Source organism: Denticeps clupeoides, chromosome 1 (genome assembly GCF_900700375.1).
Source record: "Denticeps clupeoides chromosome 1, fDenClu1.1, whole genome shotgun sequence".
Taxonomy (NCBI): domain Eukaryota; kingdom Metazoa; phylum Chordata; class Actinopteri; order Clupeiformes; family Denticipitidae; genus Denticeps; species Denticeps clupeoides.
Window position 1 is genome coordinate 37,003,014 of NC_041707.1, and position 279,386 is coordinate 37,282,399.

The 279,386-nt window shown below is 45.0% G+C and overlaps 22 protein-coding genes and 3 non-coding genes across 38 annotated transcripts; 7 read left to right on the forward strand and 18 right to left on the reverse strand.

Moving 5' to 3' along the window:
- The first annotated feature begins 565 nt into the window (after positions 1-565).
- neurl4 (neuralized E3 ubiquitin protein ligase 4) lies at positions 566-20,183 on the forward strand. The gene is made up of 29 exons (XM_028991468.1): positions 566-764; positions 3,544-4,108; positions 4,188-4,253; positions 4,337-4,764; positions 5,121-5,232; positions 5,311-5,399; positions 5,498-5,570; positions 5,661-5,928; positions 6,281-6,462; positions 6,591-6,676; positions 7,327-7,489; positions 7,571-7,781; positions 7,920-7,996; positions 9,698-9,776; positions 10,920-11,095; positions 11,194-11,322; positions 11,832-11,977; positions 12,388-12,606; positions 12,702-12,800; positions 13,254-13,397; positions 13,494-13,655; positions 13,746-13,904; positions 14,891-15,070; positions 15,906-15,999; positions 16,194-16,301; positions 16,871-17,015; positions 17,754-17,866; positions 18,004-18,166; positions 18,248-20,183. Exons 1-29 carry the CDS (start codon positions 600-602, stop codon positions 18,450-18,452), a joined length of 4,806 nt encoding a protein of 1,601 aa, XP_028847301.1. The 5' UTR covers positions 566-599; the 3' UTR covers positions 18,453-20,183.
- Positions 20,184-21,292: 1,109 nt separating this feature from the next.
- On the reverse strand, positions 21,293-40,597 carry hdlbpb (high density lipoprotein binding protein b). Of its 3 annotated transcripts, none has more exons than XM_028991481.1 (28): positions 40,507-40,597; positions 34,876-34,954; positions 34,480-34,581; positions 34,056-34,204; positions 33,327-33,542; positions 32,858-33,064; positions 32,040-32,255; positions 31,267-31,473; positions 31,060-31,167; positions 30,800-30,904; positions 30,477-30,555; positions 30,062-30,201; positions 29,863-29,967; positions 29,653-29,766; positions 29,086-29,172; positions 28,878-29,009; positions 28,580-28,798; positions 28,002-28,223; positions 27,270-27,509; positions 26,947-27,085; positions 26,588-26,715; positions 26,184-26,288; positions 25,971-26,105; positions 24,857-25,000; positions 24,604-24,783; positions 24,415-24,531; positions 23,348-23,500; positions 21,293-23,003 (listed from the first exon to the last, which is right to left on the reverse strand). In XM_028991481.1, exons 3-28 carry the CDS (start codon positions 34,553-34,555, stop codon positions 22,911-22,913), a joined length of 3,816 nt encoding a protein of 1,271 aa, XP_028847314.1. In that variant the 5' UTR covers positions 34,556-34,581; positions 34,876-34,954; positions 40,507-40,597; the 3' UTR covers positions 21,293-22,910. The 3 variants fall into 3 exon arrangements, with proteins under 3 accessions (XP_028847314.1, XP_028847323.1, XP_028847333.1); XM_028991490.1 differs by having other exon boundaries at positions 27,291-27,509; positions 40,507-40,596; XM_028991500.1 differs by lacking the exons at positions 34,876-34,954; positions 40,507-40,597 and adding an exon at positions 34,320-34,407 and having other exon boundaries at positions 34,480-34,561.
- Positions 40,598-41,960: 1,363 nt separating this feature from the next.
- arhgef15b (Rho guanine nucleotide exchange factor 15b) lies at positions 41,961-54,466 on the forward strand. Its single transcript, XM_028991513.1, has 16 exons — positions 41,961-42,246; positions 45,516-46,001; positions 47,647-48,504; positions 48,644-48,674; positions 48,768-48,820; positions 48,937-49,193; positions 49,305-49,465; positions 49,825-49,977; positions 50,493-50,622; positions 50,708-50,782; positions 51,260-51,352; positions 51,561-51,715; positions 51,912-52,076; positions 52,236-52,321; positions 52,446-52,550; positions 53,211-54,466. The coding sequence occupies exons 2-16, from the start codon at positions 45,557-45,559 to the stop codon at positions 53,372-53,374; spliced, it is 2,931 nt and encodes a 976-aa protein (XP_028847346.1). The 5' UTR covers positions 41,961-42,246; positions 45,516-45,556; the 3' UTR covers positions 53,375-54,466.
- Positions 54,467-56,986: 2,520 nt separating this feature from the next.
- Positions 56,987-61,486, forward strand: LOC114797155 (uncharacterized). Its single transcript, XM_028991839.1, has 19 exons — positions 56,987-57,135; positions 57,212-57,255; positions 57,335-57,430; positions 57,538-57,665; positions 57,740-57,883; positions 57,967-58,047; positions 58,120-58,290; positions 58,366-58,462; positions 58,697-58,920; positions 58,991-59,144; positions 59,218-59,426; positions 59,498-59,615; positions 59,720-59,925; positions 60,027-60,144; positions 60,362-60,531; positions 60,610-60,698; positions 60,790-60,920; positions 61,136-61,294; positions 61,375-61,486. Exons 1-19 carry the CDS (start codon positions 57,110-57,112, stop codon positions 61,386-61,388), a joined length of 2,379 nt encoding a protein of 792 aa, XP_028847672.1. The 5' UTR covers positions 56,987-57,109; the 3' UTR covers positions 61,389-61,486.
- Positions 61,487-61,830: 344 nt separating this feature from the next.
- her8a (hairy-related 8a) lies at positions 61,831-64,051 on the reverse strand. Its single transcript, XM_028991826.1, has 4 exons — positions 63,720-64,051; positions 63,370-63,465; positions 63,185-63,263; positions 61,831-63,096 (listed from the first exon to the last, which is right to left on the reverse strand). Exons 1-4 carry the CDS (start codon positions 63,780-63,782, stop codon positions 62,681-62,683), a joined length of 654 nt encoding a protein of 217 aa, XP_028847659.1. The 5' UTR covers positions 63,783-64,051; the 3' UTR covers positions 61,831-62,680.
- Positions 64,052-65,463: 1,412 nt separating this feature from the next.
- LOC114785447 (lysophosphatidic acid receptor 4) lies at positions 65,464-69,974 on the reverse strand (the record flags this gene model as incomplete). Its single annotated transcript, XM_074933624.1, is given in 3 exon segments — positions 65,464-65,526; positions 68,591-69,523; positions 69,864-69,974. Coding segments are annotated over 2 exon segments (987 nt in total), but the record flags the coding sequence as incomplete, so codon positions are not given.
- Positions 69,975-70,800: 826 nt separating this feature from the next.
- Positions 70,801-70,872, forward strand: trnaw-cca (transfer RNA tryptophan (anticodon CCA)). Its single transcript has one exon. It is a non-coding gene; the product is annotated as a tRNA-Trp (tRNA).
- Positions 70,873-71,450: 578 nt separating this feature from the next.
- On the reverse strand, positions 71,451-72,436 carry tm4sf21b (transmembrane 4 L six family member 21b). Its single transcript, XM_028971881.1, has 5 exons — positions 72,242-72,436; positions 72,076-72,141; positions 71,843-71,988; positions 71,549-71,735; positions 71,451-71,459 (listed from the first exon to the last, which is right to left on the reverse strand). The coding sequence occupies exons 1-5, from the start codon at positions 72,434-72,436 to the stop codon at positions 71,451-71,453; spliced, it is 603 nt and encodes a 200-aa protein (XP_028827714.1).
- A 2,735-nt stretch (positions 72,437-75,171) lies between these two features.
- On the reverse strand, positions 75,172-76,993 carry mblac1 (metallo-beta-lactamase domain containing 1). The gene is made up of 2 exons (XM_028991814.1): positions 76,521-76,993; positions 75,172-76,195 (listed from the first exon to the last, which is right to left on the reverse strand). The coding sequence occupies exons 1-2, from the start codon at positions 76,947-76,949 to the stop codon at positions 75,947-75,949; spliced, it is 678 nt and encodes a 225-aa protein (XP_028847647.1). The 5' UTR covers positions 76,950-76,993; the 3' UTR covers positions 75,172-75,946.
- A 1,539-nt stretch (positions 76,994-78,532) lies between these two features.
- Positions 78,533-81,897, forward strand: mpdu1b (mannose-P-dolichol utilization defect 1b). The gene is made up of 7 exons (XM_028991803.1): positions 78,533-78,667; positions 78,978-79,043; positions 79,166-79,298; positions 79,479-79,564; positions 79,811-79,929; positions 80,017-80,127; positions 80,964-81,897. Exons 1-7 carry the CDS (start codon positions 78,547-78,549, stop codon positions 81,099-81,101), a joined length of 774 nt encoding a protein of 257 aa, XP_028847636.1. The 5' UTR covers positions 78,533-78,546; the 3' UTR covers positions 81,102-81,897.
- A 9,189-nt stretch (positions 81,898-91,086) lies between these two features.
- sox19b (SRY-box transcription factor 19b) lies at positions 91,087-94,170 on the reverse strand. The gene is made up of 2 exons (XM_028991776.1): positions 93,332-94,170; positions 91,087-92,788 (listed from the first exon to the last, which is right to left on the reverse strand). Exons 1-2 carry the CDS (start codon positions 93,976-93,978, stop codon positions 92,542-92,544), a joined length of 894 nt encoding a protein of 297 aa, XP_028847609.1. The 5' UTR covers positions 93,979-94,170; the 3' UTR covers positions 91,087-92,541.
- A 5,198-nt stretch (positions 94,171-99,368) lies between these two features.
- Positions 99,369-103,744, reverse strand: eif4a1a (eukaryotic translation initiation factor 4A1A). The gene is made up of 11 exons (XM_028991683.1): positions 103,666-103,744; positions 102,725-102,773; positions 102,502-102,634; positions 102,080-102,219; positions 101,517-101,685; positions 101,251-101,360; positions 101,022-101,165; positions 100,606-100,743; positions 100,209-100,298; positions 99,854-99,933; positions 99,369-99,745 (listed from the first exon to the last, which is right to left on the reverse strand). Exons 1-11 carry the CDS (start codon positions 103,686-103,688, stop codon positions 99,601-99,603), a joined length of 1,221 nt encoding a protein of 406 aa, XP_028847516.1. The 5' UTR covers positions 103,689-103,744; the 3' UTR covers positions 99,369-99,600.
- LOC114802992 (small nucleolar RNA SNORA48) lies at positions 100,412-100,555 on the reverse strand. The gene has a single exon (XR_003751851.1). It is a non-coding gene; the product is annotated as a small nucleolar RNA SNORA48 (small nucleolar RNA).
- Positions 100,838-100,977, reverse strand: LOC114803012 (small nucleolar RNA SNORD10). Its single transcript, XR_003751855.1, has one exon. It is a non-coding gene; the product is annotated as a small nucleolar RNA SNORD10 (small nucleolar RNA).
- Positions 103,745-104,893: 1,149 nt separating the features above from the next.
- Positions 104,894-110,399, reverse strand: senp3b (SUMO specific peptidase 3b). 2 transcript variants are annotated; one of them, XM_028991664.1, is made up of 11 exons: positions 110,325-110,399; positions 108,966-109,686; positions 108,189-108,341; positions 107,982-108,093; positions 107,690-107,837; positions 107,543-107,590; positions 106,109-106,186; positions 105,866-106,003; positions 105,685-105,768; positions 105,546-105,596; positions 104,894-105,436 (listed from the first exon to the last, which is right to left on the reverse strand). In XM_028991664.1, exons 2-11 carry the CDS (start codon positions 109,612-109,614, stop codon positions 105,326-105,328), a joined length of 1,572 nt encoding a protein of 523 aa, XP_028847497.1. In that variant the 5' UTR covers positions 109,615-109,686; positions 110,325-110,399; the 3' UTR covers positions 104,894-105,325. The 2 variants fall into 2 exon arrangements, with proteins under 2 accessions (XP_028847497.1, XP_028847503.1); XM_028991670.1 differs by having other exon boundaries at positions 110,198-110,389.
- Positions 110,400-111,349: 950 nt separating this feature from the next.
- Positions 111,350-123,054, forward strand: tnk1 (tyrosine kinase, non-receptor, 1). Its single transcript, XM_028991576.1, has 14 exons — positions 111,350-111,622; positions 115,134-115,318; positions 115,890-115,960; positions 116,052-116,240; positions 116,564-116,716; positions 116,848-117,125; positions 117,577-117,703; positions 117,826-117,972; positions 118,983-119,077; positions 120,627-120,833; positions 121,013-121,077; positions 121,181-121,653; positions 121,742-121,837; positions 122,651-123,054. Exons 2-14 carry the CDS (start codon positions 115,156-115,158, stop codon positions 122,843-122,845), a joined length of 2,259 nt encoding a protein of 752 aa, XP_028847409.1. The 5' UTR covers positions 111,350-111,622; positions 115,134-115,155; the 3' UTR covers positions 122,846-123,054.
- Positions 123,055-123,254: 200 nt separating this feature from the next.
- LOC114797088 (phospholipid scramblase 2-like) lies at positions 123,255-132,284 on the reverse strand. Of its 3 annotated transcripts, none has more exons than XM_028991724.1 (8): positions 132,186-132,284; positions 131,534-131,593; positions 129,837-130,168; positions 129,682-129,724; positions 129,351-129,571; positions 126,708-126,869; positions 125,072-125,233; positions 123,255-124,762 (listed from the first exon to the last, which is right to left on the reverse strand). In XM_028991724.1, the coding sequence occupies exons 2-8, from the start codon at positions 131,544-131,546 to the stop codon at positions 124,703-124,705; spliced, it is 993 nt and encodes a 330-aa protein (XP_028847557.1). In that variant the 5' UTR covers positions 131,547-131,593; positions 132,186-132,284; the 3' UTR covers positions 123,255-124,702. The 3 variants fall into 3 exon arrangements, with proteins under 3 accessions (XP_028847557.1, XP_028847567.1, XP_028847576.1); XM_028991734.1 differs by lacking the exon at positions 132,186-132,284 and adding an exon at positions 132,018-132,113; XM_028991743.1 differs by lacking the exon at positions 132,186-132,284 and adding an exon at positions 132,014-132,037.
- A 9,253-nt stretch (positions 132,285-141,537) lies between these two features.
- On the reverse strand, positions 141,538-146,304 carry phf23b (PHD finger protein 23b). Its single transcript, XM_028991764.1, has 5 exons — positions 145,985-146,304; positions 143,977-144,008; positions 143,759-143,851; positions 143,068-143,674; positions 141,538-142,206 (listed from the first exon to the last, which is right to left on the reverse strand). The coding sequence occupies exons 1-5, from the start codon at positions 146,010-146,012 to the stop codon at positions 142,013-142,015; spliced, it is 954 nt and encodes a 317-aa protein (XP_028847597.1). The 5' UTR covers positions 146,013-146,304; the 3' UTR covers positions 141,538-142,012.
- Positions 146,305-146,580: 276 nt separating this feature from the next.
- Positions 146,581-150,044, forward strand: elp5 (elongator acetyltransferase complex subunit 5). The gene is made up of 8 exons (XM_028991789.1): positions 146,581-147,563; positions 147,636-147,696; positions 147,777-147,857; positions 147,944-148,155; positions 148,446-148,621; positions 148,779-148,874; positions 149,002-149,102; positions 149,832-150,044. Exons 1-8 carry the CDS (start codon positions 147,509-147,511, stop codon positions 149,938-149,940), a joined length of 891 nt encoding a protein of 296 aa, XP_028847622.1. The 5' UTR covers positions 146,581-147,508; the 3' UTR covers positions 149,941-150,044.
- LOC114796970 (transmembrane protein 151B) lies at positions 150,045-160,407 on the reverse strand. 6 transcript variants are annotated; one of them, XR_003750790.1, is made up of 2 exons: positions 151,862-158,265; positions 150,045-150,539 (listed from the first exon to the last, which is right to left on the reverse strand). XR_003750790.1 is itself a non-coding variant. In XM_028991564.1 (2 exons), the coding sequence occupies exons 1-2, from the start codon at positions 160,092-160,094 to the stop codon at positions 155,458-155,460; spliced, it is 1,848 nt and encodes a 615-aa protein (XP_028847397.1). In that variant the 5' UTR covers positions 160,095-160,407; the 3' UTR covers positions 151,891-155,457. The 6 variants fall into 6 exon arrangements, 3 of the variants coding, with proteins under 3 accessions (XP_028847397.1, XP_028847388.1, XP_028847379.1); XR_003750793.1 differs by having other exon boundaries at positions 151,632-158,265; XR_003750789.1 differs by having other exon boundaries at positions 151,327-158,265.
- An 857-nt stretch (positions 160,408-161,264) lies between these two features.
- On the reverse strand, positions 161,265-171,122 carry mus81 (MUS81 structure-specific endonuclease subunit). 2 transcript variants are annotated; one of them, XM_028991600.1, is made up of 18 exons: positions 170,711-171,122; positions 170,514-170,634; positions 170,246-170,394; positions 170,029-170,158; positions 168,328-168,449; positions 168,141-168,242; positions 167,389-167,469; positions 167,170-167,258; positions 166,897-167,082; positions 165,572-165,754; positions 165,349-165,464; positions 164,953-165,065; positions 164,120-164,239; positions 163,885-163,980; positions 163,104-163,232; positions 162,816-162,919; positions 161,691-161,774; positions 161,265-161,595 (listed from the first exon to the last, which is right to left on the reverse strand). In XM_028991600.1, exons 3-18 carry the CDS (start codon positions 170,381-170,383, stop codon positions 161,529-161,531), a joined length of 1,860 nt encoding a protein of 619 aa, XP_028847433.1. In that variant the 5' UTR covers positions 170,384-170,394; positions 170,514-170,634; positions 170,711-171,122; the 3' UTR covers positions 161,265-161,528. The 2 variants fall into 2 exon arrangements, with proteins under 2 accessions (XP_028847433.1, XP_028847442.1); XM_028991609.1 differs by lacking the exons at positions 170,246-170,394; positions 170,514-170,634; positions 170,711-171,122 and adding an exon at positions 168,727-168,907 and having other exon boundaries at positions 170,029-170,160.
- Positions 171,123-172,143: 1,021 nt separating this feature from the next.
- On the reverse strand, positions 172,144-178,702 carry ovol1a (ovo-like zinc finger 1a). Its single transcript, XM_028991754.1, is given in 5 exon segments — positions 172,144-173,716; positions 173,993-174,179; positions 174,181-174,285; positions 175,852-176,090; positions 178,284-178,702. Coding segments are annotated over 5 exon segments (990 nt in total). The 5' UTR covers positions 178,384-178,702; the 3' UTR covers positions 172,144-173,357.
- A 4,925-nt stretch (positions 178,703-183,627) lies between these two features.
- Positions 183,628-190,763, reverse strand: LOC114797024 (E3 ubiquitin-protein ligase TRIM39). 2 transcript variants are annotated; one of them, XM_028991630.1, is made up of 8 exons: positions 190,230-190,763; positions 187,869-188,542; positions 187,658-187,753; positions 186,958-187,191; positions 185,994-186,141; positions 185,848-185,892; positions 185,706-185,732; positions 183,628-185,395 (listed from the first exon to the last, which is right to left on the reverse strand). In XM_028991630.1, the coding sequence occupies exons 2-8, from the start codon at positions 188,538-188,540 to the stop codon at positions 184,854-184,856; spliced, it is 1,764 nt and encodes a 587-aa protein (XP_028847463.1). In that variant the 5' UTR covers positions 188,541-188,542; positions 190,230-190,763; the 3' UTR covers positions 183,628-184,853. The 2 variants fall into 2 exon arrangements, with proteins under 2 accessions (XP_028847463.1, XP_028847455.1); XM_028991622.1 differs by having other exon boundaries at positions 185,979-186,141.
- A 131-nt stretch (positions 190,764-190,894) lies between these two features.
- LOC114797005 (circularly permutated Ras protein 1) lies at positions 190,895-202,124 on the reverse strand. The gene is made up of 20 exons (XM_028991587.1): positions 201,976-202,124; positions 199,694-199,751; positions 199,265-199,387; positions 198,599-198,694; positions 198,346-198,432; positions 198,149-198,246; positions 197,877-198,065; positions 197,318-197,368; positions 197,026-197,115; positions 196,422-196,573; positions 196,219-196,300; positions 196,024-196,148; positions 195,873-195,957; positions 194,958-195,064; positions 194,757-194,869; positions 194,140-194,251; positions 193,606-193,746; positions 193,186-193,279; positions 192,998-193,045; positions 190,895-191,470 (listed from the first exon to the last, which is right to left on the reverse strand). Exons 2-20 carry the CDS (start codon positions 199,749-199,751, stop codon positions 191,384-191,386), a joined length of 1,938 nt encoding a protein of 645 aa, XP_028847420.1. The 5' UTR covers positions 201,976-202,124; the 3' UTR covers positions 190,895-191,383.
- Positions 202,125-202,731: 607 nt separating this feature from the next.
- tkfc (triokinase/FMN cyclase) lies at positions 202,732-210,474 on the reverse strand. 2 transcript variants are annotated; one of them, XM_028991652.1, is made up of 16 exons: positions 210,354-210,474; positions 209,705-209,894; positions 209,320-209,612; positions 209,171-209,249; positions 208,936-209,025; positions 208,792-208,826; positions 208,543-208,627; positions 208,361-208,450; positions 208,172-208,288; positions 206,224-206,337; positions 205,984-206,121; positions 205,626-205,732; positions 203,745-203,848; positions 203,485-203,518; positions 203,312-203,404; positions 202,732-203,240 (listed from the first exon to the last, which is right to left on the reverse strand). In XM_028991652.1, exons 1-16 carry the CDS (start codon positions 210,357-210,359, stop codon positions 203,079-203,081), a joined length of 1,737 nt encoding a protein of 578 aa, XP_028847485.1. In that variant the 5' UTR covers positions 210,360-210,474; the 3' UTR covers positions 202,732-203,078. The 2 variants fall into 2 exon arrangements, with proteins under 2 accessions (XP_028847485.1, XP_028847475.1); XM_028991642.1 differs by having other exon boundaries at positions 202,732-203,404.
- Between the last annotated feature and the right edge of the window lie 68,912 nt (positions 210,475-279,386).

Genomic DNA, 279,386 nt, shown 5'->3' on the forward strand with positions numbered 1-279,386 from the left:
ACTATGCACGACTTATTTTATCCACATCGACTTACAATCAGTAGTTACAAGGACAGTCCCCCTGGAGGCATTCAGGGTTAAGTGTCTTGCTCAGGGACACAATGGTAGTAAGTGGGGTTTGATCCTGTGACTCTGTGGTATTCTGGTTCATAGTGTCTTACCCACCAGACTACTACCACCCTCATGTGTAGGTGACCAGACTGAGAAGTGAGGACTGGACTGGAGTAAGTGGGATTTGAACCTGGGTCTTCTGGTGTGTTACACACTAGGCTACTACCACCCTGTTGATTTGCTTTCCAGTGTTGATGGGACTTAAACACTTTTTCATTTTATAATGAAGTGAGAGATTAATCAATTTAAATACATTTAAATACATAAAGTGGACATTTAAAATGTTTAAATAATAGTATCCTGATGACTGTTGACGTGTTGCTGCCCTTAATATTGCCCCCACAAAAACAAATGCAAGTTCATGTCGGCATATCTGGCAACATTGATTTTCACCCCTTAGCAACGGCTTAGCAACCTTGCCAACTGGCGGAAAGCATTTGGCGCTGTCGCAAAAAACATGAGTGTCGAAGTGTGCCGCCCCAGCGAAGATGGCGGCTGAGCTGCATCCGCGCAGCGGAAAGCTGGTCGGCCTGTCGAACTCGAACCGCACCGCTCACCGGAACCAGCCGGTCCAGGAATTCAACCACGGCCTGGTCTTGAGTCGCGAGCCGCTCAGGGACCGCGATGTCTTCACCGTCCGCATCGACAAGAAGGTAAACAAGCGGCGGGTCACCGGTGGGGGGGTGGGAACGAGAAGATGGGAGGACGGTGGGAGCGGAGAGGGACCCCGGGCGTCGTGCCTCCGACCCGCTTCCTGTCCGTGGTGCCGAACTTGACGTTAGATCGCAGGCCGTGTCAGCGACGGATGTCACCGGCGTCCTCGCCACGTCCCGTTTTATGTGACAGGGTAAAGGCTGTGTATTGGCGTGGGGTCAGGGCCGGGGGGTGGCGGGGCTGGAATGTTTTCTCCTCGGCAGGCAGGTGTCAGCCGGGGTGGCGCGACTGGGGGTCTCCTGGAGGTGGCCACCGTCTCTCGGTTCGGCAGGAAGGCCTGGTTTAGTCCCTTCTTAAGAATAAATTCGTCTAGGACGTTGTAAAGACTGCAGTGATAAATCAACAATCACTGATAATAAAACCGTCACGTAGGCTGCGCAAGCACCTTTTTTTTGTTTTAGAAAACATACAATTCTGCTGCTCCTGATGATGATGATGATGATTATGAGCAGTGTGAGGACAGACTCGTACTTTGATTTGCAGAACGCTGCATTTTACTTATAAATTGCCAACTTGGCAACACTCATGTTTATTTGCTTATTTATCGTCTGCGTATTTCAGAATTATCTGAACATCTTGCGATATCACACCATTATGGAGTAAGAGGAATGGATTTTATCCCTTGATGGGAGGCTCTTTCGTCCACAGACAGCGGCCTGGGCTTTCGATTGACCCCCTCTCTTTCTCTCTCTCTCTCTCTCTCTCTCTCTGTCTCTTTCGGCTCAGCACGGTCGACATCGTGTCACAACGCCACAATATTTGCAATATTTTCCGGTAATGTGCCCGTGGGGGTTTGTTTCGGCAGCACCCCTGATATGAGCACCTTTCAGATTTCAAATTAATCGATTTTCAATTAAGAGAGTTTCCTTTTTGTGGAACAGAACAGTTTTTACTTAATTTATCGTTTACAATGTCAAAATGCATGTTAATCCTGTCGTGCTCTTCAGAATTAGGCCCATCATCCAAGCGGTGCCGTCCGTCGGGTGAGAGTTGCGATTCAGGGGCGTTGGGGCTTCTAAACCACAGCGCTGCAGAGCGAACCTTCACCGGCGGCTGCAAAAAGCACGCAGAGATTTCATAATTTAATAACGCCAGTGGGGCGGCCGGCCGCTGCGATGCCTCCGCTTCCTAACCCAGATCTGCTGTAACACTGCCTTACATCGAGCCGGGACCAGCAGCGGGAGGAGGAGGAGGAGGAAATGAAGGCGCTCGCGGCCGAGGCAGATACGGATCTCGGTTTGAAACGCTACGCCACGTTTTGATACAGCGCCCCTGCTGTGGTTCGGCCTGCCCGGGAACCTGGGAGATAAGGAGCTGGCCTGGGCTGCTGGGTTCGCCCGCACCTCTCACGCGCGTGATGTGCAGTGCGCTGATATGCGCTGAGAAGCAGAAGTGAAGTGAAATTTGAAGTGCACATAGTGAAATTTGTCCTCTGTATTTAACCCATCACCCTTGGTGAGCAGTGGGCAGCCATGACCACCGCCCGGGGAGCAGCGTGTGGGGACGGTGCTTTGCTCAGTGGCACCTTGGCGGACCGGGATTCGAACCGGTGACCTTCCTTAACCGCTAGGCCACCACTGCCCTAAAAACGTTTACATGAACATTATGGCGAAGGCTCACTACATTACCAGCTGAGGTTGAATATCAACATGGCAGACGCAGGTCAAGGACAGACTCGTTCTGGCCCCGTAATCGGAAGGTTGCCGGTTCGAATCCTGCATCGGCGAGCAAAGCACCGTCCCCACACACTGCTCCCAGGCCGCCTGTCATGGCTGTCCACTGCTCACCAAGGGTGATGGTTGAAAGCAGAGGACACTTTTTGTCATGTTACCGTGTGCTGTGCTGCAGGGTGGTAGTAGCCTAGTGGGTAACACATTCGCCTATGAACCAGAAGACCCAGGTTCAAATCCCACTTACTACCATCGTGTCCCTTAGCAAGCCACTTAACCCTGAGTGTCTCCTGGGGGGGACTGTCTCTTTAACTACTGATTGTAGGCGTCCGATAGATGCCATAATTATCATAATTATATGATATATTTTTAATTGCAATGCATGGCCCTATGTACACTATTGTAAAATGTGTCTTATTGTCAGGTCCTTGCCTGTACCAAACCATCATGATATTATGATGAGTACATTTTATGTAAGTTATGGGGCATGCAATTTGTTGAGTGAAGGTCACTTGTTACTGATCCCGAGGGCAAATTTAATTATAAAGGCTTTTGGGAGAACTAATATTTTACATAACCGTTGAAATAATGTTTTGAAGAGTTGTAGAGAGTTACAGGAATGTTAATGTGAAAGTGAAGCGATTGTCATTGTGAGACACTGCAGCACAGCACACGGTGACACAACGAAATGTGTCCTCTGCTTTTAACCCATCATCCTTGGTGAGCAGTGGGCAGCCATGACAGGCGCCCGGGGAGCAGCATGTGGGGACGGTGCCCTGCTCGGTGGCACCTTGGCGGATCGGGATTCGAACCGGGAATTGTAATATGGGAGTAATACACATGGGAGTGTGATCCCATCATTAGATATCATCATTAGTCGGCAATAATAGGTCATGTTCTGTAATGTAGTTCCAGCAGCTTTAAATAATACAGTCTAGAGGATGTTATACAATCACAGCTTGATATTGGTGCTCATAGATCGGTTTTACACCAGTATTGATCCATTTTACTAGGTTGGTACCCCATTGTCCTCTGCCCGTCGCTGCAGGTGAACTCGTGGAGCGGTTCCATCGAGATCGGCGTGACGGCGCTGGACCCGGCGGCGCTGGACTTCCCCAGCAGCGCCACAGGCCTGAAGGGCGGCTCGTGGATCGTGTCGGGCTGCTCGGTGCTGAAGGACGGCCGCTCGGTGCTGGAGGAGTACGGCCGCGACCTGGACCAGCTGGGCGAGGGCGACCACGTGGGCATCCAGCGGGACGGGCGGGGCGAGCTCCACCTGTGGGTGAACGGCCAGGACTGCGGCTCTGCCGCCTCTGGGCTGCCCCCCCGGCTCTGGGCCGTGGTGGACCTTTACGGCAAGTGCACCCAGGTCACCGTCATCAGCTGTGAGCCGCCACCGGAGGGCGGCGGAGAGGAGGAGCGCGAGGAGGTGGACGTGGACGAGGGGGCTGTAGGGGGCTTGGAAGCGGAGGAAGACAGGGTGGAGCTCTGCAATGCGGCCGGGAGGGGTGCGATGTCTCGTAACCGTGACGATGGTACGGTGGGAGGAGCCTTGAATGCCGGCGCTGTAGCTGCTTCCGCCTCGGTCATGGTGAACGGGAGCGGTAAAGAAGGTACGGCAGTCTTCCCACCATCATTTGGTTTATTCATTTTTTTTGTTCTGAACGATTTCATCGTTGTTTTTTTTTTTAGTGCCTGAACTCTCGCGGAGTCACAGCCGACCAGACAAGTTCCCCAACAACCTCGAGCCGGAGACCGGTGGGTGTTTCCTCCTCCGCCGCGGGGTCTTTTCAACCCTGAGTCCCTGAATCTTACATTCTGCTTCCATCCCTGCGCCGCAGTCCTGACGGAGCACCAGCTCTTCGACGTCTTCAACAACGCCATCGTTTCGCTGTACCGCGCCGAAGACGAGGGAGGCGGGGACGTGGGCGGAGGCGGGGACGGATCCAGAGGGGGCACGGACTCATCGCGGGGGGGCTCTACCAACACAAGTACGGGAATGAGCAACGACGGCCTTGGCGTGGGCGATGGCGACGCCCCTTCTGGCAGGAGCAGCAATAGCAGCCCGCCGGGCGGTGGAGGGGGCGTGCCCGGAATCGGGCTGGGGGGCATGATGACCAACGACGCGCTGCTGTTCCACGAGAAGTGTGGGACGCTGATCAAACTGAGCAACAACAACAAGACGGCGGAGAGGCGGCGGCCGCTGGACGAGTTCAACAACGGGGTGGTGATGACCAACCGGCCGCTCCGGCACAACGAGATGTTCGAGGTGAGAGGCGGGGAAGCGGTGGAGGCGGGGCTGTGTTCCATTACATTATTTTCTGTAGGAATAGAAAAAAAAAAAAAGGTTTCGTACATTCAAATGGGGTTTTCGAGCCTGGAGAACCTCCGTCCTGGTCCCCTTTGGGGACAGTGGTGGCCTAGCGATTAAGGTAGCAGCCTTGTAATCAGAAGGTTGCCGGTTCCAATCCTGATCCGCCAAGGTGCCACTGAGCAAAGCACCGTCCCCACACGTCTGTCATGGCTGCCCACTGCTCACCAAGGGTGATGGATTAAATGCAGAGGACACATTTCACTGTATGCACCGTGTGCTGTGCTCTGACAATCACTTCACCTTTCTTTCAGATTCGCATTGATAAACTGGTGGATAAGTGGTCCGGATCCATCGAGATCGGAGTGACGACCCACAACCCCAACAACCTGGACTACCCGGCGACCATGACCAACCTGCGTTCAGGTACGCTCGCCACCCTTTTTCTAAGCCCCGCCTCTGAGACGGGAAAAACTCAAATTGACTGTCGTCACGGTTTCCTAGGGACGATCATGATGAGCGGCTGCGGGATTCTGACCAATGGGAAAGGTACCCGGCGGGAATACTGCGAGTTCAGCCTCGATGAGCTGCAGGTGTGCATTAAAACGGTGTTTTTTTTTTGTTGTTATTCTGGTGATTTTAAAAGATATGTGTGTTCATGGTCGATTTGACTTGATTTTCGTGTCATTAGGAGGGAGACCATATTGGTTTGATGAGAAAAGCCAGCGGCGCCCTGCATTTCTACATTAACGGCATCGACCAAGGTGAGCAGCGCTGCCGCCGTTACTGAGGACGAACGCATCTAATGAATCTCCGTAAACGGAAACGTGTCCGCTTGGTCTCATGGTCCGCAGGCGTGGCTGCGGCTCAGACTCCGGCGGTTGTTTACGGCGTCGTGGACCTCTACGGCATGGCGGTAAAAGTCACCATCGTCCACAACCACAACCACAGCGACCGCCTCCGCCGCAACAATGCCATCATGAGGGCGCTGTCTCCTGATGTGGGCCGGCCTCGGACCGCGCTCTCCCTGACCCCCGATGCCCAGGACCGCCTGCTCTTTCACCCCAACTGTGGCCAAAAGGCGGCCATCATTAGCGAGGGCAGGACGGCGCTTCGCCCTCAGTGAGCATTAACTTAATATCCTTCAAACTCAAACCAGCAGTAAGATCTTTGATAAACACATGATGCAGTTTTTTTTTTTTTTACAAATTTACATTAACAGCATTTACCAGACGCCCTTATCCAGATCAGTAGTTACAGGGACAGTCCCCCCCTGGAGACAATCAGGGTTAAGTGTCTTGCTCAGGGACACAATGGTTGTCAGTGGGGTTTGAACCTGGGTCTCCTGGTTCGTAGGCGAGTGTGTTACCCGCTAGGCTACTACCCACCCTAGACCGCAAATATGCTTTAGTTAGTCTTCATATTTATTTTTGAACCCTTGTAACGTTGACATGAGCCTCTTTTCTCGTGGCAGTGCGACGGACGACTTTAACCACGGCGTGGTCCTAAGCAGCCGCCCGCTGCGCTCGAACGAGGTCTTCCAGGTGCGCATCGACAAGATGGTGGACAAGTGGGCAGGGTCCATTGAAATCGGAGTGACCACACATAACCCCGCCTACCTGCAGCTGCCATCCACCATGACCAACTTGCGATCAGGTGACGCACGCGCTGTTTACACACACACACACACACACACACACACACACACACACACACACACACACGCAAGAATTGGTGCTGCCACGCGGGTGTGAACGTAACACGGTTTTGCTCTCGGACCTCAGGGACGTGGATGATGACGGGGAACGGGGTGATGCACAACGGAACCACTATACTGGACGAGTACGGACACAACCTGGACAGGCTGAAAGTGAGTTAACGGCCCGGCTGGACCAGGACGTGTGATCCTTCGCTGGTCTCGCGACTTTATTCGATTACGGTTACGTTATCAGTGCATCATGATGCGGGGTTCGAATCCCGAATCCCGCCAAGGTGCCACTGAGGTGCCACTGAGCAAAGCACCGTCCCCACACACTGCTCCCCGGGCGCCTGTCATGGCTGCCCACTGTTCACTCAGGGTGCTGGGTTAAATGCAGCGGACAAATTTCACTGTGTGCACCGTGTGCTGTGCTGCTGTGTATCACATGTGACAATCACTTCACTTTAAGACTTTAATAAGCTTAAGTACAGCGTTACTGCAGCAAGTGCTAAACAGCGGCAAGCGAACAGCATTTGAGCGCGGCAACAAAGCACAGCAAAACCGCATATGGCGCTCAGAGGGCGTTCGTTTAGAACGTCCATGTGGACGACGCCGAACTCTTACCCGGAGTGGCGCTGTGCTCCGGTCAGGCCGCCACAGCCCCTACCAGCACTGCTTTTTAACTAGAATTTTTTTTTTTTTAAACCGCCGCCAGAAAATCACCAAGCAATGTCAAATACCATTACGTTCCGATTACCGATTATTCCATTCAACATCCCTATTTTACACAAGTGAACCACCTCGCTGCTCTTTGTCACCAGGCAGGTGACACAGTGGGTGTGGTGCGTAAAGACGATGGGAGTCTACATTTCTTTGTGAACGGCGTGCCTCAGGGTCCAGCGGCGTGGAACGTTCCCCCCAGCGTGTACGCGGTGGTGGACCTCTACGGTCAGGCCGCCCAGGCCACCATCATGGACGACATGGGTGAGTGGAGGAGGCAGGGAAGGAAGTAAAAACTGGTCCCATGTCCGATTTCTGGATGTACTTATTTACTCTCTTTACCAGCGGACCTCCCTCCTCTCCCAGACGACATCTCGGAGGGCCAGACCGCCCTCTCCCCCAGCAGCCCCTGCTCCATCACTGGGGGCAGCGCAGCCAACGACCTGCGCTTCCACCACCTACATGGCGCCAACGCAGTCATTACCAATGGTGGCCGGACGGCGCTCCGGCAGAACTGCCGCAGCGAGTTCAACGACGCCATCGTCATCTCCAACAGGTTCTGCTCGGGTGTTGCAGCAACAAAAAAATACTGAAAGGCTAAAGCCGTGGTGATAATGTGATGATATTGTGTAGAAGCGAAACGGTCGAGTCGGGGTAGGAGATTGTGAATCGATGCTCTGCTTCCTGGCTGCAGGTGCCTTCGGGATGGGGAGCTTTTTGAGATTGTGATTCAGAAGATGGTTGACCGCTGGTCAGGCTCAATAGAAGCAGGTAAGAGTTTTTTTTTTTTTTTCTCACATACTGTATGTATTTATATGAGCTAGAAATTTCAAGGGGAAATTTATGAAAAAGTGTACAGATATCCACTCCACCCACTCATTTATTTCACATTGTAAACAAGGGGGAAAGTGAAACGTCTCCAGATCAGGGAGCTTTTGCTGTGATGGCAGCATTTCACATTCTTGTCTTCTCTCCACCTAGTTAGTTAGACGACAGGGAAGGTCCTGAAGGTTTATGCTGTACACTTTTTTTTTTTTTTTTTTTTTTTTGAGCATCTCATCAAGTGGCTTTTGATGGTGGCAAAAGAGAACAAAGCAGCCATGAAGGTAAAAAGAGGCTACTGAAAAAACAGAAGGCACACCTCAACACACTGCTTCCTTTTGTGACACCATGGGAAAGTCTAAAGAAATCAGCCAAGACATCAGGAAGAGAATTGTGGACCTTCACAAGGCTGGTTCATCCTTGGGAGCAATTTCCAGGTGCCTGGAGGTGCCACGTTCATCTGTTCAAACAATTAGACACAAGTATAAACAACATGGGAACGTCCAGCCATAATACCACTCAGGAAGGAGACTGCTCCTGAGCCCAAGAGATGAACGTGTTCTGGTGCGGAATGTGCGTATCAATCCCAGAACGAAAGAAAATGACCTGGTGAAGATGCTGGCTGAAGCTGGTGAGAGTGTATCACTGTCCTGTACCGACAGGCGCTGAAAGTCGTTACTCCAAAAGCGACATAAAAAAGATGACACTTTGCAAATACACACAGGGACTCATTTCTGGAGACATGTCCTGTGGTCTGACGAAACAAAAATTGAACTGTTTGGCCATAATGACCATCATCATATTTGGAGGAAAAAGGGAGAAGCCTTCAAGCCTGAGAACACCATCCCAACCGTGAAGTACGGAGGTGGAGGCATCATGTTGTGGGGTGTTTTGCTGCAGGAGGGACTGGTGCACAAAATAGATGGCATCATGAAGAAAACATCTCAAGACATCAGCCAGGAAGATAAAGCTTGGGCGCAAACAGGTCTTCCAAATGGACAATGACCCTAAGCATACTGCAAAATGGATTACATAGTGGCTTAAGGACAACAAAGTCAATGTTCTGGAGTGGACATCACAAAACCATGATCTCAATCCCAGAGAAAATTTGTGGTCAGAGCTGAAAAGACTTGGTAGAGCAAGGCGGCCTACAAACCTGACTCAATTATTCCACTGGGCCAAAATTCCACTAAACTGTTGTGAGAAGCTTGTGGAAGGATAACCAAAGCGTTTGCATCAAGTCGTTCATTTTAAAGGCAATTCTACCAACTACTAAGCAAATGTATGTAAACTTTTGACTTTGGAAGAGAGACTCTTTTTTTAATATTACATTTTTTTAACATTTAGCAAACAGAAATTATTTTGGGAGTCCGAACTGACAGGGTTTTGTATGATTTTAATATCAGACGGTAAGACAAAATAAGTTATATGTCTTTTTATATAGTGTATGTAAACTTTGGTTTCAACTGTACAAGTGATTTGTTAAAATAGAGGTGGGGATGGAGTAATGTTAAGGTGGTAGTAGCTAATTGGGTGACACACAGACGACCAAAAAGTCCAAAAGTCAAACCCCACTTACTTCCATTGTGTCCCTGAGCAAGGAACTTCATATTTGTTGAAGGGTGAAATGGTTTTTGCCTACTTCTCCAGGAGTTACTGCCATCAGGCCTGAAGATCTGGAGTTTCCCAACACCATGACCGACATTGATTACGACACGTGGATGCTTAGGTGTGTTTTTTTGGTTTGTTTGTTTATTTTTTTTATTAAAGTTTTTCATAAAGAATAAAATGAAAGCTCAGATATAACACATCCAGACAGCTACAGTGTCTTAGAAAGCACGCCCCCACACATCCCCCCCCTAGCCAACCCAGCCCCACAAAATCAGGGGAGGAGCCAAGCATATACTGCCTGATAATAACACACCCCCATTCTAAACCTTGAAGTATGTTAACCTGGACCGATAGATCGAAATGTCTGAAAAATGTCCTGTGATAAGCATTGGCTGTAGAATGAGTTGTAAAAACACTGTATTAAAACCACTCCAACTTGATGTTACCTGGCAGAAAGAGGCATGACACAATAGAGGTTAAAAATGAACAGTTTCTAATTTATTAACACAGGTAAATAATTATTGTAGTTACATGTGAATATTGAATGTAAAAAGGTACCAAGGTTACAGAGAAAACAGAAATAAGAAGAAAGAGGGAGAGAGGGAGAGGGAGAGAAAAAGCCATGAGAAAAAATGGGAGAAGAGAAAAAGACTCAGAAGCCTTCCAGCTTCCGATGGAAAAACCCCTGAGCAAGAAAGCTCAGTCCCTTTTCCACATGTGAGCAGACCTTTATACAGGAAGTTGTCACTGGCCTACAGGAAGTTGTCACTGACCAATCAGAACGCCCCCGGTGCCTCCCATTTGGGGAAGACAAAGAGATTGGCCGGTCCTGACGACTTGACACTTCACACGTTGCCGTCAGACAAAAGGCATGTAAAACAGAGGTGTTGAATCTTCACGCACAACTATTGGCACAGGAATGTCACATATCTTCTTGTAGGCGGCTGCTATGCAAGACAAAAGCATGGTCCTGCGACACCCAATCTTACAGAGTCAAGCATGTTATATATTCCATCAGCATACGATCCGTTATGGGATGTTGTTGTTTTTTTTTTAGTCCGAGCCATAACCCGATCCAGAATAATAGAATGTTCTTCCTCGCAGTGAATGTCAATAGGTTGAAGGTTTTTTATTTTTGAGTTTGTGTGAGAGGCCTTTTTTTTTTTTTTTTGTGGCGTGTGGAAGTCGAAATGAAAGTCCTTATTAAGCTTAACACTCTTCCTCCGCCCTCCCGCTTCTGGCCTGTTTCCCCCTCGCTCAGCGGCACCGCCATCATGCAGGACGGAAACACCATGCGCAACAACTACGGCTGTGACCTGGACTCCCTGACGACGGGCTCGCGCATCGGAATGATGCGCTCCGCCACCGGCGACCTGCACTACTACATCAACGGGGTGGACCAGGGCGTGGCCTGTACCGGGCTGCCGCCAGGTAAAGGTGAACGAAAGCTGCTTACACACCCGAGCACCCGAAACATTCGATGGTGCCTAAACGCGGTGGTAAGCCCCGCTGTCCCCTGTCCTCGGTCTCCGCAGAGGTGTACGCGGTGATCGACCTGTACGGCCAGTGTGTCCAGGTGTCCATCACCAGCTCGTCGGGGCCGCTGGACAACAGCCTGTGCACCAGCAACATCACGGAGAAGAGCTTCCCCATCCAGTCACCTGGTAATTTACGGGGGGGTTCTGTAAATCTAATTGTAATCGCGTTTAACCGTGTTGGAACCAAGAACGTCCACGCAAGGCCCTCAGACCGACGCCTACTTCTCGTGTATATACACGGCCTCATGACAACTAGCACACCAATCACACATCACGTCTTCACCTAGACAGTAACATTTAGAGCATTTACCAGACGCCCTTATCCAGAGCGACTTACAATCGGTAGGGTTAAGTGTCTTGCTCAGGGACACACTGGTAGAAGACCTGGGTCTTCTGGTTCATAGGCGAGTGTGTTACCCATGACACAACAGGGCAGGGGATACCACTTTAGTAATATGAATAATCTCTTTTTTCATCCTCTGAATAAAAATGGCAAATTGTCCTCCAAAATTTTACATTTACATTTTGAATGAAAGGACGTTGTACAGCGTGTTTTTTTTTTTTTTTTTTTTTTTAGTGTTTCCTCACTCTGCTGTGCGTAACCGTTTGTCGATTCCTTGTCTCTCGCTCTCTAGTGGCAGGGGTGGCACACAGGTTGCACAGTAAACACGGGAAGAACGTGGTGCTGCTGGGCGACGGGTGCCAGGCGGTCCGGGTGGGCGGCTACGCCCACGGTATCGTCTTCAGCGCCAAAGAGCTGAAGACCGATGAGCTGTTTGAGGTGAGCGGTTGATTGAAAAGAGAACCTGGACTGGATTAAACAGCAGGCCAGTTTGGTAAAAGTAAGAGGTGAGAACACAAGCCAGTTAGAAAAGAACTACGGGAACTAGTTCACCTCCGTGTGTGTGGCCTGACCTTTGAACTAGTTCTGTTTCTTTCTGAACTAGCAGAAGACTGATTACTGGACCGAATAGCAGTAATTGATAACCAATTGAAAACGGCCCAATCTGGCAACACTGTTTATAGCAATGTAAACTGTGTCGCCAAATTGGGCCGTTTTCAATTGGTATTTTGGAACATTTATAGACAATCACTGGCAACACTGGCTGGGATGTTTATTGATTATGGAGTCAGTCTCTGTGAACTCAGGGAGTGGACGTCCGGCTTCATCCCTCCATCTCCATTTCCCAGGTAAAGATAAACGAGGTGGATGAACAGTGGTCCGGCTCGCTTCGCATCGGCCTGACAACGCTGCAGCCCCCCGACCTCCCCTCCTGTCCGCTGAGCGGCCTGTCGCCCTCGCTCACGCAGCTCAGGACGAAGGTCACCTGGCTGCTGGTTGGCTCAGAGGTGCGGCGCAACGGCGTGCTGCAGAGACAGAACTACGGCTGCTCTCTCGACCGGCTGACGGTGAGGACGGGTATAAGCCGCTTGGGTTTGAAACATGCTCGTCTCTCATCTCCTGATCTGTGTATGACCTGTGCGGTTGGTGTGTGCGCTCGCAGGTGGGGAACCGCGTTGGGGTGAAGAGGTGCGGGGATGACACTATGCACATTCTCATCGATGGAGAGGATATGGGACCAGCGGCCACCGCAGTAGCAAAGGTAGCTGTTAACAAGCACACAAGACCTAAGACCGGAACTGGGGGGTGGAGAGGGAAGAGGAATTTCTTTGAACCTCCATAGCGGCGTACTGAAAAGGAGAAACAACACATGTCATTGAAATGGAGAGTTTTGTCCGATTGTCCGACAACTGGACCGATTTCATTTTACGTTGTGACTTTTTTTTATTACATTTGAACTTGTATGTCATTTCCACCACAGTCTGCGTATTATTGTATTATTAAAAAAATAACATTGGTGACATCCTGTCATGTTGGTATTAGATGTTGAATTCCTCTGCTATGCCACATATGTGTGTTCCTACCACTGCTAAACCTAAACTTATAACCTACATCCTCAACATAACCTACATCTTTGTAAATGAGCTTTTTTCCCTCAAAATTCCTGTGACCAGCACACAGGTTCATGTTAAAATTGAGTGGCATTCTGTTTCAGAACGTATACGCCGTACTGGATCTGTATGGGAAGGTTACGGCCGCCTCCATCGTGAGCTCCACGGTGCTGGAGGACACCGAGAGCGTGAAGGCCCCGTCTCTGTCGTCCGACAGCTGCAGTGAAGTGGAGGAGGACAACACACCGGTGAGATGGAGCGCTGGAGTGGAGAAACTAATTTTTTTTTATTTTTTATTTTTTTTAAAGATGAGCGTTAGTCTGATTCCTCTCTCCTTCCGTCAGTGTGAGAACGAGCCAGCGCTGCCCACCATTATGACCTTCATGGAGAATCATGGGAAAAATATCCAGCTGTCCAATCAGAATCTGACCGCTTCAAGGGTCTGCAGCTACAACCAAGGGCTGCTGGTCACGGCTCAGCCTCTACCCCGGCAGCAGCTCTTTCAGGTGTGTGTGTGTGTGTGTGTGTGTGTGTGTGTGTTTTCTATATTTCTACAAATCGCACTGTTTGATACAATGATGGGGTTTGTGTTTCAGTTCCAAATTGACCGATTAAACCCGTCCTGGACCTCGTCTCTCTCGCTGGGGGTGATTGGACACTCACCCGACCGCCTGAACTTCCCCTCCACTGCCTGCTGCCTCAAACGCTCTGCCTGGCTGCTGCAGAGAGATTCTGTCTTTCACAACTCGCTCAAGGTAGAAACGTCCAGAGCCGGTGTGCTGGCTCGCACACGATTTAAAACACAGGTCCTGTGTACATCTTGCATCCAGCTTTTACAGCTCCACAATATTTGAATTCAGCATCGTGTTAGTCTGACCTTTGGTCATTTTTTTCGGCCAAACCGATACATTTGCCTTGGAATTGTCAAATGGAGTTGATGTAAAGTTTTGTGTGTATTAAACTTAAAGTGAAGTGAGTGTCATTGTGATACACTGCAGCACAGCACACGGTGCACACAAGGAAATGTGTCCTCTGCTTGTAACCATCAGCCTTGGTGAGCAGTGGGCAGGGATGGTGCTTTGCTCAGTGGCACCTTGGCGGATCCTGGCAATCTTCCTTAACCGCTAGGCCACCAGTGCCCCTTAATGTGTGGCCCCTTATGTGTGGCATATCAGTCAATACATTTTTTTTTTTTTTTTTTTCCAAAATGTGCTTGTTTTAGTTTTCAATTTGGTTTTGGATGCTTAAGATACTTAATTTTAGTTTGTACTAACAAAATATCCTGAACTTTTGCTGACCATCATTTTCCGAAGGCTGTGCTTGTTAGGCAGTTACTTGTTTCCACTGCATACTGAAGTGAACAGATCGGAAAAGTCTGAATGCACGTACTCTGTGGTGAGACTAAGATGGAGACAATTTGGATTAGCAGAGAATCGAATGTTCAACATTTTTCCCTTGTTTGGTATTTTTTAGGTTTAGTACTTAACCTCCTCACGTAGTCCCGTGTCTTCAGTTTTGTTCTATAAAAATGCGAAACCCATAAACGGGTAGGTGTGACCTTTGACTGGTAGCGTATGTCTGATCAAATCAGTTCAACACCAGACTTAAGTGTTGTGTGAAGTAGTTTTCTGTAGAATAAAAACAAAGAACGGGCCTTATATTTCTTTTCCTCCCCCATGTGTGGTTTTACACCAGTAATACATACTTACTAATGGACACCAATCTCGTCTGCCTGTTTCAGATCTGCGAGAACTACGGCCCCAACCTGGACACCTGTCCTGAAGGCACAGTGTTGGGTTTGCTGGTGGACAACAGCAGCTGTCTGCACCTCTACGTGAACGGGATGGACCAGGGCGTGGCTGCTCAGGACATCCCAAGCCCCTGCTACCTGTTCATCGATCTCTATGGCCAGTGTGAACAGGTCAGACTCGGGGGACCTTTTTTCCCCTGAAGCCCCCTGTGGGAACCCCCTCAACCCCAATTCCTTTCCACATACAAACATTAAATGGATAAAATTAATTACTTTGCAAAAATATTTTTTTCTTTTTCTCCATGTTTTAGACTGCAGGGTATATAGAGTCTATAATAGAGCCGTAATCGCCCCAAAAAAGTTTTAGCTGACAGAATTCAGTCCGACTCGACTGCTTTGCTGTGGGGAGTTGAGCGCTAGACTAAGAGGGAAAGGAAATGTGCGGGTTTAAATTATAATGGGCAGGTGCTAGCCTCCATTTCACCACACCAGCATCCATTTTCGCAGCTCTTTCGCGATAACTTAACAGGCGCCACCAAACAACCGGAGGCAGAGAATGGCAAATCAAATGAACATTTCATTTAAAATGTTTCATTTAACAAATTTACAGCATGCTAAACACTTTTACCAACCACCAAAAACTAATTTACAAAGAAAGGAATTTCCGAGCAAGCTCCACCCGAACCAACCCCGACTAAAATGATAGAAATGACTCGTACGAACCCAACCCGGCTCAAACTTTCAAATGTAGTATATATACACACTGATATCTCTGGTGACCCCCAGGTTGGGAACCACTGCCTTAGTGCTTCCATTTTCCCCAGTCTGGCCTAAAGTGAAACGCGCATTAATCCCGTTTGGTGGCTCTGTCGTTGGCCTCTGACGTAATTCTAATCCCACCACTGATCAAAGCGCTGCCTGCCCAGGGAATCAATGGAACCAATGATCTGCTTCCCTCCCTTTATCTGGCAGAGCAGGTGACATGTCCCTTTTGTTGCCGTGACAGGTAACCATTGTGATGAACGATGTTCCTGCCGTGGGAGCGGACAGCGTGGAGACCCGTTGCCAGGGCGACATGGAGAAGGCCGATATGGTTGATGGTGAGAGAACAGAATGGTGCCAGGGAACAGTACATACAATATCTCCACTCACAGTTTGAGACCTGCCATATCTTGATAAGGGGGTGAAAATGTCTGCCCCTTGAAATTGGGTGTACGAGTGTATTTGTGTTTTTTTCCCAGAACAATGAAGCATGAAATCATAATGCAAATTATGATTGCAATTTTTGCAACAGGGATCAAAGAGAGCGTGTGCTGGACGCCGCCCCCGGAGGTGAACCCCAACAAGACGTGCGAATACCAGGCTCTCTGTTCGCGCTTCAAAGACCTACTCACCCTCCCGGGTTCGTCACGCTAGAAATCCAAAAGCTTATAACAACATTTATAGCATTTACCAGACGCCCTTATCCAGAGCGTCTTACAATCAGTCGTTACAGGGACAGTCCCCCCATGGAGACACTCGGGGTTAAGTGTGTTGCTCAGGGACACAATGGTAGTAGGTGGGATTTGAACCTGGCTCTTCTGGTTCATAGACGAGTGTGTTACCCACTAGGCAACTACCACCAGTGTGTGAATTTTTGAAAGTTGAATAGGATCTAAAGGGGTTTTAAAAAGCACAGTTTTTGTTCTGCAATGTTAAGAAACACATTTTTCACTCTGGTGCGCTGTGCCATCGCCCGACAGGCCGTTTTTCACAAGCAGTCAGGCGGCGGCATCAAGTGGTGCTTCCTTAAATGGCATGGAAATACGGATCAGCCTTAGAGCTGGACCAGTTTTCTGTTCATTAATGCATGACAAAGGCATCAGTCCAAAGCCTGATGTCCATCTAAATAGAACACTTGCAATGAACCATCAGAATTTTTTATTTTATTTTTTTTAAACAACCTGCCACTCTTTTCCTTCCCCCTCTCAGATGGTTATTTCAACGAGGATGCCAAGTACAACTTGTGTTACTGTGAAAGCTGCCATAAACTTCGTGGCGATGAGGCCTACTACAAGCGCGGAGAGCCGCCGCGGGACTACGCCCTCCCCTTCGGCTGGTGCCGCTTCGCTCTCCGGTCAGTTCCCTTGAAAACCAACATACGATGTCCAGTTGGTTCGTTCGTAATGAATGAAGGATGGAGAACCAGTTCTGGATAATGGAATATGGAATATGGATAATCTGGATAATAGAATATGATTAGCTGCGATTTTATTGAAGAATTAATATAGTTTGTCGGTGTTTTTTCTTCCACTGTAACCTGGCAAAGGTCGGTCGAAAGTGAAGTGATTGTCATTGTGAAACACTGCAGCACAGCCCATGGTGCACACAGTGAAATGTGTCCTCTGCATTTTACCATCACCCTTGGTGAGCAGTGAGCGGCCATGACAGGCGCCCGGGGAGCAGCGTGTGGGGACGGTGCTTCGCTCAGTGGCACCGCAGTGGCTCGGGATTCGAACCGGCAACCTTCCGGTAACGGGGCCACTTCCTTAACCGCTGGGCCACCACTCCTCCAAACGGCTACACTTGGAAATAACTTCCTGTGATATAAGTACATGAATTGTCTGAACGTGTGCTATACGACAGCAGGCATTTTTTTAAGTTTAAAATCGTAATGGTGTTGACGTCGTTGTTAGCCGCGCTCGGACGATGTATGCGGTACTTGAAATCTGATCGTTCTGGTGTCCCCGGGGCAAGTTCTTCCCTTAGTGCGTTTTGCATAACGGCCGTTAATGCCCCGTGTGGCGCCACCCAGCAAACGCGTCTGCGCTCTGGATCTTTTTCCGTTTACCGTCCTCTTGTCTTCCGTTCCCAGGATAAAGCCGCACTGTGAGGTGTCCAACGCGTTTAAGAAGTGGCACATTGCTTATCACGGCACCAGCGTGGCAGCACTGAGACGGGCCCTGGACCACAGCCAGTTGCTGTCAGGTACATCGCTCCGTTTAGCTCCGGCTAGAGACAGAGAGCGGCTAGATTTTCTGTCCTGTATTCCCCGATATTAAATGTCACGACGCAGGACTACAGGACGACCGGAGAATAATTATTTCTGCCTGTCCTGTCTGCAGCCGAGTCGTCCTCCATCTTCTCTGTGGCCCCCGTGAAGACGGAGGGCCAGGGTGGATATGGGGAGCCGGAGGAGAACAGCGCCCCCGACAGGGAGATCCCACGCGTGCAGCTTTCCCCCACCATGCGCTACTCCGGCCTGGAGGTCTTCGCCCCCAAAGTGCGGTGAGTCTCACGTTGTCGCGTCGTGAATTTCTACTGTTCATTTTGATCGTTTCGAATATCTATTTTGTATTTTTCGCTTAGATTCCGGGATCCGCGATCCCATCGCTGCCACCAAGCCCAGGTCGGCTTCCAGGTGTGCGTGCGGCCCGGCTCGTACAAGGTGGGGCCGCAGTCTCTGGGCGCCAGCGAGCCTCTGGACCAGCGCTTCAGTAACTCTGAGATCGAGTGGATCACCAAGGAGAAGGGCGGCACCCTGCTGTACGGCCTGCTGGTCCGGGTGGAGTGAGGAGAGGACCTGAGAGAGGACGCTTGGGTGCGAAGGAAAGCGCTTTGCGTACTTTATCGAGGAAGAAGAGGAGGAGGACACTGAGTGTTTGTTTTTGGGTTTTTTTTTTGCCTGCACTTTCCGTTTCCGAACTCGGGTGGACGGTTTTTAATATTTCTCTGTGAGGTTCCACACTCGCCACTCTCATCTTTTTTAAATGTTTTTTTTTTTTCCTCCCCCTCACGTTCCATTTTCTCCGACACTCCTCTTCCCCAAGCCTCCCAGCTCTGCCGCTTGTGCTCCACTCGCGACAACGAGGTGCGCCCCCACCATCTTAACCCCACCCCTGCACAGACTGGTCCAGGAGACTTTTTAAAACCTCTCACTGTGGGGACTCATCAACTGGAAAACGAGAGACTACTTACAGTTGTACACAAGGAACAAAACGGACTTGAAAAAAGTGTGTGTGTGTGTGTGTGTGTGTGTGTGTGTGTGTATATATATATATATATATACACCTCGGATCAGGGGGCGTTAAAATCTTGCAAACGAGAGCAGAAGGGGATGGTGGGAAAAATTCAGAGGCGCCGTTTAAATTAAAAAAGAGGGAGAGAAAAAAGAAATGTTGTTTACAGGTGTTACCATGGAGCACTACTACAGTCCGACGTGTGTCCTGTCTTTGTTTTTGTCCCGTCTCCTATTTTCGATGTTGCATCGACATTCTTCGCTCAGGGCACCAGCCCCACAATTTTACTTTCAGGACGAAATCGTTCCTGGTGACGCCGGTCGATGCTCCCTAGAAATAAGCTACATTTATTTTAATGTCCACTCTGTCCATCTGTTGGTATAGAAACATGACGTGACCCCACCCCACCCCAGACCCCCCGAGTATGACGACCAAGATTGTTTTAGTTATAAAGGAAGAGACCAGTGTAATAATTATTTCACAAAGTTGTCAGCATCATTGAAATTTGTGATCTTGTCCATGTCCCATTATCAGCACTCGTCCCCGTCTCAGCCAACGTGTTCGGCTACGTTACACTGCTGCTTTTTATTTACGTCTGTGGTTTCCGATGTCCCGGTTCGGGGGCAGTCGTGAACGGAGCCACCCGTTCGCGTCACAATGCTGTCTGAAGTCTTCCTAAGTCGAGTGACGTTTAACAGGGCGGGCGGCCGGCAGCTGCCAACGCTATCGTGGTGCCTCTGTAGTTTCCTGCAAAGACTTATGGGAAATGAAGTGGAAATGAATGTGGCCCTGAAAAGTTTGGATTGTTTACTTCGCACATAGCTGAATTTTATTTAATTGCAGAGACAAATGCTCAGATCTTGTCCGCGGTGTCTGATTGTGCTCCTTGTTCACATTCATCTCTTCTTCAAATCATATCCTATGATGATGTCTTTTTTTTTTTTTTGGGCGGGGGTTAAAGTTGCCAAGTTAACATTTTACAAGCTTAATCCCGCCATGTTGCCAAGGGAGCGACCTGAATGGGTTTCTGTTGCTGGAAGCCATGTCATTTTAAGTTATTGCAGTGGTGAGGTTTTTTTTCTTTGCAACGTTAATCACAATGTGAAAAAAAAGAAGAAGAAGAAATTCAAGGGTTTTGTGGCCCTGTGCTGCTTTTTCCAGTAATTACTTTGTATTGTTTATTCATGTTTATAATATTTTGTTTTGTTGTACAGGCTGTTACATAACATTGTATCTTCCTGATTTGTATTAAAAAGTAATGGGGAGAAATTATTATGCACACCAAATGAACTTGTCTGGTCTCGTGGATTGTGCGTTCTGTGTTGGGAGCCTCCTGATGGAGACTTTATACCTTGTCAGATAGGATGGCAGCTGTTTTTTTTTACGGTTATTTTAATGCGAGTATAAAGACAATACAGTAATATTAAAAGATTATTAAGATTAACAAGATACCAAGAAGTATCAGGCTTGACATGGCATAGGTATTTCTGGAGTGGAGAAATATTCGGTCAGTGGCTGTGCAAATGCAAACATTAGGTACACTGTAAGCTTGGCGTTAATCCCCTTGTGTCAAGCGTTACCTGCGGCATCCATGTTAAAGACCGGAAGCCTCTGGACGTTATTTCGTGTGTGTATGGTTAAGCAGTCACTGTTGCACAATAAATCCTGGGATGGCTGGACGGGCGCAACCGTTTAGAGAAGAACGGAACCTCTTTTCAGCAGGTTGTGTTACGTTAAACAGAACCCTTCGAAAAGTACGTTACCAATCCTCAAAATCACTATTTTTTGTCCCCGAAGGAGCACCTAGAACAGAGGACCGTTGACATGCAATTAATCATTACATCACTGTTTGAAGGGAAATACAACAAAGGTCATCTTCAAATAAAAAAAGGGAATTAACAAAGATCAAATACATTTGGTGCAATTGTACATTGCTAGTAATAATAATGATAGTTTATTAATATTAGCCTTTCAAGTGTTCCAGGAAATCAACCACACTTCACTTGTGGGCTAATAAAGAACTTTAATAAAGGTCTTTCTGTCTTGTGGTTATTTCTATGATCCCAAAGGTAGATGAACACACACATTTTCCTAATATCTTGGCTTGTAATGCATGAATCAATTATGAAATAAATTGAAAATTTATGAGAATTAAAATATTTTTAAAAGCCTTTTTTTTCTACTTTTGATCGATATTCTGGTCACTGGAACACTGCGGTTCAGTAGAACTACATATCCAGATGGAAATGTGAATGAGCTGGGAACTTGCTCATTCTATGGTTACCTTAGTAACCATATAAAGGCTCCGAATTGTGTCGCAATTCGCATCTACTTCTCCCCAGGATTCATCTAGGCCCCGCAACATCAGAATAAAAACTCCTCAAAACAATGCAGCCCTTTTTCATTCCTTTATTCGGAGTGGGGGAAAAAAACCCTTTCACTGGCATTATTGCAGTGTTGCATATTTACTCGATCACACCTTTACTTCAAAATATAATAATAAGTCATTTTAAGGCCAATAGTGTTTCCTTCGCTTGTTTAAAATCATGATCTCGCTCAAACGTTTCTGTAAACCACAGACACACATACACACACACCCACATCGATAAGATTCAAATATTTTAAGAAAGACTGAGAACTGAGGGTAAAAATGAAGAAAGCTGTGGAAAAAAAGTGAGCTGTATTTCTTTCTCACACACAAATATACAAATATACACGCACACACACAAAAACACAACAAGCCTTCCCTCCTTTTGCATATTCTCCTCACCACCAGCAGAGCAGAAATGAAAGAACCTTTCGCCTTTCACCCCCCACAGAGAAAACTGCAGACACCTAAAAGTTCATCAGAAAAATTCCAGGAATCGTTTTAAAACGTACAGTATTTAAAAAAAAAAAAAAAAACTGCTCCACAGTTTCCATTATAAAAACAAATCCTTTATGGACAGAAATTTGCACAGGTCGGCCTCTCCGTCTTGTCCCTACGTCCCAATAACGATCCAACGCTAAACAGCGGAGTTGTGCTGAACTCGGTGTGCTATATGGTGGCGCTGGACAGAATCGTTTTTACAGCGTACAGCCGTTACTACGGTAACCCAAGCGTGATGGATTCCAGGACGGAATGTATTAAAAAAAATATAGAGGGGAGAAAGATTTCAGAATAGTTTCAGAACATTAGCTCTTCCCTCCCCTCGAGCCGATCACTATACACGGAGACAGCATCAAGTGAGCGGAAAATGAATAAACAGGATTTAAGAAAAATTCCTTTCAGCACAGCGACTGGTCCGATCACAACTCCATCCCCAGCTTCGTTATAAAAAAAAAAAAAAAATTATAACTAAGTCAGAAAAGATTAATAAATAACTACTTTTCCCACAGAAACATAAGTCTTCAGACGTTGCAGGGCATCTGTGCACACGCCATATTCTCCTTCCCTTTCAAGACGAGACGGGAAAACATTGAAAAGACTAAGAAAAGCTACTCTGTGGGAACGATGCACCACGGCTTTTTACAGTGAGTAGGACAGAAGCAGCAGCAGCAGTGGCCACTCTCCCCTGAAGCCATCTGAAACGCATTTGGAAGGATTAGCTACTAGTTAAAATTCTGTTAATTCAAATAAGTACACCCCCCCGCCCCATGTAATCATTTACATAGTAAAAATGAAGCACCCCTCATCTTCGAGGTGTTCAGAGAGTTTTTTTTTTTTTTTTTTAATTCCTTTCACTCTCTTCACCCCCCCAAGAACAGTCTCTGGGGTGGTCGTTGCTATGAGTTTTTTTGTTGTTGTTGGTGTTCTCCCACTCAAGTGACTGAGAACAGAAGGACTCCAGTCCATCAGGAAGTGTTGAGGGACAGACAGAGAGAGCGAGAGAACAGGCTGATGGAGGAAATAAAGGAACAGCTTTGTCTGAGGACCTGTGCACAAATCCACATCGCAGTAGAAGAACTCGGGTATCTTGGTGGTTAGATGAGGCTCTTCCAACGTCTCTCTCTGTCTCATCGTCTCACTCTCTTCAGTATTTCTTGGGACCCCACACAGACATTTGTTTCGGAGCAACCCCTGTGCCAAAGGTGGGGAAGTCTTCTGCGCTGCTCATGTCTGGAGCCTGCAAGCATGAAGAAATAGAAATCAAATCAAATGTGGAATTGATTATGTTTCTACAGGAATCTTCCCAAACTCTTCCTACAAATCAGGGATTTTCTTCCTAGAAATCAGGAATCAGACTCCCTTATCCAGAGCAACTTACAATAAGTAGTTAGATGGACAGTCCCCCCTGGAGACACTCAGGGTTAAGTATCTTGCTCAGGGACACAATGGTAGTAAGTGGGATTTGAACCTGTGACTTTGTGGTCTTCTGGTTTATAGGCGAGTGTCTGACCCACCAGACTACTGCCACCTTCATGTGTAGGTGATCAGAATGAGAAGTGAGGACTGGACTGGAATCCTCACCTTGCTTCCATCAGGGACGTTCCAGGGGGCGTCCCGCACCACGAAACCCTTGGTGGCCCCCCTGCCATCCTCGTCGGTGACTCCCCCTCCACCGCTACGAGAAGGTGGCTTCATGTAGGCGGCCATTGTCTCTGATTCAGTCACAGTCAACATCTGAGAAAGAAAAAGATTCAGGAATCAGTTAAATGTCCCCTGACATGAATTGCATATATACAGTAGAGGCCAAACGTTTGGACACACCTTCTCATTCAATGTGTTTTCGTTATTTTCATGACCATTTACGTTGGTAGATTCTCACTGAAGGCATCAAAACTATGAATGAACACATGTGGAGTCTACCAATGTAAATGGTCATGAAAATAAAGAAAACACATTGAATGAGAAGGTGTGTCCAAACTTTTAGCCTGCACTGTATGTCTTGGTCATCCCCTAAGACTGGATCTGAAGTCTCTTTCTGAAATTCAGCCTTGTTGCAGAATCACAGCCACTTTGATCCAGTCCCACAGTGCAATTTCCCCGGGATGCGCCATTCTGGTGTCTGTAGCTTTAAACGCTAATGAGGAGAGAGGCGGGACGAGGAGGAGAGCGGCCTATAGAAGTTGAGCGGGCATTCGCAGAAATGATGTCATCAACACCATTCACAATCCACAATGTTTAGCCCAGACAGGAAGTAGTGTCAGATGGGCCACACCAGACATAACCATAAAAAAGGCATTACAGTGTTAATATTTACATTCACATTTAGTGGGAACTGTGTTGGTTATCGCCTTCACTTCAGAGAAAGGCTTGCTAAACTAAGAAATAAAAGGAAACGGGCAGGTTGGATATAAATAGTTGAATGTCGCATGTTGAGATGTGAGTTACAGGACGAATTCAAATGAGAAGTGTCATAAACTTTATTTCAGGAATTCTATACCGAACTCGTATTAATGTTAAATAATCTCACAACGTGACCTTTATAATAAACGGGGTCACGTCTCCATTCCACACATGAAAATAATGTGTTGCGGAAGATCCTCCGCAGTAAAATTCATGGTAATTTGTTATGGATGGAAGCAGACACTCACATATTCCTCTTCCAGGTTGAGGAGATGGTCGATGGCATTGTCCACGTTCTCCGGCAGGCCGCTCACAGAAACCCTGTCCGGGTCGTCGGAACCTGGTTGGGGGAACCGGATATCCACCTGCAGAGACACAGAGAGGACAGTATTAAAAAAAAAAATTAATAAAAAAAAAAAAATATTCAGATGACACACCTTGAACTCCTCCATGAGTTTGCGGATGGCCTTGCCACGAGCTCCGATGATGCGGGCGTGGACCCGGTGGTCCAGCAGAACGTCCTCGCTGACCATGTCCTGCAGCTCGGCCACCAGCTGCCCTATGGCTGCCCTGGCCTCCTCGGCATTCCGCTCGTACCCTGAGATCACGATCATGTCCTGATGGCAGAAACGGCTCGCGTATTAAACTTAAACCTTAGCGTCCCAACCATTTTAAAACCTCGGTACAAACCTGCTGCTCGTCCCCCTTGTCAGGAAACTGCACGTTGACGTCATAGTCTTTGCGGATCTGGGAGATCACAGCACCCTTGCGGCCTATGATCTTAGGGTGATATTTGGGATGCACAGAGAGGGTGACTTTGAAGCTCCGCAAAGCCTAGGATGCCAGAGATGGGATGGGAAAGAAAGAGGGAGAGAGATAGAGTCCACCTTTATTACAAACCAGAATCAGACCCGACCCGACCTGACAAGTACAGGTTTATAGAAGCGCTAGACAAAGAGGGAAAGGAAATGTGTGGTAAAATGAGCGTGTTTAAAACATAATCGCATGTCTTGCGACGATGAAAACTCACTACCTGACAGCAGTGGCCAAGAATCAACATGCAAACCACGAATTGCTTGAAAAGGATAGTTACCATAGACAGAAGCCGCACAAGCCCGACCCAACCTGACTAAAATTATAGAAATTTAGCCCGAACTAGGCAGTCATACTACAAAAATGAGGACCAAATGAGAGCAATAATTAAAAAAAAAAAAACATATAATATGAAAGCAAATATGTTCAAAACCTCAAACAGAGCTCATAATTATAATAAAGTGTGCACAACACCCCTCGCACCCCCCAAACGAGGGGTCACATTCCCTACTAATTTGTATAGCAGTTAGAGAAAGTTCAATCTTATTACTCAGGTAACATTTGAATCTCTAATCACACATTAGGGGTAATTTATTGCCTGGATAAAACCTGGATTTGCACTTTTGACTTTTCCCCTTACACACTCCCCCAGAACAATGAGAAAATACATGAAAATAGGCTTTTTGTTCAATTTTATGATTTCACCAAAAATATCTAATGTTAAAACTGAATTTATTTGCTTAAATAAAAGCAAGTCTATGAATCTTGCTAGTTTGCAACCTTTTTAAAAAGCTTAAACAGGTTAAAAGAAAATGGGCCTCTGTAGAACCCGTATGTACAGTTTTGCCATAAGATTTTTATATGATAATTTAAAGAAATGTCTTTTAAGTTTTGTTATTTAGGGTGGTTTTTGTTTGCTCCAACAAACACCATGACAAGATGATGATGAGATTAAAAGAATATATATAAAATGATGCCTCGTGATCCATACCCGGTCCTCCTGCTCAGCCTGAAGCTCTTTCACACGCTCCAGGAGACCCTGCCGGGCTCGCTCCACGTTAGTCACCTGACCTGTGATCTTGATGACGTCGGACTGCTGCTCTGGCTGGGGGACCCAGATATTCACCTGGGGAGAAAAGGTGAGGAACATCAACAAAGACGACACTAAGACAGAGAGACGGATGCGGATCAGCAGATTCTTTACCTCGTACCCCTCCATCATCTTCCTGATGCCACTGCCTTTCTGCCCGATGATGTATCGGTGGAGATCATAAGGTACCTCCACATCTACCGTGATGGGAACCAGAGCCTGAAGAAAGAGCAAGCAACCAGGTAAATGTGTACGGCCTTTGGGGATCATCCCTACAGTACTATTAAAAAATATGTTCATATTGGTTGCTTTCAAATTCTGTAGATCTCAAATCCAATCTAGCATCTGTATAGACCCCTCCTGATAACGGACAGGACAGCTACTGATGACTTGGTGCCACACAGTGTACCTTCAGAAGCAGTATTGCCAAAGGATATGCAAAATAAAACATTTAACATTTACTGGATACAGAGTAGTGAGGATGAAAGACAAGGTCATGATGAAGATGAGGTCAGTACCAGCAGAGCTGTCCGTGCCAGTTCACACTTCTCTGCTCGGCCAGAGATGGCGATGATGTCACACTTCCGAGGGACAAATTCACCATCAAGACAGGCATCCCCGTTCTCCTGAGGAGCGGCCTCAGAACCTAAAGTATTAATAACATTTTTTATTCAATGCATTGCTCAAAAATCGTCAAATGACAAATTGTGCACAATATTTATAACCAAACATCTAAATAAATCACACTCCAGTAAGGAAAATGAAAGTGAAACACTGGCACACAGCACACGGTGACACAGTTACACGAGTCCACTTCTTTACCGCTACCCACACATGAGCTTGAGACAAAATGAGCTTGTGGACAAAAATGTCTGACCTGCTGTCTCCTCTCTCTCCGGGAATTTGATCTGGACCTCGTAATCCCGTGTGATCTGCTGTATGCGGGAGCCTTTGGGCCCCATGACGGCTCGGTGATGCCTCTGTGGAATGGCTACCTCCACCGCCACCTGAGTTTCCTGAGGAGGCAAATGTTCCAGGTTAACCCAGACCAATCCTTGTGACAATGACAATAAAGATTTAGATTATCTTATCTCATATGTATAAATAGGAAGACATCCAAAAATGTGCGCGTGTATAGATATTTATGCTATATGTATGCTATATGTTAACCATTTGCTTTATTTGGTTAGTTGTGTTTACCGGCACAGACTCTGATCTCACCAGGTCCTCGATAATCTCCTGGATGCGCCTCTTGGCCGCCTCCACGCAGTCTTTGGCCCCCTTCAGCGTGACGCGGTCGCTGTGCGCGCCGGTACGTGGGAAACTCACGGCCACGCCGCCGTACTCCTCCGCCAGCTCCCGCAGCACCTGCCCCCGCCGACACACAAAGTGCCTGTGGTGCCGCACATCCACCACCATGCTGCCCTCGATCACGTCGTCCTGAGAGAGACAAGCCGAGAGAGCAGACGCATTACCCACAGGGAACGGCCTACAGTCATGGTGGGTAGCCAAGAGGACGAACCAGAAGACCACAAAGTCACTACCATTGCGTCCGTGAGCAAGACACTTAACCCTGAATGTCTCCAGGGGGGGACTGTCCCTGTAACTACTGATTGCAAGTCGCTCTGGATAAGGGCGTCTGATAAATGCTGTAAAATGTAAATTTGCAGGTAATGAATCAAGCCTAAAAGCGGCAGGAATAGTTTAAACAGCAACTAGGAACCTCTTTTAACATGCAGACGATTAGGCGTCTCCCCTCGAAGACCCATGTCTTCTGTGAGCTCACCCTCTGCTTAGCTGAAGCTTACTGTGCCTATGTGTCCAGTCACTCTGAAGCCTGAGCTTGGAGATGCTTAACGGATTAACGTAACAGATTTTTATTTCAACGCAATTCAGCTTTTTCATGCTCAGTTCTCAAGAGTGGTTTTGTACCAGGTTTTTGACGAGGATCTCCAGCTCCCTCTGGGCGAGCCGCACAGCCTCCTCCTTCCCCACGATGGTGATGAGCTCCTGCTCGGGCTCGTCCGGCGAGGGGAAAATGATGCGAGCTCCCGTGCGGTCCCTCACCCGTCGGATGTTGGCTCCACCCCGACCAATCAGGAACTTGTGGTACTCAGGCTTGGCTTGGAGTTCCGCTGTGAAGTTATTCACTTGCTGCCAATTTCAGTGGACGATACGGTCAGATATGACATCCTAAATATGTCCTTTTTTTCTAAAGAACAAGAACGCTGTGGGATTACGGGTCTGGTTTTTCCCCCTTCATTGGGGAATTTACACTCATTACAGGATTTACCACTGAGATGTCAATCAATTGAAATAAAATTTCAATACAAACGTTAGAGCCATCAGAGTGTACAGAAATATGCATAAAAATGGGTTTCTGTGTTTCTTATTTAATATATATTTTTTTGTATTCAACACAGCCCTTTTCCAAATCTCTCACTTACATCAAACTAAGTCTCATGGTCACCCAGTGGGCGACTCGTTCTAATATGTGCCATTAGCCCCACCTTCTCCTCGGCCAGCTGCAGCAGCTGCTTCCTGGCCTTCTCCACCTCTCCGGCCGGCCCGCGGATGGTCACCTTGTCCGACCCCGATCCCTCGGCGGGGAAGTGGATGTGCACCCCCCCGCATTCCTCCATCACGGAGCGCACCAGGCAGCCCTTGGAGCCAATCAGAGAGTTGTGCAGTTTCGCTGGGATTGCAACCTCAGACTCTTTTATGTTCGCCTGGTGACGTAGAGAAAAAGGTGTGAAGAACAAAAACCAAAAAAAAAAACCAACCAAAACACGTCTTTCTCTCCCTCACCAGGTCTCTCTGAATGGTCAGTATTCGATCCCGCGCCGCCTCGCAGTTCGCTTTCTTTCCGGTGATGATGATCATCTCAGAGTTGCTGTTCTCTGTTGGCAGGTCGATCTTCGTGTTCGTCTCCTCGCGGATCTTGGGAAGATAAAACATTCGGGATCAAGAACGACAACAAAAGAAAAGTGGGGTCTTTAAATAAATAAAAAAGTACCTTCTTGATGTTGGCTCCTCCTTTGCCAATGATGTTTTTGTGGAACTGCTTGAAGATGGGCACCGAGATGGAGAAACTGTTCTCAATCTGCAGAGAAGATGAGGATCATTAACATTTCCAGCATTTATCCGACGGCCTTATCCAGAGCGACTTACAATCAGTAGTTACAGGGACAGTCCCCCTGTGTTGCTTAGTGAAAAGTGAAAGTGAAGTGATTGTCATTGTGATACACAGCAGCAGTGAAATGTGTCCTCTGCATTCAACCATCACCCTTGGTGAGCAGTGGGCAGTCATGACAGGCGCCCGGGGAGCAGTGTGTGGGGACGGTGTTTTGCTCAGTGGCACCTTGGCGGATCGGGATTTGAACTGGCAACCTTCTGGTTACAGGGCCACTTCCTTAACCGCTAGGCCACCACTGCCCCAAGGGACACAAAGGTAGTAAAGTGTTTGAACCTGGGTCTTATGGTTCATAGGCGAATGTGTTACCCACCAGGCTACTACCATCCCACGGAAAAAGATCTGGAGGGGGAAAGATGAAAGAGGAGGAGGAAGAAGAGTGGAACACACCAGATCAGCAATCATCTTCTGCAGGAACTTGGCGCACTTCTCCACCTCGTTTTTCGGACCACGCAGCTGAACGATGTCACTCTTCTGGGACGGGTCTGGGAAATTTATTATGACCTGCAAGGTCACCGGCAGCCCCATCAGTCACAGGCAGAGAGGCAAAGACAGCGAGGAGAAAAAAAAATAAAATAAAAGAACGAGAGAGACCAGCACCTCAGGAAACTTGTCTCGGACTTCTTTGATCTTCTCGCCCTTTTGACCAATGATTGTCCGGTGGAACTTCTGGTCCACGATCATGTCTTTCGTGCGTTCATTTTCCTGGAGAAAACAATGAATAAAAGGCATTAAAAGGGGGCAAAGAAAGAGGTGACATTCCACACGATCAAAAGCCGGTCCCAGTACCAGGGCTCACCATGCGTTGGGCCATTTCTATGAGCTCCCGCCGAGCCAGTTGCACCCCTTGGGGGTCACCCTCAATGCGCACCAGTCCGCTCCGCTCCGTGTCCTGGGGGATCCGCACGGACACTTTATACTGCTCTTTAATCCGGTTTACTGTAAGGACGGGTTGCACAGTTATCCGCTTCCGTGCTTTTGTCCAGATTAATAGATCTATTATTGTCATTTTCGCGTTATTTCGGGAAAGGATTTTGCACATTGAATTGTTGTTAAATCACACTTGAAAGCGGCCAGGAACATTTTAAGCGTTCCTAAATTTTAGAAATTTGAAAATGTCCAGCACGTTACTTGTATGCCTGTTCACACCGGACACGCTGTGCTTCCATTAAAAGACATTCGCAGAACTGAACGTCCAGTCTGGGTTCACTCACTGTTCGCCCCATTCTTCCCAATCAAATGTCTGTGGAAACGCTGATCGATGGTCACCTCGGTGTAGTCCATCCGACACATCTGCAGAGCGAACGACAGGTCAGCATGAAGGACCCACAATGCATCTGGGCTTGCCTGGAGGCCAGCGAACTCAATCCCATTTATTTCTTTCAAATCCTACAGCTACCGCGGCGTCCCTGAGTCACACACTTAACTTCACACCGTCGTAACTAGTTAATGAGCATCAGACACCGCCTTTTACACGCCACTCTGGCCATTCATACAGCAGGGCGCACAGCGGGCGGTGCCGGCTTTGCCAACTGACCAGGTCCTTTATCATCTCCTGGATCTGCGCCCGCGCCTGCTCCACCTCCTCCGTCGGGCCCTCCAGACTGATCCTCTCTTCGCCGTCCGCGAACTCAATATGCACCTAGGATTCAGAAAAACCTGCACGTATACCGTATATGCAGCATTCACTATGGTAACGGACAGTAATATTGTCAACTGATGACATTATTCCTTAAACGATGTTTGATGTAGGATCATCCTTTTTTTTCTTCCTCCAGCTTCCCCTTCCTTTCTTACCTTGGGCAACTGCTGGGTGATGCGACTGATGTTCTGTCCTTTCTTGCCGATGATGAAGCGGTGTAGCCAGGCGGGAGCAGTCACCTCCACCACCATCACGCTCTTTGCCTGTTCCGGACACGATCAATTAAAACGACACCCACTTAAGACCTTATTCTGGACCAGAAGTTCTGAGGTTAGGACTGACATCAACCGGTCACATCTCACCTTCGCGTAAACCTGTGTGAGGGCGGGGCCAAGCTTGTCTGGCTCACCCCGGAGGATGATGGTCTCAGAGGGAGAGTCCAGCTGCGGCATCTCCACAGAAACTCCGGTACTTTCCATGATCTCTTGCAGGGTGTTTCCTTTCGGCCCAATGATGTACTTGTGCTGTGACTTCTTCACCTCCACTGAAATGGTTGTGGTCTTTCTCTTCTGAAGATGAGACAACATAGGCGCAATGCATATGGAATTAGAAAATTTGATAATGAATATGGCAATATCGATCAACAAATATATCTACATGCGCCAATACATTTCCTGCTTATAATGAAAAAAATATTTCATTTAATAAAAGGCCTTGTCACAACCAATCACGTGAGCAACTGAATACCAGGTGAACAGCAGTGGCAGAACATCGGGTGAAGGTGGGACTTTCATGCTGATCTCCAACGCGAAACAGCAATGTTATCTCAGCCATTCTCATCCCATTGTGCCTGTGTACTAATCCAATTTTGCCCTCCTCCTTATGAGCCTAATGAGCCTCTGTGTGAACTGCTGGAGCCTGACTTTGCTCTGCAAACCAGGAATAATGAATAATAATCATTCTGCCACAGATCTTATTATGTTTGACCCGTTGTATGCTTACGGGCTTGTTCATTATTTGTGATTATTGTATAAAGACTCTAATTTATACAGAACGTACCAAACCACAAAATGTCTTTTATTATATTTTTACCTCAAAAGATGAAATCATGTATAATAAGGTTTACTCCTCGCACCTTCTCCTCGTAGATGCCCCGGATGCGGGCGATGGCCATGGCTACCGCCTCCTTCTCGCCGGTGATGACGATCTCATCCTTGTGCAGGCTGGGCGGGGGGATGCTGATGCGGGCGCCCGTCTCCTGGCTCAGCTCCTGCACCAGTCGGTTATAAGCGCCGGCGATGAAGGGGTGAAAGGCCTTCTCCAGGGAAAGGCGCTCCACCGCGCGCTTGTCCTGAGGGGAGCAGAATAATCAGTAAATGAAAAAATAAAACTGTGCTCTTCATTTGCCAAGAGGTTCCAATAGTTACTCTGGTGTCCCAGCGATGCTGCTTGAGAGATAAAATAATTTTTAAATTATGAAAATTTCACCTCCCCTAAAAAAGTAACTCCATTGACCGTCATGGCTTGAAATCACGTGAAGCATGATAAAATGTGTTTTTTAGTTACATCATGTGACAGAACCCTTTTATTTTATTTATTATTCATATTCTTTTTTTCCTATTAAAGTTCTATTACTTACCACAAAATTTTGGCCGTGTGTGTATATATAAATATATATAAATATTGTTTATAGTCATTTATAAATGGTTTATATGGTTGTAGCAAAGAGGGTTACACAAATTCACAGGTTCAAATCCCACTTACTTCCATTATCTACCTGAGCAAGACACTTATTTAAAAAAAAAAAATTTGTCAGTGTCAAATCGTGGATGTCAAATCGTGGATGATTTGGTACAACTCCAATTCCAGGCTGTTATGGGATATGCCAAGATTGTGCAGGCGTCCAAATAAACTTTTCACCCCAAAATAAGCGCCCTGGTCCGGGGTTCTCACCTGTTCAGCTGAGATGAGGAGGATCTCGTGTCGGGCCTTCTCGATGCCCTCCTTGGTGCCTGTGATGCGGATGTTGGCGCTGGGGTCGTCGGGGCGCGGGATGGCAATCTTGGTGGCCGTCTTCAGCTCCAGCTCCTGCAGCTTCTCCCCGTTCTTGCCGATGACAAAGCGGTGGTGCTCCTTCGGTATGATCACAGTGGCCGATGCCTTAAAAATATCGACTTAGGTATTAATTTCACGGCCATTTGTGCATGCTGTGCTCAGCCAGCGGTGGCCTAGCGGGTACGGAAACAGACTCATAATCGAGTCAATATAACTATTGTGCCACTGAACAAGGTACCGTCCTCACTCTCTGCTCCCTGGGTGTCTGTCATGGCTGCCCACTGCTCACCAAGGATGATGGTTCAAAGCAGAGGATGTGCAATGACAATCACTTTCTCTAAAAGACCGGAAAACGTCTGCAACTGACCTGGGTCTGCAGACGGGCCACTATCTCCTTCCGCGCCTTCATGACCGAGTCCAGCTTGCCCGTCACCATGATGGACAGACCCTGGTCCTTAGCCAATGAGAGCTCGATGTGCGCCCCAGTCTTCTGCATGATGTCCAGACACACCTTGGCTTCCTCGCCCTCTCCAAACTGGCTGTTGTCCTTGTACCGCCGCTCTTCCAGGGGAACATGGAACACCTGGAACACGAGGAAGAAAAAAAAAACAGATGTATTTAAAGAGGTGCAGAGACCAAAAACAAACAGGTAATCAGGTAATTGTGGGGCATCACGCAAAATAATAATTTGCTTCTAAATGCCTGAAACTAAAACAAGAAATTCTGCTAAAAAAATGCTACTCAAGGCTTTACACAAGCTGAATACCAAAAGACTTTAAAAGGAATAAGAATTGAGAATAGAGTACGGGACACTTCCTTTGGTGACCCATAATCGACATGCCGGCATGTTGCTTTTACAGAGGAAAACCATTTGAAATTTCTTCTTATTTATTCTGTAATACGTTGACAGTACCATCATTATTCTTCGTGACGTGACGATACCGTATCATATGATGTCTATTAGCGAGGAGACATTACTCAATGATTTAAGATGAACGGTTGCGTGGGACCAAATTTTCACAGCCTCTTCATCGCAAAAGCTGTTGCGGTGGGAACTGCATGTCGCTTCTTAACAAAACAAACCAAAAACCATCACCTGTGTGATGACGGAGGCTTTGATTGGTCGGATTCGGCTCCAGGCTCCCGAGGGTTCACCAGACTTCTCCCCGGGAGTCCCCTTCTCAGGAAGAGGGGGGAAGGCCTCCAGGTAGGTGGGGATGTAGGCCTCATCCTCGGTGACCCCACCTGGAGAGGATCATGGTGGAGAGGTCACTTCATGCTTAGCCCTTTAGTGCATCAACATGGAATATGAATGATGAATTTATAAAAAACTTTTGCACCTCGATATTTAATACATTACCATTAATAAGTCTGTCTGCAGATGCCGCCATTCTAAGAAACACCCTCACAAGCCAAATTCAACCAAGTACACCATTCAGGGCGCACAACTAAACAAAAGATTTATCAAATCAACCACATTTCCTTGTATGGATTCACTCTCGTGCTCTCGCCGCGTGTACCTCTGATCTCTTCACCCTTCAGGCCACTCCGGTGCTCAGCAAAGCTCTCCTGGGTCAGCACAGCCACAGAACTCATGCTTCAAGAATTATTCCGCTATTCCGCTGAAAAAAAGAGAGAGACTCGGGCTGTCATTTCGGGGGGCCAAATTGAGTGAGTGTGTGCACAGAATTCCATCCGATGTTCAGCAGGTGGGAAAGTGGGAGATTAGCAGGTTGAAGCTCATAGAGGTTGTCAAGTGTTTGTTCTGTCTTTCTCCAAGATCAGCCTTGGGACTTCCTGCGCTGTTCTAAGTTCTCTAAGGCTTTTTAAACCCAGCAGGACCAAAACACACACACACAAAAATCCATTGTTAACACTGACATTTTAAACGACAAATCAGCGATGAAGACACTTACCTGCAAAAGGTCCGATGCCAGAAAGTCCGTCCTGAAGAAAGCTATTGTTTGCTCTTCAGTGTTGGTTGTTTTTTTGTTCCTAAATGAGAAAGATTCAAACTTGAAAAACCCACCAAGGTAATAACACACACACACAACTAAAATCAGCCGTGTAACTAAAAGCATGTAAACTGCAAAACAACTCTGGTATTCTTATTGTAATCCTAAACCCACTCACATTCACCTGACTGACACACACAAAAAAAAACAAAGAACAAAAACAAGTTCTCACACAGCACTCCTGACGTTCCGGGCCCTCGCGAGGCGGGGAGCCGGGGGAGCATTTGAGAATTGGCTCAGTGCTAAGCATAGTGCACAGTCTGTATTCTCCCCTCCAGAGACTGCAGAGACTAATTGGCGAATCTACCTGAAGAGGTAAATGAGCCGCTCTAGCTGGAGAGCACACACATACACACATATACACATATATATATAAACTAGAGATATAAATATGAAACGTGTATTATTAATGTGTAACAAGCCTTTTTTATATGTATATAACTTATATTTACAGCCTTTGTCAGATGCCCTTATCCAGAGCGACTTACAATCAGTAGTTACAGGGTCAGTGTCCCCCTGGAGACACTCAGGGTTAAGTGTCTTGCTCAGGGACACAATGGTGTAAGTGGGGTTTGAACCTGGGTCTTCTGGTTCATAGGCAAGTGTGTTGGGCTAATAGGCTAATACTATATAACCCTACCCATCAAAATAATCTCAGGTAATCTCTATAAATCACACCCACAGACACAAACATACTCACTAGAGGTGTTGAAATGAATCGTATAATTGATGCATTGCGTCGCATACATGAACGATTCTTCATTGATGCAGTGCAGAACATAATCAATTATTTCATAATGACGTAGTTTGGTGATTTTCTGGTGGTGGTATAAAATTTCTCATTTAAAAAGTAGTGCCGGTAGTGACTGTGGCTCCGAGTTGGAGTTTCACACTGCACTTCGACTGCTGCGTGCCGTGACACATTTTCGCAAAAACCAATAGAATCAACGCGGCCACTTTGAAACACGCACACAAAGCGGGAATGGAGGAACAGCTGATCTTAACAGCCTCTGAGTGTACAGAGATCTACAACACAACATTATCGTGCTGCGGTTGGTCTGAAAGCAGCTTTAGATTTTCTCCAATGAGCAGAAAAACGGTCGGTGTTGAGTCCGCGCTCACCTGACGCCACGGACGTATGAACCAGCCATGTTCCTGCCATTTGTGGCTTCGGGTCGTAACAGGTTTGGGTCGGTGTGTAGTGGAGGAAACTCTGGTGAAGCATGCAGAGAAAGGAGGCACCACTGCTGGGGTTTCCATCACGCTCTCTATTTATTATGCTTACAGCGCCACAGTTCCGCCACGCCCACATCCCTCTAATTTTTTAAATAAAAGTTGTGTGGATCCAACCACCAGGCTAATAGGCCAGCAACTTCGGACAGCCGTTAAAAACACTGCCTGTGGAAAAATCTCCCAACATTTTTTGGTCTGGATTTGACTTTAGAATTGTGAGAGTACCATTCAGCATGGTAAATCTGTGCGTTATGACACGTCTACTATACAGGGAATGCAGAATTATTAGGCAAGGTGTATTTTAGAGGAATCATTTTATTATTGAACAACAACCATGTTCTCAATGAACCCAAAAAACTCATTAATATCAAAGCTGAATGTTTTTGGAAGTAGTTTTTAGTTTGTTTTTATGTTTAGCTATTTTAGGGGGATATCTGTGTGTGCAGGTGACTATTACTGTGCATAATTATTAGGCAACTTAACAAAAAACAAATATATACCCATTTCAATTATTTATTTTTACCAGTGAAACCAATATAACATCTCCACATTCACAAATATACATTTCTGACATTCAAAAACAAAACAAAACAAATCAGTGACCAATATAGCCACCTTTCTTTGCAAGGACACTCAAAAGCCTGCCATCCATGGATTCTGTCAGTGTTTTGATCTGTTCGCCATCAACATTGCGTGCAGCAGCAACCACAGCCTCCCAGACACTGTTCAGAGAGGTGTACTGTTTTCCCTCCTTGTAAATCTCACATTTGATGATGGACCACAGGTTCTCAATGGGGTTCAGATCAGGTGAACAAGGAGGCCATGTCATTAGTTTTTCTTCTTTTATACCCTTTCTTGCCAGCCACGCTGTGGAGTACTTGGACACGTGTGATGGAGCATTGTCCTGCATGAAAATCATGTTTTTCTTAAAGGATGCAGACTTCTTCCTGTACCACTGCTTGAAGAAGGTGTCTTCCAGAAACTGGCAGTAGGACTGGGAGTTGAGCTTGACTCCATCCTCAACCCGAAAAAGGCCCCACAAGCTCATCTTTGATGATACCAGCCCAAACCAGTACTCCACCTCCACCTTGCTGGCATCTGAGTCGGACTGGAGCTCTCTGCCCTTTACCAATCCAGCCACGGGCCCATCCATCTGGCCCATCAAGACTCACTCTCATTTCATCAGTCCATAAAACCTTAGAAAAATCAGTCTTGAGATATTTCTTGGCCCAGTCTTGACGTTTCAGATTGCGTGTCTTGTTCAGTGGTGGTCGTCTTTCAGCCTTTCTTATCTTGGCCATGTCTCTGAGTATTGCACACCTTGTGCTTTTGGGCACTCCAGTGATGTTGCAGCTCTGAAATATGGCCAAACTGGTGGCAAGTGGCATCTTGGCAGCTGCACGCTTGACTTTTCTCAGTTCATGGGCAGTTATTTTGCGCCTTGGTTTTTCCACATGCTTCTTGCGACCCTGTTGACTATTTTGAATGAAACGCTTCATTATTCGATGATCACGCTTCAGAAGCTTTGCAATTTTAAGAGTGCTGCATCCCTCTGCAAGATATCTCCCTATTTTTGACTTTTCTGAGCCTGTCAAGTCCTTCTTTTGACCCATTTTGCCAAAGGAAAGGAAGTTGCCTAATAATTATGCACACCTGATATAGGGTGTTGATGTCATTAGACCACACCCCTTCTCATTACAGAGATGCACATCACCTAATATGCTTAATTGGTAGTAGGCTTTCGAGCCTATACAGCTTGGAGTAAGACAACATGCATGAAGAGGATGATGTGGACAAAACACTCATTTGCCTAATAATTCTGCACTCCCTGTACAGATATGCCATGGTGTGGCAGACAGCGTTTCACCGCTAGGGGCGAAGCTACCACGAATGAGCGTACTGTGACAATCTGGTTCCGGATACAAGCGTCACTATCCAAAGTTAAGATGAACCAAAGGAACGGAAGATGATTAAACCCTTTTTTTATCTAATAGCGACGACAACCTGTGCAATTTTGTAACCACAAAATGCTGCGGTTTTGTTAAGTGAAACTCTTTCTCTGCTAGAACAATCTGCCTGTTTTCTAGACCACTTAATACAAAGATGCGCAGTTTGTCTCTGTTTACTACGGAAGGCCGTTTTCACTATGAGGGGAAGGTTTGTCATTATACCATTTACTTATCATGTCACAAAACTTACCACAATAACTGCATTTACACCCCCCCCCCCATTCATTTATGATTTAAAATAAAAATCAGATTTTCACACTTTTTAAATTCTTCTTCAATCAAATGACACATCACATGTATTAAAATATAGTGTTGTCATTTTGGAAGATCAACAGGGTAAATTGAATTCTTACGTCTTTTCATAACATTGAAAAGGGCGACCTGGTGATCTTACGCTCCAAATGTGATGGTCAATCCCGTACGAAGCCCGTAGAGTTGAACGCAAATAGCCCTGGAATATGAAGTCATGCAGAACTAAATGAATCGGGCGTCTAGCAGACGTGGACATTTCCCCACGCCAGCGGCTTTGTCCTGGGGACGATCACGGCTGCAGATGCTGCGCGACCAATCCGGCTGTACAGGCATCAACTGCACACGGGGAGGAAAAAGTTCCACTAATGGGTTATGAAACAGCCCCGGTTCCCTTCAGATCGCCGGCAAAAAAGGCCTTCGTGACGCTCGACTCCCCCTCTGAGAATCAACGGCCTTCGTGATCAAGGATTCAAAGACGCAGCCTTCAACCTCCACACAGCGGCAGCAATTTCTGATCCGAAGATGGCGAGATGGGACGTGAGACTCAAACCCTGTGAGCGCCATCACATTTACACAGAGAGCTGATTGACCAGCGCCACTGAAAAATTTCATTTCTTCCACTCCTTTTTGAGGACATTTGCTCTCATTCGGCACAAATGTCACTGTACAGCTACAGTTATTTTGATTCCTTATTATCTAGCTCTATTCTTCCTTTATTTTGAAAGGTCTGCCACAACGATTAGAAATCCAGACTTAAACTTCCCAGACCAGAAAGCAGAAGTTCCATGAATTTCCTATAAAGAAATGTACAAATGTTTGGGTGCTGAGCAGAAAAGGGCATTTAAAGGGGTAATAGAATTAAAAACTGACGCTATTCTTCAACGACGACGACGTTAATGCGGTTTGGCGTGTTAAACAGAACAAACCAAAACCTCAAATCCACCTCTGACATCTTCTACATGCATCTTTCGTCACTTTGGGTGAGCCTCTAAGTTCTTCATTTTAAAGCAATCTCGAAAGACCTCGAAATTTACACTTGCCTGGCATGTTTGGCAAGTTAGCGAGCGTGAGAACGTGCATATCGACACGGACGAAGCGTTGCGCATTTCTAGAGCGGGAGAGGTTTGGTGCAAAATGCACATCAGCTCTTATTTTAAATTCCCTTACAATCCCCTGACTTGGCACCCAAATGGTAAAAATCCCTGACTTTCCATGTCTGGAAATGTCTCCGCTGAAATTCCCTGACACTCCAGAATTTTTTTTCTGACCCGTGGGAACCCTGGAAAGATAAGACAAGATAAGCTAAGATGATCCTTTATTAGTCCCACAAGTGGGGAGACTTCCATTGTCACGGCAGAACGTGGACAGTACAAGACAGTAGCAGCAAATAAATAAATAAATAAAAACAATAGCACGGACAATATGGCCACTGCATAATATAAAAAGCTCAATGTACAAAAAAAACAGTGGATGTGAGTTGCAAAAATAGAAATATCAGTATATACATCGTTTTAATAAATGAATTATAAGGCATGAAAGCAGTTCGCGTTAATGCCGTGCGACAACGCTGATCAGCCGGGCATCACCGACCCTCCAAGCGCACCTGGAGCCCCGGGATTCCGCCAGCTCGCCATCGGGGCGTCCCGGCGGAGAAGAGCGGGCGGTCGCCTCGATCGTCCCCGGCGACAACGACGCGTCGGCTAACGCGGCTGGCGTCGGGAGGATCCGCGCCGCATCCGCTCTCCGTCTCCGCGCCCACGGGCCTTCGCGGCTGCCTGAGCTGCTAACGCCCGTCAGTGTGCGAGCGTGACACCCGAGCCCGGTAATCCGAATAAGATATTAATGCGAGGAGCAGCCCCGCGTCGCGGCTAGCGCTAACGCTGGCTGACGCTAGCGGAGGGGCGGCTCGCATCTCCCGCGGATGCTGCGCCGCCTCCGCCGAGGCGCCCTTCGCCGGCGGCCAGGTGATGTGTGCGGGGTGAACACGCGAGGTGTGCGGCGGGAGGCGGGGGGGAGGTCGCGGGGCGAGCGGTCGTACCTTTTTTTTTTTTTTGTTGTTTCAGATGAAAACGACCAGGCGACGAGGAAGCGACGGCGGGCGACGGCGCAAACACACGCACGCGCGCGCGCGCGCACGCAGTCGCCTGTCAGAGCCGCGCGGAGGGATCCCACGCAAGTGACGTAGAGCAGAAAAGCCGGGAGCGGAGGCCGCAGCGGGCCGTGGTGCGGCTGCGCGGACGAGATCGGCGTTGCCGGGGTCGGCGCCGACGCGTGGACGCGGTCGCCTGGGCTTTACGTGGAAACACTGATATTAAAACCGATTCACGCACGTGTCTTCCAGTCTTTCATTTTTTAGGGACGCGGCAGAAAAACAAGCGCAGCGACGCAAACGTCAGTGTAGACTCAATTCTGCAAAGTGCAAAAATAAATACAATAAATAAATTGTTACCCTTTGTGGGTTGCTTTTTAACGGGAATGTACAAAATTACATTTTAAGCGTGCTTGTGTAAAAGCATAAGAAAATCTTTGTTGCGCGATCTAGTCCCACCCAACATGGCGTTGTTTTTTTTTTTTGCCGAGCCGGTTGCCTCCTCTGCTAATTTATTTCCACGGGAAACGAGACCCAGACCTCCTATGAGTGTACTTCATTCATAAAAAAAATGTTTAATTGTAATTGCCTCCACGCCTCATTCGCGCTTAAACTTGCCGTCGCCTCCTATACGACTTTGAATGAGGACGTACAGTACAGGCCAAAAGTTTGGACACGCCTCCTCATTCAATGTGTTTTCTTTATTTTCATGACCATTTACGTTGGTAGATTCTCACTGAAGGCATCAAAACTATGAATGAGCACATGTGGAGGGTGATGGGTTAAATACAGAGGACAAATTTCACTGTGTGCACCGTGTGCTGTGCTGCTGTGTATCACAAGTGACAATCACTTCACACTTAAAAAAAAAAAAAGTGGAGACCTCTACAGTCACCGGACCTGAACCCAATCCAGATGGTTTGGGGTGAGCTGGACCAACAAGTGCTAAACACCTCTGGGAACTCCTTCAAGACTGTTGGAGAAACATTTCAGGTGACGACCTCTTGAAGCTCATCGAGAGAATGCCAAGAGTGTGCAAAGCAGGAATCAGAGCAAAGAAACTAGAACATAAAACATGTTTTCACGTAAGTACATAACTCCACATGTGTTCATTCATAGTTTTGATGCCTTCAGTGAGAATCTACCAACGTAAATGGTGATGAAAATAAAGAAAACACATTGAATGAGAAGGTGCGTCCAAACTTCTGGCCCGTTCTGTATGTCTTGATTTTACTCTGTTCCGCCGTCACTAGGTGGAGTCAGTGTGACATAAATCCAACCGACGCGTTTAATAAAATAAACGCCCTGCGATGTTGTGTTCGAGTTTTTTTTTGATTGCTCACTTTACACTCTTTTTGCAATTGCGTTCTATTGCGATCCACGCCCATGATCTGAAGCCTAAAGAGTTACGGGCGACAGGGGATTTTCCGCGACAGAGGGCGGTTCGGGTCGGTGGGTGGGGGGGGTCCCACAGGCTCCCACGCCCCCGCCCACACGCACCCACGCCCCGTGCCGGCGCGACAGCAGCGCAGGGAAACAAAGAGCCGGCGGCGGCGGCGGCGAGGATGGAGCGTCCGGGCGGACAATAACCCGTCCCGCGTCCCCGCTTTTAACCCGATGGAGGATTTTATCGAGCCGGCGTGGGACGCCGAGCGACGCTGACGGGTCGACCGCGCCGCTTCGCCCCGGGTGAGTCGCTGCTTTCCTGCTTTTAAACCCCCCGAAGCCGCTATGGATCCGGGAGCAAACATGGCAACAAATGGCAACTTTGACACTGGGCTCGTAAACCGGGGGACCCCGAGAGCCAAGTCGCGGTTACTGTTTCGATCTGATTCGATGATGGACATGTTAATATATGCGCCCGTTGTGTCCCATTGGACACCAGAGCGGATCATAACCACCCCGCACGTTATTACCGAGTGTCTGGACAGGGACAGTCCCGTCCCCCCCTGGAGACACTCGGGGTTAAGTGTCTTGCTCAGGGACATGATGGTAGTAAGTGGGGTTTGAACCTGGGTCTTCTGGTTCACAGACGAGCGTGTGACCCACTAGGCTACTACCACACGGCAAGGTGGAACCTTTTACTGCCATGTAGCTGCATTTTAAAGCCGAGTTACAGCCATTAGGAGGGACCTTTGTCACTTTTAACGTGTCTGAAGCGATTATTTCTTATTTAGCCTGAAACGACATACGGTGTGTCTCAATGGGCCTCGACAGGAAGTTGACGTATATATTAACATAGAAACTTACAAATTCTGTGAAGTTTGTAATGTGAGCAGGAGGATGGACATCTACCCGTTGTGTCCCTGAGCAAGACAGTCCAGGGGGACGACTGTTGTGTGCTGTAAATAAAGTCAGGAGTCGCTTCTGAGAACGGAGGAGCACGACGCCTCCTGAGACGTCCCGCAGCCTAGTGGGTTAGACACTCGCCTATAAATCAGAAGACCCAGGTTCAAATCCCACTTACTACCATTGTGTCCCTGAGCAAGACACTTAACCCTGAGTGTCTCCAGGGGGGGGACTGTCCCTGTAACTACTGATTGTAAGTCGCTGTGGAAAAGGGCGTCTGCTAAATGCTGTAAATGAGACGTGGACTCCCGCACTCGCCTCGTCCGGTTTCCGCTTCTCTGCTCTCAGCCACCGTGTTTACGGGGACTTGCCGAACTGGTCCGGGCCGTCATGTGACGGCACATGGCAGGAGCACGGAAACGTGCCCCCACTTGCGCTCGTACCGCCGTCGTAGGACCGACTTCGTGGGTATGGAGCGTGGGGTCACACCACCTCTGTCAGTTGGTTTATTTAAAGGCAACCGGACAACTCCGTAGTGCAGTGTGGGGTGAGGTTGTTGGTTTTTTTTTTTTTTGGCCACCAAATTCCTTCTCTACAGACATGCAGTCGCCCTGGGTGGATTTTTCAACTGAAACATCTGGTTTTGCCAGCCAGTGCCGCCAACTCAGGTTCCCTGGACCGAACGCGGGTGGATCTTGTGTAACCGAAAGGAAACTAAGCGACGCTGTAATAATGAGGGTGGTAGTAGCCTAGTGGTTAAGGTTCAAATCCCACTTACTACCGTTGTGTCCCTGATCAAGACACTTAACCCTGAGTTCCTCCAGGAGGGGGACTGTCCCTGTAACTACTGATTGTAAGTCGCTCTGGATAAGGACGTCTGATAAATGCTGTAAATGTAAATGTAAATCAATCCTATTTTCAGTCAACCTGAACCACACAAGTGAGAATTTTTCTCTAGATTTACAAAAAAAAGTGGATTTAACTGAAGATGCTGTCTGTGGGTGGTGGGGAAGTGTATCTGTAGGCCCTGCTCCACAGCGCTGCACGCTTAGTCCCGAATCCGGCGGAACGTGGCCTGCGTGATCATCCGAGCGTAGGAACAGATGGGGGAGCGAGTCTCCTAGCGTCGCATTACTCACAGCTCGTGGATCGCGGAGTACGAGGGACGAACGCGCTTCTCGTCTCCGGACCCCTCTCTTGGGGAAAAACGAATAAATATTCTGTAAAGGCTTTTTTTTTTTTTTTCCCCCCGATTGGGAGGTTAAAGGTCAAAGTGCAACCACAGGGGGCGTTCTAAAGCAGTTTCCCAGTTGCCCTCAGACTGCCGTTCCTGGCCCCTGGGAGAACATTTCCTCCACTTCCTGCCATTAAGTGGAAAAACGGATAAGATTTTAGGTGTGGCGCTTGTCGTGTTTCTTCGACTCTCTTTCGTGGGGGCTTTAATCTGAAGCGTCTTCTTCTGCAGGAAGGTGGACCTCAGACAGGGAGTCTCGTTTATTCTCACAGAACGGCCTGGCCGTTGGGAGACTGCAGCGGTGAAGGCCTCGAGGTCCTGCGCTTGGAGATGAAGATGGAGATTCTTATTGGAGGCCGGGAGGTGGATCAGATATTTAGGATATTTTGTGGTTTTGCAGCAATTGAACCTGGTCTGAAGCATGCAAGGCATCTAAAGCGCGTCTTTCCTGCACGAACTTCCTCCTGCCGCCGGTGAAAATATTTACGTTGCACGCGGCTGCCCTCGTACAGCGCGTTGTTCTCGAAAAGCGGATGTAGCTGAAATATACAGTGCGAAAAAAAACGAGACAAAATGGCTCCGCGTGCTGCTGGAATCTTTTAGGTGTGTTTGGCACACCACTCGCCATAGAACCAGAGAGTCTCAGGTTCAAATCCCACTTACTGCCATTGTGTCCCTGAGCGAGACACTCTGAGTGTCTCCGGGGGGGGGGGGGACTGTCCCTGTATCTACTGTCTCAGGATGAGGGCGTCTGATTAATGCCACAAATGTAAATTGGACATGGTGTTTTGTGCACATGCTCTGCGCGACAAAAAAGAGCTCGCTGGGCATAAAGAATTATCCCGCTGGATTAACGCAATCTGCATAATCTGGTAGTTCATTGTCTAATGGCAAATGACGGGAACAATTGGCACAGCGGACTATAGTGCACCGCGTTTTTGAAAGATGAAAGCCATAACAGCCCATGAGCACAGGGCTGAAACATCGTGGTTGATTCGCCTCGTCAATGTTGTCGGTAGGCGCGTAACCGCAATCCTCGCGCGCGTGGCTGGTTTATCATTAATGGGCAGGAACGCACCTGTCGTGTACAGTGGGCGTGGTGCCGTCGTGGAGCAAAGTCCTCCGTTCCTTTAGCTCCTGCGTTCTTCTTCTGAGCCACGATGGAGAGCAAAGGGCAGAATGTACAGAATGTTCTGGATGTACTGACACACAAAGGTACAAACAAATAGAATTCCCCGTTTGGAATGTGTTGTATTGCACCACAGTAATATCATCTGTGGTGTTAAAAAAAAAAAATGAAACACCTATCAGAAGTTCTAGAATTCAGAAACCAGAATTTATTTCCTTCTTTTTCAGTCTTGGAGAAAACCCCACAGAGGCTGCGTATAGAATGATGGTTTATTTAATTTTTTTTTTTTTTTTTAATTCCCTACAGGTGAAATAAAAATGACAGACCTTCCCTGACCATTTTGAAAAATGTCTTCACCCGAGACCTTAGCCCAAGCCGCCTCCGGCACCCCGCCGAGACCGGAGCCCCAGCCGAGGCCCTCGGCCGCGTCCAGAGTCGTCCCAGAGTCGGCACCGCAGGTGAGGGCCGCCTCCCCGGAGCACTCCGGGAACGTGAAGAGGATCGTGGACCGGTTTAATCAGCCGGAGCCGGCGCTGGCGGTGACCGCGCCCGTTATCACTAACGGAAGCGGAGCAGAGAAGGCCAACGAGCCCCCGCGGCCGAAACGAGCCCCTACGGTCAGGCCCAAGCCGAAAATTCCCAAAAAAGGCGGCCATCCGAACAAGGACATGGCTCCTCCACTGCCCCTGAAGCGCAATCGGATACCGAAGAAGCAGAATTGCCTGGAAAACAGGTCAAGTGGAGGACAAGAGAAGAACGATACACCCAAAAGTATACATGGAGGGCGATCAGGTAAAAAAAAGAAAAATGAAGAGTTTTTGTACATTTTTATATATTCCCGTTTCATACTCTTGTTTTCTCTCCACCGCCTTAAGTTAGACACCGGGGACGGTCTACGACAGTCCCGAACACTTTCTTATCATTCACTTGTGCTAATGAGCATAGTGAAGGTAAAAAGAGTCGATTCTGTGTGTGGGGGGGTACGATTCCTCAAACACATTTTACTTTACTTAGCAGACGCTTTTATCCAAAGCGAATTTCAAGAGGAAGACACCAGCAATTCTCCTTCGGTTTCTATAGATTTCGAGTTTAAGGCCTAACTTGTGAGTGTGTAAGTGTTAGATTCGTCTGAAATACTTTTTGACCAAGTGGGTTTTCAACTGCTTCTTAAAGGTGGTGGTGGTCTCGGCTAGTCGAATGGAGCAGGACAAGTCGTCCCACCAGCCAGGGACAACAAAGGAGAACAGAGTCTATTGGGATTGGAGGGAATTTTCAGTCTCATAACTCCAAAATTTCGTCAGGCAGTGTTGGGCGAACGTGTTTTTTTTTTTTTGTACAATACCAACTCCAAAGTGCAGCAGGTGTAGCCATGTTGATGTGGAACTGGTTCAGTTAAATACACCCCCGTCTAGCGCATGCGCCAATGAGTGAAATAATTCTTTATCGCCCAAAAGGGCCCGAGTTTATGTCTGAATATTCCAGTGAATCCCCGTGCGGTTGTTATTAAAAGTGTCTGATCTGAAGGGGCAACGTGTCTGGGTGAATTCACGCTTGTTTCGGTGTTCTTGGACAAGAGAGGACAGTGGGAAGTCTGCTTTTTATCGTTTTAGTGGTCGGCCTTTGACCCAAAGGCAGCGTGATGTTGTCGCCAATAAACATTTTCCGACGGAGCCTAAAACCATCACACGTCAGCCCCTCTTGCTCTGTCGCGCACACCCGCGGGGACAAGATGGCAGACGGGCTTCGAAGGACGTTCAGCAGACTCAAGCAAAATGTGCGCGAAGCGGTGGAGGACATCCTGGCCAGCGATGGCAGGTCCGACGTCTCTACGAAGCGCAGAAGGTCCATCCAGCAGAGCGTGGCCGCTTTTCCGGCAAGCGGCGCCAAGGCCGCTGCAAGCGAGGACCAAGGTGGCGCACCGACTGCACGGAGAAAAAAGGGCGGTCGGAGCAAGAGGAGAGGTGGGGGGAAATATGTCCAGTTGCCTGTCCGGATTAAGGAAAGCTGGTCGATGGCGCACGGCTTGTAAAAACGTCCAATTGTGGGTGGCCGAGGCCGCAGGGCAAAGTCTGGAATGGTGGTTTGTGTCACCAGTAAAGAAAATCGTATCTCCATAAGACTTGGGGGGGGGGGGGGGGGGGGGGGGGGGGGGGCAACTGTGCAAAACTCGTGTTTCTTTTCGTCCGCGAACACCATATTACGAATTGTCGTGGATAAAATATCCAAATTCGAAATAGCCCCCTGTTAAACTCACAAGATTAGTTTGACATGAAGGCACGAAGCTCTTGGGACTCGTGTTGCTTGTGTGCTGAATGCTGTAGTGTTGGGCTCTTCTACTGATCCTGATGGGGGTGTTTTTTAATAGTCATATAAAGAATAGTCTGACTAAAGACCTGGGGGGTCTTTGTTTTTGGTTTTTTCTCTGCCTTGTCCTCAGCTCCAGATGGCAAAGAAGTGGAGGTGCTGTTGGTTGGTGGGTCTGAGGCGGGTCAGGTTGTGGCCACGCCCTCTCTCCCTCGCTGCGAGAAGAGCTGCAGCTGTGTTTGCCATCTGATACGTCCTGGCATGAGACTCGCTTGGGTTCCGATCGAAGGCGATGAAGATGAAGTAGAGGAGAGAGGAGGTGAGGGAGACACTGAAGAAGAGGAAGATGGAGATGAAGGGGAGGAGGAAGAGGAGGAGGAAGAAGAACTGGAACTGTATCAGGGCGAAGAGGAGGTGGAAGAGGAAACCCGGTTGAAAGGGAAGGCGAAGTTTAAGTTCACCTTGGACTTGATCGGGGAACAGTTTCGGAGGAGGTCAGACCCTGGACCTCCAGCTTTGCTGACCTCCTACACTACCCACAATTTCACGTCACCAGGGAACTGCACAAAAGCCCAGTCTATGGACGAGGAGGGGGGCATCTATGATCTCAATATTGTGGTCAACCCACCACCTGCAGAGGAAACCACAGTTTCAGTCCCCCTTGTCAAGCCTCCTCGGCTGTCCAAGCTGCCGTCAGTTTCTTCGAACACAGTCGGGGACGATCCGGAGGAGACGCCTCCCGCAGTCCCACCCCGAGCCCCCATACTGGCGGACAAGTCCAAAAGCCCCCGCTACACGCCGCACGGGGGTATCCCACTGCCCCAGCCTTCTCCGGGAGAGAGGCATGTGCTGCGCCAGTCATCCCCGCTGGGGCTCTCCTCCAGTCCCCCGGCCAGCCCACGTGTCCACAGGCTGGCCCCGCCTCCTCCGTGCAATTTGGCGCTAAATGGACGGAGTGGCAGTTCCCAATCCCTGGACTCAGCCGGTTCAAGTAAGGGTTGGAGCTTCGTTCTTCACACACACACACACACACACACACACACACACACACACACTTATAATACACTTCTGTGTTGCTTTGTCTTGTAACAAATGATTTCTTTGATATTTTTCTCCTCGTTCAACTGAAGAAATGGAACAGAAGAGCTGCAGTAATAAAGAGTATGATCAATTGTTTTCTCACATCCTGCATGCAAATTGTTCATATTTGTATGGTCTCGAACTAATTTAATCTACACGTTGTATCTTTCACAGTCTACAAACTGCACCATGCAGAAAGAAGTCTATAAACTGGGACACTATGGATGGTACGGAAAAGAGTGAAATTATATAAGTACTATATCGTATTGTTGGCACAGAAGGACCTCCGTCAGTAACAACATTTCACTTCTTTCTCTCTCTACTCTCTCTGCCCCTCCACAAGAACCGCTCTATCAGACGTATCGTCAAACTGTCATCACCAAAGAGATCCGGAGGCAGACCGTGTCCCGCAACATCAGCAAGACCAGCGCCGACTATCCCATGGACCACCGACGGGGTTCCGCCGCCCTGGGAGCCGAGTCCAGGGCGAGTCCCACCCCACCAACCGGAACTCAGAGCACGTTGTGGCAGGACCTACCAAGCGTTCGGGAGAGCAGGGTCCTGGAGAGTCTGAGTTCCGATGACATCAAGTACCAAGAGGTGAGGAGGAGCATTTTAAGGTTTAGCAAGATGTACACCAGTAAACCAAAAACAGAAAAACGCAACGGAGATTTACATTTACGGTGTGTGTGTGTGTGTGTGTGTGTGTAGAGCATGTTCGAAGTGGTCACGTCAGAGGTGTCTTACCTGCGCTCGCTGCGCGTGTTGACGGAGCACTTCCTGGAATCGCGTGAGCTCCAGGACACGCTCATACCGAGAGACCGGGTCAGTCTCTTCTCCAACATCCTGCGCATCCGAGAGGTCAGCGAGAGGTGAGACACACACAGGCAGACAGACAGGCGGTAGGGGGAGTGGGTGTTCTGGTCCGAATTACATGGAAGATAAGGGTAGCCTGGCTCCCTCAAAACTAAACAAGACTTGGACGAGACTTTTAGGGAGAGCTCTAATTTTAAAAACTATAGCTCATATTTTATTTTCCATACATTTATGAAATAATAAATGATTTTTCTAAATTGACCTGTGCTGCTCTTGATTATTCAATGAACCTTGCATTTGTCTTCATAAAAACATACAATGCATGAGTTTCTAACTGTTCTTTCTTGTTGTTCTTCATGTTTATTCCGTATCTTCTCATGTAGTTCATTAATGTATTATCGACTTTGCGCGAAAGGTTTCTACTGGATCTCGAGGAACGTTTGGACCAGAGTGTGGTTATCACCGAAATCTGTGACATCATCAACTACCACGGCCAGCACAATTTCCCTGCTTACATTGACTATGTGCGCAACCAGATCTATCAGGAAAAGACCTACACCAGCCTGATGTGAGTAGCAAATGTTAATTTTGCTTTGGAAGCCTGATTTTTGCTGGCATAATGAAAAGTTAAAAATGGGCGGAGTCTACTTATTCGTTCCGGATAAAGGGATCCCATAGGATCCCTTCTGCCACCTTTTCTCTTCATTCTCTGTGCTAGTAACTCTCCCTGTACACTGGGGCATCAGCAGAAGGTCATCTGCTGACACCCCAGTGTACGAGGGGTGTGGTTATCTCAGGACCGTTATCACTACACAACAAAATTATCAAGAATTCTGATTGGCAAACAGGCAATATAAGAATTTTAGCATCACGTCGAATACATTTTATGGGTTCTTAGCTACAAATATGCCAAAACAGAAAAGGTCTGGCTTGCTAGAAAACTGCGCCAGTTCATTTACTTCCGTTTATGGCGAGGTGAACATAGTGAGACGCGTGATGAGATGGCGTTAGCCCTGATTAAATTGTGAATTGTGTTCATCTGAGGTGTTCAGTGAAATAATTTTTGAATCGTTCTCTTTGCAGGCAAACTAACTCGCAGTTTGCTGTAGTGATCGGCCGCCTCCAGGAGTCCCCAAAGTGTCAGAGGCTTCCGTTCGTGTCCTTTCTCCTGCTCCCGTTCCAGCGAATCACACGAATTAAGATGCTCATTGAGGTGAACTTTGCATTTGGACGGCTGTTTGTGGACCGTCGTATGAGAATATGCATGTGAGTTTAATTTTTCTGTCCATTGGAAACAGAATATCCTCAAGAGAACCAAAGAAAAGACGCCTGAGGAGCAGATGGCCTCCAAGGCCCTGGCTTCTGTTTCAAAGGTATTTTTCCCCAACTCCACCTATTCCCGCAGTTCCCTACTCCCCTGCTGTGCCCCAAAGGTGACGTCACTGCCTATTGTCCCAGTTATGCCAAAGGATATCCTATAATGAGGAAGCAGAAACGAGGTTAACTGCACTAAGAAGCCACAGATGGATTTAGCATTGCTAAAGATGCCAGGAAAAATAAAAATACTCACTATGGAAGGGCTCTGTCAAATATATACACTTTTTTTTTTTTTTTTTTTTTTTTTTTTTTTTTAAACCATTGTAAGATGGGACAGTAACATCAAGTTGTAGTGGTTTTAATACAGTGCTTTTGTGTGTAGAGAGAGTTTTTATTCTATTCTCCACAGTTTTACACCATGCTCTTTACCACACCCCTCAGTTGATCTGCTTTATTGTTGACTTGCTTTGTCCACGCCCTTGGCTAACATGCACGCTATGCACAGAAATGTCTAACCTCTCCACTCACATCAGATCATCGACGTTTGCAACAGTGAGGTGGGGAAGATGAAACAGATGGAGGAGCTCATCCAGACCAACAGCATGCTGGAGTTCAGCAAAGTGAAGGTGAGCAGCTGGAAGGTCGCATGGCCCATCGGCTGCTGGCCTGCATCCCAGAAATGGCTGTATCCCCCAGGGCTGCGTTCAAAACACTCAGATTTACACGGAGAGTGCATTATATTTTATACTGAGTCTTCAATCCACTACAAAACCCATGTAGTTGTGCAGATGGAACATCAAGCATTAACACAGTGTAATTTTTTTTTGGTTTCAGGCTGTGCCCATCATCACGCAAACGCGCTTTCTGGAGAAGCGCGGGGAGCTGCAGGAAGTGGCCAAAGGTGGAACGCTGTTCCACTTAAGGCCCAAGTTCAGCACGGTCTTTCTCTTCCTCTTCAATGACCTCCTCCTCATCACCAGCAAAAAGAGGTGAGCGACCTGCGAAAGCGCGGACGACAGCTCATGATGGGACGGATCCTAAAATTTCAACCAGAGCACAATCACGCCAAATATTTGTTCAACAGGAATGACGTTTAGCAGAATATTTTTCGGTAGAATTGAAAGAGAAAACGGGCGTTTTTGCCGCTGTGCAAAGTGAGTAAGGCCTGTTCACCGACCCCTGCAGTGCCGACCGCTACGTGGTGCTGGATTATGCTCACCGCTCGCTGGTCCAGCTCAGGCCACTGGACACCGACAGTTCTGGCTGGAACCTGGAAAACTGCCTCGTCCTCTCACTGCTGGAGAACCACCAGAGCCGCATGTTTGAGCGGGTGATGAAGGCCGCCACGCAGTGAGTTACGCCACGTACAACCGACGTGCCAATCGGTCGTGTCCGTGGCTGCTGTTCATAAGATGTCCTTCTTGGTCGTATTGTTGCCGTTGTAAGTGTTGAGGAACTCCGCAAAAACAATATTTGAGAGATGTGAGTTCGTTGTCTTTTTGGGTTCAGGTCAGAAATGGACCGGTGGATTGCAGCATTCCCAAATCCAAATGATTCCGACAAAGATGCAGAGGAAGTGGTGTATGAGGATTGGGGTTGGTAGTGTTTCTACAAAAACATCAAAATCTCCATTTTGAGTCTTTTTTTTAATCACTTTGTAGTGGTTTTAATCTTTGCTGTTTGTGTGTGTGTGTGTGTGTGTGTGTGTGTGTGGCGCAGACTGCCCCCAAGTGCAGTGTGTAGAGCAGTATGTGGCTCAGCAGGCTGACGAGATCAACCTGGAGCCGGCCGAGATAGTCAACGTCATCCGGAAGACGAACGAGGGTGAGCCTGTCCCCCGCTTTAGCATAACCAGTCTATTAACTGATGCATATCTAGGTTACAGCTTTCAGGCGAGCTATACATGAAAATGATGAAATGGATTGTTAACCCAGAGCATAATAGGCGGCAATCTGGTGCGTTATCAACCTTACCAACCTGTGTAAGGTATAAATAAAGTAATTAAGTGAAGTGATGGTCACATGTGATACACAGCAGCACAGCACACGGTGCACACAGTGAAATGTGTCCTCTGCATTTAACCCATAACCCTGAGTGAGCAGTGGGCAGCCATGACAGGCGCCCGGGGAGCAGTGTGTGGGGACAGTGCTTTGCTCAGTGGATTCGAACCGGCAACCTTCTGATTACGGGGCCACTTCCTTAACCACTAGGCCACCACTGCCCCAAGTTTGGAGTTGTAGTGGTCAGAGTGGTAGTAGCCTAGTGGGTAACACACTTGCCTATGAACCAGAAGACCCAGGTTCAAACCCCACTTACTACCATTGTGTCCCTGAGCAAGACACTTAACCCTGAATGTCTCCAGGGGGGACTGTCCCTGTAACTACTGATTGTAAGTCGCTCTGGATAAGGACGTCTGATAAATGCTGTAAATGTGTAACATATTTCATCCTGTTCTTTTCGTCATGTGTCATTTTCTGCCTCCAGGCTGGTACGAGGGTATCAAGTTGTCCGACGGGCAGAAGGGCTGGTTCCCCTTGGCAAACGTTGTGGAGATCACGAACGAGCACGTCAGACGCCGGAACATCCGCGAAAGATTCCGCGTCATACAAGCAGCCAGTTTGGTCACCAAAAATCGGTCTACAATTTGACAAGAGATGGAAACGTGGAAGGGCTCAAAACGTCTGGACACCGGTCCCATTCTGCAACTTTCCTCCTCTGGTTTTTAGCAGTGATTTGAAAAGACCTCCACTATGGAGATCTTTCCGGCTACTCTCACGACTAGCGATGTCTTCGCTAGTTGACTGTGTCTGTTAAAGTTAGTGTTTATGCAAGCCATATGGCGACATCTGCGCATGACTGTCTTTCTGCCACGGTCAGAATGTGGACATTCCTGTCTAGCAGATGTCACTTGAATGTCTTCTTACCAGGACGATGAGTGAAATGAACCTAGCTGCTCTTTCCCTGATCGGAAAGAATTCCGATTGTACGCTTCTCAGCTCCAACCTGCCACTTGCCACAAACAATGCTGTGAAATTCCTATATGCAAAAGCATTCGCCGAATGCGCGTGTTAAAATGCAGAGTTGTTCCGTGGCTACTCACTTTATCGGACCAGCGCAACCCAATTTTGCCAATAGCTCGGAATTCTTTCAAACAAGTAACGAATATTACACAAGGCCGTGAAGCAATACGATCTAATTGCTGGTTCATCTTTTATGTAATCGGATTTCCTCCGCTCTTTCGTCTATTTGTTAAATTGCCACGAAGGCAGGGCTGGTCGGCATGATCTAACAAGTTCATGTCTACGAAAAGCGGTGGTTTTGAGTTTTTCTAATTACGATGACCACGTTGTTTAAGTTATTGGTCGTGTGACCAGCGTAATGACAGATGTCACCAACGGACTCAACAGCCAGCGCAGAAATGCATGGACAACACGAACGTCTGTCATCGCAGAGGTGTATTTCATCAGTGCATCGCGCCCGCCCTACCTGAATCCACCAGTTCAGATGTTTTTTTTAGTTGGGGATCAGTCCAGATTTCTTTCCTATGTGTAATGGTGCCAGGTTTTTAAGAGAGGGGACACTCCTTAAAGGGTAAATTCTGAGACCAGGTACAGATGATCGCAAACAGTAACGTTTCATCTTACGATCAAAAGTTACTCAAGACTAGCTGGTCGTTTACATATTGTGGAAAAATTGCTGCTTTGTATATTTTGTATTATATGTTTTTTTTTTTTTCTCCATTCGACAACAATCTAAGTAAAAGATGGGGGAGGGGAAGAAAACAAAAAACATTTGGTTATTTTTTGTTTCTGTATTTTAATAAACTTTGGAAAAAAATGTATATATATATATATTGCTTTGCAAGATGTTAGTGATTCAACCCAACGTTGGTATGAAAACAGTCCACCACTCTGACTTCCCACTTCTCACAAAGAACGCGCAACAAAAGCATTACAGACTTGGCAAATGTGGTGTGAAGATGGTCCCGTCCTCCACGCTGCACCGGCCAGATACAATGATGATGATGATGTCCCACGTGTTGATCCACACAGAACCCACAGACTAAGCTTAAAATTTCGGACCAACCACCATCCAAAACATGAACATCTACCCTTCTGTCCAATTATGTCTACGTTAATGAGGCTGGGTGCTGGAGATTGAGCATGGACCCGTAAATGGGTTCCTGGCCCTGGGTGGAAGGTTCTACTCACAGCCTGTTCAAGGATTCGACAGCGGTGTGGATTCTCCAGGTTCCTCCTCCAGGCTGGTGAAAGCCTCGCTGTCGGCCTCGTTTATGATATGGGATGGACGTGAGGGAAGAGGTTCACCTTCACTGCTAGCGACCGGGCTGTCTAGTTCTTTTTGGGACACGGGTACGTCGCTGCAAAGCTGCAGCAGGGAGGTGATGACATCATCCTCCTCCTGGGACATCTGGATTATTGCTAACGTTCCTCCACGTTTGGGCAGCACAGACTCCACGTTCCAGGTCCGAGATCCCAGGTCGCGAGTCGGGTGGGGCCCAGGAAGAAACGGGTCTGGTTGGATTGGAGGTGCAGGTCGAGCTGACATGATGGGAGGAGGCGTGTTCATAGTCAGACGTTGAACGCCCTAGACACAAACAGATCTAAAAAAAATCACTGCTACAAATAATGAATGCCACGTAAAAAAAAAGGTATGTTAGTAAGTTTTAGAGCAATTAAAATAGTATAATTTTAATTTTCCAAGACGCTAACAGTGTCGGATTTGAAAGACTCCTCATCCCATTAAAGGTTCTGGGGGGGGGAGACGTCCCCCATACAAAGCCCACTGCTTATGTCCGTCTGAGCACCGACCAGAGGATCTTATTAAACAGGCCAGCCTGTCTGAGCCCTTTTAATCTCACGGGGGTCTTACAATACTTCTGTCCCATCAACGCAGACCCCAGACCAGGCCTTATCCTCCTTGTCCCGGACCGCTGCAGCGCCTTCAAATTAGCTTAAACTAAAGATGGATCAGCAACAGAGTTCGGGATTGCGGCATTACCACTCAGACAGAGCGTGCTAATCGCAAGTTTATTCAGTGACCACGGCATGACGGGGCCCTGACACACAATTCCGTAACTAATTATGGAGCAAGGAGTTATTCCGTCTGGCCACTTCTCCGGATGGTTTTGTGCCCTCACCTCAAACTGTGTCACAGTGTTGGACACCCGCTGACCTGGGGCCAATGTGGGGTCAGTGTAGTAGAAGTCTGTGGGGTTCATGACTGGCACTGCAGGGTCAGACAGGCAGACAAAAAAAAATGTTATTAAAGGATTTTTTTCTTTTTAAGAAGCCAAACTCAGTCCTCGGGCCTTTTTCTGTTCCTCATAAGCTGTGGAGCGATGAACACCCTGTGATCAGACTATGGCAAAGAGAGCTCAGGATTTAAACTTTTCACAGGGGTCTGAGTTTGTTGATGGTGCTCACATATACACAAGCAACGCTCATTTTACACCGCTAGCTGTTATATTGGTTATTAGTGCTGTGTAGCTATTTCTATGCATTTCACTATTAGGCTCTGCAATACAGTAATGCTCAAAACCTGAAATTCAGCATGAAACGTACTCAGATTGAAGGACCTAAACACACACATAAATGAAAGTCTTCTTCTTCTTCTAGTGACCAGTTGATGAACTAATAAAGATTTTACCTGGTGCATTAATTGGGCGCCATCCCCGAGCTTCTCGGTACAGGGGCATGAAGGTTGGGTGGTGCAACGTTCTCGAGGAGCGGGGAGTCATGACCGCGGCCCTCGCCTTCACACGGAGACAAGAGGCAGACAAACAGCTGGAGCCCCGACTCGTCTGCACCAGACTCGTCGTGCTCGCACACCCATGAAAACTTACTGGGGCTTGCGGGGCAGCAGCGGCGTTATTTAGCATAACTTATTATTTAGCGTAAAACAAACCAGGTCAAGTGCCGTCCAAAAGCCGGCGGGGAGCAGATCGTCTCACGTTTAACATTGTTTACCGCGCCACCATGTGGCTGAACATAATTGTAATGACGTTGCCATGTCGGACAACAATGCGCTGATTTTAGATCGTCAGAAGCTGTCAATCTTTTCGCTGCTCTTTTACGAAAGTCATAAATATTCTAGCTGCAGCTAGATAATAAATGAAGTATTGAGGCTAAACATTAACTTTAATGTTTTATCGGACGTGACTGATTTCCGTCGAGATTTGGCAACACGGACATTACCTCCAATGACAGAACCATCATCTGAAATCAATTAACCAATTAGCCGGGAGAGCGCTTACAAAACCCATAAGGAATACGCCGTCCGTGCCGTTTCAGACAAATTTAACAAACAACAGGTTTGATCTTGTGTTGGCTTATGTTACATTTTTTCCAGATTTCGTTTTCATGATGGCCTTGGTCGTTTACTTTGTGTAAGTGCGTAACCGCAACTTCTTCTGCGTTCTCGAGCTATTGAATGTACGCTGATTGATGGTCTTCCATCCCCAGGCTTTTCTGCGCATTTTCGCAGTGTGCAACAGCCGCCCACAAAGGTGAGCAGGGCTCCCCCAGGCTGTTTCTTAACCTTAATCTTTACATCTTAATCACGCCCCTCACCCTGTTGTACTGCAGGTGCCGTCGAGGTACAGTGTGGGGACCGGTTCCTTCAAGTCCTCATAAACTTGGCATATGTTGGGCCTGGACCAGAGCCCCGATTTGAAGCTCTCGGTACGCTTCGGTCACCTTCTGACCTCGTCACTAACTAGTCTATTACCGACCAGCCTTCTACAGCGAGGACTGGTGATGAATATTCGAAACCGCATCTGTCTTTGCAGATGGCACCCGCGCATATGAAATCACACAAGGCTACGGCTCGGAATGTGGTTACACCTACCAGGTCTTCCCGATGCTTGGAATCGCGGTCTTCAGGGCCTCCTACTTCTCGTGTCACACTGTTAGCCAGGTCAATGTTCCACTCGATGTTTTGTCCTTTTAGACTCTCGTTTAGACTGACGTTCCTCTTCGCGGTGTTCCCAGGACGATGAGGTGTTCACGTTCAAGTTTCACTTGATCATGCCTGACGACAGCGGTAAAAAGACGACCTATCCCATATCTGAGACCTGTTATCTAACATTAGCCTGGTCCCCAAGAGAGGTCATCTGTGAGCTGAACTATATGGAGGTACAGTGTGTGTTCTTGTGTGACTCTGGGGGTGTTCTTGTCATATTTTACCCTCGTTCTTGCTGCTTTTTCTCATTTTACAGGTGACTTTAAAGAGCGTCGTTCCCTGCCCGTACACGGGTGGCATCATTAAGGACGGGACATGGAACGATGCCCTTTCAACTGTACGCCGCCCTTCACTTGCTTGGTTGGGAATATGTTGCTCCTGTGTTCGTAATGAAACTATCTGGTTCTAGGCCCACTCCGACGCCTCTGCTGCCTGGCAGTTGATGTTCCTGAAAGAGGGACAGAGCCCAACCCTCATGTCCCTGGAACAGGGTCAGCAGCTAGGCTACAGAGTGCAGTTCAGCCCGGGAAGGATCGTGTTCCGCACGCCGTACGGTCAACCCTACTCGAATGTGTCAATGGTGAGTTGCCGTCTTCCTCAGCCCTGAAGCGCGCCGCGCCGGAATTTCCTTCTAACTCTGCTTTTTCTTGCTTAGGTGAACGGTGTTCCTGTGGAGGTCGTCCATCCCACCCTGTTCTCCAGGCAGAGGTGGTCTGTCCTTATGGTGGACCTGGTCGCTGCGTGTAACCAGTGTATGTTCTCTTAATGTTGATAAACGTTAACGCTACGTTACGGGCCTGAATTAGGCCTTTAAATATGAGCACACAATCTACAGTCCACTACTACTGCAAAATATCATATACAAGCTGACCTATTTCTAAATAGGCCAAAAATATATTCCTAATTGTAGGAAAAATATCATAATTTGAAATTTCTCATTAAATTGATGTTCCTCATCTATTACACCGGTTGTGTTCTTTCTTCAGATGAAGAGGAATTCGATGGCATCCGACTGAAGTGGAAGAGCCCTACCTTTATCGCTCCACTAGTACCTGGGAATGCTGGTGTCCGAAATGTGCAAATCAACATTGGCATGAATGCTACACTCCTCAAGCCCCAGGCGATCAGGGAGCTTGGCTACTCTGTGGACATCAACAGGCAGACTGTGGACATCGGCATCCCCTACGCGGCCGAGGGGGGCTGCAGAAAGGTGAGGAGAGGTGGTCATAGTGAGGAAATTTGTCACCGTTTGTGAAGCTCCTCCCACTCTCTCCTTCCAGAGCTTTGTGTTGGACAACACCTACCATGAATTCTACTTGGCTCGTCTGTACTACGAACAAGTGTTCATGGACGACGGTGGCGAGGAGACCAGATATCGCGTCGCCAGGGTCCTGTCGACCCCTCTGCTCGCCAATGTCCCATTCACCATTAATCGTAGGTGTCCTAATTGATTAATTGGCATCAGTTTTGCGGACCCCTGATCTTGACCTTTTGTTGACTCCGGCAGAGACCGTTATTGAAGAGCGGGTCTTCACCATCTACGTGGGGAACTTTAAATCTGACGTGGAGCTGGTGGCCGTGGCGCTCAATGGACAGACCTTCACCGTGCCGGAGGCGGTCCAGAGCGGCCATACTGTTACCATGCTGGCCAATTCTAATGGCACTCGTTCATTCGTCATCAGAGTGTCCTTCAGGAGCTCTGTCGTGAGAGAGCAGGTTCGTGGGGTGGAAATCCCATGGTGGAAATCAATACTTCTAAAATTTTAATTATCACTTTTTCCATTCAGTATTTTACAAGTGGAGTTCTGCGTTATGCTTTAAATGTAAACTTCACTCTGAGCATCATGCCTCAAGAAGATCTCTTTTATGTTGCCACATCTGTCATGGCTCTGTTCAGTGGGGTCTGTGAGTTCTGAGCATTTTTAAACTGATTTTCTAGAAAGAGATTAACCACATCCCGCTTTTATTAATATATATATATATTTTCTCCCCCTCGTTGTTTGCTCAAGTCCCCCCCGTCTTAACTGGACAATGCATGGAAAACGGGATCAGCTTCCAGTTAGACCATCAGGAGTTTGACTACCTGTGGGAAGTCGCCATCGGCCGGCACGCCCTCACCCAGCAGCTGATAAATGAGCGTGGCTACACCGTGGCCAATGACAGCCAGAGTTTGGTCCTGGTGATTCCCCTGTTCAGCCCAGGCTACACTTATGAGGTTTGTGGGTTCCTGACACTTTTTATGAATCCAATGTAGGTTTCTGGTGAAATATGCGAACATTATGTAATTTTTTTTTTTTCTTTTTCTTGTCCTTGTAGCAAATTACACTACAGTATTTTGTTGCTACTTTTGATGTCACCACTAGAGACACACGAACCTCAGCAGTTCAGAAACATTACACCAAAAGGTGCCGCTTTGAGACAACACAGTTGATAAGTGAGTGACGTAAACCTTGTTTAAACATGGGTGCATGCTGGGGAATATAAAGTGTGTGTGTATATATGTGTGTGATTATTTATATATATATATATATATATACACATACATACATACTGTATGTAATTTTGGTCTTTAGAAGGAAAATGTTTGCAGTGTGACATGATTCACACATGTTCCACACTGACTACTGAAATGTTTTTCTTTTTGTTTGTAGTGTGTTCTGCTGAAGGGGTTATGACTGTTGTGAGTGACGTCACTAAATCGACCCCCAAAGCGATTCCCGACAGGACCACGCTGCTGGACCGGCGCTGCAAGCCGAAGGAGACCGATGAGTCTAGCGTTTTGTTTGAATTCGGACTGGACACATGTGGTACAACGTTTAAGGTAAAAGAAAAAAATGTGTTTTTAGAATGTGTATGATTTTGGTTTTCCAAGACCTTTCACCCCTCAATCCTGGGTTAGGTGATTGAGGGGTATGGGATTTATGAGAACGTGATCATCTTTGAAGAGGAGGACACGAGAGCACTCATCACCAGAGATGCTACCTTCAGGTTTTTTTTATTTTTTTATATATATTATATAAATATACAGTCTTTCATTGTTTGGTAGTGATTTAAGTGTTTTGCCGCTGTGACTCTCCAGGTTGACCGTTCGATGTTCCTACCCCCTCTCTGATGTCTTTCAACTGCCTCTGGGCAAGAAATTCCAGTCTCCTGGTCTTGGGTCAGTCGTTAAGAACAACATGCCCTGGATGGGCAATGGGCTTGTCAAAGGTAATTTTTTATTTATTTATTTATTTATTGAGATTGAGACTGTATGCCAGGGCTCCACAATGATTTGAAATCCAGAACTGGGGGATGGTGGAAGTGCTCTCTGGGACTAGTATTAGAGGGCCCTGCTTTGTGTTTTGCTGCCATCCAGTGCACAAACTTGGCTGAACTTTATTAAAGAAGCTCCTTGGCCATAAAAAGTTGTAATTCCTTTGCAGGTCCACCGCAACTGGTCCGACCATCGAGCAGTGGCTCAGTTCCAGCTAATCGGAAGAAGCCCACTGCAAGGTCCCCCTCTGTTCATGACCCTGCAACGTACGTGCGGGTCTTCAGCCATCCAGGTGGCAGGAGAACGCTTCAGACATGGGCTGCACCAGGTGGGGCAACAGCCTGCAGACTCTACTGTTGTTGAACTCTGAATTTTATCAATGTTTTTTTTTTATTTATTTATTTTAAGGTGCACTAGGATGATTTTCAGATTTGCTGACCTCAAGACACTGGACAGTCACCTGTACATATTCTGCCCATGTCCTTGCGGTCTTATTTTAAATAAAATTACAAAACTGAATTCCTTTGTTTGTTTTTTTTTTGTTTTTTTTTTTTATTGATTTAGTTGCAGTCTATGGGGCCAGCAGGGTTACTGTTTTTTTTTTTTTTTTTTTTTTTTGTTTTTTTTTTGGCAATATGCGCAGTCACAGATTGTGATCTGGGTTCACAAGTGATTTACTGCATCATGAGGCTTTTGTGACCTCCAGACCATGTTGTGCTCTATAGTATTATATTGCATAATGTTGCAATTTAAACTGATTTCTTGTTTTAAATCAACAATGAAATTTTTATTTATTTATTTTTTCCCCCACAATATTCCAATATATTTTCCAACAATATTACATGATCTATTTCATGTGGCCTCATATCATTTGTCATGTCATAAAAGTTCATTGACTAAGATATATTGTAGAAAATGGTGTCTGCCCAATATGAAACCTTCAGTCATGTAATTTGTGCATTCAATTGTCTCTCAGTGAACAAGGAAATGGCTGCTCAAGTTGGGTTGCAAACAAAATCTGCAGCTAATAACAAGGTCACATCAATACAGATTTTATTTTTTATCAGACTACAGTTCTTTTACGTCATTTGACCTCTCTGTATTACCCCAGGACGGGGGGGGGTGACGTAATAAGAGTAGTGAAAGTCTTCAGATTCCATACAATATGAGGTACTAGTTTTACTCCTACCTTGTAATATACAAGGATCATGTTGAGATTTTGGATATTACTTTGATGTATATGCCATCGGAAGACCAGTTTTATGTGATCCCACTTTCAGCTTTATAAAAAATCCTGGTCGAGGTGATCGAGGTATGGCAGGTTGTTTGCAAAAACCACGCACGTTTACATTTTCCAATGAGGCACATGGCTAAAGTCATGTTTAAAATGTTACAAAAGAAATAATAAAAAGTAGTTAAACAGGTACAAAGGGACACATCATTGTCTCTGCATCATATCTAATGCCTACAAAGATGTCACTAGAGCAGTCCACCCGTGTTTTGTTTCGGAGGACTTCCTGCCAGCCCGGCACATTGTGCTTTTCAATGAGGCCACGGGTCTTTCAGGACGGTGACCCAACTCCAGTTTCTAGTCCTTTTCATTCAGAGACAGAGAGGAGTCCCAGCACTCAGCAATCCCGTGAGAACGGCACACAATAGGTCCCACTGACGAGAAGGACTGGTTGGGGAGGGGCAGGATGTGGGCAGGGCCTATTCACCATGGCCTCCACATAGAGGGATCCCCCCCTGGGAAGAAAGGGGGCAGGGCAGGGTGAGCGTGGCCAGCCTGGGGGGCAGGGGAGGGCTGGTCCCTCGCTGGAATTCCGCTGCCGCCTCTCCCCTCTCTCACCGGGGGCGCCGCGGGGGAAGAGTGGGGGCTGCCGGGCGAGCGGGCCGAGCGCGGCGACGGGGCAGCCGAGGAGGGCAGGGGGCTGGCGCTTCGGGCCGGACCCGGGCTCTCCGCGCTGATGTGGGGCAGCGATTTGAGGAGGTGGTTGAGGAGGCGCGCACCCAGAGTCTTGTCCATCCCCGGGCAGCTCAGGAGCAGGTTGTGCACCTCGTGCATGCACTGGATGTAGCCGCTGCTGTAGCGCTGGCGGGACTCAAAAGTCATGCTGGGCGCGGGACTGCCTGCATCAGAGAAGCACCAACGTAACACTAAGTACCCACATCACAGGCATTCACGTCAGGAAAAATCGGTATATCGCCGTCCCCTCACCTGCACCCTGACCCCTCTGCAAGCCCTCCATGTGCTGAACAGTGATCTCCAGCACATCCGCCTTCTCCAGTTTGGATTGCTAGAAGAACAAGTCACTTGTTGCCTATTTGTTTGTTTCGTTTTCGTCATCATTCGCATATTTTAATTGCAACGGGTACTTCAATTCTTTGTCTTCACTAACTCACATCCAAGTTGTAGGCGTCCACCATGATGCCCTTGAGCTGCTCCAGGCTGCAGTTGATCCTCTCCCTGCGCCGCTTCTCTATGAGAGGCTTCCTCAGCTGCGAAAGAGCAGCAAAAACGTTGCCTTTTACACACATGCAAACAAATAAAACTGTTCAAAGTCAAATGAGACCAGTAGCTAAAATCAGGTTCATATCACTTTGTCTTTTAAAAGAAATTTCAATAAATGAAAGTACGTTTGACACAGAATATGTGAATATTTAAAGGAGCTCGTGCGGGAGCTCTGGTCATAGTATTATTATTATTCGGTTTTTTTTATTATTACTACTGTTGGTAAAAGTTGTATATCTACCTTGCGCTCTTCTTTGGCGTTGAAGCTTTTCTCAGGCCCCTTTCCCATGTTGGAGGCCGTCATTGTCAGGTGTCTCCAGATATGAACTTTAGTGGTAATAGAACCGTCTCTGCTCTGGTCCACGCAGGGATCTCCACGCTGAGTCCTGAGCTGACGCGCGGCCTGTTTTTTTTTTTTATGCTGCGGGGCCTATCTATCTTCACCCAGATCTTCCCCTACAACTCCTCCACCCTCCGCGATTTCCATGACAATGGCCGGCCACTTTCCCACAGGAGGTGTGGTGGAGGGGGGAGGCGGCTCGAGTGGCCAGAAAGGAGCCGCTTGCACTTAAAAGTTGTTGCCCGGAGTTTAGTGGGACAGGGGCTGGGCGGCGGGGACCTGTTGCGGTGGGAACGGCGTTGCCAGGTCGTCCGGGAAAAAAACGTGCAAATGTATATGCGACAACGAGCGCAAAAAGGGCACGCCCGGCTCCTCGATGCGATCGTGCGCGTTTATTTTAAGACAGACATGATGCGTGGAAGCTTAATAACCCCCCAAAAAGGGTAACCAGAATCATAGTGTCTAGAAGCTGGTAGGAACACAAAAATCGCATTTCACATAATCACCTGGCAACAAGTGGTGCAAAGTCGTGTTGCCAGATCTTGCTAGAGATATAGGCCAAGAGCTCGGCCTAATAAAGTCAGAATAAGTGACTGCGCTGTCAAAAACACGCCAGCAAACACGTGACAAAACACCAACCGACAGTAGTCTTGAGAAAAAAATTTTTTTATGGAAGGCTCGAAGTAGCCACCGTTTCCCGTGTAGTGGGCCGACAGCAACAGGTCATTAAATTCACTAAAAAGTTCAACCGGTCGAAAAAGACGAATTGCTACAAATATGCAACAGAAAACAAATTAATAAGAAAGACTCGACGTCTTCTCGGCATGGCGCATTGTTTACATGCATTGACCAGAAGAAAAGGTGGTGAAAGGGAGGCGCGCAACAATAGTAAATAGATCGCAGTCTTTTCGCAGCGGGGGAAACTCGCGCATTATCCCCCGCTTCCCCGCCCCCGCGCCCCACGCACAGGACCCGCGGCCCCCGTGGACGCCGCCTTTGTGCGCCCTTTATTTTGGGCCGCGACACACTCCAGTGAAGCGCGCTAAGATCTCCTTTCTGGCCCCGTCCGGCCGTGATGACCTGCGGTCAGCGGAATAATGGCCAGGGTGCTAAACCTTTAATGGCTACCTTAAGCACTTAAATCCGAATTAGTTTTTTTTTCCCCCCGAGAAAAAAAACACAAAAAACATCTTTCAAAGCCATGGGCGCAGTTAGACCGACAATAGCTAGAATGAAAAATGGTCTTGCCTTTTCCATTAAATTGTGCAACCGTCTGATTCCAAAGTTTGTTCTTATCTGCTCAGCTATGAGGACCCCCCCCCCCATTTATATACATACACACACAGTACAGGTCAAACGTTTGGACACACCTTCTCATTCAATGACCATTTACGTCGGTAGATTCTCACAAGAGTGTGCAAAGCAGTAATCGGAGCAAAGGGCGGCTATTATGAAGAAACTAGAATATAAAACATGTTTTCAGTTATTTCACCTTTTTTTGTTAAGTACATAACTCCACATGTGTTCATTCATAGTTTTGATGCCTTCAGTGAGAATCTACCAACGTAAATGGTCATGAAAATAAAGAAAACACATTGAATGAGAAGGTGTGTACAAACTTTTGGCCTGTACTGTATGTGTATGTATGTGTGTGTGTATGTATGTGTGTATGTATGTGTATGTGTGTGTGTGTGTGTGTGTGTGTGTGTGTGTGTGTATATATATATATATATATATATATATATATATCACATGGGCAGAAGCTCTTTATCTACATGGTGCTGATACTCATTAAGCAAAATGTAGGACAAATTATAATGAAATGATGGCAAGGCCGCACTCGAACAACCCATGTTACTTATTTAGCATGTTTGTTTGAGCATGTCTTGACTGAAATGGATGAATTTGTCCATGCAGATTGGAATCATGAACTGCTCACATATGCAACGGCCCAACGGAACAGAAAGAGGAGCATTTCTGCGCATGGTAGCGGTTTGTTGACCTAGCCATAATCAAAATGTTGCAGGTTTGAATCCCGTGCCGCCAAGGTGCCACTGACCGTCCCCACACACTGCTCCCCGGGCGCCTGTCATGGCTGCCCACTTCTCACCAAGGGTGACGGTTAAAAGCAGAGGACGCATTTCCTTGTGTCACCGTATACTTTGCTGCAGTGTTTCACAATGACAGTCACTTCACTTTCACTTTTATATTCAGCTGCCATTGCCGTTTGTGTTCATGTTTTCACGGTTATTGTAAGTGTGAAGGTGTGATGTTTCACATCATTTCAAGATTTCATGGCTGCCCACTGCTCACCAAGGGTGACGGGTTAAAAGCAGAGGACACATTTCATAGTGTCACCACTGCAATGTTTCACAAGGACAACCACTTCACCTCCACCTTTGCTATTTTCGACTGACAACATGAGTGGGAAGACGACCATGACAGAACCTTTGACTGCCACCAAGATTTAGAAACTGCAGCAGTCAAACACTTAGTTTATTGTCAGTAAAAAAAAAAAAAAACTTTTAAATTGCACACAAATGTGTTTTGAAAGTCTGGCTGAAATTGTAGTGGGCCTCAAAATATAGTGTGATATATAGAAAGATAGTGTGATGGTTGACCCACTCCTGCGTGTAAAAGTTCTTCTCGCAGAAGGGCCAGCTAAATTGTTTGCCTGTTGTTTTGGTCTGTAAACTTACGATCTGGAAAAAGCACAATACTGACAAGTAAGTCGTCAGCTATCATAACTGAGTTGGACCTGCATCAGTTTTGAAATCAATTTCCTTTTCGTACATGAATGCACAAATCTCATGCACGTAGCTCGATTAAACTGCATTGAGTTTCAGAGGACGTGCCGGACCATGCGGAATCTTTGGTTGCAAAAAAAACAAAAAAAAAGCAGAAGCGGGTGCAGATGTGTCATTAGCATATAAGGATGCATTCATTAATGAACTAAATTTATTTCATTAACACTTTCCACTCAGCATTTCAGTGTTTGATCTTTTTTTTTATAAAATTAAAAGTAGAGCAATTCTTGTTGATCTGGTTTTTGATACTCTAATTAGTGTGAAATATTTCATACATACAACATGTTGCATCTGTAGCTTTGCCTCTAATATTAATTTCAAATGTTTATAAAATGAAATGCACACAGCAAACGAAAGGACTTGGCAAAGTTCAAAGTTCAAACTTTTGACCTACATTGGTTAATATTTTCACAAATGGCACTAGGAAGTAATGTGCATCACTCAGTTCCACCACAAGCGATATGGCGTGGACAGTGTGGTTGCATGGAAAAAAAATGTGACTGTTGCTGTGCATCAAGTCTTGCCGTTTTCAGACAGGATGTGGGTTTTTAAGTCATTATGACTAGAAAAAAAGGTAGATGCAACTGAGAACAGCTCACATCAGCGTACTGTGCCACATTATTACTTAAAGTCCGCCATTATGTATAAGTATAGAGTCCATTATTCTAAATGTGTGATAAATATTAGCAGCGGATATCTTAACAATGAGTAAAATCCCCGACTATAAGGTCCTGCTTGTTTTCGCATCAGTAGGTTTTACCAGACAATGCATGCTCAGTGGCCAATGCACTGCAGTTATCTGGTAACTCAATGGAATTAGAAAACAGGAAATTTGTATTTGCTGATATGGTTTCAGTTATTGCTAAAAACCAAAATGATGAAGAGTGAGGAATTTTCATGTCATGGAATTTTCATGCTGGGTCTGCCTAATAGCACATGACTATGGTTGCAATCTTCAGTGAGCTGTTATTCTAACGGGCTGCACAGTTTGGAACTGGTTTTCAACAGGACAGACAGAAAAGTCCAAAATGAATCTTATCTAATCTTACTTCGTCCTGCGTTGTGTCAGGTTACAAAATCTGGAGCAGTCAATGCAATGTCTGTCCCCTCCTGAAAGACCCCAGCCACCCTGCACCGTCACTTTTTACTTTCCTGCCATCAGGCAAGAGACTCGGGACAATTCACACACGCACAACACGATTCAGGAACAGTTTCTATCCCAGTGCCATCAGGCTTTTCAGCACACAGTAACTGTGGTTCTCTCGCTATGTGCAATGAATCTATTCTTCACACAATGTGTAATACTGGAACACAAAACAAGGTATACCGCATTGTCACCTTACGCTTTACTATATGCAACTTACTTTGCATTATGCACATTCACATTATGCAACTTAGCCTGTGACTATTATTTATTGCTGCAGCACCACTTTGTCCTCTATGTCTTCTGTGTATCATGTCTTATGTTCTGTCTGCGTGGGAGGGGTTTTCAAGTAAGAATTTCATTGTGCTCGGTATGCTGTACTTTGTAAATATGACAATAAACTTCAACTTTATTTTAAAATGCATATGTATCAATTCGGAATTCATAAAACGGATACACTCTACTTTTTATTATTTTTTTTAAACTGCAATTTTTTTAAGTTTAAATTTTTTTTAAACTCTCTACCAAGCTAATGGCTGCAGCACTGTTGGGTCTGTCCATGCATACTGTGGCCATGTCGTACCAATGCATTGTAGTCTTTTACATTTTACAGCATTTACCAGACGCCCTTATCCAGAGCGACTTACAATCAGTAGTTACAGGGACAGTCCTCCCCTGGAGCAACTCAGGGTTAAGTGTCTTGCTCAGGGACACAATGGTAGTAAGTGGGATTTGAACCTGGGTCTTCTGGTTCATAGGCGAGTGTGTTACCCACTAGGCTACTACCACCCTAGTCAAGTTCCATGGTGCAAACAGAATACTTGCCGGAATACAATACTCATGATGGAATACATATTTATAGGCCAGTACTGTCGTCAGGTGTTGAGGGCTGGAACCTTCTTCCGGAACGTTTCGGTGATGAAGTAGTAGGCCAGGGGGTCCAGCATTGTGTTGACGCACGCAACCATCAGGCTGTAGTGGAAGGCCCTAAGCTGCAGGCAGGAAATGGAATCTTGGTTCAGGTAGAGAATCCACAACGTGAGGTGGTAAGGTAGGAAGCAGGAGAGGAAGATGATCATGTTGGTGGCAACCATCCTCTGCGCCTTGCGGCCGTCCAGCTCCGTCTGAGCGGCGTGGCTGCAAGCGATGGCCCTCAGCAGCCCCCAAGAGCTGACCAACATGACAGTCAGCGGGATGCCGAAACCCACCGTCAAGGTGGACGCCATGACAGCGGTCTGCGTTGCGTACACCGGGAAAGAATGGAAGCATTTCACTTGCGCACTCGTACTGCCGAAGTACATGGGCAGGCTGGTGCCGACCGTCAGCACCCAGACCCCGCAGCAGATCCACCCCGCCTTCTTGCGGGCCTCGCGCACGCACAGTGACATGGGGAAGCAGACGGCCACGCAGCGGTCCAAGCTCATGCAGCTGAGCAGCAGGATGCTGCCGTACATGTTCACCAGGAGCGCCACTCCCATGACTTCGCACAGCTTCTGAGGCACGCCGTCGTAGCCCAGGTGGTAGTAGATTCTCACGGGCAGCGTGCAGTCCAGCAGAAGGTCAGCCAGGGCCAGGTTGGTCATGTAGACCACGGTGAGCGAACGGAACTTGAGTCGGATGAAGACCACCAGGGCAAAGAGGTTCAGGGCAATGCCAGCGACGGAGACCAACGCGTACACGCTGACAAACACGGGTTCTGCTCCTCGTTCTGTTCCGTTGGGCCGTTGCATATGTGAGCAGTTCATGACTCCAATCTGCATGGACAAATTCATCCATTTCAGCCAAGACATGCTCAAACAAACAGAAGAGGCACATTACAGAAGGTAAAGTTCACAAATCTACACATTTTACACCGTTCTACAGGAAAATATAATTTAATGAAGCCTTCCCTTTTCAGTTTCGCCCATACTTCTTCTACTTTTCCTCTTTAAGTAAAAAAAATCATTTACTGTCATCGACAATTCTAAAATTGCGATACCAAATGACCTGGGTTATTTCCTCTAACATCTGTCCCATTTGGAACTTTATGCAAGGCTCATTTATTGCATTTTCTTTACCATCCCCATCACACCTGCGAATAACCGTGTCACTCACCTAAACGTCTGTGCGTGTTCAGATTCTTCACTGCCTGGATCACAACTATGAGTTTGGCGCTCCTCAGCACGTACACACGCAGGCACACGCCCACTCACATTTCCACTCCGGGTCTAGTTCTACATTTACATTTAAGCCATGTGGCATGAGCCATGAGCGACTTTGCAACGTGTAGTACCAGACCCTCGGGTTAAAGCCTGCTTATTACAAAAGGTCTTGCTGTGGTTTGTTATCTTGAAGGAATCGCCCTTCACGGGACAGAGCAATGTGCGCACAACACCAGTACATGTTTTAGTCACTTTTACAATGAATGGCGGTGTTCTGTCGGATTGTCCTGCCTTGTCAGAATTCCCTACCGCAGCAAAATTTTATAGCGACTGTTCCCGCTAGCTGTACAAACGCGATGTGCAACTTGTTTATATAATAATTATGCTATTATACTGTCCATAAGCCACAAGTAGTATGTTGTGATGGCTCAGAAACACCCATCAGATTGTCCTACCACCAGTGTTTGACCCGTTTGAATACTAAATATGACACTTTATTGTCCAAAAACCACAGGTATGTTCTGATGGCTCAGAAACACGAGTATTTGGTGCTGCATGTACCGTGTTTTCCTTTAACTACTCCAACTAAACTTTGAGAACCGTGCGACGGCAGCATGCGTGCGCATGCGCGGTTGCCTTTGGTAGGACGTTTCGATAAGTAGGATGAAATGACGGAACACCCATGTGGCACGTCCTAAATAAGCCCGTGTGGAATACGTGAATGAAATGGCCAATGGAATGAGTGCATGTGGTACGTGGTTTACTTTCTCCAGGCCCGTGAAATCTTAGTTTAAAGCATTTAAATAAAGTCAACAAAAAAACGCGCCATGCAAGCCGCCTGAACCTTGAGGCGCGGATTAAATGAAGGAACTTCCGGCGTTTCTGGAGAAGACCTCGTGGCGCAACGGTAGCGCGTCTGACTCCAGATCAGAAGGTTGCGTGTTCAAATCACGTCGGGGTCACTATCCTTTTTTTTCCTCTCCCGCTCTTTGTAAATTGTTTCGTGCGTTTTCCCCCACGCGAGTTAGAATTTCACGTATGACGATAACGCAGCGGGGCTGGGCGCGGCGGGGAAGACCTGACGTGGCCGGCGCGGGGACGTCGAGGCGGCCACCAGGGGGCGCTGGATTCCAGGGTCCCATTCTCATGGATGCACGGGAAATGCATTCATGTTTCTAAATGCAGTTTTACTTTTTCTGCGCTCTTTTTATAATTTAAACACTTTTATAAGAGTATTCTTTTTTTTAGCTTATTTCTATGCCAGGCACTATGATATTATACTCATAGATTGAACATTAATGCAGCTGAAACGGCGCATGTGAAAATGTAACTTTATTTACAAAACATTATCACGTGTATTTTCATTTTCTACAACCTGTGAGGGGGGGTCAAAAGTGAAATACAATACAGACAATGCAAACGAATGGTCATAAACACGTGAGAAACTGTCCATCCGTCCAAGGTGGCAGGTCTCCTTATCCTCGCAGAAGCTTTGTGGTGGGAACTGTCGGATCGCGGGCGGCGGAGCGTCTCCTCCAGATTAGTCCGACTGCAACGGAAGAAGAAGTATGGAGCAAAGTGACAGCATAGCCCCCCCATTAAATGCATTAAATAGCAAGGATTTTAAAAGGCACCCACATCGCTGCTATTGCAAGTCCCACAGATGCAGCCGAAAAGGCCGTTGACCATCTGAAAGCCACAAAGAATCAGTTCCAGGCAGGCGGCGACCAATAGGATGGCGAACAGGGCCACGTTAAACTGCACCACATCCTTCGGCTCCAAACACTTGTCCCAGGTGTCGGGGTGAGACAAGTAGGTCCCGTTGCTGTGGAGCACAGTAATTACTAGATTAGGTATACATTTGCATATATGTTGCATTGAAGGTAGGACTTTGTTGGAAAGTTTCGAGTGTGGAGTGAAGAAGCTCTTTACTTGTCAAAAGGCCTGCCCCAGACCTGCTGAGTGGCACTTGCTTGGTAAAGGCACACGGGGCCTTTGGACAGTCCCACCGATGCCGTAGCCAGGTTGTACAGAGCGCCGAGTACTCCGACCGCCGCGAAGCCAATGGACAGGAACATCTGTGGAGGACAGAGGTGATGAGTCCATAAGTACAGGGGAGTCGCCAAGACACGCCAAGGTTGTGCAACAGAGCGTTACAGCCTCACCCCACAGCGATTGGCACAGCAGCCCTTCTTCCCAGTCAGGTGAATGTGAATGGCGGGTATCAGAACCTACGAGTCCAAAAGTCGTCAAGAAAACGGACTTGGAACAAAACTCACTTTGAACAAGTTCAAGCAATTGGGGTGCGAACGCGAGGCGCCGGGAACTCACCATAATTCCACCACCAATGACTCCTCCCATGTAGTTCACCTCGTCCGTGATTCGGGTACCCTTACCTTCCCGGTCTTCCTGTGCATAGATGGTTTTCCAGTCGGGGAAGAACAGCATAAGATTGCAGATGATTGAGGTGAGTGCCAGCGGGTACAGCACCACCGCAATGCACTTGGCGCATTTTCCCGTACACATTTTGTAACGTGTCGCGTCAAAAGTGTCCCGAGCAAAATTTAAATCCTCTCTGTGGTCCGGTGGTCTGTTCCGAATGCCGAGTTGACGCAGGAGTGGGCTCTATTACAACTGGGGGAAGTTTCCGGGGTGTGGAGCGGCCTGATAAGCCGGACCAATCCACTTTCAACTCTTCAGAATCTCACGATCATCAATTAAGTCGTAAATGACGCACACGAGTTTGTGGAAAAATTATTTCTTTTCTTTTTTTTTTCTGCCAAATGTTTGTGATTAATAAATGACGCCGATATATTAATAAAGCTTATTTTAAAACGCACGACAGCTAAAACCCGGCTGGGCCCGCACCCATTCTCACCGGTGATCTACAGTACAAAGCAAAGCCAGATGTTGTGGAGGAGGAACGTACCCATCGGTACCATGCACCAGCGCGTCCCCCCCCCCCCCGCACGGCGACCTTTGGAACGGCCGACAACGTGTCTGCTGCATCTGCACCGAAGGCAAACGTCGGGAAAGGATAATTAGGTTAAACGACAGCAGTGGAGGGAAATGGAGGGAAGTTGAAGGAGGAATTCACTGACGGCGTTAACGAAGATATACAAATTAAGATGTTTTGACGTGTGTGCGTGTGTGTAGCACAATGCTGATGTGGACCATGACTTTATGGAGTTTAACACATGCTTTATTAGCCCCCATAAACGTGCAATGGAAAAATTGCCTATCGATAGCCTATCAATCACTTTTTATTTCTACGACTATAAAAGGTTCTGAGCATGGAGACAAGGATCTGGTGAAAGTTCCTGTTCAGAACATGGTCACAGGCCTATAAATGCTGCCGGGTGCCAATTCATTTAGCTCCAGGAGCAGCGTTGTACTGTACATTCACGTCGAATTGAAACGGCTAGATTTTATACGACTGTAAACGGGGTTTTGGCAAACCCTTTGATGCAGGGCACAGTTTGGAAAACCACAAGCGCCTGAACATCTCTGTTTCTCGCACCGAGGCCACCTTCCAGAAATCTTCTCTTGGGCTGGTGTTCAACACCACCGTCACTCAAGGTGATCTTGTTTGCTACAGTAATACAGTACAGTAATAAAACATTTATGCCAGTATAAATACCATTACTAATCGAGGTGTAATTAATGGGGTGGGGGTGATTCCACACTAGGCGATGGTGTTAATATTATTGCTGACGAGTGTAAATATGTATGATAAAGGGGGTTAGATTTAAAAAAAAAAAAAGGCAACTTCCCTTTAAATGTGGGGAGATGTTCTGGGCTGCGGACGTGTGGAAACAGCTGCCGTGACTGGGCTGAAGGTGACAATTAACTGGGGACGAGGCAGCTTTTTCCATGTACCTGTACTTTTAGGGGTGTGTATCGGTACGATATGCATCACAATACAATTATCACGGTATATTGTGATACAAGAGAGGTTTATTGTCAGTACACCGTGTATTGAAATAATGTTTCACACAGAACTCCCATAGCGCAATCGTAAGAAGCTCTTGCAGCGTCTGGCAGTTACAGTTCTGATGCTGCGGTAGGAGGGAGTCCAGGACATGTGAGGGGTGGTGTGAGTCCTTCATCATGCTCGACGGATGAGGTGTTTCTCAGAGAGCTGAGAGATGGGTGGAAGTGGAACCCCAATGATGCGCCACGCTGTCTTCACTATCTGCTGCAGGGCCTTCTGATTGGCTACAGTGCAGTTCCTGTACCAGACGGTGATGCAACAGAGAACACTCTCAATGGTCCCCCGGTAGAACAATGCGAGGATGGGAGGAGGGAGGTTGGCCTTCTTCAGCTTTCTGAGGAGGTGCAGACATTGCATTACATTTATCAGACGCCCTTATCCATAGCGACTTACAATCAGTAGATGCAGGGACAGTCCCCCCCGGAGCATCTTGGGGTTGTGTCTTGCTCAGGGACACAATGGTAGTAAATGGGACTGGGCTACAACCACCCCACATTACTGGGCTTTGTTGGTGATGGAGGTGGTGCTGAGGTTCCAGGAGAGGTCGTCTGTCATGTACACACCCAGCAAGGGTGGTAGTGGCCTAGTGGGTAACACACTCGCCTATGAACCAGAAGACCCAGGTTCAAATCCCACTTACTACCATTGTGTCCCTGAGCAAGACACTTAACCCTGAGTGTCTCCAGGGGGACTGTCCCTGTAACTCATTCTGGATAAGGCCGTCTGGTAAATGCTGTAAATGTAAATCTCAGTAGCAGATCCATCAATGTTTGGTGTCATGTTTACTTGTGAAATGTTCTATCACGATATTCTACAGTTCAATGCAAATGTAAAGGCAGATCTTTTGCGATTTCACAGTAATTCAAAGTACAGCGCCACCTACAGGAGAGGAGATTGTCACACACTGATTCTCATCATCACTAAAGAAAATGCTCAACAGCACCACCTGGTGGACTACATCGATATCCAACATACCTGTATCAACACAATAAATATCACCAAAAAAGCATTGGAAAAATATCGCTGTATGCCAATTTTCTAACACCCCCATGTACTTTAATAAAGTATTTCTCTCTGGAGAGACTTTTCACTTTAACACCACTACATTTCATCTTACTTTTTACAGTTTATAAGGTGCTGTGGTTGGGTTTGGGATACTTGCACTACATTGTGTAAAATCTATTGTTCCTTTTTACTTAATTATTATGTGGTGACAACTGCTGCATAAATGTTTCTTATCTTATAATGCACCCAGGTGACAATAATACATTATTATAAATAAGTTTATTGTTATTATTGTTACTTATAAGTAAGTTTATTGTTTGTAATGTATGCATATTTTTCATGTTAGTAAAGACTATTAATCTCTGATGATCACAAGCATTTTGTAACCCTTCCCTCATGTTTAGCACAGCAGATAAAGCTTCACATTTTGCAATTAAACACAACGCCTAACACTGCAAGCCCCGCCCCCTGATATCACCTATACGTCTTTCTTCTGATTTTCTACAAAACACCAGTTCCTGTTGTAGTAAATCTGACTTGGCCAGGACTGACCCTAAACTTGGTCTGTTCTCGTACCCCTTTATTCAACACTGACTGTGTTTCATCTAACGGAAATCGTTTGCCTTCAAAGTTTTGTGCTTATGATTATATTGACGAACATCAGCCAAATGAAAGACATTCTGTTAAAAGACTGTTCAGATGAAAGTGACAGTCTTTTCACACAGGATTCATCTTACACAACTGATAATATGACATTAGAACTAAAAATGTTTACTTTTGGTACATAGCAAATAGTTTTGTTCAAGTGGTATTTTAAAAGGAGGACCTTAACTCCGGTAAAAGGCTTGTGCACTACTGTTGGATTAGAAGGTGCGTTCTTGTGTGTGGGCTGGTTCAAGGAAGCAAGTTGATTTGATAAGAATTCATCGTACACCTTCAGGGGAACTTCGGTGGAACGGTTTGCTTCTTATCCTGCATCTCACGACCAGGAACCGTGCTGGAAATCCATCGTAGGCCAGTTGTAGGTCCGTGTCCCATCAGTCCACCTGTTCCCTGACCACCCTGAACAGCGGCCCGTGTCCGGGGACGATGACGTCGGCAGACTGTAGCGCCGCCATCCGGCTGACCTCCTGCACCTCGGGGTTCTCGCTCAGCTCCCGCCAGGAGGCGTCGTCGTCGCAACACTCAAACAGGTCCCCGGCCACCAGGACGTCCCCCAGCGAGGTTCCTCTCACCAGCACGCTGACGTCGCGCCCCGTGTGGCCGGGGGTGGGCACTACTGACACCTGGCGGTGAGCAGGAGAAACGCACCTGCGTTAGAGGTTAATTACGACATTACTGGGACCATCTTTCTTATGGTGCCGATAATAAACAACACAATCATGGTTCAAATTAACTTTATTAACACAACTGTCTCGACTTGCTGTGCCACACTACTAAGGGAAACGGCATAATGGTTAAACTCTCGCCTGTGAACCAGAAGACCCCAAAGTCGCAGGTTCAAACCCCAAACCCCGTAATAAGAAGGTTGCCAGTTCGAATCCCGAGCTGCCAATGAGCAAAGCACCGTCCCCACACACATTGTTTCACAATGACAATCACTCCACTTACATGGTCGTCAATGGGGTATGGCCGCCCCTCGGCCAGCTGGTTCGGGAGGTATCGGTCGCCACGGCTCACGTCGCAGCCCACGACCAAAGTCGCCCCGGGGAACAGCCCCAGGTTGCCCACGTGGTCGGAGTGTCCGTGGGTGCCGACGACCAGCTCCACGTCGTCCGGCGCCAGGTTCCTCTGCTTCAGCTGGCAGAGGAGGAAGTCCCGGTCCCACGGGCCCCCGGTGTCCACCAGAATGGTCCTGGGTCCGCGCAGGAGAGAGATGGTCCCGTCCGCCCGCGTCGAGCCGTCGGGCTGGGGCAGGCAGTAGCCCACCTTCAGCACTGATATGGAGTAGGGGTGGCCGGCTATTTCCGGGCCGAGATCGGGCACCTCTGTTCTTCTGATGTTACGGCCCGGGGGCACAGCGGCACCGGCCGGGTCCATCTATGTGAACAGAAAACAGGCGGCGCCGTCCCAGCACTTCCGCGTTTCGGATGGAGCGCGGGAAGGGACAAAAAGCGGAATAAATATTAGCGCCACCATCCTCCATCCGTAAACCGCATCTGAATGGCACTGTAGCCCAAGAGATTTATGGTTTATTCCGGCCAGAGTTTTCAAAATGCTTCATTAGAATGCAAGTGACCACTTTCATGTTCCATGACCATGGGATCTGCATCTCTTTAGAAAAGTCAATTTCCAAAGCATTTTCATGTAGCTTTAACAGTGAAATGGACTAAAACAGAATTGCAAGTGAAAGTGCCATGGTTGTAGGAACCACAGTAAAGTTAGCAGTGAGTTCTGTATTCGACATACATTCACATATCTTTGCTGGATTTTCTCTTACTCGGTAAACAAAAACTTAGAAGTCTTGGAGGATGTCAAATGTTCTGTCATGGCTGTCTTCCCATTCATGTGATCACTCAAGATTAGTGAAAGTGAAGTGATAGTGAAACACAGCACGGTGACACAAACGAAATGTGTCCTCTACATTTAACCATCACCCTTGGTGAGCAGTGAGGAGTCATGACAGGGGCATGGGGAGCAGTGTGTGGGGACGGTGCTTTACTCAGTGGCACCTTGGTAGTTCGGGATTCGAACCGGGAGCCTTCTGATTACAGGTTTGTCTGCATGTGGAAATATAAGTAAATTGTTCAGACAAGAAAAACTGAATATTGGCATAAAATGTTGCACTGCAACCAACCAGGGGCTGCAAGTACACCTTCAACTTTGTAGAGAAAGTCTTTTGTCCATGTTTTTCCCAGCCAGACACTAAAATAAAGCAACAAATGTTATTTTCTTACATCAGTTTGGAATATTAAATATTATTTGCATGCTGTTGTTTGTATATTGGTTAACGTCCGTTTGGATCCTGGCACCTGTCAGCCCTGGCTCCATGTGTCCAAAGATGAACCGACAGTATGATGCACGTTATTCACAGGACGACATTATTGGGGGGTGGAAGTGTCTCCAACAGACAGTTGCTGGATCTGGGGCGATCTGGACTGGGACAATCACGGCTGGGTTCTTCGGTCACGCACAAAGGAACTCTGGGCCTGTACAGAACCACATACTGAGCTAAACTACAGCACATGGTGGGGATCTACCTGGACTACATGGAGGGGCAGGTGTCATTTTATGAAGCACAAAATTAGGTTCCACCTTTTATGGCACGTTGACTGACAGACTAGTCCCTATGTTTGACTGTTTAGATAGGACAGTAGATAAACTGACCTGAAAAAAAGAAATATCTTTGTATGAAACGTACTAATGTTTCTGAATATAATTAATTTTGTATAAAAGGATAACATTGCACCAGAATACTTGTAATATGTGTATTTGAATGCTTGCTTTAAATCTAATATTTGACTTTATTTTTAACAAAAGATTAAGAAATATAATAATTTTACCTATTTCATTGATCACAGAAGTTATAACTACTTTTTTTAAATAATAAAAATAGTCATTTAAAGCGGAACGCTCGTTTTTTTTCCTGCGCTTCACCGGAAGCCATAAGGCGCGACGCCGCGATGACGTCACGCCGATGACACCACTCTTCACAATGGCGGTTTCACCGATGGACCCGCTGAAGGATGTTCTCGTCAAGTATTTCATGCCGGAGCGGTGCTACGACGAGTTTTTCCTCTCGTTCAATCTCCTGCACGGTAAGGGCACGGATTTAGACGTGACGCCGCCGCTCTTCAGCTCGTGTGTGTGTGGAGTTCCCGTGGACTTTGGGCTCATTAAAGCGACCGAACCCGAATTTCCTCTGCGCAACATCCTAAATACGCGCGGAATATACATTTTATCATTTACGTTTTATTCGTAACAAATCTGCTCGCTTATTCTTTTTTTTTGGGGGGGGGGCGTGGCTTTACAAGGGGCGGCATGTGATTGGACCCCGTGAAAGTGGTTAACCTCCTAGTGGCATTTTTATTTTATTTTGTTTTTTTTATTTTCCCCATAACCCCTCAGTGGAATGCCTGAAGATAGTCCTGAGCAAAGGCCTGGGCATTGGGATTATCCTGGGATCAGTTCTGGGTAGGCTCATACTCAGTCTCATGCAATAATTATTCCATTTTCAGATATTATTTCGGTTTGGCGCTTTCTCACAGTTCCTTAAAAAGTTGCCCTGCTAATTTTCTGTCCGTGCCGCCCCTCAGTGAAGCTTCCCCAGATCCTGAAGCTGATCGGAGCGAAGAGCGCAGAGGGGCTCAGCTTCAACGCCGTCCTCCTGGAGCTGTTCGCCATCACGGGAACCATGGCTTACAGCCTCGCCAACAGCTTCCCCTTCAGGTGCAGCGCAGACGAAAGACGGAGGCCAGGCTCCGGGAGAGCCTTCCCAAAACCATTCCGCTTCCTTTTTCACCCCCTTCCCCCCACCCGCCAGCGTCGATGTTTAACGTTTGAGTGAGAATCGTCTAGATATGAGGCGTGAATGTGTCTTTCCGGTTTGGTATGGTTGTGTTTGCACAGTGCCTGGGGCGAGGCGCTCTTCCTCATGCTGCAGACTGTGGCCATAGGCTTCCTCATACAGCACTACGGTGGCAGAACTCTTAAAGGTGAGCATCTCATCATACAGGCGCTCGCCCTGCTACCCGAATCAGAAGAATTATTCAATTTCTTTACGTATATGTGGCATTCATCAGACGCCCTTATCCAGAGCGTCTTACGACCAGCAATGACAGGGACAGCCCCCCTGGAGCTGGAGTGGGGAAACGGTGGCACGTTTAATTAGATCTGTTATGTTCTGCCCACATAACACGATAGTTTTGTAAAAAAAAGAAATATGAATTTTAATTTCCCAGGTTTTGTCTTCCTGGTGGTGTACTTTGCCCTGATGTCGGTCCTGGTGTCCCCAGCTGCTCCTTTGTCTGTAGTGACCACAATGCAGGCCTCCAACATGCCGGCCATCATTTTTGGTCGGGTAGGCGTCATCCGTTCCGCTGCTCTCCTGCTCGGCTTTACGTGTCTCGAGCGACCGGCTCACCACATTTTTCCTGTTTCTCCTCAGCTCATCCAGGCCGTCACCAACTACCGGAACGGACACACGGGGCAGCTCTCGGCCATTTCTGTCTTCTTGCTCTTTGCCGGCTCCCTCGCTCGCATATTTACCTCGGTACAGGTAAGGTCGAGGTGTCCGACCCCCACAGCCCTGTTTCAGAAAGCGGGTTTGGTGATAAGTAAGCATACCCTGAGTTAACAAAAAAGCCAGTTTAGATTAACCCTGAGTGAGTTACTATGACGACACACTCCGCAAAGCTAACCCGCCACCCAGTATGTTTACTTCAAAGAACCCTGACTTTCTGCGCCTCTTTGTCGGAAAGCATGGCGTGACCCTTCCTTGAAGAGCCAGTAGACGTTGAAGCCTGAATTCTCCGCAGAGCGGGAGAGACTGATTACATTTACAGCATTTATCATACATCCTTATCCAGAACTTCAATCAGTAGTTACAGGAGCAATTTAGGGTTAAGTGTCTTGCTCAGGGACATGATGGTAGTAAGTGGGATTAGAACCTGGGTCCTCTGGTTCATAGGCGAGTGTGTTACCCATTAGGCTACTACCACCCTAAGAATGCGTTTGGCCATTTAATCACTTCCTGGTGACTTTCTGTTTTTCTAGACAATCTATAATTTTATTTAAGAAAGTGAAGTGATTGTCATTGTGAAACACTGCAGCACAGCACATGGTGGCACAACGAAATGTGTCCTCTGCTTTTAACCATCACCCTTGGCGAGCAGTGGGCAGCCATGACAGGCGCCCGGGGAGAAGCGTGTGGGGACGGTGCTTTGCTCAGTGGCACCTTGGAGGTTACTCAACCCTGAGAATCGGTTTTAAACTCTCTTCCTGAAACAGGGCCCTTATGTTTAAAGCAAGCGGTTTTTGAAATCACTTCAAAATAAATTCGATGTTGTCAAATGGGAATACGAAGCTGCAGAGTACATGTTGTCCTCACCGCAGGAAACGGGGGACTCTCTGATGGCATTCACCTACGTCATCTCCTCCTGCTGTAACGGCCTCATCACAGCTCAGGTTCTCTACTACTGGAACAGCAGTCCAGAGGGGCAGAAGAAGAAGAAAAAGAAGAAGGTCCAGTAACAGGGACTGGGGGAAACACGAAGAGACGCGCATACATATAATTGTTTGAAAACATGAAATGGTTTTTATATATATATATATATATATAAAAATTTAATTTGTTTTTCTTGTAGCTGTTCACATCCCATTTTCAGGCATTAACCCATGTTTTTGAAATGGTGATGACGGGTCCATGAAAAAATACAGTAGATTCCAAATTGATGTCAAAAACATACTGTATACAAAATACTACAAAAATCACAAAATCGGTGGAAACTTGATCATTTACTTTCAGTTGATCCAAATAATTTGTACTTGTTCATTTAGTGCATTAATGAGAAGTAGTTACATTTGGTTAATGTGCAATCAGCCCTAACAAACATATATATATTTTTTTTAAAAAGACCGTATTGTACACACACACACACACACACACACACTTAAGTACTTCTGTAAATGCACAAGACCAAACTGAATATTTTTTCCATATCGTGATCTTTTGTTTTTTATGCTGCTCTGGGATCTCTTGGTAGAATTAAGAATAAAGACTCATCCCTTTCTGAAGCCTGTAAATAAAGGTTTCAGGTGTAAGGTTCTTACTGCTCAGGCGAAGGGGGAACCATGAATGAATGATGACCCTCGTTTTAAAGCAGCACGCGCGGACAGGGGACCTTCCCACCAATGGCGCTCTATCAGAGGGCACAGACCAGGCTGGTATGTGTACCGTAGGTACGGTTTTACTGTGAACCTGCGTGTTTTGCGAATGCTGTATGTACTGTATTAATTCCAAAATGAAATTTGCACATTTCAAACCCTCCTTCCTTGTCAAGTTTCTCCTTCTAATTATACAGGGGAATATACCTTTTATACCTTTTTATACCTTTGATTACTAATTAATCAATGTGTTTTATATATATATATGCAGTGCTCATTTATCAGGAAACCTTTAGTTTCCTTTCAGATTCATCATTTTCTATGAGATCCCATACTACAAATGTGAACCATCGATTGCAAACAAGATTTGTTCATTTGCACACGCAAAAAAAGTGACTTTCCTATCCAATCCATTCAAGCCCATGTTGCAAAAATTAGTACACCCCAATTATAGTCTTAGGAGAAAAGCCACACTTACGACTACAAATTTTGGATTAACATTCATTGAACCACAGGTGAGTCTAATGAATCATTTAAGAGGTGTCCAGCAGACGAGTGACTATAAAAGGGCATTACTTAACATAGAAAAGCCCTTCCCATTTCATGCTGTAAGCAATGGCTCCACATGAAAGAGAACTAATTTCTTTACACCAAAACGGTGAGGGCTACAAGAAGATCAGCGAAGCTTTACATACCAGTCAAACGCTAGCAAAAGTGATCCAAAAATGTAAGAAAGATGGACGTGCAACCATCTTACACGGAAGTTAACATCTCTTGGAGCGTCTTGGTTGTATGGTTGAAGAAAAATCTCTCCCAAAGCCCATGCGCAAAAAAGCAGCCCTGATGAAGTGATGAAGACTACTGGGACTCTATACTCTGGAGTGATGAGACAAAGATCGCTGTTTTTGAAACTAATGGTTTTAAAACTGTATGGCGTCGTAAAGGTGAGTATTTCAAAAGAGAAATGCATGGTGCCTACAGTGAAACATGGTGGTGGCGGTGTCCTTATGTGGGGCTGCATGATTGCTGCTGGTGTTGGGGAGCTGCATTTCATGGTGATCTCATGAACTCAACAATGCACTGCTCTGTACTGAAGGAGAAGGTGCTGTCAGCGCTCCGTGGACCTGTTCGTCGTGCACTCTTCCAACACGACAATGATCCGAAACACACTTCTAAAGCTACTGTTGCATTTGAAAGTGAAGTGATTGTCACATGTGATACACAGCACACTTTGCACAAAGTGAAATGTCCTCTGCATTTAACCCATCACCCTTGGTGAGCAGTGGGCAGCCATGACAGGCGCCCGGGGAGCAACCTTCTGATTATGGGGCCGCTTCCTTAACCGCTAGGCCACCACTGCCTATAAATCTTTTTTTTTTTTTTTTTTTTTTTTTTTTTATTAAAGTGAAAGTGAATTTCTGAAGACCAGTGTGAAGGTGATTGAATGGCCAAGTATGTCTCTGGATCTGAACCCAATCGAACACAGTGGTGAATTCTGAAGCAGCAAGTTGAGAATCACTCGCCATCCAGCATCCAGGCTCTACAAGAGGTAATTCGTGAAGAATGGAAAAAGATGAATGTTGCAATATATTGCAAACTTGTTAATTCAATGCCTAGAAGACTTGGCGCTGTCCCTTTAAAATCACAATGGTCATAGAAATTACTAGCTGTAGTAGTTTTTGTTGAGGGGTGTATTCATTTTTGCTTTTGTGATCCAAGATTTTATTATTATCCAAGTTATATTATTAACCTTTTATTTCATGTTAGGAAGTGTTCAATAAAACCCAGCCTTGTGAAATTTCTGGAACTTGTTCTTTTGTTCATTGAGCTACTGATTAAACTTGTACTTTTTAAAGGGGGTGTACTCATTTATGCTGAGCAGTGTGTGTGTGTGTATATATATATATATATATATATATATATATATATACACAACACAACCCCTGTTTATCGAACCTGCAAACAACTTTGTTAATGTAACAAATCCCCATGTCAAACCGTGATCAAAAATTGATTTATAGCAGAGATCTTCAAATTTTGTTTGTCACATATACTACATACATGGTTTGATATGCAGTGAAATGTTTTAGCAACTGCTATAGACCTCAATATTGCAAGTATACAGTGAACCAATATGCAAATATTGCAAACATAACCAAATATTACACTTTTGTGTTTTTAACATAAAATACGTGTAACAGGTAGGTTGAAGGTGAGCAAGTGAGAGTAAAGATTCTGGGGGGGGGGGGGGGGTAGAGTCCAGAAGTTATTGAAAGTGCTGGAGTGTATTAGCGTTCTGCCCTCTTTGGGCAGCAATAATATTGTCCTCCATCAAAAGACTTTTGCTTGTAGGAGATTGTTCATTCGTTTATGCAGTATGGAGAGACCGACCCCCTGTTCTTCTAGAACATCTCTACATACCAACTCCATTGGTCTTTTTTCAGTTACTGTTACAATGCGTAGATTCTGGAGACCCTGGAAACACCCGGAGTTAAGCGTCTTGCTCAGGGACACAATGGCCTAGCGGGTGAGGAAGTGGACCCACAATCGGACCGCCCCCCACACACTGCTCCCCGGGCGCCTGTCATGGCTGCCCACCGCTCACTAAGGGTAATGGTTAAACGCAGAGGACACATTGGACGTTGTGTCGCATTGTGCTGCGCTGCAGTGTTTCACAATCTCTCCACTTTTTGTGTATTTGTCGTAGGATCCCACCACCCTTTTAAAACCTTTAGTCACTTTCATTACCGTTAACGAAACAGATTAAAGGGAAGAATGTGTGTACAGCTGGTGCAAATCATATTACAGGTCACCACTAGGTGGCAGCAACCAGCACGTTCTGGGCTCTACCTACTGTACCGGTGGGTAGTAGCCTAGTGGGTAACACACTCGCCTATGAACCAGAAGACACAGGTTCAAACCCCACTTACTACCAAGTGTCCCTGAGCAAGACACTTAACCCTGAGTGTCTCCAGGGGGGGACTGTCCCTGTAACTACTTATTTTAAGTCACTCTGGATAAGGCCGTCTGATAAATGCTGTAAATGTAAATGTATAGATGATCCACCCCACATCAACCACTCAAGAAAATGTGCAGGACAAGCGGCCTCCAGGACGTTATGCCACACTGGATTCTATAAGTGTCAGCAAGGGGTATGAATTCATAATTAGTCTGGTTTTTAGTTTTACTATTTTCACCTGGCATAGTACTGTGTGCTCAAATGTGTTTTGGCCTAAGGTGGCCACCCACCTACATAAAAATACTTCAGATTTTACAAACTACTTTCATCTTCTTTCATTTTGACTGCTTTGTTTCCCAGATTGAAGTTTGTGGACAGCTGACCAATCGGCACACCGCAAGAAAACGGTATACACTGAAGTGTAAATCCAGATGAAAAGTTTGGTTGAAAAATGCGACGACACTGACTGTGGGGAAATTCGAACGTTGATTTCCGAGCGGTGCCTTATCGCGTGTTTTTTCGCCGTGGGAGGTCTGCCCGTGTCTGTCTGGTTCTCTCCTCTCGCTCTCTCTCTCCCTTTCCAGGCATAGCTCGCTTTATCAGCCCAGTGTGTGGCCCGAGCTCCTTATCTACCCCCCTCACCTGAGAGCGTGTCTCTCCCCCTCCTGTATCTCTGCATCGCCGGAACACGCCACTGCCCCACCTGTGTGGGGGTGTCTGGCGAATGTTTCTCCAGGCCGATAACAGCCGCTCTTTCATGTGCTCAGCTGACTGGCTCTCGGTTAAGGTGGGGACTCAACTGGCTGCGCTCCATGAGGCGCAATTCTGCTGCCGGGACCAGAATATCCACTTCTGGCCTTTTTTACTTCGACGCCGGAGCCATGTCGCCCGCAGACGGGAACTGTCTGTGCCGTCTCACGGCCGCCCAGAGTAGCCCCTCTCTCCCCGGCATTCCCTCGCTCCTCATTGTTTGCTACGGGACCAGTCTAGCCCAGGGTGTGTCCGACTCATTAGTTGCGCCTGCCATTCATTCACAAGCAGCTTTGCAAACAGTTCCTCTATTAGGAACATTAACCCCACTCTAATGTACACATATCTGTCAAAGTCGAGTGCAGCTGGGCACACAGGGGGTGGAGGGGCCTGCAGCGTGCCGCAGAAACACCCAGCATGCCTCAGGGTGACGTGCAGGCCTTTTTTTTTTTTTTTTTTTACAACAAACAAGTTGATTTTACTGAATCTTCGCCATCGCGAGAGCGCCGGGAATGAAGACGTTGCAGATGTCTGAAGCCAGAGGTCCAGGGCTTGCGTTGAGGCAAATGAGTTGGGGTCCGCCTGCTTCGATAAATGTCACTCGGCGCTGGGACAGCATGTGTTGAAAGGTGGAAATCTGCTTGGCATCCGTTGGGAGTTTGAATTACACAGTGATTACACAGGGGCAACACTGACATACAACACAAAAGTGTATTTTTGACGGATCACAGCAGGGGAATCTGTGGACGAGGCGACTGTGAAAAGAGCAAAACGACTCGCCAAGCCCACGCCACACTGGGCTCAAGACAACCGTCAGTATATTATATATATTAGTTTTACTATTGACAAAGGGTCTAACAGTTCCTGAGACAAACAAAGTGAAGTGATTGTCACATGTGATACACAGCAGCACAGCACTCAGTGCACAGTGCACACAGAGACATTTCCAAAGACAAAGGGTCTTTGAAGGGTATAAAGGCCAGAATGCTGTGTTTAGTTTTACTAGTATTCAAAAAAAAAAAAAGTGAAGTGACTGTCACATGTGATACACAGCAGCACAGCACACAATGCACACAGTGAAATTTAGCCTCTGCATTTAACCCATCATCCTGAGTGAGCAGTGGGCAGCCATGACAGGTGCCCGGGGAGCAGTGTGTGGGGACGGTGCTTTGCTCAGTGGCACCTCAGTGGCACCTTGGCGGATCGGGAATCGAACCGGCAGCCTTCTGAAATGCTGTAAATGTAAATGTAAAAATGATTACAGGGCCGCTTCCTTAACCGCTAGGCCCCCACTGCCCCAGTGGTGGCCTAATATACTGCCCCCAGTATATTAGTATATATATATATATTTTATATAATATATATATATATATATATATACACACACACACACACACAACATCCCAGAAGCAGGACCACTACCTCTGCCTTTGTGCAAGGTGGAACAGGGGAAGCACTGCCAGAACCCTGCAAAAAGACCTCCAGCAGGCCACAAATGAAATGTGCATGTGTCTGCTCAAACGGTCAGAAACAGACTCCATGAGGGCGGTATGAGGGCTCGACGTCCACAATGGTTTTGGTGGCAGTTCTTTGGGGGGCCGCACAGCCCTCCATGTGCTCGCCAGAGGAAGCCTGACTGCCATTAGGTACCAAGATGAGATCCTCAGACCCCTTGTGAGACCATTAGGTTCCTCCTAATGTGAGGCAATGCTAGACCTCATGTGGCTGGAGTGTCAGCAGTTCACGCTGAATCCAATTGGACATCATGTGTCGCTCCATCCACCAACACCACGTTGCATCACAGACTGTCCAGGAGTTGGTGGATGCTTTAGTCCAGGTCTGGGAGGAGATCCCTCAGGAGACCATCTGCCACCTCATCAGCAGCATGCCCAGGCGTTCTAGGGAGGTCATACAGGTACGTGGAGGCCACACACACTACTGAACCTCATTCTGACTTGTTTTAAGGACATTACATCGAAGTTGCATCAGCCTGTAGTGTGTTTTTAAAATCCAGACGTCCATGGGTTGATACATTTGATTTCCATCAATAATCATTGTGTGATTTTGTTGTCAGCACATTCAACTAATTAAAGAACAAAGTATTTAATAAGAATATTTAGGATGTCCTATCTTTGTGTTCCCTTTATTTCTTTGTATATATCGAGAGAGAGATGAAGTGAACAAACATGCCATGTTGTTTGTTACGTGGTCAAATTTAGTGTTTTTTTTTTTTTTTTCTGACCCAAAACACTCCGACCAATTAGACCTAATTCAGGCTAACTTTGGTTTTAGGATAAGACAAAGTGCCCATATTTGAAGCAGACAAAACATGAGGTCATATCTCGCTGATCTAACCCCCTCCTCCGCTCCATCATTGCGTGACTGGCCTCCCTCGGCTTTTGTCGTGTGAATCAAAGTATGCGGTGGATGGAGCTCTTGGTGGCATTTCAGCCAACCGTGGCCGTCCGGCCTGAGAAAAAATAGCAAACACCCACTCGCTCACCTGTGCGCAAACAGGCTTTCGGGCAGGTCTGTCAACGAATTGTGCAAGTGAGTGATGATCTGTAAGCCTGTGCTGACGGCTCGGAAAAACCTACAGGCTCGCGGGCCTGAATCTCTGCCGTCTCAGACCGCTTTCCCTCTTTCACGGGAGCTGTGCTGGCACGTCAAGATTTTTTTTTTTCTCTTATCATCAATAATAACTGGAAATTAAGGCCAGATGCAATGAATTAACTCCAAAATGCCTATGGTGGGAGCCACAGATTTTCATACTCACTCACATCCGGCTGATTGTTTTGTATTTTTATCTTAGCGAGGACCGCACAGGCAAATAAGTATTTATACTCGCCCAAAAATTTGTGTCAAAGGTGACAAAAAAATATATGTAATTTTTTAACACTCTTATTACTGCCCTGGCATAAGTGAAAGAAATCTGAAAAAAGACCAGAACAGATTAAACGCATATATTATTTACCAATGGGCAGCTTATTCAATGTACTCCATATTACAGGGGTGTATAGTTTTGGCAGTTAAATATATAATAATGGGGTGGAAAAGTGAAGGATCTGAATTTGGGGGCAGAGGGCCACTTCGTACCCGGCCCCTGCGCTGCCTGTCACAGATGTATAAAAAAAACAGTTTGTGTGTGTGTGTGTGTGTGTGTGATGTGTGCGTGCAGAAGGGGAGCGGTTCACCGGCTTCCCTCGGAATGCAGGTAAATAATACGCAGCGGTCGCCATGGCAACCTTTGAAGTGTTTCCTGGGGCAACGTGGGGCTAGGTGTTCAATGTGTGTGTTTTTTTGTTTTGTATTAATTTTTTTTATATATACGAAGATCAACAAGCCCTGGGCTGTGATGCCATACACCCGTCCCTGCGTGGATTAATCCTCACAAAGCCACTCCGGTTTAAAAATTCGCCATCGTGTTCTCCTTTCTTTTTTTTTTTCTCTTTTTTCCTGACGTCGCTCGCAACAACTGCCAGCATCTCGCACGCATTGTTTACCCGAGCTCACCGAAACCATGGCAACCACTTGTTGAAACCTCACTGGTCGTTGCTAAGAGATTGTACACATCCCAGCAGAACTTCCAGATCCTCCTCCCCCAGTCCTGGCTTTTATCCCATCGTGGAATGACCTCTCCAAAAAAAAAAAAAAAAAACAATTATTCAAAAATACATTTTTAAGCAGCGTGAAGGAAACTATTTGACCTTTAACCTTCGTATTACCTTGAAAAAACCTGACCAGCACAATTTAATTGCAAACCAATTTGTCTGAATCTAAATATTACGAGATTATTTTAGCATCAGAGAAAGTAGAATGAATAGCATGGAACAGAAACACCACGTTTACACGTTTCCGTGCTGTGAAGATGCAGTATTCTGACTACCGTTTTCCAGTAATGAGAAAATGTCAATGTGCACTTAACTTCATTCCTTTCCTTGAAATCCTCTCACTTCCCCCCACGAGAAGAGTAAACCGTGTGCAGATTCATGTCCGTGAGCAGCGGTGGTTGAGAGACTTTGTGAGGTACTTACACCCCACAACACTCCGTCTTTATTTTGTCTGTGCGAGAGATGACCCACAATGTCGTATTTGTGGACAGAATCCGTACAGACTTTCCACCAAGCGTCCACTTTTTAGGTTCCTATTTCGTTTCAGGCAAGAAGTGAGGGAACCGGCACTTTATGAAACTCATCTGTGAAAATGGAGGTCAGGCCCTAAATCATTCATTTTTTTGGACAAATGGCCTCGATGAGGTATGGTTTCTCTGGTAAAGCACTGACTGACCCAAGTTATGTCTGGAGTTGGACGTGTTTCCCTGCTGTTTTGCACAGCCTGTTGAAGGCCGTGGGCCCGTATTATACCAGACCAGACCAGGACTAGTAGAAGAAGCATCCAGCCGACCATGATGAACCTACTTTAATCAAATACTTTACTCAGTATAATTATTACTAACATCTGGGTGGACTCGCACAGTTAAATCAGGTGTGCGGGAGGAGCGGGAGCCTGCAGGGTCAGCGGCCAGGCTGCACCCCGCACCCCCAGCTCTCATCCCCGCCCCTTGGCCTTCGATTAGCCGCTGCGGACTCCCCAATTTCCATGAGAATGGCGGCGGGCGGTGGAAGGGTTAAGCCCGGGCTGGAGAAGAAGGGAGGCGAAGGCCCCCGAATACAGCGCTAATTTTCTGCTCGACGGGGGAGCGGGAGAAAGGGAACAAAGCGCCCCGGGGGAGGCGCGGAGGAGCCGCGGCTTTACTGTGTGCACCTGCGAGCTGAAAGGCGGCGGACAATGTGCGGCCCGGACGGCCAATCACGGGCCGGCCAGCCGCCCGCTTTCACGGTTGCCAGGTCTTGGCACAGGTTCCGGGCCGGGCGCTTCCCGAAAGCGGTTGGTGGCGGGCCACGGGCTCGCGGATGACGACAATAGTTTTGAGTAAAAGCGACGGGATTTAAATGACTGGTTTAAACCTATCGTGAGTCCGAACGCAATAAGTCATTCACAAGCGAGAGAATGGCGAGAAATAGCTAGAACGTCCAGAACTCGCAGCTCCGAAGAAGTCGAGTCCTCCTCTAAGATCTAATAGGATTAGGAGGAAGAGGAGTCGTAGTGCAAGCAGCCATCGGCGTAGCATACATCAACATATAATTATACAATCGTCCTCATGCATTCTAATCAAGAACGTGGTGAATACTTTCCGTGGTGAATACATAAATTTAATCTAAAAAAATCATGTTTCTAAAGCGACGTAAAAGCAGCGACTCTGGCAACCCTGCTTCTGTTCTCTGAGCCTAGACGCACAAACCACAACTTGCCAGTTCCACCGGTAAAATGTGCTTGCTATAGGCTTTTATTTAGTGCACTTTTTGTCACAACAGGATGACATCCTCATAACCCACTTCAGAGTGATAGGCCATTGATAGGATAATGATCGATTAAAAGTCAATTCAAACAGCAATCCTTACTACTTCACTCATAATAATATCTTTTTAACCCTCTAATCCAGTAACTGCTGTTTTGCGGCCATTATAACAAATTGAATCTGACATTTTAGATTTTATGTGCGTATCTAAAGATTGGCATATTTCGACAGCTCTTCAACATATTCACTCTATATAAAATTCAATCAGGACAAGAGAACTTATATTTATTTAAATTTTTTTATTTTGTTATTCCACCCCTCCATACAAATGTTTCTCTTTACAAAAAAATAGCCCTTACTATAAGGGTCATTAAAACGGGACTTACAGGCTGCACAACAAAGTAGTGAGACTGAAGTCTCAAAGTATTTACACATGTAATTATTAAAAATACAATAACCATTAAACAGTAAAAGGTGAGTTGCACGCTTGGGTCGCAAATGTAAACATTCATGTGTTTCACTGTACTCATAAATTACAGAACAAAGCTAAAATTAGTGACTAGAAAAAAAAAAAAAAAGAAAAGGGGATTGATGATCACTTCCAAAATATCACGACAATCCGTGCATACGGGAAATTATAAGTAACAATTGGGGGGGGGGGGAGATATAGCAGCACCTTTTCATTTATCAAAATAATAATTATTATAATAAACATAGGTGGTGTTTGAAGGAAAAAGTAGTTTGGTTAGTCTCGCTTTTAACAGAGCATCCAAAACCCAGCAGCACTGCGGCCATGAAGCTGAAGGAGAAAAGAATAATGACAAAACCCAACAAGACCGTTCAATAAAGTTCATACTCGTTTACTATAAAGTCCCCGTTCAACATGCGCTAAATTTTATAAAAAAACATTATTATAAAAGAATTCATTAAAAGCAGTGCAGCAAATTCACATAAGGTGATCACAGTGTCTTGGCTAAAAGCATACAGAGACACACACAAAAAGAAGAATTAAAAAAAAAAAAAAAAAAAAAGGTGGAATATGTTAAGAGTGCAAAGATCTGCAACCCCTTTCAAAAGTGAGTGCATTGTTTTTTTGTTTGATCGGTCAGGTTAAAGCGGGTGCAGAGCTCCATCTTGGCATAAAAGGAAGTTAAGATGGCGAGCGGTGGAATGTTGCTCAAACGGCCGAAGACCTGCCAGACAACCGGGGTTCTGCAGTATCGCCTTATTAACCTAACGCTCCTCAGGGCTCACCTCAGTTAGGTTTCCCCCCATTCATCTAGTAATGGGGCGTTTAAGGGCACACACAGCCTTTCACCATCTGGGGCATCGAATGGACGCATGATTTATAGGTCATGGTCCAAAAGGACTGATTGGCTCATTGTTGTCGAGCCCTTTTAATGCCCGTCTTGCGCTCTTGGACCCAGTGATACGACGACAAACGGCCCAGAATGATCCAGGGTTGTCACAGGTTACGGTTTTGCAAGGCAGTTTTGTTAAAAAGATATTTACACACAAGAATTACACTAAATATGTACACCCGTCCTTCATACGAGGCAAAACTTCGGAAGGAAGAGTCACCAAGCAGCAGCGTCCAGCATCCGCAACTGTCCTAAGTCCGGAGGTAGAAAACAGCCCAGCGTCAAGTCGCTGCTTCCTGCCGCGAAAGTGTTCCCAGAACCGGAGCAGGAAATTCAGGTCCCCAAGAGTCAAGATCCCGCGGTCCCACGCCGGGCCAGTCAGATGTGAGTGAGCGGGACCGTGCCTCCCAGGTAGTGCTGCTGGACACTGGAGTAGCCCCTCTGGGCGTTGGGGTCGGCCGCGTCCCCACCCGGGATGTACATGCTGATCATGTCCCTCAGGTCACCTTGCAGCGGCCCCCGGTGGTGGCTTGGTGCCCCGGTCGGGGAGTGGGACACGGCGTCCGGCTTCACCATGGACATGACGGGGCTGGGCTGCTGCGGGCTGCCGCTGTACGACATGGGGCTGCAGGGGGAAAGAGAGGAGATCCCGTTAACTTCAGCTCAGTAATTACAACACAGGGTCACGCGGGGACATGGCAGCAAACCCCACAATACTGGCAGAAGCGCTGAAACGGTTCCTGAATCTTCTCACCGAAGATTACAGGGTTAGGGCAAAATTAAGGCCGAGCTTTAACAAGTTACAACACCACCACGGTCCGTATTAACACGATTTGTACCGTTCAACGTGGCCCAGCAAGTTTTTACAGTCTGTGAAAGAGACTAATGTTTTTTTTAATCCCTGTAATCGGGCACATTAAAAGTGATAAGAAGCAAAAATTAATTTATTTTAAATAAACATTTTTTTTCATATTATCAGACAACTTATTTTAGCTGATATCGTATTATTGGGGAAAAGAAAAAAAAAAAAAAAAAAAAAAGTTTCGTTTTTTTATGTTCAGGCAGCCGAACGGACCACCTCTTGCCCCGGGACGCACCTGTAGTTTTTAAACCATTTTAGAACCTCCACATCCTTATTTTAACCCGCTTTTTTTTTAACGCTCCGCACCTGTACGAGTTGGCGCCGTTCATGTAGCTCTGCGCCGCGCTCATGGCCGGCGGGTACTGGAGGGCGGACAGGTCGTAGCGGTGGAGCTGCTGCGGGTAGCCCAGCGCCTCGCCCTGCATGCCCGCGTAGCCGCCGGCGGGGCCCCAGCCGTAGGCGTCCATCCTCGGGCTGCCCCCGGGGCCGGGAGCCGCCGAGGCGGCGGCGGCGGCGGCCGCCAGCAGGTTGCCCGCGGCCAGCGGGTACTTGGCGGCCTGGCCGTCCTTCTTCATCAGCGGCTTGGTCTTCCGCCGGGGCTTGTACTTGTAGTCGGGATACTCCTTCATGTGCACCGCCCGCAGGCGCTTGGCCTCGTCGATGAAGGGCCGCTTCTCGGCGTCGGTCAGCAGCTTCCACTCGGCGCCCAGGCGCTTGCTGATCTCCGAGTTGTGCATTTTGGGGTTCTCCTGGGCCATCTTGCGCCGCTGGCCCCGGGACCAGACCATGAAGGCGTTCATGGGTCTCTTCACCTTGTCCATGGGGTCTCCGGCCGCGGGGCAGGCGGCTTTTGACCCCGGGTGTCCGCCGCCGAGGGGCGACATGCCCGGGCCGTTGTGGTGCGAGGGCGGCTGACCGGAGGTCTTCAGTTCGTGTTCCATCATGCTGTACATCTTAAATAAAACCTTTTTTTTTTTTGATGTTTTCTTCCCGACGTCTCTCTCTTATTTCTTGCCTGAAATAAAGAAACTGCAGGTGCCACGGAGTTTAATTAAACTCTATAAACTAACTTTTTCTCTCTTTCGTTCCCCGACGGCGACACGCACACACGCTGCCGCACGACACTCGAGAGAATGAAGGACGGGAGGATGAGGAGGAGGAGGAAAACTTAAAAAAAGAAGAAAAAAAAAGTTTGGTGAACGCTGCGCTCGCGCGCGCCCCTCCGCTAATTGTATTCCGCCCTGGACCAATGGCAGCGCGCCGTGCCCCTCATTTGCATAACCAAGGCGGGGGGGGGGGGGGGGGCGTGGCGACCTGTTGCTGCGTGGGCGCGTTTCTCGAAGTGGCGCCTCGTTACGAAGGTTAGGAAACACGAACCAGAAAAACATTCCTATTTATTTCCTATTCCTTTGGATTACATTTTATAACAAAATAGACAAACGAATTAACTTAAAAATGGCCACTTAAAATATATATCGAAAAATAAGTTGTAGCTTTTGGTGTTCGTGCAGTAAAGTGATATCTAAAAGCCTGTGTAGATCATGCAGAGCCTGTGTAAGCTTGACCAATGTCAGTGAGGATAAAAAAAATCATTTAGCTCATGAAATCCACGAGGCGCTTCATCATACAATGTACCTAAGCTGCAGTAAAAAAAAATAAAAATACTGAGTAAATGACACTGGAGAATGCTGGTTTGATGATGTTCTCCAGTCCTCTGAATTTCTTTACTTAAGGCCATCTCTCAGCGAGGGGGTGTCTGTTTCTGCCTTTAATTCAGAGAGTTAAAAACGAAAATGGCAACTTCGGAAACACGAGAGGTCTACAACACTATATTGAACACACAACAGAAGGACCATAGTTTTACATTTACTTTTAAGGCATTTGGCAGACGCCCTTATCCAGAGCGACTTATAACGTACTTCCATGTTACAATCAATGCAGTGATCAATTCTGGAAAAAGTTGAAAAGCATAATAAAGTGATCTGTGTAGGCCAGTGAAGGTAAACAAGGTGGAAAGATAAAAAAGCGGGGACATCCTCGTTGGACGTCGGCGGGCCTAAAGTAATTCAGGAGCCGCCTGGGGACACCGAGAGGACGTGCCGTTGTCCTTCTTGTGCTGGAGCCGTGTTGTGCCTGTGCCGGGTGTGGTTGTCTGAAAGGGCACTTGTGGGGATCCAGGTGTGTGTGTGTGTGTGTGTGTGAGTGTGTGTTTTGTACAAGGCGCAGGTGTTGAGCCTGAAGAAGAGTTTCTGTTCGTGACTGACAGTTACGCCCCAGTGCCAATCAAACCCGGGATTGTGGGGCTCCACTGTCCCGTTTCCGTTTCCAAGGCAACCCTCTTTGAAATCCGTTCCAACCCCCCCCCAGTCCCTCTCTCCCTGCCTCTCTCTTCATCTTCCGCCTCTATGAATTATCTTTTATGTTAAACTTTCCATGGCATCTTCACTCTTTTGTTTTGCGCGCACAAACCCACACGTGGACCCCGTCGCACCTTCTCGGCCCCCGAATGCGTGTGCGACACGGCGCCACCCACCACCTCGCCGCCGCCGCCGAGCCAGAGATCCTGTTTGGAGCCGCTTAAATTGAGACCCGAAGCAAGTCGCAACAAGGTTCCCAGTCCTGCTCGGTGAAAAGAGCGGAGTGCGTGGGGCCGGGCTGCAGCTCTCCTCATCTACCGCTGCCGAAGCCGGGACAGTGAGGGGGGTCGAGGGTCAAAGGTCACCGAACCAGGAGAAAGGACTTCACGTTTTAAATAAATAAATAAATAAATAAATAAATATATATATATATATATATATATAGTACATAATTCTTGTAATTCTTGTGCACGTTCGTTCATTTTGTGTGTTACAACTTTCTTAGTGGAAAATTCTGAGTGACGTCACAGCGTTCGCGGGTTTTTTTTTTTTTGGCGCTCGTGTCGCCCAACACATGGGCGAGTGTATTACACCGCGGTTTACTCGCACACTACTCTACTATTAGCATCGGTGTCGAGCGACGCGCATTTCCACGCATGACAAAAGCGCGGCGCGGCGGGAGAGCGAGCGAACGGCGACCGGCGTGGAATCTCGCGCGCCGGGCCCACGCTAACGCGACAAAGTGGCCCCAGACTATTACCTCACATTTACAGGCGGCGGAATATGACAACTTTACACGCGGCTGTCCACTTTAAGCAGCAGAAAACGGCGCCAGAGTGACCGAAAGGGGCCTTTGTTGAGCGTTTCCCACTGATTTCTCCTGCTCTTGGCCTGGTCTCCTTAAGCACACGTCAAGTTTTAAGAGATTCGGACGCTCATTGTTTTGTCGTGATATCTGCACATTCTGATATTTCAATTAGGGTGCGAGGACTTGGGAGATCCTCCGAAAAGTAAAAGTGGAGCGATGACGGAAAAGAGAGGAAACCTGAATGAGCGGAAATTAAGTGGGATGAAATTAGGGAACGGGGGAGAATGATAGATTAGAGGAGGCAGAAGAAAGGGGGAAGGATGGTGAGAAGGTTGAAGACAAGGGAGAGAGGAGCGCTATGGAAAAGAGAGGGGTTTTGTGGAAAAGGAGACGGAGGGCGAGGGAGGGAGTTTTGGTAGTTCTTCAGTCCCCTGACAGCCCCATTCAGGGCTCTTCTGTTCTCCCCTCTTCTCATGTAAATGCCGCCTTCAGTCTCCCAGCCATCCGTCACCGGCCAGAAAGGCCTTGGCAGGCCCTTTACGAGCCTCCCACTCGCATAATCCCCCGGCCCACAATCGTGCAGCCAGCAGGGGGGAGAGGGAGGCGGCGGTGGGGGTTTCGGGCCGAGTGAAAGTGGTGGAAGGGCCACCTACGCTGAACAACAATAATCAAAACATAACATCGTACGAGGTGCATGGCCGGAGGGAGCAGAGCCAAATGCGGAGAGATGCAGAGAAGGTCACTTTCCCATACATCATCATCACCTTGCCAGGAGGTGACCCCTTAGAAGGTCAAGTTGACTTCTGAGTTTTACTCTTTCTGGTAAAACTTTAAAAAATAAAAGGTGCTTGTCAAAGGAGAAGAAGATCTCAAAAGGCCAAAGTATGAATAATATGAGCGAAAGTACAATGATGGGGCAAACACCATAACTGTGTGTCCTCTAGTGGGCCCTGCTCAGCACTGCACCCTGTTCCTGGGTGTCCTGGGGGGTGGGGGGCATGTAAATCCACAAAAAACTACGATCTATCGAAGCACATTTTATGACACTCGCCACCAAGTGCTGCAGTAGGTCAGGCTTTCAAATATTCTACAGATTCCCAGATTATCGGACTGGGACAAAGTGGGGAGAAGAGGGAAGGAGTTGTAACGACAATCAAAGAGCAAATATCTAAGCGCTCTCTCACCTGTAGCTTTTTGAAAATCCACAGGTTGTGTAAAACGCAATCTCCTGCAGATAATCTCACCACGGAGGCGGGAAGATAGCCAGCACTGCGTCAGGGAATTCCAACACACGGCTTCCACCCATTCCAGCAGAGCCACTAGGATGGCCGAGAGCGTGGGGTTTGTCATGTTTGTGGCTTTGAAAAGGTTAGAAGAATGTGAAATGGTGCCAAGTTCCCATGATGCATGGCGCACATCCTCAGTAGAAAACGCGCCTCTGGAGAGTTCACCCACGTAACCCGGCAAACATGACGCTGCCAGTCAGAGTGGATTATTCTCCCATTACTGCTCCTTGGAGGGCCGCCTGACACCGAGTCTGGCGAGTGGACCAGCCATGTTAGATTTCAAACCTTAAACACTGCGGTGAAGTGAACACTTCAGGTTGGATATTCGTCAGATATTCGGATATTCACTATGAGCACAATCTTCCACAAAGACCCCAACAACGCACCCCAACAACAGCACCTAAAATCGGGCAAAAGACTCCGAAGCATCATGGCCAGGACTGAGAGAATCAGGAGGAGTTTCTATCCTCTATTCGATCCTACAAACCTCTTACATGATGTTTTCCTTGTTTAATGTAGAGAAAGTTTTCTATTATTTTTCTATAGTCTGTATAGGTATTTAAGTATATATATGTGTGTGTGTGTACATACATATATATATATATATATATATATAAATAAAAAGCAGACTTCCTAACCAGCACAGTAAGTGATGAGCTAACATAATAAAATTTTTACACAGGCATATATATGCATATAATAAATTCCAGTGTTAATTTTTAATGTCGCCAGTTTTGACCCTAAGAAACACATTTCAACAGGACATTACTAATGCTTCTCCCTTGTTCCATTTTATTTGAATTCTATAACTTTTACTTAACTATGCAGTCAGACCAGGTGGTTCCGGATGCATTTCACCGCATGTTGTACTACTGTAACTATGCATGTGAGAAATTAAATCTTGAATCTTGACTTGTTCTTAATACTTTCAGTAGGGTGGGTCCAAAACATAGAACTGTGCTGCTGAATGGGACTAGTCAGACACATCTTAATTTTGAGGGTCCTCTGAACCCTTGATTTTATATTAATATTAAATATATGTACAGACACACACTTCTCAATAACTTTCACACAAAAATAGATTGATATCCAAAACCAACCCTCTTTCACCACAATGACGTGAACGGACAACGATTGGGGAGGGGATTGTAAAAGCAATATTCCACACATGGAATCATTTTTAGAACACATTCTAATTCCTTGCACATGTAACCTCAAACTCCACACTAAAAGGAGGTGCCGGTACATAGCATTAATATAGGCCCATTGAAACCCCTTTCATATAAGTAAAAAAAAAAAAAAAAAAAAAAAAAAACTGGCAACATTAACCAGCATAGTAAGTGCTGAGCCCCCTTGTGGTACAAGTAGCAAAGGTAAAACTAAAACAAAACAAAAAACAAAGCCAAAATAACTTGTTAAAAATGAATACCTTTATTTAAGACCATTAAAATAAATACTATACAGAATCCAATGTAGAATACACTTAATACACTGCTTCTGTCTTAAAAAGGTTAGGAAACTTCACATTTTAATAAATCCATTAACAAAAAAAAAAAAAAAAAAAAAAAAACTAAACCCCACATCCCACAAAAGCACCCATCAGCAGGTATGCTTTTTCGTTTTTTAAAGGAGAAAAAAAAAAAAAAAAAAAAGGGCTTCTAAATAATTGATCATTTGCATTTTGGTCCTTATGTGAAGACCCCGCCAATATACTTTGGTGAGGTAGGTTATAGAGTGACTTCCATTACAATAATGTATGAAGAAATATAAGGTCCGTTCACAAAGTGACAAGTGAACGACCATCTGTCCTACGCCATCCAACAATCCATTTTTTTTGTGTTTTTTTATAATAATGCCATCCATTAGGGACCAGATCCACACTTTGCAAAAAGAACACACAAGCAACATTTACTGGAATTATTCATACCTGTAAACAGAGAAAAGGGAGGGAAGAAAGGTAGAACACTGGAAGAGGGGCATAATTTCAATACAGACACTCAGTCATCATTAAGCCACTGTATAAAGTTGAAAATGTATCCTCATGAAAAGCTGGGTCAACATTTGCATGTGTTTAAAACAAGCAGATGATAAATAGGGAGTCTCCGTGGGGAAGGGGTGGGGTCCCTAAATCAGATCGGCCACATTCATGGGCATCTCTTCCACGGTGGTGTTGTAGAAGGTCTCAATGTCACGGAGCGTGCGCTTGTCATCTTCAGTCACCATGTTAATGGCCACGCCCTTCCTGCCAAAACGACCACCACGACCAATCCTGCGTAGAAGAGAAATCAAACAAATTTAACTTCTGTGCTTGCATTCCAAATGAATAAAATAGGTCACACACACAGGACCGGACAAGTCCAGAGCTTCTGGTGCACACCTGTGAATGTAGTTCTCCCTGTTGGTGGGAAGGTCATAGTTGATGACCAGAGAGACCTGCTGCACATCAATACCGCGGGCCTGTGGAACAAGAATGCAGAGTCAAAAACCAGTCCAAGGTTAAAACTGCAGCCACCAAAAGCCACCCAGCTACTGGGGAGCCACACAACTCGACTGAATGTCAACTGCTTATAAGTTGTGACTAGGGGTTTTGGAGTCCAGGTCACTGTGGAGAGCAGCTAGGATTCTCTGCCAAAGAACATCATTCCCGCATCGGCATGAGACAGCCAGGGGGAGAGGGAACTTTGGCCCACAAAAAGCAGAGAAAGACGTAATAAAATGTGTAAGAGACGCACCAGCAGGTCAGTTGTGATTAGAACTCTACTGGAACCAGAACGGAACTCCTTCATGATCACGTCTCGCTCCTTCTGGTCCATGTCACCATGCTGCAAGCACAAAAAAAAAAGGCATGGAAATTTACAAACTTGAATAAAACTTACTTTGAGGACCTTCAGGACCAGGACACTAGATATTACTCAGGTCATATTAAAAAGCATAACGCTGTGTCCATGGCATGAACCAGCCTTGAGCTCACTGCACAGAGGTGACTGGGATGAACATGGACTTGGTTTACTCTCCCCCTGACAGATATAGAACTCTGCGCCACTGACTAGACACCGCCTTGCCCAGTTTGTCCGGGGGAAGATGGAACATCGGTTCATTAAAATACATTAATATTAAATTCCACCTCACCAGAGCAGAAACTGTGAAGTCCCTGGCGTGCATCTTCTCAGTCAGCCAGTCCACCTTCCGGCGAGTGTTGATGAAGATGACCGCCTGGGTGATTGTCAGGGTCTCGTACAGATCACACAGGGTGTCCAGCTTCCACTCCTGCAATAATTAAAAATACGGAATGTTTGAGAAGAACGTAAAAACTGCTACAGATGGTTTGAACAACAGGAGATGGAAGAGGCAGATGGCCACTGTTTTCAGGCTCAAGAAGTACTGATCATGGCCCCAGAGCCCTGAGGTCTCCGGATCCCCAGCGAGCAGAACGCAAGCTGGAGAACAGAGACCACAAGGAACTCTGGGATCAGTTGACACGCATTGGGATCATCATTAAACAGTTCAACCACATGAATGGAGTAGGAGCCAAACCCACAACAGACCTCCTTCTCCACATTGATGTAGAACTGCCTGATGCCCTCCAAGGTCAGCTCTTCTTTCTTGACCAGGATACGGACGGGGTCGCGCATGAACTTTGTGGTAACCTCCAGCACTTCCTGTGGCATGGTGGCTGAGAGCAGGATCACCTGACACCAGATCGGGTCACATTAGCATGCAAGTCTGGGGCCAATTACGTGGATCCAACAGAAGTGTGAAGACGGAAATGCCCACCTGGGTGTTGGACGGCAGTTTCTGGAAGATTTCATAAATCTGATCCTTAAAGCCACGACTCAACATCTCGTCGGCTTCATCCAGAGCAAACTGCTTGATGTACTTGGGGGCTTAAAAGAAAAGAGGGAAAAACTAAAAATTTAGTTTGTTAATGCAATAAGTGGATAATTTATATAAAGTCGAAGAAAGTTGACTAGGGGAAAAAAGAAAAAAAAAAAAAAAAAAAAAAAGGGGGGGGGGGGGACCTAGGCACCCAGGTCTCTTACAGAGGTATCTGCGGTTCAGCATGTCGAAGACCCGACCCGGAGTACCCACGACGATATGAGGCACGTCAGCCTGCAGCTTCTGCACGTCGTTACGTACGTTGGTGCCACCAATGCAGGCGTGGCAGGTAGCACCCATGTAGTCGCCAAGAGCCAATACCACCTTCTGGATCTAGAAGATCGGAAAAAGCAAAACGTTAAGCATCGGAGGCAGTCTGGATTGCAAAGCTGAGCGTTATGGCTCAACATGTGTCCACAGCATGAACCAGCGCATCACTCACAGTGCAGAGGTGACTGGGATGAATATGGACATTTTGCTTTGCCCCTAACAGATTAAGGATTCGGTGCCACTGCCAGGCACTGCCCTGCCCAGTTGTTAGGGGACCGCTGTGGCATTTATACTAAAATTTCTACTTCATTTCAAGGCTCCTAGTGTGGATAGGAACCTATGACTCTGCATGTAAAAAAATGGCCAATCAGACTCAATTAGAAGACATTTGCACATAAATGAGCTATTTGGAACGCAAACATCAATACCATGTGTGGCATTCTTACACAAAACTAACCTGCTGGGCGAGCTCTCTGGTCGGAGCCAACACCATAGCCTGGGTGGCTTTGAGCTCCATGTCAATCTGCTGCAGGATCGAAATGGCAAAGGTAGCGGTCTTCCCTGTGCCCGACTGAGCCTGTGCAATGACATCATACCCTGCAGAGAAGGGAGAAGGAAAATCAACAATAGCCAACAGCAGAACGCAGGTACAAAAAAAAAAAAAAAAGAAAAAAAAAGAAAAAAAAAGAAAAAGAAAAGGGGGATGTGGCCATAGCATGAACCAGCCCACTCTCACGGTACTGAGATGGCTGTGATGAATACGGACCAATTTACTCTTCCCCGACCAGATATAGGATTCAGTGCCAGTGTCAGACACTGCCCTGCCCAGTTGATTGGGAAAGCACAAAGAATATAAATCCTAATGAGTTATAAACTCACCCTTGATGCAAGGGAGAATGGCTCTCTGCTGAATGGCAGAAGGTTTCTCAAAACCATAAGCATAGATTCCCCTGAGAAGGGCCTCACGCAGGTTCATGTCATCGAAGCTGTCAACAATCTCCTTCCAGTTGCTCTGCGGGAGAAATAAAGGGCATTAAAAGCCGAAAAGCGCCAGGCCTGGTCGTAAAAGGTGGAGCCCCTTCCATCTCCGCCAAATAATCACCTCAATGATGCCATCTGGCTCCATGCCTTCGGGGCCATTGTCTCTAGGTCTGAAATTCAAGATGGAGGAGAGAATTTTTTTTACATTCACGTTATATATAATTTTTTTTTAATTCATTTTTTTTTATCCTGCCCATATCCACTATCACGTACAAAGACGGCGTGGAACTAAAACCCAGCCAAAAACCGGTTATGAGTTCAGTGTAGGCCGTCGCCAGGCGAGACGAGTTAAGGCTCCGCGGCCACGTTTCGCGTGTCTCGGAAAGAAGCTGCAATGGCGGCGAACACGACGGACGGGGGCGTGGCCGTGGGACAAAATAGGTGGGAACTGCTGGCACACTTAGCGCCCAGTGCGCATGCGCAAAAAATAAAAATGGCGAGGCCCTGGCACGGTCGTCGCTCGGAAAAACCACAATGGCAGCAGAGGGGAGTCACGCGCTCCGGTCCGTCCGCGTGGCGCGGGCGAACGCGTCGACGACGAATAACCACGCCAAAAAATACCCGCGAACGGTCTAGAACACACGAGACAATTTAATAGAGAAATCACAGAAGCGCGAACGATCCGCCGGATCGGCGATGACGAGTTTCGGGCGGAGACCGCAAACGGAGGCCCGTCATTGTCTAGCCGGCGTCGCGGTGAACCATGTGCTCTACGCAGTCAGCCATGGCGATATTTTACCAGTACGCAGAGGTTTTTTTTATCGGTTTGCGGTCCCCTTAGGAACAAAGGATCGCCGATCGCGTTAAAATCGGATATTTTAACACACAAAAGTCGACCTTTACGAAATCCGCGGCAGAAGAGGTACTCGAGGCAAAAATGAAATAACTCAATCGCGTCCGCTAAGCTATTCACGACTACGACGAAGTTCATAAAAATAACAGTTCGAGAGCCCGAGAACAAAATCCCATCAAATTACAGCAAAAAGCCGGTTAGCGCCTTACCTATCATCGTGTTCAGCCGACATTATCACAAAGAAAGAGGGTAGGGCGGAAATGTGCTATATACTTCAGCCTGCCGAGGACACGGACGTACTGATTGGAGGACGCCCCTGTCAATCACGCCACAGGACACCGCCATCTGAGATCTCATAGGCTAAAATGGACGCCAATTACGTAGAGCCCCGCCTTCCTTATTACGTACGCCGTCGCCGACCCACTTGGCCAGTGATTGGCTCCAGCTGGGAAATGCGGTCTTTTCGCGCTGGTCCCAGGTCAGTGTGACGATATCCCTGGTGATGGTGAGGAAGCTGGTTGAGAGCACAGGCGCTGGTGCTGGAACAGCCAGCCTTTACGAGAAGGCCGTTCCAGCAGGCACGTTGAAAAAGATGGCAAAAATGTTCCCAGAAATCGGTCACGTAAGCCTATATAACACAACCCGTCCGAAGTTCATCTTCCTTTTTGTAAACTCAAATCACAGTGTACCAAAGATCACATCCAGTGTGAGTAACTACGCAGCGAAGAAATGTCATTGTTTCAGTCCTACTCGATTCCCAATGAGGCTTCTTTATTATAGTAAAGTGAAGTGATTGTCACATGTGATACACAGCAGCACAGCACACGGTGCACACAGTGAAATTTGTCCTCTGCATTTAACCCATCACCCTGAGTGAGCAGTGGGCAGCCATGACAGGCGCCTGGGGAGCAGTGTGTGGGGACGGTGCTTTGCTCAGTGGCACCTCAGCGGGTCGGGATTAGAACCGGTAACCTTCTGATTACGGGGCCACTTCCTTAACCGCTAGGCCACCACTGCCCCAGTGGTGGCATGGTTTTGGTAGTGGCATGGTTTGGCTAAAGCAGGTTAAACTGACAATTCCCTCTGAAATTAATAAAAGAACACGCTGATGTGTAAAAAAAGTAAAAAAAAAAAAAAAGGATGTGTAAGTGGATGACTTAGAATCCCAATAAGATGCAATGGTGCAAATCTAGGCTTGAATTAAAAGTTTAACATTTCTACAACCAGTGACATTTACACATATGGCATTTATCAGACGCCCTTATCCAGAGTGACTTACAGGGACAGTCCCCCCCCCTGGAGCAACTTAGGGTTAAGTGTCTTGCTAAGGTGTACAATGGTAGTAAGTGGGATTTGAACCTGGGTCTTCTGGCTCATAGACGAGTGTTACCCACTAGGCTGCTACTACCACCCTACTGTGACTTGTGCAAAGACAATAAACATCATAAGATATATTTATTAAAAAACAAAAAAAACAAAACAAAATACAAGTGTAGTTCTCTTGCTCCACTTCCACAAGTACAGCAACACATGTACAAACATGAACAAGAACCCCCCCAAAACAGAACTTGCCTTGAGGAGCACTGAGCTCCTCATCCATTAACCTTTTTCTTTTAATTCCACCTCATTTTCACAGGAGTAAATGTCTGATTGGCCAAAGAGCTTTGAGTCATTCTGAGCCTTTGCTTCCACTGAAGACCCGTTGTCTCACCATGAAAGTAGAGTTGGATGCAGTCAACCTCAAAGGAATAACATCAATATATATATATAAAAAAAGAACTAAATATATTTTATATATAAATGTGTGGATTGGAGGAATAAATGAGAGTCTCTGGCTGTTTGTACGGGATGCAACCCGCGGGACGGATGTCACAGTGAGAGTCGGCAGTGGCACAGTTCTTTATACATATGTCTCCTCAGTTTCGGCATATCCTGTTGACTGAAACTGAATGGTTGTCCCAAGGCGAGACACTTGCAGTACTAGAGGTGGGGAAGAAAAAAAAAAGTCACACTCTATATATTTTATATACAGAGTAAAATATAGAAATATAATTATAACAAACTTTAAAACAATGTACTATGAACAAACCTGGAGAACGAATGCTCCGCAGTCACTGTCGTTGTTCTGCCTGGCCACATTCTGGAATGCACAAGATGCACGTGTTATCAAGGAATTCGTTCTACACTAAATACTTACAGGGAGAAGTAAACGAAAGGAGCTAGCTCACCATTTTGAAATATCCCTTCCAGTCAGTCAGAAAATCCCTCCGCTCTTTCATGTATGCCTCTGCCAGCAGGTACTTTGCAATGTGCTGAAAAATTACCGGGGTGAAAAGTAATGCAATAATGGGGTACGAAAAAAAAACCCTTTCCTTAGCCGCTAGGTCACCACTGCCCCCCTTTACTTACTTTAGGGCAGCGTTTATTAAGGGTTCGCTGGGAGTCGAAGTAGGTGATGGTCTTGTGTTTGATGTCCACGCTAACAAGTGACCAGTGGACCTCTAGGTGAATGGGAATCAACAGCAGGTCTTTCTGGAAGATATCAACCTGGAAAAAAAAACCCCATCAAAATTCTCTATATTTTATTAGCGCACATAAACAGCGCCTAAAACGGGAAAAGCACTGAGCAAAAGAAAATGTACACATCCTCACATTTTTGGTCCACCGTTTAACTCCATCATATCCTTTTGTTCTCAACTTGTCATAGAAGAAGCTGTTGAAGAAATGAACCTGGGAAGTAGATTGAAACAGATTGAAAATGGCATTATGGCTTACCATATATCATGGAAATCCACATTGAAGAAAAGAAGAAAAAAAGAGCCCACACAAACACAACAGTGTTCTAGCCCAGAGAACATCTTACAAATAGGAAATGTGATATTTGTCAAGTGCCTGTTTATTCCATTGGTTCTGAAATTTGCTGCTACAAGAGAGGTGTGTCGAACCGAGAGAAAAGTAGTTAGAGGTAAATAGAGGCAAAGCTGGGCAATTCGGCCTAAAAATAATATTGCAATATTTTAACATATATATCTCGATACCTTGAAATTCCCTTAAATCACTGTATAAAAAACAAATTTGGCCCTATATCACATAAAGGCAAATGTAATTAACTGAAACAAGGGTCAAAATTCTGATGTTTCTGGTTTCTCCGGTTCCCTGGTTGTTCTCCTGATTCCCTGATTGAAAGTGGAAAAAAATGAAAGTGAAGTGATTGTCATTGTAAAACACTGCAGCACAGCACACGGTAACACAAAACGTGTCATCTGCTTTTAACCATCACCCTTGGTGAGCAGTGGGCAGCCATGACAGGAGCCTGGGGAGCAGTGTGTGGGGATGGTCCCTCGCTCAGTGGCACCTTGGCGGATCGGGATTTGAACCGGCAAACTTCTGATTACGGGGGCACTACTTGAACCGCTAGGCCACCACTGCCACCACAGAATATCTAAATGAATCCTTGCTGTGTCCTGTCCTCATTGTCGTTCGTCACTTTATCCTGTGTTACATTTACAGCAATCATCAGGCCCCCTTATCCAGAGCGACTTACAGTCAGTAGTTACAGGGACAGTCCCCCTCTGGAGACACACAGGGTTAAGTGTCTTGCTCAGGGACACAATGGTAGTAAGTGGGATTTGAACCTGGGTCTTCTGGTTCATAGGCAAGTGTGTTACTAGGCTACTACCAACCTGTTTTAGGCGCCTGTGTGAGGGCCCTGTTTAGTGTACTACAACTCTGCATTCATTATTTTATTTTTTTTCCCCTCCCTGGCACACATTCCAGACACAAAGTTGAAGGTTTTCCTTCAGAAGAATGTAGTCCGGCTCAATCTTCAATTAATAAAATCACGTGGGCTTTCACTAAACTGTGGGTTTGCGTCTCCTCTGTTATTCCACTTAAAAATGTGCATGTGCTTTGACGGGGCAGAGAAGCAAACATCGAAAGGGAAGTTCATGCTGCGTGTTTAACAATAACATTAGAATTTAGACTCGATGGAGTCATCTGGTAAATCACACGTGGAACATGCACCAATAAATAGAAATCAAATCGGCTCAATCGCCCAACCAAAGCTGGAAATATTTTATTTCTTACCTTTTCAGGCACAGAATCCATAACCAGATCTCCATACATGTTCATAACCTAACAAGCAAAGATTTCTAGTTAGTGTCTTCAACAGGTACTAAACACTGTATTTTATTAAAAGTTCTACACAAAGGTAAGGACAAGTTCTTGCTGTACCTGGTCATTAAGCCAGTTCTGCCCATATAGTGTGCTGAGATCATCCATGGTAAGGACGTGGCGCTTGTAGTTGACGCGGAACCCGCGTACCACAGCCGTTCCATTGGTTCTCTGGTAGGACTGCATGAGGTGGTGCACCACTGCTTTCCTACAGGGATTTATGGACACAAAGAGAATGAACCAGTCCTCAACCAGCTACCACCACTGTGCCATGATCCGATCAGCAAACGTGACCCTGTGTTGCTCCAACAAGCGTTTCTTTAGAGTGCGCAAATTGTTTTCTTAACCTTACTGGTGATGCTGGGAAAAGTCCTCCTTGAAGATGTCCATGAGTTTCTCAACTACATCGTCCAAATGGACTGGAATCAGACTCCCGTAACGCTGTAGAAATTCATCCAGGAACCCTACGTGCACAAAGAAGGCGACCATCAACACCCTTTCCTGCTCTGCAATGGACATGCTGGACCTCTGCGTGGAGCACCACCATCAGCAGAATTACCATGAACGCAGGTCACATGCTCCTCTGTGAGGGATGTCTCCATGGGTTTGGACCGCATGGAGCCAAAGTCACGCCCTCCCGTCTCTACGCTGCCAACTGCAGAGCTGCAGTCTGAGCTGCCGTGGCAACCATTGAGTCCATATGTCTGTAATTCTGGAAAAGAGGGGGAAAAAATAAAATAAAACCCCAAACAAATAAATAATGAAATATTATATAATAATAATATAACATACACACACACACATATATATCACTATTGAAAAGTTTTAGTGAAACTATTCAATCTTTGCAACCATAACTGAAATCCAAAAGTTCAAAACACGAATAATGATTCAAATATTAAGTTGCCAATAATGTTCACGTTGATATCCAGAGATGTGCTACAAGAACTGGGAGTATAAAACATACGAATATTTTTGTGACAGTCAGGGTCCCACTTTAAAGTCAGACTTAAAAAAAAAAGCATAACCTCCTGTATATAGAAACGTCCAATATAACGTTTGGGTGCAGGGTAGGAAAGGGCTTTTAAATTGGTTATAGAATTCAAAACTGAAATTTACACTTGCCTGCCACGTTTGGCAAGTTAGCGAGTGTAAGAACATGTACTTCGACACAGACTTCGTGTTTAGAGCGGGAGAGGTTTTGGCTACTGCACTTTACACTATTAACAAAACTTGGCACCACGAATGATCAAATTCCCTTCTGGAAACTCCCTTAACTCCCAGTAAGGACATGGTGTATAACTTCGTGACGAGAGCGATATTAACTGTGTGTTACCAGTCTCGGGTTTGTGTCGTGTTTTGGTGCTGGCGAGCTCTCGCCGGCGAAGGCTTCTGTAGAGGCTGTACTGGCGCCACCTCCTCGCCCTGCTGTGTCCCAGTGTCCCCGCAAACTGCGCACACCGGCGCCAGGCCTTCCAGTGCTGTGCCAGGGAGTAGCCCAGACTGGAATGGGCGCGGAGCTTCTTCCAGCGCCTTAACCGCCGCTGCCGGAGACCGTGGAGCCGGGCCCAGACGGGCCTGTGGTGAGAGGCCGCGGCTTGGGCTCCGCTCTGCTCCACTGGGGGCGGCGGAGACGGCTGGCGGCGCAGTAGTCCGGGGGACACTGGCAGCTGCCACTCACTCCTCTCCTCCGCCCCATTCCACGATCCAGTCTCAAAATCCTCCTCCTGTTCCTCAAAATCATCCTGCTCTTCGCCGTCTTCCTCGTCGTCATCCTCAACTTCCTCCATAGCCTCCTGGTCCAGGTACTCAGCCCCCCACCCCTTCTCCTTGCCGCCCAGTTTGAGGCGCATGGCGCTGGGCATGTGGTGGGGCGCGGAGGGGTCTATAAGGCGGCCGCCGGACATTCCTGCAGGCCCACCGCCCTCCAGGGGCAGCTCGCCCTGCCAGCAGTTCTGTGCCAGGCTTCCGCCGCCGTCTCGCATCGTCCACGGGCACCCTGCAACCTGCGCCAGCTCGCCACCTTCAACAGCACGGGGCGCAGCAGGAAAAAGGACCTGGAAGAGATGAGGCGAATAAAAACATTTTTAAACTGTCCAAATTACCCCCGAGTACGGTAACCCTTTACCTAACCCCAAAAGGGGCTTTTATTCTCACATGCAGTTTAATGCGAGCTCAGATGTAACATTACACGCCGTGCATTGTCACATGCAATCTCAGATGGCCCACATTATGATGTGCACAAAGAACATTAGCATTTAGCATTGTGCTGGTAGGATTAGCTTGCACCTTCATTATTCGTCTACTCCGAATTTTAGAAGATTCCTCGACAATAAAGCTTTTTTTTTTTTTTTTTTTTTTTTTACTGGAAAGCAAAGGTGTCAGGTACACAGGCTACACCCTCGTGCAGAAGCACGTCGGCTAGCCGACCGGGGCGCTTCGTGCCGGGGCGCTAGCCGCCCGAGGGCGCAGCACCGCTCGCCGTCCTCACGCACGGCTCGAGTGTTGCTCGTCGAGGCGGAGCACGCCGCTGTCCGGCCTGCGGCTCCGCAAAACACGCACACTCACCCGGGGACGCGCAGTACGGTACGCGCGCGTGCTCTCCAACAATTATAGATCTATATACCTATAAATATATATATACCTATATAAAATATACACGTAAAATAATAATAAATGCACGGGCGGTGCAGACCCAGGGGCGGAGTGGGGCGGCGAAAGGAAAGCACAGGTGCTGCTAATTCGCCATCATTCAATGAACACCGGCGCGTCTTTAAAACGAAGGCGCGCGGCTTCCGCTGCGGCGCTATGACGTCATCGGCGGCGCCCGGACGGACGCAGGCTGATTTCTGCTGCCGCTCGCGTGCTTGTAGTTTTTACATAAACGAAGGCATTTCTTTCCTTCTTTTCAATTTGGTAATTAATCTGTTGCTTACTGGGGAAAAATGCAAAAATGCCGACAAATGCATATTCAACGAATATTTAAACAAGTATTTAAATTTAATTTGTGCAACAGATACATGTCACATTAATTTGTGTCTAATTGGTTACTGCCACTGAGGTGCCACTATGCAGGGCACCGTCCCATTGCTCACTAAGGTGATGGTTAAAAGTAGAGGACTCATTTTGTTGTGCTGTAGTGTTTCACAATGACAATCACTTCACTTAAGAAATTAATAAATGGCTTTTCAGACCAGAAATGCTTGTGGATTTATAAATTGTCATGAATAAACCGAGAGAACGGCTGAGATAGCAGACAAACCAGACATCTGGCACTTTATGGAAAACACAGAGTAAAAGTACATTTTTTAAGAAGAAAGGTGAAAGTGTTTTATTGCTTTTCAATAAGCCTTTCTTCCAAATTCTAAACGTATTCCTGGATGGCACGGCAGAATGAACATGCCCACTAATAAGGCTTGAAAGAAGCAGAACGTAAAAATCCAGTAAGACCGGCTGGGCGGGTGGAGTCATGGGGAAGGTGGGTGTTTTCTAAACAAAGGTGAGTTTCAGGTTCATTCAAATTCACATCAAAACACAAACTAGACACGTTCAACCTACAAAATATATGTGAAAGGCAAAAAAAAACACGCACATGGATTTTATTTGCATAGAATATTTAATCGGTTTTATTAACATCACGTCTAATTCCTAATAAAGCACCTCCAGTTGTTTATGCGCGGGGGGCGTGGCCATCTGAAGGAAGGGGCGGGGCCCCGCAGGTAGCGCTCGGCTGGGAGCAGCAGGGACTCTGGGGACAGAAGGGCACCCGTTTGGTGGCACTTCCGCGCCACGGAGACGCCGACGACGGGGATGCAGAAGGACGACGGGCGGCCAGTTTAGCGCTTATTTATTCCACAGTCCCGGGAGTTTTCACGGCGCCCGCTTATGGGAACGCGGAAGCTTGGGGAAGCTTGGAAACTTCGAGATTTGTGGGAAATACAGTGAGGAGCGGCGGGAGCTTGCGCCATTGTTTTTTTTTCTCTTTTACTATTTGTAAGTATGTTTTTTTTATATAAAATCGACGCTTTTACTTGGTCAATTTAGTTGAATACGTTGAAGACAAAAAACACCAACGTGAGAATGAAAAAGGACAATGTTGTAAAAATGAGAGATTTCTGTTCAGGCTTCAGCGGCCCTCGTTCCTGACACCGTTACCGTCCAGGACACGTACTTCCATTCATTCAGCACCTTTCAGAAAGAAAAGTCGACTTCTCTTCTCACTTGTTGGCCAAGTAACGACAGCAATGATGTTTCAACGACAGTAATGATGGTTTAATAACGTCTGGTTTAGAGGGTCAAAGTCACCATTACAGTTCAGTTCATTGCATTTGCACCTGTTATAGTTTCACATTGTCCTTCTTCACATATTTCTTGCAATAAAGCAGTAAGTAGATTTTTATTTAAAAGAGATTTAAAAAAAAAAAAAACAGTACAGTGTCACAGTCTGCGCAGAAACATCATCCGTTAACATAAATCATATTTAATCTCTCGTTAACCTCTGTAACCCTTATAATGGCATTTTAACAACGACAAATTTCTTAAATTTGTGCTTTTTGCGACGTGCTGCTGGAAATATGACATGCATGTTATGTTTGCCCGTGAGTCTTCAGCGTTGGGATGTCGTCATAGTGACAACCACACCTTTGGTCTGGACCTCTTTTCACCGCATCGGTGAAATTTTAGGGGCCTTGTGCAGATTGATTGACGAAAACGATGGTTGACGAAAACGATGGCTAAAAAAAGCGTAACGTGCGGGTAGTGAGCCGACGTGGGAACGTCACCGCTGGCCGCGGTGCCTGTCACTGAGGTACAAGTGCCCTGCCGAAGCCACGCCCTCTGCCGGGCGTAAGTGCTTAAGGAAGCGATACCAACATTTCTGGTTGTGTGGGGGGGGATTCTCGTGTCCCATTGTCACGCACTGGTTCGCTGTTTAGCATTAGAAGTGTTCAGGGATCGCGTATCCTTTATATTTCTGCCGTCTCCCGTTACCCGGCAAGGCCCCCCCCGGCTAAACTGGTGGAGACGCCGCAGCTGCTACGCCTCGGGGTGATCATGGACATTTTTCATTCAGACCTGTTGTTACGTCTCTGTAGGCCCGATCTGCCTTCGCGAAAGAAGGTTTTGTTTTTCGTGGTGAAGCAGCTTTTTCACTCTGTCTGTCTGGTGAAAGTTGACGACATGGAACCCGTGGTCCATGCCAGCAGCTCCCTGTGAAGGGCCGGCGGGTTCGGCCCGTGACGGAAACAGGCGATAACCGAGCTATTGTGTGCAGACTGACAGCAGGTGAGTCAGGTTTCCGGCGTGTCCTACCAGCACTGGGCGTGGGTTGTGGGTGCAGTCGAAGGTTGGACACTCACGCTTGTCTGCACTAGACGCCTGTTATCTCAGCGTTAACGTGGAAACGTGAGAGAATCGTCTGAGGGTCGAGCGAGGAATGTGTGGGAGGGCAACGTCGCCACACGGGTCGTTACACATTAGCGTCCACAAACTCAATAGCTGACAGGTTTATGAGATAACATTCTAATAAAATCTTTAAACTGTTTTACTAGCACGGCCTGCGTGTACAAGCATGTAGAACAAACCTTTTATTATCATATGGGCTCTTTACGCTAAAATCAGAAACGAGTATTGGGAATAACATTGGAGATCTACAGTACAGTACTTCTCATTCAACGTGTTTTCTTTATTTTCATGACCATTTACGTTGGTAGATTCTCACCTGAAATGGTTCTCCAACAGTCTTGAAGGAGTTCCCAGAGGTGTTTAGCACTTGTTGGTCCAGCTCACCCCAAACCATCTGGATTGGGTTCAGGTCCGGTGACTGTGGAGGTCAGGTCTCCACTTTTTGTTAAGTACATAACTCCACATGTGTTCATTCATAGTTTTGATGCCTTCAGTAATGCATACCAATCACATTAATAGACATTTTATAAATAATTCTATCACTGTTAAGGTATTTTGTCCAGTTCTGATTACTGTTACATTTTGTGCATGGGTGGTTGTTTTGACTTCTATTCTGTGATGCTTGCCGTTCCCATGTACATTTGTGAGGATGATGATGCATTTCCTTGATGGTCATTACGCAACGATACTGCCGGAGGGATCCTGTTATACGGGTAAAACTGTCTAGGTCCCGTCAGCTAAACATGCACATTTTTTGCAGTATAGACACTAAACTGGGCTCCCAGACTTGTTCAGTCTTTCCTCTCCTTTTCCTTGTTTTGGTTATGTTAGAGCTTCTCGTAATTTGTCCAGATAATCAGCTTTTTGGGTTGTAAATTAATGGGTGTGCAAATGAACAATTTTTCAAAATTGTTGAATAATATTTGTGTTTGAGAGAATTCCTGCTTAAATCTCTCAAATTTGCTCAAATGTTTGTATCATGAAACAGTAATAATCATGTTGCTATTTCATTCAGCCAGGACATGCTGTATTTTGTGTGAAACTGGTTAGTCCCTTACAGGGCTTGTGACTGTGAGTGACATTTCAAGGCGTCCTGACATGACATTTTTTTTTTAATACTGTATTCAGTCTGAGTGCAGAATTACAGCCACAGTGAGATTTCCCCAGGACGCACCATTTCGGTGTCTGTAGCTTTAAATGCTAATGAGGAGGAGAGCGGCCATTAGAAGTTGAGCCGGCATTCGCAGGAATTGCGTCATCAACACCACTCACCAACCACAATGTTTGGCGAAGACAGGAAGTCATGTTGGTGTTTTTCCAGCGGAAAATAAAAATACGCCACTGGTTCTTCAGAGTCTCGCGTGACGGAGCTAAAAAAATGCATTTGTGCTCATTTTTACATCCAAAATGCCGGGCAACTGCAATGCTTCTCATGTCTGGAAGCCATGACGGTCGGTGGAGATCATGCTTTAGGGGAGGGCCGGGAAATTCTCTGTGTGGAAAAAGCGGGAGGTAACGTTTCCCCTTATGTCAAATTCCAGATCCTGACCGTCTGAGCTGCCGCTCTCTGAACACTGATACATATAGGCATTTACAGTATTTGTGACAACAAAAAAGTTAAACAGGTTGCATTTTAATTTAACAAGAAATCTTCAGATTTCTGACTATAGTACATAAACAATGGATAAAAATAGAAAAAAATATGTAATTTCGAAAGCCACAGGGAGCCGCAGTGTAAGGACAAAAGGGCTGACCCCTGGGCATGGGTAACTTGTATTAATGTTAAATAATCTCTCAAGTGAAATTTTCATTATAGTGGACCTTTAATTATTCACTAAACCCTCATATGTGAATGTAAGGTGAAAACTTACTAAATGTGGATGACAGTTAATAACAGATATTGTTCATAAAGCATACATTTATATTAATGTAGTTCATTAATATTCATGAAACTACTTTATATCCAGTCCTGCAGATTACTGTGATTACATATACAAGCTTTTTCCATGTAATAGTGGGTAAAATTTTTTTATTTATTTTTCCTGTACACAGGACAGGCAGAATTGCAAATGCTTAGGCTTTTATGAACTTCTGACCTCAGGGCTGTGGGGCCAGACCAGGTCATGCTGATGGACCAGGACACTCAGTGGCTGTATCAGCTCCTGGCCGAGGTCCAGCTGGAGCGCTTCTACGTACGCGTTCGGGACGGGCTGAACGTGACCCGCATCGAACACTTGGCCTATGTGAAGGAGTCTGACCTGGAGCAGATCGGCATCAGCAAACCTGGTCAGTTGTTTTTATTGACATAAGTGAAGGCTGTGTATACATTTACAGCATTTATCAGACACCCTTATCCAGAGCGACTTACAATCAGTAGTTGCAGGGACAGTCCCCCCTGGAGCAACTTAGGGTTAAGTGTCTTGCTCAGGGACACAATGGTAGCAAGTGGGGTTTGAACCTGGCTCAACTGCATATACTAGTCAACAGGGGTGTGTATTGACAAGGATCTCACAATACGATGCATATCACGATTCAGGGGTCACGATATGATTATATCATGGATATATTTAGAAATTGTATATATTGCCATATTCTACATTTCACTGAAAATGTGTAAACAGAGCTGATTTACAAGATGCTGCGTACGATCTGTGTGGACCAAATTACATTAATAATGCTGCCAAAACAACATAACTCAGAACTGAATAAATTTGTACACAAAAATATTTGATGTCCCTGTATCAATACAATATCAACCTGTAAAATATTGCAGTGAATTGCTGTATCAATATCTTCTAGCACCCCTACTAGTCAAAGATCAGGATATTTTGAATAATTTTTTTTTGTCTGTTTTAAGGGCAGCGAAGACTTTGGGAAGCAGTCAAGCGCTACAAAACCAACTCTCGATCACGGACATGGATGGCCAAGGTTTCCTCTTATCCTGTCTCCACGAATCATTCGTCTGCTGACGAGGGTCAATCATGTCCACTCGTCTTTTGTTTTGTTTTTTTAAATATAGGTCTTCAGTGGGCGCGGCCCGGAAAGCGGTGACCAGTGGAGTGCCAGTGGTCCAGGGCAGGCACAGGAGCCAGTTCGGGCATTGACCTGCCTCATACAGGACAGCGAGCTCGTTCTGGGGGAGAAACTTGGCTCAGGGTCTTTCGGGGTCGTTAGGAGGGGTGAATGGCACACCCCAACAGGACGCGTGGTAAAGAAACATTATGTTGCTAAAAGTGGTTTGTGTTTGTCATTGTGAAACACTGCAGCCCAGCACATGGTGACACAACAAAAAATATAGTGTCCCCCGCATTTAACCCATCAACCTTAGTGAGTAGTAAAAGAAGGAGCAGTGTGTGGGGACGGTACCTTGCTCAGCGGAACCTCATTGACACATTGGTGCTTGAGGATTTGAACCCGCAACCCTTTGGTTACGATTCCACTTCCTTACCCACTAGGTCACCATTGCCCTGTACATACGTACTCACGTTTATGATTTAATGACCGCTCTCTCTCTCACTTTGTCCTCCGTAGCTCCCGGTAGCAGTTAAATCCCTGAGAAGCAGCCTGTCCAATCAAGTGGACACCCTGACGGACTTCCTACAGGAAGTGACAGTCATGCAGTCGCTGGACCACCCCAACATCATCCGTCTCTATGGTGTGGTGCTCACACAACCTCTTAAAATGGTATCCAATCCTGAAATCTACTCAATGTAGGATTAGACCGCATTCGTACATTCACCCAGCAGATAAACATTGTTGATTTTATTAATGAATTTGTTAGAAACATTACATTATATTATACTACAATTCCCTAGGTGACCGAGTTGGCGCAGCTGGGCTCTCTGTACGACATGCTGCGCTCGCGTCAGTACGAATACCCCCTCGGCCGCCTCTGGCTGTTCAGCACCCAGATCGCGGCAGGGATGGCCTACCTGGAGAGCAGGCGCTTCATCCATCGGGACCTGGCTGCGCGGAACGTCCTCCTGGCATCCAGAGAGCTGGTGAAGATCGGAGATTTTGGACTGATGCGGGGTCTGGGGCAAGACCGGGATCATTACGTCATGACCGCACACAGACGAATCCCCTTTGCCTGGTAAAATTAAACTTATTTATTTTTTTAAAAATATTCTGTACGATCAGTAGGTTTCCATGGACAGTTAATTCCCATTATGCAAGCACTGGGGAGAGGGGCCTTAATATTGCGCTTTTAGCAGGTGATCAAAAAACGTAGACTGACAGTTTAGCTGCCAGCGAATTGGCACCATGGCGAGCGGATAACTGGACCGCTTTTTCAAACGTGCTTCACGTACGCTTGGCTTTACGCGTTGACGCCTGAACAGCGCCTCTGCTATGCTTCTTCTCTCACTTCTGCGAACCTATACGTGCAAACACATGATCTGGGTGTGTTAGTTAGTGTTCAATTTGCTACGGTTTTGGATGGACAAGGATGTTAACGTGCACCGTAAAAGTATGGTTTTAGTCAGACTAAGACAATATATGGTTTTGGCTGTAACCTCATGTTCATATGTGAATGTGTGACGCAGGTGCGCCCCCGAGAGCCTGCGCGTCGGCTCTTTCTCCCACGCCTCGGACGTGTGGATGTTTGGGATCACGCTCTGGGAGATGTTTACCTACTGTGAAGAGCCTTGGCTGGGGATGTCTGGTCGACAGGTGTGTGTGTGTGTGTGTGTTTTGGGTTTCGCTACCTCGCTCACGCACTCGCAGTATCTGTTTGCTCACGCCTGTGTGGCCCCACGGCGTTAATAGACGCGCTGACGCGACCCCGTTTTCAGATTCTGTTCCGTGTGGAGAGGGAGGGCGACAGGCTGGAGCGGCCGCCCGACTGCCCCCAGGAGCTCTACGCGCTGATGCGCAAGTGCTGGGCGTGCAACCCCGCCGAGCGGCCCACCTTCGCCCAGCTCACCACGCTGGTGGCAGAGGTCAGTGAGTTGCAGTGCTGATGAACTTTTTGGAACGTTAAGATTTAATAAATGCGTTCAGCTTTTTGGTGTAATTTATGCTATGGTGTCCTTTTCCAGTCCTGTTTTTTTTTTTTTACACTAAAGAAGTTTCAAATAACAAAAAAGGGCGTCACAGCGATAAACAAGTACACTTGTGTCTGGCAGCTCCATATTACGCTAGACCATAGGACACCTCGGTCAGATGCGAGATTAGAAACAGAGCGCAGTGAAGGCCATGATTGTGTGTGTATCTGCCTATCAATCGTTCTCGGGTTTTTATGCAGATGTTTGATGCACACCCCTAAACCCCGTTCTTGCAGGGCAGCACAGTAATTTCTGCATCATTTATATTGGAGGTTAAAAAAATATATACAGTACAGGCCAAAGGTTTGGACACTCCTTCTTATTATTTTCATGACCATTTACGTTGGTAGATTCTCACTGAAGGCGTCAAAACTATGAATGAACACATGTGGAGTTATGTACTTAACAAAAAGTGGAGACCTGGCCTCCACAGTCACCGGACCTGAACCCAGTCCTTCAAGACTGTAGGTGACGACCTCTTGAAGCTCATCGAGAGTGCAAAGCAGTAATCAGAGCAAAGAAACTAGAATATAAAACATGTTTTCAGTTATTTCACCTTTTTTTGGTAAGTACATAACTCCACATGTGTTCATTCATAGTTTTGGTGCCTTCAGTGAGAATCTACCAACGTAAATGGTCATGGAAATAAAGAAAACAGATTGAATGAGAAGGTGTGTCCAAACTTTTGGCCTGCACTGTACCTTTGCAGTAAAACCTGAGATTTTAAACCACAAAAGAGGGGGTTTGTGTTAATTGTTGTGAAGGGGGGTGCTGAGGAATGATTTAAGATTTTCACAGATGACCCTCATGCAAATTCCAGCATCAAGATGTGGAATGCGGATTGGCCAAAAAGAACTCGATTGTACGCTTTTTTTAACACGATACATTTATTTTTCTGTTCTCAGGCCCAGCCTATGGAGGTGCGAGCTGTGAGAGACATTGGTGACCCCAGGAAGCTCAGTCTGCAAGCCAATGATTTGGTGACAGTCATCGACCATGGGTGAGGGACGAGGAGGGGACCCATAAAGGAGGTTCATTGTTAACCTATAACCAGACTGTTTTTAAAGAACTGCTTCACCAGTCCGCATTCCAGCCAAACTATGACTCCGGGTCTAATCCGCACATTCTTACACTCCCGTACCCTGGCGCTTGGAGAGGGGAAGGTAGTGAATGGGTTTTCAACAGGAGGGGGGTCTGGGGACACCAAAAAATAAGAGGCAGAAAGAATCCACAGCCGCCACTTTCACTCGGTCCATTCCGTCCTAACCCTGACTTAAATAGCATCCTTTTAATGAGATGTGTAGTAAGAGTTAAGCTAATGTGTAATAAGAGTTATGCAAATGATACACCAGAAAACTACCAAAGTGAAACCAAGGGCAGAGCAACAGGGCAAACTGTGTTCATTCGTCTTGATTTAAATCTTTACAACTGCAATGATATTTTATTTTGCTCTGTATGTGCCAACTCAATGCAATGCTAGCAATGTTGCTAGCCAGCAAAAAGTAGACTTTGGTTTCTCGAACAATTGAGAGCTTTTCACTGCCTTAAACCTGACGTCTGCTACTACACATTTACATTGTGTGGAATAAACTTTTTAAACATCCAGCACAGTCTGTTAGTCACAAATGTTGTGTGTTTGCAGTGGCATAATGCTTTTTCTTGTGCTTCTTTATAGTCAAACACCAACAGTTAGCTGATGATCACAGGGGGACGTTTCACGTACAGAAAATAAATAGTTTAGGTTCAAGCTGGCATATGAAGCTAAAAAAACTACACTTTACCAGTAGTGAAATAATGTTTAAAAATAATAGTAATAAAAAAAAAATCTTTTCATTAAATTATGACAACTGAATGTAGAAGTACTTAAAAGAATGACTACAAATTACAGATATTCTCTGTATACATGCATATATTTTTTACTTATCTAATACAGACACACACACTCACATGTATACACATTTAGAAAGAAAGAAAGTGAAGTGATTGTCATTGTGAAACACTGCTGCGCAGCACCAGGTGCCACAACGAAATGAGTCCTCTGTATTTAACCATCACCCTTGGTGAGCAGTGTGTGGGGACGGTGCTTTGCTCGGTGGCACCTCAGTGGCACCTTGACGACTGGGGATTCAAACCGGCAACCTTCTGATTACGGGGCCGCTTGCTTAACCGCTAGGCCACCACTGCCTTTCTAATCTGTTTTTTCTAATATTTATTTCTGCTGTGACAATGCACATTAGGGGTGTGTGTTGGCAAGGATCTCACAATATGATACGATTATATCAGGATAAATTGTGATACTGTACATATTTCGATATTCTACAGTTCAGCAAAAATGTTAAAACAGTGCTGATACACAAGATGCTGTGAACAGTCTGTCATGATTTCACTCTGCTTGAAATGCCTGTTAAATTGTGTTGTTGAATTGAATATAAATTGAATGCTTGTGTTCATTTTATTGTACACGTACCCAACTTTGTCGTCTTTTTTAAAAGCTGCCAGTGATGATATGCTTACATTCTTTCATTCTTCCTATGAATATTATCCTGCAGGCTTGAGCTGTGTGAGTGGAGAGGGCAGAACCAGCGGACCCTGAGCGTGGGTTGGTTCCCCGCAGCCCTCGCTGCTCCTTCCGTGTCGGCCCCAAGCATGTTCAGCCCAGTGCAGATCTCCTCGCCGCTGAAGGGCAGCCTGCAGCATAAGAGCCATGGTGACACCAACCCCACCCGAACCTGGGGGACGCCGGAGCGGCTTGACGAGTCAGTAGCAATGCGTTAACAAAAGGGATTTAGTGCGTTTACCTGTAATATAACTCTCATAGCTTCCTTTTCACTGAAACTACTCCAGTGAAAGGCACAAAGATTAAAAATACAGAATATATATAACAAGTTTAATTGATAATTTATGTTTACAAAAGCAATTTTTCCTCTATTTTCAGGCCAACAACTTGGAAAGTTCCACTGGCCAGAGAAAAAGAGGGGTCAAACCTACAGAAAATGTCAGGCAAGGAATCTTTATTTTATTTTGTACACTACACCCAAAGGCATCTTCACACATCCACATTATCCAGCGCAGAAGATTAACTAATATTTTCCTTGGCCTGTAGGAATGTCTCGGAGTTTAGAGTCGGTCCTGGGTGTTCAGAAAAACCCGGCTCGAGGGGGTGGAACAGTGATGAAAGCAGATTTCCGCCGACCCCTGCCCAACATCCCTGCTGCAACCAACACAAGTCAGGACCCCCGACGTTTCAGTGATGCCAGTGTGGTGCCCCCACCACGCCCCCCACTCCCCAACTTCAAACGGCTAAACCTCAAACCTCAAATCCCCCGTGACCGGAGGCCCGTCGTAAACCAAGGCCCCGGACCGTGGCCTCCGCCGAACCCCGCCCCCTTCTACCCCCAGCAGCACCAGCCTCAGCACGTCCCAGCTCCCAGCAACCTGGTCAAGATGGCCCACCTGGCCCGGTCCACCCCACAGATAGATGACAGTGTGGAGAAGGAGAAGGAAAGGGAAAGGGAGAAGTTTCGGGAGAGATACCCACCACAAGTGCAGCCGGACAAGGAGGCGTTGATTAAACATGTAACTATACTCTTCCATTCTCTACCCGCTCTCAGACTTTATCTGTTCTTGACACCCAGCACTTTCATTGTCAACTGTGATTGGTCAGATACAAGAGGCGGTGCATGGAGTGACCAGCGAAGAGGTACGGGCTGCGCTGCAGAAGAACGACTGGAGCGCTGTCAAAGCAGAGCAGCAGCTGAAGGTAAAGCACGTTTCCTTTCAGTTCCACTGTACCATACCTATTAACAATTTGTCCGTTTAACTCCCTTCACAATCATTGGCATCAAAGGAAGTAATTGTGCATGCACTACAAGGGATGAAAATGACCCGTGTGCTGTTGGCCATAATGTTGTATGGTGTATGGGTTACAAAGGCTCCATAGACGAAATTTGGAGTCATTTTTACTTTGGTGTGGTCTATTTAGTTCATTAAAGAGCAGTGCTGCATCCCTAAAGGGGACCTTCTCACATATGACACTCGCCTATGAACCAGAAGACCCGGGTTCGAATCCCACTTACTACCATTGTGTCCCTGAGCAAGACACTTAACCCTAAATTGCTCCAGGGAGACTGTCCCTGTAACTACTGATTGTAAGTCGCTCTGGATAAGGGCGTCTGATAAATGCTGTAAATGTAAATGTAAATGAGACTGCACAGCCACACTGATATGGTGGATAACGTGACAGATTTTTCTGACGAGACCACAGTAAATGTGACCTATAACCCATACATTGTAATTGGGAAAAAATGTCTTTTTGTCAGTATCCAGTTTTTGCCACCGTCGCTGTTGTCCCCTATTTTCTGTACTTTTTTTATTATCGCCTTCAATGTGTGCCATGGTATAGCCAATGTTTTTGTACCTTCCTGACAGACTCCTCTCACCAATGTGATCCCTTTGATGCTTTGTACTGCTTTAAGTGTACATCTTTATTTCACAAAACAATTTATCGACGGATTGAGCGTAGCCTAAGATCTTTCCTACTGCCAACTCTGAAAATGCGCCCTTGAACTTGCAGGTGGAGCAACTGTACTTCATGAGCCTGTGTTCGAGGGAGGAGTGTTACAGGATCCTCTCCAAGTACCAGTGGGACCTGCAGTACGCCAGCCGCTACCTCATCAGGATGGTGAAAGAGGAGAGAGACAGAGGGGGCAGGGACCGGGAGGCGGACTCGGCTCCCAGCATAGAAAGACGGGCGGGAGAACGAGTGTGAACCGGTGCCAACAAATCTGCGCTACCGAGCCACTGTACAGAATAAGTAGCTATTAGACCTTTTTAAATGTAAGTTTACAGTGTTATATTTTTTACATAACTGAGATATTGATGTCATGAATGAATTTTTTAAGTCGTTGTGTATATATTTTAATAGGTCTGTGCCATGTGCCTTTTCTGTGAAATAAAACTGGAAAATGCTTCAAGATCTTCATGCTTGTTGTTCGTGATTCCTCCACAGGGGGGAGGAGACAAACCTCTTTCTAAACCCCTCCCCCCTCTTCCACTGCTCCACCCACTAGTTTCCCTTTTTAACCACGAAGGGGAGGCAGAGGAATGGAGAAACTAATCAGATCAAACCCTCGAAAGGACGGATCCGGACATTCCAAATGATTAACATATGCTGCAACTAGGAGTCATTTTTTTTTTTTATTAATTTTTTTTTACACAGAATACACAGATTTTGTCTCTTAATACAATCACATAATAAGATCCGGTTTTTGACTATGAATACATTTTACTATAAATACAAAACATCTGGATTTCTATAATATAAAAAAAAGGGTTAGTTTTTTGTACAAATAACGCAAGTACACAGTGGGTAGAAAGAGAGGGGGGGGGGGGGGGGGGGGGGCCTGAGGTTTTTGGTGTTTTACAAGTGCTGTGTGTGTGTGTGTGTGTGTATAAAACGGTCTTCCATGCATAACACATTTCACATCTAAACTACAGCTTTTACATAATATTCACTACAGAGTTTTAGGCATAATAGATGTAAGTTATTAATTAAATACTTTTTTTTTTGCACAAAGGCACTTCAGCTGCTTATACAACACATGCTGTTTAGCTGTACAGTTCATGTTTGGCTGGACCCTCTTTTTTCACAGTGATGTGGAAAAAGAGAAACTATTTGGTCTTCAGTACTTTGGCAGAATAGTTTTGATTTTTTTAAACAAATTGAGAAATGACTAAAGGTCATCAAGTTGCACCATTAAAGCACACAAGTGGCAGAGTAATAAAGGTCCTGTGACCTCTTTTTATGGTTTTACTTATTGTCCTGAACAGCAGGCAGTGACCACAAAGAACTTCTAATCGGTCCTTGGAGAGACGGGACGTTTCTTCTCCTGCAAACCCACCCAGCACTGAGACGTCCCTATTTTTCCTGTGCACCAGCAGGCCTTTGTTAGGAATTTCAACACCCTGGAAAATGTGACAATAGGACCTAGAATCACCCCAGTGCCTCCCCCTCGTCACATCTTCCAACTTTCGCTGAACAACATGCAGGAGCTACTTCCTCCTGGCAGAAATTCAGAGGAATGGTGGAAGAGTGTATGTGGCACAAAGCACAAAATCAGCGGCAAAAAAACTCCACCAACTACCTCTCCGTCAATCAAGTGTAGTTATTTTCATTACGAAATGTAATTCATATTATATAATAAAATGTCACATAATCCTCAGCGAGTACATAGTGTGACTTTTACAGAAACAGAGTTTCTGTCACGTCATGACACAGCCGATGAGAGGCAAAACGTATAGTATAAAAATGACTGGTGACATGTTCAAATAAGAAAATCTGATATGAAGATGGCATGTCATGAGTGCAGAGTTGAAAACAAACAGTCCGTGAGCTGAATAGTGGCATTGCATAAGGCCACAGGTTCGGCAGGTTCAGCTGTGGGAAAACCAGTTCTTGTATGTGACCTCTGACCTCTTTCACATTCAATTAACATAACAATGGGACGAGGGAAGGAGCGCCAAGTGCGTCGGTGGGGAAAGTGGACGGAACAGAGAGAGATCTGGAGGAGGGAGTCCCAGTGCAGGGTGGTGAGGAGAAAGATTTTTCCTTTATTTCCCTCCCTCCTTATGAGAAAACGGTGTTGCGTTGATTGGAGTCTCCAACCTTCTCAAAGAACATGAAATCCTGTAGGTTGGGGGGGAAAAAAACATATTAAGTTCCAATCATTTACCTTAAAATTTGATTCATAGAGGTTTATGGAGTCCATTTTAAAGAATCTAGAATAGGACTTTTCCAACAGATTCTTCAGTTGCCCCTCATCACACTATTCTCATCTCCATAAGAAGCTTTGTGGAATCAAAACAGCAACAAGTTCTCAACATAGGAACTATTTCAGGACTTCTGGTTGAGAGAAGACAAGTGAGATGTTGACGACGAGCTGAAAAGCCAAAAATATGAAATCATAATCATAACCAGGCTTCTCTTTTTACGTACAATGAGGAAACAGGCTCCCAGGAGCACAGCCTTCATCTTCACATCCAGGTCCAGAGGAAACTGAATGCCGAAATTGTCGGTGTCGGTGAAAACCTCCTTCAGCAGGCCGCTCCACTGTTTACTGATCCTGCCAATTGGCTGACCGCCATCTTTCCCCCTCAGCTAAAAAACAACACACACACACACACACACAGAGTATTATATTAGTTTTTTTTTTATACCTAGTATGTTTTTGGTTTAAGAATTACACAATTTTAATCTGGAAGTGAATTCACAACATTTACAACCATTCCAGATCCAGGTGGCAATGGCACAATAACCAGTTGAGTAAGGCATATGGAGGAAAAAAAACCGAACATACACACACACATTTCATACTGGTTTGAAATGCAAAATGTTTAGCTGAGGGATTTGTGTTCATCTTTAAACTTCGGACACACAGTGTAGCAGACGCATGGCAACGGGGGACCTGGGCACATTTTTGCATGTATTTGCATTACACTGGAAAGAACGTGGGTGCTCAACGTACTGACATAAGGATAAAACTGCTGTCCAAATCAGCATGGCACGCAGGGTTTTATGACGCTCATTTATTTAACTCAGGCGCTGTCCATTTCTTCTGATCATCCTTGAGATGATTCTACACCTTCATTTGAGTGCAGCTCTGTTTGCTTATACTGGTTGGACTTGGAAAGCCACACCCCTGTCTATATAATACAAAATGTGTTGCATCTTTCCCCAAAAGGGTGTATTAGGTCAAAAGGCGGTACTACTAAATACTGAGCAAAGGGTCTGAATACTTAGGACCATGTGATATATCAGTTTTTCTTTGTTAATAATGGCAACAATTCGGTGGTTTCTGTGGAGTCTGAATACTTTCTGTACCTGTACATTATTAGGACAAGCATTATTAACAAGTGTAAAGACTTTAGGACCAAAACTATTTAAAGGTTCCATATCATGAATATTTAACATGAATATGAGTTTGCCTCGCCTGTCTATGGTCCTGCAGTGGCTATGTGTATAAATGGCAATATGTATAAAGAATGCTTTGGCCATTCTTCCCCGCCACTCAGAGAGCAGCAGCTCAGACGGTCAACTTCTATAGGCTGCTCTCTTCTTCGTCCAGCCTCTTTCCTCCTCATTAGCATTTAAAGCTGCAGACACCGAAACGGCACGTTCTGGGGAAATCTCATTGTCTGACTGGCTAAAAGTGGCTGTAATTCTGCGCCACGGAGGAATTTGGAAAAGAGAATTCAGATACATTATTAGGGGACTACTAAGACCGGTATGAAAGCAAAAAAATAAAATAAAATAAAATTCACGTCAGGGGACATTTAAGAATGGTTTTAGACTAAAAGAGAATGGTCTCCATTCAAAAAAGCTTTTTATAGTCTAGGACTGCTTAATGCTGAACAGTTCTAAAGAATGTAATGTAATGGTTGAGATTTGTGAATTGCAGACTCGGCAGAAACACACGCAAATATTGCAACATCCGGCAGATATCTTGCTGATATCAGAAGTTCCAAAAACATTCCCACCCGTGGTTAAAATGATCAATCCCTGTCGCCTGCGCAGGATCCTAAATGCAATAAGCATAGCAGCGTTGGACTGACGGCGGGGGAACTTTCCTCACCTCGAAGTTCACGTCACCACAGCAGTTGCAGGCAAAACACGGCCCCTCCAGCTTCAGCAAGGTCTCCCGGTTCTCCCCCTTGATGGAAAACTTTGGATTGCATGGATGCCAGTCCTGGACAACGTAGCCTATAGTGTTGCCAGGGGGGGCCTGGACCTCCAGCTGTGAAAAAACACACACACACACACCACACACACACACACACACATACCAGAGTCAAGGACAACATAGAATACATCTCAATTATCGCCACCAGAAATAGAACCTTTCGGCTCCCACGGGAAGGGTCAAGTGTGAGCTGTGCTGCTGGTGCCCCCCATGTTTGGATGTGGGTCGCCATTACCAGTGTTACGTGGCCGAAGATAAAGAGCTTCAGATTGCAGTGGAGCCCCAGGAATACGAAACTAAATTCCCCTCACGCAGCAGATTCAAAAGCACTTTCCGTAAAAAACTACAGATTTTATTACTCAGTAAAATTCTTTGATCATCCTTTGGATGAATCGTAGATGTCAGTGTTGCCATTATCTGATCTTATTAGCTTATTTACTCCATTAGGCTTTATCGATTTGGTCAGAGATAAAACATAATCTAGGCAGGTATATTCGTACGAAGGACAAATTTTCACTAATACAATAAATAAGTCAGTTTCATTTTTACATAAGGACGATTAAGTTTGATTAGCGCAATGCTAAACACTGTTTGCTAGCAACGACAACTAAAGGCAGAGAATGTGCTTCACATGTCTGAAAGCAGAATCTAATTTAATCCAGTTTAATTTAATTTAAATTCCTGGCCGTACGTGAGCAGAGAGCTATATGACTGTAAGCGATATCCTTTCCAGAGAACCAGCAGATCAGCAACCAAGACAACTCAGACATGGACTACATAAAGATGTTTGTGGTTTATGGAGTAAACTGATTCCACTAATGGGGGAACAAAAAACTGGGATGCAATGTTACCCGACTAATTTGACCAAGTTGACCAGGTTAGGGTAATCAGTTGAATATATATATATATTTATATATACGTACAGTAAAGGATAAAGGTTTGGACACACCTTCTTATTCAATGTGTTTTCTTAATTTTTATGACCATTTACGTTGGTAGATTCTCACTGAAGGCATAAAAACTATGAATGAACACATGTGGAGTTATGTACTTAACAAAAAAAGGTGAAATAACATGTTTTATATTCTAGTTTCTTTGCTCTGATTACTGCTTTGCACACTCTTGGCATTCTCTCGATGAGCTTCAAGAGGTCGTCACCTGAAATGCTTCTCCAACAGTCTTGAAGGAGTTCCCAGAGGTGTTTAGCACTTGTTGGCCCAGCTCAACCCAAACCATCTGGATTGGGTTCAGGTCCGGTGACTGTGGAGGCCAGGTCTCTACTTTTTGTTAAGTACAGAACTCCACATGTGTTGATTCATAGTTTTGATGCCTTAAGTGAGAATCTACCAACGTAAATGGTCATGAAAATAAAGAAAACACATTGAATGAGAAGATGTGTTCAAACTTTTGGCCTGTACTGTATGCCTATTTTTATTTCCAGAAGGGTTGCCATTCGCTGAATGGTCAGTCTCCTATATTTAGTTATGTAGTTTGGAAAACAAAGCAGCCAGGCTGGGCAAATTAATGCACTTAATGTGTCTAAAGTGCCCCGCCCGACATAGCCCTTTTACTCAGTCCAACAAGCTAAAGTGTGTAGCACATTAATCAACCAGCTTCCATCACAAAGGGTTCGATTCAGGATGAGGACATTTTCAAAATGCTTCTGCCTGACGATGCCTGAAAATAAGGGCTGGGTGGTTATACAACCTTGATCGATGAATGAGATAAAAGCTCAGCTCGATCTCCGTGATCAGCTAAGGGCATTTTTCTCAATCGCGATAAGATTTGCATATTTTTGTGCATATTTTTTCATTTACATTACTTTTAAATGGAGACACGCAGCTGCCAGACATCTGAAGTATCCGGGAAGTTCCGGTAATCTCGCGCATATTGATAGCGGCGCCCTGGTGCATGCAAATGTAATAAAATATCCCGGAAACTACAGCAAGAAATCATCAGCGTGGACACAAGACCATGTATATCGTGCACTTGAAGGAAAGTGTGAACACGACGAAAAGGAAGCAAAGCGAGAGAAATGTGTGGATCTTATTTAACTTCTCAAGGAGCGAAGTCAGGATGTCTGGGCTGCTGAGGCCATGCAATACAGAAGCAATGCACACAGCACCACGTGACCTGTGGTTCATAGTCTTTTCTCCGGTGTCTTCGGTTTCATTCTGCAAACCCAACCTGCTTCCGGAGCATCGTTGCAGCCCCTAATTTTAACTGACCTTTTTAGAACATTTGGGGCAGTGGTGGCCTAGCGGTTAAGGAAGCGGCCCCGTTCGAATCCTGATCCACCAAGGTGCCACTGAGCAAAGCACCGTCCCCACACACTGCTCCCCGGGCGCCTGTCATGGCTGCCCACTGCTCACCAAGGGTGATGGGATAAATGCAGAGGACAAATTTCACTATGTGCACCGTGTGTTGTGCTGCTGTGTATCACGTGACAATCACTTCACTTTACATTTGTTGACGGCATTTCCAAAATGCTAAGCATCTGGCAGCAGAAATATCTGCGGGAGCTTCTTCTCCTACCTCTTGCAGGCAGCAGGGGCACCAGCAGGAGACGCAGCGGTAAGGGCGCACCAGGCGGATGACCTCGCGATCGCTGTTGTCCGTTATCTTCATGTCGAAGCTGCGCAGAGAGCCGCAGCAGTTGCGCGTGCAGCAGTCGTTCTTCTCCTTGGCGTGGTAGATCTTCTGGCCCATGCTGTTTTTCACCTCGTACTGGTTGTTCGTCTCGAAGCCGATGATCGCTGCAGGACAGGAAATTGGTTTTGAGGAGCAGAAAAACATAAGAAACCAGCAACAATTTTGACAATGATCTATACCAAACAGGTGAAAGCATATTAACAAACTCCCTCACCTTCTAGTAGCTCCACTTTTTGATGAATCAATACCTGATCGATCTTAAAAAAAAAAAAAAAAAACTTTGTTAGAAGTGTGAGAAGGTCACATGAGACCAAGTATGGTATTCAAGTCAGAGGCATCTTCTACAAAGGCCAATCAGATTCAACCTACCTGTGTGAGGTACTCCAAGCCTGGTGGCACACCGACAGGGATGGATGGAGGGGTCATGGGGGCTACTGGAGGTGAGGGTTGGTACTGGCCAGCAGGTGATCCCATGTTGGCGCCATCATATGCATGCATGGCCATGGGTTGACCAGGCGGGACTGGTCCAGGCTGGTAGGTGACTGGCTGGTTTGGGGGTTGCTGGTAACCCATGTAGAACCCCGCTGGTGGAGCTTGTTGGCTGGGATCCCCATAGCCTCCCTGTGGCATTGGATAGGGTGGCATTGAGTACCCACCTGGCTGGGGCATGGGGTAGGGACCCTGATTGGGTGATGAATATCCTGCCAAGAAAAAATATATTATTTCACGCTGTATTGATAGATGATTAACAAATCAATTAACAATTTGACACACAAATTAATTTACACACACAAACTGAACTGAACAGCAAATTTAAATACAGATTACAGAGATTAATTTTAAACTTTAGACCGCCTGTCATTAGGAATTAGATCATTTATAAGAAAGGCTCCTCACTGAAATTCTTATTGGACAATAACGTATCCTGGAATTTGTTTCTGTTTTGTGGAACCCCCCCCCCCCTCCCCCAATCCCCATTGGACGAAAGGAGTCAAGTGTGCAAGAAGCCTAAAATATGAACCATTTCACACTTTTGTAGAAACCCCTTGCACATCCTCAAACCAGAAGTAACTATCATCTAACCGCGGCCTTCCTGACCACGTGCCTTCTTCATCGTGAAGGGACCGTGTTGGGACATGTCCGGCTGCCATGTCTCACGTGAATTCCCAAACCGAACCGCACATCCTACTGACTCCACAGATAAGCGCATTGGTGCGCAGATCACAAGTCGGATGCAGCGACACATTACAGCACATTAAAGTATAAGGTGATTTCCAAGAGATCTACTATTCACTCGATTTCCTGCTACACTGAAGCACAAAGCACCTCTCAGTGACCCAAAATTGACAGGAATGCGCTGGCAAAAGTTCCCGGATTCCACAAACAATGCCTCCAAACATGACGAACCAATCCGATGGGGCGGCCGCAGCATAATCCAGCCAGTCAGAGCACCCCTGAAGTGGGTTTATTTACCTTACATGTCCTACATGCAGCTTGCATTCCTTCCCCTGCACTCGACAGAATGAATGAATGAACGAACGAATGATTTTTTTTCCATCCCAAGATCATGGACACACCTGCGTGTGTGTTTGCAGGGCGCGGCGTAGAATCTGCGGTTAGGCCGGCCACCAACTAACAAGCATTAACACTGGCCACTGGGAAAAATATTCAACAATTTAACAAAAAGACTGCAGGTAATACTGCAGGAATCCAGTCAGACGTGGAACACAAACTCCGACGGTCTTAAGAGACTAAAATAAAGTATAAGATTACAGGGCGGGGCTTTTGGCCTTTAATGTGGGGTGGTAGTAGCCTAGTGGGTAACACACCCGCCTATAAATCAGAAGACCCAGGTTCAAATCCCACTTACTATCATTGTGTCCCCGAGCAAGACACTTAACCCTGAGTGTCTCCAGGGGGGGACTGTCCCTGTAACTACTGATTGTAAGTCGTTCTGGATAAGGGCGTCTGAAAAATGCCGTAAATGTAAATGTAATCAAACACCAACGCCTCCATGTAACGATATAGAGAATTAAATTCTACACCAAAATCCACCCCGGATTTACCCGGTGCTGACATGTCGCAGTGACGGACAGCTCAAGATCCGATGATGTCGTGTTCAGCTCCTGTGTGGACAAAACAAACAAAAAAATTTATAAAAAAAAAAAAAGTATCGACTGCACTTGTACGTTTAAACTTTCAGTTTCTTACTAAGAACATCTTCATTTTTAGATTATGGTGCGTGGACAAGGAGGGTTAAAGGTCACACCGCAGTCATGGACATGAAAAATTAAAAAACAATCTCATAAAAAAAAAAAAGCTTGTTAAGGGTGTTGTCCGGGAAAACTTTTTTTTTTTCTTTTAGTCCGGGGCTTTTCTACAGAGCCCTGGGTTTTTATTTCATTTTAATCGTCAATTCACACAGCCGTTCCACGCCCTTTGCCGGCGTAATCGTGCGACCCCAGTCCTGATAAATTCTGACTTAGAAATAAAAATAAACACACACACACACACATACACACATACATACATATATATATACATATATACATATATATCCAAAAGGTCACTGTCACCAACGCGGCCAGACGTCTCGTCCCCACGCGCCTCTTTAATCATTCATTTCTATTCTGCTGCAGATTTGTATTTATTATTCTGCTCCGTTTACAGCGAGACCCGCTGCGAGTAAAGAAAAGTAAGAATTAAACGCGCCCCGACCTGCGGTGAAACGGCGTCCGGGAATCTTTTTTTTTTTTTTTTTTTTGTTCCACCCTCTTCCTCTCGCTCCGAGTTTTTTTTTATTGGAGGTCGAAACTCGCGTCGTGGAGAATATCCCCTCGTCCTGCGCTGCGCTGCGCTGCGCTGCGCTGCGCTGCGCTGCGCTGCGCTGCGCTGCGCTGCGCTGCGCTGCGCTGCGCTGCGCTGCGCTGCGCTGCGCTGCGCTGCGCTGCGCTGCGCTGCGCTGCGCTGCGCTGCGCTGCGCTGCGCTGCGGACGTTCGCTACGTTCGGCGCATTTTCCGCCCCAGGAACTGTTGTTTTTTTTTCCTCTCTCGCCTCCTTCCCTCTTTTCTGAAATCATCTCTCCTCCCCCTGAACATGACGCACAGCCGGAGACCCGGGGGGACGACTGCTGCCGCTTTTCCAGTCCGTCACATGCGCGTAGTGTCGTATTTCTAGAATAATGTCACTTACGGACCGTCCGGTTTTTATTTACTTGTTTTTTTTTTTTTAATTTTAAGAGCGTAACAGGTGACATGAGGTAACCTCAGAGAATAAAACTCTTTGTATTGACAATATCATGTCATAGTCGTAGCTATAGGTCGTTGGGGGGCATTTTTAATTTTGCATTGATTAATATTTTTTTTTACATCGATTCCCCGTCTGCGCCATCGAGTCATTCCGCCTTCGACCGCTAGAGGGCGGTAGACACTCGGCATTAATGTATCAACGTCATATTAATTAACGCCAAACCACAAATCAAACCGTCCTCCACCCACCAAGCTAGATGGACTCTCTGTGCTCTTCCATTTATTACAAAAATAAAAACCTTGGGTAAATCGCCACCACTGGCTGGTGAATTTGGTCAAATGAAAAAAGCTACACTCTTCACAATCACTTCACAAGCATGCGTGACTCTGGAGACTCACTGCATTACAGAATATGCTTTTAAATTACGCCATTTATCAGGCACCCTTATCCAATGTGACTTTAGTAGTTCCAGGGACAGTCCCCCCTGAAGACACTTATTGTCCCCAAGCGTCTTGCTCGGGGACACAATGGTAGTAAGTGGGATTTGAACCAATGACTTATGACTTGTGAAGAATTGTGGTCTTCTGGTTCATTGGAAAGTGTCTTACCCACTAAGCTACTACCACCCCTACCACTACAGCCAGAAATATACGTATGTACATACAGCTGCGGTCCGTATTCTGCGTTCTTTGCGTTGGTTCTTGTGCACGTACTCAAAAATGAACGTAACTTAAATGGATTCAATACGCACGTTTGTACAGTGAAGGGACCACCAGATAAATCCTGGTTCCTGACAACTGCTAAACAAGGACTGTGAAACGAACCAGAGGGTCACCACATCCACCACCACCGTAACAACTACAGCTTCAGGGATCTTCAAATGGACCAGAAGCATGATAATGGACACGTAATGTACACCATGACGCTGGACTAAAACCTACTCTGCACTGTCCAGCACCTCCAAACATGGACAGATGCTCTTTACTACACTTTGGACTTCTCCACCTCTACAACTGTAGGACTTGTTCTCTTATTGGACAAATCATCACAAACACCAACTGCCGGCTCATTCTACACTCTAAAAAATAATTTGTTGGGTTTACTTAAAAAAATTATCGTAACAATTTGCATTGAACTTTTTAAGTTATGCCAACTCTGGCATAATTGAATAAATCCAACATGTAATTTTAAATAAGAGTAATGTAACAGTTTAAGTTTAACCAACATGATTTGATCTCTACAAACATAATTAAGTTGAACCAACTCAATATTAATTAAAATGTTCTGACAATATTAAGTTGTCAAATTGATCAATTTAAGTTACTTTTACTTATATCCTACTTATAAATATGCATGCAAATTGTTACGATAATTTTATTTAGTATTAGTAACTTAAATAATCACAATGAATCAGTCATTTCAGTTGTTCCAACTGATTACAACTTTTATTAGAAAGCCTTAAAAAACAAAAAAAGGTTTTGTTCCAACCATCAATCCTTATAACTTTGCTAAATTATAATCCTATGAACTTTGCTAAAAATTTAGATAAGTCTTCAATTTCAATGTCTTATGGTTTATTTCAAAGATGTGTGTGTCTGTATATGTCTATTTATTGCTGAACAGAAATATTTAAATTACACTACACTTTTAGTCCTTTTGGTGAGGACAGAGTAAATATTACAAATACCATATAATACAAAAGCTGGCAACCTTAATAGGCACACCTGTACAATGTTATTAGAGGACTGAAAGAATGGCAGTTTACATTTTAGTGACATTACCCTTGGGCTGGCTTTCAGTCCATCTAATTCCAGAAATATCTTTTGGAATACCTCTAAAGTGTTCTTCAGTTCTTTGGGATAGCTGAGGTTGAGTGCATATATCAACCCCATTAGCAAGGCACAGGCTCTTGGTACATCTAGGTCTTTCAAGACATCTGTTCCTTCTATAACAATCTTTGCACTGGCTGGGTGAGTCATGACTGCGCTTCTGATGACTGTGATCTTCATCATTTCTCCAGTAAACTGCACTTCATCATCCTGGCAAGTGAGTAATAAGTCAACATATCAGTACTGTATGTTTTATATAGAAATTACAGCAACACAATCATTTCTTTTTCTTTCAGATACACCAACAGGGAATGGATAACAACCTCTCTCCTCCTTTCTACTAAAAATGGAACAGGGAAAACAAATCTCTTTAAAGGGTTACAGTACATTTGTAAGAGAGAAGACAAATTCATCAGAAATTGTGCTTTCAGATATGCAAATATCAGTATGCTTATTACAAAAGTAGACATACTACTGAACCAGGTTAAAAGATTTAATTATATTCCATTAAGTAATTAATTTTTCTACTTGTCAGTTTACTTTGTTTTAATCTTTGACCCTGTCTCTGCCCAAAGCTTTGAACTAGAATTTACAATGTGTGTGGCCAAGTACTGTAATAGCTCTTGGCCTTGTGCATGAATAAATCCTTAAAAGCTCCTGTCGTCTGTAGTTCATGTTTGTCACTTCCTTATTTGCACTGTGGAATTTCAGTTACCTTGTAGCAAAGCTGACATCCCAAGTAATATTTCCAAGATACCTAGAACACACTAAGGTATTACCTAACTTAGTTATCTATAATCACAGTACTTACCTCAATGTATTCTCCCCAACTCACTCGTGATGGGCCAAGTATTTAAGTTACCAATAATGCACTCAATACTTACCTCAATTTACTTTGCTTAAACTAGTTGTAATGGTTATTTATTTAATTGGAATTACACTCCTCAGTTACCAATACTGTGCTTAATACCTACCTTAATATATTCTCATCTTACCTGTGATGCCTAAGTATTTACTCAGACTTACACTCCTCCGATACCAATAATGTAGCCAATAGTACCCTCAAATAACACTCCTAAACCTAGCTATGACATTAAGTATTTATTCAACACTCCTAAGTCACACAATGTGCTTAGTACTTATGAATTTTACACTCATGAATTTTCTTTGTTTGAGAGAAGAATCAGAGAACAAACTAAAACATACACATACAACTGAAATTTTATTTCTGTCTGTCAAGACAAACAATGCTCATGAGATAATGAATTAATCATGATTAGCTAATCTAATCTAACCACCACAATGGCCTGTTAATTAAAAAAAATATCTACATTTAATTTGTTTATTCATACCTCTTGAACAATGTTCCTGAAGAGACCAATGCCATTATCTTTGGGGAGTACAGGTCCAGTTTTTCCATGAATGTCCTTTCCAGGTTAACAGTGGTGATCCTTTTAAATTCATAATTTAGCTGTATAAAATGATGCACAGTTAAACAGCACAATTAGTAAATCTAAAACAAAGAATCTTAAATAACTTCATAGGTTATCCTGTAAATGAATACATAAAATTACCTGTGCTGCATCAAAAATAGCAGGACATCTGTTCCACTATCTCATCAATACACCTGTGAGGTACATTGAATATGCTTTCCAGTTTTAGCAATAAGTGGGCTACATTTCTCTCAATTAAATTGGGCAACTCACCAACCTCTTCGTCTTCACTCAGTGCACCCTCAGTATGTTCATCAACAGGATCATCTCCTGCATTTAATGGAAATTACACTTAACATGAATAAGTTTTTTTCTGCTGTGTGAAAGCGATATTTTGCCAATAAAACTTACCGCATACTTCCAGGAATTGTTTCTTACGAGAATTCTAGATTTTCATTGTGAAATAAATCAAAACGCTGGATTTTCACCTTTTTCATGTCGGTTGCTAAAGCATTTATCATTGAAAAAACTATGTTTGGCAACGCAAAACGAATGTGAATAAATGTCAGTAAACATTTTCAGAATTAGTCAAGACACCCTCCTGCAGGGACAGACCTCCGAGGGCAGCTCAGGGTCAAGTGTCTTGCTGAGGGACGTTGTGGTAGCAAGCGGGGCGTGTGCAGCAGGTCCGAGACAAACTAGCAGTAAGGAACCACGGAGACTGACAGCGGTGTTTAGTATTTATTTTTTTTTGTGTGGCACAGTGGAGTAGCTCATGTATAACCCTTGTTACAATAGACACAACACGTGACACACAATAAAAATTTCCTCGTATTGTACTATGAAATGCAGCAGCACGACTGATCTTCAACCTTCCCAAATTCTCCCATACCACCCCTCTGCTACGTTCCCTCCACTGGCTCCCAGTAGCTGCTTGCATCAGGTTCAAAATGCTGATGCTGGCCTACAAAGCCAAACATGGGGTAGCACCATCCTACCTCACAGCCCTTATTACACCTCGCACTGCACCTCGTATACTTCAGTACTGCTCGCCTGGTCCCTCCATCTCTGAAGGTAAAAGGAAGACGCTCATCTAGTCTCTTCTCCGTCTTGGCCCCTCGGTGGTGGAATGAACTTCCCCTCGAGGTCAGAACAGCTCAGTCACTGAGCACCTTCAGCTCAAGACCTTCCTCTTTAAAGAATATTTAGATTAAATTGTAACTTTTCTTATTGTCTGACTTGTGTACAGAATCTACAACAGAGTGAATTAAATAGATTGTATTCATAGTTGGGGTCCTAGTGAACCGGAATTGATCTCTTCATCGATGGTAACTTAAGCACGTTGTAAGTCGCTCTGGATAAGGGCGTCTGCCAAGTGCCGTAAATGTAAATGAACAACGATAAATACACAACAGGAGCAGTAAGGTGTGTCATTTAAAAAGTGCGATGATGGTTGATAATGGTTGTTTTTTGCGGGGATGTCCAGAGCTCAATAGAAGGACAGCTTTAGGAACAAAAGCGACCTTCGTCCTCTGTGTCCTGCAGCCGGGGCGTCGGAGCCGGCGTCTGGTGGGGAGGTCACTCAAAGGCAGAGTTCAGAGGGCGTGAGGTAGCTGGATCCCCGTCCAGCATCTTCGTGAATGGAGATCTGTTGCCGCCCACGAACGGCACACCGCTCTGCACGGAGATGGCCCGCAATGCATCGTGGTACGGGCTCGTAGAAGCTGCGATTTCTAAATTTGGCCCCTGTGACCAGCCTGGCTACTTATAGGGGCCTGAGAACCGGGGGGTGGGATAAGGGGAGAGGGGAACCATACACACACACACACACACACACACACACACTCGACTCCTCATAATTAAGGTAATCAGCTCAGTCTATCTGGTCTCTGCCCCTGCTGACAGGCGCCTGGGTGGGCATAGTGGGCCGGCGTGGAAGGGGCCGGCGCTCGGTTTGTTTTCGCGGGGCTTTTATCTGTCAGCAGCCATTCTGTATTTGGTGGTCCCAGCGGCCAGAAATAGAATTAATTAGGACAGGAAGAGCGAAAACGTGTCCAGCCGCTGGTAGGCCATCCTCGGAGGCCTCCTCCCTTGTGTCTCTCCATCTCTCACTAGTCTGAGTGGAAGTGTGTGTGTGTGTGTGTGTGTGTCTGCATTTCCCTTGGTACACAAGCCACTCCTATAAGCTGCTCCTAACCGTTGCTGATTGTGCGGTTTGGGACCCGGTGCTCAAATTGAGCAGAGCGAGATGGAGCAGATGTGTGGGTGACCACACACACACTCGCACTGGACAAACACCAGCACCGGCGCATTTCTGGCGTTTTTATATACGCCGCCTCGCTCGCACACGACAGGTGTGGAGTTCATATTTGCCGTCCATGAACCCAGTGAATTTTTTTCTGTTGGACGTAACGTTTCCCATCACCATTCACACTCAGATTAGAGTCACGGGTTCGGTGTTTTGCCCTCTTCTGTCCCGATGTGTGAGGGCGTGTGCGTCTGTAATTTACGTAATAAACTACTGTGGACCTTCCAGGTCTGAAAAACGAAAAAGACTCCGACGTCACCTACAGCGCATTTGTCAGAAGCCCGGGCAAGATGAATTCGCGATCTGCTACTCTACCGCTGTGAGCTTCATCCATTTAGAGATTACATTGTGCAGACACTGTGAGACAAACTAATGGTAAGGAGCCACGGAGACTGACAGCAAAGTCTCATTTGTGTGTTTTTATTCTATGTATCACACCGGCCTGCACTCAAGACAAGACAGGTCAACATAAATTCATGTTCAAGAAGTCCCAATGTGCACTTTTATTCCATTTGTATCAAATAAGACATAAATTATATTTTTTAAATCAAAGATGGCAGATAAACGGTCCTGCAGCGCAACATGCAATCAGATGGTTCCAGAAGGTTCCTCGCTGGACCCTTTGATCTGGGATATGAGCCATGAAGTAAGTGTGAAGTAAGTAATTTGTCTCGTAGTTTTACTTTTGACGTTCGCTAAACGCTGAACAAACATTGAACTTGTCGGCCTTTCAATTTTTTCCTCTTACTTTTACCAATCAGTCAATTAACATCCTGATTTAGTCCAGAAGGACAAACAAGGCACCAGAGAGTCCACAATGATGCTGTAATCATGTCCTCATCTCTGTTCTTCCTTTGTCAAGAGGAAGGTGGAGGAAGTCACATAGTCTCCAACACACCCCGCACATAATCACCATACCCCCTTTCACATATAAACCCACCCCAAGTTCAGGTCTACAAATACCCCGTGAAGCCGAGACCAGGCTCAGAGAAGACCAGCAACTTCCGAGCTCCTCGGGTCCTTCACGGTAAGGCAATTTTACTTTCTTCACGCAGAGGACATCCACGATTTTTCTTCTCAAAAGGTCAAATCTGGGGACCAGAGAGACATTCAGTTCTCATCACCTGTTCTTCACTCTTTAGATGTTTGGCTCCAAGTGTGTGTTACCCGCCTTGGCTTTTTGCTTCTTTTTGGAAGAAGTATCTGCGTTTGTTCTTCAAGAGCGGGTACGGACAAAAAGGGTAAGAGCCTCAACTTTCCAAAAAAACTCCCTTTGGGTTTTCTTTAACGGCGTCCAGCACACGTTTACCCGTACCGCTTGGTGCCTTCAGGGAGCTGACTGGAAGGACCAGGAGTCCTCACCTCACTTCTCGGAGCTCTCGGACCTGGCCGACCTCTTCCCGGGAGAGGCTGGGGAGATGACCCAAGACTGGGGCTCCCGCCTCAGCCAGCATGCTGCGGCCGATCTGGAGCATCTCCCCGTGGCCCAGCAGCGCAAGCCAAAGGACAAGGGGTAAGGACTTGCAAAACCCGTCCCTGGGGGTTCTGACTGATATCTGGACACTAAATAATCAGCCCCTATAACTAGTAGTGAAATAATAATAAATAAATAAATAAAATTGCAATTAATTTATTTACTTAGACATTTTTGAACTCATATTAAATGCCTAAATGCACCTGGAGATGAATTAAGTTTTTGGAATATTTACAAATCATCATTATTGTAACTGTGAGAGCTTTTAAAATAATAAAAAATAATAATAAAATAATATAATATACAGACCAGAGTCCCTAACCAACTCCCCTGCTTTTCCACCTGCAGCAGGAGGGTGAGCGCCCCTCTGGACCGCATCGGCAGCGGACCCCTGTCCAGCTACCGCAACAGCAAAGTAAGCGCAGCTCCTGGCACCACCGCTTCACACGACTCCAGCCCACCCCGCTGCATCCAGACGCGTTCTTCTCTTTTGCAGGACGAACCGGAAGAAAACCGGCAACACCACATCGACTGAGCGACGACCTGGCGTCGACTTTCCCTCCGCGCAGGCCCCGAGGGGCCAGGAGCTGTTGTCGCTGAATGATAAAAAGTATAATTTATTACTAATTAACTTATTCAATTGTGTTGTGCAAGTGGCTCCCTCTAGTGGAGGTGTATGTACATGACAGACACAACTCTCTGTGTGCCTTAACTAATAAAAGCAGAAATAAAACATTTTGCTTAAGCGTTCAAAACAAACTAAGATGGCAGTTTAAAAAGAGCAGGACTCAAGAAACACCAGTTGTGGTCCCCAAGAACAAGAAAGTTTCTTTTAATTATTCTTCCCCCAGGCTACTGTTAACGAAAACAATATCAGATGCCAAAAATATAACCTTTGCTTGGCTGATCTCTCTGTCATTCTCATATGTACAGTTCTCAAAGGACAGGGTATTTACAGAGTAAAAGGGCAGTGACTGGGGTGCAGCGAAGCACTTGGGGATTTACAACTACCTGCCCCACCTTAAAAAAAAAAAAAAAAAAAAAAGAAAGAAAAGAGACCATGATACACATGGCTACATAACGCGTCTTTTCCTGTACACACAAAAGGAAAATCTAGTTTTAAAAACTAGCTTCCACATTGAACAACCAATGACTGGGAGGGAAAAAAAAAAAAAAAAAGAAAAGACAGGTTTAGTCCAAAAAAAAAAAAAAAAAAAAGACATGCAGATTAACAGGAGTTTAATAACCACAGGTCACAGACACTCCGCCTTCCAACACTGAAGCCGCCCTCCTCCACCCCGCATTGTAACCAACAGGCTTATAACAGAAATAATTACACACGCGCGGTAATAAACTGCATACGCTGAAAAAAAAAAAAAAAAAAAACGAAAGCTGGACAGAAGACGACGTTTGCGTTGCGGAACTCCGGCAGCGAAACGCACAACCGGTCGAAGAGCAGTTGAGGTGCAAAAACAAAAAAAAAAGAAAAGAAAAAGAGAGACATTTTAGAAAAATAAAAAAAACCTTGGCCTCCGTTCCGGATGTTGAACTCAACTGAAATGTCCTCTGCTGACGAAGCACATCAGAAGTTCCTAAGTGCCAATTGGAGGCCCGAGCACAACACAGAGCGATTAAATAGAGACGTGTGTTTAAAATGGTTTAGTTGCGCGTGTCGCCTGACAGAATGAACCTTATTAGTAATGATTAAGTACACTTTAGAGAATTTAGTGGAAACAGAAAAACAGACGGAGGTTATGGACAATCAGAAGGTTTCTGTTTTTTTTTTTTTTTTTTTTTTTTTCTCCATAGAGCTTGTGCAGTAAAATCCTAGTGGCAACTTAAATAAATGCTATTTGTCTGAGAGAACAGTACACGAAATTCAATATGGACACGATGCCTTCCCGCCAGCAGCCGCCAGATCTGAAAGGCAACTGGTCGAAAAGCAGCCTGAATCCGTCTGTATTCTTAAAAAGAAAAGAAAAAATAAATCCCACAGCTGATATGATTCAACTGTACCTTCATATACATTAAGCATGCAGATGTGGCTGATTGTCAAAAGTCAGTTTCTTCCCGGAAAATAATGCATTCACATTGCCGCAAGAATCAGGTGACCAGTCCGCTGGGGAAAACAATTATAAAAAAAAAATCCCTTCTCAAAAGAGGATCGTAGATAAAGAAACGGGGAGGATCCTGGGAAGGGAATCATGTGGATGGGAAGGGGAATGTATCCTCAGCTCAGCTCCTAAAATGTCTAGGTGTCCTTCTTGTGGCCGGATCGCCGGCAGTCCCTGCACTTGTGGCAGTAGAATACGTCCGGAACGTTGGACTTCTTGATTTTGGCGCAGGAGAGGTGCACCCATATTCCGCACTGGTTGCACTCGATCATGGGCCGCCCGGCGAAGGGTTTCCCGCAGTAGCAGGTGATCAGGTCCCACGAGTCGTCACCTGAAGACAGAGACGGGGCCGTCAGGACAACCGCAAAAGCCTAATTTATGAATCTTGCATTTTTAAAACATTAACAGAATTCAACTGAAGACACTATGAACTATGAAATAACAAAAGATAACATACGTAATAAACAAAGTAAAATTGCAAAGGCGGCAAAGGGTTTGGGTCTCTCCAAATCAGGGAGCTTTTCACACGGTTTCCTACAGTCTGAAGGTCCATGCTGAACACTTTCTAATCAGTCACTCGTGTTAATGAGAACCGCAGGGCGGCACCTCATGATGACAATAGTGAGCAATGTGACAATCGGGAGTTTGATTAATCTGTTTTGTTCAAACGCCAAAAAGAGAAATCATATATAAAAATAGATAAATGTAATCGTGGCTACTTAAAATGGGGTCTTGGGTTGTCCTCTTCATCTCCCGCGTGTTTAATACGGACTACCTGCCCAAACCAGCAGCAACCTATTATCTCGTAATAACAATGTGGAGCCAGAATACCGCAATAACGCCGCACGAGGTCTCAAATCCAAACCGCCAGCCATTGCGCAATAATCTCCAAAGTACCATTAGATATAGGTCTGTGCCTTTGGGCCAATTCTTACTCACTAATAAGAATTATTCCTGAATACAGTAACTCCGTGTGAATCCGTGTTTTCAGGTGGTGTTATGTATCATTTGGTCAGGAGACAACATTCCATAAAAATGTAATAATGTGACACTCTCCCTCAGTGAAAATGGCAATAGTCAGCAGACATCATATTTTACTATATTAAAATGACATTACAGGAAGTCGGCGTGTATGTCTGGTGTTGGTTTCCCAGCTCCAGTTTCACCAAATCGAAACCCCGGCCCTGCTCACCGGACTCCACCATGATGTCCTCATCTGCGATCCACGTTTCTCCTTCGCTGGAGCTCATCTCCGCATCCCTTTCCACCTTCGCGAGCCCCCCAGACGCCGACGGGGGAGCCACGCCCCTCTCAGCCAGCTCCGCCTGGGCGCCGCGCTCCTCGCCCCGGCTCAGGCCCGTCTCAGAGTCCGTCTCGCTCTGTGGCGAGCTCTTGAGCTTCTTCAAGACTTTGGGCTGCTTGGAGTTGCGGCTGCTCCGCTTGATGCGCGCCCTCTTCTCGGCGCCGCTGCTGGCGCCGCTGTCGGCCCCAGCGCCGCTGCCCGAGCTCATCGACAGCCGCTTCAGCTTCTTGTCCTTCTTGCGCTCGGCCTTGCTGGCCAGCTGGCTCTCGTACAGCGAGTCCTTCAGCCGCATCTTGTCCAGCAGGGTGCTGTCGGACGGCAGGCGGCGGACGCTTTTGCTGCCCTTGTTGGCCCGGGCTTTCCTCACAAACGTGTGGATGGTGTGCAGGTCGGAGGAGCCGTCCCCCCAGCCTGCGCCCATCGCCGCGCTGCCCCCTTCGCCCGAGGTCCCCGAGCTGTGTGGCGAGCTGGACGAGGCTGGAGACCAGGGGCTCTCCTGAGGGACATATATAAAAAACGAGACCACATTAAAAAAAGGTACGAAATGGAGGAAAACTGCGCACGAACGTGCATTTCTCACCTCTTTTGGGGATGGGATGTATCCTGCATAAGCAAGAACAAAGCTGCAGAACTTGTTGAAGTCTTCAACTGTCCTCTTCCTCCTTTCAGGAGGCTTAAGGAAAAAACAAGCAAAAAAAAAAAAAAAAAAGAATAAAAAAAAAAAAAAGAGAGTCATGTTTAGATCCAGCAATATTCACAGAGCCACTCACGTTTACTAAAACTGGAGTGGAAACTCACCAGAGGCTCCGCTTTGCACTTCAATAACGAATCTGTCAGGACCGAAAAAGAATGTTAGAAATGAAGAAAAATCTGAATTAGTGTCTTAACAACAACATAACCATCGCTGAGACACACATGAATATAAAGTTTAGCAAGAGAATCGCCTGTTATCGGATAAGCACTCAATTCATGCTGTAAACATATTCAACTCCACAATGGCTGCGTCCACAGCATTCACTTGTACCCTACTCAGTAAACAAGGCTTCGTTAGCTTACACTTCGACCGAAATGCCCTACGTAGTGCACTACGTAGCCCACGAGTGGAGGTTTGGGACTCGGCAAATGTGGGAGGGAGCGGACAACTGCCAAAAACGAGATGTAATATCAACGCAAAATATCAAATAAAACAAACGTCGATAAATTTATCGGAAATTAAACGTCTTCACTTCGACGTTTGTGACGTGCCCCATTGAACAGCAACGCAATTATTCGAGAATTTCGACCACTTGCGCCACTGTATATCTGTTCGAGAACAAACGTCAGATTAAAAAAAAAAAAAAAAAAAGTCTGTCTGCAAGTAAATGATCTTTTCGAGTCCCCACGTCCCTCTTAAGTGCCCGCTACCTAATCTAATGCTAACGTGCTAACAGGTTACAAAAAACCCCAACCAAACCCTAATTATAAGGGCGAAAAACATTAATGTTCTGGAATTCGAACGACGTAATAAAAGACAAAAAAAAAGGTTGTAAACAATCTCTGCTTCGACCGCCGGCTCGTCCCTTTTTGCCCGAAAAGTCACGTCGCCCGCGTTCTTTCGACGTCAGATAAACTAGCGGCTAACGCTGCGTGCGAGCCAAATCCCCCGCCACCGCGACCGAACTTACTCGCCGAAGAGGGGGACAAAATAAAACCCCCGCTAACATAACCCCTGACCACGAAGACCACGGAGTGGAGCACCGGGAGTCGGGGGGGGGAAAAACGTGGAGCCGACGGCGCGGAGAGCGGGTTAGCGCGGCTAGGCTAACGCTCGCCGACGAGTCCGGACTGCGACTTAACACGGCTGATTTAAACCCAGCTTTAAAACAACTTCCCGAGGAATCGCCATAGTCATCTGCCGACGCTGCACATCATAATCTCTTTTTATGGAGATAAGCACTAACTTTTCGTAAAAAAAAAAACAATAACCCGCCCACAACAACACAGCTGTCATATTTTTCCTCCGAATCGGCGGCTAACGTGATATTCTCGCTACGAGGAACGCTTCCACAAACGAATTTAGAACGTTTTTTTTTGAGAACCAAGGGGCAGCGGCGAGGGATGAAGAGGCATTTTACACCGGACCCGAACGCCTGAACGTGGCCGTGTTTAAAGCAGGTATTATCTTTCTACTCCCACCCACCCCCCGTCTCCGGCCCGGAACACCGGGCTCCGGCCGCGACTCCCGGCCACTTCCAGCCCCGCTCGGCCCTCGAAAACCAACTCCCGGGGACTTCTCGGCGAAATTCGCCACGTTCGGAGGCGGCGTAACGCGGATTTGCGTCGTCGAGCCGAGCACAGCCACCGCCTCTCGGCGAGTTCAAGGCTTCTTCTTTCCGGAGATTTTTATTTTTTTTTATTTTTGCACCATTCATTGGCAACGATGATCCGCGACACTGTTTTTGTTTTCGCTCTTCTACCGACACAAACGCAGACCGGCGACAAAAAACAAAAAAAAAAAACCCGCCCCAGACGCGACGCGGGTGAAGAATAAAGCCCGAGTCCGTCGGATAAGTAACTGTTGCGTGGTCGCGACCGAGGGCCAACTTCGAGAAACGGGATTAAACGGGCGCCGCTGCTGTAACGGCACCACACGGGCTTACGTAAATAAATACGCGGCAAGACCCGCGCCGGGATGAGCGGCCGGTCGATTGTCCGCGGGCGGCTAGCTCCGGCGTTAGCAGATTTACGTCGATGCCGAAAAAGGACGTCGCAAGGCGCCGATTTTGGACACGAACCGCGCACGACTTGACGTCGCCGATTGTCTCACCTTGAGGCTCGGCCATTATTTCCAGCATTGTCGCCTCATCCGACGAGGCCGTGCAGCTCAGCCGGCGGCGGCGGCCACTGTCCGCGCAGCCGCCCGGCTCTGTGGCCGGCGAGTCCCGGTAAAAGATTTAATTCCCTGCGCGGCGCCGGCGGCGTTTCTTTTTTTCTTCCCCTCTGTCGACCGAAGTAAAAACAACGCCGACCGCGGCCGTCCGTGAAACTTTAGGAGCCTGGTCCCTGTCTGTTTCGGCTTGTTTAATTTGCTCCTCAGCCCGAGAAATCCACACTGTCCGCCCCGCGTTTCGACCCTCCTCTCTCGGCGCTCGGTCCTCCCCGGCTTCGGGTCGACGTCACGAGTATCTCACGCAAGTGTCCACTCGTCGAAGCGGGGCGTGTCTGGCTGCGTTCGAAATGCATGCCGGGATGCGGTGGCGTATCCCAACTCCTGCGAGGAGAAGGCCCTTGTCGCTGCCCGATTTGGAACGGGAACCCGGTTTTGGACTGCGCATGCGTACTGTGGTGTCCTAACCGGGCTACCGTTCCAAACCGGGCAGAGACAGGCCCTACGAGGGGAGGAGCAATGTCGCGTCGACGGCAACTCGCACGAATCGGAATGCACTTCAAAATGGCCGCCGGGATTCCATCGAGATCACTTGGCCAAGGGAAGGGTTGGACGAAGTAATCCTGGCAGGAGGGACACTTGAGCACACAACTCACCAGGAACCCTGTGTAGACCAGAGCAGGCGGAACGATTGATTAAATGCGGATTAAAGACAAACATAAGGCCTTTTTTTTCTAAAAAATAATTCGTAGCTACAGCTGACCTCCCGCTGATGTCAAAGAAGAACGTCTGGGAACCAAGATAATCGACTTTCTTCTTACTACTGGCGTGTCACACTATTCTTATCGGTTTACGCAATATAGTAACTGTGTGGTATATGTGAAAAAACACGCGACGAGTTTTACATCTATAGGTATTCTTAGATTAACATGTAATTAATATACTATACTGATATGTGAAAAACATGTGCGTCACGCGTTTACTTTCCACTGAGCCAAAAGCTCATACCTATATTACCTTTTAAGAAACCAATATTAAACACTGAGTTAAAATAAAACTAAAAGCATCCGCCATTTCGACAGAATTACCTTAATAGCAACGAACCCCATTCGAGTAAAAAAGCTAGCTACGAAAGAGCTTGTCGGCGCTACGATTACTGATGCACTGTGGGAAATGTAGTTTTTCTCAACAAAAAGTCTTCAGTTCCAGATAGTGACTCTACCGCCCGACAAACTACATTCCCCGTGTAGCCATCCATCGTCGCTTCACACGAACGTGTTGCCTTCTCTGTACCATCTTACTTTACAACCAGTAAGGGGCTCTAAATATGTCTAAGTCGCAAGAATTGTACACCACAGCATCGTTTTGCTTCGATATCTCCTGCATTGGTATTGGTAGCGGACGTACCGCGCTTTGAAATCCGTATTTTACTTCCTACCACGCGGTGCTACTGATTCGACAGAAATGCTGCTGGATTTTTTGCAGTCATCTGAAACTGGGGCTTTAATCATTCTGGAAGGTAGAGCGTCAGTAAATAGCAAATTGCTTATTTTTTTGTGTTATAAAATCCAACTGTTTTGTTTCTATCCAGACTCTGTACATTATTCCGGACGTTGTCTTCTCAAAAGTTACATCAGAGCAGCTCTGAAGCGGTGAGTGTCTGGTTTCCAACTCACAAGCTGGTGCCGGTTGTAAGTAAATGTGGCCTTTTCTTCTTTGCTTTATATTTTAGTGATGAAGTCGTCCATGTGTTGGGGTTCGAGGTCAGCGAAGAGGAAACGCGTGGTGACCTGGACGGTAGTTGTGCAGAAAGGTCCAAATGAGTCCCTTTTCCATTGTGTGGGAAAGATGAAAACATCCACAATGAATCCGTTCACCTCTTCTACCCTTCATTCCCAGGCTGCTTTTCCACGACGGCTATAAGGACCCCCTGGGCTGGAGAAAGTCTGCCTCATTCACCGCACATCAGTTCAACTCGCAGGATCTCACTCGCATACTCAGGCAAACGCAGCAACCCAAAGCACCGGTGTTGGTCATAGACTCGCTGTCGTGGCTCCTAAGGCACCATGACCCGGTCGCCATCTGTCGATCCCTTCAGGAGCTCAGAAGAGGTATTCACCACCGGGTTAGTTTGGTAGAAAGATCCAGCGTGAGAGACGTTTTCCAGAAGACGTTTTTTCTTTTTTATTATGGTGGCGTACAGCTGATTTGATGCTCCAGCCCCGTTCCCCAAATGTAGCTCTCCTGCTATAGCGGACAGTACCAGAGACAAATTAGCTATGGGGAGAATTAGATTTTTTTGTATCACCTTTATATAGCCAAACTGTAATATTAAAATTGCAGGCCTTACACTATTTGGCTGTCTGTGTGAATCTCGTGTTTTGCCCTGAATGGTCACCAGGAGGCGCTGTCAGGACTATAGTGGGCCTACTGCACTCGGATCTGCACAACACCAGTACAGTGGACTGTGTTTCCCACTTGGCCACCGCAGTCGTCACCCTGGCGCCAACCAGTCAGGGACCATTGGCTGTGGCTAAGACAACAAAGCGCACCAAGTCAGGCAAAGTCACTCAAGATGTACGTTTCCTCCCAGTTAACAGAGGGACGTCTGTTTGCTTGAATACAAGCACGGCGCCTCCATGTCCTCTCGATTATTAACACGCAAAGTTTTATTTTACACGGCGGGATGTACACTCTAAATCCTGATATCAATTTGATCAATTTTCCCACCCAGGAGGAGCTCTTTAGTATCCAGGGTGATCTCACAGTAACCATTCACAGGACAGTCAGCCAGGCTGGAAAAAAGCAAACCGAGCAAGAATCCTCAGAGGTGAGCTCTGCTGATAGTACTGATATCACAAGGACATAACGAATGTCCAACCTTTTGTGTTTTAGAGGGTAAATAGAAATTAAGCGTGAGTGTGTGTGTGTGTGTGTGTCTGTTCTGGTCTATGCAGGCGGATCCCACTGCCAATTTGACTTTTAATCTTCGCCTGTCTGACACGGAGAGAGAAGCCAAAGAGAAAGTGTCCCTGCCCTTCGTGTTCAGTCAGGAAAAGTGAGTGTCGAGTGTTTGTTGACTGTTTGATGTGTGACACACCCCCCTAGACCATATATTAACAAAAGCTTTCCTCGCACATGTACATAAAAAGTAGTGTGTGTGAGCTTTTTTTTCCCCCACATACACACCACGTGCTTCAAAAATCTAATGTGTGAGGTGCAATGAAAAATTTTGGGATTGTGTGTGTGCCAAACTTAGCATGTGTGCGAGGTAATATTACACTGAGGACTGTACAGAGAGCATTGCCATTGGCCGGCCCGCCCAGCTGGTCCCATGGGCGGGCACTGCAGCCTGAGCAGCATTTAAGGTGAAATGGACAGGAGCTAACTTCAGAATGGTCTGTGACGATGCCATTATGCTAGTAATTAAATGAATGGCTTGACTCAGTGCCTCCTCGTAAGTGGTTCCTGACATTTTCCCAGGACGGTAGAATCTGGATGCCCTTCAGCCACGGGACCAGCTGGGCGGACCGGTCAATGGCAAATGCTCTCTGCACGGTCCTCATTATGTTACTACCTGGCACACCACTTTTTCTTCGCCTACCTGCTACTTCTGCCACACAATTTTTATTGTGCACCTGACACATTACATTTTTGAAGATTCTAGTGTGTATGTGCAGGGAGAAAGTAGTGAATGTGCGAGGTTTTCTTGATATATGGCCTAGGGGGCGCCTCATAGTCCAAAAATTGCTATATACATTTTTTTTAACTCGTTTTTTTAAACCAGGAAATCAGCGCTTCTTCACAAAGGTCAAAGGTCAGGTCGGATTTTGTATGTGCCTGACGCCAATGATGATTTTGATCAGGAGGACCCTGATGATGACCTGGATGTTTAAAAACACGGGGGAAATAGTAGTTCTGATACGGATGAGCAGCGTGCCATTCACGTTCTCTGTTAATGTTCTCCTACGTAAAATAAAATAAAAATTAAATTTCAAAATTTCATTTCAAATCTTTATTTAAAGAAAACCAGTTCGGAGCACGACCATTTTTGGCAGGTACCTGATTAAGATGCTGGTTTCCATTCATCGCTGACAAAGGTTGGCGAGTCCATATACATAATGCCTGAAAAGATTCAGGAAAACTCTGGACTGTCTGATGTTTTGAACATCTGGTTTTATCGTAAAATCTATCATAGCTGCTTGCTCAGCTTTCGGGTCTGCCTCTCGCGGGCCTCGTAAGAGGCTTTGGTGTCCAGCAGCTCCTCCAGAACCCGGCGCAGACGGGCCATGTCCAGCTGGGTGGCCTGGCACTGCTCCCTCAGCCACTCCCGCTCCTCCCGCAGCTCCGCCGCCGCCGCCGCCAGCTCCATCGTGCGCTCGCGACAGTGCAGCTGCACACGGGCCGCGTCCCCCAGCAGCGTCTCCACCGTGTACACCACCGAGTCCACCTGAGACTGCGTCATCACCTTAGCGGGGACAGCGTGGTCATCCATCTGATTTTAGGTGAAATGTTTAGGGTCATGTCCTTGATTTTGTCTATTAACATCAAGTTCATTAAAAAATCTGTACATTTACACAGAAATTACATTTATAATATGATCAATGTAGAGGCCCATTATCAGCAACAGTGGGGTGGTGGTAGTAGCCTAGTGTCTAACACACTTGCCTGTAAACCAGAACCACCAAAGTCCCAGGTTCAAACCCCACTTACTACCATTCTGTCCCTGAGCATGACACTTAACCCTGAGTGTCTCCAGGGGGGACTGTCCATCTAACTACTGATTGTAAGTCGCTCTGGATAAGGCAGTCTGATAAATGGCAAAAATGTAAGCAAAAATTAGTCTTGCGTTCCAATGCAGTGACGCTGTGTTGACTTTACAAGTTTCAGTGATTATCGTAAAAACCTTTTGTAGATACAAATCAGAAAATTCTACAGACAATGGAAAATCTGCACAAATCTCCCTTCGGTGCACACCAGTAACACCCAAGCCTGAAGGATGCTGTCGAGGTGCAACTCGGGCTCTTTTCCTGCCTAATGCTGCCATGCCTGCGTCATCCAACAGACGCCGAGGCTCAAATCCCTTCTACTACCATTCTGCACATGTGCAACACACATAACCCAATGTTGCACCGGGGGACTGGACCTTGTAATTAGTGACTATCAGTTGATCTGGATAAGCGGTCTAGGTGAAGAATTTCACTACTTCACAGTTTACTTTTAAATTGTACAACGCGTCCTTTCAACCTTGGAGGGAGCCGTTTTCTCCCATTGCTCATTACCTGAAATTTGCTCCCTGGCCCTTGCGCAGCTTGTCCTGATCTCTGGGGTTTACTGCAGTAGCTTGGCAATTACCCACAATAAGCCTCTGCCTAAAGTACATATACGAATCCATGCCAACAGTCAAACAAGCTCTGACGTCCTCCCAACCTCCAGGCACTGTACCACGCCACTGCTGGCATTGCATCGGCGCGCTCTGGGGATCAGGGTGTGATTTCACAGACTGTACACTGCACAAAGACCAGTTTATGGTCTTCACCAAAATCAGATGTATTCACTTTGAAGTGAATCATGTGGCACAACGTACATGGCGGAGTCTGCAGTGGCCTAAAGAAGCTTACTGGATCTTATCCTGCCCTCTCACCCTCATCCAGGGAAATAGCGGCTCTGCTGGTTGTAGACAATGCGAAAATAGCAAAATATTATGCAGATAGAAAATGAGAAGGAGAAACAAACTGAATGTGAAAAGATCCCATACAGCAGATGAATTGCGAAATACTCTCCATATAAACGACAGAATTAAAAAGTCCCACTTACCACAAGCAGAGGGATTTTTTTTTTTTTTTAAATAAAACGTCAAATGCCAGCTGTGGTTCCTGAAGAAGTTTGGCTGCCGTTCTGCTGACTCCTCATGGACACCTCGAGCTTTCGCTCCTTGTCTGATGCAGTCGCAGAGAAACGTTAGCTGGCCAAGTGAAATTTAAACCAAAGAGTGAGATTAGGAGTGAGTGAGAGAGTGAGAGAGAAGGGATGAGATTAGCCGGGGTAATCTATCATACTTTCTCATCTTGTGGGCTGTGCTCACTTGGGCAATTTGGTAAGTTTTGTTGTGACAGTGTATGACCAAAAAAAAAAAAAAATTTATTTGATTTCAAATATTCATTTTAAACACGACAAAGCAATTATAAGCAATAATATTAAAAGACACTAAAATTGTCATGATAGTTTGGCCTACATTTGTAAAAATGTGGCAGGGAACAAACACATTGAAAAATAAGCAGATAACAAACACATTCAGCAATTAGACACTATGAACAAATCTCATTCATTCAAGCAGTTGGACTTTATTGTTTATCTTCACAATCATCACCTTCATTTTAACCAGCTATGCAACAGTCTGGTAGCTGCACCCATATAACAGTAGAGCCGAGGGGGGGCAATTTTATAGAGCCGTAAAGGTTTGAAGTTGCTCATTCCAAATAAACGTCAACCAATCACGGAAGTCCTGGATCCATTAAATGCTTTAAAATGTGTCATTTCCTCCAGAGAAATGAAAGGGGTGTTATAGTTACATCCTTGAGTGAAAATGTCTTCTGAGGTTCAATCCTGGCATGCTTGATCCAGAGGGTATTACTATTAATTGCTGTAAAAGCAGTCGATGCAGAGTCTGCATTAGCTTGATGCCCGCAGTCGCTAGAAGACCCGTTCCATTAAAAAAAAAAAAAAAAAAAACTATGTACACCCAGTACACTCTTACTATCTTATCACAGACAATAGACAAAACACAATTAAACAGAATTGTGTACCCGTCACATAGGTGTGCTCTTACACAGTTAGTATAATAGGTCATATATGTTGTTAACATTCATCTTGCAACACGTAACATTCTGACAACGCGGCGGCAACGCTCCGCCGGTGCGTACCACTTCTCATATGCTGCTGTACAGTAAACGTGGCTGGGTTCTCACTCCTGTCCTGCATGAGTGACTGTGGCCTCTACTTACCGCTTTGGTGTGCTATACTACGTATGCAATGCTAAGTGCTAAGTTAGGTGTAGCGTCGCCCGGCCATTTGGGAGCAATGCACAAGCGATGGATAGCAACGGTGAACCTTTCATGTTAAATATGACTAGAATGTCAGAAATTATATTCATGATAGAGACAGAGGTGTGGGGTGGCTGTAGGGTAAAAGTTTATTTACAGTGTGTGAGCCTGTGTTTGAACTGTGCTAATAAGACTTAGCACAAGAGGCATGTTTGCTAATTTCTCACAGGACACCATTGTTAGAAAGGAAAACATGGGTACCACAAACTATTTGTAAGCTAGTTTCTCTTCTACTAGCTATCAATAATTAGCAAGCCAGCCCTTTAAAAAAAAGGTATTTATTTCTAAAAACAAGACAAGTTGAAAATGACGTTTTTCCAAAGCTAAACGGGGCCTGTCAGATTAAGCGCAGTCGTTTGTGTATTGGGGTGGAGGAACTAAATGCGAAACACAGCCCTTTGTTTTTGGTGTGCAATTATTTCCAAATCCCAGAGGACATACTTCATGTTTTTCTGAACCAAATTTCAAATAGGAGGAGGGTGTGTCACGACTGCAAACGCAACTAAGACAAACGCGAATAGCGATTCATTATAAACATTGTTATAAACATGACGTCAGCAAATATGCCGCATGTGCCAAGTCTTACTTGTGCTGCTCTATAGTGCTCTGTACATCAGTGTTTGTATTAAGGAGTTCGTAAATCGGATCTTGGCACACAAGGTTAACGGCTGTATCGGGCTGAGTCGGCGCTGTACATATTGCGCGTGTACGTAAGGCAACATGCTATTAGACAGTTTCCCATAGTATCATGTGTTGCTAATATACAGGATCCAAAAAGAGCAAAGCCCTTTGAAAGGCAAACTTGTAGATGTTCAAACACGCAACAAGGTTAACACAAAGTATTACAAACACAAAGTGATCCAGTGCTAGGACGTGACCGTTTAGGTGAAGCATAGCTTTGGCTGAGAGGAACTCCCTCCTCCAAGCCACATCGTTTCCGTTCAACTCAATAAACGAACTAAACTGACGTCTGGAATTATTGTCCATCCGTATTCACTGAGCCAAGTGTCTGCTTTCAGTCCTGAAAAAGCGATACGGTCTCTGTCGGTCTCAAAAAGCTTTCTACAATCCTCAAAAAGCAGTCCGCACAACAATCTGCCTTTCGGTCGGCTACTGGAAACGTCAGCCATAAAAGCAGAGGTGAAGCAAACATAATTCCACAGACCAAGGCTTTGTTTTTTGAGCTAAACATCTATTAACGTCGGCGGTCCATGAAGGGGCCAATGAGTTTTAGACCATCAACTTGTTGAATTTCCAAGTGTTCTGTCCGAACAGAGTTTAGCTTGGTCCCCCAGCAGCGCCTTGAAGATTTCACATCCATGTGCTCAGCGGTTTGACAGTGACTATTATTATTGTCATTGTGATACACAGCAGAGCACGGTGCCCGGGAAGCGGTACCTTGCAGGACTCGAACAGCCTTTCAGCTACGATTCTGCCTCGTTGTTCACCCCACAGTGAGTTCATACAGCAGAAATGGTTGCGTTTTTTTTGTAAGGGTCTTTAGAATGATCTCGCATACTTTTCCTCACATGTATGGAAGACAGGAAATATAATTTAATTTCTGGTCAGGAACCATTCCTGCATTCTCATCCTGCAAATGTATTTGGAATGGCCCATTTAAACCATTTTCTTTACACATTTACCCCTCTGTGATTGCATAGAAATCCTTAAAGCTGCTCAATTTTGTGTTTCACACTTTTCTGCTCAGTCTTGTACCTCCTTATATTATGTTAGTTTTGGTCCCATTTATTTACTTCCAGAATTTTCCTTTAATTCTGTTGCGCTTGTATGACTTATCACACCCTTGTCCTTCTAATGTACTTTTCCCCCCCCCGAAGCTATGGTGTGAATCTCTGGATCTTCATCACATTCATTAAACCAAGGCCGTTTCATTTTATTAACATACCCTTGTCATTCGGATACATGTTTGCATCCTCTTGCCATTCAGAAAATGCATCATTACTTGCACGTTCATTCTCTTCAATTCAACGCGGTTAAGTGCAACAAATACTAAAAGACATTTGCACCTCTGGTCCACTGGTCTACTGTCAATCTACAAATGGAACAAATCTTCCTACGTTCCCCATAAAATGGTTGTTCATCAAGGTTCTGTCCGAGGGCACATCAGACACTGTGTTCACTCTTCATGCTGGCACTGCTTTTGGCAGGGCTAAAGTTTTGTATAGAGAAACGATGGCTCCATTTGCTCCAATAAATGTTAGTAAAATGTTAGGGTTCACATACTTTTGCCATTATTCTTTATAGATTTTGTTCTGTACAGAAAGACTTTTTTTTAGAAAGCTTCATTCGTTAAGATACATCATCACCTGAATGGCAGCTCTCTTCTCCATGGACAATCAGCACAGGAAAGAAAAATGCATCCTGGTAGGCTGGTGGTCTGTCCCTCTCTGCCTCTCTCCCCTCATCTCTATCGCCTTCCTCCTGCTCCTCCTCTTCTCGTTCCCCTTCCTCCTCCCTTGTCTCATCGTCCTCCTCCTCATCTTCTTCCTCGTCCCCCTCTCCCACCAACACTCCCCTGGACTCCTCGTCCTGCCTAGACCCTATGCCTAGGAATCCTCCTCCACCTCCTCCTCCGCCCCCATCTTCTACCCGACCCCCCAGGCCCCCTCCAACGCTGCGCGAGTGGAAGAGAGAGGTGGGCCGTGAGGCCTGGAGGCGCCCCAGGGAGAAACCACTGCGGCTGAGCACCAGTCTTCCGGGGCCGGCTCCAGTGGCCCCTGTATTGCTGGCCCTCATTCCGGCCACGGTGCCATTCAGTAAGGCTGCAGTGGGGCCTCTCAGCCGGGAGGGCAAGGAGGAGCTGCTGGTGGAGCGCCTGCACCGGGGGCAGCTCTGCAGGAGGTAGGCTGAAGCAAAAGCTACAGGGGCAGTAGGGCCTCCATTAGCCACTACTGGGTTTGCTCCTCCTTGGGCAGCAGGCAGAGGTGCCGGTGGGTTATTGGCACTGGTCTCTGGGTCCATCAGTAGGGCCTCAGAGTAGCTTGGCACCATCTGCTGGTTGCAGCGAATGTGCCACTCCAGCTCGGTCATGTCCACAGTGTTGACACGGGAGATGGCCCTGTAGCTTGAACCCATTCCTGCACTTCCATTCCTGCCCACGCTGCCATTTTCGTTGGACCCGTCCCCACCCTCGCCTCCCTGTTCTTCACGGTCGCCAAACAGCTTCTCCACGTGGTAGTGCACGTAGGCGGTGCGGTACTCCGCAACGACGCGAAGCGGCCAAGACAGCAGCAGGACGGAGGCGAGCCAGAAGATCCTGCGCCGGGTGAACCAGGGCTGCCGGGCTGGGTCGGGAAAAGCTAGCATGTGCTCCCGGAAGTCAACGTTTTTCAGATGCATGCCTTCCCGCGCCTCCATGTAGTCGTCGAGTCCCTCGTTCTCACCGAAGAACCGCGCACGCTGCGTCAGGTAGGCCGCCTCGGCACGCGCGCTGCTGAAACTGAAGCACTTGGTGAAGCGGAGCCGCACGGCCGGGTGGTCCAACAGGCCCCGCAAGCCTTTGGACACGTCGGAGACCCCGTAGCGGCCGTAGTCGAACTCCGAACTGGCAGCGTGCGTGTTGACGCGCTCGTGATAGACCTGTGTGGTGGTGTAGGCGTCGCCGTTGCGGTAACGGGTCACCTGCCTCGTTCGCCGCACGTAGTGGTAGCTGATGGCCTTCCACCAGATGCATGGCGTAGCCTGCTGCAGCCGCTGGACGCGCTCGTACACCTCTGCGACCTCCGCCTGCGCCAGCGTGGCCGTTTTGGAGTAGCAGTGCCAGCACTCCACCAGGTACACCACGTAAAGCATGGCCAGGAAGGCCAGCGGGATATATACATAGCCATTGGAGCACGGACTGTCTTGTGCCAGCTCGCGGTAGTTGTAGGCTGTGGCGGTGGGGTCTGCGCCAAGGTCACCGGGGGAAATGTCCGCGAAAGAGGAGGATGTATAGGAGGAAGAAGAGAGCACGGGAACCGTGCAGAAGGCGCACCAGCCCAGTGTTCCAAAACAGCCATACATGAGCAGGGTCAGCAGAAGACACTTCCAGTGCGACTCACGACACAGTGACGCCGCCAAGGACTGCCTCACCGGGCGCTGCTGCAGAAGGGAAAAGAGGAAGAGGACAGATGTAGAGGGTGGGGAAGAAATTGCATATAGAGTTGAAAACAAGATAGGAAGGAGTGGAAAAGAAAAAAAAAGCTGACGAATTTGCAGAAGGAACTCCAACCGAGACAATGTTGGCAAAGAAACGGGCAATGTGAAAAAGGTGGAAAGGAACAAGCACGGGAAGCACAAAAATGAATCTTTATCCGAACAAGACCAACGCATTCCAGAACGTAAACTGTTCACGGCAGTGTTTCGGTGAAATAAAACATCAGTGGCCAGTGGACCTTGTCAGGAACGTGAGGCCATTTCCTATCGGTAACCTGAGCCAGTGCTCTCTTCCTGAAGCCCGATGTGATGCGGTTTACTGTGAACCCCTGGTACCACAGTCGAATTGTTCTTGGCAATAACATTTTGATAAAATAACAAATATTCTCAATCTTTCAATACTTTGGTCAAGACTAGATTTTTACACGTTCACGGTGTAAATCCAGTGATAGAGAAAACTGAATTAAATTTGCAGCCAAAAGTCGTGTCTTTCACCTCGATAATGCCGGGTGTGAGGTGCTGTGCACGATCATTTCAATTTCAGTGTATGAGACTTGCCCATGAGCACCCAATATTTTTCTCTATAAAAATAGATGTGTGTGTGATGTAATCAAAGCCTCCTTGGTACTATTTGTCCTATTAGATCATAAAATCTAGGTATCTTTGAAAATACATTGTTGTGACTTTTTTTTTTTTTGCTTTTGGACGAGTTTATGCAACCTTAATTTAGAATATGCTTTATATGTAATACATGAGCATGGCACAGCGACGCCCTCATGCACAGTACATGGCATTCGATAAAGCTGAATTATTAAAACGCTGCTTGCAGACATGTACACAACTGCACAGGCAGTACAGTACGGTACAGGACCAGGCCCGCTTCCATCATTCATTTACAGCATTTATCAGACGCCCTTATCCAGAGCGTCTTACAATCAGTAGTTACAGGGACGGTCCCCCCCCGGAGACACTCGGGGTTAAGTGTCTTGCTCAGGGACACGATGGTAGTAAGTGGGATTTGAACCTGGGTCTTCTGGTTCATAGGTGAGTGTGTTACCCACTAGGCCACTACCACCCTACATATACACAATTCCCTTTTTCATTTTGCGAGATATAGAGTAAATGCATTTACACTGGCACGGTCCACACCCTTGTTAAAAGTAGAGGGGTGCAAAGAGGGTGAACGGCGGAAGCGTGCAGTTCCTGGCCCTTCATTACGCATTAAATTTAACGGCATGGCGAGTTATCCAGTGAACGAGAGCGCTAAGTGGGGGAGAAACGTCAGATAATGTAAAACATTAGATGTTGAGGAAGAAAATGTGCAGTCATTATCACAGCACGCGTAGACAGAAAGGAAGAAAAAAAAAAAATACGGCGTCTAAAAATACAACCGGTGAAGCCCTATCAGCACATCCCTTCCTCCGGAAGGTCTGTTGCTCCCCACGTTGCTCGGGTCCCTTCGTCCCGCTGCCCTACCGGCAACGATCCCTGAGAAACGGGTGTGGGATGAAGCAAAAAGTTTCCCGAGGCCCAGCAGGCCCGGATCGGCCCCCTCTCCCCTCCGCCGTCTCTCTCCGTATCGATCCGAATGTAACCGGAGAAAAGAGGTTAACTCAGCAGCTAATAAACGGGTGCGCGCGTGAAAGAGAGAGAGCCATGATTCTGTCACTAGCGGGTATGAAAAGGCCTGAAGGGTGACGATTTACACCTACGGCATTTCTGCCTCTACCGCAGCCGGCCCCCTCTCGCCGTTCGCCGACACACCTTCACCCCGGGCAGCGAGTTGCTTGGTAACATTATGTTCGAATCGATTGTATGTTTGGAAAAAAAATATATATATATATACACACACACACACACCAATCCCACAGTCAACGATCATGTGGAGGTGGGACGTTACTCGTCCCGCCGCACTCCGGCGACATGGACGCGATGGACGAGCGGCATGGTGGACTGAGACGGACGACAGACAGGTGAAAGCTGCAGGCAGAGATGACCACAAAACGGCAGATTGTGTCTCCCTGGGGAGCAGGGCGGGCCAACAGAGCTGGCGTCCCAAAATCCATCCTTGGCCCCGTTGTCTTTGGCATGACTACGCTATTTTAGTTACGTAATATAATATTACGACAGCGACATACAAAAAAAAAAATACAATATATTGTGCAAAGTAACCGCTGACGGAGGAAGCTACTTCACTAGAATACGGGCCGAGGGAGAACATATTAAATTGCAGTATTAATTGGCCATAATGTTCCATTCCTGCCATTTTTTGTGAAAAACCTAAAATTCCGACTGCAACCGAGTCGGCTTGACTACTTGGGTTGGGAAGTTAGACCTGTAGGCGCTGTGGGTGGTAGTAGCCTAGTGGGCAACACACTCGCCTGTGAACCAGGGGACCCAGGTTCAAACCCCACTTACTACCATTGTGTCCCTGAGCAAGACACTTAACCCCGAGTCCCTGTAACTACTGATCTAGGGCGTCTGGTAAATGCAGTAAAATGTAATGAGCTGCCTCATAATTGCACGACGACACAGGACGCACCCTGGAGGAGGAAGGGGATTGAAAACGCTGGTGATGAGCAGGAAAGATGGACGAATCCCGGCGGGAATGGAGGAATACAGGTGGGCGGCCAGATTGCATGCGACGTAGGAAGTCAAAAGGTTACGGACGTCACGTGCATTCCCCAAAACTTTCAACGTTGCACCCGAAGTATTAAACGTCGCGGTCCTACCTCTTCTCTCCCGGTCCCATTTAAAATGGGCTCCTCGACGTCCACCGCCGCCTCCTGCATTTTCCTATCGGCCGGGCCCCCACATCGACCCCCGTCAGCACCGGGGACCCGCCCGGGGAGGCGGAAAGACTCCCGCGGCCCGCGTCTGGGACCTCCTCGCCGGGGGCGGTCACCCCATGCGCCGCGCGTCCCGGTCCGGTCGCGGCGCCGCGCCGCGCCGCCCGCGGCAGACGCGCATCACGCTCGCCGATGGAACGTCCGCCCGCCGCTCGCGTTGCCCTTCACGCGCCGTCCGCGGGCCCGTCGCATCGCGCCGAAGCGGCGTCCGGTTCTGCGGCCGCTCCGGCGGCGCGGACGAGGAGGGACCGTCCGACTCCCCTCGGCCGAAAAAAAAAAAAAAAGCCAAACAAACGCGGTGCGTGCGCTAAAGTGCTTGTGCCGAATTGCGCGTCCTCCCCGTGTGCGTGTCTGGTTGGGGGGGTGCAGGGGGTGAGGACGTCACCGGAGGTTCCTTCCAATCTGCGCGCGCCTTTTTGGATCGGTGCCTTTCACTAACGACCCGGTGACGTCATCCACCTGTACCCCAACACGCAGGCGACAAGTCCGGAATTCGCATGCAATCACATGCCGTGAATTATTCCATTTGTGAACGACAACTGACATTTCCTAAAACCATTGGATTTTAAATATATAATCGAATTGCTATTGCTCTAGAAAATGTAAATACAAAGTGAAACTGCCCACTGCTCCCCAAGGGTGATGGTTAAAAGCAGAGGACACGTTTCGTTGTGTCGCCGTGTGCTGTGCTGCAGTGTTTCACAATGACAATCACTTCACTTTCAATCCATTAACCTATCCAGGTTAACTGGCCATTTTTACCTGCCATTGAAGCACATCATTGGCAAAACGCATGAATTATGTTGACGCTTCTTTTATCCGTTACGGTTTCATTTGTGACCTAAACAAACGGATGTAGATACACACATTCTACAATAACCTAAGATCTGGAGCACGTCGAATATTACAGAATTTAAGTAGCTCCCAATCGTAATGACCAAACTTCCTCCCTTAATTAATATGACAAGTCCAAATTAAAGAAATATAACATTTTAATGTATTATTTGAACTTTTAATTTAAGGAATACACGACTACTTTAATTGCATTATTAAATTGGATTAGAATTGTCCAAATAATACAGTCATGACTCTCTCTATAAACAAAAACACAGATTAGAATGTTACAAATCTTTGTTTTCTTTTAATGAAAAATATATTTTTACAGAATACATAAGAAACATTTTGGTCAACATGATGAATGTATCATTTTAATGACCAGTCAAGGGGAACAGAAATCAAGACTGCATTTACATTTACATACTGCACTGCAATGGCCTCCTTCCCATAACAGAGAAACTTCAAAAGTTCATACTCTTCAGAATTGCGAACATATGGCATTAGGTGCAGCTCTGGCAGGGCGCCTGGTGACAGTTGTGGCTACGAGAGGGGTCCTTGTGTGCAGTATAGCTGGTAGACTGTGCGACTCAAAGCTGGGCCCAGGTTCCTGCAGGAGAAATATCAGAACAGTCCGCTGGGTGAAAGTTAACACTGGCTGTGATAATGGTGGCAAAAAAAAAAAAAAAAAAAGTCCAAACAAACCTTTTCAGTTTTCCATATTTAATATTTGAAAGGAGTTTCTCCTTATCTGCTTCACTGGGACACTGATCATAAGCTTTCAGGAGGCTGGAAGGGGTCAGAACCAAATGACAATAACATTAAAAAAAAAAAAAATTCCAATTATGTCCACCACACCAGTCCTTCTTCAAAGGATCTTGATCCACATCAGGCCAGAAAATATGTGTGAATCAGTTGCTTTGCAGCACGTTTGTGCTGATATACTTGAGTCCGTGTTGTGTGTTGAAATCTGTAGTGTGCACTCCTTACCACCAGTGGTCAGTGTGAAGGCCGCAAACCAAATGAACAAATGTTTCTTAAAATAATTATCTGTTGAGAGCAGACCTATAAAATTACAGAGGTACTGCTTCTGTACCAGTTTCATTAATTTTTGAGGATGTGCACAAAAACGGACTAAGAACACAGGATAAGGACTGCGGATTTACGTACATACGTAGTTAACATCAAGTATATTTCTGCCTTTAGTAATTCAATACTAACAATTAGACAACATACCACATATTCAGAAATCAGCCATAGCATCATGAACTACAGGGCAGGCCATTTATATGGATACACCTTAATAAAACGGGAATTTTTTCTTGTGAAATTACCAATAAAATTGATGTGTCACATGACCCTCTTCCTATTGAAAAAACAAAAGTTGGATCCAAGATAAACTTCAAAATGGCCACTATGTGCCACAAACAGGACGTTAAGATCACAGACCATTCCCATTTTTTTAAGGTGTATACATATAAATGGCCCACCCTGTACTATAGAGTAGGTCCCAACTACTATATGCAATGATTGAGAAAATCTGGTCTGGCTAAAAAAAAGAAGGTTATTGATTCTTGGTGGCTCTCAAGTCACTCTGGGCCGCCACAAGCATAAACTTTACTTGGTAGACATGGATGGAAAGGACATAACATTAGTTTGCTTTGCTTGATTTTGTAATCCACCCAGTCATGTTATTTGATTTGCAGCGTATTTGGGTCATTTTTATCCCCGTAGACTGGGCCTCTGCCTGGTTGCACGGCGCTTTCGGAACGGCTGGGGTCAGACGGGGCCGTTGTTTCGGCAGCGAAAACGTGGCAACTAATGTCCTACCTGCTTACGGTGCTGTAGTGCTCCAGCACGGCCACAGCTTTATCCCCGGAGAGGCCGCTGATCTGCATGAGCTGCCGGGCGAACACCTCCCTCACCGTCTGGCACTGAGTGAAACGTCAGCCAAATTAGATCTGATTTCAGGCTAAAAATCACAGACTAAGCAGGCTAGACAGGATGAAGTCTCGCTAAGAACAATACAAAACACCATAGCAATCTAATAGCTTTACTAGGATTAGGCAAAAAAAAAAAAAAAAAAAAAGAGGGGGGGGGGGGAGACCTCTCCATTACCTTGTTTTTTACGGCTCCTTGGTTGAACTCGTTGAAAGACATGAGGGAGCAGGAGGCCTTTTCCTGCCGCCTCGCCTCAGGCTCTCCATCTCCCTCCAGCTCTCTGGAACGGCAGATGATGGTGCGGTTCTGTCGACAGACAAGAAATTAATATTGCTGCTAACTAATGATTGTAAATCGCACTTTACACACATAACTTGTTGGCCCCTGGGCCCAGATATATAAAAAAGCTTGTGTATAATCCTGATCACCGTTATTGTGCAGTGGGTTGAGAATGGGTGAGAATATTTTTAAAGCAGCCCCATAAATTTTGTGGAAATAAATGAACAATATTTGGACATTTGGAGATGAACAAAGCATGAGCCTAGATTTTCAGTAGCATCCGTGGGCAGAGCGTTCCAGACCCTGAGACTAGCAGGCCTGTTCAGTAAATCATCCCTGCTTGTATCTCACCTATGGAGATACCACAGCCATAGCAAGGCAGGTCAGTTGGTGGCAATTACAGTACTCCAAAGTAAACTAGGAATTGATTTGTAGCCTTTGTGTGATCTGTATCTGTTTGGCCAAGACCAAAGGCCCGCCCCCTTCCCTATCTCTGATTGGCCTCTGATTTCACCTCTTAGAAATACTGACAAATCAAAGTGTCCACACATGGAGATTGACACCTTAACTCTTCTATTTGAAAACATCATGTGAAGAAATATAGAACATGTATGGGATAATCGAAATCGAATTGTGACACCAGTGACTGTTCAGCTGCACATAAACTGCTCAGTGTCACCTGGTAGAGTTTCTCCAGGTGCCTTGTCATGACAGTGAGGTACGCAGCAGACTCCTTCACATCCTGCACTCTCTTCACGAAGAAGCCGTCCACCACCTTTCAAAAAAAAAAACAAAAAAAACAGGTGGCGCTCGTTTCAGATAAATTATATATATATATAAAAAAACAAAAAAAATCTGCATTCTGAGTGTGTGTGTGTGTGTGTGTGTGTGTGTGTGTGTGCACGAGATGGTACCTGTGTGTTGATTATAGCTTGCTGGAGGGTGCTCTCAGGTAAACTCAGGTGCGCTCCCGCAGAGCCGCACTCCTCCACCAAGTAAATGGGCTTGTGCAGGCCGCAGCGCTTCAGACGGAACTGGTGCACAAACAGAGGAGACGCTGATCCACAGAGATCCTTGCGGTATGCTTACGTACGTACCGCCGCGGTCCGTATCCTGTGTTCTGAGTTGGCTTTTGGGCACGTACTCAAAAAAAAACAAAAAAAACAACGGAATATACACAGATATGGACGCAATACCAACAATTTTACAGGGGCAGTGTTGCAAGCTCTGCACCCAACAGATGACTATTTTAAGATTACTTTGCTTGCGACCTCGACACTGACTCCTGGTGGTAAGGAGTACACACTACAGATTACGCCGCACAGTACGGACGCAAGTATATCAGCACAAGCGTTAACAACGCAACTGTGTGCGGATACGCATACGTAGCTCACAGCAAGAATATTTCTGCCTTAAGTGTAATTCCACAGACCAAATACGTGTTTCTTTCCGTAATAACATTTTAAAATGCACACACCTCTTAACTTCCCCTTGTTTACTTGTCTATATGATGTGTACTACATCCCATTTTCCACAATGTGTGTACTACGTACACTGTCCAGTGTGATTTTGGTCTATTTGCAAGTTTAAACTGCTAGAAACTGTGAATTTACCTCTGGGATGTATAGATTAGCTCTCTAAAGACTTTGCGGTTTACGGTTTTGCGGCTTTCCCCTGGACAAGAACATTTACAGCAGCAAGGTAATACGAAGAGGTGCCGCACGCTCCCTCGTTCCACAAGAGTTACCTTCTGTTCCTTGAAACGCCCGTCCATGATGCTGCCACACAGGTCGTCTATCCTCTTCCTCTCTATGATGTAGTCCAGAACCAGCTCTCGGCCCGGCGGTGGCCGCAGTTGACCTACGGGAGAGCAACGTTACTGAGCCGCCTCCGCCCATCTCAGACCACCAGCGCATCATCACTAGGAGCCACGGCGTTTACCGTGCTACCCAAACCATTGCCCCGGCCCACAGCCAGTCCTTGTTTTATTCAACACCGGGTCTCCAGCACACTTTAAGACAGACCTAGTGGAACTGGCAGTAGGGACTAGAACCCGGCCCAGAACAGACCAATCTCGTCCACCCTGGTTGAAAGATGTTACCTAGAGTGCTGGTCAAACTAGACATGAACTTCCAGACCTAACCTGGCACGGGCGTGACTCTCTCTCGGGCCACCCACAGGAAGTCACCAACATGTAGCTTCCTGATGTCAAAGTTCACCCCGTTTCTCTGCAGCTCCTTTACTAGTTCTTGTTTGCCCCTATCACCAAAAGTACACATGCATGTTAGAATGCTCATGCAGCAAAATGATCCAAGACCAGAACAACATTTGAAAGAACACAATGGACAGGCCTCTCCATCTCTCACCCAGTGGTCTCTATGAAGTCCACGCACAGAACAATGTCGTAAGATCCAGGGGAGAGACTGACTCCTTTTGCGGCTCTGTCCACATCCACCGTTTGGGACCTCTGGGCCTGGTCCATGTCACGACTTGCGCTGCCCTGCGAAGGGGCCCAGGTGGTCGATGCAGGGACCACATCTGCAGGTCCACTACAACAGATACATGAAGAGGGAACGTTAACTGAAGGTACATCGGTTATGGCAACTGGCAACCACCACGTTGTTAAAATAAATGCGAATATAGCACCACGCCTTAATGTGCACTGTGTAATACAGTGAATGTGTTGCAATGTACACTACTCACAATAAGTTAGGGAAATTGTGAGAGACTTAGTGGATGTCATACATACGGTGTTTGTTTCACGTCACACAGTTTTGGGATAGGGAGGAAACTGTATAGGAATGACAGACACACCTCATTTTGGGTTTTCCATGTAATGGTCTCATTGTGCACATGTTTGCCTTATATTGGGGCCAATACCAAGAGACAACCTTTCTCAATGTGGCATCAGTTTCAACATTCTGTGGGTATAAAAAGCTGTCATTGTCATTACAAGTTCATCAGGCAGTCAGATGTTGCTCGTGAACTTTGTGTGTTTCAAAGTGTCATCAGCAGACTTGCATTAAGACACAGAACTACTGGCAGAGTTCATGACAGACCGCAATGATGACTAGTACCTAAGGACCTAACCCCTCAGACATCCTTAGGTGGGCAGACATCACCAGTCAGCGCAAAAGAGATTTGGTTTTTGTATATGGCTCAGTCACTGCATGAACATCATCATAGAACCCATCATCATCCCCCAATCCCGCCAGCACACCCCCAACTTTCTGTTCATGAATGCTCCACCACATCAGGAAGTTGGAGTGCCTCATACGTTATGGCAATCAATGTCCCTTGACCTTAACCCCATAGAGCACGTCTGGGACCAGTTGAAGCAGAGACTGAATGATCGTACCCCACCCCCACGCGACCTGGCAGAATTGCGTGTAGGACTTGTGTTATAGTGGAACGCATTGCCCAGAACAACATCATGAGGTTCGTGAGCAGCATGAGACGCCGCTGTCATGCTGTCGTTGCGGCAAATGGTGGAAACGCCCGCTATTGACATTGTCAATTTTTGTTATTTGGGGCTATCCCTGTAATTGACAATTTTTAGGGTAATAAATATTAAACTAATGAAAAAGGTGTTTCTTCTTATACATTATTAGTAATATCAAAGGGAACTTTTACTTATTTAATTTAAATCCATAGCCAATAGGAAAAGCACTCACACACACACTTCTCTTACCAAACGTCTCGCTCATCCTCTTCTTCATCTTCATCTGCAGTCAGGTCAACAGTTGCTGAACCTTCTTCTGTGCCTTTTGCTACACATCTCTCGTCCTTGCCTTTTGCGCCCAGGCCCTCACCTCTTCCCTTCTCCTCTTCATGCAGTCGTTCAGCCAGATCCAGTCCCAGCTCCGTCAGCGAGTACCTGAGCCAGAAACGGAAAGGCTCGGTCCAAGCGGAACGCGGTCCAGGGCACCGAACGATGGATGGGGGAAGACAGTGTGGGCCTCACCTGGCCGGGTTGTGCGTCTTCAGCAGCAGCTCCTTCTGGATGAGGGTTGTGACGGATGACCAGGCAGTGTATTTACTGCCCAGATCCGGCTGGACACGAGCCCACAAAAAAAAAAAAAAAAAAGAAAGCAAATGAAGTTCAGTCACGTTGTCCAAACCGAGGGGAAACAATCAGGAGAGAACGGCTTAATGGTGCATTAGTGTAGAAAGGAGCGCTCACCACAGTGAAGGATTTATCACACAGCGGCTGGGCCTCCGTCTGCAGCTCGTTCTTAAACATGAAGCCTTTTGTGCCAGGTACCTGCCAAGCGATGGAGGAGGAAGGTGGGACTTCACATTGCAGCTTAAAAACTGTTACATGCACATGGTCAAACCACCGCAACATAGATGTCCTGTCAGCAGGATGTAGAGCAAAATTTTTAATTTTATAAATGTGTAACGTAAAGAAAGCGATTGTTTTAATCATCGTGATCCATAGCACACAGTAACACACTACAAAATGAGTCCTCTGCATTTAACCCATCACACAGCATGAAAGGCGCCCGGGGAGCAGTGTGTGGGGACGGCACCTTGATCGAGGGAACCTCAGAGCCACCTTGGCAATTCGGGATTTGAACCGGGAACTTTTCGGTTTACAGGTCCGGATTCTTACCAGGCCGCCACTGCCCTACTCATGGCCATTTCAGGTTTTTCCACATGCGAGACGATCCACTACGGACCACCCCGTATTCTCAATATGCCCCCTCTGCCATCAGTGTTTTAACACATAACATGTTAAAATTCAGTCAAGATTGGTGTTCCATCGATATAAATTGTTGGTTGTGTATGATAAATCACTAATAAGTTAGTCATGTGTATAAAATGAACATGTATTTGGATGTTACTCATAATATTGATTCTTTTTCTCTTTTTTTTACTAAACAGACAATAGTATGAAAAGAAAAAAAAAAAAAATGCACGAAGAATAAATACCAGAGACTGCCTGTACAGTGTGAGCAGCACCGCGTGACCCCCCGATCCCTTCTGAGGTACGTACTCCCTCTTCCTCCTCCCTCCATCGCCCTGCGGCCGCCTCTAAAACAGAGACGCAGAGTCGGCATGAGACGGTGCGTCGCTCGGCGGACGGGCAGCCTGGCAAAGGGCCGCGGTGCCTCCTCACCGACTCCAACGGCAAGGGCTCTTTTTGGGGTCGTGGGTTAGAACTTGAGGACGCCAGCTTGCTGCTATGTTGATAAGATGCCTTCACGCTCTTGGGAAGCGAGTGGATTGGGGCGTCGCGGCCTGAAAACCAGGGAACACAGTTGCTATTTTGACTTTGTTTGAATGTTACATGTGACACCAGGGTATTTCGTTTCACTATGTACTTACACATATGTAGCTCAAATGACAATAAAGCTCAACTTCGACTTGAACTTGTATGGTTAAAAAATATATACATACTAGTGCTGCACAATTAATCTAATCGCAATCGCGATGTCAGTCTGTGCGATTATGTGAACGCAAAAAGCTGCGATTTAAATGATTAGTACATGTATTGAATCGGCAACATATCACTCACTCATTCTCTCAAAGTTTGCGAGCTGACTGAAGACTCACTTCAGTCGAATGTGACGTGTTTGGTCACATGACTTTCGGTTCGGTTCAATGGAGACCTCGTGACTCGCATAGACATATGGGTAGACGCCGCATGACGAGCTGCATCGTATGTCAACATCGCCGCTATATTGCGATAGGCGCTGCTGTGGAGTGAAGCATATACATGTCTATGGAGAGAAGTGCATAAAAATGCCTCACTCTTGTGCTGCTTGGGGCTGTACAAACCGCTGTACGCTCCAAACCAGATCCCGGGGAGTACATTTCATAGGTAAGGCTGGACAATTGTTTTGAATATATTGGGCCATTCTAAAATCCCGTTTTATAAGTCTTAACCTTAGCTAACCTCAGCTAAGCTAGCAAAGCTATGCATCCCTGTGTTCAAGTCAGCCTCCAAACAACGTTTTGGTTAAATGTAAGAACTATAATACAAGATTTTATAATGGCCAAATATAATCAAATCAGTTGTTTAGCCTTACCAGGGTTTGTCGTTCGACAGTAATGTAAAGAGTTTTTGGTGATTATTTAATTTTGTAGAATATTGTATGAAAGCACTGGGCATTTCAAGCTGTTATAAGTAGTTTGTATGTTTCACTTTGAAATTACACATTTCACTATTAGTAATTTGTATGCGACTTTTCATTGATATACAAGCAAGTGCCCTTTATCATATCGCAATATTGATCTCAATAATTGCAATATGTCTTTTTCCCCAAATCGTGCAGCCCTAATACATACACATATATATAGATCAGTAGAGGCCAAAAGTTTGGACACACCTTCTCATTCAATGTGTTGTCTTTATTTTCATGACCATTTACATTGGTAGATTCTCAATGAAGGCATCAAAACTATGAATGAACACATGTGGAGTTATGTACTTAACAAGAAAAAAAAAAAAGGTGAAATAAGTGAAAACATGTTTTATATTCTAGTTTATTCGCTCTGATTACTGCTTTGCACACTCTTGGCATTCTCTCGATGAGCTTCAAGAGGTCGTCACCTGAAATGGTTCTCCAACAGTCTTGAAGGAGTTCCCAGAGGTGTTTAGCACTTGTTGGTCCAGCTCACCCCAAACCATCTGGACTGGGTTCAGGTCCGGTGACTGTGGAGGCCAGGTCTCCACTTTTTGTTAAGTACATAACTCCACATGTGTTCATTCATAGATTCTCAGTGAAGGCATCAAACTAAGGTGTTTCCAAATCTTTGGCTTGTACTGTGTGTGCGTGTGTGTGATATATAATAAAAAAAGTGTCAGGACCCTCACCATTCTCTCTGTAATGCTTTTCGAGCCGGTCGTCCAGGATCTTGCATATCCCGTCTCCGAAATTCTGCAAAATCTTGGCTTCCTTTCCGTTTCTGAGCGGGAGAGGGTACTTCTTCAAAGAGCCGAGTGCCTAAAACGATTAAAAAAAAAAACGTGAAGAGTTCCACGCACCGTACAGGCAGGCAGCAGCAGCTGAGAAAGTGGACCCGTCGCGCACCTTCTGATACACGTACTGCGTCTTCTGGCCCCTCTCGGCCGCCTGGTCGCGCAGCTCGGTCAGCCACTGCAGGAACAGCGGGTTCGGGCAGGCCGGCAGCGGACGCTTCCGACCCAGACGGACCGGTTCTGGCGGCATCCCTCTACATGCTTCATGCCAAGCAGAGCGTTAGCAGGCTTCACATGTTAATAATGGCGCTTTAAAACACGCTTAAAGTTAGCGAAGAAGCGTGTGAACATGTTGAGAGTCGGAGAAAAAGGCCGCTTACCCGATTATCAATGTTGAAGAGCAGCGCCGGCGTTCGTATTCGTCGGCGCATGCGCAGACAACACTGTGACGTCACGTCACCGCTGATTGGCCAATGAAGTCTAATTAGGAAACAGCGCCATCTGGGGGGACGACACATTTTTAGAGTTTGACATATTACAATATCTATACAAATTTTATGTAGTATTTACAACTTACCTTTCTGTGTCGCTTGCTTCACTTTATTTGGGTTCTCTTTACAGATTATTACACTTATTCTTGTACTGTGATGTTGCTTTTTACGGTTGAATTGTTAGTATGAATTAAAAGTATTTAATTTCTATTCCATGACAGTTTTTAAGGTCCCCAGGTCTTTTGTGTTCAACTGATTGACTTGCCCAACTGTGTCTTAGCATCTAATGTAAAACTAAAAATTGTAAAAAAAAGAATGAAAAAGAAATATAATCAATATCTTAAAAAAAAACCCAATACATGACTATGATTATTACAGATTATTGATAGATGAAGAAGATTATAATCATAGGGTTCCTTATATATTTTCCAGACCTGAAGTAGAGGTGTGGTAAGGCCAGCAGATGGTAGCATTAACTCCTTTAATTAAAGCATGTTTTCGATTAAAAATACATCAATTACAAAAACATCAAAACGCTAAATTGACACAGGCCATTCGACAATAATTATGGAGGTGGGTTAACTGGTTTTGGACGACAAAGAGCGGCATTTATTCCCCTTCAGAATTGTCCACCCCGTTTTGATTTCGTGTCCAGTGAACCTGGGGACCGAAATAACACCGAGCGTATCTCAGCCCCTCTGACCTCTGCCGCCAGATTAGAACCGCGGCCAAAGTCACCGCGCCGACGCCCCGACCGTCGGCTCGGTTGGAATGGGACGCGGAGGTAAAATCTATATAAACTGCGCGCTCCTCCCCGCTCTTGTTTGACTAGCCTTTCCCGTTTTCCTCGTTTGCAGTGGGCGTGCGACGGGAGGGCAGCGCCTTATCGTTCAAGAATAACCTCCTGTGAGGCATCCACCCCGAACACCGCCACCTAGTGGCCGTCCAACGCAACAGCAAACAACCAGCACGGGCGGGCAAAGCTCGATTTATTACGACGACCAGGAGAAAAAAATATCTGTTTGATGAGCGTTATAAATCGAGCGTGAAAATATATATATATATTTTGTGCTATGAATTTAGTTCGTTTTATCTCACATGGATGTTTATGCGGACAGATTAAACTGGAGCTCAGTAAGCGTCATATTTATTCAAATATGTATAGGTAAATGTGTACAAAACAGGAATCAGAAAATATGAGCGGTATGTCTGGTACATCAGCCATTTTTGATCATGTTTGATTGTTATTCAATTTTGCATGTTTCCCATGAATTGCTCTTGAATTACTCCACTAACGCTAAATGAACCTCTTGGCTTGCCATACTCATGTGCAGCTCTGAGACCCTTCAGCAGATGAGCATCCTCTGGATTCCACCAACAAGACCTGACAAGGATCTGGAATTCAACACACACACACACACACACACACACACACACACACACACACACACGCACCACTATGTTTGTCAGGACTTGATTTTAGAAATGCGCTACATATGAATTGTAGACACACAACTAGTTTAATGTAATAAGTATTCATTTGATTTATAATATTTTTTGTAAAATGCATTTGACATAATTTGGTACACATACACAGTTCTTTCTAAAAAAAATCTCTATTTAAAATTCAGCATGTGAGCACACAATGGTATATTTAATGTTGAGCAACATTACAGCAATTACCGCAAACTCTTACAAAACCCTTCCCTCCGGCAGAAAAGGTAAAGTGTCACGTTCCCCCAAAAACCTGCTCAGTAAGGCACGTGGTGGTGAAGCTTTCCCTTTGGTCCAATCACTTTCCCAGAAGCAAAACCAGCATCAGACGCATTAAGTGCTAAAAGTTGCAAGAACGTGTGAAACCTTTTGCCCTGGGTAATAGACATGCGAAGCAAAACACAAAGGCACATTCAGGATGTAATGGTATAAAAAAAAATGTGTGTATATATATATATATATATATATATATATATATATACACACACACACACACACTCACACAAAACTAGAGGAAGCCCAATATAAGGACACCTACATCTAATATGAACTTGAAGAGCACACATACTGGCCATCTGCCGTATGGACGTTCAAACTGCAGTAATGAAAAATAGAATCCTTCTGTTCACATATGCATAAAAGATTTCATTCATCCTTCCCATTTATATTATAATCACTTAAAAAAAACAAAGAAGACATCATTTCTTTATCCTGAGTACTATCTTAATATGGCACACATTCTAGTGATGCTTTTAAGAACTCATAGCATGTGTTTATGAATAATCCTTGTGCAAATCATATTTTCCAATATCAGGAATAATAACAATTAACCATTGTCTTTCTTTTAAGTCACTTGGATCAAGCTTCATTGCCTGGATTATTAAATTGTTAATGGTGGAACTGTTCAGAGAAAGCGGTGGTATTTGCGTGTGAATAATAATGCTCGTTTGCCAGCCTCACGCCAAGTACGCAAACACACGAAAATAACCGGTTGGTTAATAAGCCGTAGCTGGGAGAGGAGGGCGACAACACGTTCCCTTTGCTTTCGTTTATTACAGAATGGAAGCCGAACGACAAGATGCGTTGTTGGCATCGCGTACCGGGACATCCCGGTGTGTGCGTAAGGTCCTCTGAGCCTTAAGTATGAACGCAAAGCAGAAACTGCGGCGGAGGTTCTTCGGGGTGTCCTCTTTCCTTCATGCGCATGTCCCTTGCTGGTCTCGTAACGGCCGCCATGCTCTACCTGCTCCCCGACCCGGTGGCGTCGTCACTGCTCAGGGACAGAGGGGACCCCGGCAGGGAAGACTGTTCCCCGGCGGCGCCCTGGGACGTCCCGGGTGGCGTCGCGGCGCCGCCTAGCTTCCGCGCTCCCTTGGCGCGGAGGAAGGCGCTGTTGGGGTGGTGGGCGTGGAGGTGGCGGAACAGGGAGTCCTGGGTGGACGCGGTGTGGCCGCACTCCTCGCAGACGTACAGCTTGCTGCGCCGCTCCTTGTAGGCGAACTGCTGCGTCACGCCGTGGATCTTCTTCATGTGCGACTCGAGGGAGCAGCGCTGCGTGAAGGCCTTCTCGCACATCTCGCACTTGTACGGGCGCACGCCTGCGGCGAAGCAGAGGGGGGGGGGGGGGGGGGTCAGTATGACGGGTGGTAGTAGCCTAGTGGGTAACCCACTCGCCTATGAACCAGAAGACCCGGGTTCAAATCCCACTTACTACCATTGTGTCCCTGAGCAAGACACTTAACCCTAAGTTGCTCCAGGGGGGGGGGGCTGTCCCTGTAACTACTGATTGTAAGTTGCTCTGGATAAGGGCGTCTGATAAATGCTGTAAATGTAAATGTAAATGTAGTATGAGGAACATTTCGAGCTGGAGTTACCTGTGTGGGTGCGGACGTGCCTCTTGAGGTCGAACGTGTCGTTGAAACCCTTCCCACAGTAGGTGCACAGGTGCCTCTTGGAGTCGCTGTGGCATTTCAGGTGTCTGTTCAACATGCGCTGGAACTGGAAGGTCTTCTGGCAAACCTGGCACTCAAAGCTCCCAGTGCCGGACACCGCGGACGAGCTGGGGGGGGGAGTCGGCGGCGGCCGGGGCGAAGGGAAGCGCGTCAGCAATGCCCGGGGACCTGGTCGCTTGAGGCGGAGCCTCAGAAGGAAGCTCACCCGTGGTCACCTGTGGGTGGAAATGAGCATCTGGGTCAATGTAGCATCGCCAGGTAAAGCAACTCTGGAAGGAAATGAGGAGAATTCAGTATGAGGTCTCACCTCAACCAACTTATTTGATGCTGTTTTAAACATTTAAGTCCTAATACATCTTGCATTTCCGGCGATATCGGGACGTAACATATTCATGACGCACATATGGATGTTATAAGCCTGCACATGTGGAGTTATTGCAAAGATGGGAGAGCTAAAAAAAACAAAAGTACACTAAAGCTCATGAAACAAAGCGATAAGTATTTCACTTTCACTAATTTCTATTCCCTTCCTGACCTGGTATTGAAATATTTTATGTTAAAATACCAAATGGTGATTTCCCCCCAGCTTTGTTTAAACGCCATCTTCTGCCATGATGGAAACAACAACCTTGGAAACAACAACCTTGCTGGAAATGAAAGGAAAGCAAGGAATGAAACAGGGCGCAAAGGTTTAGGCTTTTCTCTAAAATGGGCGTTCAAATTCTAAAAAAAGAAGCACCCAAAGCGTTCTCCTCATTTGCCATCTAGTTCTCCTCTGCGGCGAGTTCTCCAGCCTCGTCTTTTCACTAGAAACGTGCACCGTCGAGACGTTTTCTTGTAGTGGCCTTATCGGGTTCTGCGAACGCGTCGTCCGCCACTGTGGCAGGCATAACCTGTTGTAGGTTGCAGGTCGGGTTGGAGGAATTCACTCTGGAGCCCATTGTGGCAGGCAGGTAAATGGTGATGTTCCCCCAGCTTTGTTTAAACGTCCTCTTCTGCTATGTTGGAAACTTCAACCATGGAAACAACAAAGGTTGTTCCTTGGAAGCAAGGAAATGAAACAGGGCGCAAAGAGAATGCTTTTCTCTAAAATGGAAAATAGAAGCCCCCAAAGCGTTCTCCTCATAATGTGGAAGCAAGGCCAGCTAGAAGAACTCTCTCGTGTGGACGGGGCCTACGTCTCTCGATGGGTCCTAGACTGCTGGGACTGATGCCGATGATGAATGGAGCAAGGTTTTATCCCCCCCCCACAAAAAAAAAAAAACTCTATACACACCTGGGGAGGAATTGCTGAAAGGGTCTAGCAGTCTAGGACAATCGCAGGTGACCCATCGAGAGACGTAGAGAGTTCACACGAAAGAGTTCTTCTCGCTGGCCTTGCTTCCACATGGAAACAGCGTTATGAGAACACTTTGGGTGCTTCTTTTTTCCATTTTAGAGAAAAGCATTCTCGTGTGGACATGGACCTTTGCGCCCTGTTTCATTTCCTTGCTTCCAAGGAACAACCTTTGTTGTTTCCATGGTTGAAGTTTCAATTTACAGCATTTACCAGACACCCTTATCCAGAGCCACTTACAATCAGTAGTTACAGGGACAGTCCCCCCCCCTGGAGACACTCGGGGGTTAAGTGTCTCGTTCAGGGACACAATGGTAGTAAGTGGGGTTTGAACCTGGGTCTTCTGGTTCATAGGCGAGTGTGTTACCCACTAGGCTACTACCACCCCACCAATTCGAAACGAAAGATACGTTTTTATTTTGGGGTTTTCTCTCCATAAGCTCACCTTGATTTTGGAACGGACGTAGGCGCTGTCCTCCGGCCTCTTCCTGCTCTCGTGCCCGGGGACGGACCGCTGGCCCAGCGCGGTGCAGGACGGCAGTTCCGCGGCGCGGGCCCGGGCGTAGGGGCCGTGGCCGTCGCGCTCCGCGTCCGGGCTGTGGCTCGTGCGCGTGGACAGGCACAACGCCACCTCGGCGGGACTGGCCTCCGTCTCCCCCACGAGCGACGGAGGCGCCACGGAGACTGCTGAGAGGGACAGAAAGACAAAATGAAGTGGAGCAAGGCGCATTTCAGGAACCGGTGGCAGTTCTGCCCCCGGGGCCCGGGACTGCGTGGGTGGCCACCAGAAAGCGACCGGCTGAATGGCAGGTGTGTGACGGTGTTGCGTGTGGGGGCACAAGCGCTTTGTCTCCCGCCGGAGACACTCCAGTTACAGCCATACCAGTCCGACGGGACGGGCCGGTGGCGCGGGATTATTCCACCCCCCCCCATCGTCAAACTGTCGTTACGAATGCGAATCTCCGCGGTTTTTCATTGGGCCGCCGGCTCCGCGCCGGGCCCGAGGCTTCGGGGGGAACTGACCGCTGGCGGGGCGCGGCAGGGACGTTCCGGCTTGTCCGGGCAGCCCACCCGTGAGCCAGGGTTCGTCCGGTCTGTCGTGTACGGTTGCAGCACGTACGTGTTATGGTGCAATGCGACGAGGCGTGATTTTGCAAACGTCTCACGCGAGAATCCGCGTTTCAACAGGCCGCTCGTGTCTGTTAGTCGGTAACTTCTGCCGTTTTACTGCCTTCCAATAAAGCAAATAGTCGGTCGGTTTATTTCCCCTCGACACGATAAGCTGACGACTTTTATGATGCGGATGATCAGCATGCAGACACACACACACACACACACGCTGCTCAGTAAACGAAAGCAAACAAAAAAAAAATGGGTGGGGCGAGGACGCCGAATGCAGGAAAAGTGGCCCACAGCTGCCGGCGCCGCACAGTAGTCCGCGTTGCGAGAGGGCAAGACGCGGGTAACCGGAGAGTTTACACACAGACGGGCCGCGCGGTGTTTACTAAGGGTGTAGCGGGAGAGGAGGCCCGTTATTTCCTCCGTCGGTGCACTAAACATTAACCAACAGCAGGCGCGCACACACACACACACACACACACACACACACGGTGGACAACAAAAGACGCCGCGCCGAGTCGGGCCCAGGCTGCGACGCAACTGGGTGGAAGTTGCCGGGCGGGCAACCAGAAGACCCGGGATCAAACCGCGCTTTACTACCGTTTACTATTATCCCTGAGCAACAACCTTAACCCTGAGTGTGTCCAGGGGGGACTGTCCCTGTAACTACTGGTCGTAATTCGCTCTGGACAAGGGCGACAAAAGTAGAGTAACTAAAACAAACTCTACAGGAGCAACAGTACCGGCCAAAAGTTTGGACACACCTTCCCATTCGATGTGTTGTCTTTATTTTCGTGACCATTTACGTTGGTAGATTCTCACTGAAGGCATCAAAACTATGAATGAACACATGTGGAGTTATGTACTTAACAAAAAAAGGTGAAATAAGTGAAAACGTGTTTTATATTCTAGTTTCTTTGCTCTGATTACTGCTTTGCACACTCTTGGCATTCTCTCGATGAGCTTCAAGAGGTCGTCACCTGAAATGCTTCTCCAACAGTCTTGAAGGAGTTCCCAGAGGTGTTTAGCTCTTGTTGGGGTCCAGCTCACCCCAAACCATCTGGATTGGGTTCAGGTCCGGTGACTCTGGAGGCCGGGTCTCCACTTTTTGTTAAGTACATAACTCCACATGTGTTCATTCATAGTGTTGATGCCTTCAGTGAGAATCTACCAACGTAAATGGTCATGAAAATAAAGAAAACACATTGAATGAGAAGGCGCGTCCACACTCGTGGCCTGCACTGTATATTATTGTTGTTAGTATTATTAGTGGTATGATTGTGATTGGTGGTGGTGATGGTGGTGGTAACAGTATTGCGGTACAGCGCGGTTCCGTTAGTTAACGCGGAGCCTCCCTTATCTGCGCCGGCGGAGGAAGCGGTAAGGAGAGTCGGGTCTGAAGGTCGCCCCGGAGGAGCGGCGACGGCGGTTCACGCCCCAGCAACAACACACCCGGCCAGGTACGCCGACCCGGCATTACCACTGCAATAAAAACCGCCGACTGCGGCCGCTCCGTGTCGGCAGTAGCTACTCCGTCCAACTGGTTTGGCTGGTTGACCATTATGGTCACGTTGGTGGTGTAAATATATATATATATATATATATATATATATATATATATATACACACACACACACACACACACACACACACACACACACACACACACACACACACACACATACTTATCACGCCGTGATAAATGTGTGTAAATACGTGTGGGTTGTGTGGGGTCTGCCCCGACCCGTTATGCCGCACCTGGGACGTAGATGTCTCCGCGCTCGTGGTCCGGCAGCTCGCTCCAGTTCCGCTTGCCGGGAGAGACTCCCGACTTCTTCACCAGGAAGGCTCGGGGCATGGCGTCCGCTCGCCGCCCGGGGAATGTGTACAATTAAAGGGCGAGAAGAAGCGAGAAGAAGAGAAGAGGGAAAAAAAGAAAACGCGCGACTGAAGTGAACTAGAGGAGGTTTCGCGGCGCCGTCTTCTCCCGCCGCGTCGACGCCCGCTCCGCCGCTACCTGTGCGCAGGTGAGCTCTCTCCGGGGCGGGGTGGGGGGTACGGGATCCCCCCTAAAACGCACACGCATGTATTTAAAAGAGAGAAAGAAATAAAGAAAGAAAGAAAGAACGCAAAAAAAAAACGCAGGACGGAGACGCGCTCTCGCCCGAAGCCGCGGCGACAATTCAAAGGTTGTTTCCCGGCGCAGGTACGCGGAGGCAGCGGGGCCGCAGCGCGCATGCGCGGGGACATAACGGTGACAACAGACCCGGGCCGGGCGCGCGACCCGTCCGACCGGTTCCCCCCGGCAGAACCGAGCTGGTCGGGACGAAGCGTTGCCAGATCTCGCCATTTGGCAGTTGAGGTCACTGTGATAATAAGTGCCAGGGTGGGTAGTAGCCTAGTGGGGAACCAGAAGACCCGGGTTCGAACCCCACTTACTGCCACCGTGTCCCTGAGCAAGACACTTAATCCTGAGTGTCTCCGGGGGGGGGGACTGTCCCTGTAACTACTGATTGTACGTCGCTCTAGATGTAAAATGTAAATGTAATAAGGTGATTTACAGCAGTCCAATTTAACGTGCTCATACAAATGAAAATCCATGGGTTTGTGGGGAAAAAATTACGTTTTCACCCGATTAAAGGATAAAGCTAATCAGAAACTTAAAATGTCATACAAATACAAGCAATCCTATGGATAACATGCAGTTTCCTTCTTAAGTAAAATGTATCTGCGAAGATCGTCTGAAAGGCTAAACGAAAAAAAAAAACATACAATAAAATTACATCAGTAGGATTTTACAAAAATGCGACCATTAGTTGGCCATGCAGGTCTTAAAGCTACTTAAAGATACCAGCTCAAATGCCGACTCGCGGCGACTTTTCAGGCCGACCTTGCAAAAGCTTTTAAAACTCAGTTGCAATTGGGTTGCGTATCTAAAGAGGCACTATAGGGTTAGCAATACTAGGATTCACTACTGTTCTAAACCGAGAATAAAACACGGGACAGGGATAATGGTAAAGAACCACTTCAAACCAATTCTATGGTCTGGACTGATGAAATAACCTGGTGAAATTTAGGGCAGAGCTAACTACAGTATAGGAAAAATAAATGACATTTTTTTGGTCTGTTTGACCTATAGGTCAGCATATGTGCATTTGTATGTCACCATAATAATTATAACTTTAATGACAGTGAAAGATTAGCCGCTGGGATAAAGTGGACTCGTATTCAAACGCATAATGAGTGTATAATAAATAACAGCGGAAAACTTTATCATTCATTGGATTACATGATCGGCAAACAAAAAAGGGAAGGCCGTATGAAAGAGAGCGAGGCAGCAGACATGCCGTAAAAGAGAAGAAAGAGAGAGAGCGAGAGAGATGGGCTGTGTAGGTGTCAGAATGAATGGTATGTCACCGGGGCTGTTGGAGTGGTTGGGGAAGAACACTCTGCTTCCTCATCCTTCTCCTCCCCTCCCTCCCGCCTATCAACTTTCTCATCTATCTTAACTGTATTTCAGAAACGTTGCTCCCATTATAAAACGATGAACCGTATCAGTAAAGGTTAATTTAAAATGGCATCTTCCCCTCACACTTATTGTGATGCGTTAAATGGTAAAGGGCAAAAGTTTGGACACCTTCTCATTCATTGTGTTTTCTTTATTCTCATGAACATTTACATTGGTAGATTCTCACTGAAGGCATCAAAACTATGAATGAACACATGTGGAGTTATGTACTTAACAAAAAGTGGAGACCTGGCCTCCACAGTCACCGGACCTGAACCCAGTCCAGATGGTTTGGGGTGAGCTGGACCCCAACAAGTGCTAAACACCTCTGGGAACTCCTTCAAGACTGTTGGAGAAGCATTTCACTCCACATGTGTTCATTCATAGTTTGTGGTGCCTTCAGTGAGAATCTACCAATGTAAATGGTCATGAGAATAAAGAAAACACAAGAATGAGAAGGTGTCCAAACTTTTGGCCCGTACTGTACGTAAAACTGTTTTCTATTAGTATTTCACAGAGCCGACAGAACCAGAGTTCCTAGAACTCGTCAGGGGAGTGGAAATGTCACCAGATAAACGGATGGCAGCTTCTCTTCACTCATCTCAGAGTTATGAAGGGTGACCGCGCTGCATACCTGACCTTTGGCGTTCTATAAGTCTGCTCTGGGCGGAGGCACCTTTCGGTTTGCGTGTATCCGTGCCACCTCGTCATCATGTGGCATTTCTGTGCTTTCTCAGTAACGGTTGCCTTGCAAATCTGGTCCTACCGTTCACATTCCACATTCTTACGAGTGGTAATGGGCCGCAGAAATTACAGCTGGATGAACTGTCGCGACCTGTTATGGACAGGGAACAGTCGAAAACCGAGAAAGAAATATAAGTTGGGTTTTTTTGGGCTACTTTTACCCACCCACCACAAACAATAAAGACTAAACACACCCATCCGAACCCTGAGAATATGTTTCCTTTTCAGTTAGAATACCTGTTAGTCTTGTCACACTCGTCAGGACCAGACTGGATGGCTGTTAGGTGTGTGCGTCGCTGCTTTTAGCAATTACACCCAAAAAAAAAAAAGAAAAAGTTTTTCTTGCTTTTCTTGTAAAAGGTGAAGCCGCGAGTCTCGTAACAACTCACGTGAACCCAGCCGAGCATGTGGACTGGGAGCATTTACATCGAACCCTCACAAGCTGCATTATGGAGGGCTTTACACTGCAACTGAAACCAGTGCGATAGAAATCAGATCTGCGCTGCAATACAAAATACAATCAATAAATAATCGAAAACATCTGAATTGGCCTTCTCGCCGTAGGGCATTTATTCTACATTGATGAAGACCAATTCTCTGATGACTGTCCCATATGCCAGAAGAGAAATTCTGAATTTGAGTGTCACGAACTGATTAAACTCTTAGCAAAGAGATTCTCACTTAAGTAAATTTGTCTAATTATTGGCCTGTGTTTCCTCTTTTTTATGAATCTTAGGTGCTTTGGGGCAGATTTGGACTTTCACAACCTTGCATGCTGTCAGTGGTCCCAATATAAACTTCCCCTCCCAACGTTTCATCCTCGTTTCTCATCCAGTAAGGTTTTTTGGGGAGTTTTGCCTTCAGAAAGGGTCAAAGGTCACAGGGTTTCAGCTGTAATAGTTCTATTAAAGCCCATAGTGACATTACGGGGTGGTAGTAGCCTAGTGGGTAACACACTCGCCTATGAACCAGAAGACCCAGGTTCAAATCCCACTTACTGCCATTGTATCCCTGAGCAAGACGACTTACTGATTGTAAGTGGCTCTGGATAAGGGCGTCTGGTAAATGCTGTAAATGTAAATATGAACGGTGGTTTTGGTCAATCTGGAGGAGTGCAAGTAGGCACAGACTGTATGGTACATGTAAATAAGATTACATTACGCTCATTACAACAATCAAGTTCAAGTGCCTCAAGCGTGGGAGGCTGTTTGTAATTGTTTGATGCCAAACATTCCTACTTAAAATTCAGCTATGATGAACAACAGCTAAACAAAATAATTTATGAAGTTATTCATACGTAACGCATGCTGCCTGTATATATTTAAAAAAAATAATATTTTGTTGGACTTTAGTCTTGATTTTCATACCGAATCAGCTGCAAGTTAGGGTTAAATAACTTACTTATTAGCTTTATTAAATTTACAGGTATTGTACGTTACATAAATAGACAGACAGATAGAAAGATGCTATGGCTCGTTTTGTTTTATTAATTATAATTAAAAACGATTAAAGTGATAGTTGTGCTGTATTACTGAATGGTACATTCATATTCGTGAAACTATGACACTTTCGGCCAGGCACAGAGCACCATCATCACCGAATGGTGGCGGTGGTGGCCTAGCTGGTGAGGAAACAGACCCGTTACCGGGAGGTTGCCGGTTCGAATCCCGAGCCGCCAAGGTGCCACTGATTTAATGGTTAAAAGCAGAGGACACGCTCCGTTATGTCACCGTGTGCTGCGCTGCAGCGTTTCACAACGTCAGTCACTTCACTTTCGTCGCCGAGCCTCCGGCGGCGCGACGGCGCGGGGCGCCACCTGGCGGCGTCCAACCCTCGCCCGCTTTTATTACGCGCCAGTTACCGCCGACGTGCCCAGGCGAGCGGCCTGCGGTTCGCGGAGAGGCACAGACCGTTAGGATCCTGGGGTGGCGAGGGGGGCGGGTTTTCATTAAGCAGGTGAAAGGTCACCTGGTTGTCGGACTAGTCGTCGTTCGCCAGTCGTTCGTATCAGTAAGATGGCACACAGGGTCGAGTTCCCGCGTCTTTCTGCCGTCTCCGGAGGCGTTCGCGGACGCAGGCTGCTCCCTGCTGGGTAGATCAGCGAATGACAGCGACTTTTTATTTAGCAGCTCCTAAAAACACACGACGCGGCGGTTTACTAGAGACACGCGTTGGGGAGCGAATGCGTCAGCAGCGCCGCCATCTTGGGAGGGGCTGGCGCTCATTTTAAATGAACGAACGTCTATCAGGGCCAAGGTGGAATACAGAATTAAAGAACCATAAACAGGCACTTTTTTTATTGTCATGAATCTATTTACGACCGAGCCGTGAATAAATCTACAGAGAAGCGGTTTTTGAAAGTACAGCATAATTTTATGTTCAAAATGGAATCTGCATATAGGTATTTTAAACTACACTCCTACAACAAGATTTCGTTAAATTGTGCTTATGAAATATTATGCATTGCGTACGCAGTGCAAAAGTCTGCGATCTTCGCTCGTACCATTGGAGAAGTGTGGTTGAATGGACCTGGAATCCAGTTCAAATTTAATGGCAGAATTCACGCATGCTGAGAGGCTGAATGAGACATCTAAGCAGCAGTTTACTTGAGACACACGCATTGTAACAACAGACCTTGAATTGGCATTTGAAGTTTTAACGTCGACTGGTGCGTGGCATACCTCAACACATCCGCCATCTTGGTTTGGGAATCAAAATTTCATCCAATTCGCATACAGATAAAATGATATATTTCAGGTTAGTAAATGCCAAAAATGTCAACATTACTATCAAAAAGCCAATGAATTCATTTGACTGTGCTTGTTAATGTGAGTTAATAAGTTGCAATAGTCTAGTAATTACTTTTATTGAAAAGTAATTGGACAGATCAAAGTAATTTACAGCAGACTATTCAGATATTCTAAAATTATATAGTCAAGAAAAGGAACAACAATGTTTTAAATTGTTCAATGGACCATTCATTTGAACAGAAAAAAGACATCACTTCCATGTGATGCCAGTTTAATCACCATCCACTGACACAATTTCCGGCTGATCATTAGTTTTTGTAATTTAATTCAGAAGGCTGAACCTTAATATATGCTATATTTTCAGTACAGGTGGAAATTGTGAAACTCCATTATTTTAAGTAATTACTTATTATCAATCCACCAAAAGTGAATACATTTCTAAAAACTATCAATATGCGGTTGGGGCTGAATTCTAATAGAGACACAATAGTATACACACAGAAAATAACCAAATGCACAATTGCATCAACTGTACCCTATAAATTATGAGCTGTTGCTTTAAATTTGTTTGAATCTATTCAAGAAGATTTCAGAACTGTACCTGCATGTCTGTGCATTAAAAAGTAAAATATCTCATTGGAAAAATCCAATGTAGTGCCCTTTCAATTCATCATGGGTATCATTAAATTCAGTGAAAGAAATTTAAAATGCCTAATCAAGATTTATTATTTTTTAAATGTATTTTAAAATGAGTAATGCAGGGTTACAGTCAGTATTCAACTACAAGACTTGCCTGCATATAATCTAGCATATAGTTCAGGTATTGCTTACTTGTGTTACAAGCAATTGTGCTAAATGCTATAGACCAAAATACAAATGATCATCTGTGAACTGTGATGTGAAGTGATGTGGGGAAGCCACGATTGCCGGTGAAGATCTTGTACAAGATTTCACCAGATTTTATGTCAGGTCTAATGATCTGTTCATTCTAAATATCTGAAGCTACAGTTTATTTCTGAAAGCGGTTTGCTGGTATGCTGAAATATTCATAAGTATTGAGTGATGATTTCATGGTAACAAAAATGGATTTTTAACATTTCTTAGAGTCACCAAAAAGAGAGCAAATAGGTCATACATCAACAAAACTTTTGGATAACGTGAATCAAGTATTTACAGGAACGCACTTATCGAAACAATCCTCCTGAGAACTAGACATCATTTGTGGAGTCATGCGCTGGCACACTTCAATCATGGACGTCCTGGAGATCCAACTGACTTATTGTAATTACATCAGGGAGCAGGAATGGAACCTGCACCTTACAGCCTTTAGTCCAGCAATACAGGAGTGATGGTGAGTGGTGCTTCATTCTTGCCTGACTTGTTCGTGCAAGGGCTGAAAAATGGGTAGATGGTGTCGCAGAAGGTGTCCACAAAGGTGTAGATGTGCACCTTGGCATGCACGTTGTAGAAGGACACCTGGCCTTTCTCATAGTCCAAAAACACCCCGATTTTCTGTGGCTGGAGGCTGATTGGGAGGTTGGTGGAAGGCTCAGTGCGGAAGGCATAGTTGGTCTTGTCTCGTAGGCTAAGGAACCAGTAGCCATTGCTGGGGTTCACAGTGATCTTGCCCTTCCTGTTGATTGAGTGGCTTGCCACACCCACGTCCCAGTCCGTCTTACCCTCTACGTCCACCTCCCAGTAGTGACGCCCCGTGGTGAAGCCTTGATGACCTAGCACACACACCACACGGTCGAATCGCTCCGGGGTATCTGGGAGGGGCTGGTGCCTTTCACTGCATCTCACCTGCTTCCTGTCTGGTGAGAGGATGAGCCTGGGATGGGCGGTGTTTGGGTCTAGAGTCACGTTCACTGTTGTCACAAAGCATGGAGACCAGGCCAGAAATGAAATGTCTCTCTGTCTATACGTATTTATATTGCAAATATGCATGCCTGGCATTTCAATGACCAAAAGATTGTAATTAGCATTCAGGAATCAGGAATGATTCAGGAATGTCTGCAGTAATGTCGCCTCTTAGTCATTTTGCAAGAGAATGGGAATTCCAGAAAAAGGAATTGTTGCCAGCATAGGCAGAGGTGACAGTCTGCTCATATTCAAAAATATAGTTTAGAGAAATTTTTTTTGTTATATGAACATAAGTTCTGTGCGTATAGCAATTACCTGCATACTCCTGTATCCTCTTTACCTCTGAAACACAAATTATATATGCATATATATTTTAAATGAATCAGTATTTAGTCTCATTGAACTCAAACTGAGCAGCTTTACAGAGAAATTAGTGCATGTTAGTGGAATGAATTACTTGGCTGTGATCTTATCAGGGTGCCCGCTTCAGCACTTGGGGGCACTGCAACACAGCAGATGGATCGTTATAAGCCATTTCCTGTAAACTTAAATCAAACAGTTGTAGAAGTAGCACAAAGAAATTGCTACCTTGGTTGTGCTTACCAACTTCCGGAAGCTTCTTCATCTCTTCCTGAAAGTGCACCAGCAATTGGCACACTGACTCGTATACTTTGCTGGTACCCAGGTCAGAGGTCACAGAAATATCACACCAGTCCCTGACTGTTGGAGGACTGCAGAGTGCAGGGTAGGTCTGTACAGAGAACAATTAACTTTTGTAACAATAACAGAATGTCATTGAAGTACAGTACAGGTCAAAAGTTTGGACACACCTTCTCATTCAATGTGTTTTCTTTATTTTCATGACCATTTACGTTGGTAGATTCTCCCTGAAGGCATCAAAACTATGAATAAACTCATGTGGAGTTATGTACTTAACAAAAAGTGGAGCCCTGGCCTCCACAGTCACCGGACCTGAACCCAATCCAGATGGTTTGGGGTGAGCTGGACCCCAGAGTGAAGGCAAAGGGGCCAACAAGTGCTAAACATTTCAGGTGACGACCTCTTGAAGCTCATTGAGAGAATGGCAAGAGTGTGCAAAGCAGGAATCAGAGCAAAGGGCGGCTATTTTGAAGAAACTAGAATATAAAACAAGTTTTCAGTTATTTCACCTTTTTTTGTTAAGTACAGAACTCCACATGTGTTCATTCATAGTTTTGATGCCTTCAGTGAGAATCTACCAACGTAAATGGTCATGAAAATAAAGAGAACACATTGAATGAGAAGGTGTGTCCAAACTTTTGGCCTCTACTGTATATTTATTTCGATGGACCATAAAGGGGGTTTTGTAAATCTGATTAGAAAAATTATTACTTAAATTAAAATTTATTTCTTAGGCTACAGTTTAATTCAGCCAACTCCTGACTGAACAATTGTGTAAACCTGGGTATGTTTTACTCTGTAAATTTTGCATTTCAGGTTATTTTGCTCATGGATCTGGGATTAGATCAGTATAATTGAAATCAGTGTAATTGATCATGAAATGGGTGTTAGATTTCTAGGTGTAAACCTTCAGGCAGTTGACATAGTTGTTTGACTGTGCAAGGTTTCCCAGCGCCGTGCTTCTCTTCCTGAGCTCCTGCACTTCCTGTTCTAGCTGGCGGATCAGCCCGTCTGCCTGGTGCTCGGCCGAGCAGCGGTTCATCTCGATCACTTCCAGCAGCTCTGCCTGGCTGCGCTCAATGGATGACACGAGCGCCGAGAAGATACGCATGCTTCCTTCCGTTTCCCTCTCTGCAGACACCTGGACGATGAAAAGTTGGGATAGGATGGGTAAAGTGTTCACTGACTAAAAATACTCACTGATACTGAGTATGACACTGAATCTGGCATTTCACAATCACTATAGGTAAATAATTACACATTGTCACCATAAAACCAGTGGTGAACTAAAGTTTAGTTCATACGAATAGTTCATTTTTTCATTCTAAAAATGTACTATCTCACGTGCATGTATACATTAATATAGCCCAGTTCATATAATCGTGGCCTTAATTGCTCACAAAATGGATTGCAATATTCAAGCAATATTGTTGGGTATTGGTGTGCAATCCAAAACCGGCTCATTTGCCGAATCCATTCTTATTCTTTCTTATTGTTTAAAATGGATCCATATGTATTCTGAAGGTGCCAGCTTTTCTGCAGGACGGATAAGGCTGGCATACTGACATTGGGCCATGCAGTGTGCTGTATGTTTGTAATGAACTCACTTTAATGTCTGACAGGGACGATCGGATCTCTTCCATCTTTGTCAGCCTCTCTTTGATCATTTGCTGTATTTTTGACTCTGTGGTCTCTACGTGAGCCTGAAAGCACAAGAGTAAACAGGAAAGAAGAAGGAAACAAGCAGGAAGAACCTGGTTCTTCTTCTCAGAACAACAAGCAGAGCAACGAGCCCCCCCGAGTTCCCTCCAATCGCACCTTGTTCTCCTGCCACTGCTTCTCCACCGGAACCATGCTGTGGGACAGGTGCTCACTTTCTGCACACTCAAGGCAGATGCAGTCCTGGTCAGTTCTGCAGAACAGCTCCAGCCGTTGGTGATGCCTGGGACAACGAGGCATACGTTTTGAGTCTGCTGGCCCACTCAGGGTGTACCTCCTCATGGACGCTGGGCGCGCGACTGGCGATGCCTGGGATGGGTTGGCAGTCGTCAGCGAGATGTCTGAAGGTAGCGAGCCCACAACACAGACCGGGGCATCCGGGGCATCCACCATGGCGCAGGTCTTGGGAAACTTCCTCTTCATCTCAGTGAAAAGCTCGCACGGCATCTCGCCAGGTTTGACCAGATGGTCTCCTGATCTTCCCCGTTCTCTTTCCCTGCCGAAGCCCCCACAGGCGCCCTCCGACCCTGTCATACGTTTGAACTGCTCAGTGATCTCCCGCAGGGTGCGGTTGATGTGCAGCTCTGGCTTCTTCTGGAAGATCTCCTTACAGAGTGGACACTGGCAGACTTTGTTGCCCTCCCAGTAGCAGCCGATGCAGGCCATGCAGAAGCTGTGGCCGCAGGGAGTGGAGACGGGGTTGTCAAACACATCCAGGCAAATGGAGCACAGGAACTGCTCCTCGGACAGGAAGCTACGTGAGAACGGCATGTCTGGGGAGAAGAGCAGAGCAGGTACCTTTAGGTTTTTCCCCAAAACTATTTTTTTCATCCCCTATACAGTCCCACAATGAGATTTCCCCAGGACGCACCGTTTCTGTGTCTGTAGCTTTAAATGCTAATAAGGAGGAGAGAGGCGGGACAAGGAGCACAGCGGCCTATAGAAGTTGAGCGGGCATTCGTGGAAGTGATGTCATGAACACCATCCACCAACCACAATGTTTGGCACAGACAGGAAGTCTGTAGAATAAAATGAACCCACTCGTTCTACAGCGTCTCGTGACGGAACAACAAAAACAAACATATGTGCTCATTTACATCCAATCGCCAAGCAACTGCAATGCTTTGCACCTTTGGAAGCCATGACGGTCGGTGGAGACAATGTTTTAGGGGAGGGGCAGGAAATAGGGGACCTGTAGGCTGTTGCATCATGATCATTATGATCTACAGACAGATCACATAGTATTTTCTCTTAACCAAGCCAAGCCAACAACACAGTGTGCGTCACAAGCACAAAGTCTGCTGAAAATAGCACTTCCACTCAGGGGACTGCTTTTTATGAGTGACAATTCTGTGAAAGGAGAAAAAAAACAGCATGACCCACACGGTGCTTAGCCTGTTGCACAATATTCATCAAATAATCTTTTTCTTTTTTTTTTGAAGAAGTAACATTTTTAGTAGGGACAGTGTGACAAGACTAAAGCCCCATTTGAAGTGAGGCTGACCACAAAGAGTCTTCTTTCTGTTCTTTAGCGCCAAGTTGGTATAAAAACACCCTAAAACCAAATACTAAAAGCACAAATGTTTGAGAGGAGGCTGTATTATTGTATCACTGACATATCCAGCCTTGCCCTTCACTTTACATCTGTAGGAAAACAACTGACTGTTGCCAGGATGGAAGAAATTAGTTCGATGGGGCACTTTGGGTCACCTTGATCTACTTGAACTCAGCAGTAGATCAGTAAATGATGCAGGTTTTGAACCCACAAACATTTACATTTAAGGCATTTAGCAGACGCCCTTATCCAGAGCGACCCCCTGCAGACACTCAGGGGTTTGAACTTTTGACTTTGTGGTCTTCTGGTTTATAGGCGAGGCTGCTAGCACCCAAACACGAAGCGCTCGGGTGCCTTGCTCCTGTAAATTTGACTGGACTCCTCATTGTTATAGCAATATAATTATGCAGAAGGAGAAGCTTTGCTTGAACTGCCTGACAGCTTGTACTGTTCAGCTCGTATGAAACAGCATACCAGGCCGCCACAAGAATCGTTCCACCAAGCATTCTACAGATTCTTGGTGCTCATCAGTCTGCGTCATCTGACCTAGGTGCGATAAGCGAGCAGTTTTTCCACTGCCTGCTTGATTTTCAGTTTTCTCAGTGGAATGAAGTGCAACAGGATGCATGGCGCGTGCAAACTGATGATTCTGAGGATAAATATATCATATCATACATCATTGTTTTTTTGTCCACGCTTTGAAGACTATTTATTGTGGTCTCTCTTTTGTAAGCTCATTTGAAAAATATTATTGAATTTGGCAATTTTAATCAAGGTCAATTGCATGTCTGGTTGGTTCCATAATGCATGTTTTCATTTCATACATGTTATATTTGCATATAAGAACACGTTGGACCAGAGTGCTGGTCCAACGCGGTCAGCAGTTTCGCCAGCGTTCATATTACCTGTAAAGACGAGATTCCAGGGCGTATTCCAGGGTCTTCCTCCGAGGATCCTCCGTCAGGCGTGAGACTGAAGGTGCTGAAGGGTGCGGGTCAGGACTGATGGTGGTGTCCACAAGTCTGCGAGTTTGTCTGCACACTTCCGTGCTCCCACGACTCCTCCTCTTCCTCCGCTCACAGATGGGTACAATGTGAACGAACCTGTCTGTACAGCACCGCGGCCATACAGATGGCGTTTCACCATTAGGTGAAAGGTATACCATGTGCAAAAGTGTCATTTGTTTCTTGACACAATAAGTGGTGACTGAATAGTAATATGGTATTGAATGCAATCTGCAATTAATTTCAAGATATATAGCTATATGGGTATTGAGGTAAATGGGCTGCAGTGGTCAGTGACATGGTTGTAAATTCGAATCCCAACTTCTGTGTGCAGGTTTGAATGCTCTCCCCCTGTTGGCGTGGGTTTTCCCTGAGTCCTCCGGTTTCCTCCCAAAGGAATGAAAACTAGGCGAGCTAGTGACTATGATCTGTCCGTATGTGTGTATGTGTGTGTTTGCTGGTGAATGGTGTGTGTGTGTGTGTGTGTGTGTGTGGGCTGCCACCCTACCCTGGGATGGGCTCTGGCAGCAGGAATAAGTGAGTCAGTGAGTGAGTGAGAGAGATAATTAGGTAATAAGACGTTTAATGCAAACATCTTGCATACTTGTACAGGAGCATATACGTTTTTTCCCCCCAGTCTTTTTCCTTGGTGACCAATGTGCTGCAAAATGTTTTCTGAGGATGCTAAATTTCAGATGGCCTGAAACGGTCCGGGACTGTGTGTCTGCCGTTGGGAGCAGAAATGGGAAACCCCGACATACTGAGTTCACAGTGTTAATGACCAGATGATCCCAGCATTGCAGATAAGTAGAGAATGCTGAGGATCTTGTCCAACTGGTTTATGTACATTACCTTCGCAAAAATGATGCTACCAGACTGTTACTGGTGGTATTTTACTACTTACCACAAAAGAAAGAATAACACGCTGTGCAAAGTAAGTCTTGTTGAAATTTCTAGTTTGTAACATTTGTCATAGAGTGTCATAGCTAGTGCAGGTCTTTCTTCTGCTGAATGGTGGCGGAACGGTCATGACTCTTTCTGACGGGACGTCCTGCTCAGCTCTCCAGTGCAGCTTGGCAACTGTTGATACTTCGCGCCCTCTTCATTTGGTACACCACTTTTGCAGCCTCGTCCGAGAGAGCCTGAAGGAACAGCATGGCACATAAAATCCCATAATATATCTGTTTGTTCAAAAAAGAAAGGTCCAAGAAAGAAAATTGTCCACCAAGACCCAGGAGACATACCAGAAGGGTGATTAAATGATAAAGAAAATTATTGCGAAATAATTATTCCTCAATAGAAATATAAGACTATATATATGGTCTATACATGGAGTGGTGGCCTAGTGGGTAAGGGAACGGACCCGTAATCAGAAGGGTGCCAGTTATTGTCCCCACACACTGCTCCCCGGGCGCCTGTCATGGCTGCCCACTGCTCACTAAGGTTGATGGTTAAAAGCAGAGGACACATTTCGTTGTTTAACATTGACAATGACTTCACTTTCACAATGTCAGGAGCACCTAACTGACCATGCAGGTGTAAGGTTAGGTTTGGATAATCCCAAGGGCAACCAGGAGCTGCCTAAACTTCTCCTCCGTACACTTATTCCTCATCAAAACCAAAACTATATCACCTCCAGTGACTCAAAAGATGTAAACCGATCTGTGCTGAACACCTCTGCACGTGTGTGACAAAATGTGCGAGTATGCTGTGAAAAGATCTATTACCAAATATACACAGTATAGACAATATCTCACAAAAGTGGGTACACACCTCACATACACACCTAAATATTTGATCATGTCTTTCCTTGGGACAACACTGAAGACACAACACTGAAGATACGACACATACATTTGCTGTCCACTCAAAATAACTAACCACTTCATATAGTCCAGGCCATCTTTATGTTAAGCTACAATTCTTTTTTTCAGATTCTCAGAGAGTTCTTTGTCAGACGGTGCCATGTTGAACTTGTTGACCAGTACGACAAGTGACGTGAAAGTGAAGTGATTGTCATTGTGAAACACTCGGTGACACAACTAAATGTGTCCTCTGTATTTAACCATCACCCATGGTGAGCAGTGGGCAGCCATGACAGGCGCCCGGGGAGCGGTGTGTGGGGACCGGTACCCTGATCGAGGGGACCTTAGTGGAACCTTGGCGCTCCGGGATTCAAAACCGGCAACCTTCCGGTTACGTGTCCATTTCCTTACCAGCTAGTCCACCCCTGCTCCAGACATGTTGACCGGTATGAGAGAGTGGGAATGTGACAACACCAAGTTTAACACACTGCTCCCCATTCACACCTGAGACCAGGTTACACTAACCAGGTGACTGATTGGGTTCAAAAAAAGGCAGGTTTAGACATTAATGTCTGTGTGTTTAGTTATTTTGTGGAGACAGTAAATTTACACTCGTACACAAGCTGCACACTGACTACATTACATTGGATCAAAGTGTCACATTTTTTGTGTTGTTCTAATATTAACAAAATGTGAGAGGTGTATGGACTTTTGTGAGATACAATTACTATTACTATACTATAACAGCCTTGTGACTATTTAACACCTCACCTTTAAGCAAAATTAATTTGCTCGAACGTGAAGAAGAAAGCACATTACAGTAAAATAACCGTTTGAACTGAACAAGATGTCTGTGGGACTGACCGTGATTGGTGAGTATAATTCCTGGGGTTGTTTGGAGGTTTTGCCCTCCTGCAAACCAGAACGATATTATCAGATATTTCACTCAAATGTACCAGCTGTGAAAGGGGTACTGATCCACTGATCTGGTATATAAAAAAAATGGACAGAAAACCATATACAATGTGTGCGGCATGGAGCCTTCTCCTCACCTTGTCCTCTGCAGTGAGGTCCTCACAGATCATGCTCATTGTGCTGATCCAGTTGCCATACACGCTTTCTTCCTTAGGGGCGGGCCTCTGCTCACTGTTACAGGACCAGAGAACTGAGATTTATATGCGCGCCTTGCCCTATACCAAATTAGGACCCAAATCTCTATAGCAGCCATGAATGCACAAATATAGAGATACTCTGAAATGCCATTTATTGAATTTATTCATCCTGTGTTTCAAATGAGATGCCCAGTAAGACACTTGCGGGTAAGACACTTGCCTCTGAGCCAGAAGACCACAAAGTCACAGGTTCAAATCCCCCTTACTGCCAATGTGTCCCTGACCAAGATTCTTAATGGCAATTGTAAGTCACTCTGGATAAATGCGGTAAATGTAAATGAGCAAAACTGACCCACATACCTGATGTCTATGAGCAGGTCTTGCTGCGCTTGGAGTTGCTTTTGCGCTTCCTGGATTTTGCCCTCCATTGTGAGCCTGGCACACAGCTGGGCGCAGTGCACCCCCAGCACGGACATATTCAGACTGCCGGCCCACACCCAGCTGAGGGTAAAGAAATGTTTCTTTGGGAGTCTGCTTCCTATCCCGCAAGGCCTCCGCTGCCCCCCCAGCTCTGTGATGCACTTTATAATTAATATTGACTATATAATTAATATAATTAATATTTACAATATTGAAGGAAGCGGAATTGTGAGGCTGCTGGTTCGAATCCCGAGCTGCCAAGGTGCCACTGAGGTGCCACTGAGCAAAGTACACACTGCTTTCATGGCTGCCCACTGCTCACTGAGGGTAATGGTTAAATGCAGAGGACTCAGTGGCACCTTGGCTGCTCGGGATTCGAACTCATTACTGTACTGAGTTGCTTTGGGGGTTACACTGTGTAGGGTCCACCGTGCTGGGTTGTGTTGTTTTCAGCTTTATTGCTGGAGTAAGCACCTGCTGGTGGTCACACGTCTCTGCTGGGTGATGACTCTGGTCACCTTGTGCATGTCTCGTGTTCTGAATTCCAGCTGTAGCTGGAAGGGAATCCGGTCCCTCCTCTGAAAACCTGCAGCATGGATAGAAAGAGGCACGTGCCAACGGCTTTGTCACAAGGCATTTTGAAACGGGCTAAATCATGAACACGTCTGCAGGGTGTCACTTACCGATTTCCTGTGTGCCATACACATATTTTGCAGGTGAGATTCTTGCTAGTGCATTTCAAGAATGAAGCTGAAAGTCTTTATACAGCTCAGTAATCAGTAAAATGTGTTAAGCCCAAGTCATCAGAGTCTTTGATACAGTTGTGTGTTTAAGATGATCCTTTATTAATCCCACAAGTGGGAAATGTACGATTTTGCTTTTCACAGTAGCCTCTGTTCAACTGCCAGACCATTGCTGACCAGTCAGGATTTACGTGTGGCTTCTCAGACTGTTCCACACCCAAACATGTCCAGCCAATGATTGTTCTGAAGCACAAACTGTGCATTGTCGCCAAAAGACGATAAAGCAACAGAGATGGAAGAGATATGGCACACTCTGAAACTGGGTCAAGAAACAGAAGCTCTGCTCACTTTCCACTTTGTCTGGCTTCACAGCAAACTGGAAGGTCATCTCCTGTCCCTCAGTCACATTACCCACGTCCCTCATCACACGGTGACTGTCCCCTTCCTCGTAGGGATAATATCTGAGCGATAGTGAGAGAGAGAGGGGGGGGAGGTGCCAGATGAATTGCTTTGGGTAGACTGGTAGAGAAAGCAGGGACAGTAACTTACATGCCGTCCGGTGCCATTAGTGTTGCCCTGACACCTGTCGCCATGACGCTGTCAGCCAGAACAGACTTGATTTCCAGGGCCACAGTGCCGATGTTGACGATGTTGACCTGCAAACAGGGCATTCGTCATCATTCACATATATCATGGACAATACATTTGACCTAGTTGAATATATTATTCAATGAAATCATTAAATCACTGATTAGTACATTTATAAATTCTAATAAACACTTAATTTAAACTCCCCTCAGACGTGCTGACAACCCTGCAGAGCTATTGAAAGGATTTTTTCTTAGATCAAAATATGAGGAACTGTGTACATTGTACATTCTAGAATGCTGAGATGACGTTTCGCTCAATTCTGAACAAACACACACAAAAATGAAACTGTTTTCAGCAGACACTGCATGATAAAAATATATAAAATGATATGATAAAATGAAGCTGAAAGTCTTCATACAGTTGAAGCTGTAAAAAATAAAACTGTTTTCAGCAGATACTGCATGATAAAAATATACTTTTTATATCATCTGTAATAATTATATAATATATTTAAATTCTATTCTAATGCAATTTTTATCAAGATCCTAATCTGTGATCTACACAGTAAGAAAAAAGGTTAAAGGTCATTCTTAACGTGCTTAGGCATGTTTGTCCTTCGTATATAATTTTCTTGCTGTCAAACATCATTTATGTTTCAATGGAATGATCTGTAGCATTGCACTGCTGACAATATTTCTCTGCATATCAAACCTAATCAAGATATGTGTAATGAAGGAATGTGCTAATGTAAAAACTGATTCCAGGTCAGCTATCAAGTAAACCGGATTGGGGGCGTAAAACAGTAAAGCGTAAGCGGATGCTAACTTGCCTACATCACACCTCGTTCCTTTGGCAGCGGAAAAAGTGACTCACCCGCCCTCCAGTGAGATCTGCCAGCCTTCCCACCTCAGCTAGCCGACAGTCCTCCCCCTCGAATGTCATTACTGACACGATCACTCTGTCGATGGAAAAAGGTCAAGTCTTTTGAAACTATGTACACTATGTGCAATAATTTGGTCCTCACCCCTTTTCAGCAGCATAAGTGGCCAGTTGGGCATAGAAATAAGGCGAGGGGTTGGGGCCATGCGCAGACTCCTGTTCTAATTGGCCCAAGCCAATATTAGCCCGTCCGTCAGTACAGATGATCACCTACAGACACAATCCTCAATGTAAACAACACTCTGTGTTTCCACTTACTTAAAAAAAAGGACCCACTGACCTTTGACCCTGGGTACTGGGAAGCCATCGCTATGGAGATGAGGGCAGCGGGGCCCAGTGCCGTGGCTCCATGCTCTCTCAGCCTGCAGAGAGAGGGGAAAAAAATTGGGAACGTCAGGAAGTGATATGAAGGTGAATGGTCGGCAAGAAACATGTCAAAATAACGACAGTAATTAATTACTGAATGAATTCAGGCAGACTCACTCCTTCACGCTCTTGGTGAGCGGCTGCAGACTCTCGGCGATGCAGTGAAGGGTGGTGAAGTTCTCTCCCTGTTCTCTCAGGTGGTCATAGTCGAGCAGGGCCCAGTCTCTCAGACTCAGGGGCACGCTCAAGCTGTCCCCATAAACCGTCACCTAAAGTGCACACCTCAGCTGTTTAAAACAGTTTCACTTATGATCTAAAACAAAAAAACATTTACTAAATAATTAATTTCCATGTTTAAGAGTTTATATATATATATATGTGTGTGTGTATGTGTTTATATACACACACACACACACACACACACACACACACACACACACACACACACACACACACACACACACACAAATAAATAAATAATTAAAAAACATTATATATATATTAATTGAATTAAATATAAATAAACATAAATTATAGCCTGTCCTCTAAATTGTAAATCTTGATATAGTGACACAATCTACATAAAATATGCAAAAATATAATACTCTAGGTCTGCAAAAGGCTTCCAAAACAAACCATCCCAAAATACATAATTTTTTTTAATGAAAATACAGACCTATCAAGTGAATTAGAAATGAAAGAAAGCGCAGGAATCGCTTACCTCATCATTGAACGTAACCAAGGCCACCCTGCGATGGGGAGACCTTTGGAGTAGAAAAGACAGTGCCTTCTGCAGGGCATTTTGGACACCCTGCAGGAGAAAATCTATTATCATACTATGGTACATATATACATACATACATACATCTGTAATCATCAACAGGCCTTCTGTCTTAATACCTTAATCTCCTCTGTATTTTCCGTTACTTCACTCTAGTAATTGTAGAAGCAGAAGCTGTATGGAACAAAGGCCCGGAATGGGTCTGGACCTTATCGATGAGGTTTAGACTCACCTGCAGTCTAGATATGTGAGTGGGGGACCTCATACTGTTCCCAGCGGAAATCTGGAGAAGTAGCGATGATATAGGTAATAAATTAGACAGCAAAAATCAGCATGCAGTATCAGTTAAAAGTTTGGATGCACCCACTCTCTGGCGGTCATGGAGATTAACATGGAGCCATTTAGAAGAATACAAGGAACATATTTAGTATTTTTTGTATCAGGCGAAAGTGAAGTATGCTCTGCTTTTGTATGTTTTACCTTCATAGCTGCTTTGTTCACTATTGTCATAATCAAAGCCGCTTGATGAGATTCTCATCAACACGAGTGAATGATAAGAACGTGTTCAGCATGAACCTTCAGGACTGTTGGAAACCGTCCTAGCTGACTAACTTAAGGTGGAGGAAATGCTGCCATTACAGCACCACAGCATGACCTCATGGGTGTACTTTTATCATACCATGTCTTCAGTTCTGTTCTTTTATGTAAAAAAACATGCCAGACCCATAAATGAGTAGGGTGCGTTCCAACTTTTGACTGTGATGTCCATGTGTAGACAGGTCAATAAAGACCTCAGACGTGACGCTCATGCTCCCAGAAATGTCAACACAGAAGACCACCATCATGTCCTCCAGGTTCTCATAGTCCCCATCACTGTTCCCATCCATGTAGAGGATATCTCTTCCCGGTGGGGGGCGGTGAAAGCATCGAGCGCCGCCAGGCAGTGCGTTTTCTGTCCCGCAGAACTCACAGGTCCACACCTGACAGTGAAAATTCACCTGTAGTGGGTAAAATTTTTTTCTCCAGCCGTAGAGTTAGCACATGATTGCTAAAGGTTCCTCACGCTTATGTTCTGTCGGTTCTGCACGCTGCTGACTGCGGATAGGACAGCCACACATTTCCCACAGTACACTGGCTTCTGATTGCTCTGGATACTGGTAGCTGCAAGATGTTTCGATCACATGCGGTGTTAATGACCTGTCACTACATGACTAAATTGTTCTGTGGGTGTGCGTGAAAGGGTTTTAGGAGGAACCTCACACTTGCTTATATCTACCAGGCTTCCCAGGCTGACTGACAGAACATTTACGTTGGCTTTGATGCGGGTCTCGCCCTTTCCCTCCAACCCTGTGGACACGTGAAGGCAGAAAAGCAAAAATTTTCACAGCCCAGCTTCAGAAACTTAAGAGTCCCAAAAAAAACTTCTGTAGATCCAAGACACCGACAACCCACAGCATGAATTCAAACTGCAGTCAGCAATAAAGACTTCAGTGAACCGAGATTGTGAGTCTACCTCGGGGTGGCACTGGGGGTGGTCCTGATGTGGGCCGTGGCTGCCTCTTGGAAGAAGAATGACGTGGCGGCACAGGCGGAGCTACAGTGGCTTGTGCTGCAACGAGGCAAAAGTTCAAACTAATTTAGGTGACAAATTAAGTCTCAGTTACTTTACAGGAGTAAGACACCGTTTTTCACGAAGATCTTCCCTCGTTTGTGTGTGGCTAACAGTATCAGAGTGGGGTTCAAATGTGGTTACGACATATTCATGTACTTCAGACATTCAGTGTGACTCCGGGAACACACCCTCCCACCATTGGCCTGACAAGTGGACCCAAGCCTTCACAGCAAATTCTCTTCTGTTTGAAGAGAACGTAGAGAAACGTGTGTTCAGAAATGAACGTGTCCTACCCAATTTGAATGTTAATTAAAAACACAAGTCTGAAATGCAGGGGTGAGTCCACTGAAGTTCTGGAAAATGAATACTTCCTCTTTATTGGACCAATACAGCCATATATGTTTGAACTGAAACAGGTGCTAGATGCTATCAGATGCTGATGGAAATCACTGATGCTAACTATTTGGCACAACAACAGCATCGAGCGCCGCTGGTTTAGAAGAAATCTTATTACATTTATAAAGTGGTTTTTTTTGTTACTGTTGAGGATCAGAGCGGAAGTTATACCAGGTTTTGGGAGTACAGCGACGCGGTTGTCGTAGTCATGATTGTTGACTGACTGCGATCGGGAGGCGCTTGCTGCTGGCCTCCGATATTCACTTCGAGAGCCGGCCAGTGTTTGGCAGGGACCTAGAAGACACAGAGAGGCCAAAAGTGGAATATGAGGTCAGACACAGAGCAAAATAAATACAGCACGCTTCACGTGACCAAATATGTACCGAGATGTCTTTTACTAAAGCCTAAGATGAAAAATACCCAGCGAAATAATCAAGTTACAGCAGTGATTTTCATCACGTCTTGCCACATTTGTCCCAATCATCAGCTTCACAAAACTGTGGAAGTCTTCCTGACCACCAGGCTCAGCTACTTCAAGCCACACAAGCATCTTTCTTATGCAGCAAGGTTTTCCTTTCTGAAAATCTCTGAAAATCTCACTTGCTGCCATTGTTCCAGGTTTCCAGTTGCACACAACATGACTGCAGGCAAACTCCATCTGGGGGGACAGGGTGAGAGAAGGAAGATTGGCCAAACTATGAAATCTATGGCAGCTGAAACTGAACCTCAACATATCAAGCAATACATAAAAATAAAGGGAAAAAAAGCAATAATTACGTTAATAACAACAATAGACAGACATATATCCTCTTGCATACTGTGCATTTCATACATACAGATATAATCAGTAGTCAGAGTTGATTATAAGAAATATGGTGAGTATCACTGCTGATGGTTTCAATTTCAAATTGGAATCAGAGTGTTGACCAGAATGTTAACACGGGCAAACAATTCATTTACATTTTACATTTAAGGCATTATCCAGAGCAACGTACAATCAGTAGTTACAGGGACAGTCCCCCTGGAGCAACTTAGGGTTAAGTGTCTTGCTCAGGTACTTGCTATAGGGTGGTAGTAGCCTAGTGGGTAACACACTTGCCTGTGAACCAGAAGACCCAGGGTCAAACCCCACTTACTACCATTGAGCAAGACCCTGAGTGTCCCCATAAGGGGGACTGTCCCTGTCACTACTGATTGTAAGTCGCTCTGGACAAGGGCGTCTGATAAATGCCATAAATGTAAATGTAGGTACACAATGGTGGTAAGTGGGGTTTGAACCTGGGTCTTCTGGTTCATAGGCGAGTGTGTTACCCACTAGGCCACTACCAAGTAGTGTGTGTATATTGTTTTGCTGTGGGGTTGAATTCCTGTATGAATAAAAAAGCAAACAAACAAAAAAAAAAACACACCAAGCATACTAATTGTGGTGAACCGGCCAAAAAACAAAAACACAAAATGCTCAACTGTCAAAATGACAGGATGTGTGAACCAGTGAGATCAGGGAAGCACTGCAGTCATTCTGAAAACCCATCACTTCCTGCTGGGGCCATGTACAACAGAGCACATCAAAATGTACACGGCTCATAAAAATAAAGGGAACACAAAAAAAGACCTCCCAGATCTGAATGAATGAAATATTCTTATTAAATACTTTTGTTCTTTACATAGTTGAATGTGCTGACAACCAAACCACACTAAAATAATTGAAGGAAATCAAATTGATCAGGTCTGGGGAGCCAGTCCATATCATCAATGCGCTTGTCTTTCAGGAACTGCTGACACACTCCAGCCACATGAGGTCTTGCATTGTCTCACATTAGGAGGAACCCAGGGCCAACCACCCCAGCATATGTTACGTCCCTGGACGTACGCTCCCACGTGTTCTGTGTGACTGGCTGTGTTTTTGTTTTTCTGTTTCTTTTAGGTGGACTTCGAGGGAGTCTACCAGCACCACCTAACATCTGCCTTTAGGTTACCTCCAATTATATGAAGAGACTTCAGATGGTGTTTGGAAGGTCCCCAGGGTCTGCTAGGCCCTTACTGTTTTGAGAGGTCCCCAGGGTCCACGGAGATCTGCAAGGAGCTCCGTTGGGGATCTCATTTGTGTGTCTTGTTGCTTTGTTGTTAGCCTGTGTTAGCCTGAGTCCACAGTTTTAGTGTACCTGTTAGCTCGCTGTAAATAAAAGCACGGTTTGTACGCTTTGTTTGGTTGTGTGTGTAACAGTAGACGTCCTCCTCTCCACACCCTAGACCTAATAGCATGACAGCACATGGTCTCACAAGAGGCATGAGAATCTCATCTCGATACCTAATGGCAGTCAGGCTGCCTCTGGCGAGCACATGGAGAACTGTGAGGCCACCCAAAGAAATGACCCACTGCCAAATTGGTCATGCTGGCGGATGTCACAGGCAGCATGTCATGTCTGTCACATGTGCTCAATAAATGTGCTCAGCCTATTCCATTTGCACAACAGCATTTGAAATTGACAGTGTTGCTTCCTAAGTTGTGATTGACATTGTGTTGTTTAAGTGTTCCCTTTATTATTTTGAGCAGTGTACTTCAGTGATGACTCCTGTACATTTAAATCCAAGTACTCTGAAGCAAAAGGAAAAAACTACAGAGACTAGAAATCTGAATGTGACTTGAAATGATCAACCAACAACATAAAATAACCAACCAACACATAATTAATCAACCATTCACGCGTCTTACCCATGATGGATTCATGGAATAAGAGTCAAATGGGTCACTAATCTCCTACACATCAGTTTAACGTGATAATTATCTTTTAGAAATATAATTTTATAATGCCTGTCATTCATCGAATCAATGGATGTGCATACGGCTGTGAAAAAAAGAGCGAACGGCTTGAACGTGGTACCTGGTCAAGCAGCTGCTTCTGTAGGGAACTTCTGTCCTTTGTCTCTATGTGGATTTAAAGTTCAGCAGTGTCTATGAACCTCCCTCTCCTTGCCTCTCTCTCTTTGTAGACCTGCAGATGTTGCACGACAGGAAGTCAGGAAAGTGCAGAGAGAAAAAAAACGGGGGGATGAGACTCGTTGACAGAGAGGAAAAACAACAGAAAACAGAAACGAAACAAACTGATTAAGCCGTTTTTAAAAAAGCAGCTTTCAGTTTTGGTTTAAACTTAGTGAATCAGTTGGGAAAATGTACAAAGATTATGATTTTATATATGACCAGTGACGGTCATATATAAAACCAAAAAATGGATGAAAACATGACTGATTAGTCCCCAAACTGAAACCTGCTGGTCTGCGACCAAATTTCATCTGTATAGAAATTCTCTTTGACAGGCAAGTACATTTTTTGCATTTTTTTTATTATTGAATTATTCTATAAACAAAGCACAAGTATGATGCATAGAACCAATCATTAACATTCATTTCCAGTTAATTTCCAGTGTCCATTCCATTCAGTCCTGACATTCATTTTGTGTCAACTTTGCAATGTTTTTGCACTTAAAAACCCTTTTGTGCTACCAGACAGTGGTACCGCCATCTACTAGGTGATTTGCATACGCCACCACAGGATATTCACACAACCACAGACAGAAGTGTCATGTTCATATTCTTATTAATGCAACACACACACACATTATGAAAAGAAGGCACAAAAGTTAATTTACAGGATGTTTTATTAGATAATACATTGAAGTCCAGTTTTAACAAAGTTCACTTCCTTGCAGTAATGTTATTATGTCCATGTAATGACATTAGCCTCCTTACAGTAACATTATTATTCTTGTTAGAAAGATCTAATTCATATTTTCTAAAAACTGTCCAATTAAAAGACAATGAATTTGAAAGCTGGTCCCCTTTATTATAAAGATTTTTAAAGTTGCAGCGGCAATTTACAAGCTTGTTGTTTAATTTACAATTTCTGGTTAGAAAGCTTCACTGATTTTAATGCTATTTCAGGTCAGAAGGAAACCCTTATAGGACTGTGATGCCATATTTCCAAATATCAGTGACCAATCCCACTCAGAGTCTCACAGACCACCTTCAGAATGACTGCTATCGCCACAGCGCCAGGGTCAGGCAGGGTCTGATGGTCTGTGCCGACATAACTGGCACGTCCAGCTTTGGCAGTGAGGTATCGCGTAGACTCCGCCCCCAATTCCGCTCTCTGTCACAAGACAAAGACAAATGTACATTTCTGTGATTCACAGCAACCCTATGTGGTGCATGCATGTCTACCTTCACAGCTGCTTGTAATACATCCATTGCACCACTGGGGGATGATGAAAGCAGGTTCTGCAGTTCTTCCACAGCAGGACACAGAGCGTCTAACTGTAGGACAAGAGACCAAAAAAAAATCATAACAGGGAGCATAAAAACTCACAGAGTGTACCGCTTAATGTAAGGCTTACCATAGTCCTGTCTCCAGGCTCTGCGCCCCCATACCTGCATCAGGAAAGAAAGTTAATGACTGGTTTAGTCTGTAGGCTTGAAATGCAGGGCTGAGTGTGTTTCTTAATGAGTTGTGTCTGAACCTTCGATAAATTGGTTGACAGTTGAGATTGGTTGACTTGAAACCTTTTGGACAAGGCATGGGTCGCTTGCTCCCTGACTATCATTATCAGTGACAAGTTCACAAAACATTAATACAGAGAACAGACTGTCACCCCACCTCTTCATGGCTTCAGTCCCAGCCTGCAGTGCCTTGGCCCACGCCGCAGGATCGCTTTGCCCTTTCAAGGGTACTGCTGCAGCAGTGAGGAATAAACTGTAGAGCTAATGAACAAAACAGAAATTTGATCAAATCAAGTCTGCACATCTGGCCACATGATTCTACTTTCTGGAACTTTAACTTGAATGATTTTATTACTGCAAGTTTAGTAAGCATTTGTAATTTTGTTTAATGACATTAATGATAGCTTATAGTATTCTAGAACTTAGCTTCCCCCGATTGGTCAGTATAAGTGGCTGGCCAGCTCTATGAAGATTCCTGGTGGTTTTAACCACAAACAGGCTACACCTGAGCTGAATTGTGAGCTTCATGGTAAAGGATTTGAATACTTATGTACATGTCATTCTAATTTTAAATTGTTAATATATTTGCCAAAACCTCAAATAAAAGTTTTTTTCATGTTGTCATTATGGGGTGTTGTGTGTAATTTGGAGGAAAAATGCATTTAATCAATTTTGGACTAAGCCTGTAACATAACAAAAATTGGAAAAAGTCCTTGATTGACGTTTTGAATAACTGCATTAAGTTGTCAAAATGACAAGATTATTCATTCTTCAGACATCCATTGTTTGTTCAAGGCATTTTCACACCACAGACCAAAGTTAGCAGAATATTTACATAAACCACAAACAAATGAAACTGAATTAGAACAGGTTTTAAACATTATGTCCACAAAAAGCTAGAGAATTTCCTAAACTCCAGTTTTTGTACAATTGATGGTTATTGATGAGCGTGTGAGGACAGTCAGATGCATGTGTCTCACTGTCACTGTGGGAGAGTTGGCAGCCCTGTTGATAGCTAGTTTTCTCTCAGTTAGATAACCTCGATAGGCAGTTTTCTCTTAGTTTGTTAGCGTTGATAGATTGTTTTCTCTCAGTTAGTTAACCTCAATATCCAGCTTTTTTTATCCTTGATAGATAGTTTTCTCTCAGTTTGTTATCGTTGATAGTTTCTCTCAGCCTGTTAGACTTGATATCTAGTATTCTCTCAGTTTATTATCCTTGATATAGTTTTCCCTCAGTTTTTTAACCTCAATATCCAGCTTTCTCTGTTTGCTATCCTCGATCGATAGTTTTCTCTCAGTTTGTTAGCGTTAATTGCTAGTTTTCCATCAGTTTGTTAGTGTTGATAGCTAGTTTTCTCTCAGTTTGTTAGTGTTGATAGCTAGTTTTCCCTCAGTTTGTTAGTGTTGATAACTAGTTTTCTCTCAGTTTGTTAGTGTTGATAGCTAGTTTTCTCTCAGTTTGTTAGCATTAATAGCTAGTTTTCTCTCGGTTTGTTAGCATTAATAACTAGTTTTCTCTTAGTTTGTTAGCGTTGATAGCTAGTTTTCTCTCAGTTTGTTCGAGTTGATAGCTAGTTTTCCCTCAGTTTGTAAGCGTTGATAACTAGTTTTCTCTCAGTTTGTTAGCGTTGATAGCTAGTTTTCTCTCAGTTTGTTCGAGTTGATAGCTAGTTTTCTCTCAGTTTGTAAGCATTTATAGCTAGTTTTCTCTCAGTTTGTTAGCGTTGATAGCTAGTTTTCTCTCAGTTTGTTAGCGTTGATAGCTAGTTTTCCCTCAGTTTGTTCAAGTTGATAGCTAGTTTTCTCTCAGTTTGTTAGCTTTGATAACTAGGTTTCTCTCAGTTTGTTAGCGTTGATAGCTAGTTCCTCCCCAGTTTGTTATCGTTGATAGCTAGATTTCTATCAGTTTGTTAGTGTTGATAGCTAGATTTCTCTCATTTAGCCTTAGCTTAGGCTGAAGATGTTCTCTATGACTGTGCCTCTTTAATGACAGCAATATAAAGTTTATTCAAATGTAAATCCAAATGTCTACGCACCGCTCCTGAGGAACCCCCCATTTTATCCTGCACCAACCCAGCAAGAGTTGACAGCAGCTGACCTGGGCAACCAGGTACTTGGTGGCCCTGTAGCCACTCCTGAATGGCTGTTGGACAGAAGAAGAAATGAACCAGTGAATTTGTGTTAGCTGGCGAAGAGCTTAGGCCTTGAACATTGCTATAAGGCAGTGCTGAATTCTACCAGAAACAACTTAGCCCACTGGAAGACACTGATTACTTGAACACTCATCTGATAATTTCCATGAACAAGTGGGCACATTTGCTTTGCAAACAGGGCTGCAGTTAACCTGAAGCTGCACACTTGCTCATATACATCTGTTTGAGGAAAGTGACTCACCCCTGGCAGCAAGGGCATGGGTGCTACCACAATCACCATCCCCGGCAGCACGATCCAGCCCATTGAGTTCTTCCTGGTGCTCAAGGAGGGATAGGCTTATTGCTTCCAGAGCCTTTTGCATAACTGCACTGAGGGGACCTGAGAGGATCATTAGTATTATTCTGTGCTCACAACAGTTTCAATGGAGGTCTGACAAAGATAACCCTTCACAGATGCAAGACGAAAGTCATTTCTCCATGCCTGGAATGTGCATGGTCTCTTCAGATACTCTCTTTGCTGGTTCAGTGCTCCATCTCCTCCCACTCAGTGATGTGCTGCTGAGGTTAGGCCAGGCTGGGGCTGTAGTTTTAGCATCTGAGGGGAAGAAAGAGAAAGATCAAGAAAATAATTATAGGTTGATCATAAGTTATAGTGAAACTTTGATTTATTGATTAGGTTAACCTCAGTGGTGGCCTAGCGGTTAAGGAAGCGGCCCCGTAATCAGAAGGTTGCCGGTTCGAGCAAAGCACCGTCCCCACACACTGCTCCCCGGGTGCCTGACATGGCTGCCCACAGCTCACTCAGGGTGATGGGATAAATGCAGAGGACAAATTTCACTGTGTGCACTGTGTGCTGTGCATCACATGTGACAATCACTTCACTTTTTTTTTTTATTATGAATATCTGAAGGCCCAGATCACTGGAATGTGTACACAACTATTGAGGACTCATGTGATATTGGAAAATGATATAAACCATTCCAGATTACAAACAAAGCTATTTGTTTTCTGATGAGTTGTGTAAAATATTGAGTTCAGTTGAGTGAAATATTTAGTCAAAAACACATTAGATACCCATGTGCTGCCACTGTAATATCTCATATTCATGTTCTCCACTGTAACTACAGATCATAGATGAAAAGTGAATATATGAAAGTGAAGTGATTGTCACTTGTGATACACAGTAGCACAGCACACGGTGCACATACTGAAATTTGTCCTCTGCATTTATCCCATCACCTTGAGTGGGCAGCCATGACAGGCACCCGAGGAGCAGTGTGTGGGGACGGTGTTTTTGCTCAGTGGCACCTCAGTGGCGATCCAATATGGTGGTCCAGTGGCGATCCTATATATGGCGATCCAAGATGGTGGTGCATGTATATGCTGTGGCTGGGTGCTCTCTGACTCAGAATACGATTTTTCCATTCCACCTATAGCGACTACTCCCAATCATTTTCCTGTCAAATGTGAGGTCTCTGGCAAATGAACTGGATGAGTGGAGACTGCGGATAGCTACAGAAAAGACCACCAGGAACTGCCACCAGGAACATTCCGCATTGAGCTAACAGGCTACATGGTTCACAGGCAAGATAGGACAGAGTTCAAACAAGAAAAGAGGAGGGGGCCAATGTGTGAACGTGGTGTACCTGGTGTACAAACTCCACTGTTATCGCCAGACACTGCTCTCCGGATGTGGATTTTATGACGGTTAAATGCTGACCGGTATACCTCCCCCGTGAACTCAGTGCCGTACTGCTAACTGCTGTGTGCACAGCACCAGATGCTAATGCTAGCACGACTCTGGGGCTTTTGCACGACACCATCAGCAGCAAACTGAGCAAGTATCCTGAGGATGCTCACATTATACTGGGGGATTTCAATCATGGAGATCTGAAAGCAGAAAGTCTTCCCCACATTTCATCAACACATAAATTGTGCAACCGGAAGAGAAAAAACACTGTTTACCCAAACATCCGGCAGGCCTAAAGGACCAGACCTCTAGCACGCCTTGGTCAGTTTTGGACACGTCCCTGCTTCTGATCCTTAAACACACCCCCCTACAGCAGTCCTTACACAAAACCACACTACAGCAGTCCTTGATTACATCAGGTTCTGCATAGACAACTTCACCAAGGACTGACGCATTAGAACTTTTCTGTACAGGATGCCCTGGATGACAAGGGAGCCATATGGGCAGCCATAAAAGGCGCCCGGGGAGCAGTATGTGGGTCTTTGCTCAGTGGCACCTTGGCGAATCACGATTCGAACTGGCAACCTTCCAATTACGGGTCAATTTCCTTACCTGCTAGGCCACCACTGAAATGATCTTGGATTAGTTGCAACTGACCAAATAAATATCAGGCCAATGGTGACTGTGGTGGAAGAGTGGCATGTGCTTGTACTCATAACAGTGGGATTAAGACACTCACCAAAAAGCCTGAGGATCTCTTGGTCTACATGCATGAGAGACAGCGACACACCAGCCATCTCCAAAGAGGTCATAAAGGAGCCTGACATCACCCTGGCAACAAAGACTCCTCGCTCCTCTGTAATCAGTCATTTACAGATTTACATCAAACAACCATTTCCAAAGACTACCAACTGGACCGTAACCTCACCAAGAAGCCGGATGGCAACCCCAGTAACCACAGACATCTCCAGATTGGACAGAGAACCCAGATTATTCATGCACAGCACTACACTGTCACCTAGAAAACATTTAGACATATGCACTTTGAAATGCTGACTCTGAAACATTCAGGCAAATGCATTAAACTCACACATTCCTTCGGCAACATACCAGCATTCAATGGCAGGTGTGACTGGCTAGAAGGATCGACCATGTGATTTAACATTGTCTTCACAACCTCGTCTGCTGAGGCCACCTACAGGACAATGGCTGCGCTGCAGACATTTACTCATCAAATATGACTATTGTTCATATGCATATATATTTTTAAAAAATGTCCCTAACTAAAGATCATGTCATTTTCACCACTAACAATGTGAAGGGGAAGGGGTATAGGCTTTATTAGCTAGAAATACTGACCTTTGACCTCTTAATTCCAGGCTCACCGTGGATTCCTAAAAAAACGGACCGCAGACAATACAGTCAGTCAGCGTAGCCATAAACTATTAATAATTGACTTGATCTGTTGTAATTCAGTTCTGTATTTAACGACTTCTTTCTTACCCAGGCCCAGCTCCATCTCCCCTGCTGGAAGTTGAAAGGAGGGCAGACATCCAGGCACGCTGCAGGGAGACAAGCTGACCCCGAGTGTGCCTAGCAGAAATGTACACCGTATTTTTTTAAATCACATAATTGATTATTATCTAATAATAACAGTTTGTGTAATGCTGTGTAATTTAGTAGCTTCTTTTATTTTCAGAAGTTTTAACAACCAGATGTGGATGCTTATATTCCTCACCAATGCCTTTTACTGCTTTGGTCACCCTGGAAACGATGGTCTCCAATGAACACCCCTCTTCTGCCAGCGCTCCAGCCACCTTAATAAATAAATGGTGAACATATGGCAGCATTTTAAACAGTTAGGTCTGGAGGGTGGGGCCATGGTACCTTGTGCACAAAAACTGTTCCACAGAGGCCCCGCCTCCCGGCCTTGCTGGTCTGGCCGAAGGCGCAGTCATCTGCGACCATCACCATGTCGATGGCAACGCCCTGTGCTCGCGCCTGTTCTGCGGCCAGGCCGAAGTTCAGCCGATCGCCGGTGTAGTTCTTCACCACGAGCAGGACACCTGACACTCCTGCCTGCCACAGGGTCACGATGGCAGCCAGAATGCTGCCGGGCGGCGGGGAGGCGAAGACCGCGCCTGCCACTGCGCCGGACAGCATCCCTACACCGATGAAGCCTGCAGCAGAGATGCATCAGGGCCTGACAATACAATCTGAAACCGGGAGAGGAAATAATTTTGTGTGCAGAGAATAAAAACGGTCAAAATACCTGCGTGTGCGGGCTCGTGCCCTGATCCACCGCCGGACAGCAGGGCTACTTTCCCCTTCAGGTTGCTCAGGTCGGAACGGAGCACCACCCTGTGTCCATTCAGCAGCACCAGGCCATCGCTGCTGCGAACGAGACCCAGCAGAGCCTCGTCCACACACCGCTCCGCTGAGTTCAGAAGCTTCCTCTGTACCTGTGGAGATGTAATTCTGGTCAATAATTATAATAATAGTTTTAGTAGGAAGAACCGCCTTCCAGGATAAGTTGGAAATGAGAAATCATAATTTATTAATTTTCATAAAGTATGAATTATTTTATTATTAATATTACTATCATTATACAGTTATGAACCTGCTCCAATCTGAATATGACGACAGTGGGCTGTATTTTTGCACCTTTAGGACTCTGGACTCTGTCCCCAACTGGGAAATAATTAAAGTCTCATCTGAAAGTCCAGCAAATCTGTGCGCGTTTAATTTAAACACTGCAACAAATTAGTTCAATGCTCGGTTGCGTGTACAGGGCACTAAAACCACATCGAGTTTTTATCCCAAATTGTAAAGCATGTCCTCAAACCCTGCATACGACGCACATGATGCTAGTAGAACGAGAGACAGGCCCATTTTTTTGCGTGCGTGTAACCGTGTCTTACCTCCATGCTGCTTTGCTCGCTTCCTAATCCGCCCCTTCTGCTGTCCAGCGTGCCCACGTCCACGGACCCGCTCTCGGCCGGGTCGGTAATAAAACGCGGAGTGCGGAGCGGCCTGACTTGGAACTGGATTTTTTTTTTTAGCAATGATTTGTCGCCCTCTAGCGGACCACATGTATTTCTGTTTTTTCACTCATGGACATCTGGCTGTGTGCAATGGTGCTATCCACGCAGAATAGGTCACACCCACACCATAGCTGCAATTAAAAAACCCAGCCCTGATTAAACGTTTCCCATAATTTTAAGCAGCAGTGGTCGGTTTTAAGCATTAGGCCAGTGGTGGCCTAGCGGATAAGAAAATGGACATGTAATCAGAAGGTTGTCAGTTCGAGTCCCAAACCACCAAGGTGCCACTGAGGTGCCATTGAGCAAAGCACCATCCCCACACACCAAGGAGATGAAACATTTCGTTGTGTGACCTTGTACTGAGCTGTGCTTCACAATGACAATCACTTCATTTTCAATTATGAATAAAAAGTCCAAAAGAAATGATAATTGGTTTAAATGTGGATTCTCTAAATGTGGATTCTAAAATTTTTTTTTTACATTTACAGCATTTATCAGACACCCTTATCCAGAGCGACAGGGTTAAGGGTCTTGCTCAGGGACACAATGGTAGTAAGCGGGATTTGAACCTGGGTCTTCTGGTTCATAGCCCACTAGGCTACTACCGCACCTAATTACCACACGAACACCTTTTCTAGTTAATTAGCATATGTTTTGAATTTAGATACATATGTTTATTAATTCATTTTTAAAATAACAAGCAAACCAACTCTGCAGTAAGGGATTGCTGGGTACTCCACATAAAAAGATTTATCATTTAGCTGGTTAACTGTGACAATGCTCCTCTTGCTGAAACGCCAGGGGCATGGACTTTGACAATCAAGCACAAAGAGCAATTCCAAAAGCGAAACATGGAATGCACATCCAGAATGCACTGGTATTAAAAGAGCTTAAACACTTTGTCAAAGCTAAGATTAGAGAGAATGCGCATGGTTGTAGTTTATTCACCAATTCAAATCACATGTACAACAGGCTGCAGTCAACCACAGCAGAAAAAGAATAGATGTAACCGGCTTTAGATGGAGTAGATGGTGCTTCATGGGTTGGCACAGTTTGGACGACACGTTGGCAGCTTCCCCAGTTTGGAAAGATACAGAAGAGGGTGTATTATAACAGAGGGAATGCAAAGGCAGAAGCCTATACCCACAAAAGTGCAGAATGTTTTAGAATCGTTATCAATCTTAAAAATTAATGAAATTGCAAATGGAAAGTAGCCAATGACAACTGTCACCAGGATGCTGGTTATAGCCATGAAAGCCTTTTTCTTCTGATGGTTCATGACCTCGGTCTGTCTTTCGCCTGGTTTAGGCTTCCTTAAAACCTTCAGCATGGCCAGGCTGCAAAATAGCATTATGCACAAGCACAAAAAAACAAAAGCAAGGAAAAACTGGAATGGAAATTTTGGATAGTTGAGGACTGTGAAAACACCAAATCCAATGAACAAAAGCCAGATCAGCCCAACAGACACCACCCTGTACTTGCGAGACTTAAACTTCAGGTACAGCATAGGATGCACGACTGCCATGTAACGCTCAACGCAGGTTAAAGAGAGCAGCACTGGGCGGCCAATCTGAATGGTACCACTCAGACCTATGGCAACAATAATCCAGGTTTTGTCCTGGAGCGAAAGCCCAGTGAAAAAGACGATAAAACATATGCAGCTGAGCACTTCCTGAGCGGAGAAGTTCAGAGTAAAGAGATCTGAAGATAAAAAGCCTCCACCAGCCCGCTGTTTCTTCACACCCAGATACAGGACCCAGACTTGCAGAGGCATGGTGAAGACGAAAGTAGCAATCGCAGACGTCCATATCAGCTGTGCACCAGGGTAAGAGTCCAAGCATTCGTACAGAGGTCCGGCAGTGACCTTGACCGTGGCGTTAAGAGAAACATTTAATGATCTCCCCACAGTGCTCCTGTCCAATTCATCAGCCATTTATTACAGCAATCTGAAGCAAGGTCATAACATGCATAAATAAGACTACAGACTTCAAAGTTACTGCAACTGCGAACAAACCTTTTTGATTCTGTACTTCTGGACTGCCGAAATGGGGGAACCATCACTTCAAATGAAAATGTATGCAAATTCAAAATGATAATTGTGCTTTATGATAGTAGCTGCACACTACAGAAGCAAACAGCAGGCGTCTAAATCACAGAGGTTTTGACACCAGAGCAGTGCTGGAAAAAAACGCAGTGCTATCAGTCAGTCCAAAATTACAAAAGGGTGGTGAGGCTTCAGCCTTCCTTATCTTGGCTGTGCTTCTGAGCCCTGAACACTTACAGTTTTGAAACATGACAGCAATGCAGCATAATGGGTTCCTGAGAGCTGCAAGTTTCATTCTTATCAAATCCTTGCCAGTTTGGATCTTTTTTGTTAAAAAGACTATTTGATGGTTTTGTGATTGCACCCCAATATTTTTGGAATTTCAAGAGTGCTGCCACCTTCTGAAAGACTTTTTACAGTTTATGACTTTTTTTGGACCATTTTGCTTAATAAGAAGATGCTTAATAATTATGCAGTTTGATATAGGGTGCTAATCTCCTTGGCCATGCACGTGTGCTCTGTCTGTTTTGTTTTAGGCACCTCCCTCGCCCCTGTGATGTCAGCATGATTGGCACTGCCCACTTCCCACATGAAGCAAGTCTGCCGCCGAGAGGACGGGCCATCACCTTTATGAATGGACTGTGTCTTTGCTGTATGGCAGTCATATAAGTCATTTCCACGCCTCGTCCTCATGTGTGTGTTTTCGATGATGTTATTGCTGATCGTTTGTTGTGCTGAGTTGTGTTGTGTGCAGGACCATCGACTGGATTCAACGTGGGTTCTGCATGATGGGGACAGGCAGTGTGTGCGTGCACATACATATCGGCCATAGGATAAACTCCTAGGTTATACACCCTTTGGAGTAGAGGGATCAACTCCTGTATGTTTTCTCTAAGGTTGGGTGCAGTTGCAGACGGAGAGATCTGTGAGTTCAGGTATATTGTTCTAGAATAGTTGGAGAGTCTTCGGAGAGTAGAGTCAGGGTTGTAGTGGTGGAGAATGTCTGGCAAATGTGCTCAATCTTCAATGTGAAGAACTTGGATTCAGAATCTTCAGCAGTTAGAAGGTGGAGTAGAGATACAACTACGTTGAGGAGTTTTTGAGGGTAGTGAGGGCTTCCAGTTTTGCTTTGTAGAAAGCAATTTTAGCAGAGGTGCATTTAGTGGAGAATTTGCTGCTCTTAGTTCTCATCCATTCCACATTTTGGTCATTTTAGTTTTGAAAGATTGAGGACAGAGATGAGCCATAAAAAAAGGGAAAGTGAGGAGAGAGTTCTGAGGAGGCTATTTCCAGTGATAAGGAGTAGAATGAGACAAAGGTTGGAAGATGTGAAAGAGTGCAGGAAGATACAGATAAAGGTGAGACAGAATGGGGGATGGATGGTGGTGAGTCTTAGATCTGGTAGGAAGAGTGAGGGTGAAGGATAAAAAGTGGTGGTCAGAGATGGAGTGGAAGAAAGGTCGCTAGGTGGAGAGGGATGACTGAAGACCAGGTCCAGGACATTCCCTCCTTTACTTGTTGAAGAGCTGCTGCTATTGGAAGAAGGCAAGACGATTTAAGTTTGTCTAGTGGAAGTTTGAAGTCACCAAGGTGAATTAGAGGGGTATCTGTGGGAAAAATGCTGAGCAGGGTGTCCACTTCATCAAACAAGGTTCCAAATGACCCTGGAGAGTGATATGTGATGATGAGAAGGATGTTCACCGGAGAAGAAACTGAGACTGCATGGAACTCATAGGAAGAGATATTAAGGTGTGAACTACCAATTCCTTGACTGTAAGAGACCAGTATCCCCACCTCTTCTTGGTATCAGTGTCTCTGCAGCATGAATAAGTTACTGGGATTTCATGTTTGTCCTGTGTTATTATGTTTCCTAATTGTTTTCACCTGTGTATGATTGTATAAAGCTGCCCTATTCGCAGTGTTGTGAAGGTTACTTTTAAAATGTATTCTGTTACAGATTACAGAATACATGCCCCAAAATGTAGTTTGTCAATGTGAGTAACGTATTCTGACGACTTTGGATTACTTAATATATTGTCATGCTTTTTACAACTACATGAATGTAGCAATCACAGATAATAAAAAAGCCCTGCTTTTCCATAACCATTTCTTTATTTATAAAGCTGAAAAGTGGAAGAGTATTACACAAACATAAAATATGCCATTGAAAAGTATTTACTGTTATGGTCACCAACATATTCCATCACTTAGTTAAAATAAAAAGCCTTGTACAAGGAAAAAAAAAGGATTTCAATTACCCTCTTCCTGATTAGGACAAAAAGGGTAAAAAAAAAGCATTCCTGCCCGGCCAATGCTGGCTCTGTTGTGCTGGCTCTGGGTCCACCAACGTTAACAGGATGCTTACATTAGAGACGCTTATTGGGTGTTTTGTTTGGGATTCCGGCGTTCTGACGATTTATGCTGCTTTGTCGGTGCAACCGTATAGGGTTCCATTTAAATTTGTGCATTTCCAATAACGGTACAAATCACTTTAAATGGCACCAAAAATCAGTCCATATGCAGCATAAGAGTATAGAGATCATGGTGTAATAGTAAATTAAATCATATTTATTTACAATTTCAGGGGTAGCATGGATTTATGTGCGCTGAAACAGAGCGCAAACTTGAGTGACTGCGCATGCGCAGATCCGCTAGGTAGCACTCGATAGGCAGCATTTTCGACAGAACACCTGTGTTATGCGTTGCCCTCGAAGCGTGGAATTACCAAAATTAGAGAGGAGATAGAGAGGTGATAGCCTAACATATGAAACAGGAAAAACCCGCCATGTAATCCATTTATTTTAACAAAGTAACTGTGTTCTGATTATCACTCATTTAAACGGTAAGTGTAACGAAATACAGTTACTCATATTCTGTATTCGAAATACGTAACACAATTACATGTATTCCGTTACTCCCCAGCACTGCCTATTTGTGTCTTTTTGCTGTTGGGACATTGTTTGGTGATGCCTTCCCTGTCCTGTTCACCATGTATTAAACCGCTGTTTCATGACGTTGTACGAATGCGTCCTTCTTCCTCTCCATGTCCAGCCATCGTTCCAGATCTGCCTTAGCAGGTCAAAACAACATGAAGCCATCAGTGCAAGACAGTCGCCATGGACTCCCCCCCAACCCCCCTCACGGACTGTTTTGGGTGGCATGCAGGCAGTCGTGCGTAGGAGGGAGGGTACTGTCATGATCCAGTCTGGGAGGGACTACTCCGGGTCCGGCTTTCGCGCCGGAGTTTCACGTTCATAAATATTGTGTTATTATGTTTCCTGTTTTCACCTGTGTATGATTGTTTTACAGCATTTACCAGACGCCCTTATCCAGAGCGACTTACAATCAGTAGTCACAGGGACAGTCTCCCTGGAGCAACTTAGGGTTAAGTGTCTTGCTCAGGGACAATGGTAGTAAGTGGGATTTGAACCTGGGTCTTCTGGTTCACAGGCGAGTGTCTTACCCACTAGGCTACTACCACACAATCACCCTATTGATTGTGTAAAGCTGGCCTGTTCGTGTCTTTTCGCTGTTGGGTCATTGTTTTGTGATGGCTTCCCTGTCCTGTTCACCATGTATTAAACCGCTCTTTTGTGACGTTGTGCGTGTGCATCCTTCTTCCTTGCCATGTTCAGCCATCGATCCAGATCCAGATTTCCCTGCTCCCTAATTCTGTGACACCCAGGAGCTGTTGCACATGATTAAGTGGCTCTGATCAATCCAAGCTAAAGTTAATTAGGCACAGTTGATCAAGGCTCCTTAAATACTAGATGGCAGCACCCAGTTGGTGTTGCGACATTAATATGGAAACCTTAACTTTGACTTTGTTGTTTCCTCTGGTTAACTCCAAGTTTAGATTCCTACCTTTGCAGAAGAGACTGATACAAAGAAGGACTAGAAGCACTCATTTCCTTTTATGCCAACTTTTAACTTTTATAATGCTGTAAATAGATACTAACTCAGTTACTTTGAAAGAAGTAAACAATAACTAATCACTTTTAAAAGTAATGTGTCCAAGACTGTTTAATAGTTAAATGTTAAACACAAGTTAATTAGTTAAAGCATTATATTTTCTGAGCATATTAAAGCAGTCATCCAACAAAGTCACCATAAATGTTCATACAGAGCGTTCGTGTTCAATGTCCACTGTACATATTCAAAATTCTAAATAAAAGCATAATAGTTTGAGAATAAAAACAGAATATGCATACAATTTTTATTCTTAACAATTATCAACAAAGTCAATTGCATTGACAGCTTGAACATGTAATATAAGGTATAAATCAACTAAAAATGGAAGCTCAGTGCAGTGATAGGGTGAGTGTGTCACACTGGCTGCTTTCTCAGTTTTAAAAGGTAGAGAAGAAGCTGTATTGCAACACAAGGAAGAGAAACCCACAAGGTTAATCCCATAATTATGCAGTAGACCTGGTAATTAGACTTTAGGAGAATGTAGGCTAGCAGAAATGGCAAGTAGCCACAGACAATTGTTATAACTAATCCTGTTATAATCATGAATGCCTTTTTTGTATGATGGCTTATGCCATCTCTATCACCAGGTTTTGGTCTCATCAAAACCTTTTGCATGGCCAAGCTACAGAGCAACACAAGAAAGGTGCATCCAGAGAAAAATATCATGGAAAGATCTATTGGCAGTTTTGGATAATACGACAAAGAGACAACACCAAAGCCTAACGTGACCGCCCAGACTGCTGCAGCACACACAAACCTGGAATTATGTGACTTTAAATGCAAGTATAGCACAGGATGCACTACTGCCATGTAATGCTCTAGACAGATCAAAGACATGACCAAAGGGCGACCAAACAGAAAGCTTCCAGAAAAATATGCAGCAAGAAGAGCACAGGTCTTGTCTTCAAGAAGGACTCCAACCATAAAAAACAGAGCAGAAACACAAATGATCACTTCCATAGCAGAGAGGTTCAGAGAGAAGATTTCCGAAGCTGAAGAACAACCTCTGGCTGCCAGTCCCTTCACACCGAGAAAGAAGAGTCCGAGATGCAGAGGCATGGTGAGCAATGAAAAGATCAAATATGCGAAAATGATGGCATTACCAGGATAAGTGTCAAAGCATTCATACGTGACACTAGTCATGTTACTGGCTGTGGTGTTTAAGGCTAAAGCAGTTTTGTTCGCCTCAGTAGCCATTATATCGTTGGAGTTTCTGTCTGCAGGGAAAAAAAATCTAAGTAAAGAAGGCAAAATGTAGAGGTTGTACATTTAAAAAAGGTACAAAGAATTTACAGTACTATTTAGAACAGCATTCCTATTTTACTCTGTGTAATTGTAATATTTTCAGGACTAGGGAAAGCTCAAGCTAGATGCAAAAGTGCTCTTGGCTTTCTGAGCACAATCACATTTCAGGAAACATACATATGCCACAGCTGTGAGACCCATCCAATATTTACCTAAGCGCATTTGAAATTTCATACACATAATGGAGAATTTCCAGCTACTTTGGTATTCATGTCTCCATCCATTCAAAGCCAAGCCAAGCAAACCAAAGTAATTAATGGATATGAAAATTTGAAAATGGTTTTAGGAATCTGAGAATGGATTTAGGAACATTTGACAGAAGTAATTGTGGGAGTAATTGTCCTCCTGCTTCTGTTTACATTTACAGCATTTATCAGACGCCCTTATCCAATCAGTATTTACAGGGACAGTCCCCCTGGAGCAATTTAGGATTAAGTGTCTTGCTCAGGATCTTCTGGTTCATAGGCGAGTGGGTTACCCACTAGGCTACTACCACCCTCCTGCTTCTGTTGGTTCATTGCTGGCACAACTGCTTTCATTAGAACTTCTTGTATGTTCAGGCTGTCATAGAAATGAACAAAATACTGCCTCAATGACAATGCAAACACCAAGATGCATGGGAAAGGGCATGTTATACAAAAAAATAAAGTATAGTATATTACAGAGACCTACACAGATTTGGTTTACACCGTAGAATGGACTACAACCAGGCAGAAATCCAAACTGACTATAGAACAGGTGCTAGGTTCCTAGGCACTTATGGCCCTGGGGTTCTGTGTTGTTTGTGTGTGTTGCACTTGTTTGTGTCTGTGTATATGTGTCAATATTGCAAGGCATAGCAGGTAAAAAAATGGACACAATCGCACAAATAACAGAAAGGTGATTTTATATCGAGGATTTGTATATATTAAATATATAGGGGACAGGGGATCAGTTTTGATGAAGCATGAAATTCAAGGGAAAACAGACCGGAACACGAACAATGTGTCCTCTGCTTTTAATCCGTCACCCTTGGTGAGCAGTGGGCAGCCATAACAGGCGCCCAGGGAACAGTGTGTGGGTGCTTTGCTCAGTGGCACCTTAGTGGCACCTTGGTGGACCGGGATTCGAGCAACCTTCTGACTAAAGAGCTGCTTCCTTAGAGTGTTTGCTCTCTCTATTATGTTTGAGCTCCTTTGTGTGTGTGTTACCTTCTGTCCACATTCCTTTCTTGTGCTTTGGTTTGGTTTGTGTGTGTATCCCAGCCACCTGCCACTTCTTTTTGTTAATAACTTTACTATGCAAGAACTGAGAAATTCACAGAAAAGGTGTTTATGGATTTTCTGTTCATGTGAACACTCATGCAAATCTGTAAAGGATCATTTATTTCTGTCCATTTGCATTCCCAGAACAATCCACAGGTTTCAGGCCTGAGATGTTTCGGTGCTAAGAAATTAAGTGATTGTCATTGTGAAAGTTGGTGCACACAACAAAATGTGTCCTCTACATTTAACCATCACCATTGGTGAGCAGTGGGCAGCCATGAAAGGCGCCCGGGGAGCAGTGTGTGGGGACGGTGCTTGCACCTTCGTGGCACCTTGGTGGTTTGGGATTCAAACTGACAACCTTCTGATTACGGGTCCGCTTCCTTACCCGCTAGGCCACCTCTGCCACCATCTAGGCCCAAGTGCCACCATCTAGGCCCAACTGTCCATTAACACCAGGGACTGGACACTGTATGCCAGTGACTTGCCCACATCAAGCTTGCATAGTGAAGGGCTGATGCAGTCTCACCCAATTGTTTTACCAAAGACCAGGAAATAAAATATCTTGCAGCACCGGAATCAACTAGGGCTGAAACATCCAAGAACTTGTTACCAGAAGAGATGGAAACAGGGACCAAAAATGGTGCACATGACTGGAAAAAAAATGGCAAAATTGACTTTGAACCCCCTCTGGTGGTTGCAGATGAGTGTGCCTGCTTCTTTGGGCAGGTATTCAGGTGTGCAGTGAAGATACAGACCTTGCTGAAACCGGCAAATGTGTTCCACAGACGGGAGCCTGAATGGACTGATATCTATTGTCTCCTTGTTTGATGTACAGTACAGATAAAAAAAATTGGGACACATAATTCCACATGTGTTTATTCATAGTTTTGATGCCTTCAGTGAGAATCTACCAATGTAAATGGCCATGAAAATAAAGAAAACACATTGAATGAGAACATGTGTCCAAACTTTTGGCCTGTACTGTAGCTGTAGAGTTCATTTATTTCATTTATCTTCTGTTGTGCTTCTTCTGTTCATATCCCTGGATCTTAATCTTTATGCAACACGAGATAAATATATAATTTATAAATATACTGTATTACCCAATGCTCTTATTCCGCAAATTACAGAGGTCACTGAGAAAAGCAGATCTTAATGGTTTACAGACCTTTGTGCTTCCAGGCTTTTTACCACTGTTGTTTTTTTTTTCAGTTCCAAAATGCAAAACTTGTACACAAGCAACCCTCCATCTTGTCATGAAGTCTCTATATGCTATGGAAATCTGTCTGTCAGGTGCTGAATTCATGGGTTTGTTTATTTTGAGGTTGACAGAAAATTAGTCTTTGTAATATATTTGTCGCAGGAAAAAAATCACATCCAATTTAAAGGATATTTATTGATCATGCACAGTGTGTTTACAGTATTGACTGGATTACCCTCTCTTATTATGGTGTATTTACTAAAGTAAAAAAATCTAAAATTTATATCAGCAAGACCATGATATAATAGGATTTTAATAGCAATTATTTAATATTTATCACAGAAAATGTAAATTACACAGATAAGTTGGTATATTCCTTTTAGACAGACAATATTAAATTGACAACACATGTTTACATCAGTAATAACATAACATATTGTTGAAGCAGATTAACAAGGTTTGTATAGAAGAATCTTGAACTATATATGGAACCGGATGGGAAGCCAGTGCAAACCTGCCAGGACCAGAGAGATATGGACATATTTCTAGAACCTGTTAGGAGCCGGGCAGCAGTGTTCTGGACAATTTGCAACCAATGGAGAATTGACTGATAAAGACCAATGTAAAGTGGCTGGCAACTCACTAACCAGTGAGTCCTAATAATCCAATCTAGTGAGAACACAAGTGTCAATCAACTTTCCTAGGTCTGTGAGTGGGAGATAAAACTTTTGCCATCTGTCGCAGTTGATAAAAACTAGACTTGACAACAGAAGATATTTGATTACAAATTTAAAAGCATGATCTAAAAACACACCTACATTTTTAGCTGTCATTTTGCTCTGTTTAACATTCAAAACATGGTTGTGTTGCATCTTCCTCTGCCACATGAACATGATAAAATGATTGAATTTATTGATATCAACATTCATAATTTTTTCATTGTAAAGGGTACATGTTAAGAATAGAAGGAATATTATAAGTATATGTAAGAGTTTCACAGTTTGAAGCATGTCATCCATCGGATCTTACCAGTTTTAAACAGATAGAATACAGCTTCAAAGGAAACATTTGTCGTCAAAATGCAGACCCAGATTGTGCATAACATACAGGACATTTCCATATTAAAATTATAAAAAGACATGAAAATAAATGGAATGTAACTGAAGACTGTTATGAGCAGAATGAGGCTGATGACACGGAACGCCTTCCTCTTCGTCTGGTCCATGGCTTCGGTGTTTCCATCTCCTGGCTTGGGTTTTAACAGAATGTGCAGAATGGACAGACTACAGAAGATCATTACTACAAGCATCGCAAAAATGGGAACAAAGAACATTTCAACAGTGATGGTGCCACAATAGAAAAGTACCCCAGAGACCAGAGAAATGAACCAGACCGTCCCTGCAGACAGTAGCCTGTACAGGGGCATCTTTTTACTCAGGTAGACAACAGGGTGAACCACAGCCAGGTAGCGTTCAATGCAGATGCAGCCATGAAACAAAGAACGTGCAGAGAATGTGACATTGTCAATTAAAAGGGTAAAATTGAATAGAAATTCAATGCACATGAAATTCACGATTGGCCACAGGCTGACAGAACAACAATTTATGAAGTCTGTGGTGGTCCGGTGGATAGTTATGAAATCTGGAGAAGCTAAAAGTCCTTTAGAGAGAACTTTTTTTGTGCCAAGCCAAAGAAACCATGAATTCAGTGACAGGATCAATATGGCATTTATAAGGACAGTTAGAATTAATATTATTTGAAGTAATGTGGAAACATGCCTGCATTCAAATGATTTACAAGAAGAAGTATAGTTATCTGTGAAGTTTGTTAATTTGTTTTCCATCCACATTGTGTTGCAATTTTGTAATTCATTTAATGTCTGAACATTTTTTAAAATCAGTGTTAACTGATCAGTGCTGAATTGTACAGTATTATTCAAGACACATATTACACCATCAGTTCATTTCTATGAAAGCTCTTATGGTCAAAAGTAAAGCTAAATCACTTACTGACCTTGGCAGTTCAAGACAATGTTCTATTGCTGTTCTACTACAGTCAGATGTTTCTCTGATATACAAATTGGTTCTCAATGCTTCACCTTTTCACGAAGGCACGAAGTTATGGAAACGTTTGTCAGGTGGGTCCCATGGCCTGTTAGAACAGGCAAACGTTTTATCTTCTTTGACACGGTGCCTAAAAATTAATTTAACAAAAATATTAATTGATTAACTGTAAGAAACTTGTATTGCAAGAAATATATACTTCCACTTTCAAATGCTCCAATTGCATTTAATTCCTTTAATGGTGATTGTGGAGAATGTTATGCTCCATTTAATCTCTTTCAAAGTATTTGCCCGTTTTTAAAGGACCTGGTTCTGTCTCCAGGTGTGACAGTATTGGAACAGTCTGGTCTTGCAGCCTGTGAGGACGTGCCTTCGTGCTGCTGGGCTTTGGCCAATCAACATCATAGGTCACTTTCACCATGAAGCTGATTCGCTGCCCTTCTGTGTCCCATAGATAGTTCTGCATGAGCTTGCTATACGGTCTTGCGGTTCAATGCGGTGCAGTTCACAAACAAGACAGTGATGTAGTTGGTCAGAATGCTCTAAGTGGTCCCTCTATAAAAGGTGGTGAGGATGGGTGGTGGGAGATGGGCTTTCCTCAGCCTCTGCAGGAAGTAGAGATGCTGCTGGGCTTTCTGGGTTGTTGAGCTGGTGTTGAAACTCCAGGATAGGTTCTCCTCTAGAACTTTATGTTCTCCACAATCTCCACACAATCTCCATTGATATTCATTGAAGAGTGGTCCTTCCATTCTCTTCTGAAGTCAACAATCATCTCTTTTGTTTTGTCTACACTTAGAAACAGATTGTTCTTTCACCAGACCGTCCTCATTGCATCTCCTCTCTGTACGCCGACTCATCACTCTTGCTGATGAGACCCACCACGGTCGTGTCATCAGTGATCTTGATGATGTGGTTGGAGCTGTGCATTGCTGCACAGTCGTGCCCTGAGGAACTCAGATGCAGATGCAGGGTGGTGGTGATGGCATCATCCATGGAGTGGATGGGCAGGGTGGAGGGCAGAAGGATCTTCATGTGTTTCATGACCAGCCTCTCGAAGCCCTTCATCACGATGAGTGTAAGTGCAACGGAACAGTATTGAGACAAGACACTGAAGACGTTGGAAGAACGGCGTTGAAGATGTGAGATGTTGAAGATGCCAGTGAGAACATCTGCCAGCTGGTCTGCACATTCTCTGTGCACTCTTTCAGGGATGGCAATCATCAACAACTTCTGCAAATCTGCAAACGACAGGAAGTTGAGTGGCTGGTACTCTGGTTCAATCAGTGCTACCTGGAACCTGGAGATGACAGTGGATTTCAGGAGACATCCCTTAGCACTGCTCCCCTTACTATATCAGACATCCTAGTGTCTTCTGTGGAGATCTTCAAGTTTCTGGGTACCACCATCTCCCAGGACCTGAAGTGGAGATCAACGTCTCAACCATCCTCAAGAAGGCCCAGCAGAGGTCTTTTGAGGTCAACTGAAGAAATGCAGTCTTCCACAGGAGCTTCTGACCCAGTTCTACACTGCAGTCATTGAGTCCTTCCTGTGCTCCTTAATGAAAGGATGGTATGGGGCAGGGAGAGAGCCCTGTGGCAGTAGAAAAGCTGATGTTGTGACAGTCCCTGGGAGGAGACCAATGGCCAGACCAATGAGTCTGTGTGGGGGCAGTTCAGTGGCCTAGTCTTTGTCAAATACGGCCAACGGGTCATGGTAGTGTAAGGGGCACCATCTACACACATATAGTATTTACACTACACCGTGCCTCTTCTAAGATCAGGGCTCAAAGGAGGAGTAGAAAAGGTTAGTTTAAACAGAACCTTTATTAGACATCAATCCCAAAAAAGAAAATCAACGTGGTCCACTAAAAAACAAAAGAAAATTGTAGAACAAAACTCAAAAGCATCTACCCGGGTAGTATGATTTTTCCAAAAAAATATATGGTGTGATCTCCCGTAGAATGAAGTCCTGGAATGATCCACGTTGCCGACGAGAACTTTCTCTTGCACACGTTCACTTCCACGGCAGTTTTCTCCTGCGGCTGCAGTCCTCTAATATGGCGCGGCCTCTCCACTCAAAATGGTCTCAGTCAAAATACACAACCCGAAACAAATACTGCATTTGGTTTCATTTTACTTTACTTTAAATAAAACAAAAGTCTGTTATTTCTTCTTTTCGCTTTCTTTTCTAAAGTTTCTGTATCCAGCGTTCTAACATGCTGCCGATCTCGTTCAACTTCTCTTGTTCTCTCCCCCTCAGTTCTTACATTTACATTTACAGCATTTATCAGACGCCCTTATCCAGAGTGACTTATAACCAGTAGTTACAGGGACAGTCTCCCCCTCGAGCAACTCAGGGTTAAGTGTCTTGCTCAGGGACACAATGGTAGTAAGTGGGATTTGAACCCAGGCTAGTTCTTCCCTCAGGCGCGCCACATCGCCCCCTGCTGGGCAGGCATCTCAACAATCATGACATTAGATTTCAACTCCAACATCAAGTAGTTAGGATAAAATCAACCTTTTCTCCATGTCTACTTTAAATGGGTTACAGTAGCATGTACAGTAGCACCTTGGATAGGCCTGTCTCTGGAGGGGGCTGGTCATGGGGAGTGTCCCTGGGTGTCCAGGGGATGGATCAAGGCATGGGTCAGGGAGCGGATCCCAGTTGCTGCAGCGTCTACTGCTGCTGCTCTTCCTGAGTGGTCAGAAGACACAATCTTGTCTCCCACTGAGAGACAATCTGCTGTGCCCACTGCGAACGCCATTCTATCATGGACAGGATTGGCTGGCACACCTGCAGACATGTCGGAAAGTCCTTCAGCAGTGGAAGCAGGGACAGGAGCACCAAGCAGGGACCATGGCTTGGGGGTATAGGAATCAGGCTGGGAAAAGGGGTGTCTTCAGGCATTAGTCAATCACGGCTTTTAGAGGCTGGGCTGAATCTGTGTCTGTGAGCAAGAAAAAGGCTGTTTACATTGTTGGCAAACATACAACAGACAAGGGCAAAATCCAGGAGAATGGTCAAGTACAAAAAGGGTCAGACGTGAGGCAAAAACTGTACAGAAAAATGGTTTGCAGCAAAAAAGTACTAGGTCACAGCGTGCGACAACCAGATTGCGGCTGGATATTCATAGTGAACATCAAACTTCATTCCCTTGGTTGTCTGTGAGCCCCCTGGTGGCATGATGGTGGTACCAGGATTGTGACAATTAGCTTAATTTTTTTTTTAAACGAATGTACATAAAAGGCCATTTAGATCTAAATATTTATTTCACAAGGGGAATCTGGTGACGCACTTGCAGACATACTATGGGCGAGGGGACAAGCCGTCGTACCGGGAGAGGACACTGGACTCGCTGCCGCGCAGCGGGGAGTGAGTTCGGGATCTGTGGGAAGTACCGGGGCAGAGGAGAACTGGAAGACAGCGGTTTCATTATGGTCCGGGAGCGTGGGCTGGACGGGAGGACATATTGGTCTGGAGGAAGGTAGGGGAGTGTGGATTCATGTCTTAACCGAAGGGTCAGGCAATTCTCGAAGTCGTGGGCAGGCGAAGGTCGTATTTCATGGATCAAAGTATCTTGGGCGTGGGTGAGAGAACTAGTGTCTCTGGCGAGTAATCTTATTCAAAGAGCGGGCATGTCTCCTCGGGGTCACCTCACTTTTATACTCGCCACCGCCCGCTTCCATTTCCTCTTCCAGGTCGTTGTCTCCCTGGCTGGTCCGGTGCCCTCTGGCAGGCTGGAGGCGCATTGGCCATGAAAATTGACTAAAAATTATTTTTCTGTGACTCAGCTGGTCTAGCACCTAGTGGAGGTTCATTCCACCACTTAGGAGTAGGGAAAACAGGAAAGGGGATAAATAAATGCTTTACTAATTCCTTGAGAGATGGTGGTACCAGTCGAGTAGTGCTGAAGGATTGAAATGATCGATGTGCAGAGCGAGGAGTGATGAGAGATCTGAGGTAGAAGGGTGCTTACCCTTTCATTCCTTCAAAAACCTTCTAGAAGGTTCTCCTCTGTCCACAGAGGACCTCTGGAGCTGATGAAGGAAGACCCTCCAGCTTAGGGTTTTTGCTGACATGATTCCCAGACCAGTGCTGCAAGGTGGAGTGGCTGAGCTGGCCAAAATCTGACAAGGAGATTGACAGATGGGAGTGGCCCAAGGGTAACCAGTGGCTGCTAGACTTTGATAGCGCCAGGGAAGAAAATATTGCAACCCTGGTCACAAATCACTTTCCCCACAACTCCTGGGCCTGCTCCTGTTTGTGGCTATTACAGTAGACACTCCAGGGGCATTCCGAGTATCGGCACCCTGGTACCAAGCCAAAGTCTTCCATTTGTTTTCTGGCACCAGTTCGACTCTTTCCATTGCCTCCTCTGAAGGCGGAATGAGAAAGGTGGGTGTCAGGACCCTCTCACTTTCTACTTCAGCTCAAGAGACACCAGAAAGCAGATTCTTGGTGCTGGGTTTTAAGGCCGGTGGCTGTCGGGCATGCTCCCCTGAGCTTGCAGTGGACAGGGTTCTGTACTGCATATTGTCTTGGGAGTGACAGCTCTGTCACTATGCTGGATGACAGTATGGTGTGATTGCGAGGAGCTGGTACTGATGGCTGCAGGTGACTGCCAGTTCAGTTGTTGGCTGGTGACTTCCTGTCACCCTATTCCAGCAGTTTACCTCTGCGTAACTGCCTAGCGGTTAAGGAAGTGGCCCTGTAATCAGAAGGTTGCCGGTTCGAATCCCGATCCGCCAAGGTGCTACTGAGGTGCTACTGAGCAAAGTACCGTCCCCACACACTGCTCCCCGGGCGCCTGTCATGGCTGCCCACTGCTCACTCAGGGTGATGGGTTAAATGCAGTGGACAAATTTCACTGTGTGCACCGTGTGCTGTGCTGCTGTTTATCACACGTGACAATCACTTCACTTTCACTTTCTTCCTCCTCGCCATCAGCTTCTCTCTCATTGTTGTTTTCAGACTGCACCTGGGAGTCATGGGATTATGGCATAGACCTCCCGACTGGTCCGTGCAGTCGGTGAGCAGTGAGAAGCGCATACCCTGCCCCATCCTCCCACAAATCAGCCTCCTTCATGCTGATGTTGGTGTTCTCCAAGTCAACCTGGGAATTTCATAGGATGGTGCAGAGCCCCTGACTGGTCAGTGCGTGCCTGGTGGAAAGCCTTATTGCTGCTGACGTCTTCCTCTGGCTCGTCCTCCAAAATCCCTCATTGGGGTGCGTTCGCCAACATGTGTCTGGTGGATGGACAGGTTGGAGAACTTGGTGGACTTCATTGTCAGCAGGATCCAGACAAGACAAAAGGCAGGCAGGGCATTGGGGTTCAGGCAAGGGTCAGAAAACATCAGGGGCAGAAAAGAGCAGGAAAGAGTAAATACGTAAGAAGAGTTAAGGAAAGTGTCAGCATGAGGCAAGGTCAATCAAACAAAGGGGAGCATACAACAGAGGAGGTTAGTCACTACTGAAGAGCAGGTGAGGAGCTAAGGCAGGGACGGATGATTATATTTGATGTCTTCATCGTTCTCACCTTGTCAGCCTTGTAGGTGGTTGGATGATGGTGGTACAGACATGGTGACATCATGGATACTTCAGACAAAAATATGTATGGCAATCCAGTTGATGGTCAGGAAGTCTGTAGATGCTAAAGGTCCTTTAAACAAGACTTCTTATTTTCATCCAAGTTGAAGAACCCAGAATAGGGCACTTGAATAGTGAACATTATCTGAGCCCAGCACTCATTTATAAATTGTGTAGTTTGATGTAGAGTTAATCTACTTCATTTCGCTTCTGTTGTGCTTCCTTCAGCTCATATCCCTGGATCTTAATATTCATGCAACATGAGATAAAAATCTAATTTATAAATGTACTGTATTACCCAATGCTCTTATTCCTCGAATTACAGCAGATTTCTGTACATTTGATTTTTGGGAGATGGTTCTTATCGTCTTTTATTAACAATACAGGTAACAGATCTGTACCTTCTTAGAGTCCACTGAGAAAAGCAGATCTTAATGGGTTACAGACCTTTGTGTTTCCGATCTTTTTTGTACTGTTGTTCTATTTCAGTGAGAAGTTTTTCAGATCCAAGATGCAAAGCTTGTACAAAAGCAACCCTCCATCTTGTGATGAAGTCCCTACGTGCCATGGAAATCTGTCTGTCAGGTGCTGAATTAATGGGTTTGTTTATTTTGAGGCTGATAGAAAATTTGTCTTTTCTTTGCAATATATTTGTCGAAGGAAAAAATTCACATTCAGTTTAAGCGATTGATCATGCACAGCATGTTTACCCTATGGACCGGATTACCTTCTCTTATTCCGGTATATTTACTAAAATATCTTAAATAAAAAATTTGATCATAGTAAAATATTGTCGAAGCATTTTTATCATTATTTACTTATGATACCTTATTACTAATGTACCTATACACCAGCCAGCCATTCAGAATATAGTAAATAGCAAGACCATGATATGATATTTTCATAGCAATTATTTAATGTTTATCACAGAAAATGTAAATTACACAGATTTGTGAAAATATAATACATTTCTATTTTCCTTTTAGACAGACTATAACAAGCAGGAAACAAGCACGGACAGATAAGACCGTGACAGCATATTCCAAAGCAACACAGTTGAGCCTAAGAAGAGCAAAAAGTTATTATTTACACAAGTCTTAAAACACTCTAGTGAATCTGCATTTCGGATGTTAGGAGGCAGGTTATTCCAGAGTCTTGATGCCACAATGGCAAATGCCAGATCATCTCTGTACTTTAAGTGAGACCTGGGATGCAATAAAAGCATTTGAGCTACAGATCTAGGTGCCCTTTTAGGATTATATTGTTCAAGCAGATCAACAAGGTTCTTATAGAAGAATCTTGAACGCTATACAGAACCGGATGGGAAGCCAGTGCAAATCCGACAGGACCAGAGAGATGTGGTCATATTTTCTAGAACCTGTTAGGATTCAGGCAGCAGCATTCTGGACTTTTCACAGTTTGAAGCATGTCATCAATCGGATCTTACCAGTTTTTAACAGATAGAGTACAGCTTGCAGGGAAAAATTAATCGTCAAAATCCAGATCCAGATTGAACATATCATGCAGGACATTTCCATATTAAATTTATAAAAACACATGAAAACAAATGGAATGTAACTGATGATGGTTACGAGCAGAATGAGGCTGATGACATTGAACGCCTTCCTCTTCGTCTGGTCCATGGCTTCGGTGTTTCCATCTCCTGGCTTGGGTTTTAACAGAATGTGCAGAATGGACAGACTACAGAAGATCATTACTACAAGCATCGCAAAAACGGGAACAAAGAAAATTTCCACAGTAATAATGCCACAATAGAAAAGTACCCCAGAGACCACAGAAATGAACCAGACTGTCCCTGCAGACAGTAGCCTGTACAGGGGCATCTTTTTACTCAGGTACACGACAGGGTGAACCACAGCCAGGTAGCGTTCAATGCAGATGCAGACATGAAACAAGGAGCGTGCAGAGAATGTGACATTGTCAATAACAAAGGTAAAATTAAATAGAAATTCACTGCACATGAAATTCACGAATGGCCACAGGCAGACAGAACAACAATTTATGAAGTCTGTGGTGGTCTGGTGGATAATTAGGAAATCTGAAGAAGCTAAAAGTCCTTTAGACAGAACTTGTTTTGTGCCAAGCCAAAGAACCCATGAATTCAGTGACAGGGTCAATATGGCATTTACAAGGACACTTAATATGAACATCATCTGAGATAATGTAGAAACATGGTCACATTGACATGAACTACAAAATTTATAGCTATCTGTGTAGTTTGACAATTTGTTTTCCATTTCCATCCTGACACTTTTTTGTCATTCGTATGTAATTTCATTTCTGAACATTGTTTTAAATCAGTATTAAAAAAATCAGCAACTCAGGGACACAATGGTAGTAAGGGAAATTTGACCCTGGGTCTTCTGGTTCATAGGTGAGTGTCTTATCCACTAGGCATCTACCACCACTATATTAAGATGTCGTTTTAAAGAAAACTCTTATGGCTTTTGTTCCCATGTCAAAAGTAAAGCTTAATAATTTACTGACCTTTGTGGTTCAAGGTAATGTTCTATTGCTGTTCTACCATAGTCAGATGTTTCTCTGGTATTACATGCAAATCCAGGTCTCAATGGATGGAAAAGTTTGTCAGGTGCATCCCATGGCATGTTAGAACAGGCAAACATTTTATCCTCTTTGACACAGTGCCTATAGATTAACGAAAATCTTAATTAATTATCTGTAAGAAACTAGTATTTCAGAAAAAATAAAAATGGTGGTTGTTTCCCTGGAGTTTGTTGTGCGCCATCTCTGTCTCCAGGTGTGACAACTTTGGAACAGTCTGGTCTTGCAGCCAGTGAGGACATGCCTTCGTGTTGCTGGGCTTTGGCCAATCAACATCATAGGTTGCTTTCATCATAAAGCTGATTCGGTGCTCTTCCATAGATAGTTCAGCAACTGCTTCCAGTCTAGCATCTGGATCCAAGATGCAGAGGCTAGCGGGACCTCTTTTCTGGTGCTAACTTGTGTTCGTCTTATGTCATTAAAATACCAATAAAACCGTAAGGAGTTACTAGACTTACGGGACGAAACTAATTATCAAAGTCTCAGTGGTTATACAACTTCCCAACCATGATTGCAAGGCCATCAGGCGATCCGTGAGCAACATAGGTGGCAAAGGGAGAGACAGCGAAAGCGAGGATGCGGCCTACAAGTGAGACTGAGTGAGACCAACGCAAGATCTTTGATCCACAAAATGGACAAGCTGGAACTACTCACGTAGTGAAATCGCTATGTCCGCCACTGCTGTGGTTCAATAATATCCTAAACTGGTTCCCACTGGAACCCACTGATTCCTGAAGCGGTCGTACTGTGCATCACTGGGACCGAAAAACACACCAATAAGAGCAGAGGGGACGGTTTGTGCATTTACATGCACAGCAGTTGGTGTACAGACAGTTCAGTCACATGCACACGCTGCTCACCCAACCTAGAGTCAATTTCAATTCAATGCCGACCCTTTTCTTCACACAGGGAGCTAACAGCTGGGCTTATCACGGCTGACATTCCACCCAGTGCTAATCTTAGCATAGGTCTCATAGGTCAGACACCGTCAACCAGCTACAGCAGATGTATCCTGAAGGAGTACACATATTACCTGGCGACTTTGACAAGACTTAAAACAAGGTTTTATCAGCATGTTAAATGTCTGACCAGAGGCCTAAACACATTAGATCACGTTTACACTAACATGCATACAGAGCCACGCATCAGTCAGACCACCTCTGTCTGCTCCATACCCTGGCTTACACGCCTCTCAGAAGAAGGCTCTGTTGACCGAGTCCATCACAACAGGCCAGAAGACACAATTTTTCAGATCCAACAAACTGTACTGTGCTGCCAGAGCAGATCTAAAAAGGTCAATTAAAAAGCCAAATCTGACTACAGGAAGAAAATAGATAATCACCTCCTGGAGCTGAACACCTTCTTTGCATGCTTTCGAGTCCCAAACCCCACAGCTTACACCGACACCATCCCAGCATCAACCAGATTCCAGCTCCCTTCTTTTATCCATTTTCTTCCAGGAAGTTGCCATAGACAATTCAGAATTTGTTGTTTCCACCCTGTTGCTCTTGTCGCGACACCTCAAGCCATTTGTCGACCCTTGACTGCTTAAAAAATGCTTAAATACTGATTTGTAAATTGTGCATCATTTGTCTATTGTCTACCAGTGGTTCTGTTTTTTTAAATAGTGTATATGGTGTATATTATCTGCATTGCAGTCTGTACGGCACTGACTACAGTCTACTGTCTGTATCTGTCTGTTTGCATTGTTAAGTACTCCCTACAATTTCGTTGTATATGAAGCATCCTGCTTCAGTGCAATGACAAAAAAGGCCTAACTTATCTAAAGAATCTGTGCTGATTTTCTAGACAACTCTGGCTTTGATTTCAGAAACTCCAGGGGCATTCCTGGTATCAGCACCCTGGCAACAAGCCCCAACTTCTTTCAGTTGTCCGGCTTCATCGAGGCTGGAAGCTGCAACGCCGGCTCCTTCACCATGACCCCTAGACCTGCACCTGTCCGTGGCCGCGACAACAGAAGTTCCTGGGTTGTTCCCATTCAAGACTTCACGTCACCTGGCCCAGCCTTGGGCTGTTCTTCTAGTTGCATTGGGAGTCGCAGGACTTTCAATCACTTGTGTACTCAATCCCACCAGAATTTTGCACACCTTACCTGTTACACATGGTTTATGTTTAAAAATTTTTTTTGACTTTTCCTCAGCTGCTGCTGCTCTCACACCTGGAGTTTCCAATCTGGTGACCCTTTCTATTTTTACTCTACCTACTGCTAATGGGGTCGATATAAAAACAAACCCCACAATATTGCTTGTCATGTCGATGATGTCCAAATCTACATGCTATTAAAATCTATTTGTACTGTTTCCATCCAGCCTCTCATCGACTACGTAAGTGAGGAAACTTGCTCAAAGGTGCACATAATAAATTGTCACCAGAATTTGCTATGGAAATCAGGTACGTAATGTACTCTGTATGCAGCATCTGGACAAATTACCTTCTCTGAGTGCTAATAATGCACAATTCTAGACATGATGTGTCTTGTTCCTGCTTCAAGTGTCTCAGCTCTGAAATATTTTCGATATAAACTGACCATGTGCTTTTTACATTTACGGCATTTATTATACACTCTTATTTAGAGCAACTTGACATCAGGAGTTACAGGGACAGTCCTCGTCACAGTTATTAGTGTTACACACACACGGCTTCACTGGATTTTACTTGCATGAATAGCACAGCATACAGGACAACATACAACAGGTGAATACATGGTGGCATACAAAGGACTAGATAAAAAAGTACTTCATACAGTCATGTGAGAAAATTAGGACACCCATTAAATAATCAGCTCTTTATTAGGAAATGTTCACATATCAATGTCCAATCATGTTTTTATGAATGTCTGGAAAAGAACGTGACTTAATTACAATTAAACAAAAATTAACATTTTTTACACACAGAAAACATATGAACAAAAATGTGTATTTTAATGCAGGAAAAAGTTAGGACACCCTACCCCCTAATAAGTAGTGTTGCCCCCTTTGGCTGATTTATCTTCGCTGAGACGCCTTTGGTAGCCTTTTACCAGTCTCTGACATCGATCAGAAGAAAGTTTGCCCAACTCCTCAACGTAGAATTCTTTCAGCTGTGAGATGTTTGAGGGTTTTCTTGCATGTACAGCCCATTTCAAGTCACCCCACAGCATCTCAATGGGATTAAGATCAGGGCTTTGACTTGGCCATTCCAGGACTCTCCACTAGTTTTTAGCCAGTCCTTTGTGGATTTGCTGGTATGCTTTGGTTCATTGCCATGTTGCAGTATCCAGTTCGCTTCAGCTTAAATTTTTTTGCAGATGGATTCACGTGTTCTTCAAGCACCCTCTGATACAAAGTAGAATTCATGATTGATTCTATGATGGTGAGCTGGCCAGGTCCTGCTGCAGCATAGCATCCCCAAACCAAGATACTGCCACCTCCATGCTTCACAGTTGGTATGAGGTTCTTTTCTTGGAAGGCTGTATTTGGTTTATGCCAAACATGTCTTCTGTTCTGGTGTCCAAATAATTCAATTTTAGACTCATCTGTCCAAAGAACATTATTCCAGAAGTCATTGTCTTTGTCTATGTTCGCTCTGGCAAACTTCGGTCTGGCCTTAATGTTTCTCTTAGAGAACAAAGGTTTCCTCCTTGCAAACAAGTGGAGGACATTCAAAACACACCTCCTCCTTGCACACCCCCCATAAAAGTCAAACTTGTGTAGTCTGTTTCTGATAGAAGAGTCATGCACTTTCACATTGACAGTAGCCAGAGCCTGCTGTAGATCCCCTAATTTATTCCTCACCAGAAATTGCATTCTTTTTAAATTACATTTCACAGATAGGCCTTTCTTAATTTTTTATTGTTTAGTTATATTATTTGGATCCCTCAATATCATTAAAATTGATATTAAATATCCATGTCCAAATATATTTTAAAATTTACAGGCTTCCATAGGGTGTTGTCACATTCCCCTCTAGCTCAGGTGAAAAATGGAGGACGCAGGTTGAAGAAATAACAATGCGTATTTTATTTGAACTCAAAAACAAAATGAAAGAACTGAAATGTCCTTGCGTGAAGTGCCACGCCTCTCCTCTAGAAGTCGGGTTGTGGGATCTTCAGCAAGGCCCTCCGCGAGAGCCAAAGAACGCCCTTGTCTTTCCCAGGCTTCGAACTGGCGTGGCTGAGCTGTATTGAGCCTAGAGGGGACAGTGGAGTTCCAGTCCTTCTGTGGAGCTCACTGTCAATTGCCGTTAAGGACAGCATGCGGTGCAGCAACGAACTCTGTTTGTGTGAGGGAGACCAAACGCAGGCCTAAAAGGACCGGCTGGTTATAAAGAGGAGTGGACAGACCCATTACCGCTAAACTAACCAATCACCAATCAGAAGTCATTACCCCGCTAAGCACCCGTGATTACCACCACTTACCTGTGATGAAGAACAGGTGGGAATAATCAGGGTGCTAGTGAGCCCCAGAAGAACACACACTCATACATGGGAGAGGTCGATCACTGGGGGCGTGGCAGAGGTGGCCCGAATGTTACAGGTGTCCTATTTTTCTCACATGTCTGTATATACATGCAACATCAGGTGAACACAATTTAGAATTCAGGAAGATGACAGACACCACAAAACCTCACAGTCAGAATCATGACAAACACAATGAAATGCCACCATAACTCAATCAAACACCACTGTTTTTAAAAACTTTAAAATGTTTATTGGAGGATATCCTACCATTCAGTGGTAATGAAGGAGAAAAAGTCAACTTCATCCTTCAGTTGAATTCCAAGATTTCATTTCAAACTGTTCCATTCAAAGTCTACCTACATCATGCCACACCTTGTCTAAGCATGTAATCCAAAGGACTGGTTATAGCAAATGTAAAAGAATGAAAAGAGTATATTTTGCCATTAGAGCCATACAGTCTCAGCCTTCAGAAACATTAACATCAGATTCAGGACATTTCAACGACATATTCAGTCCAAATAATGGTCCCGCTGATTCGCAGTCTTGGACAGATATAGTACGGGCTGCAGCACAAAACCGATAAAAACAAAACTAAACCGGAGTATGCCTTTCACAATTACACATATACAAATAATCTGATATGCTTAAATCTAATTAGCATTCAAGTTTATGCAACATGGAGTTGGAATACGCATAAAAATAATGATATGGTAACAAGAACATACTACGTTATCTACTACAAAGCATTTATATCTGTCCAGTGTTTCAAAGTTATCATAAATATTCATCTTTATAGATCTGTCCACCATTATTCCAAAAAGCAAAACAGTTTAAATCAGATGTATTAATTGCATTGACTGCGTTTAAATGTACTATATATAACAATTAAACGTGACAGCACAGTGGTGTGATGGGATGAAAGCTGTGATGCTGCTTTCTCAGCTTTAAGAGGTAAACAAAAATCTGTATTGCAACACCAGGAAGAGAAATCCATAACGTTAATCCCAGAATTATGCAGTAGATCTGATGATTAGATCTGAGGAGAATGTAGGCTAGCAGAAATGGCAAGTAGCCACAGACAATCATTATAACTAATCCTGTTATAATCATAAATGCCTTTTTTGTCTGCTGGCTTATGCCATCGCTATCACCTGGTCTTGGTCTCATCAAAACCTTTTGGATGGACAGATTACAGAGCAACACAAGAAAGGTGCATCCAGAGAAAAATATCATGGAAAGATCTATTGGCAGTTTTGGATAATATGACATAGAGACAACACCAAAGCCTAACGTGACCGCCCAGACTGCTGCAGCACACACAAACCTGGAATTATGTGACTTTAAATGCAAGTATAGCACAGGATGCACTACTGCCATGTAATGCTCTAGACTGATCAAACACATGACCAAAGGGCGACCAAACAGTAAGCTTCCAAAAAGGTATGCAGCAACAATAGCACAGGTCTCGACTTCAAGAAGGAATCCAACAACAAAAAACAGAACAGAAACACAAATGATCACTTCCATAGCAGAGAGGTTTAGTGTGTAGATTTCCGAAGCTGAAGAACAACCTCTGGCTGCCAGTCCCTTCACACCGAGAAAGAAGAGCACGAGATGCGGAGGCATGGTGAGCAGCGTAAAGATCAAATACGCAAAAATGATGGCATTTCCAGGATAAGAGTCAAAGCATTCATATATAACACCAGTGGTGTTACTGGCTGTGGTGTTCAAAACTAAAGCAGTTTTGATGAACTCAGTTGCCATTTTATCACCGGAGATTTCTGTCTGCAGGGAAAAAAATATATAAATCTCAGTAAAGAAGGCAAAATGTAGAGGTTGTTCATTTAAAAAAAGAATAAAAGAGCATTCCCCTTTTACTGAAGCTAGATTCAAAAGTGCTCATGGCTTTCTTTGCACACTCACATTTCAGAAAATATCCGCATGCAACAGCTGTGTTGGAACAGACCCAGTTCATCAGTTCTGTTGGCCCTCACCTTTTATCATGCCCTCAGCTGTCTTCACTGACATCCTGTTTCAGCTCACTTCAGTGTCATCACCTGCCGCTGTCTGCCCCAATCCGCCCATGCATTACTCTGCACCACCACCGTGTATTGAAGGACTTGTTTTTTTTCACGCCATGGCCGATTCTTGTGTGTCACTTTTAATGGAGAGCATTGGATAGTGACCATAGAAACCAGAGCCATCCAAGAAGAGAACTCCAAGTCGCTCAAGTCACACAGATCTTTGAATCAGGTCTGAATAAGCTCAATAAGGCATGGTGTGATATTAAGTTTGTCCACTCACCAAGAATGGATATGAGTAAACCAACTCTACCCCTAGCCCTCTCAGGAGTGGGGGCAAACACTGGACCTTGTTTTAACACGTGTGATATCAGTAGGTATCCTGGAAATTGGAGATGCAGGGTTCTCAGATCATAAGCCTGTGTTATTTGATTTTACTCCTGTTATTCAACGTGTGAAACTTTCCACGACTGCTCACTTTTGTGCCACTTTTACTAGTAACCACCTCCCACTGTCTGGAAATCCAAAAAGCTATTACTGTGATTTAATTCTGTCTGCCAAGATGCTCAGAACCAAGTTGCACCACTTAAACCTCAACAGTAGGGTCCAAAATCCGAACCATGGTTCAATGACACCATCAGACGAGAGTGTAGGAGTGCTGAGTGAAAATGGAAAAAAGATTGGTTGCAGGTTTCGTTTGAAACGCTCTGTGAGCACTGGTGGCGTTATCAAAGGGCTGTGAAAGTGGCCAGAACCAAATTCTATTCTAACCTAATATCTTGAAATGCTCAGATCGTGCCACCTCTTGGCCACCCATCAATTGCACCACCAAATGTTGCAGTGTTTGATCAATTTGAGCAGGTCCCTTAGACGTTATTCCCCTTTGCTTTTTTAAAAAGCCATTCCCAACTTTAAGAATTTTATCCAACATTTTTTCCTCTCCTTTATTAACAGTAGCCTTGTCTCCGGTGTGGTCCCCCGAGACAATTTTCAAGCATGCTGTTGTTCAACCCTGTTAAAAAACAGGTCTAGACACTTATCAAGCTTTGAAGTTATCTATCTATCTATCTATCTATCTATCTATCTATCTATCTATCTATCTATCTATCTATCTATCTATCTATCTATCTATCTATCTATCTATCTATCTATCTATCTATCTATCTATCTATCTATCTATCTATCTATCTATCTATCTATTATAGTTTGATCAAAATTACACTATACAAAATTGGCTCTTTTAAGAGACTTTAATGGTATTGTCTTAGGAAAGGATTCTGGGCACTCTGTATTTATTGTGCTTCTCGATTTAACAGCAGTTTTTATACAATTGATCATGATATTCTTGCTTCAAGGCTGGAGCATTGGGTGGCTATTAGGGGACCAACCCTCAAATGGTTCAAATCATATCTGTGTGATAGTTGCCTCTGCCTCTCCATTAAGGACTCATCTTCAATGGAGCTTTCGTGGGGGGGTACCACAGGGCTCCATTCTGGGTTCTCTTTTATTCTCATTATACTTATGTTCTCTTGGAACTATTTTTTGGAAAACACAATGTTTCTTGTGTTTCTTTCCATTGCTATGCAGATGACTGTCAACTCTACTTTCCCCTTAAGTGTAACAAGGGGTGCTCTATCCAACCTCTTCTCGACTGTCTGACTGATGTCAAGAGGTGGATGGCGTTAAATTTCTTGGACCAAAATGAGAGTAAAACAGAGTGCATGCTTTTTGCTAGTGTTGACCTCACGTTGAACTAGTGTTGAACTCCTGTATTGACCTCACGTCCCTAGCCCCTTGTGAAACAAGGACTAAAAGGGATTAAAATGGCCTCAACTCTTAAAATGGATGCACAGGTTAAGAATATTGTAAAATCGTGCTTTTTTCAGCTGAGGCACCTGGCCAAACTAAAGCCAGTCTGTAAACAGTCATTCATGCTTTCATTACGTCCCACCTTGAGTTCTGTAATTTGCTGATTTTTAGCATCAGTCAGACATCTCTAGCTCACCTTCATTTAGTACAGGTGAGATCACACTACACTGGCTCCCTGCTGGTTTTAGGTTCAAAATGATTTTATCTCTGAACAAAATGGCTCTGAATGGCTCGGCTTCAACCTATTTGGCAGAAGAACTCCGTTGTTACACACCACCCCATTCTCTCAGGTCTTCAGACCTGAGACAATTGTCTGTTCCTATGTCAAATTTCAAGCTCTGAGGTGACAGGGCCTTTGCCGGGGCCACCCTACATTTATGGAAGGACTTACCAATCAGTGTCAGGCAGGTGGTGTCAACTCACTTTCACACCCTGGCTTTTAACCCAGTGTGAGGTGATTCTTCTATAGCATTCTTATGCAGTGTTTTGCTGCATGTTCTCTCTTATTTTACTTTGTTCTATCTTTTTTATCTTTATTTTTACTAGTGGTGGGCCGTTATCGGCGTTAATGTGCTGCGTTAACGTGAGACTCTTATCGGGCGATAAAAAAAATAGCGCCGTTAATCTATTCACAAAGTTGGGTTGGGAGCTGGGTCTATACTACGCAAGCTCTTGGACACATGGCGTGAGCTGTGAGAGGTGCGTGGGGTTTGTGTGCAAAAAGTTATTTCTTTCATTTTAATTTATGTACATATTAGGAATATTTTGCATGTGTGTTATTTTGTGAATATTTTTTTATGTTCTTTTAATACCTATTGTAGAGAGAGGTGCAGAAAGACGTGATGTGTGACGTGATGTTCTGACGCGACCTTGCTTTTTGTACAGGAATGCAGTATTGTAAATTGTGAATGCTTTATGTTAATGTTCAGTTCTCTTGGACACATGGCGTGAGTTGTGAGAGAGAGAGGTGCAGAAAGACGCGATGTTCTGACGCGTCCTTGCTTTTTGTACAGAATACCCTTTGCACAGAAAATCTCTTGGGTGTCAGCACATCATTTATGGTTCAAGAAGCGAAATAAAAAAGTTACATAACGCAGAAGAAGAACCGCTACACTATGATGACTTTCACCTTGATATTTTAGCGCGGATGCATGCCTAGCCGAATTGCACTGTAGGGGCGAGAACTAGTCTTCGAACTGTGAAATTACCACATCAAATGTGACGTGGTAACATGGATGCAGCTATTTAACTAAATAAACAGTTGGTAAACACAAGTACATCTTATTGAACATAATGTATTTTCATCACCAATTATCATAGCAGAACAGCTTTCTCAAGCAGTTTGTGAGGCATTTTGGAAACAGGAGATGAGCCCCTGGTCTAATGCGCCACCTGGCTTGAGAAACCTGTTCTCAAATACTTACTTTTTGTCATTATTTGGGTAGCACACATATTCTGAATTCCTTCGGCAGAATTCAAATGATCCATTTTAATCTAGATTAATGTAGATTAATCTAGAATTAATTCCAAGATTACAGTGAGATTAATCTAGATTAAGAAAATTAATCTATGCCCACCTCTAATTTTTACTGAACATTTTGTCCATATCAGTCCTGTCAGTGGTAACTTAATTAAAAATTTTCATTTAATGTTTTCCTTTTTATTATTATTAATAAAATCACATTTCCAGTATTTCCCGCTTCATTCTCTCGTCAGCTCGCAGACGTGACAATTCTATTCTAGAAAAGAAAATTTGAACCCTTTTTTAGATGTTTTTCGGAAGAATATTGATATTTCAGAAAGATATTGAACCTTTTGTGATGTTTTTCAGAAGAATATTTATAATTCAGAAAGATATTACACACTTAAATACATGCATTAACATTGAACAATTAGTGCAATAATTGTAAGAAAATCCTAATCATTATCATAAATCCATGTACATTAACTGTCACAATAAACATAATTAAAAACAGAATGCTTAAAAACCTCTGAATTCACATATTGAGGGATGCTAAATCAAGATTAATTAAGTAAACAACACACAAAATATCTGAACACTCAGCATGCACTAAGACTGATTGAGAAATAGATTCTGTAGTATATTCTATGAGTGAGTATTAAGGATAGAAAATGGGTTTGTTAATCCCAAAGATCATCTGATCATCATTAACAATTTATCTAAAATGAAATAATGATATCTCCTCCTTGAACATCACCTTATCGGGGTGGAGGAGTTTGAAAGCCCTAATGATCTTAGGAGCTTTGTTGTCTGGGGCACTTGGTGCCCCTTAGGGTTTCCTACAAATTGGTCTTAGGTAAAGGGTGAGACAAAAAAGGATTCAGAATATCTTCCATGGAAAGAAAATCAAAGAGTCTGAATACCTGGCCCGGAGGGTTACCGGGATCCCATCCTGGAGCCAGGTCTGGATTTGGGGCCCTTGGGTGAGTGCTTAGTGGCCGGGCTTTCGCAATATGTTTCCGGTGCAATTTGGATCGGGTGGCAGACTGAGGGGACATGGAATGTCACCTCTCTGGCTCTGGAACCCAAGTCCTTGAGAGAGGTTGGACACTCTCCTTTGCTGGAGTTGTGGAGGGGTGGGGTTGGCTTTTTGTTAGCCCCAAGACTCTCAGCCTGTTTATTGGGGTTTACCCCAGGGGACGAGAGGGTAGCTTCCCTGTGCCTTCAGGGCGGGGAATGGGTCCTGACTGTTGTTTGCGCTTATGCGCCAAATAGCAGCTCAGAATACTCACCATTTTGGAGTCCCTGGGATGAGTGCTAGATAGTGCTCTGAATGGGGACTCCATTGTCCTGCTGTGGGTCTTCAACGCTCATGTGGGCAATGACAGCATGACCTGGAGGGACCTGCCAGATATAAACTCAAGTGGTGTTTTGTTATTGGACTTCTATGCAAGCCGCAGTTTGGCCATAACGAACATCATGTTCACTTGGTACCAGGGCAGCCTAGGCCTCAGGTCGATGATTGACTTTGAAGTCATATCATCTGACCTGCGGCCATATGTTTTGGACACTCTGGTGAAGAAAGGAGCTGAATGTCCAAGCTCCTCCCCCTATCTCTAAGGCTGCGCCCGGCCACCCTACAGAGGAAGCTCATTTCGGCCGCTTGTATCCGCGATCTCGTTCTTTCGGTCATTACCCAAAGCTCATGACTATAGGTGAGGACTGAGACGTAGATCGACCGGTAAATCGAAAGCCTTGCTTTCTGGCTCAGCTCCCTCTTCACCACGATAGATTGGTTCAGCGTCCGCATCCACAAATGCTGATCCTCATCCCAGCCACTCCACACTCGGCTGCAAACCTACCCAGTAAGAGCTGAAGGTCAGAGACTGATGAAGCTAGAAGGACCACATCATACACAAAAAGCAGAGACGAGATTCTCCTGAAACCAAGCTCGACACCCTCCACGCCACGGCTGCGCCTAGAAATTCTGTCCATATTGTTATGTTTGCTGTTGATGAATAAACATGGACTCTCCATACCCCAAAGTATTCCTTCCACTGCTCGACTATAGCCCTAGTCGACATCAGCAGCTCCCCATCCCCACAGTAAACAGTGTGAGCAAGTTGCTGCCTTCCACTCTTGAGGCATCGGATGGTTTGCCAGAACCTCTTTGGAGCCGATTGATAGTCTTTCTCCGTGGCCTCACCGAACTCGTCCCACCCCCAAGGTTTTGCCTCGGCAACTGCCACTGCTGTACCCCGCTTGGCCATCCACTACCTGGCTGCTGCTTCTGGAGACCCACAAACAAGCCATACCCTGTAGACCTCCTTCTTCAGCCTGATGGCTCCCCTAAACTCTGATGTCCACCACGGGAGTTACTGCCATGACTGGCACCAGCCACCTTGCGACCACAGCTAGCAATGCCTCAACAATCGCAGAGTGGAACAAGGTCCATTTGGACTCAATGTCCCCCACTGCTCTCGGGATGCTGTCAAAGCTCTGCCGGAGGTGGGATTTGAGGACCATCTTGACAGGTTCTTCTGCCAGGCGTTCCCAACAGACCCTCATTATTCATTTGGGTCTGCAAGGTCTACGTGGCATTTTCCCTTGTAATCAGATCCAACTCACCATCAGGTGGTGATCAGTTGACAGCTCAGCAGGAGATCGGGGATACAAGTGGCCGAAATGAGTTTCCTCTGTAGGGTGGCCGGGCGCAGCCTTAGAAATAGGGGTAGGAGCTCAGACATTCGGGAGAGACTCAGAATAAAACCGCTGCTCCTCCACATCGAAAGGAGCCAGTTAAGGTGGCTTGGGCATCTGGTCAGAATGCCTCCTGGACACCTCCCTGGGGAGGTGTTTTGGGCATGTACTGCTGGCAGGAGGCCCCTGGGTCGACCCCGGACACGATTATCTCCAATCTGGTCTGGGATTGCCCTGGGGTCCTGCTGGAGGAGCTGGTGGAGGTAGCTGGTGAGAGGGTTGTCTGGGATTCCCTACTATGGATGCTGTCCCGCAACCCAGACCTGGATAAGTGGAGGAAGACGACGATGACAAAATAATAACATCATTGTGATGATTGCATTATGACATTCACAGCACCTGTACACCTTTCACATACCAGCAGGTGGGTATACATTGGGGGCTTCTTCTTGTAGTGTGTTCAGAGAGTTACTGAGCAAGACTAACATTGACGCTGGAGATCTTATACCCTCACATATCTGTGGCTTAGGCCAGGTGAAATTAACTTAAAAAAACATTTACAGATATTGCACATGCATAACTTGATTGCATTAGCTTAACTAGCACAAATGTGTAAATGCATGTAACACACTGAATTTTACCAGACTGTACTTGTTATGCAGAAGGTGTGTGATGGAAATTTAACCAGACCCAAAAAACAGATGGACTGTAGCTGAATTTTGATACAAGCAGAATGAGGCTGATTACAACAAACTTCCTCTTTCTCTGGTCCATGGCTTCACTGTTTCCATCACCTGGCTTGGACTTACGGATAATTAGCATTTAATGGCAATCTGGTTGATATTCAGGAAGTCTGCAGATGCTGAAGATATGACTTCTTTTGTGCCAAGTTGAAGAACCCAGATACTCAGAGGCAAAAATAATAGAACACTTGAAGACACAACAATTTCTGAACATTTGATCTTTGGGAGATTCTTCTTATGGTCTTTTATTAACAATACAGGTAACAGATCTGTACCTTCTTAGAGTCCACTGAGAAAAGCAGATCTTAATGGTTTACAGACCTTTGTGCTTCCAATCTTTTTTCTACTGTTATTCTATTTCAAGTTTATCAGGTCCAACATGCAAAGCTTGTACAAAAGCAACCCTCCATCTTGTCATGAAGTCCCTACGTGCCATGGAAATCTGTCTGTCAGGTGCTGAATTAATGGGTTTGCTTATTTTGAGGTTGATAGAAAACTAGTCTTTTCTTTGCAATATATTTGTCGAAGGAAAATATTCACATTATTGTGAAGTAAAGTATTTTTATCATGATTAACTTCATTACGTTATTACTAGAAATGTAAATGTTTTTTAATGCTCCCCAGCCAACCATTCAGAATATAGTAATCAGCAAGACCATGATATAATGATATTTTAATAGCAATTATTTAATGTTTATCACAGAAAATGTAAATAACACAGATTTGTGAAAATATTATAAATTTGTAATTTCCTTTTAGACAGACTATAACTAGCAGAAAACAAGCAGGGACAGATAAGACCCTGACAGCATATTCCAAAGCAACACAGTTGAGCCTAAGAAGAGCAAAAAGGAAAAGCCAAATGAAATAATTTGGTATTTATATGAGTCTTAAAACACTCTAGTGACTGCATTTTGGATGTTAGCAGGCAGGTTATTCCAGAGTCTTGATGCCACAATGGCAAATCACTGATAATCTCTGTGCTTTTAGCGAGACCTGGGCTGCGCTAAAAGCATTTGAGCTACAGATCTAGGTGCCCTTTTAGGATTATATTGTTCAAGCAGATTAACAAGGTTCTTATAAAAGAATCTTGAACTCTATACGGAACCGGATGGGAAGCCAGTGCAAATCCGGCAGGACCAGAGAGGTCATATTTTCTAGAACCTGTTTTCACAGTTTGAAGCATGTAATCCATCGGATCTTACCAGTTTTTAACAGAGAGAGTACAGCTTGCAGGGAAAAATTAATCGTCAAAATCCAGACCCAGATTGTACATATCATGCAGGAATTATTCATATTAAATTCATAAAAAGACATGAAAACAAATGGAATGTAACTGATGACGGTTACGAGCAGAATGAGGCTGATGACACGGAACGCCTTCCTCTTCGTCTGGTCCATGGCTTCTGTGTTTCCATCTCCTGGCTTGGGTTTTAACAGAATGTGCAGAATGGACAGACTACAGAAGATCATTACTACAAGCATCGCAAAAATGGGAACAAAGTAAATTTCTGTGGTAATAGTGCCAGAATAGGCCAAAAGTACCCCAGAGACCAGAGAAATTGACCAGACCGTCCCTGCAGACAGTAGCCTGTACAGGGGCATCTTTTTACTCAGGTACACGACAGGGTGAACCACAGCCAGGTAGCGTTCAATGCAGATGCAGCCATGAAACAAGGAGCGTGCAGAGAATGTGACTCTGTCGATAACAATGGTAAAATTGAACAGAAATTCAATGCACATGAAATTTACGATTGGCCACAGGCTTACACAACAACAATTTATTAATTCTGTGGTGGTCTGGTGAATAATTAGGAAATCTGGAGAAGCTAAAAGTCCTTTAGACAGAACTTGTTTTGTGCCAAGCCAAATAACCCATGAATTCAGTGACAGGATCAGTATGGCATTTACAAGGACACTTAGTATGAACATTATCTGAGATAATGTAGAAACATGCTCACATTGACATGAACTACAAAATTTATAGCTATCGGTGTAGTTTGATAGTTTGTTTTCCATTTTTTTGTCATTTGTACATAATTTAATATCTGAACATTGTTTTAAATCAGTATTAACTGATCAGTGATAAATTGTACATTATTAATTAATACAGTCATTACACCATCAGTTCATTTCTATATTAAGATGTCATCTTAAAGAAAGGTCTTATGGTTTTTGTTCCCATGTCAAAAGTAAAGCTTAATCACTTACTGACCTTGGTGGTGCAAGGCAATGTTCTATTGCTGTTCTACTACAGTCAGATGTTTCTCTGGTATTACATACAAATCTGTTCTCAATGGTTCACCTTTTCACAAAGGCACCATATGTTATGGAAATGTTTGTCAGGTGCATCCCATGGCATATCAGAACAGGCAAACATGTTATCCTCTTTGACAGAGTGCCTATAGATTAACAAAAATCTTAATTATCTGAAAGAAACTAGTATATCAGATTTTTTTCCCCCTGTAATATATTCAATTATTTAACTGTGATTGTTTCCCTGGAGGTTGTTGTGCGCCATCTCTTCTCTTTCAGGGTAATCGCCCGTTTTTAAAGGACGTGGTTCTGCCTCCAGGTGTGACAACTTTGGAACAGACTGGTCTTGCAGCCAGTGAGGACGTGCCTTTGTGTTGCTGGGCTTTGCCCAATCAACATCTTAGGTCGCTTTCAGCATTAAGCTAATTTGCCGCTCTTCTGTGTCCCATAGATAGAGCTTGCAGTGCTCCAGATTTTCCATAATAGTTCAGTGGCCCTGGTTGGATTGTGTAGAGGAAATTTTCTCCACACAAGGAAGTAAGGCGTGTAACATGAAAGAAGTATCCAGATGAGTTTATTGAGCAGATCTCTGTGCGCGCTGCAGAATGTTCTGATAAGTTCTCCTCTATGTTTGCTTCTTATTCAGGGCAAAAAGGCGTGGCGCCCTTGAAACCAACTCAAAATAAGGCACAGAGTTTCACCAAAAGACAACCTGTTTAATCTCAGATGAAAGATGAGATGGGGGTTGCTCCAGTGGGTGGACTTAACAGTACTTGTTAGAGAGATAACAGGACTTGTTTGTGCTCACGACAGATGCAGCAGCTAGCGGGACCTCTTTTCTGGTGCTATCTTTTTGTCTTTCATATGTCCTTGTGCAATTTAAATACCAATACTGTCAGACCCCTATTCGCAGAAACAGTGAGAAACCTGGGATTGTAGGCCCAAGAGATATCCCTTGTTCAGCCAAGGAAAGCTCTCAGTCAATGTAGGCACAGCCCTTGCATGGTTCCAGTTCTTTTTAATCGGACACAGTTGCTCAAGTTTCCAATCTTGTGACCCATTCTATTATTTCTCTACCTACTTTTAATTGAGCTGATATTAAAAAAAACACAACATTGCTTTTCATGTGGATGATGTCCAAATCGACAGGCTATAAAATTATTTTGTACTATTTTGATCCAGCCTCTCATCGACTGCTTAAGCTCACTTAAGAAATCTCATGATAGCAAGACTAAAGTAATTCTATTTGGACATATCCAGTCCAATGGTCTCACTAGATTTCTGGGTCCCTTGTCCCAATATCTCCACTCAGCTTTTAAAAACCTTGGTGTGACCTTTGATAGACCTTTTCAAGCTTTGTCATAAACACTAGGTATCAGTTGAGGTATCCAGGTGAAAGGTTATTACCCCTCTAGAGATGTGGAGCAGGTAATACACGCATTCATTACTTCAAAATTGGATTATTATATTGTAATTCGTTATACTGATATGAAAGTGAAGTGGTTGTCATTTTGAAACACAGCACAGCATACGGTGACAAAACTGTTACCTCTATGACCTTCTTCACGTATACAGGCCAGCAATACAACTTAGGTCATATGATCAGCTGCTCTTGACTATACGTAGGACAAGGCAAAAGACGTAAAGAGTTGGAGCCTTTGTTCCAGAGCCCAGCGGCTGCAACTCCAACCTTCCCTGGCACATTAGATCTGTTAAGACTTTGGAGGCTTTTAAAACCAAGCTGAATGATCAAGATATTTTAGATTATTTTTATGTTTTACGTTGTTTATGTTATGCTATTTAATTTCTTTCCTTGGCCTGTCAGTAACACAGTTAACACATGAAAGTGGCCATCTTGTTGGCAATCTTGGGACTCCCGTGCCCTGTGGGGGACTCTGGATGTGTATTGCCTGGGCCTCGTGCATGTTGGCTTCATGTCCTGGGGCGAGGAGGCTGTGGCTCCCCACAAACATGATTAAAGGACTGGTTGTAGCAAAAGTAAAAGAATGAAAAGAGAATATTTTGCCATTAGAGCCATACAGTCTCAACCTTCCAAAACATTTCAACAACAGATTCAGGACATTTCAAAAACATATTGAGTCCAAATGATGGTCCAGCTGGTTCACAGTCTTGGACAAATATAGTAGGGGCTGCAGCACAAAACTAAAACTGGATGAACACAACACTCAAAGACTGGACGTGGAGTGTCTCCTTCCGGACCGTATCCTGACAATTACACATCATCAAATATACTTAAATCCAATTAGCTTTGAGTTAGCTTAAAGTTGAAATCCACATAAAAACAATGATATGATAACGCTGTATCATACTTAAAAATATAGTCTTCTACAACCTCTTAAAAGAATGAAATAATGTTAATTAAAAAACAAGCTAATTAGTCAAAGCATTATATCTTTCCAACATTTTAAAGCCATCGTCCTACAAAGTCACCATTAATATTCATATGGTGTGTTAGTGTTCAGTGTCCACTCTACCATTATTCCAAAAAGCAACACTGAAAAAGGACAGGGGCCAAAAATAGTGCAGATGACTGAAAAAACCCGGCAACTCTGACCTCCAATGATCTTATGGGATTTTGACGCTCTCTGGTGGTGGCACTCACTAGATCTTTAGTAAGCCGCTAGTTCTGTCACTGTGTAATGGTTTGAAGTAAGAGAATCTTACACGGTTGCTGGGGATCAATGCCCGAGTAAATGTCTGTATCGCTTGAACATAAAACGGGGGCAATACAAAATATCTGAACACCCAGCATGCTGTAAGACTGATTAAGAAACAACAGATGCTGCAGTATATTCAACGAGTGAGTAGTAAGGATAGAAAATGGGTTTGTTAATTCTAAAGATCATCTTGTCATCATTAACAATTTATCTTTGTGATTACAGCATTGTGACATTCACAGCACCTTTCACATACCAGCAGGTGGGTATATATCGGGGCCTTCTTCTCATAGTTTATTCAGAGAGTTACTGAGCAAGACTAACATTGACGCTGGAGATCTTATACCCTTGGCTCACATATTTGTGGCTTAGGCCAAGTGAAATTAACTTCTGCGACAAAACTATTTGCAGATATTGCATTGCATTAGCTTAACTAGCAAACAGGTGTAAAAGCATGTAACCCACAGAATTTTACCAGACTTGGACAGATGAGTTGTATTGAAAAACGTAATGTCAAAAATCCATAAAGTGAAAGTGAAGTGATTGTCACACGTGATACACAGCAGCACAGCACACAGTGAAATTTGTCCTCTGCATTTAACCCATCACCCTGAGTGAGCAGTGGGCAGCCACACACTGCTCCCTGGGCGCCTGTCATGGCTGCCCACTGCTCACTCAGGGTGATGGGTTAAATGCAGAGGACAAATTTCACTGTGTGCACTGTGTGCTGTGCTGCTGTGTAACACGTGTCACAATGACAGGTGCCCAGGGAGCAGTGTGTGGCCGCCCACTGCTCACTCAGGGTGATGGATTAAATGCAGAGGACAAATTTCACTGTGTGCTGTGCTGCTGTGTATCACGTGTGACAATCACTTCACTTTCACTGTGTAAACACACTGTACTTGTTATGCAGAAGGTGTTTGGTGGAGCCATGACATTTCTGTTCCTTTGTTGTGCATGTCTTTGCCGAACGGCATTTTTGCATGTCTTTGCCGAACGGCATTGCAACAGTTGCTGGCCCTCCCCCGAGCCAAACGTGTGAGGTGCCGGCCCTCTCTGTCTTCCCCAGGCGGGAGGCACTGGTTGCGTGACGCCAGAAACAACAGGTTCTGATTGGTCTGTGACAGCTTCCTGTAGGCCAGATGTATAAAGATCTGTGGGGAAGGGACATTTCTTTTCTTTCTCAGCTGTTTTTCCATCAGAAGCCTTCCCGCTTCCGAGTCTTTTCTCTCCTCCCATTTTTCTCCTGGATCAGGTGATGTCTCTGAAACTTGATTTAGGCTGTGCTGTCTTTTCTATCTTTTCCTCCTCTCTCTCATTTTGGTTTTCTCTGTAACATTGTTACCTTTTTACATACAATATTCACATGTAACTGCAATAATAGTTTACTGGTGTTAATAAATTAGAAACTGCTCATCCTCTGCTCATCTATTGTGCCAAGTTAGGTACTGCCAGGTAACATCAAGTTGGAGTGGTTTGAATACAGTGCTTTTGTGTGTAGAGAGGGAGTTTTTTACTCTGTTCTCTACAGTTTTTACAAATGGTGACCCTGATATGATACCTTTGTTTGGATGTGAATCTGCGACCATAAGTCTTTTTTATCGGAATTTTACTGCATAGCGAGGAATAGAATCTCTGTGCTTTAAATTAAATGAAAAGGATCTACATTTCCTAAAAAAAGCCCGGGACCATAGAAACCGAGGCATTTCTAAATCCACTCCAACAGGGTATAAAATGAACATGGACTAATAACTGTATCACTTACAATGTGGCATGTAGATATGGCTGGCACAATAGATGAACTCACAAACCAAACTGTAACCAGTAATAACCAAGATTTGTGACATTTTAGGTATTACGTTGAACATCATAAACCATGTCCCACGGTGAACAATTTGATAATAACTGATCAGGGATAGGAAATTGCACTGTTACAATTCATAGTTTACAGTTTAAACTCATGTTCAGTATGATCAACATGTTTAGGATCAGAATTTATATTTATGTGGAACTGTGTTTCTCTCTGATCACCTCAACAGTGCCATAATAATAACTTTTAGTGATAAAGGTGTAATTCTCTAATCACATGGCAACAAGCAGGATTTTTTATTTGTATTTATTTTTCTGGCCACTGTTGTTGATTGGGCTCAGTAAGTCTGTGCAAATCTGCAGGGTTATGAATTCCCTAATAAAGGTGGAAATTCTCTAATCATATGGCAACAAGAGGGACTTTTTATTTGTATTTATTTTTCCGTCCACTGTTGTTGATTGGGCTCAATAAGTTGATGCTAATTCGCAGAGATATGAATTCCCTGATATAATTTTAAGCTTCTCACTATATTTACATGTCTTTGCATTACAATATCTGATCATTGTTGTATTTTATTTTTCTGGTTTGGATTTAATGTACAATGGACACTGTTTTTCTACATGAACAATCTGTATGATCATTTGACTTCATCAGACTCCAGACGAAGAACCCAACCAAGTGTGCAAAGCCTTTGATCAAGTTGAAAATTCTGTGTATGCTGCTGCCAAAAAGGCAGGTTTCCCTACAACTGTGATCTCAGACGTAACTGTGATCTGTGATCTGAAGATCGTAAAGGACACGGAACCACCACTATTGGCTACATTTGAATTCCCAACTGACCAGGAAGAAGCAGGACGAACAAGCAGATACACAACAGGTTCTGATTGGTCTGTGACAGCTTCCTGTTGGCCAGGTGTATAAAGATCTGTTCACATGTGGGGAAGGGTTTTCTCTGTAACATTGTTACCTTTTTACATACAATATTCACATGTAACTGCAATAATAGTTTACTGGTGTTAATAAATTAGAAACTGCTCATCCTCTGCTCATCTATTGTGCCATGTAAAGGTAGGTACTGCCAGGTAACATCAAGTGGTTTGAATACAGTGCTTTTGTGTGTAGAGAGAGAGTTTTTTTACTCTGTTCCCTTTTTACAAAATTTAACCAGACCCAAAAAACAAACAAACTGTCACGTCCATGCGGGCATGACGCGGCGGGTGCACAGAGAGCAGGACAGAGAGTGACGAGAAGACGTGGAATGAGGGACGCTTTCACCTGACATCACAAAACCGGGGTTTAATTGGTGAAGCACAAGACAGGGGAGACATCCGAGACGTAGACACTGGTGAACACGGAACATAACGTTAAAGACCTGATGGCGAACAGAATCGAACAGGGCAGCTTTATACAATTAACACAGGTGAAAACGATTAGGGAACATTACACAGGACAATGAAACCCCACATTTCGGATCGGAGTAACCCCCATTTCGGATCGTCACAGAATCCCCCCTCCTATGGCACGACCCCTGGAGGGCCAGACGAAGAAGTCCATGAAGGAGGGAGGAAGGTCCATACACAGAGTCTTAAATGGTCCGAGTGGACAAGAGGAATAGAACGGAATCGATTCGAAAACCAGAAAGGATGAGATGAACAGAGTGGAATGATAAATGACTGAATGAATGAATGGTCCGGTATTCCAGATGGATGAGCGGCGGTTCTCCAGCGCAGACGGCTTCGGGCCAGTGTGGTACCGGCACCTCGTCCGCCGTCCGCATGCGTCCGCCGCTCCCTGTCAGTCTCCGGCTCGCCCGGCTGAATGGCCGCTCCTCACCTTCAATGGCGCCAGACACGGGACTGAGAGGCAGGGGTCGGGACCCTGCAGGACAAGAAGCCTTGGAAGGCCAGGGACAAGGAAGCTGGCAGCGTCCTCCCGGCGAGTCGCGGCTCCTCCGATCTCAGCGGGGCTACGTCAGGTGGCGTCCAAATGTGGGTCAGGTCTTTCTGTCACGTCCATGCGGGCATGACGCGGCAGGTGCACAGAGAGCAGGACAGAGAGTGACGAGAAGACATGGAATGAAGGACGCTTTCACCTGACATCACGAAACCGGGGTTTAATTGGTGAAGCACAAGACAGGGGAGACATCCGAGACGTAGACACTGGTGAAAACGGAACATAACATTAAAGACCTGACGGCGAACAGAAACGAACAGGGCAGCTTTATACAATTAACACAGGTGAAAACGATTAGGGAACATTACACAGGACAACAATGAAACGCCGGTCCGGAGTAACCCCCATTTCGGACCAGATCGTGATACAAACTGTAGCTGAATATTGATACAAGCAGAATGAGGCTGATTACAACAAACTTCCTCTTTCTCTGGTCCATGGCTTCAGTGTTTTCATCACCTGGCTTGGACTTGGACTTGGATTTTTAGCATTGAATGGCAATATGGTTGATATTCAGGAAGTCTGCAGATGCTGAAGGTCCATTAAATAAGACTTCTTTTGTGCCAAGTTGAAGAACCCAGATACTCAGAGGCAAAAAAAGAGACAGCCATTGTGAACATTATCTGAGCCCAGCACTTATTTACAAATTGTGTAGTTTGATATGGGGTTAATCTACTTAATTTCTCCTCTGTTGTGCTTCCTTCAGCTCATATCAGCTCATATGGGTGGTAGTAGCCTAGTGGGTAACACACTCGCCTATGAACCAGAAGACCCGGGTTCGAATCCCACTTACTACCATTGTGTCCCTGAGCAAGACACTTAACCCTAAATTGCTCCAGGGAGACTGTCCCTGTAATACTGATTGTAAGTCGCTCTGGATAAGGGCGCCTGATAAATGCTATAAATGTAAATGTAAATGTCATATCCCTGGTTCTTAATATTCATGCAACGTGAGATAAATATATAATTTATAAATGTTCTGTATTAGCCAATGCTCTTATTCCTCGATATTATAGCAGATTTCTGTACATTTGATTTTTGGGAGATTCTTCGTATCGTCTTTTATTAACAATACAGGTAACTTCTTAGAGTCCACTGAGAAAAGCAGATCTTAATGGTTTACAGACCTTTGTGCTTCCAGACTTTTTTTCTACTGTTATTCTATTTCAGCGAGAAGTTTTTCAGGTCCAACATGCAAAGTTTGTACAAAAGCAACCCTCCATCTTGTCATGAAGTCTCTACGTGCCATGGAAATCTGTCTGTCAGGTGTTGAATAAATGGGTTTGCTTATTTTGAGGTTGATAGAAAATTTGTCTTTTCTTTGCAATATATTTGTCGAAGGAAAGAATTCACATTATAGTAAAATATTTCCGAAACATCTTTATCATGATTAACTTATGATACCTTATTACTAGTGTATCTCTTCAGAAATGTTAATGTTTTTTAAAGCTGACCAGCCAACCATTCAGAATATAGTAATAAGCAAGACCATGATATAAAGATATTTTAATGGCAATTATTTAATGTTCATCACAGAAAATGTAAAATACACAGATTTGTGAAAATATTATATGATTTCTATTTTCCTTTTAGACACGCTATAACAAGCAAGAAACAAGCAGGGACAGATAAGACCCTGACAGCATATTCCAAAGCAACACAGTTGAGCCTAAGAAGAGCAAAAAAGAAAAAGCCAAATTAAATAAGTTGGTATTTATATGAGTCTTAAAACACTCTAGTGAATCTGCATTTTGGATGTTAGGAGGCAGGTTATACCAGAGTCTTGGTGCTACAATGGCAAATGCCCTATCATCTCTGTGCTTTAAATGAGAGCTGGGCTGCACTAAAAGCATTCGAGCTACAGATCTAGGTGCCCTTTTAGCATTATATTGTTCAAGCAGATTAACAAGGTTCTTATAGAAGAATATTGAACTCTATACAGAACCAGATGGGAAGCCAGTGCAAATCCAGCAGGACCAGAGATGTGTTTATATTTTCTAGAACCTGTCAAACTTTTCACAGTTTGAAGCATGTCATCCATCGAACCTTAACAGTTCTTAACAGATAGAGTACAGCTTGCAGGGAAAAATTAATCGTCAAAATCCAGACCCAGATTGTACATTTCACGCAGGACATTTCAACATTAAATTTATAAAACAACATGAAAACAAGTGGAATGTAACTGAAGACTGTTACGAGCAGAATGAGGCTGATGACACGGAACGCCTTCCTCTTCGTCTGGTCCATGGCTTCGGCGTGTCCATCTCCTGGCTTGGGTTTTAACAGAATGTGCAGAATGGACAGACTACAGAAGATCATTACTACAAGCATCGCAAAAACGGGAACAAAGAAAATTTCCGAAGTGATGGTGCCACATAAGTAAAGTACCCCAGAGACCAGAGAAACGAACCAGACCGTCCCTGCAGACAGTAGCCTGTACAGGGGCATCTTTTTACTCAGGTACACGACAGGGTGAACCACAGCCAGGTAGCGTTCAATGCAGATGCAGCCATGAAACAAGGAGCGTGCAGAGAATGTGATGCCGTCAATAACAAAGGTAAAAATGGATAGAATTTCTATGCAGATGAAATTCAGGAATAGCCACAGGCAGAGAGAACAACAATTTATGAAGTCTGTGGTGGTCTGGTGGATAATTAGGAAATCCGATGAAGCTAAAAGTCCTTTAGAGAGAACTTGTTTTGTGCCAAGCCAAAGAACCCACGAATTCAGTGACAGGATCAGTATGGCATTTACAAGGACAGTTACTATGAACATCACCTGAGATAATGTAGAAACATGATCACATTGACATGAACTACAAACTTTATCGCTATCTGTGTAGTTTGACACAGATTTGTTTTCCATTTTTTGTCATTCGTATCTAATTTAATATCTGAACATTGTTTTAAATCAGTATTGACTGATCAGTGATGAATTGTACATTATTAATTAATACACTCATTTCACCATCAGTTCATTTCGATATTAAGATGTCATCTTAAAGAAAGGTCTTATGGTTTTTGTTCCCATGTCAAAAGTAAAGCTTAATCACTTACTGACCTTGGTGGTTCAAGACAATATTCTATTGCTGTTCTACTACAGTCAGATGTTTCTCTGGTATTACATACAAATCGGTGGATTCTCAATGGATGGAAAGTTTGTCAGGTGCATCCCATGGCATGTTAGAACAGGCAAACATTTTATCCTCTTTGAGTGCTTACAGATTAACAAAAATCCTAATGGGTTATAAAGAAACTAGTATTGCAGAAAAAAATTTACTTCCTTTTTCAAAACCTCCAATTACTTTAATGGTTATCATTTCCCTGGAGGTTGTTGTGCGCCATCTCTTCTCTTTCAGGGTAATCGGTCGTTTTTTAATAGACCTGGTTCTGCCTCCAGGTGTGACAACTTTGGAACAGACAGGTCTTGCAGCCAGTGAGGACATGCCTTTGTGTTGCTGGGCTTTGGCCAATCAAAATCTTAGGTCGCCTTCAGCATGAAGGCTCTCTTCTGTGTCCCCTAGAAAGTTCTGCATGAGCTTGCAGTGCTCCAGATTTTCCCGAATAGTTCACTGGCCCTGGTTGGATTGTCAGATTGTCTATTCCTGCTGATGATTCATGGGAGTGTGACCTGTCCCTTGCCCAAACTCACATCTTTCTAACTACCCTTGCTCACAATACCCAAATATTACTAGCTGTACACCATTAGATGGGGACCCAATTTTCCCTGTCTATCTATCTCACAGCAACTGCTTCTAGTCTAGCATCTGGATCCAAGATGGCGGTGCTCACAGATGCAACGGCTAGCGGGACCTCTTTTCTGGTCCTAACATTGTATGTCCTTATGCAATTTAAATACCAATAGAGCCGTAAGGAGTTACTGGACTTAGTCTGTGACACGGAACTAATCATCAAAGTCTCAGCACTTATACAACCAACCAAGATCGCAAGGCCATCGGGCGATCCGTGAGCAATGTAGGTGGTGAAGGGAGAGACAGCGAAAGCAAGGAAAGATCCACATGAACCTCCTTTTCCGAGCATGTTCCTTATCAACGCAAGATCTCTGATCCACAAACTGGGTGAGCTGGAACTACTCACGGAGGGAAATCGCTATGTCCGCCACTGCTGTGGTTCACTAATATCCAAAACTTGGCTGAACCCACTGATTCTTGAAGTGGCCGTGCAATTAGCTAGTCGCACTGTGCATCACTGGGACCGAAAAATAGATGCCGGTAAGAGCAGAGGGGACGGCTTGTGCATTTACATGCACAACAGCTTGTGTACAGACAGTTCAGTCACACACACACACACTGCTCACCTAACTGTAAAAAAGACACACACACACACACACACACACACACACACACACACTGTATTTAAACACTCAATCTGATGTTACCTGGACATGCGGCCAGATCAGCAAGGAATCTCAATAAGAGCAAGACTAAAGGAATTCTATTTCAATACTGCCCTCACTTCATTGGTTACCAATTAAAGTAAGGAAAGAATCAAAGATCTTTTTGACTGTTTTTTAAAGTGCCACAGTGCCTCTGAAAGTGAAGGGAAAGTGAGAATTAAGTGATTGTCATTTTGAACCACAGCACAGCACAGCACACTGTCACGGGTGGGCTGGACATGGTGGTGAAGGAGGACGCATTCGCACGATCACAGGACAGGGGTTTAATATAAACTTTACAAGACAAGGGAACATTAACACGCACAATGACCCGACGGCGAACAGACACGAACAGGATAGCTTTATACAATTATATAAATATACAGCAGGTGAACACGATCAGGGAACATTGCACAGGACAAACATGAAACTCCGGTCCGGACTCCGGATCCGGAGTAACCCCTGCCGGTCCGGATCATGACACACACGGTGACAAAACGAAAAGTGTCTTCTGCTTTTAACCATCACCCATGGTGAGCAGTGGGCAGCCATGAAAGGTACCCAGGGAATAGTGTGTGGGGACAGTGCTTTGCTCAGTGGCACCTCAGCAACCTCCAATAATGGGTCAGTTTCCATTAGGCCACCACTGCCACCTCTATGACCTTCTTCACGTATACAGGCCAGCAATACAATTTAGGTCATCTGATCAGTTGCTCTTGACTATACCTAGAACCAGTCTAAAGACTTTTAGTTTCAGAGCCTTTGTTTCAGAGCCCAGCGGCTGCAACTCCAACCTTCCCTGGAACATTAGATTTTCCTTGGAGGCTTTTAAACTCAATCTGAATAACCAAGGTTTGCTGTGGATTTTTTATATTATTTTATGTTATTATTTAATTTCTTTCCCTGGCCTGTCAGTTACACAGTTAACACATGAAAGTGTCTATGTGTATCTGTGCAGTCATCGTTCACTGGAATTTTATTTTAAAATTAATTATAATATTTTTGGCTGCCCAGCAGTAGGCTCGCTCACTCCCGAGGACTGTTCGGCAGGTCCTGGCCCTCCTGGCTCCGTTGGGTCCCTGGCAGGGAGTGGCCCATTAACCTGGTCTACCTGGGTGCATCTGGCTACTGGTGGAGCCTGCAGGTCGACAGCTGCGAACCCCTGGGGCTGCTGTGTTGTAGCTGCTTAGTGCCCCCATGCCCCCTCTGTGTTCTCCTCTGCCCTTTTCTAGGTGGGGTCTGCAATTGTTGGCAGTCTTGGGACTGCCATGCCCTGTGGGGGACTCTGGATTACTATTGCCTGGGCCTCCTATATGTTGGCTTCCTGTACTGGGGCGAGTGGGCTGTGGCCCCCTACAAACAAAATTGGATGGAGAAACCTTGTGGGCGCATTCATACACACAAGTCAGAGCTACACATAAAGGCTCACACAGGCGCAGAAGCACATACTCACAGACACGTTGTCTGGAGCAGCTGAACATGTCTTGTATTATTAGTACTAAGCGTTGTAAAATAACATTTAATAATAATAATTTACTGTGATTTATACAGATGCTGCTTGTTGCTGTGTTTTTTATGCTGTCTGTTTAAGCAGGTACAGATGCAAATTTTTCACTATTCTTCTACAAACCCCCAACCCCATTTTTTATCTGCTCCACCCTCTCCCTCTTCTATATGTCGACTTTCTGTCCAGCTGGGGCAGGACATCATGGAAAAAAGGGGTTTTATTAAGCATAAACAAAACAGGCACAAGGGCCAGAATACAGAAACACAAAAGGAACATCACCTTTTAGTTAAACAACTCGTTGTTTCATGGTGCTTCATAAATAAACTGGAATGGATGATAGTTGATGTCAAGTGAGAGAGCAAAAGACTGGAAACTCATTTGTGGTGAGGTGCAAAAGAGGGGGTGTGTTTTTGCGTATTAATCTGCAAGCATCGGGCAGCCACAGCTGTAGCATCACCAGGTGTTAACATGCGCAGTGTGCAGATGTAAGTGAGGAGAATCCAGGCTTACTTTGGATTGAGTCGTTTCAGTAGCAATGCAACAATGTCTGAGTGCCCGAGGGTCGGAGTTGAATATCAGCAGGGAGATTCACCCACTTCTGCATTCTCACCTGTCATGCAACTGGAGTCACTTGACATGAACTGACTTTGACTTTCTGCAATTTTACACCAATGAAGAAAAACAGGCCTACATGATTACAGATCATGTCCTCTTGGTTTTTAATGTTCAATTCATTCTTGGTGTTTCCATGCTTATTCGAATGCAATGCAATGCAATCATTCTTGCTCAAAGGTGCACATTATGCATAGTGACCAGAATTTGCTATGGAAATCAGGTACATAACGTATTCTGTATGCAGCAACTGGACAAATGACCTTCACTGAGCATTTGTAAACTGCTGTTAATACAGAATTCTAGACATGCTGTGTCATGCTCCTGCTTCAAGTGTCTCTGCTCTGAAATATTTTCGATATATACTGACCATGTGCATTTTACATTTATGGCATTCAATCAGTAGTTACAGGGACAGTCCCCCTGGAGACACTCAGGGTTACATGACTTGCTCAGAAACACAATGGGGGTAAGTGGGCTTTTAACCTGTGACTTTATGGTCGTTAGTGTTTACACACTAGGCTACAACCACCCAAAATTTCTATTTCCCCATGTTAAAGGTCCCCTATTATGAACATTTTGTTCTGCTTTTATATGGTCTTAGTGGCCTTGAGGCAGAATTACAGCCACTTTTAGCTAGTCAGGAAATTAGATTTGGCTGGAAAAAGCATGAGGATCGGGAGGTAACCTTTACTCTTATGACGTCATAAGGGGACAAATTCCATATCCGACCGTCTGAGCTGCTGCCAAAGCACTCTTTATACACCTTGCTCATACAACCTTCCGATAACGGGTCTGTTTCCTTACCAGCTAGGCCAACCACTGCCCCAGTTATAAAGCCATATTAAAAAATCCAACTCTAGAAACATATTTAATATTTGCTGTGTCAGGAGAAAGTGAAGTATGTTTGATGAATTAGTTTTTTCAGTTGCCTGTTTTTACCTTGATGGCTTTGTTCACTATTGTCATCATTATCATCTGCTATATGAGATGCTCATTAACATGAGTGAATGATAAGAAAGTGTTCAACATAAACCTCCAGGACTGTTGGAAACTGTTCCCGTTGTCCAACTTTAGGTGGTGGAGAGAAGACAAGATTGTAAAATGCTGTCACAGTAAAAGCTCCCTGATTTGGAGTGACACATTGGAGTGATTACCTTGTTTTGTCCTGGGTCTTCAGTTTTGTTCTATAATGTATGAAATGTAAGACCAATAAATGGGTAGGTGTTTCCAAACTATTGATTGGTAGTCTCAACGTTCAGAAACATTTCAACAACAGATTTAGGACATTTCAACAACATATTGAGTCCAAATGATGGTCCAGCGGGATCACAGTCTTGGACAAATATAGTACGGGCTGCAGCACAAAACTAAAACAGGATGAACGCAAAATTCAAAGACTGGACCTGGAGTATCTCTTTCTGGACCGTATCCTGACAAATACACCAATAATATCAAATTATGTCTGTAGTAAATGTCTGTAGCATAGTGCAGTGTGCATTTAAAGGAACATTTCTGTCATGACCTGGTCTGGAAGGGGTTAGTCCTGTGTAATGTGCCGGTACCACACTGGCGTGAAGTGGTCTGCGCAGGACTACTGCCGCTAGTCCTTCATGAATACCGGACCAGTCCTCATTCAATTTTTAATCTCTGCTGTTCATCTCTTCTCGTCTCGAATTGATTCTTCTCGACTAATCTCATCGTCCACTCGATTCATAAAGACTAAGTGTATGGACTTCCTTCCCTCTTTCGTGGACTGCTTACACCGTCGAACGCATAATCGACTCTCGTTGCAGGGGTCGGGGGGTCCAGTATTTGGTCCACTGGACTGGCTACATGTCGCTTCATCCAGGACCCTTCATTGATGACTGAGTACCGGCAGCATACCGATTCCGCTCTGGGCCGTTGGGGATCGGCCCTGGAGGGGGGAATACTGTCACATGATTCCATCCATGTGACTGGGAGCAACACGGAAACAAGGTAACATGAATCCTATAAATTGGCAAGGTGGCCACTGCCGGGCGCTTAGTCATTGATTGACAAACGTCAACTCGACTCGGCTTCATATCTACCTGCTACAAGTAAGACCGCTCCTATTCACCTCATCTAATCTCCTCTCTACTCCTTCCTCTCACCCTGCCTCATCCCAAATTGAACTTAAAACACGAATGACAACATCCGTGTGGTGTTGTGGCTCACGCCGGCTCTCGTTCGCATAGTAATTAGGAGGGAATGCCAATCAATGACTGAGCAGCTGGCAGTTGCCATCTTGCCACTTTATAAGAGTCACGTTACCTCATCTCCTTGTTGCACCCAGGCACATGGATGGAATCAAGTGACAGTAGCTGAACATTGATACAACCAGAATGAGGCTGATTACTACAAACGCCTTTGTCGTTCTCTGGTCCATGGCTTCAGTGTTTCTATCATGTGGCTTGGACTTGGAACTCATGGATAATTAGCATTGAATGGCAATCTGGTTGATAATCAGGAAGTCTGCAGATGCTGAAGGTCCAATAGATAGGACTTCTTTTGTTCCAATTTGAAAAACCCAGATACGACACTTAAAGAATTATCTGAACCCAGCATTCATTTACAAATTGTTTAGTTTGATGTAGAGTTCATTTACTTAATTTCTCTTCTGTTGTGCTTCCTTCAGCTCCCTGGATCCTAATCTTCATGCAACGTGAGATAAATGTACAATTTATAAATGTACTGTATTAGCAAATGCTCTTATTCCTCAAATTACAGAAGATTTTTGTAAATTAGATTTTTGGGAGATTTTTCTTATGGTCTTTTATTAACAATACAGGTAACAGATCTGTACCTTCTTAGAGTCCACTGAGAAAAGCAGATCTTAATGGGTTACAGACCTTTGTGTTTCCGATCTTTTTTGTACTGTTGTTCTATTTCAGTGAGAAGTTTTTCAGATCCAACATGCAAAGCTTGTACAAAAGCAACCCTCCATCTTGTCTTGAAGTCTCTACGTGCCATGGAAATCTGTCTGTCAGGTGCTGAATTAATGGGTTTGCTTATTTTGAGGTTGACAGTAAATCACCCTCTCTTATTCTGGTATTTTTACTAAAATATCTTTGGTGGAAAAATTTGATCATAGTAAAAAATTTTTATCATGATTAACTTTTGATACCTTATTACTTATGTACCTATACACCAGCCAGCCATTCAGAATATAGTAATCAGCAAGACCATGATATGATATTTTAATAGCAATTATTTAATGTTTATCACAGAAAATGTAAATTACACAGATTTGTGAAAATATAATAAATTTGTATTTTCCTTTTAGACAGACTATAACAAGCAGGAAACAAGCAGGGACAGATAAGACCCTGACAGCATATTCCAAAGCAACACAGTTGAGCCTAAGAAGAGCAAAAAGGAAAAGCCAAATCAAATAAGTTGGTATCAAGTCGAAAAAACACTCTAGTGAATTCGCATTTCAGATGTTAAGAGGAAGGTTATTCCAGAGTCTCAGTGCTACAATGGCAAATGGCCGATCATCTCTGTGCTTTAAATGAGAGCTGTGCTGCACTAAAAGCATTAGGTGCCCTTTTAGGATTATATTGTTCAAGCAGATTAACAAGGTTCTTATAGAAGAATCTTGAACTCTATACAGAATCTGATGGGAAGCCAGTGCAAATCTGCCAGAACCAGAGAGATGTGTTCATATTTTCTAGAACCTGTTAGGATTCAGGCAGCAGCGTTTTGGACTTTTCACAGTTTGAAGCATGTCATCCATTGGATCTTAACAGTTCTTAACAGGTAGAGTACAGCTTGCAGGGAAACATTTAGCGTCACAATCCAGACCCAGATTGTACATATCATGCAGGAATTATTCATATTAAATTTATAAAACAACATGAAAACAAATGGAATGTAACTGATGACGGTTACGAGCAGAATGAGGCTGATGACATTGAACGCCTTCCTCTTCGTCTGGTCCATGGCTTCTGTGTTTCCATCTCCTGGCTTGGGTCTTAACAGAATGTGCAGAATGGACAGACTACAGAAGATCATTACTACAAGCATCACAAAAATAGGAATGAAGAAAATTTCCACAGTAATAATGCCAGAATACAAAAGTACCCCAGAGACCAGAGAAATGAACCAGACCGTCCCTGCAGACAGTAACCTGTACAGGGGCATCTTTTTACTCAGGTACACAACAGGGTGAACCACAGCCAGGTAGCGTTCAATGCCGATGCAGCCATGAAACAAGGAGCGTGCAGAGAATGTGACTCTGTCGATAACAATGGTAAAATTGAATAAAAATTCACTGCACATGAAATTCACGAATGGCCACAGGCTGACAGAACAACAATTTATGAAGTCTGTGGTGGTCTGGTGGATAATTAGGAAATCTGCAGAAGCTAAAAGTCCTTTAGACAGAACTTGTTTTGTGCCAAGCCAAAGAACCCATGAATTCAGTGACAGGGTCAATATGGCATTTACAAGGACACTTAATATGAACATCATCTGAGATAATGTAGAAACATGCTCACATTGACATGAACCACAAAATTTATAGCTATCTGTGTAGTTTGACAATTTGTTTTCCATTTCCACCCTTTTTTGTCATTCGTATCTAATTTAATATCTGAACATTGTCTTAAATCAGTATTAACGGATCAGTGATGAATTGTACATTATTACTCATACACTAATTACACCATCAGATCATTTCTATATTAAGATCTTAAAGAAGGATCTTATGGTTTTTGTTCCCATGTCAAAAGTAAAGCTTAATCACTTACTGACCTTGGTGGTGCAAGGCAATGTTCTATTGCTGTTCTACTACAGTCAGATGTTTCTCTGGTATTACATACTAATGGGTTCTCAATGGTTCACCTTTTCACGAAGGCACCATATGTTATGGAAAAGTTTGTCAGGTGCATCCCATGGAATATCAGAACAGGCAAACATTTTATCCTCTTTGACAGAGTGCCTACAGATTAACAAAAATCTTAATTGATTATCGGTAAGAAACTAGTATTGCAGAAAAAAAAAATTCTCCAATTACATTTAACTCCTTTTACTCCTGTTTCCCTGGAGGTTGTTGTGCACCATCTCTTCTCTTTCAGGGTAATCGCCCGTTTTTAAAGGACGTGGTTCTGCCTCCAGGTGTGACAGTATTGGATCAGACAGGTCTTGCAGCCAGTGAGGACGTGCCTTCGTGTTGCTGGGCTTTGGCCAATCAACATCATAGGTCACTTTCACCATGAGGCTAATTTGCCGCTTTTAGCATGAAGCTAAAAGGGGCGTACCGTGGAAGAAGTTTCCAGATGAGTTTATTGAGAAGATCTCTGTGCGCACTGCAGAATGTTCTGAAAAGTTCTCCTCAATGTTCGCTTTTTATTTGTGGGCAAAAGGGCGTGGCGCTCTGGAAACCTACTTGAAATAAGGCATGGAGTTTCACCAAAAGACAACCTGTTTAATTTCAGGTAAGAGGGTTTCTCCAGTGGGTGGACTTAACAGAGAGACATAACACAACTTTGTTTGTGCTCACGACTAAACTCAAGGTCATATGCACAACACTGAAATACTGCAAACATAGTATATATTAAAATAACAGAGGAATTCCATATAAACATAACTAACTATTATTGGCACTTTTCCTTCACAAATGTCAGATTGCCGTTACATGTCTCTTTTCCTGCTTTTGCTGATGATTCATGGGAGTGTGACCTGTTCCTCACATCTTTCTAACTGCACTTACCCACAATACCTGAGAGCAAATATTACTAGCTGTACATCATTGGATGGGGACCCAGTTTTCCCTGTCATCTATCTCACAGCAACTGCTTCTAATCTAGCATCTGGATCCAGGATGGTGGTGCAGACAGATGCAGTGGCTAGTGGGACTGCTAGAAGTGAAGGGTCCCAGCACACAAGAGAAAACTCTTTCATGCATTTTTACTGCCAAAAGAATTGCCACAGACTAATCAGGATTTGTCTTTTGATGTCTCTGCCTTGTCTTTCACATCCTGACACCTCAAGCCATTCGCTGGCTTTTGACACATCTTGCCTGGGGGAGGTTGCAGCTTGACTAAGATACAAGCGGGGGACCTTCACGAAACACAAAAGCACAAAATGCCATGCACCTGGCATTTCTCATCTTAGATAACCTAGAGTCAATTTAGAGACCCTAGAGACCCCTTTTCTCTCTTACAAGGTGTGCTACATTCCACCCAGTGCTAATCTTAGCATAGGTCTCTCGCTCCTATCAGACACCATCAACCAGCTACAGCAGATGTATCCTTAAGGAGCAGAAATATTAACTGGCGACTTTAACAAGGCAAACTTAAAGTCCGTTCTGCATAAGTTCTATCAGCATGTTAAGTGTCCGACCAGAGGCCTAAACACATTAGATCACGTTTGCACTAACATTAAACATGCATACAGAGCCACGCAGCATCCAGGTTTTAGATCAGTCAGACCACCTCTCTCTGCTACGTACCCTGGCTTACAACTTACCATGGCTGAGAGGCTTACATATCTAAAAAGGTCAATTAAAAAGCCAAATCGGACTTCAGGAAGAAAATATTCACCTCCTGGAGATTCCCCATAGCTTTCGAGTCCCAGACCCCACAGGCTCCACTGACTGGGCATTGAACGTTTGCTTAGCAGGGTGAACCCCAGTAAAGCAGACCTGTCTGAGTCCCGGGGAAGGTACTCAAAACCTGTGCAGCCCAGCTGTCAGAGCTCTTCACCACGATCTTCTGTCTCTCTCTGACACAGGCTACCATCCCCATCGCAGCCTGTTTGAAGTCCGCCACAATCATCCCAGTACCAATGAAGGCATCCACAAATAGGCTAAACGATTACCACTCAGTTGCACTCGGCATGGCAGGGCATGGCATGCCATGTGGCAGGGCATGGCATGCGGATGTAAGTGAGGAGAATGCAGGCTTACTTTGGGTTGAGTCGTTTCAGTAGAGCCAACTCGAATGCCTGGTGAGACGCAACAATGACTGAGTGCCAAATACCGGGTTGGAGTTTAATATCAGCGTTGGGATTCACCCACTTCTGCATTCTTACCTGTTATGCAACTGGAGTCACGTGACATGAACTGAATTTGACAGCAACTTCTTTATGCTCTCTTGATGGTTCCATGCTTATTCGAATGCAATGCAATCATTCTTGCTGAAAGGTGCACATAATGCATAGTGACCAGAATTTGCTATGGAAATCAGGTAAATGGAACTGGACAAATGACCTTCATTGAGTCTTTGTACACTGCTGTTAATACAGAATTCTAGACATGCTGTGTCATGCACCTGCCTCAAGTGTCTCAGCTCCGATATTTCTGATATATACTGACCAGGTGCATTTACGGCATTACGGCCCTTATCAGAGCTTCCTACAATCAGTAGTTACAGGGACAGTCCCCCTGGAGACACTAAGGGTTAAGAATCTTGCTCAGGGACACAATGGGCGTAACCCCTATTGGGGCAGTGGTCCCCTATTGGGGCAGTGGTGGCCTAGTGGTTAGGAAGCGGCCCCATAATCAGAGCACCGTCCCCCTACACTGCTCCCCAGGCACCTGTTATGGCTGCTCACTGCTCACCAAGGGTGATGGGTTAAATACAGGGGACAAATTTCACTGTGTGCACCATGTGCTGTGCTGCTGTGTATCACAATGACAATCACTTCACATTTTGTTTTGCTTTTATATAGGTGTTATTGGTCCCCTAATACTGTATCTGAAGTCTCTTAGCAAGCCTTGGTGCAGAATTATAGCCACTTATGACGACATAAGGGGACAAATTCCATATCCGACCATTTGAGCTGCTGCTCTCTGAATGGTGAAGCAGAATGACAAAAACACTCTTTATACATGTTGCCATTTCTAGCCACTGCAGGACTTCCAGGACTATAGACAGGCTAGGGGAGCTCGTATTAATGTTAAATAATCTCATTAAGATACATTTTCATTATAGAGGACCTTTAAAAATAACCTGTATATAGATACTTACACTATTGGTCAAAAGTTTGTATGCACCTACTTTGTGGCAGTTAATGTGATTAGTTGTCTCATATGATATACCACAGCACAGCACCCAGTGCACACAGAGAAATGTGTTCTCTGCATTTAGCAAAAGCTCCCCGATTTGGAGAGATGCAAATGTTAAAGGAACTTTTTTCCTTGATTACCTTTTTTTTTTGGCTAATTACATAATCTCATGTGTGTTATTTCATAGTCCTGTGTAGTTCTATAATGTATGAAATGCAAGACCCAGAACTATTGACTGGTACTGTATATAATAATGTTAACCTTGAAATTTTGACTTCCAAAACTTAGCTGAAATGTTTATAGTCAAAGAAAAATATCACTATCACAGTTATCAGCTTTCATCGTGGCAGACAGGAGCACACGATTCATACGCACGGCTTCACTGTATTTTACTTGCAATAATAGTGCAGCATAGAGGACAACATACAACAACAGCAACAACAACATGGAGACATACAATGACCTGGCAGGGACTAGATAAAAAACTACTACAAATATACAAGCAACATCTGGTGTATACCATTTCTGAAATGTGAGTGTGGTGAGAATTTTTATAATTGTACAACCTCTGCATTTTGCCTTCTTTACTGAGATTTATGGGTTTTTTTCCCTGCAGACAGAAATCTCCGGTGATAAAATGGCTACACAAAACCCTGCTCGGCACAGTCAGAATCGTGCCAAACACAATGAAATGCCACAATAACTCAATGAAACACCACTGTTTTTAAAATCTTTAAAATGTTTATTGGAGCATATCCTACCATTCAGTGGTGATGAAGGAAAAATAGTCAACTTCATCCTTCAGTTGAATTCCAAGATTTCATTTCAAACCGTTCCATTCAACATCAAGCTAAAAACTTGAAATCATAAGCAATCAAATGACCAGAGACTGTAATAAGCAGAGTTAGTTTAATGAAAGTCTATCTGAGCAATACCTACATCATGCCATGTAAAGCCTACAAATTCATTATAAATATGCATGCTTATTGTTAAGAGTCCACTGTACCATTATTCTGAAAAAGCAACACTGAAAAAAAAGTAAGTGCACAAAATGAATAACAGTTTAGTTCAGATGTGTCCGGATCCGGTCCGAAATGGGGGTACTCCGTTCCGGATCAGGATCAGGATCCGGACCGGAGTTTAATTGTTGTCCTGTGTTATGTTCCCTAATCGTTTTCACCTGTGTTTTAATTGTATAAAGCTGCCCTGTTCGTTTCTGTCCGCTGTCAGGTCTTTAACGTTATGTTCCGTGTTCACCAGCGTCTTCGTCTTGGATGTCTCCCCTGTCCTGTGATTCACCATTAAACCCCTGTTCCGTGATGTCAGGTGAAAGCGTCCTTCATTCCTCGTCATTCCTCGTCACTCTTCGTCCTCCTCTCCGTTCACCCGCCGCGTCATGCCCGCATGGACGTGACAAGATGTATTAATTGCATTGACTGCATGAGCATTTAAATGTAATGTATATAACAACTAATAGTGGCAGCTCAGTGGTGTTGTGGGGTGAAAGCTGTGATGCTACTTTCTCAGTTTTAAAAGGTAGATAAAAAGCTGTATTGCAACACTAGGAAGAGAACTCCATAAAGTTAATCCCAGAATTATGCAGAAGACCTGATGATTAGATCTCAGGAGAATGTAGGTAAGCAGAAATGGGAAGTAGCAACATGAAAGTGTTATAACTAATACTGTTATAATCATAAATGCCTTTTTTGTCTGATGGCTTATGCCATTTCTATCACCTGGTTTTGGTCTCATCAAAACCTTTTGCACGAACAGGCTACAGATCAAAATGAGAAGGGTGCAAACAGTGAAAAATACCAAAGCAAAATCTATTGGCAATTTTGGATAATACGACAAAGGGACTACACCCAAGCCTAACGTGACCACCCAGACTGCTGCAGCACACACAAACCTGAAATTATGTGACTTTAAATGCAAGTATAGCACAGGATGCACTACTGCTGTGTAACGATCTAGACAGATCAAAGACATGACCAAAGGGCGACCAAACAGAAAGCTTCCAGAAAAATATGCAGCAAGAAGAGCACAGGTCTCGACTTCAAGAAGGAATCCAACAACAAAAAACAGAACAGAAACACAAATGATCACTTCCATAGCAGAGAGGTTTAGTGTGTAGATTTCTGAAGCTGAAGAACAACCTCTGGCTGCCAGTCCCTTCACACCGAGAAAGAAGAGCACGAGATGCGGAGGCATGGTGAGCAGCGTAAAGATCAAATACGCAAAAATGATGGCATTTCCAGGATAAGAGTCAAAGCATTCATATATAACACCAGTGGTGTTACTGGCTGTGGTGTTCAAGGCTAAAGCGCGTTTGTTCACCTCAGTAGCCATTTTATCACCGGAGATTTCTGTCTGCAGGGAAAAAAACCCCATAAATCTCAGTAAAGAAGGCAAAATGCAGAGGTTGTACAATTATAAAAATTCTCACCACACTCACATTTCAGAAAATATACACATGCAACAGCTGTGTTGGAACAGACCCAGTTCATCAGTTCTGTCGGCCCTCACCTTTTATCATGCCCTCAGCTGTCTTCAACTACATCCTGTTTCAGCTCAGTTCAGTGTTATAACCTGCACCTGTCGACCCCAATCCGCCCCTGCATTACCCTGCACCACCACCAAGGACTAGGTTTTTTTTCATGTCACGGCCGAATCTTGTGTCACTTTTAATGGAGAGCATTGGACAGTGATACTGTACCTGGAAAGCCAGCATCACAGTGGAGCCCACAGTAAGATTCCTCCATCCATAGAGAAAACAAAGCCATCCAAGAAGAGAACTCCAAGTCACTCAAGTCACAGCAGATATTTTAATCAGGTCTGAATAAGCTTAATATGGCATGGTGTGGTATTAAAAATAATTGATATGAGTAAATATTCAGCCCAGAATATAAGAAATCGGCAGTCAAACATCATGTAGCATCTGATAGTTCAAGTTGAGCTTTATTGTGATTTCAGGTACTGTTTCTCTGGAACCAGGTGCTACATGTAACAAGCACTACAACAAGTGAAATAAGCAATGATGGTGTTGTGTGAAATATATGCAAAAGCTGCTGTAGCAACGTGCAAATAATGCTGTGACAGAAGTTCAATAGTGATGTGTTCTGAACATACAGTGTGTGTGTGTGTGTGTGTGTGTGTGTGTGTGTCTGTCAGTTCAGAGTGGAAAGTCCCTGAGTGTTCCGGTGTCTGATGGCCTGTGGGATGAAGCTGTTGCACAGTCTGAAAGTGAGGGCATGAATGCTCTAGATAAGCACCTTTGATATTCAGTGGAAAGTGGTCCTGCATCCCTACATATAGGGTGGACGAACTTGAGATTTGCATGATTGAAACAAACAGTCCGTCAGGATGTGTATTCTGCAGATCGCTAATATCTCCGTAGATGTCCCTCCATTTTGTCCCTCAAAGTTTGACTTCCAAAACTTAGTGATATTTTTCTTTGACTATAAACATTTCAACTATCACAGATATCAGCATTCATCATGGCAGACAGGAACACAAGATTCATACGCACAGCTTCAATGTATTTTACTTGCAACAATAACGCAGAATAGAGGACAACATAGAGCAACAACAACATGGAGACATACAATGACCTGACAAGGACTAGATATATACAGGCAACATCAGGTGAATGCCACAATAACCCAATCAAACACCACTGTTTTTAAAATCTAAAAGTGGCAGCACAGTGGTGTTGTGGGGTGAAAGCTGTGATGCTGCTTTCTCAGTTTAAAAAGGTGGACAAAAAGCTGTATTGCAACACCAGTAAGAGAAATCCATAAATTTAATCCTAGAATTGTGCAGTAGACCTGATGATTAGATCTCAGGAGAATGTAGGTAAGCAGAAATGGGAAGTAACCACAGGAAAGTGTTATAACTAATACTGTTATAATCATAAATGCCTTTTTTGTCTGATGGCTTATGCCATCGCTATCACCTGGTTTTGGTCTCATCAAAACCTTTTGCATGGAAAGACTACAGATCAAAATGAGAAGGGTGCAAACAGTGAAAAATACCAAAGCAAAATCTATTGGCAATTTTGGATAATACGACAAAGGGACTACACCCAAGCCTAACGTGACCACCCAGACTGCTGCAGCACACACAAACCTGAAATTATGTGACTTTAAATGCAAGTATAGTACAGGATGCACTACTGCTGTGTAACGCTCTAGACAGATCAAAGACATGACCAAAGGGCGACCAAACAGAAAGCTTCCAAAAAGGTATGCAGCAACAATAGCACAGGTCTTGTCTTGAAGAAGAAATCCAACAATAAAAAACAGAACAGAAACACAAATGATCACTTCCATAGCAGAGAGGTTTAGTGTGTAGATTTCCGAAGCTGAAGAACAACCTCTGGCTGCCAGTCCCTTCACACCGAGAAAGAAGAGCACGAGATGCGGAGGCATGGTGAGCAGCGTAAAGATCAAATATGCAAAAATGATGGCATTTCCAGGATAAGAGTCAAAGCATTCATATATAACACCAGTGGTGTTACTGGCTGTGGTGTTCAAGGCTAAAGCGCGTTTGTTCACCTCAGTAGCCATTTTATCACTGGAGATTTCTGTCTGCAGGGAAAAAAACATAAATCTCAGTAAAGAAGGCAAAATGTAGAGGTTGTACAATTATAGGGTGGTAGTAGCCTAGTGGGTAACACACTCGCCTATGAACCGGAAGACCCGGGTTCAAATCCCGCTTACTACCATTGTGTCCCTGAGCAAGACACTTAACCCTAAGTTGCTCCAGGGAGACTGTCCCTGTAACTACTGATTGTAAGTCGCTCTGGATAAGGGCGTCTGATAAATGCTGTAAATGTAAATGTAAATGTAAATAAAAATTCTCACCACACTCACATTTCAGAAAATATCCGCATGCAACAGCTGTGTTGGAACAGACCCAGTTCATCAGTTCTGTCGGCCCTCACCTTTTATCATGCCCTCAGCTGTCTTCAACTACATCCTGTTTCAGCTCAGTTCAGTGTTATAACCTGCACCTGTCGACCCCAATCCGCCCCTGCATTACCCTGCACCACCACCAAGGACTAGGTTTTTTTTCATGTCACGGCCGAATCTTGTGTCACTTTTAATGGAGAGCATTGGACAGTGATACTGTACCTGGAAAGCCAGCATCACAGTGGAGCCCACAGTAAGATTTCTCCATCCATAGAGAAAACAAAGCCATCCAAGAAGAGAACTCCAAGTCACTCAAGTCACAGCAGATATTTTAATCAGGTCTGAATAAGCTTAATATGGCATGGTGTGGTATTAAAAATAATTGATATGAGTAAATATTCAGCCCAGAATATAAGAAATCTGCATCCACACCAGTCAAACATCCTGTGGCATCTGATAGTTCAAGTTGAGCTTTATTGTGATTTCAGGTACTGTTTCTCTGGAACCAGGTGCTACATGCAACATTTAAACATTTACAGCATTTATCAGACGCCCTTATCCAGAGCGACTTACAATCAGTAGTTACAAGGACAGTCTCCCTGGAGCAACTTAGGGTTAAGTGTCTTGCTCAGGGACACAATGGTAGTAAGTGGGATTCGAACCCGGGTCTTCTGGTTCATAGGCGAGTGTGTTACCCACTGGGCTACTACCAAACAAGCACTACAAGTGAAATAATCAATGATGGTGTCGTGTGAAATATATGCAAAAGCTGCTGTAGCAACGTGCAAATAATGCTGTGACAGACGTTTAATAGAGATATGTTCTGAACATAATGTGTGTGTGTGTGTGTCAGTTCAGAGTGGAAAGTCCCCGAGTGTTCAGGTGTCTGATGGCCTGTGGGATGAAGCTGTTGCACAGTCTGAAAGTGACGGCACGAATGCTCTAGATAAGCACCTTTGATATTCAGTGGAAAGTGGTCCTGCAACCCTACATATAGGGGGAACTGACTTGAGATTTGCATGATTGAAACAAACAGTCCGTCAGGATGTTTATCTCTAGTATCTCTGTATATGTCCCTCCATTCTCTGCTGAAGTCAACATTCATCTCTTTAGTTTTGTTCACGTTCAGAATAAGATTTTTGACCTTATATCAGTCCGTTAGTCGTTGCACCTCCTCTTTGTATGCCGACTCATCATTTTTGCTGATGAGACCCACCACGTTCATGTCGTCGATGAACTTGATGATGTGGTCGGTGCTGTGCATCGTGGGGCAGCAGGGTGAACAGTATTGGTCTTCCTAAAAGCAGAGTCTTGAGCTTTGAGCAGTTCACGTACCTCTGCAATCATCCACGGCTTCTGGTTGGATCGCGTGGTGATGGACTTGAAGACTGTAACGTCATTAGGTGCATTTGCTGATGTAGCTGTTGACTGATGTCGTGTATCAACCTCCAAGTTGATGGTGGTATTGCCATTGGTTGCATCCTCTTATTGTCCAAGATGGGGGCGGGGCTCCGACTAGTATGTACTGACAATGTTTTCCTTTCTCGTAGCAAAGTCCACATATCTATGGAATAAACGGAGAACTGACTTGAGATTTGCATGATTAAAACAGTATGTGCATTCTGCACTGCACAAAGAGCGCCTTAGAATTATCGCTGGGTGAAATGTATTGCAGGGTAAATTAAGGCCAAATGCGCGGTCATGAATTAATTAGTGAGTTAATTCATAAGCATGTGATTTCAGTAATTTATTCTTTGTGTTTGACAAGAGAGTCTTGTGGTAAATGTAAAAAATATACTGATCTTAGTAATGTGTGAATACATTTACATTTACAGTATTTATCAGACGCCCTTATCCAGAGCGATTTACAATCAGTAGTTACAGGGACAGTCTCCCTGGAGCAACTTAGGGTTAAGTGTCTTGCTCAGGGACACAATGGTAGTAAGTGGGACTTGAACCTGGGTCTTCTGGTTCACAGACGAGTGTGTTACCCACTAGGTTACCAATAAAGAAGGCATCCCCTGAACTATTCACGATTACTAATAAAAGATCTTAATATAAAGCTGGCGCCTTCTTTAGGTGTAGCGACCTTATATTTTAACACAGGAAAACTTGGTACACCCTCCAGAAATGTGTTTTATGAGGTTTTATTAAACAGACAAATCTATTGCTACAACAAACCACATAAAAAAATGACAAGGTTTCAGGCGAAAGACAACGAAACTTGGAGGATCAGCACTTTATACTCACTATTGATCCCTGCATTGGCAATGGTGTGGACCAATAGGTAAAGTTTTAGGGACAGGATTTGAATCATGGGGAAGAGAAAAAGAAACTGGGAAAGGGTTCTTAAAAAAGGACCCTTCGTCCAATACAGACATTGGTCCAAGGTACAATATCTCAGAGTCATCTCCACACTACGTGCTTTTCCAGTTGTACCCAGTGCCTGGAATACCTAGTCTTTGGAGGTGGCTTAATTGGAGGTGTACACCCAACCCACTCAGAATAATTCCAAAAATAAGGAAAAAAATTGGTGCAGCAAAACCCAAATAGTGACATTCGTCTAGGGATGGTAAGTAACATAAAAATGTTGTGGGAAGAGGAAAAAGGCAGAGACACACGAGATGTAAATGCAGTATAAACAGTGCCAGGATGTAGCATATTTTAAAAACAATTATTTATTATTTATCCACTAACACATTACAAAAAATATATATTTTTTCATTACTTAAAACATATTCATTTTAGACAAACAGTATGTTAGATTAATAATAACATAAATTTAGATTAGTAATAACAATAAGTCAAATGGATATACAGTAAGTACAGATGCCATGTCTATGGTCTCCAATGCTGTGTCCAGTCCTCGGCTGTCCACCTCAATTCTGCCTTGTAACCAGCCTTTGTGTACATACTTTATCAAATTTTTGTGTCAGTCCCGTGTCAATTTATGTTCTGTTTAAAATCCAACAATCTTCCCTTCTTGAACATGATGAAATGTTTGCTTTTAGTTTTTTAACATTAATTAGATTTTTTTTGTTTGAAATGTACATGTTTTGGAATGGATAAATATTATAAGTAACTCCAAAATGGGCAAATGACAATTAAAAGTATGTCATCCATCGGATTTTACCAACATTTGACAGATAGAGTACAGGTTGAAGGGAAAAATTTATCGATACAATCCAGATCCAGAGTATATCTATCACGCAGGACATTTCCAAACTAAAATGACAAAAGTACATGAAAATAAATGGAACATAGCTGATGACTGTTACGAGCAGAATGAGGCTGATGACACGGAACGCCTTCCTCTTCATCTGGTCCATGGCTTCGGTGTTTCCATCTCCTGGCTTGGGTTTCAACAGAATGTGCAGAATGGACAGACTACAGAAGATCATTACTACAAGCATCGCAAAAATGGGAATGAAGAAAATTCCAACAGTGATAGTGCCATTACAGAATAGTCCCCCAGAGACCAGAGAAACTAACCAGACCGTCCCTGCAGACAGTAGCCTGTACAGGGGCATCTTTTTACTCAGGTACATGACAGGGTGAACCACAGCCAGGTAGCGTTCAATGCAGATGCAGCCATGAAACAAGGAGTGTGCAGAGAATGTGACGTTGTCGATAATATTAGAAAATCTGAATAGAATTTCACTGCAGATGAAATTCAGGACGGGCCACAGACAGACAGAACAACAATTTATGAAGTCTGTGGTTGTCTGGTGGATAATTAGGAAATCTGGAGAAGCTAAAAGTCCTTTAGACAGAACTTGTTTTGTGCCAAGCCAAAAAACCCATAAATTCAGCGACAGGATCAATATGGCATTTACAAGGACACTTATTATGAACATTATCTGAGATAATATAGAATTCTGACTACATTCATATGAATTACAAGAAGTATAGTTTTCCGTGTAGTTTGTAATTTTGTTTTCCATCCCCATTCTGTTGATTTTATTTTACTTTTTAAAATCAGTGTTGAATTGTACAGTATTATTCAAGACACATATTGCACCATCAGTTCTGTTAACATGTCATCTTAAAGAAAGCTCTTATGGTCAAAAGTAGAGCTTAATCACTTACTGACCTTGGTGATTCAAGGAAATGTTCTATTGTTGTTCTATTACAGTCTGATGTTTCTCTGGTATTACATGCAAATCGGTTCTCAATGGATCACCTTGTGACAAAGACACCATATGATATGGAAAGGTTTGTCAGGTGCATCCCATGGCATATTAGAACAACATTTTATCTTCTTTTACACAGATACATTCTGCAAAAATATCAATTGCTTATCTATAAGAACCTAGTATTGCAGAAAAAAAATCCTCGTTCAAACCCTCCAGTTAGATTTGATTCCTTTCATGGTGATTGTTTCCCTGGAAATTGTTGTGCTCCATCTCTTCTCTTTTAAGATAAATGTCCGTAGTTAAAAGACCCGGTTCTGCCTCCAGGTGTGAAAATAGTCTGGTCTTGCAGCCAGCGAGGACATACCTTCGTGTTGCTGGGCTTTAACCAATCATCATCATAGGTGGCTTTCACCATGAATCTGATTTGGCACACTTCTGTGTCCCATAGATAGTTCTGCCTCAGCTTGCAGTGCTCCGCATTTTCCCAAATAGTTCACTGGCCCTGGTTGGATTGTCAGATTGCTGTAACATGTCTCTATTCCTGCTTTTGCTGTTCTCAGCAACCTTCACTTCTGCGAGTGTGACCTGTCCGTTTTCCAAACTCACCTCATTCTGGTAGCACTCTTCCAAAATGCCTGAGAGCAGATATTACTAGCTGTATACCAATGGATGGGTACTTTATCCCCCCTGTCATCTGTCTGAGAGCAACTTCTCTGTCGTAGTCATTTCTTGCCTAAATTTGGTGCATTTTTATGTCAACATGTGCTGCCTGGCTTTGCTGATTCTACAAACAAGGCAATTCCAGTCTCATCACTGTCTTCCGTCCGTTTGAGCTTCCTGATTTTATTCTTTATGTTTTATAATTAGAGGCCACATCAGATGGGTGATCAAACTGAACAGCAGGCACTACGGTTTCACCTTTGAACCAGGAAGCAAGGCCTTGTCTATACCTTCAGGACCATTGATTGTTTCTTCCCTTAGTTGATTTAACCATAAATAAAGTAGCTGTGCTTCACCTACCAACCAATCAGAATTGAGTTAGACAATGATAAAATGAATAGACAAAGTAAAATGAATAGCCAAAAATATAAATCACACAATAACACACACACACACACACACATATATATATATATATATATTTACATTAATATAATTTATATTAATAATTTATATTAATAATGAGATTATATCATATCCCTGGCCTCCTGTGTCTGGTGTTTCCATGAAACATGTCATTCTTTGTTGTCCTTGACACTCTCAGTTATCCAGACCTTGTCTGCCCAAAATATTCTACCCTGAAACCAGATTGTTTGAACATGTGTATCTACTTTTTTTTAAAATTAAGTTTAATTTTTCTGCTGGATCCTCTGTCAAATCATTTATGGTCTAGTTACCATATCTGCATCTTCCCTTCCACACAAATGAGAAGATAGTTGTAACCATTTGGAGAATATTAGGAGGAATATAAGAAAATTGCTTTTAATCCTCAAAGATGAGTTGCTTCACACTTGTGAAGCATGTCATTTTACCAGCTTTGATCAGATAAAGTACAGGATGCAGGAAAAAATTGAACATCAAAATCCAGATCCATAGCGTTTTCATCAAGCAGAAATTTTCCAAAGAAAAACTTATGTAAATCAATGGAACGTAGGTGAAGATTGTTACAAGCAGAATGAGGGTAATGACACTGAACGCCTTCCTTTTTAGCTGATCCATGGCTTTGGTGTTTCCACCTCCTGGCTTGGGCTTTATCAGAATATGCAGACTGGACAGGCTACAGAAGATCATTACTATGAGCATCACAAAAATGGGGATGAAGTAAACTTCATCAGTAATAATCTGACAAAAAGATAGTCCCGTAAAACCCAGTGAAACTACCCAGACCGTCCCTGCAAACAGTAGCCTGTACAGGGGCATCTTTTTATGCAGGTACACAACAGGGTGAACAACAGCCAGGTAGCGTTCAATGCAGATGCAGCCATGAAATAAGGAGCGTGCAAAAAACGTCACGTTGTCGATAACATAACAAATCTGAAGAAGAGTTTCATTGCAGATTAAATTCACCACTGGCCAAATACTGGCAGAAGAACAACCGATGAACTCCATGGCGATTTGGTTGATGATTAGGAAGTCTGCAGACGCCAAGAGTCTTTTAGTCAGGACTTGTTTAGCACCAAGCCAGAGAACCCAGAAATTCAAAGGCAGGAAAAATACGACATTTATAATGACACCAACAACAGACAGTGCATGAGATATCGGGAAAGTAACCCAACACATATCTGGATTACACATGATTGTGTTGTTAACTGTGTAGTTTGTTACTGTGTTTGCCATTTCTATTCAGTTATGGGGAACACTTCGTTTCATATCAAATGAACATCGTTGTACATTAATCGTTATGCAATGTGACTTCAACTCATACATTGTTCTATATTATTCAGTACTGTGAAAGCATGATCAACACATTTCCATTTGAATGCATTCTTGAAGAAAGCTTTACAAACCTTGGTGGTTCCACACCATGTTCTATTGGTGTTCTAGTTCATCCAAATGTCCCAGGTCCTACATGCAAACCCTTTCTCAAAGTCTCTGTCTTTTACCGATAGGTAGCACTCCATCTTGTCAGAAAGGTACCATAAGATATGAAAATATTTCTGCCAAGTGCAGAATTGATGAGGTTGTTTGAATTGAAGTTCAGGTGTCGTGTACATCATGGAATAACAAAATTATGGTGTCTGAAAAGATCAGCATGCACATGATCAACTAACAATGATGTATATATTGTGGTGATTATTTGATTCAGAAGTTTACAGAATGAGACATAGAGACTTGAACGCTGACATTTTTGAGACTGCTGCCGCTGATTAGGCATCCATCATTAGAGCCCTGTAAAAGGGAAGAGGCTGCAGAAGGACAATGCTGCTGCATTAACAGGAAATGGACACAACCTTTGTGTTAGCTTATGGCAATTACCACACATCTATAAGTTTGTTTGTGTTCTCGCATTTTCTGTTCTTTTTTGCCCTTGTGCCCTTTTGGCCCTTTGGTCATAATGACTTCTCCTGTCTCATTCCCTAACCAACCCCAAGACGTGCCATAGCCCCTACGATACATGCAGGATATGGACAGTATTATTTTTAGACACAATATTGTGCAATAAAAAATATTTTTTTTCAGCTTCTCAAATGTTTGTAATTAAATAGATAAACATTCTGGGAAAGTGTTTGTGATTTTCTGCCAGCACACATGCAATATATTGCACGAATTTCCAATAAGTGTCTGCAATAATTCTTTCTCAAGGTCAGGCCTAGAATTTGCTATGGAAATTAGGTACATTATGTAGATGCAGCATCTGG

What these genes read in the sequence shown, in the direction of transcription:
- neurl4 (XM_028991468.1), top strand. Translation starts at nt 600, where the DNA reads ATGGCGGCTGAGCTGCATCCGCGCAGCGGAAAGCTGGTCGGCCTGTCG. An exon ending in CCGTCCGCATCGACAAGAAG is followed by an intron (nt 765 to 3,543) that starts GTAAACAAGCGG and finishes CCGTCGCTGCAG; the next exon opens with GTGAACTCGTGGAGCGGTTC. An exon ending in CATGACCAACCTGCGTTCAG is followed by an intron (nt 5,233 to 5,310) that starts GTACGCTCGCCA and finishes ACGGTTTCCTAG; the next exon opens with GGACGATCATGATGAGCGGC.
- hdlbpb (XM_028991481.1), bottom strand. Translation starts at nt 34,555, where the DNA reads ATGAGTTCTGTGGCTGTGCTGACCCAGGAGAGCTTTGCTGAGCACCGG. An exon ending in AAGCCTCCGTCATCACACAG is followed by an intron (nt 33,543 to 34,055) that starts GTGATGGTTTTT and finishes CTCGTGTTCCAG; the next exon opens with GTGTTCCATGTTCCCCTGGA. An exon ending in TCACACAGGTTTACGCGAAG is followed by an intron (nt 31,168 to 31,266) that starts GTGAGATGTGAC and finishes TGTCCGGAACAG; the next exon opens with GCAAAGAGCGTGATGGTGGT.
- arhgef15b (XM_028991513.1), top strand. Translation starts at nt 45,557, where the DNA reads ATGTCTTCACCCGAGACCTTAGCCCAAGCCGCCTCCGGCACCCCGCCG. An exon ending in AAGAGCTGCAGTAATAAAGA is followed by an intron (nt 48,675 to 48,767) that starts GTATGATCAATT and finishes TATCTTTCACAG; the next exon opens with TCTACAAACTGCACCATGCA. An exon ending in ATCCGAGAGGTCAGCGAGAG is followed by an intron (nt 49,466 to 49,824) that starts GTGAGACACACA and finishes TTTGCGCGAAAG; the next exon opens with GTTTCTACTGGATCTCGAGG.
- LOC114797155 (XM_028991839.1), top strand. Translation starts at nt 57,110, where the DNA reads ATGATGGCCTTGGTCGTTTACTTTGT. An exon ending in TGAGACAACACAGTTGATAA is followed by an intron (nt 60,145 to 60,361) that starts GTGAGTGACGTA and finishes TTTTGTTTGTAG; the next exon opens with TGTGTTCTGCTGAAGGGGTT. An exon ending in GGGCAATGGGCTTGTCAAAG is followed by an intron (nt 60,921 to 61,135) that starts GTAATTTTTTAT and finishes ATTCCTTTGCAG; the next exon opens with GTCCACCGCAACTGGTCCGA.
- her8a (XM_028991826.1), bottom strand. Translation starts at nt 63,782, where the DNA reads ATGACGGCCTCCAACATGGGAAAGGGGCCTGAGAAAAGCTTCAACGCC. An exon ending in ACGCCAAAGAAGAGCGCAAG is followed by an intron (nt 63,466 to 63,719) that starts GTAGATATACAA and finishes GCTCTTTCGCAG; the next exon opens with CTGAGGAAGCCTCTCATAGA. An exon ending in GCAGAGGGGTCAGGGTGCAG is followed by an intron (nt 63,097 to 63,184) that starts GTGAGGGGACGG and finishes TCTCTGATGCAG; the next exon opens with GCAGTCCCGCGCCCAGCATG.
- tm4sf21b (XM_028971881.1), bottom strand. Translation starts at nt 72,436, where the DNA reads ATGTGTACGGGAAAATGCGCCAAGTGCATTGCGGTGGTGCTGTACCCG. An exon ending in TCATTGGTGGTGGAATTATG is followed by an intron (nt 72,142 to 72,241) that starts GTGAGTTCCCGG and finishes TTGGACTCGTAG; the next exon opens with GTTCTGATACCCGCCATTCA. An exon ending in TGGGGCAGGCCTTTTGACAA is followed by an intron (nt 71,736 to 71,842) that starts GTAAAGAGCTTC and finishes TGTGCTCCACAG; the next exon opens with CAACGGGACCTACTTGTCTC.
- mblac1 (XM_028991814.1), bottom strand. Translation starts at nt 76,949, where the DNA reads ATGGACCCGGCCGGTGCCGCTGTGCCCCCGGGCCGTAACATCAGAAGA. An exon ending in CATACCCCATTGACGACCAT is followed by an intron (nt 76,196 to 76,520) that starts GTAAGTGGAGTG and finishes GCTCACCGCCAG; the next exon opens with GTGTCAGTAGTGCCCACCCC.
- mpdu1b (XM_028991803.1), top strand. Translation starts at nt 78,547, where the DNA reads ATGACACCACTCTTCACAATGGCGGTTTCACCGATGGACCCGCTGAAG. An exon ending in GCCAACAGCTTCCCCTTCAG is followed by an intron (nt 79,299 to 79,478) that starts GTGCAGCGCAGA and finishes GTGTTTGCACAG; the next exon opens with TGCCTGGGGCGAGGCGCTCT. An exon ending in CGGTGGCAGAACTCTTAAAG is followed by an intron (nt 79,565 to 79,810) that starts GTGAGCATCTCA and finishes TTAATTTCCCAG; the next exon opens with GTTTTGTCTTCCTGGTGGTG.
- sox19b (XM_028991776.1), bottom strand. Translation starts at nt 93,978, where the DNA reads ATGTACAGCATGATGGAACACGAACTGAAGACCTCCGGTCAGCCGCCC. An exon ending in AACGGCGCCAACTCGTACAG is followed by an intron (nt 92,789 to 93,331) that starts GTGCGGAGCGTT and finishes TTCCCCCTGCAG; the next exon opens with CCCCATGTCGTACAGCGGCA.
- eif4a1a (XM_028991683.1), bottom strand. Translation starts at nt 103,688, where the DNA reads ATGTCGGCTGAACACGATGATAG. An exon ending in GCTGAACCGCAGATACCTCT is followed by an intron (nt 101,361 to 101,516) that starts GTAAGAGACCTG and finishes TTTTCTTTTAAG; the next exon opens with CCCCCAAGTACATCAAGCAG. An exon ending in ACATCAATGTGGAGAAGGAG is followed by an intron (nt 100,744 to 101,021) that starts GTCTGTTGTGGG and finishes TAATTATTGCAG; the next exon opens with GAGTGGAAGCTGGACACCCT.
- senp3b (XM_028991664.1), bottom strand. Translation starts at nt 109,614, where the DNA reads ATGCGAGACGGCGGCGGAAGCCTGGCACAGAACTGCTGGCAGGGCGAG. An exon ending in GCATGTGACCTGCGTTCATG is followed by an intron (nt 108,094 to 108,188) that starts GTAATTCTGCTG and finishes TTGTGCACGTAG; the next exon opens with GGTTCCTGGATGAATTTCTA. An exon ending in TTAATAAACGCTGCCCTAAA is followed by an intron (nt 105,769 to 105,865) that starts GTAAGTAAAGGG and finishes GTAATTTTTCAG; the next exon opens with CACATTGCAAAGTACCTGCT.
- tnk1 (XM_028991576.1), top strand. Translation starts at nt 115,156, where the DNA reads ATGCTGATGGACCAGGACACTCAGTGGCTGTATCAGCTCCTGGCCGAG. An exon ending in TGGGGATGTCTGGTCGACAG is followed by an intron (nt 117,704 to 117,825) that starts GTGTGTGTGTGT and finishes CCCCGTTTTCAG; the next exon opens with ATTCTGTTCCGTGTGGAGAG. An exon ending in ACGCCGGAGCGGCTTGACGA is followed by an intron (nt 120,834 to 121,012) that starts GTCAGTAGCAAT and finishes CTCTATTTTCAG; the next exon opens with GCCAACAACTTGGAAAGTTC.
- LOC114797088 (XM_028991724.1), bottom strand. An exon ending in AAAAGTGGAGCTACTAGAAG is followed by an intron (nt 129,572 to 129,681) that starts GTGAGGGAGTTT and finishes CCTGTCCTGCAG; the next exon opens with CGATCATCGGCTTCGAGACG. An exon ending in GTGGTGACGTGAACTTCGAG is followed by an intron (nt 125,234 to 126,707) that starts GTGAGGAAAGTT and finishes GTTGTTTTTTAG; the next exon opens with CTGAGGGGGAAAGATGGCGG.
- phf23b (XM_028991764.1), bottom strand. Translation starts at nt 146,012, where the DNA reads ATGCTGGAAATAATGGCCGAGCCTCAAG. An exon ending in ACATCCCATCCCCAAAAGAG is followed by an intron (nt 143,675 to 143,758) that starts GTGAGAAATGCA and finishes TATGTCCCTCAG; the next exon opens with GAGAGCCCCTGGTCTCCAGC. An exon ending in GGACATCATGGTGGAGTCCG is followed by an intron (nt 142,207 to 143,067) that starts GTGAGCAGGGCC and finishes CTCTGTCTTCAG; the next exon opens with GTGACGACTCGTGGGACCTG.
- elp5 (XM_028991789.1), top strand. Translation starts at nt 147,509, where the DNA reads ATGCTGCTGGATTTTTTGCAGTCATCTGAAACTGGGGCTTTAATCATT. An exon ending in GGCTTTAATCATTCTGGAAG is followed by an intron (nt 147,564 to 147,635) that starts GTAGAGCGTCAG and finishes GTTTCTATCCAG; the next exon opens with ACTCTGTACATTATTCCGGA. An exon ending in ATCAGAGCAGCTCTGAAGCG is followed by an intron (nt 147,697 to 147,776) that starts GTGAGTGTCTGG and finishes TTTATATTTTAG; the next exon opens with TGATGAAGTCGTCCATGTGT.
- LOC114796970 (XM_028991546.1), bottom strand. Translation starts at nt 159,943, where the DNA reads ATGCAATCTGGCCGCCCACCTGTATTCCTCCATTCCCGCCGGGATTCG. An exon ending in AATCCCCTTCCTCCTCCAGG is followed by an intron (nt 157,246 to 159,844) that starts GTGCGTCCTGTG and finishes CTTCTGCAGCAG; the next exon opens with CGCCCGGTGAGGCAGTCCTT.
- mus81 (XM_028991600.1), bottom strand. Translation starts at nt 170,383, where the DNA reads ATGCCGCCAGAACCGGTCCGTCTGGGTCGGAAGCGTCCGCTGCCGGCC. An exon ending in GAGAGTCACGCCCGTGCCAG is followed by an intron (nt 165,066 to 165,348) that starts GTTAGGTCTGGA and finishes GCTCTCCCGTAG; the next exon opens with GTCAACTGCGGCCACCGCCG. An exon ending in AAATATGGAAAACTGAAAAG is followed by an intron (nt 161,596 to 161,690) that starts GTTTGTTTGGAC and finishes TTTCTCCTGCAG; the next exon opens with GAACCTGGGCCCAGCTTTGA.
- LOC114797024 (XM_028991622.1), bottom strand. Translation starts at nt 188,540, where the DNA reads ATGCCGTTCTCACGTAGCTTCCTGTCCGAGGAGCAGTTCCTGTGCTCC. An exon ending in ACTATGTCAACTGCCTGAAG is followed by an intron (nt 186,142 to 186,957) that starts GTTTACACCTAG and finishes TTCTCTGTACAG; the next exon opens with ACCTACCCTGCACTCTGCAG. An exon ending in AGTTGGTAAGCACAACCAAG is followed by an intron (nt 185,893 to 185,978) that starts GTAGCAATTTCT and finishes GCTGTGTTGCAG; the next exon opens with TGCCCCCAAGTGCTGAAGCG.
- LOC114797005 (XM_028991587.1), bottom strand. Translation starts at nt 199,751, where the DNA reads ATGGAGTTTGCCTGCAGTCATGTTGTGTGCAACTGGAAACCTGGAACA. An exon ending in ACCTGGAACAATGGCAGCAA is followed by an intron (nt 199,388 to 199,693) that starts GTGAGATTTTCA and finishes TGTGTCTTCTAG; the next exon opens with GTCCCTGCCAAACACTGGCC. An exon ending in CTCACCAAGAGCGTGAAGGA is followed by an intron (nt 196,301 to 196,421) that starts GTGAGTCTGCCT and finishes CTCTCTCTGCAG; the next exon opens with GCTGAGAGAGCATGGAGCCA.
- tkfc (XM_028991642.1), bottom strand. An exon ending in CAAAGCAGTAAAAGGCATTG is followed by an intron (nt 209,026 to 209,170) that starts GTGAGGAATATA and finishes CATTTCTGCTAG; the next exon opens with GCACACTCGGGGTCAGCTTG. An exon ending in CCATGCCCTTGCTGCCAGGG is followed by an intron (nt 205,733 to 205,983) that starts GTGAGTCACTTT and finishes TCTGTCCAACAG; the next exon opens with CCATTCAGGAGTGGCTACAG.